The sequence below is a fragment of the Bos grunniens genome, chromosome 1 (genome assembly GCF_055505025.1).
Source record: "Bos grunniens cultivar Pamir isolate PY7600 chromosome 1, Bosgru_T2T1.0, whole genome shotgun sequence".
Classification (NCBI taxonomy): domain Eukaryota; kingdom Metazoa; phylum Chordata; class Mammalia; order Artiodactyla; family Bovidae; genus Bos; species Bos grunniens.
The window spans coordinates 27,966,158-28,210,342 of NC_141165.1; the positions used below are offsets into that span (position 1 = coordinate 27,966,158).

General features: G+C 45.1%; 2 protein-coding genes across 8 annotated transcripts; both read right to left on the reverse strand.

The window, feature by feature from the left end:
• Positions 1-17,796: 17,796 nt before the first annotated feature.
• On the reverse strand, positions 17,797-44,774 carry RBP1 (retinol binding protein 1). 3 transcript variants are annotated; one of them, XM_086368856.1, is made up of 4 exons: positions 44,560-44,774; positions 43,891-44,069; positions 20,409-20,510; positions 17,797-18,037 (listed from the first exon to the last, which is right to left on the reverse strand). In XM_086368856.1, the coding sequence occupies exons 1-4, from the start codon at positions 44,630-44,632 to the stop codon at positions 17,984-17,986; spliced, it is 408 nt and encodes a 135-aa protein (XP_086224982.1). In that variant the 5' UTR covers positions 44,633-44,774; the 3' UTR covers positions 17,797-17,983. The 3 variants fall into 3 exon arrangements, with proteins under 3 accessions (XP_086224982.1, XP_086224897.1, XP_086225031.1); XM_086368771.1 differs by lacking the exons at positions 17,797-18,037; positions 20,409-20,510 and adding exons at positions 24,614-25,786; positions 29,561-29,622; XM_086368905.1 differs by lacking the exons at positions 17,797-18,037; positions 20,409-20,510 and adding an exon at positions 27,840-29,622.
• A 22,880-nt stretch (positions 44,775-67,654) lies between these two features.
• Positions 67,655-189,112, reverse strand: NMNAT3 (nicotinamide nucleotide adenylyltransferase 3). 5 transcript variants are annotated; one of them, XM_086369061.1, is made up of 6 exons: positions 188,773-188,996; positions 139,210-139,272; positions 128,705-128,850; positions 82,027-82,210; positions 76,190-76,272; positions 67,655-68,842 (listed from the first exon to the last, which is right to left on the reverse strand). In XM_086369061.1, exons 3-6 carry the CDS (start codon positions 128,811-128,813, stop codon positions 68,475-68,477), a joined length of 744 nt encoding a protein of 247 aa, XP_086225187.1. In that variant the 5' UTR covers positions 128,814-128,850; positions 139,210-139,272; positions 188,773-188,996; the 3' UTR covers positions 67,655-68,474. The 5 variants fall into 5 exon arrangements, with proteins under 5 accessions (XP_086225187.1, XP_086225336.1, XP_086225160.1 ...); XM_086369210.1 differs by having other exon boundaries at positions 82,027-82,206; positions 188,773-188,931; XM_086369034.1 differs by lacking the exon at positions 139,210-139,272 and having other exon boundaries at positions 128,705-128,854; positions 188,773-189,112.
• Positions 189,113-244,185: the final 55,073 nt, after the last annotated feature.

The following is a 244,185-nucleotide window of genomic DNA, read 5'->3' on the forward strand; positions in this document are numbered from 1 at the left end:
CGAAATCCAGGAGATAGTGAAGGACAGGGAAGCCTGGTGTGCTACAGTCCATGAGGTCACAAGGAATCGACATGACTTTGTGACTGAACAGCAACAACATAGATGCATATAACCACCACCACAATCAAAACACAGGATTTCTTTCTCACAAAAGAACTTCCTCATCCTGCCCCTTTGTAGTCACATCTTCCTGCTCATTTCCTAACTTCCAACAACCACTGATGTGTCCTCCATTTCTATAATTTTGTCATTTATGTAATGTCATACAAATGAAATCTTACAGTATGCAACTTTTGAAATTGGCTTTTTCCATTTGCTTAAGGACTTTCCTCCTTGCTCAGTTGGTAAAGAACACACCTTCCAACGCAGGAGACACAAGAGATGTGGGTTCAATCCTGGGTCTGGAGAAGGAAATGGTAACCCACTCCAGTATTCTTGCCTAGAAGATCCTATGGACAGAGGAGCCTGATGGGCTACAGTCCATGGGGTCTATAAGAGTCAGACACTTGGTGATGGACAGGGAGGCCTGGCGTGCTGTGATTCATGGGGTTGCAAAGAGTCGGACACGACTGAGCGACTGAACTGAACTGAACTGAACTGAGCTGAGCAACTAAACCACCACTTTGCTTAATGCCCTAAGATCCATCCAAATTATTGTTAAGAATCAATAGTTTGTTTATTTAATTGCTGAGTAGTATTCCATTGGTGGTTCAGTGGTATAGAATCTGCCTGCAATGCAGGATACCTGGGTTTGATCTCTGGGTCAGGAAGATCCCCCAGAGAAGAGAATGGCAACCCACTTCAGTATTCTTGCCTGGAGAATCCTATGGACAGAGGAGCCTGGTGGGCTACAGTCCATGGGGTCCCAAAGAGTCAGACAGGACTTAGGACTAATTTTCACTTTCATTCAATTGTATGGATATGCCACGGTTTGTTTAACATTTCATCCGTTAAAAAGAAATTTGGACTTTTTTCATTTTCAGATGTTACAAATGAAGCATCTGTGAACATTCATGTACAGGTTTTTTTGGTATGTATATAAGGTTTTATTTCTCCGGGGAAAATACCCTGTATTGAGATTGCTGAGATGTATAATAAGTATATGTTTAAACTTTAAAGAAATTTCCAGACTGATTTTTTCACAGTGACACTACCATTTCTTATCCCCATAAAAAATACGTGAATTATCTACTATTGCTGTATCTTTGTCAACACTTGGTATTATCAAATTTTAAATTAAAGCCATTCTAACAAGTAAGTCATGATATATTATTGTGATTAATTAATAATTTGCATTTTTCCAATGGCTAATGAGGTTAAACATCTTTAATGTATTTATTTGCTTTCCTTATGCCTTCATTAGTAAAGTGTCTATTTAAGTCTTTTACTTACTTTCTAACTGGATTTTTTGGTTTCTTACTGTTGAGTTCAGAACATTCTTAACATATTTTTTATATGAGTTCTTTGCAAATATTTTCTCCCATACAGTTTTTTTAATTATTCATTTTAAACTATTTTACAATTTCAGGTTTTTTTAATTGAATTATATTATTTACAATGTTGTATTAGTTTCAGATGTAAAACATGGTGATTCAATTTTTGTAGATTATACTCTATTTAAAGTCATTACAAAATATCAGCTATATTCTCTGTGCTGTATTTCATTGACTTTATACCTTGTAGTTTATACCTCTTAATCCTTTTCTCCATCTTGCTCCTCCGCCACCCCTCTTCTCACTAGTAACCACTGTTTTTCTTTGTACTTACAAATCTGTTTTGTCATATTCGTTTGTGTTATTTTTTAGATTACACATATAATGATTTCAGTTTTGATTTATTGTTTGATCTAAAAAAATTTTTAATTGAGTTAATGGTTAACCAAAAAAATGGAATTTAACAATGACCCAATGTTAGTCAGGAGAGGTCACCCAGGGTTGATGTGAAAGTTGTCTTGCTTAAGCAGGGCCTTTAGCTGATTCTTGAAGAATAAGTAGGGCTGGGAGAAAAAGTCTGTAGTGATTACAGGAACTTTGAGGGTTATCAATTAGGGGTTATAAAATTGTAAGAGTCCCAAAGTACAAAACAGAAGAGAGTTTCTTAAGACATCCCCAGGCATTATCTTGTTACCCTCGATTAGATGCTGCAATGCCCACTTCACCTGAAGGCAGCAACCTCTCAGACGTGGCCTTATTTTGTTGGCCAAAGGTCCTCACCTACTGCTGCGTGGCAGGAACATTTCTTAACATAATCTGAAGGTCTTAGAAGAGCCATAAATGAAAGCGTAGTCGAGGTTGGGCTGATAACCACAGTGTGTGAAGTTAAGTCTATTCATTAACTTACTTGCACAGTCTAGTCACTCAGAGAACTCAGGGTGAAGTGAGGAGAGCAAGGAGAATGACAAGAGCCTGGGTCTCACCTGGTTGGAGGAAGCCTGAGGGAGGCCAAGAGAGAACTCCGAGATGGGCAGCCTGACTGTCCCGTCCCTGCCAAGGTCACAGCAGCACAAAACCAATCAAAATTGATTGGAATTCTTAGGAAAGAGGAAGTCAAGGAAGTCTTGGAGGAGTGTTAGTCACTCAGTTGTGTCCAACTCTTTATGACCCCGTGGACTGTTACCCTCCAGGCTCCTCTGTCCATGGAGTTTTTGAGGCAAGCATACCGAGTGTGTTGCCATTTCCTTGTCCAGGGGATCTTCCCGACCTAGGGATCTAACCTGTGTCTCCTGAACTGGCAGGCCGATTCTTCACTGTGAAGCCATGGGAAGCCCTACTTCAATCTAAAAAACAACAAAAAAAGAAGTCCTTCCCTCCTCCAACTTCCCTGGTGGCTCAGACAGTAAAGAAACTGCTTACAATGCCAGAGACCCTGGTTCAGTCCTGGGTCAGTGGTTGCAAAGTGTTCCTGCCTAGGAAATCCCATGGACCGGTGAGCCTGGGGAAGTACAGTCCAGGAGGTTGCAAAGAGTCCATTCTCTCACAAAAGACTCAGACACGGCTTAGTGATTAAATGGCAACAACATAGTTGATTTTGTGTTAGTTTTGGTGTAGAGCAAAGTGATTCAGATTCTTTGATTCATGATTCTTGTCAGATTCTTTTCCATTATAGTTTATTTCAAGATATTGAATATATAATAGTTCCCTGTGTTATACAGTAAGTTCTTGCTGTTTATCTGTTTTATATATAGTAATGTGTACATAAATGGGGAAACTGGAAACAGTGTCAGACTTTATTTTTTGGGCTCCAAAATCAATGCAGATGGTGATTGCAGCCATGAAATTAAAAGATGTTTACTCCTTGGAAGGAAAGTTATGACCAGCCTAGATAGCATATTCAAAAGCAGAGACATTACTTTGCCAACAGAGGTCTGGCTAGTCAAGGCTATGGTTTGTCCAGTGGTCATGTATGGATGTGAGAGTTGGACTGTGAAGAAAGCTGAGTGCTGAAGAATTGATGCTTTTGAACTGTGGTGTTGGAGAAGACTCTTGAGAGTCCCTTGGACTGCAAGGAGATCCAACCAGTCCATTCTAAAGGATATCAGTCCTGGGTGTTCTTTGGAAGGAATGATGCTAAAGCTGAAACTCCAGTCCTTTGGCCATCTCATGTGAAGAGTTGACTCATTGGAAAAGACTCTGATACTGGGAGGGATTGGGGGCAGGAGGAGAAGGGGACGACAAAGGATGAGATGGTTGGATGGCATCACCGACTTGATGGACATGAGTTGAGTGAACTCAGGGAGTTGGTGATGGACAGGGAGGCCTGGTGTGCTGCAATTCATGGAGTCTCAAAGAGTCAGACACGACTGAGTGACTGAACTGAACTGAACTAAGTGTGTATCTGCTAATTCCTAATTATTCCTCCCCCCTTTGGTAACCAGAAGTTTGTTTTTTCTGGGTCGGTGAATCTGATTCTGTTTTATAAATAAGTTCGTTTATATCATTTTTTTCAGAGTCTACATATAATTGATATCATATGATATTTTTCTCTCTCTGTCTGATTTACTTCACTTAATAGGACAATCTCTAGGTCCATCCATGTTGCTGTAAATGGCAATATTTCATTCTTTTTAATGGGTGAGTTATATCCCATTATGTGTGTGTGTGTGTGTGTGTGTGTGTGTGTGTGTGTGTGTGTATCACATCTTTATCCATTCCTCTGTTGATGTACACCTAGGTTGCTTCCATTTCTTGGCTATTGTAAATAGTGCTGCTATGAACATTGGGATGCATGTGTCTTTTTGAATAAGAGTTTTCTCTAGATATTTGCTGAGGAATGAACTGGATCATATAGCAAATTTATTTTTAATTATTTAAGGAAACTTCATACCGTTTTCCATGGTGGCTGTACCAATTTACATTCCTATCAACAGTGTAGGAGGATTCTCTTTTCTTCACAGGATAAAGAAGTTTTTGAGCAAATTTGTAAGAATTTTCTAGGAGGAGAAGAACTAGGTAGTTTTCAGGGGTGTCAGGAAGAATACTAGTGTGGGGCCGGAACTACCACATGATTTTGGGAGACAAGCCTGGCTCAAACAGAAAGAGTGTGTCTGGGAGCTTCAGAGGAGGGACTTGTGAATGAGATCTTAAACATCAGAATGTGGAAGCAGGTGCCATAGGACAGAAGTTAATGTGCCGCCTGTCCCTCTGTTTTTCTACCCACATGATGTACCAAAGTGCGTCACCTGGGCTGCATCTGTGTGCCTGCCAGAAATTTCTGCCCTCTCACCTTTCCAATTTTCTACCCAGCTTGCTCAGTCCACCTGCTGCAGAGGGTCTTTCTAGATCCTGTACCCAACCCTGCCCTCCATATGCCAGTGAGCTTGGGCTGACTGAGGTGTTCATTTGGTCCCTGGCTCTAATGTAACATTTCCTGTGTGTATGGTCCAGACATGGCCCTGGCACTAGCCAGGTGATCAGCATACACTTATGGAGAATGAATGACATCAGGGGACATCTCAATCCACTAAGGCCATTTTGAAACTGTTATCTGTTATTGTCCTGCTGCTGCTGCTGCTAAGTCGCTTCAGTAGTGTCCGACTCTGTGTGACCCCATAGACGGCAGCCTACCAGGCTCCCCCGTCCCTGGGATTCTCCAGGCAAGAACACTGGAGTGGGTTGCCATTAATATCATTGGTAGGGGTTATTTGTTTGTTTGTTTTTGGTTTGAAACAATAGAAATTTAGTCTCTCACTTCAGGGAGGCGGAAGTCCAAAATCCAGTTACTGACAACGTTGGTTCCTTCTGGAGGTTTTGAGCAAGGATTGGCTGAGTGCTTCTCTCCCAGCTTCCAGTTGTTGCTGGCAGTCACAGCATTCTTTTGTGTGTAGACACATCACCCCAATTTTTGCCTCCACATTCAAATCACCCACTTCTGTGTGTGTCCCTTTCTATCTCCTATAAGGACAGACTAGTTCAATTTCAAAGCCCCCGCCCCCGCCCCCGCCTAATCCAGTATGATTTCATCTTGATCTCTACCTTAATCACATCTCTATTCAGCTTTATTTATCAAAAAAATTTTTTTGATGTATTTGTTTGGCTGTACCAGGTCTTTGCTGCGCATTGTGAACTCTTAGTTACAGCATGTGGGATCCAGTTCCATGACCAGTGATCGAACCTGGGCTCCCTGCACTGGGAGCTTGGAATCTTAGCCACCAGACCATTGGAGAGATCCCTCCAATGGGTTTTAAATAATTAAATTAATAAGAGAAGCACCCTCTTACTCTATCCTCTAATTCTTGGTCTCTGATTCAAAAGAACCACCTTAAGTTTCTCAGCTGTTCCTTCCTGATCTTCTAGCTCCTTGACATCCAGACTTTGAACTGTGACCTCATGGAGAGGCACAGTCTTTGGCATCACAAAGACCCAGATGCCAACCCTGGTACTGCCTCTGGGTTCTGCCTGGAAAGTTCTACAGAGAAGAAAGGAAGTCTTGCCATTGGCAGATATGTCATATTCATGGGTTCAGAGGACGAGGCATAGCTGTCCTTTTTGATTTCCATGGAGATACCATCAGTCCGCCAGAGGCCACCCTGATGGCGTGTATCAGAGAGTTCCTGTTTTAGTTATTACTTGCTGTGTGACAAATTACCCCAATAACTTAGTAGCCTAGGACAACATAAATGGGACTTCTGTAGTGGTCTAGTGGCTAAGGCTCTGAGCTCCCAGTGCAGGGGTCCATGTTGATCCCTGATTAGGGAACTAGATCCCACATGCCACAACTGAGACCTGATGCAGCCAAGCAAACAATAAATATATATTTTAAAAGTAGATATTTATTATCCCAAAGTTTCTGTGGGGGTCAGGAGTTTGAGAGAAGCTTAGACTGGAGGATCTGATGTTGAAAGTGGCTCACAGCCTGGTAGGCTGCTCTCCCTGTGGGCGAGGCTGCTCAAGTGTCCTCATGACATAGTGGCTAGCCCCCCTCAGACCAAGTGATCTGAGAGAGAGCAAGGAGGAAGTTGTATCCTCTCATGACCTGGCCCTGGAAATCACATCCCATCACTTCTGCCACCAGTCCATATTTAAAGGCAGGGTGGGTGGGGAGCAGTTAGGCTCCATCTTTTGAAAGAAGACACGTCAAAGAATTCGCCAAAATATTTTAAAACCATGACAGTTCTCTTCCACACTCCATCTTTCTTCTCTTTTGTCTTCAGCTACTTGGTCTTATTACTATTCTGCTCCCCACCCCCCACCTTCTCTCCACGACTCCCAGGGTCTAGGGTCTCTGCCAGAGTGGGGTGTGTATGTGTGTGTGTGATGGGGTGCTGGATTAGCTCACAAAAATCTCTTCCTGTTCTGTGTTCAAAAAATCTTCTCAATAAAAAGTGAGTGAGAGAGAGAAAGGGGTTGGGGAAAGAAAACACCCTACTTGACTTATGAAAGTGGTGGGTGTGTGCTCAGTAGCTTCAGTCTAGTCTGACTCTTTGTGACCGTATGGACTATAGTCTGCCAGGATCCTCTGTCCATGGGGATTTTCCAGGCAAGAATACTGGAGTGGGTTGTCATGCCCTCCTCCAGGGGATCTTCCCAACTCAGGGATCAAACCCCCGTCTCCTACATTTCCTGCACTGGTAGGTGGATTCTTTACCTCTGAGCCACATCAGAAGCCCATGAAAGTGCATAATTTTAAACAATTTCACTAATTTGTCAGAGATTCGGCTTTTTTCATCAGGAGGTTGGAGATGGTAATATTTGTCACACAAGATTTTTATATTAGGACTATTTTAGTCATAAGTCACAGAACTCTGATTCATGCTAGTTAAGAAGAAACAAAGGAGCTAGTTGGCTCATCAATCAATAGCTCAGGGTTAGGGCTGGCATCTGGAGAAGGCAATGGCACCCCCACTCCAGTACTCTTGCCTGGAAAATCCCATGGACGGAGGAGCCTGGTAGGCTGCAGTCCGTGGAGTCGCTAAGAGTCAGACACAACTGAAGCGACTTAGCAGCAGCAGCATCAGGGCTGGCATCAGGCAGGACTGGATCCTGGTGTTCAAATGAGCATCAGCATCTCTCCATCTCTCGCCCCTGCTTTCCTCCCTGTAATGAAGGCTTCATGACAGTAAGGCTCTCTCCACTCGATGGCTCTCAGCTGTTCCGGCTAACATTCTACCCTCTTCAGTTCAGCGGCTCAGTCATGTCTGACTCTTTGCGACCCCATGGACTGCAGCATGCCAGGCTTCCCTGTCCATCAACCACTTCTGGAGCTTGCTCAAACTCATGTCCATTGAGTTGGTGATGCCACCCAACCATCTCATCCTCTCTCCTCTCCTTCTCCTCCTGCCTTCAATCTTTCCCAGCATCAGGATCTTTTCCAATAAGTCAGTTCTTCACATCAGGTGGGCAAAGTATTAGAGTTTCAACTTCAGCATGAGTCCTTCCAATGAACACCCAGGACCGATTTCCTTTAGGATGGACTGGTTGGACCTCCTTGCAGTCCAAGGGACTCTGAAGAGTCTTCTCCAACACCACAGTTCAAAAGCATCAATTCTTCGGCACTCAGCTTTCTTTATAGTCCAACTCTCACATCCATACATGACCACTGGAAAAACCATAGCCTTGACTAGATGGACCTTTGTTGGCAAAGTAATGTCTCTGCTTTTTAATATATGCTGTCTAGGTTGGTCATAGCTTTTCTTCCAAGGAGCAAGTGTCTTTTAATTTCATGGCTATAGTCACCATCTGCAGTGATTTTGGAACCCCCAAAAATAAAGTCACTGTTTCCATTGTTTCCCCATCTATTTGCCATGAAGTGATGGGACCAGATGCCATGATCTTAATTTTCTGAAGTTGAGTTTTAAGCCAATATTTTCACTCTCCTCTTTCACTTTCATCAAGAGGCTCTTTAGTTCTTCTTCACTTTCTGCCATAAGGGTGGTGTCATCTATGAATCTGAGGTTACTGATATTTCTCCTGGCAATCTAGATTCCAGCTTGTGCTTCATCCAGCCCAGCATTTCTCATGATGTACTCTGCATATAAGTTAAATAATCAGGTGACAATATACCGCCTTGACGTACTCCTTTCCTGATTTTGAACCAGTCCATTGTTCTATGTCCAGTTCTAACTGTTGCTTCTTGACCTGCTTACAGATTTCCCAGGAGATGGGTCAGGTGGTATGGTATTCCCATTTCTTTAAAAATTTTCCAGTTTTTTTGTGATCCACACAGTCAACGGCTTTGGCATAGTCAATGAAGCAGATGTTTTTCTGGAACTCTCTCACTTTTTATACCCTCTTAGCATCCCCATATGACAGAGAGCATCTCTTTCCCAGTGGTTTAAACTGAACACCCAAGATTACGTACTTGTGCCAGGACCAGTGACCCTGGGTCTTATTGGCCAGGCTGTGTTGTGTGCCCAACTTGGAAGTGGCTAGGGAAAAGGGAGGTGTGTTCTGTCTGAAAGACATGAACCAAGTGCTATTACCAGAAGAAAGGGGACCAGACGTGGAACAAGCAAACTAGCATGGTCTGCTACACTGATGGTGAATGTTGAAGGAGATAAAGTATGTAAACTGCCTAGCACTTTATGGGAAATATTTTTTTCTGAATTCTTCTCTGTTTCTCTCTCTGTATTTAACCACTTGATACATCAGTGGAATCCCCTTTAGCTTTGTTGCTTGCAGCTTCTCCTCCTCCACCCCACTGCCTTGCTGTGGCCTCTCACTGCCACTCTCCTGGCCTATTGTTGGAGGACCATCTCACTGACCTCACTCCATCTCTCTCTGCTAAGTCACTTCAGTTGTGTCCGACTCTGTGTGACCCCATAGACAGCAGCCCACTAGGCTCCGCTGTCCCTGGGATTCTCCAGGCAAGAACACTGGAGTGGGTTGCCATTTCCTTCTCCAATGCATGAAAGTGAAAAGTGAAAGTGAAATCACTCAGTCGTGTCCGACTCTTAGCGACCCCATGGACTGCAGCCTACCAGGCTCCTCCGTCCATGGGATTTTCCAGGCAAGATCTCCATCTCTCTCAGAGCACATCAACTAGAATCTGAATCTGAGAGATCCAGCTTCACAGTTTCCAGTGTCCCCTTGGTTGCAGAGGTCCATGCAGATGGTTTCTGTCAGAGAAAGCTGGCTGCAAGTGGCTGTAGGGTTAACTAGCTGCGATGGGGTGGAGATGCATGGTAGTCACTGCGCTGGGCACCATGGTTCCCAAAGCAACCTTGGGAACCAGAGCATCTCTGAGCTGAGGGAGACCAGTTGGCTGGAGTGTACTACAGATTCACAGCCTCCCCATCCAAGTAGTTCCACTTTCCATCTCCCACAGAAAGAAGCCATTGTTGTCCATGCTTTGATCTAAAATGGAAAGTACCTGGCTAACCCAGCCCATCAGTTCTGCAAGGGTGTTCTTTGTTAAGCTAGATGAAGTTTGATTTAATGTAGGATCATTGATTTATTTGGAGAAGGCAATGGCAACCCACTCCAGTACTCTTGCCTGGAAAATCCCATGGATGGAGGAGCCTGGTAGGCTGCAGTCCGTGGGGTCACGAAGAGTCGGACACGACTGAGTGACTTCACTTTCACTTTTCACTTTCATGCATTGGAGAAGGAAATGGCAACCCACTCCAGTGTTCTTGCCTGGAGAATCCCAGGGATGGGGGAGCCTGGTGGGCTGCCATCTATGGGGTCGCACAGAGTTGGACACGACTGAAGTGACTTAGCAGCAGCAGCAGCATTTCATTGTGTCATCTCTAAAAGATAAGAACTCTCAAAAATCCATGACCATACTACCATCATTTCACCTAAAAATTTAACAGTATTTCTGGTAATATTATCAAATATTGTCAATGTAAAAATTTCACTAATTATTTCCTATTCTTTTTGGCTTGTTTTAGTTTTTGTTTTTTTGCAGTTCATTTTTGTGGATTGAAATAAAGGCTAAACAGTGTGATTAGTTGATATATCTCCTGAGTCTCTTCTAGAAGACACTTTTAGGAAGATCCTCTGGAGAAGGAAATGTCAACCCTCTCCAATATTCTTGGAGAAGGCAATGGCACCCCACTCCAGTACTCTTGCCTGGAAAATCTCATGGACAGAGGAACCTGGTAGGCTGGAGTCCATGGGGTCGCTAAGAGTCGGACACGACTGAGCGACTTCACTTTCACTTTTCACTTTCAGGCATTGGAGAAGGAAATGGCAACCCACTCCTGTGTTCTTGCCTGGAGAATCCCAGGGACTGGGGAGCCTGGTGGGCTGCGGTCTATGGGGTCGCACAGAGTCGGACACGACTGAAGTGACTTATCATAGCATAGCATAGTATAGCATCCAATATTCTTGCCTGGAAAATTCCATGGACAGAGGAGCCTGGTGGGCTCCAGTCCATGGGGTCACAAAGAGTCAGACACAGCATAGCAACTGAACAACAACAGTAATCCCTCTCCATCTCTTTTTTTAATTTTTAAAATTTTATTTATCTTTTACTGTACTGGGTCTTCATTGTTGCGTGGGCTTTTCTCTAGTTGTGGGGAGCAGGGACTACTCTCTAGTTGCAGTGTGGCAGCAATTGCAGAAGCTTCTCTGGAGCACGGGCTCAGTAGTTGCGGCATATAAGTTTAGTTGCCCCACAGCATGTGGAATCTTCCTGGACCAGGGATCAAACTCATGTCTCCTGCATTGGTGGATTCTTAACCACCAGGCCACCAAAGAAGTCCCTCTATATCCCTTGTGTGTGGGGGTCCCTCGTGATTCACTTGTTGACGGAAACCAGGTTGTTTGTCCTCTAGCTTCTCACAGACTGGGTTTTGCCGGTTGCATCCCTGAAATGGCCTTTATCATGTCCTTCTGCTTCTGCATTGCTTGTAAACATGTAATTAGGTTGGAGACTTGACCAGATTCAAAGTTGGGTTTTGGAGAGACCACTTCAGAGGTGGTAACTATAGGAAGTACAGGACATACCTCTTTTGTGTCCACCATCAGTGTAGATGGCACTTATAATGCCAGACACCGGGAGCCAGAACCTCTGCCACTGGTACCACCCCAAAGCCAGTCCCTGTGTACTCCCAAAGAATCCAGTCTGCATTATCAATCTCACATAGTTCTTCTTCTAAATCTTTTCAGTTTAGTCGCTCAGTCGTGTCTGACTCTTTGTGACCCCATGGTCTGCAGCATGCCAGGCTTCCCTGTCCATCACTAACTCCTGGAGCTTGCTCAAACTCCTGTCCATTGAGTTGGTGATGCCACCCAACCATCTCATCATCTGTCATCCCCTTCTCCTCCTGCCTTCAATCTTTCCCAGCATCAGGGTTTTTTCCAATGAGTCAGTTCTTCGCATCCAGTGGCCAAAGTATTGGAGTTTCAGCTTCAGCATGAGTCCTTCCAATGAATATTCAGGACTGATTTCCTTTAGGATGGACTAGTTGGATCTCCTTGCAGTCCAAGGGACTCTCAAGAGTCTTCTTCAACACCACAGTTCAAAAGCATCAGTTCTTCAGCACTCAGCTTTCTTTACATTCCAACTCTCACATCTATACATGACTACTGGAAAAACCATAGCTTTGAGTATATGGACCTTTATCAGCAAAGCAACATTTCTGCTTTTTAATATGCTATCTAGGTTTGTCATAGCTTTTCTTCCAAGGAGCAAACATCTTTTAATTTCATGGCTGCAGTCACCATCTGCAGTGATTTTGGAGCCCAAAAAAATAGTCTGTCACTGTTTCCACTGTTTCCCCATCTATTTGCCATGAAGTGATAGGACCAGATACCATGATTTTAGTTTTTTGAATGTTGAGTTTTAAGCCAGCTTTTTCACTCTCCTCTTTCACTTTCATCAGGAGGCTTTTTAGCTCCTCTTCTCTTTCTGCCATAAGGGGGGTGTCATCTGCATATCTGAGGTTGTTGATATTTCTCCAGCAATCTTGATTCTAGCTTGTGCATTCCAGCCCAGCATTTCACATGATGTACTTCACATATAATTTAAGTAAGCAGGGTGACAATATACAGCCTTGAAGTACTTCTTTCCCGATTTTGAACCAGTCCATTGTTCTCTGTCCAGTTCTAACTGTTGCTTCTTGACCTGCATACAGATTTCTCAGGAGGAATAAGGTATGGTATTCTCATCTCTAAGAATTTCCCACAGTTTGTTGTGATCCAAACAGTCAAAGGCCTTGGCGTAGTCAATGAAGCAGAAGTAGATGTTTTTCTGGAATAGAAAATAGAAAAAAAAACTAGAAAACTTTTTTCTATGATCCAACAGATGTTGGCTGTTGATCTCTGGTTCCTCTGTCTTTTCTAAATCCATCTTGAACTTCCAGAAGTTCTCAGTTCACAAGATAATTGAAGGCACCTCAGTCTTACATCTGGAGCCTGGGTGCAAGTAGGCTGAGAAAGGTAACTCTCTTTCCCATTAATCTTGGAGAGACAGAATTCCTAATGAAGAAAGTTCTTTAAACGTGGGAGAATTGTTCACAAGATGGTAGACAGCCACAAATGTGATAAATGTCCAGTGGAGTGTCTATAACTGTGGTGGGACTGAGAGTTAAGTGTTAGGAATTCAAACAGGGCTTCCAGTGGGAGCCCATGGTGTTGGGGAAAAGGACCCATTGGCCCAGACATCACATTCATGAAGGGCTCTTCAACTTTGGATATTATCATCAAAGGAAGTTACACATGAAGGTCACAGAGAAACAGTGATGAAGTTCATTCTCCACCTTTAAACTTGTGAACCATGATTGGACCAGACTGCCTCAGGGACTCATGAATTCATTAATCTTACAAATTCTGTAAAGAGTTTGGAATTTGCACAGCATAATTATATTACTCTGTAATTTTGTCTGCTAAACTACTGGTTACATGCAACCACTTCAACAACAATTTTGTCATATTGATCTGTATTTCTGTATTGGGAGCATCTCAAAAAGGGGAAATAGCCAGAACCACATTCAAGAGGATCAGAACTCACAGATGGGAGGTTTGTGGGTTGTAGAAGGGGGGAAAAGAGGACCCAAAACTTGTCCCTGAAGGATGAGTGGGGGTCTGGTTATTGGAGGGGAAATGGGGGATGTCATGATTGGTAAGTATCCTTCCCAGAGCAAATCAAGTCTTTTTTTGTTTTTTAAACAAAGAGACAGCCATCCCTTTCCTTGTCCCAACTTTCCCTGAGAGGAAAGCCATTCCTGTGATGTGGGTGGTTAGTATATATCCCCACCGCTGCTATTGACTCTGCTCTGCAGGTCTGCAGGTCCCAGCTCAGGGTGGGATGTGTGGCTGGGGCTGAGTGGGCAGAGATCCTGGAGACACAATTCTGCAGGTGATGTGGGATGGTGTGGATAAGGGACATTTTAGAGAATTGAGCAGAGGTTTTAATTGCAAACAGCGATGAGCTGTTTAATTTGCACCTTGAAAGGAATGGTAGAGGTGTTCTAATTAACCGAGACAGAGATTATAAATTAGGACTTTCCAGAGAGGTCCTTGGTGGTCACATGTCAGGACTTTCTTGTGGGAAGGTTTGGGAAGCTGCCCAGAGAATGACATTTCAGGAGCCCTGGGGGTCTTGGTCAGAAGTCCATCCTCCTGCCAGCCCTGTGATGGACGGCATGGTGTTTCCATCAGAAACTCCAGAGTCTGTCAGTGCCCTGTGGTGGGGGTGAGGGGGTGGCAGACCTACGCTGGACTCTACACCCTCAGGTCAGAGGGGCCCTGTGCGAGATCTCTTGCTGAGGCAGTCTGAAGTTTCCTGCCCTAGAAACCCACCCCTCCTGATTCCTGTTAACAGCTTCAGGCTGCCCTGAGATTAGCTTCTCTGGCTCTTTCATCACCCATGCTGTGTTGTCGTGTCTACAGTGAGGTCACATTGCTTCCACCCTGAAGTGCCTCTCAGATCTCTGATTTTTAACCACACACATATAATTTGGCTAGTTATATGCCAGGCACTGTTAAATCTCTTTGCAGATAAAATACGTATTTGTTCTAAGTCACTTACATAGATTAAGTAAATCCTAACAAATTGTCAAAGAGGAATTATTAGCCCCAATTTACAGATGAATAAACTGAGGCACAGACGGGTTGTGATGACTTGCCTTAACCTCACAGAGCTAGGAAGAGACTGAGATGGGATGCAAACCCGGGCTACATGGCCAGTGCTTGGCTACTCAGCAACTTCACCCCCTGCTGTCCCAGTGAGGGCCTGCCATTCTCTGAGGTCTGGCTTCAGCAAGGTGCCTGAGCTGTTGCACGTGGCAGCCCTAGTTTTTGAATATTTGAAATTATGTGATGTAAATATATAAGGCCTCACTTCAAGTGTATTTTGAAATGTTGCAACCCTTCCATTTGAAAAAATGTGAAGGAAAAAAAAAAAAAAACTCCAAAATAAAAACCAGGACCTTTCCAACTTGGCAGGCCCCAGGACTTTCAAGATGTAGTGACACGATTTCCAAAGCCTCGTGGCACCAAGTGAGCCGATAAATAGGTAGCCTCCACCCTTTATCGTCCTGTGGGTATCACAGTATGGCTGCCATTCTTTGGAAGATCAGTGAGTGAATCCATTCCTAGAGCCCGATTATGTGATCAACCACTGTTGTTAGAACTGAAAATCTTTTTTATATCTGGTAACAATGCCATCCAAGTGTCAATTAGGTGGTGGAGCTGGCAGCAGTGTTCCCAAGATGGAGCCAACATCAATAGCTTTGTATTGAAAGTGAGAAGTACTAAAATGCCTCAAAGAGGGCTGAGCAAGCACTGTGATACACACTGCTGCCAATTTAGGAGCAAGCCCTTTGCAAGCCATCGGAAATGGCTTTTCCAACCGGAAAGTAGCAGTTAAAAGCCCAAAGCCTGCTTCTGTGGTGATAGATTTATGTACAGTAAGAAACATCCCTCCCACTCGACATGTACTTCTTTGGAAAGATTAATCTCATGTGAAGTGAATTTCAATTAAATGTGACTGCCCTGTGCTAAACTCCAACTGCTATTCCTCACCTTTTCTCTTCTTACTTTGGAGAGAATGGCTACCAGATTAGTTCTGCTAAAAGATGGATCTTGCCACTCTCCTACTCAGAAACCTCCTGTGGCTCCCACTGCCCAGTGAAATAGGTCTTGATATTCAAGCTAATCAGTGAGTGGGACTGAGTCTCCCCTGGGGAACAGAGGCTCCCGGGAGTCTCTGTACATCACACTCACACCAGTAGGGCCACACCATTGAGACCACCCCCATTCAGAACCTAATGGTCGAGTGAGGCATTTATGTATTGAGAGCGGAAGTCTGATGGGATCTCAGTTACCAGGGATGGGATGGGAATGCCTGGTGGCCCAACAGGTGTAGTGTTTGCTCAGTGCCTGCTGCTTAACAGATCTTTATTAAGCATTGGTGAGGTTTCCCAGGTGGTGCCAGCAGTAAAGAATCTGCCTCCCAACGCAGGAGAGTAAGGTTCAAGCCCTGGATCGGGAAGATCTCCTGGAGAAGGAAATGGCAACCCACTCCAGTATTCTTGCCTGAAAAGCTCCATGGACAGAGGAGCCTGGCAGGATAGTCCGTACTGTCGCAAACTGAAGGACTGAACATTCATGCAACATTCATGTGATGAATGAATGGATGGTCTTTACAAGAATCTTGGTCTTTGAGTTCTATACCCTCAAGGACAAAGACCAAGGCTACAAATGTGAAGGGGTCTTTAGAGTCTTAGGCCATTCTGGACTTTCATGTCCTTGGTCTGGGTTAGGGAAATAACCTCAGTAATCAAAAAACAAACATTTCTTATGTTTTTCTAGGTCAGGGCTTCTCAATCTTGCCACTGTGGACACATTGGGCTTGGTAATTCTTCATTGTGGGGGCTTTCCTGGACATTGAAAGATATTTAGAGGCATCCCTGTCCACTTCCTTTGTGGCTCAGATGGTAAAGAATCTGCACGAAATGCAGGAGACCTGGGTTCGATCCCTGGGTTGGGATGATCCCCTGGAGAAGGAAATGGCAACCCACTCCAGTATTCTTGCCTGGAAAATCCCATGGACAGAGGAGCCTGGCAGGCTGCAGTCCACGGGGTCACAAAAGAGTCAGACCCGACTGAGTAACTAATACACACACACTGGCCTCTATCCAAATAGTTGCCAGCAGCACCCACAACCTAAGCTGTGAAATCAAGGATGTCTCCAGACATTACCAAATGCTCCTGAGTTGGGGTTGGATTACCCCCAGGTTAGAAACACCCAGTTCGGGCAGTGATTCTCAATTCCAGTGGCATACTAATATCACCTGGGGAGCTTGAAAAAAAAAAAATACTGATGCCTGGGTCTCACCTGGAGACATTCTGATGTAGTTGGTTCTGGAGAGTGGCTTGGGGATGGGAAATTTTCAAAGCTTCCTAGGTGGGTGTAAGGTTTAGCCCAGTCTGAGAGCCACTGGTCTAGTGCTGGGCAGTCCACAAGTTTTACATGCATGATAAGCTTCATGACCTTCCTGTGCAGGAAGAGGGAGATTATTGTTGTGGGTTTCTGACTACAGAAGTGAGGTCCAGAGAGGTATGGTGGCCCTGTGAGTGGTGGTACTGGCATTCCAACTCAGCTCATCTGACTCCTAACACAGTGCTCCTCCCAAGGGGCAGGGCCCAGCCTGGGCTAGCTTGATGTTGAGGGTCATGAGTGAGTTTCTCCCTTCCCAGTGGTTCTTCCTATCCCTTAGCTCCCATTCCCTCACTGTTTCCCTGTTTCTTAATGCAAAGGTGCAGCTAACAGTCATTTACACTTTAGTGAGAACATGAGGCTGCTTTTTGTCTTCCAGGGGGATTTGCAAGTTATACCTCATCTCTAACAGTGAAGAAGATGGCTTTGCATTAGCCCACAGATGAGGTGGGGATGGTTTTGGGGTGGTGAGGAGTGTGTTTCTGACACCTCTAGAATCAAATCCAATTGGTAACAGCCTTTCATTAATGTTCACCTCATTCTAGCTTTGAGCTGAAAATCCTATCCAGCTCCATTTCATTTACAAATAATTTTTGGAGCGTCTCCTGTACACTTGTAAGTGCAGTCACGAAGTCACTGTTGGCTGGTTCTTATTCACAAGGCTATAAGTTCCCAGGCAAAGGGCATCCTGGCCTTCTTCCGTGGCACTCACTACACCTTGGCCCACACTGGACACGTGACATGGTAGGTATTTGGCACATAGACAGTTGAATGTCAAGCCACCCATCTCAAACCCAAGCCTATGCCCCAGGGAGAGACCACATAGGTTAACCTCAGGACTAAAACTGCAGGCATGTGGCTGAATTTTTCACTTCTGCTCTGGGCTGGCATTAAGAGAAGCCAGCTTCAGAAGCCTTCAGAGAAAATGTGAGCACAGTGGGGTTTTGAAGCTTCCCCAAAACAGACATCTCAAGCAGAAACCACTTTTATTGGGATGGCTTCGTTTGAAGAAAAGGAAAAGAGACAATACCAAGAGACAGACTCTGCTAACAGGCGGGGGTAGCCAAGCATCTCTGCCCCATGCTGTGCAGAAAGGGGGGGACCCCGGTGCCCCCGTCATGTCACTCATTCCTAGAGACCAAGATCTGCTCAAGCTTCAATTCACCTTTTTGAATACTTGCTTGCAGACCACACCCTCCACTCTCATCTCCTGAAACAAAAACAGATTCTTGTTATTGGCCAAAGCAAGGTCACACTTGAGGCTCAGCATGTCCAGGGGCAGGAACTCTGAAAATACTCTGTGACTGCTATTTTTTCCTCATGAGTTGGTCTGAATGAGACAATTCCTTGAAGAGTTAGATGACCTGGGTCAGGGGACATCAGTCTTGGCTATGCCCTCTAGATAGAGCTGGCTGGAGACAGATGTGGCTCAGAGCTGATCAACAGGACCCTCGGATGCCTCCTTCCTCCTACTACCCTCCAGGAGCCAAAAGGCTTTAAAAACACCAGGTCTGAGCCCAGGTCAGAGACTGTGCACAGATTTGAAAGAAATCAGGGCCAGAAGCAAGGCTTAACCCCTAAAGGGCTCAACAGGTCACTGAGACCAGGGTTGCAAACTGGCATGGTGGTTCCAAGCTCCAGCTGCACACTGGAGTTACCTGGGGAGTTTGAAAAATGCCTGGGTCCCAGGTTAGACTGGTTATATCAGCATTTCAGTGGGTGGAGTCCTGGAATTGCTATATTAAAAGCTCCCAGGTTGTACTAAAATGCAGCAGGGCAGCCCCTGCTGAATGTCGCCAGAGAGAACGACAGCACAGTGTTTCTACACTTTCCAAGGTTGTTTTTTTTTTTTTTTTTTTGATAGGAGTCTGGAAACTTGAATATTTATGTAACATCTCCTAATTTTTAAGTTGTTAGCTGAAAAAGTGTAAGGCCCATGGATGGCCAAATAAAAGATACCTGTGGTCCCTACTTTGTAACCTCTGGCAAAAAGTCATGGAACTTTTGAGCTGAAAGGGCTAATGAAGATCACATAACCCACCCTGGTTGCTCTGCAGCTGGGGAAGTGGAGGCTCAAGGAGACTGGTTCAAGGTCAGGCACTGCAGCCCAGGCTGTAAGCTGCCTCTGAATATGATGACCTGGTGCCCCTTCTTAGTGCACACATGTCCTGAAGCTCCTACAGACCCTGATCTCGGCAGAAGCCCTTTGTGGTAGGATGGTGTTTTCCAGATGAGGTTGACAGAAAGAAAGCACCTCCCAAAAGTACCTGGTGAGTCAGAATAGAACCCTGGTCACCTGTACGTGGCTCCTTTCTCGGAACACAGAGTTCCAAGGGAGCAGGAGTGATGCGAGGTCTCTGCTCAGAGGGTAGGTGGTATTTTAGACTCCCAGGGGCTAAGGCACCTACTCTGGATATGGATGTGCTTTTTCCCGATAATGATAGCATAGACGTGGCTTTAACCAGCGGTCCCAGGCTGGAGGACAGGGTGAGGGAGGGGCCCACACCTGAGCCAAGAAAGGCTTCTCCTCTCCTGACCCAGACTATTGAGACTGTGAGCAGATAGGGTAGGGGGTCCTTGGACATAAAAGAAACCATTTTTGACTGAAGCCACTTTGTGATCTAATGCCTGCCCTCGAACAGGTCTGAGTAAGTAATGATCTTAAGGGAAGTGAAGAAATGCAGGAATCAGGGAAAAGCAGTCAAGGAACTGTGATAAAACAGAGGCTGAGTTTCTTCTCAAGGGATACACATGACAATCTCTGGGTTCTGAAGGAACTAAAGCCCCCACTGAGGTGAATGATGGACATTTTCTGACCCTTGTGACTTCCATCAATTAAAGCTTGGACTCTGTTGACCTTTGCCCCATCTCAATGCTGAATTCTCCTCTGCTCAAGTCCCTTCATGAATACATATGAGCCCTTGGCTTAAAACTTCCCCAATTTTGGTGTTTGGAAAGACATGGCTTTCAGAAAAATGCCCAGTGTTCTTCTTACTTGCTGCAAGTAATAAATGCTTCCTTCTCCCAATCTGTGGCTTGGTTGTATCTTTGGGCTTGACACCCACCAAGAGGTGAACCTAGTTTTAGAGTAACAAGATCATGTCTTGAGAAGCTTAGAGAAGTCACCCTGGTTCTGGCTAGCCACAATTTGGCATGGTGAAAACGGGTATCATTTGGGAGCACATGTAAGTTCTGTCATCTTCTAGCTGTGTTACTGGGATGTGAGCCTCCACGTCTTCTCCAAAATAAGAACCATAACAGTACCTGGCCATATGGTTGATGAGACAATGGAAAAGAGATATGGAATGCTAAAGAGCTTGGGTCCACATCTGATGGTTAGCAGATGCATGTCCTCACCTCCCTCTGGTTGGACAATTGGGTCAGCCCAGACCTTAAACACATTGCTCTGTTCTTAAAATCACTCAAGCATCTTCTCCAGGGCCTTGGAAGAGAAGTGTCAGAGCAAAGCCAAGGCCCAGACATGGTGCATTCTTCCAAAGTCCACCCAGGCCCCAATATGACCAGGACCTGTGGGGTCCAGCGTGGCTTACCCACCCACCTTCCCAACCTCCAGAACCTACCAGGTGCAGCTCGTCACCCTCAATCCACTGGGTCCAGCCACGTCCCTCCTTCTCGCCCTTCTGTACACACTCGAGCTTGTCCCCATCCCAGCTCACCGTGGTCTACCGAGGCAAAAAATACAGTTGTTATTCTGGAGCCAGCAGCCCCTGGGCTTTGGGGTAGGGGCAGCCCCAACCTTGAGAATCCAGGGTGTGCTCAAGTCAGTTTCATTAGAGAAATCTACAGCCTTGTGCTCTTTGCCCATCACATGCAAATCAGTTTTAAAATTTACAAAAACCTTCATAAATGTAAATGGGTAATTAGGAGAGAAAAAGTCACTGGGGTGGGGCTGACAGTGCAAAGGCTGAGAATGGGGCTGGGGCGGGCACGGATGTGGAGCATGCTCAGAAAGCTCCTCAAGACGGTTCCGTGTCCGGTTCCAGGTTCCAGGGGACCGCGGTGGGGAAAGAGGAGGAAGCAACTTGTCTGCCCTTCCGGTCAGGCCGCCACCCCCTACCCCCTGCCCCACCTTTGAGCTCTCACATCTTCCCTGAGCCTCGTGTGCCACTACAGGTACTGGGTGTGCTGATGGCCAGACAGACAGCAGGAGGAGGCCCAGTCTCTGCACCTGGACCTACCCAGAAATACAGAGCTGGGAGTGCTGGAATTTAGACGGGAGACAGCCCAGAAGCCCATGGGCTAGACTGGGACCTGTGTGCAGTGGGCTTATCCTGTATCTGCAGCTGCCCACCTCCGGTCCATTGAGCTCTGCCCTACCCCATGGAGAGGTTAGAACCCCATGCGTCCCTTCACTGTGAGGCTCTGAGCAAGTCCATCACTTCTCTGAGCCCCAGTGTCCTCATTTGTCATATGAGGCAGTCAGAGGCCATGAACTCAAGAAGCCTTGGCTTCACAGAGGTAAGCTTCTAGGATTCTTGTGTTCCTGCCCTGCTCAGCTGAGACGGTTAGCAATTGCCTGAAAAGGATTTAGGAGAGCAGGAGGAATCTGGGAAGTGGGTGTGGAGTGAGGGGTGCACTCCCTACAGGAGGACCACCTGCCCCTTCCTACTCCACCCCCCAGTCTCCAGCCTGGGTTTGCTGATCTCTAGTGCCCCCTACTGTTGGGATGAAGCCTGCCGTGAGAGGCGGGCACAAGGGGGACAGGTGGAGCCGGTGTGTCCCCAGCTCCGCCCAGGTATCAAGCTGCCCTCTGCTCCCGGAGCCCAGAGCGGGAGGGATATGGGAGGACTTGGGGTGAGAGCGGCTTCTTTCCCTGGTCCAGAAATCACTCGGGGCACATGTCCAGCCCCAAGCCAGAGGGAAGGTCCCACCTCCAAGTCAGAGCAGAATGAAGTGAACGTCTGAGAAGGTGGGTGTAGGGTAAAGGCTACCAATGACCTCAAGCCACAGACAGGATGACCCTTTGCTGAGCGCCTTGTGCACACCCAGCCTGTGAAGGGAAGTGGGGACTGAAATCAACTTCAAGGAGCTCATAAGAACACTTGGCCTCCTCATCAACTGAGCTGCTCTTCATGTTTATTCAGAAGCCTCCCCTGCATACAGATGCATACAGAGGGCTCCAGATGCACCCAGAGGCCAAGAAAGAACCGTGATGCTCAGTTACAAGAAATACACGTCTGTCTCTACTGGAAACATTCGAGCCAAGGAGCGTATTCCTACCCTCCGTCCTATAAAATGCAAGAAATGCTCAAAAAAGATCACAGTAATAAAAATAATATTGTAATCTTGCTTCTTCAGAGATAATTACTCTAACATTTTGGTGCATTTCTGTCCAGTCCTTTTTTCTCTATGTATGAAAGTTGAAAGAATTAGTCGCTCAGTTGTGTTCCACTCTTTGCAACCCCATGGACTGTAACCTGCCAGGATCTCTATGTATAATGTTTTTGTTTTTAAAACAGTGGGCTTCCCAAGTGGTAAAGAACCCTCCTGCCAATGCAGGAGACATAAGATACAGAGACATAAGGTTCAGGGTTGCATCATATATGGTTTCGTACCTGTTTCTTCATTTAATAGAAGCAATTTTCCACTTTGACAAATATTCTCCATAAGCATTATTTTAATTGTTATGTAATATTTAGGAAATGGACACATAATTTGTAAGGCCCAGCCAGCAAAAAATGAAAATGAAGACTCCTTTATAAAAAATGATTAAGGATGGTAAAGGATGGTAAAGAACCTGCCTGCCAATGCAGATGTAAGATCCCTGGGTTGGGAATATCCCCTGGAGGAAGGCATGGCAACCCACTCCAGTATTCTTGCCTGGAGAATCCCCATGGGCAGAGGAGCCTGGCAGACTACAGTCCTGGGGTTGCAAAGAGTCGGACACAACTGAAGAGACTTAGCAAGCATGCAAGAATTTTAAGACAGTGACAGCAGAGCATTAAACCAAGGGAGGGGCCCTTCTGGGAACAGAAGCCTGTGGAGCTCCCCTGATTGCAGGCCCATGGAAGGCAGTCCTGGCAGTATTTCCTTGTACATGCACCATTATTTAACCTGTTACCTATTCTTGGACATTTAGGTTATTTATAATTCTGTGCTACTATAAATAAGACTTCCGTACATAGTTTTGAACACAATGTTTTGTTAGAATAAATTCTGAGGCAAAAAGACTTGCATAAAAGAGTGAGCATACTTTTAGGGTTTTTGATATATATCACCACCTTGATCTCCAGAAGGCTCACACCTGCTTCCCTTCCAACATCAATGTCAGAGAACGAGCTTGAAAGAGATGTTCATTAATGGTAAAGCAGGCTTTGCTCCGGTGCTAACACGTTACCCTTTCCAGATCATTTGGCATCTTTTAACAGGGACCATTTGGATATAGATAATAAAAATACCTTATCAAAAGAATGATGGATGGTGCAATTTCAGGCTTCATGATAGACCTAGGGATTCAGGGAGTAGAAGGCTCTTGGAGTGTAGAGAACTCTTTGTTAGAGCCCTACAAATCAGACCCTCAAAGAGAAGGATCCCAAACACACAAATGCTATGTCAGTTTCCACAGGAGGTACTTTCTCAGCCTAGAATTCCTGTTGACTCTTGACCCTGGGTGAGTTAGGCAGAAAAGAGACCGGTTCTCGTCTATATTGAAGATACAGAGAGGCTGAGCTCAGAGAGGTTAGGTGATTTTCTCAGTGTCACCCAGCTAATGAGGAAAAGAACCTGGGCTGGAACATGGGCCTTACATGACGTAGTGCCTTCGTTTCCCAGCCCATGCAGGGCGCCCAGCAGATGTCTGGTAAATTTTGAGGGGCTGCAGAGAAAACATGGACATTATGCTAAGACTCCGAGCAGCCCCAGAAGGAACACTCTTCAGTTCAGCCCAACCATTGCTGGGTGTAGGTGCTGGGAGCCAGAGTTGGGTCCTGAAGACCCATGCCCCTAAGAGACCACCACAGAGAAGGAGGGACAGTGACATGCCAGGTGGTTATAGCTCAGTGTTATAGGCGCTGGCGTCAGGGGAAGCACAGAGGCAGGAGGGCCCTCATTCTCAAGGAAATATGACTAGCTTTCTAAAGTGGGAAGGCATTCCAAACAGAGTCAGTGCTGAAGGAGGGGGAGGTAGACAGGGTCATAACCCTGCACTATAACTGGGACTGTGGCCTGGTGCATGTCTTCAATGCCTCCTGACGCTGCCTTTGCCCTCACACAGCCCCATGGCTCTAGTCTGCTGGTGGAACACTCACCAAGGGGCCGGGGAGCCTGCTGGGCCGTCCTCTGGGTTAAAGAGGCTGGGAAGCTCAGCTCTTGGTATCTGTCTCCCTCCCATGCTGTATCAGGTTGACCCAGTATTGTCAGCAAAGAACACATTCCCTGGAGTCAACAGACCTGGACCCTCTGTCCCGAGCTGTGGGAATGACCTTGGGCAACAGGAGGAACCTCTCTGAGCCTCAGGCCCTCATCTACAAAAGAGGGATTCACAGTACCTTCTGTGGCACTGTTCCATCAGGATCCCCAGTGGGTCATATGACGTTCACACCCTTGGGAAGCCCCCTCCCACACTGATTCTGGCCTTGGTGGTGTGAGTTGCTTTGGCCAATGGGACAGCAGGAAGCACAATACAAACAGTGCTTTCAGAAGCCCGGGGGGCTCACTGGGGGCTCATCATCTCAGGATCCTCCCTCTTGGGATGGAGCTGTTGTGCTTTAAGGAAGTGCAGGCTATTCTACACGGCATCTGGTCCCATCACTTCATGGCAAATAGATGGGGAAACAGTGACAGACTTTATTTTCTTGTGCTCCAAAATCACTGTAGATGGTGACTGCAGCCATGAAATTAAAAGACACTTGCTCCTTGGAAGAAAAGTTATGACCAACCTAGACATATTAAAAAGCAGAGACATCACTTTGCCAACAACAAAGATACCTCTAGTCAAGGCTATGGTTTTTCCAGTAGTCATGAATGGATGTGAGAGTTGGACTGTAAAGAAAGCTGAGTGCCAGAGATTTGATGCTTTTGAATTGTGGCGTTGGAGAAGACTCTTGAGAGTCCCTTGGACTGCAAGGAGATCCAGCCAGTCCATCCTAAAGCAGATCAGTCCTGAATATTCATTGGAAGGACTGATGCTGAAGCTGAAACTCCAATACTTTGGCCACCTGATGCGAAGAACTGACTCACTGGAAAAGACCCTGATGCTGGGAAAGATTGAAGGCAGGAGAAGGGGATAACAGATGCTGAGATGGTTGGATGGCATCACTGAAATGGACATGAGTTTGAATAAACTCTGGGAGTTGGCGATGGACAGGGAAGTCTGGCATGCTGCAGTCCATGGGGTCACAGAGTCAGACACGACTGAGAGACTGAACTGAACTGAGGCTCTTCTATTGGAGTGAAGACCGCATGATTCTCTCCAGAGGATGAGAAAAAGTGATCACTGTAGGAGAACTGAGGCTCCTCAACCAAGCCTTCAGCTAAATGCACTCACATGAAGCTGCGAATACCCAATCAATCCACAAAACCACGAGTAGGGAGTAAATGGTGGTTGTTTTAACGTATTATATTTTGGGGTGGTTTGTTAAGTGGCTTTGGATAACGACAAGACCCACTTTACCAGTTTATGCTGAGGATGAGAGAAAATATACATAAAATGCATAGGGCCTGTGTATGGGGTCCTAGGTAATGGTGATCATGACATCCAAAACTTAGATAAGGGTGGGATTTGCTTGTCAAAGTTGAACAATAACTAAAGCATTTGTTTCTTTTTTTGTTTAAGCCTTTCTTTTTAAAGTTGGAGATTAGAGAAGTGATGGACAAGCTAGTTACCATGGCTAAATGTTTCAGAAGCACCTTCCCTTCCAGAAGACTTGGATCCAAGAGGAGACCCTGCAGGGCTGCCTGCTGACTCGGGTGCCCGGAAGCCTTCTGATGTCTGCTTCCCCTAAAATTTAATTAGTCTTTGTTTAAGTAGAAGACCTATTTGGAGACTCCCCACTGACAGCTGCAGTGGCTCTGAAAATGCGATTGAGTTCTCCCACTTTGCTGTTCCCTGTTCATACTTGGTGGACATGGATTTTTCTTTTTTAAGCTTTTTATCCTGTAGGAATAAACCAGCCATTTCCCAGAGGAACAGATTTGTCCTAAGAACAGAAAAGGGGTGGGGAGTCAGGGAGGAGGGTGATCATCTACAAACGCATAAGAGGACAGAAGGAAAGAATGTTGGGAAATGGGTGGGTAACAAACAATGGTTGCTTGTTTTTCTATGACACAAAACAGCTTATGATAACAACCTTTCCCGGAACCCAAGGACTTCTGTGACCTCCCTCTGCGGTGAGCAGCCACCTTTGGCACATCAGGCCAAGTCTGGAATGAGGCTCAGCTTGCACTGTGAATGCAGATCTGAAAGGGTCTTTAAGAGGTCATTCAATTCGATTTCCTAGCTTGGACACTCATCATGGCTTAATTCTGTAATCAGGGTCTAGTGGGGGCACTTTTAGGCAAGAGGATGTTCCTGGTGCTTTTTAAGAGGCACAGGAAGGCAGGTGCTCACAGAGACAGTGTGCTGTCCCCCCCAACCCCTGCACCATGGGCTCTGGGGCCCCACCTTGGAACTGAAGCCCAGACAAGTCAAGGACAAGGGGAACGTATGGCCACCTTCAGCTCCCCTCCTAACAGTAATCCTCACAGACCATCTGAAGTCTGCAAACGAGCTGCAGCTCAAGGCGGCTGGTTATAAAGCAAAGCCGGTCCAACTTTTCTATTAAAAACTAATAATCCCCAACACTTTGTCCTTGTCAGCAGCTTTCCCAGCAGTGTTTCCCAGAAACACATGCACCAAAAGATGAGTGAGGACAGTCAGTCCTCTGATGGGGGACTGCCACTTCAAAAGTCATTATCCAGCTCCCCTGACCACTTAGAAACCCGAGCTGGTGTGGAGGTGACATAGAAAACCCAGGTCCCACCAGCAGCCTGAGGAAGCTGGTTCCAAGAATGCCTTGAGGCCTCTCACTCCGTCTGAGTGACCTGTACGGTGAGTGACAGACCATTCCCACTAAATGGACCCAGTGACCTGGCATAAACCACAGACAGTGAACTTAGCTGCCAAGGATTTATAACGATCCTTAGAGCCCCAAACATCCACTCCCACAATCACGGGGACGATGGCTCAGTGGTCCTTCTGCACTCGCCCTCCCAGCTCTGGGGGGCCTCTGCTTGGAGGCCTCGGGCTGGACCTGATTGCTTCTGTGGTTCCACAGCCAAGTCCTAAGAGGGGAGGTCTTGTCCACGATTGGTTCTGCCTGCAAAGGCCAGAGCCCTCCAAAGCCTGTGCTCTTTAAATTTAAGGGGAAAATTGAAAATCCAGACAGTGACCAGACACTTTCTATACGTGATGCGAAATGAGTCGCCAGTCCAGGTTCGATGCACGATACTGGATGCTTGGGGCTGGTGCACTGGGACGACCCAGAGGGAGGGTATGGGGAGGGGGGAGGGAGGAGGGTTCAGGATGGGGAACACAGGTATACCTGTGGTGGATTCATTTTGATGTTTGGCAAAACTAATACAATATTGTAAAGTTTTAAAAAAAAAAACCATTGTAAAAAATAAAATAAATAAAAATAAAATTAGGATAAAAAAAAAAAGATACAAATTGGCCATTCCCCCTGGAGTTTGGTGCTTCACCTTTTGAGGGCTTCTGGAACAAGGAGGATGTTTTTAGACTCTAGTACTGTTAAATGTGGAAGTGGGAGGGTAGGAAGGACAGGGAAAGTAAATGAGAACCTGCCAAGTGCTGGGTATGGTACTGGGAACTTTACAGCTGATCAAAATTAGGCTTGTTAAGTAACCCGCCCAAGCCATCTCAGGGTTAGGGGTTGAGCCATCACTTGAACCCATTTCTTTCTGGCTGACTCCACGAGCTCCCCTGCCCAGGAGGCCAGGCTGGGTGATCTTCTGATCCATTACAAGGGGGCTGGCAATGACTTAAAATTAGCACATTCAGGGGAAAAGCCGATTCATTCTAAAAGCAGGTTAAAACTAGATTAATAAGACCTTAAAACACGAACAAGTAATTAGGTACATAAAAGCCATCGGAAGCAACAGCTACAGACCCATAAAGCCACAGTAGGCCTTCGTGGGCATGAACAAATGTGATTCCAATACCATGAAGAAGCCAAGAGCAAATGATACCGTGAATCTTAGGACAAACAAAACAATAAAATGTTAAATCTTGACAAGTCATTTAAAAAAGTCCTTAAAAATTCCAGAAAGTACCCAGGATTAATTTTAAAACAACAACCCATCAGAGAGCTCAAGGTCCCGTGAGGCCACCGTTCTGGGGAAGAGGGAGTGAGGCTGGAGAAAGTCATGGGGTTCCCATGGAACTGGGCTCAGTCATTCCAGGGGCTCAGTACTGAGGATGGCCCGAAGTCTGGACTGGACCCAAGCTCTGCCATGAAGCAGCTCAGCCTGGAGGGAAGGCAGACATGCCAACTAGCACCAGTGCCACCTGTGTCCTGTTTGCTGGGTACCTCCTTATGGAAGTAACAGCATCCTGTCATTACTGCCATCATCATCACCCCCCCCCCCAAATCAGGAACTGAATACTCACTGCATGCTGGGCAGGGTATTAAAGTGTGGGTCATATCAACACTTTGGCCACATCATGTGAACAACTGACTCACTGGAAAAGACCTGATGCTGAGAAAGATTGAGGACAGAAGGGGAAGAAGGCGACAGAGGATGAGATGGTTGGATGGCATCACTGACTCAATGGACATGACCTTGGGCAAACTTTGGGAGATGGTGAGAGATAGAGAAGCCCAGTGTGCTGCAGTCCATGGGATTGTGAAGAGTCAGGCATGACTTGGCGACAACATATCTGATTTGTTTGATTTGATTAACATATTTGATTCCCTAAGCCTCTGGGGCAGTGATGCTTCTCCCCAATTTACATATATAGAGACTGAGGCTTTACGGTCACTCAGCCATTGGGACTTCCCTGGTGGTCTGGTGGTTAAGAGTCCACCTCCAATACAGGGGACATGGGTTTGATCTCTGGTCAGGGAACTAAGATCCCACATGCCCTGGAGCAACTAAGTCAGTGCACTACAACTAAAGAGCCCTACAACTAGAGGGGCTAACGAAGCCAAAAATAATAGATAACTTTTAAAAAAAGGTCCCCCAGTCATGAAGTGGGGAGATGAGGTTTAACTTCAGAGCATATGCTCTTGGCTACTGGGCTCTGCGTTTCCCTAGTATAAGCTGACTCTTGAATGAACACTAAGGTTTTGCAACCCAGCTCTGTGTAATCAAGGGCTTCCCTGGTGGCTCCGACAATAAAGAATCTGCTGGCAATGAGAGAGACCGGGGTTCAATTCCTGGGTTGGGAAGATCCCCTGGAGAAGAGAATGGCTATCCACTCCAGTGTTCTTGCCTGGAGAATCCCATGGACTGAGGAGCCTGGTGGGTTACAGTCTATGGGGTTGCAGACTTGGACACAACTGAGTGACTAACAACTGTCATTTTTCTGGGTAAGAGAACAACATTCAGCAGAGATAGGTTGCACACCAGCCTCACATGCTAGAAACAGAAGGCAGGGAAGGTGAAGATTCTGCTCTAAAGAGCTCACAGACTATTGAAGACAAACAGAGAATTCCTGTAGAACGGCAAGTGCTGGTAGAGGCAGGTGATGGTGACTGTGGAAGTGGGAGGGCACCTCATCAGACTCTGAAGTGGAGACAGAGGTCCATCAGGGAAGGCTTCCTGGAGGAGGTGATGCTGGAATCGACACCAAAAAACAGCAAGAGTTAGGTTAAGAAACAGAAATTGGAAAAGAGGAATGAAGGAATTTCAGGCTAAGAGAATAGCTTGTACAGATGCAGGGAGCTCAGGGGGTTGCATGAGTGAGGCTTCCAAATGGGCTTTGCCTGGCTGGACCCTTCTGGAACGATACCCCTCAGGGAGACTAACTCTGCACCTCCAACCCCAGAATGTACCAGCATCTCTTTTTTCTCACTTCACAACTTTGTGGCTCCAACCCGCCAAACCTGGTACAATAGAAAATCTAAATATTTGCCTATCTGGCAGGCAGAGTTGGCTCTACTACTTGGGCAGGTACAAGGAATTGGTCTATTCCCAAGTCCACCTGCAGTGGGGGTGGAATAAAGGAGGGGCTGTCCTGCTAGAAGGTGCTCAGAGAGGCCCAGAAGAGCAGAGCCTACTCGGGGGAGGCCTCATCTCTTCCATGGGGACTTCTGGCCTCTATTTTTCTGTTTATCTTTCAAAGCAAACAGAAATAAACAATTCCCGGAAGATAAGAGATGGCAGCTCAGTAACCAGGGAAGGTCAAGCAGGTCAGGATGTCTTGACGAAGAACTCCTTTGAGTCTATACTTTTATCCACTGCAGGATACCAGCCCCCATCTTAGCATCTAGAGCAGAGGAAACACACAGTATTGTTTGTTGACTCAACAGAATAAATAAAATGGCAGAAAACATTCTAGGGGTACTCATAAATTTTCAGGCAATGAACATCCCCCTTTCTTCTTTTACAGACAAGCTGTCCTAGGCAAGGGGCTTCCCTCGTGGCTCAGATGGTAAAGAATCTGCCTGCAATGCGGAAGACCCAGGTTCAATCCCTGAGTCAGGAAGATCTCCTAGAGAAGGGAATGTCTACTCACTCCAGTACTCTTGCCTGGAGAATTCCATGGACAGAGGAGCCTGGCAGGCTATAGTTCATGGGGTCACAATAAGTCAGACACGATTGAGTCACTAACACTTTCACTTTTTCATCCTAGGCAATGTGGCTGTTTGTTCTTTCATAGATTAGCCTCATAGAAACAGGTTAGCCATTGGAACGACATGGGCTCTGAGTTTCTGAAGCCTGGAGTGCTTAGGGCCATGCCCGGCGCTACACAGCCAGAATGAGCAGGAGTCATGGTTTCCATCCACGTCTCCCTGACTCTGAACCCACAGCCTGCCCATTTCTCCACAGGAACATCTTGCTCCCATGGATGCCATTCCCATTGAACCCGGCAGACTGTGTGTGAGGCTGGTCTGGCCATCAGACAACAACTTGTCTGACCTAGCTGGGCACTGGCAAGGGACCCAATGACAGCCTTGGACAGAGGCTGGTCTGGACTCCAATCCATCTCCACCTCTTTCTAGCTGGGTGACACCAGCTATTTACCTTTTGAACTCTTCATCAGCAAAATGGGGCTAATGAGTCCTGCCACAGAACAGAGCCATCAGGAGGAAATGAAACAAGGGTTTGGAAGGGTTTGGAAGGACCTGTCTTAGAGCTGGACTCTTCTTAGCTCTCGGTCTTGCCCTCCATGCCCCTGTTCTCAGCGGGTGTAAACAGGCAGGTGCCCCTGCAGCCCAGCCTCTGCACGTGTAACCTGCTAGCTCTTCTCTAAGTGGCCAGGTGTCTCTTCACACAATACCACCTGCAGAATTTGTCTCCTGGAGGACACAGTTTATAAAGTGAGAGAGCTACTGATAACAGCTCCTACTGATGGAGCAGTTGACTGCAGGCTTTCCTGCATCTAATCCTCACTGTGAAGCAGATATCCCTTACTTGATAATTATTCCCATTTCACAGACACGTGAAGGCAAAGGAAGGTGAAGTAACTTGCTAAATGACACCCAATTTGTTAAGCGGCAGAGATGGGACTCCAAAGATGAACTGAACTGATTATGATGTAGTCGGACTGCCAGGCCCTGCCTTGAAGGGAAATGGACTGTGGACAAGCAAGAGTTTAGAGGAGGGCCAAGAACAGCTACCCTCAGCCTGGAAGCTGCAGATCTTGGCCAGCAGGGCAGCCTCCACTACCAGGGAGAATGAGATGGAAGCCAAACCTCTCACCTCCCCTGCCAATCCCATCCCAGGACATCACAGCTTCCCTGGGGGACACAGCATTTGAGACTGCAAAAGTCTCACAGAGAAATTAACTCAGAGCCCTGACCCCTTAACATAACAGTGCTTCCATTTTTTCTGGTAACAACCTGAAGTTAGACAGCCTGGATCTAAATCCTGGCTCCACCAGCTAGCTCCCTGATCTCAGACAAATGATATCTATTCATTTCTTATTAATATTTCCCTCAATCTAGGAAGAATTTTGGCATCTTTATCATAGAATTGTGAGGATTCAAAGAATTAGTGCATAGAAAGTGTTTAGAATCCTTAATACCAACACACATTAGCTAGTTTTTAATGGCAAGTAGATCTCGTAGATATGGTGAAAGACGACACCTATACTGTTTGAGGTTCCACTATTTTTATACTCATTTCATAAACACACTGGAGCTAGTTGTGTCAGGCACTGGAGATACAAAGGTGTGGGCCCCACTGCTCAGCATCTCAAATGCACTGAGCATCTCAGGCGCCCTGGGGCAGCACCTGCGGAGAGGGACAAGGAGGCAGAGGGGAGGATGAAGGTGGATGGGGCGTCAGAATGAGGTCTGTGGAGCAGTTAAACCTGGGCTGGTCCTGACCATGAGTAAGTATCCTCCCAGGGAGAGGAAGCAGGGGACTTATCCCAGGGAAGAGCGCAAAGAGGTGCAAAAGAGGATGGTATGTGTGAATGGTGGGATGGGGCTAAGTGAAAGGTGTGAGGCGGGAGTGGGGCTGGATAGGCAAGCGCTGCCATGTTCTGAGGTCCTGAAGGCTGTCTGGATTTTGCCCATCAGCCCTGGGGAGACTCTTCGGATTTTTGAGCTGGGGAGTAGAAGCGTGATCCATTTCTCTTTTTATTTTTTTTAAATTTTTGCCCATTCCACACAGCATGTGAGATCTTAGTTTCCTGACCAGGGATTGAACCCTTTCACCCTGCATTGGAAGTGCGGCGTCTTAATCACTGGACTGCCAGGGAAATCCCCGTTTCCCTTTCCAGAATGTGAAGGATGGTAGAAGGGAGATCGGTGTGAAGATACTGGAGTAATTAAATGAAATCCTCCATGGAAAGTGCTGAGCCTGGCACATACTAAGTGTAAGAGATGTTAACTGTTATTATTATTACGGGCAAGAGATACTCAGATGATGGGGAAAGGGGAGAGAGAGATTAAGAAGCAGATCTATGGAACTTGTGGATGAGTTGTCCATAAACACTTTCCATTTATCTTCACAGCAATCACCTTCATGGCTACACAGTGGTCTATGGAATTAAAAGCCCACAGTCACTCTAAACACCTGCGGTCCCAGGCGTTTAGGGACAATTGCAGGAGGTGGCCTGTTGTGTAAACCACACAAAGTTGGGAGTCAGAGGTCTGAAGTTGAATCCTGGACTATGGTTAACCAGGAGTGTGACCCTGGCAGGACCATGGGTCCCTGTCTGTTAAAAAGAAGAGTACTTCTCGGCTCTAGGATTGTTGGAGGACTGAATATATAATACATTATACATCAGGCACTAGGGCGGAGCCTGCCGTATATAGCCCTCAGAGGGTGGCTCTGATTCTATGGGCTGTTGAGGATTATTACTGACCAGCTTCTACAGATTCCTTTGTACAAATATTAATAGATACAGCCTATCTTCTGAATTTTCCTGGAATGTAATTCCATAAGTGGGATCTCTGAGTCAAAGAATAAGATGATTTTTCTGACTCATTGCACATTATCAGATAGGATTCCTACACACCCCAACCCCCGACCCCCTGCTCATTTTCTGAGTGCAGAGCCAGTTTTACTGTAAGGTTGGCAAAGACCGAGTTTGCAGGCGGGGTTCTCCCCCAGTCCTGACTTCATGTTCTTCACACGAGTCTTGTTTTATACAGTTTCCCCCAGACTATTCCTATGTTGTCCTTGGACCCTCAGGTCAAGAAAGAAAGGAGAGAGGGAAGAAGGAACCTAAGCTATTTGCATACTATAGGAAACAAGTAGAGTCTTTAGGTATTTAACCAAAATAAATGTGCTCTCATGGTAGAAATTCAGGTGGCATGAGGTGACCTGGGGTTCCTCTTTTGAGGACAAGGGGTGGTGTGTGTGAATGTGTGTGTGTGACGCTCTAGCACAACTCCATTTATACAACACAGACAGCTACAAAAATGCTTCCCAGGGAGGAAGCTTTTGTGAATCAGGCACAGTCTCTGCTGTCAGAGGAGCTTCCAGTCAACTTGAAGTCATACAGGAATAAATCCCCAAGCCCAGGTGAGATGTCTGCCAATGCTGATTTCCAGGCAGACTTCCGTGGAGAAAGGGGAATCATGTTTACAGCCTCTGGGCGCCTGGAGGGGGTTTCCCAGTTCCAGATTCTGTGCAGATAGGGGTCTGGGTTCACCTGTGAGGGCCTAGAAATCCTGAGTAACTAGGGTGGTAAACCAGCACAAAGGAGGCTCCCACGCTGAGCGCACATGCACAAGCAGTTTCAGCTGTGTTTAGACACAGTGTTTAGACCTGTCTATCCGGGACTTTTGGAGGTGGGTACAATAGGGCTGAAGGTGAAGCCCTGGATCACTCCCAACACCCTGAGGCTGTCCCTTTCCTCGTCAACCCACACTCCAGCCTCTCATGCGGGGCCTGCCTTGGGTGGGCGGCCCAGGGAGGTGGAGCTCCCACTCGGCCTGCAGAGACCCATCTCCAGGTACCACACACCCTCTCCCACACCCCTCAGAGTCCTTGTCGGCTCAGCTACTGCTTGAGATTAGTCAGAAACAAGAGCCCAGCCCTGGCAGACCTCCAAGCTTTAGTCAGAGAATATTCCAACTCCCACTGTGTACTCACCATACACCAACACTGTGGTAACCGCTTAGCTTGCATATAGCACATTGAATTTTGTAAAGTATCTTCCACTTGACGTGCTCTTTTAGAACCTTGCCACATCTGCACTGAGATGTGGAGTCCATGTTCCCTTCCTTGGGAAGATGGGTGGGCCTTTGGGACTGCCTGAACCAACAGAATATGGCAACATTCTTTCTATATGACTTCAGAAGCTAAGTAGATTATAAGAATGTCATATACTTCTCCTTTATTCTCTTGGCCCCCTTTTTCTTGGAACCCGGTTGTCATGTTGTGAGGAAGCTCAAGCAGCCAGTAGAGAGTATGAGTGAGCCATCTGGAAAGTGGGCCCTCCAATGCCTCACAAATGTGGCACACAGCAGGGATGAGCCTCCCTTTTTGAGCCCTGCCCAAATTGCAGATTCATGAAAAAAATAAAGAACTGTTACTGTCTTGGAGTCTTGGAGCACTAAGTTTTGGAGTGGTTTGTTACACAGCAATAGAAATTTGAGATAATTCATCACTACATAGTTTTCACAACAATCCTATTAGTGGTACTGTTCATATCTTTGGCTCCTGTTTACAAATGAGAACACTGAGGTCCAAAGAGATAGAGTATGTTCCCAAAGGAAACACAGCTGGAGGGTGGACCCAGGATTCAAATCCAGGTCCATCTCAAAGCCAAGCCTCCCAGTTGCTCTGCTGTACTCTGCACTTGTCCAGCTGCACACACTGTTGGTATCACTTTCTTGGACCCTGAGTCACAAACCATTGTGGGCTGCTGCAAGTTTGGTGTCTCCAGGCATCCACATGGACTGGAGTGCATCTGTCCTCTTTCATTAAATCCCCATAAATGGGCACCCTTAACTCCAGCACACTGAACCATGAAAAGAACATCATCAGAACCTGGGCACGGGCCAGCCCACTTTCTCATTTCTCTTTCTTAGTAGTTATTATAAGCATGGTCTTTGAACCCACAGCATCAGCATCAGTCAGGAACTTGTTAGAAAAGCTCTTGGTTCCTACTCGAGACATTCTGAATCAGAAAATCGGGATGTGGGGCAAGTTTAAGTTTGAGAACTACTGCTCTAACTCCTACGTGGTTCTTAACCTATGATCTGTAGGACTCTATGTCACAAGATGTTTTTAGATGCAAGCAATGGAGAAGGCAATGGCACCCCACTCCAGTACTCTTGCCTGGAAAATCCCATGGACGGAGGAGCCTGGTAGGCTCCAGTCCATGGGGTCGCTAATAGTCGGGCATGACTGAGCGACTTCACTTTCACTTTTCACTTTCATGCATTGGAGAAGGAAATGGCAACCCACTCCAGTGTTTTTGCCTGGAGAATCCCAGGGACAGAGGAGCCTAGTGGGCTGCTGTCTATGGGGTCGCACAGAGTCGGACACGACTGAAGCGACTTAGCAGTAGCAGCAGCAGCAGGAAAACTGCAAAACACTTCAGGGGAAAAACAAAGGGAACATACTAGCTGGTTCAAGGACGTGAAAAGTCTCGGAATGGTGTTGTATCAGGAGTTCCAGCAGCCCTCCAGTGTTGTGGTTTCTCTCTCCCTCTCTCTTTCTCGATTATTTCTGCTTATCTACTGGCCTCATTTTATTTTTTCCTTCTGTTCGATTTCTCCTGCAGCCATGGAAGGTGGCAGAAAACATACGACCGGCCCAGTCACACACACAATCACGGGTCAGGCCGCAGGACACTGTCACAGTCCTGGTTTAAGGTGCTCGACCCCGGAGAGATGACGTAGTGGGATGTGCAGCTTCACCAGAACCCACAGGTAAGTAGGGGTCCTTCCCACCCCAAAGAAGGTGCTTCTCTGGGTGGGTAGCAGAGCAATGTCGATCAGAAAAACAAACAGTTGTAATTCTCCAGTAAACATGTGGCCATCACAAGAACACTGCCTGTAGGCCAGGGTCTCGGAGGGATTTCCCCCTGCTTGTTGGACATAGTATAGTGGCTTCACAAGGCCCTATTTCCTGTGCTATTGCCCTAGTCCTCAGAATGAGCTGTGAGCCAGGTGGAGCGGCAATCACAATGTCCATTCAGCAGATGTGAAAACAGAGGCAGTGTGTTCAGTCATTTAAGGTCACTTTGTTAACTAAGAGGGGAGGATTCAAAACCAGATGTCTGACTAATATCAGCACTCCTTTCTCCATACCTCCAAGCCTTCTCACCACTCTCATCCAGGTTGTGATGAGGGTCACAATACAGAATTGAGGTGCTGGTCCTTAGCAGAACTCCATGAAGCTCTGCTTTCATGGAGCTCTGTAATGTAGAGTGTTATAAACAGACAAGTTGGAATCCTTCCTCTGCCACCAGCTGACTGAGTGACTTTGGGCTAAAAAAGATTCCTCACCCAGGAGCCTCAGATCTCCATCTGTAAAGTGGGCATAACGATACTTACCGAACAGCATTTGTTGTGGGGATCAAAAGAGAAAAAGTGCGAAAATCATCAGGGTCAGGCCTGGCGCTTGGTAAGGATTTAGCACATGTTATTTCCCTTTGTTCCTAACAAAACCCCAAACCTAACAAACAAGTGTGATTCTTGAAAGCTACTTTGTGAATTTTATTTGGGTTGCTTTAATTCTCCTTTTTGTAATCCTCAAAAGCATGCTGCTGACACTCATTTCAAAGGTCGAAGAACTTTAGCTAAGACATGAAAGACACTCCGTGTTTCCTTCCTGGAAAGGACCCAGCCAAATACTGGGGCCCTGATCTGGGCAGGGGCGGCTCTCAGAAAGCTCTCAAACCCAGTGGCATTCTCAGCTCTGCGGCCCAGGGAGTGAATTCTGCCATTGACATCGTGTTTTTGTTTTTTTAAAATAAGAATCAAAGAAATCTCTTTAATGAATCAAGAATAGGATCAGAAAGCTGGCAAAAAAGTTTAAACCAAACTGTTAACAGAGGTTTGGTAGATACTTAGATGCATGAATGGATGGATGAAAGTAAGTCAAGGAGGGAAGGAAATGAAACATGTTTAAGTGCTGATATAGAAAGATGCTGAAGAAATATTGAGAAACAATGTGCAAAGAAGTAGATCCTTTCTTTCTTCTCTCCTTTCTTTTTCTCCTTCCTTCTTTCCCTACCTCCCTCCTCTCTCTCTCTCTCTGTTTTTCTTTCTGTCTTTTCCGGCTTTTGGTAGAAATATTGACCAATTCTGGGGGGCTTCCCGGGTGGCTCAGTGGTAAAGAATCTGCCTGCTAATGCAGGAGATGTGGGTTTGATCCTTGGATCGGAAAGATCCCCTGGAGAAGGAAATGAAAACCCATTCTAGTATTCTTGCTTGGAAAATCCCATGGACAGAGGAGCCTGGCAGACTATAGTCCATGGGGTCGCAAGAGTCACAACTTAGTTCACTAACAACATTTGACCAATTACCTACTCAATAGATACAGAGCTGCTGGCTTCTATATTTGAGGAAGATTTGGGGACAGACTAGCCAGAAACAGTACCAGTGATTACCTCTGGGGAGTGGAAACGAAGCTGAGTAAGGAAGGGGCCTTTCCTTTTCAGTCCACTTTCTCCTGTGCTGCTTGAATTCTTTTTTTCCTTTTACCTAAAAACAGACAGCAGCAACAGAAGGCTGGAAGCAGAAGGCAGGTTCTGTGGAAGGGGTCATCCTGAGTTCAAGGCTGGAGCTGGAGGCGAGGCCTCTGCCTGGGAGGAGGAGCCTGGGAGGAGGAGCCCGCTCCTGAGTGAACAAAGCTGCAGTTTCCCAGGGGTCCACAGTGGGATGACAAATGGCCCTTCTGTCACCAGCACACAGAGCCAGGCTCCTGGCTGAGACCCTGGCTGAGGCTCGTCTTTTCCCATAAAAGCAGCTCATGCCAGGGGAGCTGAAATCAGGAGTCGGATCATTCTTTGCACTGAGGGGCTCCTTGGCCTGGGTGTGGGGAACAGTATTTGAAGTGAGGGAGCACCTCTCTTTTGGCAGGTCCCCTACTCTGCCAAGGCCTCCATCTGCCAGATTCAATAAATAATATTGGTTTCAAACTAGGCCTGCAATTTCATTTTAATGGATAAAGGCATGCAGGAGGTGGTGGAGAAAAGCTGGACCCAGGCTTGACACATTTCCACCAAGATGACAGCCCTGACTGCTTGCAGTCATGTAAAGATCTGAATAGAACCGGCTGGAAATGTGAGCTGAGTGATCCTGGGCTCCATAGATCTGAGATCCTCTTCTCCACCCGTCAGCCTGGGGAGAGACCGCAGAGCCATTTCAGGTGGTGCTGGACATGGCTGCCATGTCCAGAGGGGTCCAGGAATGGGCTAAGCCATCCGGTGGCATGTGGCCCTCTACACCGGGCCTAAAAAATATCACTGAGTGTTTTCCACTTTTTCTAGAGACGCAGTTACAGAGAGGTTTCTTTTCTCCAAAGTGGTGGTTCTCAAGGTTTAGTTACACCAGAACCACCCGGTGGCTTATTGAAACCCAGATTGTAGGCCTCACCCCCAAAGTCCCTGATCTGGGAGGCCAGGGGTCTGGCTGGAACACGTTTTTCTAACAAGTCCTCACACACTGCTGCTGCTGCCGCTCTCAGCTCTGGGAACCACTGCTCTAAGGAATGCACAAGGCAAACAGTGATATATGGCTGTTTGATCCTGGACTTCAGGTAACGGGGTGGGCGAGGGCTGGGGTAAAGTGGAAAAGGTCCCATCAAATGGGAGCAACTGTGGCCATGTCCCGGGGATCCACATGGCACAGAACTAAAAGGGCACCCAGCCTTTTTAGCAGTCTTGACTCTGCTGGGGTATGAACAGCCAGGAATATGGATTTTTCTATGACATAACAATCTTTGGCAATCACTGGCAATTGGCTTTGAAATTTGTCAAACATGGTGCAAGCCAAACAAAACACATCTGCAGGCCGGATTTCATCCTCTGTTCTAGAAGACAGATAAGGTTCCCAGGGAAAGAGGCAGGAGCAGAGCTCTGTGGGCTCTTTGGGGAGGATGGCAGCCTGACCACGCCTCTCCCAGGCTCTCTGGCGCCCATCTGGTCACCTCCAGGCCCCCTACTGGCGCCCCAGCACTAACCTCTTCTCCAGCCACACCCTACACTTTGGCCACATGAAGTCTTTGCAGACGGCACCTCTTTCCCTGATAAAACCCCTCCCAGCCAGGCCATCTCTGACCTCTGGGCCTCTGTGCATGTGGTTCCCTTTGCCTGAAATGCTTTTCACATCCACCCTAATTCTTACATGTCCTTCAAGGCTCCCCACAGCTCCAGGGAACCCTCCTTGACCACTGCCTGCTCCTGCCCTACCAGCCCTGTGTTCCCAGCCCACTGTGCTTCCACCACTGCACCGGGTGGTGAAGGCCTGAGGATGTGTCTGGCTCCTCCACTGGCCTGGCTGCCTTTGTGCCCCCAGGCTGAGCCCAAGGCTGGTGTGGGACAGGTTTGAAATAGCAAGTACCAAGTGCTGTTGGAGAAGACACTTGAGACTCCCTTGGACTGCAAGGAGATCAAACTAAATCTTTTAGGATTGACCCTAAAAGAAATCAACCCTGAATATTCATTGGAAGGACTGATGCTGAAGCTGAATCTCCAATACTTTGGCCACCTGATGGGAAGAACTGACTCATTGGAAAAGACCCTGATGCTGGGAAAGATTGAAAGCAGGAGGAGAAGGGGACGACAGAGGATGAGATGGTTGGATGGCATCACTGACTCAATGAATATGAGTTTGAGCAAGCTCTAGGAGAAGGTGAAGGACAGGGAAGCCTGGTGGGCTGCAGTCCATGGGGTCGCAGAGTCAGACACAACCAAGCGAACAACGATAACAACAAGAGCTATTCTCTTGGCCTTGGCTTTGTTTTCACCCCCTTTCTGTTGTCTGCCCACTTCCTGCCTACCCTTCAAGCCACTGCTGAGACTCTACTTTCTGCGGGAACAGCTTGTGACCTCTCAGACCTGGGGGTCCTTCTCTGCCTGTCCCTCCCCGTCAGCACACCATCTCAGTATGCTCGGCTGCTTTGGTCTGTTGCCTCCATTACACTGAGCTCCAGGAGGGCAGGACTCCCATGTGATTCATGTCAGTAACACGAGGGCTGCAAAGATAAACACCAACGAAATGCTTATAGGACCAAGAGAGGAATGAACATAACAGGTGAGAAATGAGCTACTTGTAATGTGCTGGGAAGAACGTGTTAGAATGAGGCCAGCTGATGCTGAGAACTGGCTTCCTCCAGCCACAGTTCCTCCTGCTGGGTGCAGAGCACAGGAAGCAGAAGGTACATTATCTTTGGCAACCACCTTGCTCAGGACCCCCTGGGGGCCCTGGCCTGGGCCATGTGGCCTCTTGCAGGCAGCTCCCATCCATTCACAAGCACCAGGCTAGATAGCTGCTATCATTGTATTATCCTGCAGCCTCCCCTAGCCATGTTCTCCCTGTGGCTACCCAATCCGACTGGACAGCTGGGAAGAAGGACTTTTCTGCAGTCAGGGGCCAAAGGAAGGCCGGAGCAGAGGGCAGTCCATCTTCTCCATTTGCAACAGCAAGGTGAGTGCCTGCTGTCTACTCGGGAGGGGGCCTCCCTGAATCCCGAGACAGCAGATGTGACTGTGAGTCCTCACCCAATGTCACTGAGTTTGCCCAGCTGCTGGGCTCCCTGATCTGTTCACCTACCCCAGAACTAATGGCTAAGAAAAGAGGGTGGCCAAACCCCTCCCTCCTACCCACCCACCCACCTTCCCATTTTCTGTTACAGTAGGTTGTGACGTCACCACCTCCGGAACTCCTTCTGGGATCCCCTCCTCTGGTGCTTCCCTTTGTCACCACTGATCACACTGTGTTCTGACCCTGTGTGCATCTGTCTCCACCACAAAGACTGTGAGTTCCTGGACATCAGAGATTGTGACATGTTCCACTGGGTCAGACCACATGCAAACCCTCCCTCTGCCACTTACTTAATCCACCAAGGTCACACAACAAGAAATCTCGCCTTGGTTTTCTCACTGTAAAATGGGGTTAAAATCAGTGTTGTGAAAATTCAGTGAGTTAAAATAAAACAGGAACACTACTTTAGCACTCGAGTACAGGCATGCCTTGTTTTATTGCACTTCGAAAATACTGTGGGTTTTTTTTTTCACCATGCTGCTGGGCATATGGGATCTTAGTTCCCCAACAAAGGATTGAACCTGCATTGGAAGTGCAGGGTCTTAACCAGTGGACCACGTGGGGAGTCCCTGGTGATATTGCGCTTTTTAGATTGAAGGTGTGTGGCAAATTTGCATCAGACAAGTCTATTGATGCCATTTTTCCAACAGCATTTGCTCACAGTTGGTCTCTGTGTCACACTTTGGTAATTCTCCCAGTATTTCACACTTTTTCACTATTTGTTATAGTGATCTGTGATCAGTAATCTTCGACAGTACTATATTGCAAAAAGATTACAACTTGCCCAAGGCTCAGATGATGGTGAGCATTTCAGTTAAGGTGTATACACTGTTGTTTACACGTAATATAATTGCACATTTAATAAACCACAGTCTAGTATAGCCAAAAGTTTTATATGCACTGGGAAAAGGAAAACTCTGTATGAACTCGCTTTATTTCGATGTTCGTTTTATTGTGGAGATCTGGGGCTGGACCTGCAATCTCTCTGAGGTCTGCTTGTATTAACTAGTATTACCAGGTGATCAATAAATGCTTCATGCATTAATGGATGAGAGTGGGAATGAAAGAGCAAAGATAATTAGCCAAGCAAGTATAAGCCAGCACATTCCAGAAGTGGCAGTGACCCAAGATAAACAGAGATGCTTGCTGTGCCTTGTAAGTACCTCAAGAGTAGGCTGGGGACAAGGACTGTTCTCACATTCGGTTCCAGGCAATGAGCCAGGGACCAGACCTTGGGCAGTGGTCCGACAGGCAGGGCCCCCACTTTATCAAGGCGGACTCTGACTGAAAGTCTCCTTTCCCACTGTGAGCCTCTCTGAGGATTAAGTGGCCTTGGGCGTTTAGAAGCGTGACCTGACATCTCACTACAACCACAGTGTTTTCTCCCACCAGTGGCCTCTCCGAGGATCCGCCTTGCCAGCCACCCCCTCTTCCGCCACTATTCCGAGTATAATCACTGACTCCTGATCCCCTTCGGATGAATCAACAAGTCAGGAAGGGTGAGTCATCCTGGCCTGGGGCTTTTTATCCCCAGACACTGGCACTCCTTCAACCACAGTCAACCAAAGCCCAGGCACAGGGTTCCGCAAAGGCTATCTACAGAGGAGCTTAGCCCAGAGCAGGAGTCTCGGCCTCAAAGTCCCACCTCTTCAATCTCTTCGCCCAGGAGCCTCAGTTATTGAGAAATATGGGGTTAGTAATCCCTCCTTCACTGTGGAGTAAAACAGCTGGCACAGTGCAGGGCATGGAGTAGCCCCTCAGTGAAGGGTGGGAGGGGACGGGGAAGAAGAATGAGGAGAATCTCATCAGGAAGCAAGGCAGGCCCCTAGGTCTGGACCCACGACTGTGAGAGCGAGGCAGACGGCACCCTGACCTCCCAGCGACCCCCAGAATGTTGATGGAGGCCCAAGGCTGACCTTCCGGAGGCAGCGTGGTGGCACTAATTGGGGTCTCCAGGTCACCAACTTCCCATCCTTGTTTACGGGTGGCTTACTTCCCTCCTCCACTGCTGCTCCTTCCGGCCTGGGCTGCAGGGGCATTGACCCACTGAGTAGGTGCTGGCTTCGGGGTTCAAAGGCAGCCAGCTGCCTGGAAGCAGTGGAAGATAAGGAAGGCACTGGCCGGGAGCCAAACCCCAGTTTGGGGATGAGGAGGGGCAGGTCAGAAGGCATAGATCACAGTGTCCCTGCTCCCTAGAGTGACTTCCTGCTCTGCCATGTAGAAAGTTTACACTTGAAAAAGGCTGCCTATGTTTGGTCTTGCTTTCCTCCCTTCTCTCCTTCCTCCCCAACCCTATGGTACAGATAGAGTCAACAGATTTGCCTGGAATTCCTGCCCAGCCCTGCCCTAGCCGCGCTACTCCAGGCACATCTCTTTGAGACTGTTTCCTCATCTGTAAAATGGGCGTCCTCAGACCTCCCTCAGGGGTTATGATGATTGGATGAAGTCAAGCATATAAAGAAAGCATGGGCTCAAAGCCAGGACATAGTAGAGAGTCAACAAGCCACAGCTTTCCTGTTACTGTCTGGTTAGGAGGTAAGGGGAATTTGATGAGTCAGGTGCTGCCTACCTTGGGGGCTGGGAGTGGGAACATCTCCTGCCCCTCAGAACACAAGGGCCCTTGCTCCACTCTGGGATCACCCAGCCCCATCTTTGTCAGGAACCCTGGGAAGGAGATGCGCAGGCAAACGCAAAGCCTCACCATGCACTTGCGGTCGTCTATGCCCGTTAGATCCTCCTCAAACTCCTTCCCAACCTGGAAGTCCATGATGTAGTTTCTAAAAGTGCTCAGCGTGCGGATGATCATGTGGTCGCCTTCCTGCACGATCTCTTTGTCTGGCTTCAGCAAGTTGGCGATTTTGCGCAAGGCCACATTGACATCTGCAGGGAGTGCCAGGGTAGAGAGTTGGCTGAAAACATTTGGAGAACTGCTGCCAAGGTAGGGGGGCCCTACGAGCCTGCTCCCCCCACCCCAAGAAAACCACTGGAGTTCCTTGCTCGATTAACACGGCCTCTGCGTGCAGCTGGCCTGTCCTTTTCTTTCTTTCCTTTTTTTCCACAACAAAGTTTTCTGCCCTATGCTAAACCTTTGAAAACAAAAACTAGCCAACCAAGCCCAGCTCTTCTAATGAAATCCTCTACGTCGAGAGCCAACTATCAGACACTGACCACCATGAACCCTAACAACCCGGGTTCAGCAATTCGCAGGTCTCTGGCTCCTGGAGACGCCCCGTCCGCGGCCCGGGTGCTCTGGGCGGCGATAAGGCCTGACCGAGGCAGGCTGATGGGCGGCCGGATCGGAAGGGCGCGGGGATCCCACCCTCAGAGGTCCGGCGGGGCGCCCGGGCAGAGCGCGGCGGGCAGCGCTTACCCAGCGCACGCAGGTACTCCTCGAAATTCTCGTTGGCCAGCATCTTCCAGTACCCGGTAAAGTCGACCGGCATTTCGGGGGGACGACTGGGGCCCGACGGGGACCAAACAGGCCGGAGCAGATGTGGGCAGGCGGTGCGATCTGGGTGGTGGGCGGCCCGGAAATGTGCGTCCTCCGGGGGCAGGGGGCTCTTGGGGCGGCGACAGCTGGATTGCAAGCGCGCACAAAGCCGGCGGGAGGATCCATCGTAGCGGTCGCTCCGCCCCTCTCAGTGGGGCGGGGGCGGGGAGGTCGGAGGGCCAGGTTCCTCAGACGTTCAGTTCGCTTCCCTGAGAGGGAAAAGGGAGATGGGGTGAGGGTGAAGGGTACTTAAATGATTCCAAACTCTTAGGTTCCTGCGGGATTCCTTCAGACTCCTTGAACTTTTCACATTCAGCGGCCACTTGAGGATTGGGAAAGTCTCGGGGTTGGCTGGAGTAACTAGGGAACGGTATCTCTCACAGGCTTTTGTCTTAAATCCCCGCGAGTGGCTCGGCCTGTGGGGGTCCAGGATCCGGAAGGCTGGGCAGTTCAACTGCGGGAAAGAAAAATGAGACACTCCCACCTCCCCCTCCCCGCCCCAGTAAAAGCAAAGTTGATGTTACTTGAAGTAAGTATGGCTAAAAGAGGCCCTCTGGGTGGTTTTGAAATCCGCTTGTTTAGTCGCTAAGTCGTGTCAGACTCTTTGCGAGCCCATGGACTGTATCCGGTCAGGCTCCTCTGTCCATGGGATTTCCTAGGCAAGAATACTGGGGTGGGTTGCCATTTCCATCTCCAGGGGGTCTTCCCCACCCAGGGACTGAACCGCACCTCCTGCGTTGGCAGGCAGATTCTTTCTGGCTGAGCCACCAGGATTATGCAAATATAAGCACTTATCAGTACCACGTTGTTCCTCACTCGGCTTTCACCTGGTGGCGGTGGAAGGCCACCCGGTGAAAGGCCAACTCCACAGGGTTGTGCACTTGGCTTTTTTTCACTTACTCTATTTCTGGAGACCTCATTCTTTTGCAGGATATGCCATTGTTTATCCAGCTTGTCCTGCCCTGATGGGCATTTATGGGAGTATTGTTTTCTGATCTCGTACTGTTAGAAACAGTACTGCAGTGAAGATCTTTGAGCTCATCTCATTTCTCACCTGGTAGGTATGTCATCGTGCTTTAAAACCTCTGTCTTTGCCAGCAAGAAGATGACATAATCATGTGGGTTGACTTTTTGACTCTTTATTAAGACTAAATATCTCTTTTAAATTGCTTTTTGTACAACTCGCAGTCTGGGTGACAGCAGGTACATTCTCCTCCCACTCCAATATGACTGTGGCTCCAATCCCCAGGCACCTCTCCTTTGTCCCCCATCTCCAGGCTCATGTAAATCCTCACACTGCATCTGGCTGAGTTAGGAAAAGATGCCTCTTCCTCAGGGTAGGGGCAGCTTCATTCCAGGCAGTGGGTTGGATTTTAGCCTCTCTTTGTTGCAATGCACAGGCTTCTCACTGTGGTGGCTCTAGAGTGCAGGCTCAGTAGTTGTGGTGCTTGGGCTTAGTTGCTCCATAGGATCTTTCCAGACCAGGGATTGACCCTGTGTCCCAGGCATTGGCAGGTGGAATCATATCCACTGGACCATCAGGGAAGTCCAACACCAGGGTTTCTTAACCTTGACGTTGTTGCCAGTTTGGACCATGTCATTCTTTGGTGGATGGAGGGTTCTTATGTATTGTAGGATGTTAGGCTGCATTCCTGGCATCTACAGGCCCAGTTGATACCTCCCAAAGATGTCTCCAGGTCTTGCCAAATGCCCCAGGCTGGTGGGGGTGGGGTGCGGGGGAGGGGAGCAAAATCACCCCTGGCTGAGGCCAGTGCTGTGGACAGCTGTAGCCCTCATCAGACCTATTTCCCATCTCTTCTCAGCTGTATTGGGATGCTCACACCATCAGTTGTTCACACAGGCCTTGGCTCTGCATCCTCCCTGGCCAGCCTGGAGCTCATCTCAGGGACTATGGGGCAGCCTGTCCCTGTCCTGCCTAGTTTAAAGGTGCAAGAAGAAAGCCCCGTAGCTTGGTCAAGTGGATAGTGGGTTCTCACCTGATTTGGCTTCTCTAAGGCATCTAATCAGGACCAGCCATGGCCCTGAACTTCTTTGTTAGCCTGACTCCCTAGAAGAGAGGATCAGCCAAAGGCTTAAGCAGTGAACTGACTGTTCCTTGGTCACCTTTGACTAGTCTAAACTCCTCTCCCTGCTCCCTACATCATCCATCTCAGGCAGGTGGATGTCTCACCCTCCCCCATCTTTGTGCTGAGTCTCCTGAGATGTTTATGCCAAATGTCCAGCACAGTGCCTGGCACATAAAAAGGGCCAAGTCACTGCTGGCTCTTTGCATGCCCAGAGTGGTCCCCTCATGCTCCAGGCAGAGGTCTGCCCCTCCCCTCCCCTTCCAGTAGGTCCTCTGCTGTTCGTTCCCAAGAACCGAGATCTGGCCACTCCTACCTCCTCCAGCCACTTTAGGCACTTCCTGTTCACCTAGCCTCAGTCTTCTGAGCTGGCTGGCTGGGTGCATGGCAATTAATTTGGCCTGCTTTTCCCTGGTTCCTATCTGCCTTTGTTTAGTCTCCCAGTGGCTAAGTATATGCCTGCCCTGCTGTGTCTCCTCCCAGAAGGAGGGGAAGGTAAATGGGGATAAGCCATGAGCTCCATGGAGATAAATCAAAACTCAGTGAGCCATTTTGATGAATCAGTGCCTCAGTTTCCCATGATCCTTACAATCACTGTGTGAGGTGGGAAGTCCTGTCCCGTTTCACTGAATGGTCAAGCAACTGGCCCTTGTGTACCCAGCCATGGGGGAGTAGAGCTTCTGGAGGGCAGCAGGGTTAGAGCAGAGAGCCCTGGGACAGACCCTGAGTCCTGTCCCTCCTCCAGAGATGCTCCTCACAAGAGGTGGGGCAGGAGGTGCCTTCCAGTATCTGTCCTCTTTGCTGGGTCTCGCCATCCCAGACTGAGTCTCCTAGCGGGGGACAGGTGGCTCATACTTCTGCCTCTTGCTGATAAAGAAATCCTCCTTCATCCTTGTTTCTCTTCTCAAGAGCTCATTTTATTTTAGAGACTTGTAAAATCTTCTCCCTTCCTGTGTTCAAATATGTGTCTGGAATTATATTGTAGAGAACCACCTCACTCCAGTCCCCGAGCTACTACTGAGCCATCTGTGAGGTTAGTGTCTGAAAGGATAAGGGTGGCCCAACAAAGCTGCCTCCCTGTGTCCACCGTGTTCCGAAGTGAGAGGGCTTGTCAAGAGGCCACAGGAGCTGAGGGGGCACCGAGGTCTGCTCAGGATACTCCTCTTTAATGCATCCATGAATATGCAGATATGCAAATGAAATAGCAGGTCTACAAGCCCCAGAATCTTAAACCCACTTTGGGGAGGTGGCCCGGGGATTTATTTCTGTCCAGAAAATGGTTCTGCAGAGTGGGTCAGTTACTTTTCATCGACACATGACAGTTGTTTCTATAGATTGTGATATACACTGCATGGGAAGTGTTTCTTCATTTCTTTTCCCTCCTTTCTCCCTCCCCCGCTCCTTCTTCCTTCCTTTCTTTCCTCTGTTTTTTTTTTCTCTTTCTTAACTATTTTATTATGGCAACATTTAAACTTCCATAAACAGAGATATAATTGTACATAGACCTCCCACGGATCCATCACCAGCTTCAACAATTATTAACCCATGACTGATCTGGTTTCATCCATATCCCTGCCCACTCCCCATTTTCCAAAATTATCTTGAGTCAAATACCAGACATCATATTGCATCATCTGGAAACATTTCAAGAAGTATCTCTAAAAGATAGACTTAAAAAAAAAACACCACAGCATCATTATCACAGCTAATAATCAATAATATTAATTTCTAAATATTATCAAATACCCAGAAAGTGCTTACTCATCTCTTAATTTTCGTTTCAGTTTTCCCATAGTGAGGACGTTCGTCCAGTGGGTAGATCCAGGACACTCAACGAGGAGATGCTGGTTGTGCTAGTTTTGTGAAGGACACCTTTACTTATCTACCCCAGCCCACCTCCCCAGCCTAACATCCTTCTGCAAAGATACCTGGGTCCCAAATGTCTAATCTGGAGGCTCTGTACAATCAGCTAAGTTACTTCAGTCATGTCCGACTCTGCGATCCTATGGGCGGTAGCCCGCCAGGCTTCTCTGTCCATGCGATACTCTAGGCAAGAATACTGGAGTGGGTTGCCATGCCTTCCTCCAGGGGATCTTCCCAACCCAGGGATCCAACCACACAGCCATATATTTGCAAGGAAAATGCTTCCTAGAAAACGAAATCTGGGTCCTGTGGAATCTTGTGATTTCTGTGGGGCAGGCATAGATGTCACATGGAGGGGATTACCCATAAGCTGTGTTGACTAAAAAAAAAAAAAAAATGCACAGGTTGAGAATTATGTTTTCAGTGGACAAAAATGAGGTCTTAAGCCCAGGACACAGCCTTCCAGACAATTTTAAGGAACAGTTCCAAAGAGGTAAAGGGAGGAGCCAGGATTTATAGGAGTTTTTGCAACAAAGACCAGGTAATTAGACCATCAAAAGATTACTGTTAATTAAAGTAAAGCAGGCATCTCAGTTTAATGAATTTAGCACTTTTGTATATATAAAAGATGCAAGATTCTGGGATCATTGAAATCATTCCTTTGATATATCCCTCAGCCACCCTGGGGGCTCAGATGGTAACATATCCACCTGCTATGCAGGAGACCTGGGTTCAATCCGTGGATTGGTAAGATCCCTGGAGGAGGGAATGGCTACCCACTCCATATTCTTTCCTGGAGAATTCCATGGACAGAGGAGCCTGGATGGGTACAGTCCATGGGGTTGCACAGAGTCAGACATGACTGAGCGACTAATGCTTTCACTCTCACAGATGTCTGACAGGATGGTCCTCCAGAATGCTGGTTTGGCTGAAAGATAGCATCTAAAATAGAGACGTAGCTGGTAGGAAATCAGAAGTCAGTCTTTGAGTTCCAGTCTGATTTCGGTCTTTAAGTGGCCATTTCATGCGATGGGAGATATGGTGGGTGGAAAGACTAGAGATGTCACAGTTCCGTGCCTCGCAGTATCAAGACAGCGGAGTGGGAATGGTTTTGGTCAGAAGCAATTAGTAAAGGAATTTTTAAATGATTTGTCATCAGCAATTAGGTTAAACCAGAGTCACCAAAAGGTGGGAAAGGGTCCATATAATTTATCTGTCTACTAGTGGCCAGTCAGCATACCTCCCCTAGGACGTGCCCACAAAAGGACTAATGTGCGGAGTGGCACAGCTTATCTGTGAAGTTCGGCAACTAAGAGCAGTCCTTGCCAACTTTTAGACAGAAAATAGGTGTCGGCAGATTCTTGACCCACATGGTGTTTGCTGTGGTTTCAGTAGGCTAATGTGGCCAGTGTCTGGGGAGAGGTGGCCCGTGTTGTTGTTGTTTTTAAATCACTTCTCTTAAGCTGTCTTTCCCAAGTACTTGGTGTACTCGGCCTTGTGGATTTGAGATTTAACAAAATATATATAAATTTTGTGTTTTCACTTTGATGATACTCTTTTAAAAATTGAAGAATAGTTGACTTACAGTGTTGTGTTAATTTCTGTTGTATGGCAAAGTGATTCATATATATATATATATCTGATACTCTTTAAATATAGTTTTGGCCAGTAATAAATTTGAAAAAACTGCATTGTACATATCAAAATTTTTCCCATCTCCTTATCTTTTTTACAGAGGACCATGATTCTGTGTACTTTACCCTAGACCTTCTTATGAGGTTAATCAGAGATGCTGGTTAGAAAGGAGGATTAGAGGTGGCATTGAAAGGCTAACTTAGTAGACAGAGAAAGAGCCAGCAGTTATTCTTGGAAGAGAAGGGGAGACTGGAAAAAAGGTAAGGGATAGGGGTAAGGAGTGGCTGTCCTTGCAGAGTCAAGGACTCTTCAACAGTAATTGTTATGGCTGTATATGGGCTTTGTGCTGATTATACAAACCTGGGTGAGATATGAGTCCCTTGGGTCTTCATTTTCAATGAGCCTTAGAGATGCATGTGACTTGCTCGAGGTTGAACAGGTAGAATGGCAGGGCTGGGACTGGATTTGTGTCTGGCTCTGTGTGACCTGTGGAGAGGGCAATGGCACCCCACTCCAGTACTCTTGCCTGGAGAATCCCATGGACAGAGGAGCCTGGTAGGCTGCAGTCCATGGGGTCGCTAAGAGTCGGACACGACTGAGCGACTTCACTTTCACTTTTCACTTTCATGCATTGGAGAAGGAAATGGCAACCCACTCCAGTGTTCTTGCCTGGAGAATCCCAGGGATGGGGCAGCCTAGCGGGCTGCCGTCTATGGGGTTGCACAGAGTCGGACACGACTGAAGAGACTTAGCAGCAGCAGTTGTGTGACCTGAGGCCCAGGGTCTTAGCCACTGCTTGGCTCCTGAGTGAGGCAGAGATCTATGGGGTTCTTGGCATGCTGGCACTGATAAATAAGCCCACAGAACAAAACCCCAGAGAGAACATAAGTCTTCAGAGTCATCATCAATATGGAAGCAGAGCTTCAATCTCCACGTGAAATGCAAGCACAGAGCATATATTCTAAGCAGAAAAATCTATAAAAAGTTAAAGATTAATGGACTTTAGTGAGGCTCCAGCCAGATTTAAAAAGAACAAATCTTGCCAGACCAGTGTTTTTGCCTTCGGGGGGCAGAATTATACAATGAAAAGATGAAAGGGAAGCAACTGGTCAAACACATTGATTTCCAGGCAGCACGTGACCTGTCCTCCAAGGAATTCCCTGAGAACGAACACAGATCCAGCTGTGCTGACCGGGAGGTGGGGAGGCCTTGGCAGGGAGGCTCAATGGGGTAGGGCGGGCTGCAGTCTCCTGTTCAGTCCAGGGCTAACCTCAAGGCCTGGGTCTCTGTCCTGTCTCCTTAGAAGCAGTGGAGGTAAACACACACTTTAGGTGGCTCATAGAGGGTTTTGCTTCCAACCAGAGAAGAAATAGGCCAGGAGCTCATTGATTCAGGGACAGAGAACACAGTCCAAATAGCATTAAGATAATATCTGTAAAGACCCATCTCATCCATAACCTCCCTTCCTGCTACACCTTGCTCTCGGCCTCCTGACTGATAAGAGTCCAGTGGAATGAACAGATGGGTATTATTTTATTTTAAAACAATTTTTATTTTATACTGTAGTGTAGTTGATTAACATATTGTGTTAGTTTCAGGTGTACAGGAAAGTGGTTCAGGTTCACATATATCTATTCTTTAAAAATTTTTTTTTTCCATTTAGGTTATTACAGAATATTGAGCAGAGTTCCCTGTGTTTATACAGTAGGTCCTCATTGATTATCTATTTTACATATAGTGGTGTGTATATGTCAATCCCAAACTCTCAATTTATCCCTCCCCTGCCTCCCACCTTTTCCCTTTGGTAACCATAAGTTTGTTTCCTATGTGAGTCTGATTCTGTTTTGTAAATAAATTCATTTGTATCATACTTTTTAGACTCCACATATAAGGGATATCATATATTTGTCTTTCTCGTCTGACTTATTTTACTTGGTATGATCATCTTTAGGTTCATCCATGTTACTGCAAATGGCATTATTTTTATGGCTGAGTAATATTCCATTTTATATATGTACCATATCTTCTTTATCTACTCTTCTCTCCATGTATATTTAGGTTGCTTCCATGTCTTGGCTATCGTAACAGTGTTGCAATGAGCGTTGAGCTGCATGTATCCTTTTGAACCAGGTTTTCTCTGAATATATGCCCAACAGTGGGATTGCTGGATCATATAGTAGCTCTGTTTTTAGTTTTGAGGAGGTGGATTTTAGAGTCAGACTGGTTTTGAATCCCAGGCCTACCATTTCCTAGCTGTATTATCTTGGGTAAGTCACTTAATGTCTCTGAACCTTTACTCACAGGATAGTTTTGAGGAACCTGGCCTTCTCATGCTCAATAAATTCTAGCTTCCTTCTTGTCCTTGTCATTCAAGGCCCTTGACCATCTGACCTCAGCATCTTTTCCCAGCGCTATATTTGTTTCCCCTTGAGTCACCTTCTTGGGCTGGTGGCTTGCTCTTATGTGTCTTCACAGCCAAGCCTCACTCATGCAGATCCTTGGCCCCCAAAGCCTTCTTCTCTTCCTCACTCATCAAAGTCCCCATGTCCCAATTTCACTGTGATCTCTTCCATGAATTCTGGGCACCCTGAGCTCTCCCAGAGGTGCTGGTGTCATGCTATCTCTGGTGGACAGAGCTTTGATTTCTGGGAGATCACGTGTGCACATGTGTGTATGCCTGCTTTTGCTCCCTCCACGAGACTATCAATGCTTTGTGGCTAGTCCAACATCTGGTCAGGAACTGGACACACAGTGGACACTCGCTGAGAGGACAGGGCAGGGGGAACATGTCAAAGCTGCAAGGGATGGATCCTTTCAGCAAACACCAGGTACCTTTCTAGGCTCCTGGAACTGGGCCAGATGCTGAGGACACTGCCATGAGCCAGACTCACTGCCCCAAGGAAGGTAAGTCCAGGGGGGAGACAGAAATATAACAAGTGGAGGCTTGTACAAGATGCCCTCAAGGACAAGATGGTGGTGGAGCACAGGGATGAAGTCTTAGAGGACAAGTAAGCAAACGTCCCCTTGACTGAGGGCCAAGGGATCACTTCCAAGAGGGAACAGCACATACAAAATCAGGGAGGTGTAGGAAAGCTTGGCGTCTTCAAGGAAAGTGGGGGAGCATCATGTGGCTACAGCAATTACTAGCGGGGAGCAGGTGGGAGAGGGAAGGCATGGTCTGCCATAGCAGAAGAAAACGTTGGGGAGACAAGTGGGGCCAGGCCATGGGGAGTCTTCAATGCTGCAGCAAGTTACTTGGCTTCTATCTTGTAGGAAATGGGAGCACTGAGAAGTTTAAGGGGTGTCATCATGAGGGAAAGGAGAGACACACAGTCATGGTAACAGGCCCTGGGCGTGGCCAGCCTGCCCAGGAGCAACAGAGATTCTGGTGCGGTGCCGTGTGCAGCAAGGTGACTCATTTGCCCACCAGGAGATTGCAAGGGATGTAGGATGGAAGCATGGTCTTCTTGTTCCTGTGTGACCATGCCCCTTGACTCTAAGGATGAGAGTAGGATGTGAGGCTTCTGCCCACCATCCATGCAAACCACCTCCATTCACCCACCCTGTCACACTTCACCACTGAATGCATCTTGCATCTGCCCATTCACCCATCTACCCACTCATACACAGTGGCGCCCAGCCACCCAGCCACCCTCTGTCCATCCTCCCAACCGTCCACCCATCTTTATTTTATAACAGAGTTTTTTCACTTCAAGCCATAATCAGGAACTATAAGGGATGCAGAGAAAAGCTTGAGGCCTGTGGTTGATTGCAGACATGTCTGTAATGTACAATACTTGGTCATTCTTCTCATGGAGAGACTGGCCTCATGACTTGCTCTGACCAGTAGGCTTTGTGGCAGGAGTGATGTCATACCAGTTCTGAGTGAGGCCTCCAGAAGCCTTTTGGAACAAAACCTTTAATTAAGGCCAGCCAAGATCAATTGATCTTGGCCTAGAAGCACCTAGCTAACTGCTGGACTCATGAGAAATCATAAATGGTTCTTGTTTTAAGCCGCTGAGACTTAGAGTGATTTTTTTTTTTTTTCACAGCCAAGGCTCACTGATAAAAGGATGAGAGGGAACAGCATAGTCAAAATCTTGCCTCTTTCCACTGAGAGGAATTCTCTCTGGGGTCCTGGGCAAGGCACTTGCCTTTGTTTTTCTTGGCGGAGCAGGGACTGGATGTGGAGCCACCCCAGAGGAGATGTGGTAGTGTGATGATTGATGGTGAGAAGCTTCAGGGACAGCTCAAATACTTCATCTCCAACATGCCTGATGAGGATGACGGAAGATGATGCCAGCCATTGTCTGAAGCTCATGTGACAAACAAGAGAAAAACACTATCTAACTTTATCCTGAGACACACAATGGGGTAGGTGTTTTCTTATCACTCTCTTATAAACAACAGAGTTGGGGAGATGAAAGTGCAGGCCACATCGTTTTAGGTTAAAAAAAATCATGATGCTAACCGAGTTCCGTGTGATCCCAAAGCCAGCATCCTTTTCTGTTATTGCTACTCTGCACAGTGATTTCTCTGTGCTCTCTTGGAGAGAAGGGGCGGGGGTGGGGGTGGTGGCTTCCATCTTCGTTGGGTTCACACCAGTTCCAGTTAGTTCTTTCTGTCTGTTTGGGATCTACCTGAGGAACTAAGGTGGCCTTAGTTATGTTTGGGCCTCTGGATGACAATGACACTGGATCTGAGGGCAGGTGGGTGGAGTGCAGCTTGCAGGAGAGAAGACTGGGGAGAGGCAGGAGGTTTAGGTGTGGGGGGAGTGGGAGAGGGGTAAAACAGGAGCACGGTTGGTCAACTTTAGGCCTAGGGTTGAACCGAGATGCCCAGTGCGCCACTGAGAACCTGTGCATGGGCTGGAGACCCTCCCAGTCCAGCTCAGAGTGGGTCTACAAATCTGCCCCCCACAGCCATTGCCAGTCCACTCCAGTCTTTCCAAGTCAGACAGTCAGAATGGAGTTCTCCTCATTGACCCTCTGACCTTCCTCTGATTCAGAGGGACAGGAAACCCTTTGTCAGTTTCAGTCACCTGACACAAAGCGACCCTAACATGAACTTGGAGGAAGGGAGGTCCCTGGGGACCAGGGTGGGGAGCGAGGGCTTTTAGAAGGTGGAGCTTGAGAGGGTCACCAGGACGAGTGGTGATCAGAGAGGTTTAGAGAAGCAGGAAGCGCGTCCTAGGTTAGGGAGAGGGCTTGCACAAACGCTGGGGAGCAGGAAACCGTGGTTGATTACAGACAGAGAGGATCTCCAGCCATGCAGAGGACAGGGTTCGTGGATGGCCATGCAGAGAACAGGCGAGAGTGAAAGAGAATGACTGGACCTGGAGGCTCAGATGCTAACTGAGACGTCAGCCTTTCCCCATGAGGTGATGGGAGGATGTTGAATGTCTTTGACGCCCGTGTGACAGCAGCACAATGGAAAGACAGTTTAGGAGGAGCTGCCTTGGGAGGGGGCGAAGGACAGATACTCTCCATCTTATAAAAGCTCTACAGAGGATCGGCCAAGCTGCATGCTGAACAGGACACACCCATCTGCATGCCTTCTTCCTTCACTTGATTGAGTCTTAGATAGCATCTTCCAGAGAGACCACTTGCCTCAGGCTCCTGGGGTTTTGTTAAAACTTAGATCCCTGGGTTTGTTTCAGCTCACTGAATCACAGTCTGGATAAGCCCAGAAAAGGGTACTTTTACCAGGCTCTCCAGATGATGCTTATGCCCCTGGCATTTTGAAGACATGACCCCTGGCATCTTTTTTTTTTTTTTCTTACCAATTTAAAAAAATCTTTATTTTTTATTAAATTATGAAAATACGATAATACATTTATTATTTCAAGGAGACTTGAAAAATACAGAACAAAGTTACATATTGTTCCATTATATATTATAATTGCTTGTTTCAAGTAGATATGTTAAGATTTTTAGTTGGTGCTTCAATACCAAACTCTCAAAAATTAATAGAATGAATGTACAGAGAAGTAGGAAAATATAGTAGACCTGAAAAGCATTATGAACCAATTCAACATCATTGAGATTTACAATTTTCACACAACAGTAGGATACAAATTCTATTCAAGTTCCTATATAGACTATAAACTAGGAGACACTGGAACATATCCAGAGACATAAGACCACGTACAGAAATGTCATGGTCTAAAGGTGTTGAAGTCATAGAGTCTGTTCTCTTATTACCATGGAATTATGTTAGAGATCAAAAGATATTTGAAAATAACCCACGTATTTTCAAGTGCAGTATGACATTTAACAAGAGAAAGCTTTGACTTAGCCATTGAAAGCCTCAATAAAGTTAGAAGACTGAAAAAACACAGAGGGTGATTGCAGAGAAGAAAGCATTTAAATGAGAAATATCAAGATGAAAAATTAATATCAAAGATACTTAAAAAAATCCCTTGTATTTGGAAATTAAATGTCTGCTTTTAAGTGAGGGATATATTTAAGAAGCCATAACAAGGAAAATTAGAAAATATCTGTAATAGAATAAAAATGATCCCTAGCTTCTTTACTGCTCAGTTGTCCTGGCCCCTTCCCTTCACCTCAACTCTGTACTAGATAATGCTGGGGGTACTCTGGATATGGAGCTCTCCTAAGAGCCTCGGGAACCTGATGGTGGGGCCCTAGGCCTTCCTGTATCTAATAGCAGGAGCTCTGTAGGTGTCTGTAGTGCCATGATGGGAGGACCCCGTGAGCCCGACATCATTTGTGAGAAGCTAAGAGAATTGTCTGAAATCATCTCCGTGGCTGGCCCAGTGGTACCACAGATGTGAATGTGCGGGCTTGGCCTAGCTGTTCCAAGAAGACAGTGTTGCTCATCACAGCCACCATTGCCCTGTCCATGGCTGCCCTGCTGATGGCAGGCTTTCCAGCTAGACTGTGGTCTGGTCTCATTCACTCACTGGGTGTTTGAGTTAGTTTTCCTCCCTCCCTCCCTTTCTCCTTCCCTCCTCTTCCTCTTCTGCAGTCCCCAGTTACAAGCAACAGAAACAGATTCTGGAGCTTTTAAAAAATGAGGAAATACACTGGAAGGATTACCAAGGACACAATCATGTTTGGAGAGAGAAATAGGAAAAACAAATGAGACCCTGTATTGGAACTGGCCACAGGATAAACCTATTCTGGCCATTTTTAGTGGTCACTGTGTTCTAGATTTAAATTGCAGGGAGTGAACATCTGGGTATGCTCACCAGGCTGAATCCAGTGAGGAAGATAAGTCCTTAAAAGAAACTGAGGGTGCTGTTAGGAAGGAGGGTAGGTGGCAGGCCTTCACCAGACCATCTGATGTCTGCCCATGGGGGGCTTGGTCTGGGCACAGTGAGACACCGAGCCCCTCCTCTTTACAAGGAGGAGAACAAGTCTGACCCCATATTGGATCTGCTTTTACTCTAACCTTTACATTCCACTGCTTTGAATACAAGCTAATCACTAAAGGGAAGTTGCCTGTAAGCTTATTATACATAATGGTCCATCTCTGGGAACCCTGCCTCCCAGGTAATGAGGATTAAGCTAAAATACCTTTGTTTGGGTCACAAGAAACATCCTGACCAGGCCCACCTGGCTGTAGGAAGAAATGAATACATTCCCAATCCAGGAGTTTACCCCCTCCTCTTTTAGTGTAAAAGAAGCCTGAGTTCTAACTCAGCAAAGACGGTTCTTTGGGACACTAGTCTGCCATCTTCTCAGTCTGCTGGCTTTCTGAATAAAGTTGCTATTCCTTGCCTCAAAGACTCATCTCTCAATTTATTGACCTGTCATGGGGAGAGTTGTACAAGTTGGACTCAGTAACACTCTCAGGGTGCAGTCAAGTCAGGGAGACATCCACAGAAACAGGGGCACTTGGGGTGGCTGGGGTTGTAGCATCACTGAGTAGAGGCTCTTCCCAGAGAAGAGAGAGGGATGTTAGAGCAGAGGTTGGGAAAGACAGGTCTGTGGTGACACAACATCTTGAGATGCCAGGGAAATCCACACTCACCTTGCAAACATCCATTTGTACCAACTTGTCATCCTTCTTCCAAGAAGCCTGTTGAGTTTTGGCCAAGTTAGGACTCCCAGTGAGGCTGTGAGGGTCCAGACATGGCTTCTGGCTGCTGTGGAGCATGGGGACCCGCGCCTGGCTTGACCCTCCATGTCCTGTAATCCACGCAGCCTTGAGGAGGAAGTCCCTGCCCCCTCTGCAGGATCCCGCTGAGGGGGCCGGCTCACGATCCAGCTGTAGCCATTGTACTCTGCCCTCCCTGGTCCTCCCAGACCCACGGCTACTCAAGCACATGTCTTTGGGCCCTGGGGGGACTCCCTCTAGCTTCTGCCCAACCCATCCTGGGGTCTGGTCCGTCTGCCCACAGCATAAGGAAGAGTGGAGAAGGAGAGACTCACATCTGATTGTCATCCTGCCCTCCCTCCCCCTCTCTCCCCAGGGGCACATTTCCTAGCAGCACCACCTGCAGCAGAACAGGAGCAAGAGGCATATACACAGATGCTAGGTTACTCTGCAATTTTGTGGGTGCTTACCCGAAAGTGGGAAGTGTCCTTCACTTCTTTCCTGCCTGCCCACCTTCCACCCTTGTAGAAATGTCACTGCCGCATAGACCAGGTAGATAAGTCCACCCGGGGCCAGTGAGTCAGGGAATCTAGAATTGTGACACTGAGACAGGGCTTAAGGTGGAGGGTCACGTGGGTACAGGTGTGCCAGCTGCTGGAGAATGAGCAGTGGCTGAGGACCATAGCAGTTAGTAGTGGGGGCAGAAGGGGAGGGAGATGAGGAAGTAGGGGAGGAGGAGGGAGGAAAAGGGAAGGTGGGGAATATAAATTTCTTCTTTCTCTCCAGTTTCTTTGTTTTGTTTTGGCTCTGCTGGGTGTTCATGAGGTGACCAGGCTTAGTTGCCCTGTGATAAATGGCATCTTAGTTTCCCCACCCACATCCCCTGCATTGGAAGGTGGATTCTTAACCCCTGGACCACCAGGGAAGTTCCTCTCCAGTTTCTCATGAACTGGTATACATGTCCTGTCCATGGGCTCTGCCATTCCTGACATCCTGATGACACCTGTGCTCCCACCTCTGTTGTTTGGGTGAGTTTGAGGAGCTCCTGTGTACCAAAAAGAAAAAATAATCCTTGACGGAGGCACCCAGCAAACACCGGGAACAGTGTGTGGCAAATTGCTCTCTAAAAGGTGCGAGAGTCCCTGAAACTCTTCCACACAGATTATCTGTTGGAATAAAGAGACGGGTATTGCAGTGGTGTGTATGAAAGATAATGAAGGTGACTCCCTGCAAATGAATAAGGAAATGAAATTTCAGCTGCTTTATGAGATTCTATTTTTTTTAAAAAAATTCAATGTACTTAAAAAAATCCATCTGGTAACACTGATTCAAATAAAAAGTACACATACTGTTTGACCCAGCAGTACCACTCCTGGAATCTATGCCACAAGAGCACTAGCTTGTAAGGGTTTATATACAAGGATGTCTATTGCAGCAAAAAGCTAGGGAAAAAAAACTTTAGATAAGAACTTTGTAAATTACACTCTGAGTTCTATGTTCCTCATACTGTTAAGTGTGTGTGTATAGAAAGGATTCTGAGTGCAAATATGCTTCAAAAACACGGATTTATACAGACAGGTGTGTTTATCATGAGCTTCTTGGAGCTATTAAGAGCCTTATTCAGGTATTATTTTTATGCAATATTTACTGAGTCCTTACTATAAGTCAGGAGTCATACTGGAGAAAAAGCACAATGATCAAGGCAAATCCTTGCTTTCAGGGAACTTGATGTTGCTATTGAATCAGTCATTTCAAGAGTGATGAAATTCTCTCACCAAAGAGGAAGGTAGGGGGCTGGGAGTCCAGTGGGCAAGTCTGGCTTAATCGAGACTCAGAGAAGTATGTGAAAAACTGAAAGAAGCCCTAGGCTGGAGCAGAGGGTAAAAGGGCTGGGGGCCTGGGGTGGGTCAGGGAGGACTAGGGGGAGGAGGAGGCCAACCCTGGGAGGAGCCAGGTCTCTACTCCAAAAGCATGTAATGGAAGCTCAGGAGGATTAAAAAAAAAAACAATTTTATTTATTTTCGGTTGCACTGAATCTTCGTTTTTGTGTGGGCTTTTCTCTAGTTGTGGTGAGCGGGGCCCACTGTCTAGTTGTGGCGCTTGGGCCTCTGGTTGTGGTGGGCTCTTGTGTTGCTGAGCACAGGCTCTACGCCCTTGGGCTTCAGCAGTTGTGGCTCCCGGGCTCTAGAGTATAGGCTTAATAGTTGGGGCACACAGGGCTTAGTTGCTCCATGGCATGTAGGATCTTCCTGGATCCGGGATTGAACCTGAGTCTCCTGCATTGGCTGAAGGATTCTCACCCACTGCACCACCAGGGGACACCTTTATTGAGGTATAATTTAAATACCACAAACTCTATTTTATGTGTATAGCTGATGAGCTTTGGTAACTTTATATACTTGTGCAATCATTACCACAATCTAAATTAGAATATATCTATCACCCCCTAAGTTCCCTTGTTTCCACTTACGGTCAATCCCCATGCCTACCCTTCGGCAGCCACTGGTCTGCCTTCCACCTCTAGAGTTTAGTCTTTCCTAGAGATTTCATATTGATGGAATCGTACAATATTTCATTCCACATGCCTGGCTCTTTCCATCTGACCTGTCTTTGAGATTCATTTCACCTTGTTGCAGGTATCCATCCCTAGTTTTTCTCCTTGTAATTGCTAATGGTATTCCACTACATGGATGCAACACATTTGTTTTTTCAAGCACCAGTTGATGGACATCTGAATTTCCCCAGTTTTTGGCTCTAGTGGATAAACATTTACATACAAGTGTGAGTGGATGCATGGTTTCATCCCCCTTGCACGGACACCTAGGGTTGCTCAGTTGGTTCTAACCACTCCAGCGGGTGGCAGATGGCAGCTCACTGTGGTTCTCTAAAGACTGACAAGGCTGAGCATCTCTTCCTGTGCTTGTCTGTCATTCCTGCATCGTCTCTGGTGAAGTGTCCTTGTTTCTAGGATTCCATATTTGGTGACCTGCTTGCAGGATTCGCAGGACTCAGAGGCAGTTACCTGTCTTAACAATGAGTCACTACAGTGAGGGGACACACAGCAGGGCCAGCCAGGGGAAAAAACACATCGGGAGGAGTGTGGAGGAGCCCAGGTGAAGACATCCAAAGTTTTGCCTCCTGGGAAGAATGTGCACAGAACGTGCTTTTTCTCCAGCGGCGAAATGCAGAAACACTGTGTACTGTTTCTGCAGCGGAGGCTGTCTGAGACTCAGAATCCAGGTTTTTTTTTTTTCATGGGCTGGTGATGGAGGCACTCTGCCTGCACGACCAGCCGTGATTACTGACATTCCAAACTCCTAGAAGGAAGGCAGGTGTTCCCTACAAATCACACTGCTTGTAAAAACAGTCTAGGCAAGCTGGTCCAGTGCCCCAGGCAGGCAAAACAGCCTTATCAGTTAGACGCGTAGGCAATATTCCAAAAGCCAATTTCTCAGATGCCAGCCAAGGGCCAGCCTTCTGTAGAGCTGCATCAGACCTGCTAGGTTAACCCTCTCCTGAACACGACTAGTCAAATCTTTGGGTTTTTAATTAGGTTTTTAGTCTTGTTTTTTATGGTTTCTTACATGTACTAAGGGACTTCCCTGGTGGCTCAGATGATAAAGAATCTGCCTGTAATGCAGGAGACCCAACTTCGATTCCTGGTTCAGGAAGATCCCCTGGAGAAGGGAACAGCAACCCATTCCAGTATTCTTGCCTGGAGAATTCCATGGACAGTGGAGTCTGGTGGGATACAGTCCATGGGGTCGCAAAGAGGTGGACATGACTGAAAGACTAACATTACATACTACACACCAGTCATTTATTAGATCTACATTTTGTAAACATGCTCTTCAAGTCTGTGGCTTCTATTGGAGTCTCCTGGTGTTCCTTGGAAGGAATATGGGCAGGGGAGGAATATACCCAGTTTTGTACACATACATGACTGCTCTGGCCCCAGTATAGAGAAGGGACTGCAGGGGCTGGGAGTGGTAGTGGGCCAGGTAAGAGATAATGGAGAGTCTGGCTTGAGAGGGGACAGGATGGATGGAGAAAAGAGGCTGCATATGAGGCATGTACAGAAAGTAAGACTGACAAGGCATGCAAATGCTCATAATGGATTTCCAGCAGGAGAAAGAGAGGTAGGGCTCCCCAAAGAAACACGGTACTACTGTTTCTAATAGCGATACAGAACACTGGGATTTCAGCGTTCTGATAATTTGGGAAAGGTGGGACCTACCAGATTAACTTTAGGGTCCCTTCTAGTGCCACAAACAAGCCTTCTGGGGATTATCTTAACAATTCTAAAATATTCTGAGGTCTGTGCCTAGGTGCATTATGATTGATTAAGATCACACATGTATGTATATTTAACATGCAGAGCTGTGGTCCAAGAAAATAACATGACCGAAATGGAACATGGTCTATGCACTGAGACCCTTGCAAAAAGCAAAGGCAGAAACACTGTTAGCATAGAAAGTGTGAGGCTGGGGAGAAGAAATTCATATTCATGTATTAACTCAATTACCATGTGTGCCTTGCAAATCCGGAACACTATCTGTTTAAAATGGGATTTCACATCATTCTGTCCCAAGTGACACAGACAGGATTATAAATGAAAAATCTTTTCCTCAGGCCAGAATACAGAGCTGCGCTCACTTGGGCAGCATACACTAGCACAGGAGAACCTTTATTTAAGGCTGGAAATTCTATTTACCCAGGAGCCCAAACCACTGTTTTATCTGTTCTCGCTGAATAAACAAAACACCCTGGCAAACGAGATGCAAAGACGGCCTGAGGGAATGGAGAAGAATGTGAAATCAGGTATGCAGGTCAGTGTCAGTGCAATAAATCAGGAGCACAGCAGTGACACGTATTTTCTCTTCTGATACTAAAAAAAGGGAGGCTATGTGGATCAATGAGACAAGTGAGCGTGCAGAAATATAATGTATGTATAGTTGATACTATATATGCTGCTGCTGCTGCTAAGTCACTTCAGTCGTGTGCGACCCCATAGACGGCGGCCCACCAGGCTCCCCTGTCCCTGGGATTCTCCAGGCAAGAACACTGGAGTGGGTTGCCATTTCCTTCTCCAATGCATGAAAGTGAAAAGTGAAAGTGAAGTCGCTCAGTCGTGTCCGACTCTTAGCGACCCCGTGGACTGTAGCCCACCAGGCTCCTCCATCCACGGGATTTTCCTGGCAAGAGTACTGGAGTGGGGTGCCATTGCCTTCTCCGGATACTATATATATATATATACACACACACACACATATATGGTAGATGTATGTCTATTGGGGATTATCTTAACAATTCTAAAATATTCTAAATTCTATAACAATTCCATATATATCTAACAATATATAGATATATATCTACATATATAGTATGTAGGTATATACACATATACATACTATATGTAGATATATATCTACATATATAGTAGATATATATCCATTATATATATATGTATATATATGTATGTATGTATATATATAGTAGATCTTTTGTGATGTTTTATTTTAGGAACAATATATATAAAGGTGGACTTCCCTGGTGGCTCAGTGGTAAAGAATCTGATTGTAATACAGGAGATGTGGCTTCGATCCTTGGGTCAGGAAGATCCCCCTGGAGAAGGAAATGGCAACCCACTGCACTATTCTTGCCTGGGAAATCCTGTGGACAGAGGAGCCTGGCAGGCTACAGTCCATGGGGTTACAAAAGAGTCAGACATGATAGCTACTAAACAACCACAAATATGTAAAGGCTAAGGAATGAATGCTTTGCCTGGTGGGAGCCACAAGGTATGACCATGAGTCAGACAGGAGGTCTTCTCCAGCCTAGTTGGGCCTAGTGCCCCCGAGCCCACAGGGAGGCTGGTCAGGGAGGCCAATGCTGGCATGCCAAGATGCCTCCCGTCAGATGCACGCTATAACACTCAGCCTCTTCTTAAGGAGTGCTGATGAATCTAGCTTGTCGTGTTGTCTATTTGGCCCTCTCTTGCCACAGGGCCTTTGTGTGTGCTGTTCATTCCGCCTGAAAGTCAGTTGCCTCCACCCATCCCCAAGTCTCGGGGATTTGTCTTTCAGGTCTCAAATCCATCCTCTCTTTTCTGCTGTCTATACTCTGTCATCAGGGTGAATCCCTGGTGTCTTATGGGGCCTAAACTTTGTACGATCTTGAAGGCCCCTTTCCAGAAAAAGAATAAAAAGTTTGAATGTGAAATCAGATACCTACATAATGAAGATCCCTCCAGGCAAATGAGGAGCTGCTTAAGCTTCCTTACTTCACAGGGAACCTGCTGCCTCTGGCTGGCAGAGTACATGGTGGATTTGCCCACTGGAGCCCTCAAGATGGTATGAAATCATGTTTCGTCATGGAAATGCTTGATTCCCATCCATACAATGGTCTGTAAGCTTCTTGAGGGGCGAGACCATGTCCATTTGCTCACATCATTTCTCCGAGTGTTTAGTCTAGTGCCTAGCACAGGCAAGGTCCTCAATAAATGGGATTTGAATAAATGAATCTTGAAATTTGAATAATTATAATCATAGAACTGTTAGCTCCCACTCATTGGGAGTCTCCATTCGCCAGGCCCTGAACATCAGGACTGAGGGTACAGGGTATGTTGGAAGACTCGGCCTGTGAAACAAGGAAGAGAAAACTACTCTGGGCACTGGGATTAGAGGGAGACTGAAGGTGGGGTGCCTCTGAGTCAAGGATGTGGCTTTTGATTCTTATTGTCAACAGCACTGTGTCCCCCAGAATAAACATGACTTCATGACTGGTAGGGATCCCCCTACCCCCAAACTAGACCTTTGTAAGGTACTCAGCTGCCATTTCCTAATCTTCTCTCTTGGGAAGCAGAGACCCCATCTTATAAACATCCCCCTCCCACTCGAAGCCATAGTCTTAAACTAGCGGGTCTGGTGATTGTCTTGGTTACAATGGGCAGATATTATTACCAGCTACTGAACTGAGGCAGGGATATTGCTAAGCATTCTACAAGGCACAGGATAGCCCCTCCCAGTGAAGAATTCTCTGGTACAGAATGCCAGTAATGCCCAAGGTGAAAAGCCCTGCCTCAAACCCGCAGGCTCCCTCTCCATCACTTTTTCTGGATACTACAGCTGTGTGCTGTTTTTCTCTTTTCCCTCCTTTGCCTTCTGTACTCCACACAGAACAGTGGGGGCAATTTACCAGAGTAAATGTGATGCAGTTTCAGCTATACATACAGTTTATTCAAAACAAAACGAATAATTTTTATACCACTCTAATGGCAGAAAGTGAAGAGGAACTAAAGAACTTCTTGATGAGGGTGAAAGAAGAGAGTGAAAAAGCCGGCTTAAGACTCAGCGTTAAAAAAACTAAGATCATGGCATCTGGTCCCATCCTTCATGGCAAATAGAAGGGGAAAAGGTGGAAGCAGTGACAGATTTCCTCTTCTTGGGCTCTAAAATTAATGCAGATGGTGACTGCTGCCAAGAAATTAGAAGACAATTGCTTCTTGGCAGGAAAGGTATGACAAACCTAAATAGTGTATTAAAAAGCAAAGATATCATTTTGCCAACAAAGGTCTGTATAGTCAAGGCTATGGTCTTATCAGTAGTCATGTATACAGATGTGAGAGTTTGACTGTAAAGAAGGCTGAACGCTGAAGAATTGATGCTTTCGAATTGTGGTGCTGGAGAAGACTCTTGAGAATCCTTTGGACGGCAAGGAGATCACACCAGTCAATCCTAAAGGAAATCAAGCCTGAACACTCATTGGAAGGACTGATGCTGAAGCTCCAATACTTTGGCCACCTGATGCGAAGAGTCAACTCATTGGAAAAGACCCTGATGCTGGGAAAGATTGAAGGCAGGAGGAGAAGGGGACGACAGAGGAGGAAATGGTTGGATAGCATCACTGATTAAATGGACATGAACTTGGGTAAACTCCAGGAGATGGAGAGGGAGGCCTGGAGTGTTGTAGTCCATGGGGTTGCAAAGAGTCAGACATGATTTGGTGACTGAACGACAACTCTAGGCCAGTGCATTGAATGGTCTGGGAACCTTATTCAAATACAGAGTGAGTCAGTAGATGTGGACTAGAGCCTGAGAGTCTGTCTTTCTAGTCAGTTCCCCGGGGATGCGAACCCTGGGCCTGCAAGCACACTTGTAGTAGCAAATTTCTTCGCACTTAGGATACAGCAGCAAAGAATACAAAGGCCCCTGCCCTTGGGGAGTGTCCAGTTGGGCTAGAAGTGTATTGTACCCAAATAAGGATGGAGAGATTGAAGTCAGAGGTACTCAGAGTCTTAGAAAATCAGCTGGAAGAGAATGTAGAGGATGTCTAACCAAACTTCCCCATTTTAGAGATTGGGAAACTGAGGCCCAGCGTGGAGAAGGGAGCTAGTTTACATAACACAGCTTGCTGTGCCAGCTTTGGGCCAAGACTATTTGATTCTTATTCCCTTGAATTAGCAGAGTCCTTAGGGAGACTCTGAGGGCATAGCTCATCAGAGTGGGGAAAAGTCAGCAGCTTAGAGGTTACAGGGACAGAAGTCTGGAGACTCCCATGTGAGGGCTCCCCCTACTCCACTCTCCTCACAGGGAACCCTGATTCCCAACTTCACTCATGTCCATCCTGACACACCTGCAGACACTGGGATATATTTCCAATGAGTCAACTCATTGGAAAAGACCCTGATGCTGGGAAAGATTGAAGGCAGGAGGAGAAGGGGACGGCAGAGGAGGACGACAGAGATACCAGATTCTTCCCACCAACTCTGTGCTTCTGCACGATTAAATTTGTAACAAGGATGAACCAGGGCAAAGTCTGGGAGAAGTAATTCTAAATGCATTCAGTCAGCAAGTGGAAAGAGTCAACTTAAACAGGGTTTGGCCAATCAAAATCTCCTCCTAATCAGGAGTGGAAGGACATATCCTGGACCTACACCGGGCTCCTGGGAGCATCTTCCAGGGCTCACCTGAACAGAGCCATTGACCCAGAGCTTAGAGAACCTTTCGCTTGGAAAGCAATTGCTTCCTCCACTGCTGGTACCTGGGACTGCTGCTGCTGCTGCTAAGTCACTTCAGTCGTGTCTGACTCTGTGCAACCCCATAGATGGCAGCCCACCAGGCTCCCCCGTCCCTGGGATTCTCCAGGCAAGAACACTGGAGTGGGGTACCATCACCTTCTCCAGTACCTGGGACTAGAAACTTTTAAATTCATGCCAGTTGGACTCGAACAGTAACAAATTTTATGGAGTAGCTAAAAAGAAAAGCAACAGCTGCTATATCAGGCATTAATAATATAACAAAGAAAGAAAAAGAGAAACTTTTCATTAGTACTTTTTGATGTCAATTTATTATTTATCCCTTCGCCAATATTCAAACAGGCAGGCCATCATAAAACATTCAAAAAGATTCTCTAAAACAGTCAAGGCATCTGTTTTAACTCAGTTCTTTTTTAGAAACCTGGAAATCAGGAACCCTGGCATTTATATAATAGAATAGCCGTGTTAAAAATATATATATATATGTATACTGTATCAAAAATACTGTTTGAGGATCACTACTTAGAAAGATTTTGGTTTAAATTTTACCAATGACCAGGAGGCAGGCAGACAACAGCTAGTAAAAGAAGATTCAGTGTCAATCAACAAAGTGCTGCTCCTGAATGTAGGCCTCCATGAGTGTTGTTTTGTTGAAACAAGGCCTTGACAAAGCCCACTGTTTGGTAATTAGCATCCTGTCAAGTCTCTCCAATCAAGGCCCACAGGTTGCACCTGGTCCCAGATAAAAAAGGCTTTGTGGGCAATTCTGATCTGACCCTCAGGGGCCCCTGCCATGTGCAGAACCGCCTTCTGTGTTCTTGCCATAACTACCATTTACAAAGCAAGGAGGCCTCTTCCACCAGAGGTTCTGAGAGCTTTTGTCTAATCCTGATGCACTGCCACGCCACTTTAACCTTCATGATAAATGTCCATCCTTGTGATGCAGACCTTTGCTCCTCTCTGAAGAAGGTATCTCTTCCTGGGACAGAAGATGCCACAGAAGCAAAATCATTGTTGAAACAAACCAAATGCAAAATGGAAAGATTCCAGAAAACAAAGACCATAAGTGCCCTGTCTTCAGGACAAGCTGGTTGGAAAAGAAGGGGCTGGCCCTAGGTTGGCAAGCCTTCATTCCTCCCCGGGCTGGCATCCCTGAGGTAAAGGTTGTGTTCCCTGATGTAGGAGATGACAGCATCTGGGAGCAGGTACTTCACGCTCTGCCCCTGGCTCAGGGCCCACCTGACGTATGTGGCGCTGATCTCGTTCTGCACCGGCTCCCTGGCCAGGTGGATCTTGTCCTGGTATCTCTGCAGGATGGGCGAGTCCGAGACATATCCCTTGGGGTCATGCCCTGCTCGGGTCACACACACCAAGCCAAACTTCTCCACTATTTCCTGGATGTGTGTGTCTTTCCAGAGGTTGGGGATCTGGAAGGTCTTGAGGAAATCTGCCCCGCAGAGGAGCTTCAGCTCAGGCACAGCTGGAAGACAAGGGTGGATCTCAAGAAAGTAACAGGAGGGTCATGGCCAGGAAAGATAGCATCATATTCTGTTTGAGATTTTCACCAAACGCTTTTCTTGGAATGTATGGGGAACTCAATGTCTATGTGTTCATGACTTAAGGAGAAAAAGCATGTGATGAATCTGAAGCTACTTTAGGGACATACAGTTGTTAAGTAATACCTTAATCAATAAATCTTTTGTTTAACCTTGGCAAAATGCCAAGTAATCCAAAATGATTTTTTTTTCAGTGTCATACCACAAGGCTGTCTCTGGTTGCTGGAGCCCACAGCAGGTCCAGAAAGGCCAAAGGTGGCTGTGCTGAACCTAGAACTCTTGTCTTCTGATAGAAGGTGAGGTTCTTAAAGCCCTAGGACTAATAGACGATGGACCTCCGGCAAGTCACCGCCTTTCTCAAAATCTATTTCAGCCCTGTGCTCCTCTGGGAGCTCAGTGGTAAAGAATCTGGCTTTCAGTGCAGGAGACATGGGTTTGATCTCTGATCTGGGAAGATCCCACAAGTTGCTGAGCAACTAAGCCCCTGCTCCATAACTACTGACCTGTGCTCCACAATGAGAGAAGCCAGAGCAATGAGAAGCCCACGCACCACACTGGAGAGTAGACCCTGCTCGCTGCAATGAGAAAAGCCTTCACAGCGACAAAGACCCAGTGCCACCAAAAATAAATTAAAAAGTAAATAAATAAATTTATATTGCTTGCTTCACTTCAGTTGTGTCTGACTCTTTGCCACCTCATGGACTGCAGCCCACCAGGCTCCTCTGTCCATGGGATTCTGAAGGCAAGAATACTGGAGTGGGTTGCCATTTTCTTCTCCAGGGGATCTTCCCGCCCCAGGAGTCAAACCTGTGTCTCTTAAGTCTCTCTTATGTGGAGCACAGGCAGGTTCTTTACCACTAGAGCCAATCTATTTCAGCCCTAACTTCTGGGACCTTTATAAGTACAATCCCATCTTAAAGGTTAATTATAAACGATCTTTGGGTAACTAAAAGGTCTCTAAGACCTCAGCTGGTGACCTTTTCATCTGTTTTCAATAAAACAAAGCTCTAGAACAACTGATCAATGTGGATAATCCTTTAGCATTTGTTCTAACAGAGAATGATGATTGTGATGATTAAAGAATACTTAACATTTATTGGCTGTTTACTATGCGCACTATTATTAAGTGCTTTATGTGTTTAATTTCATTTGAGCCTCAGAGTAACCTCAGGAGATAGGTGTTATTGTCATGCCCATTGTGCAGACGGGGAAAGAGAGGCGTGTGACTTGCTTGAGGTTATTCATTGCTAGCAGTCGGCCAGCCTCCACTGGGGGGCATTTGAAACCCCTGGGCTCTGCTGCTGCCTGCTGGCAGGAATTGTACATGCATCACTCTGCCTGGATTTTCCTGGCACCATTCCTATTCCCGTCCGCTTTGAATGGGCTAATCAGAAAAAGAAAAACTAAGTCCATCTAGAAGCAACCAGCAGGGCCTCCGGTCCTTCTGGAAGTCAGTTCGAGCTTCAGTGAACAGCAAAGGCTGGGCTCTTAGAGCAAGAACATCTCAGTCACCATGAAACCTCCGCTGGGAAGGGCTTCAGGGATACCATCTGCCGGGGGGGAAACCTGATATAAATTGTCAGCTTAGGCTCCTCTGTTGTGAAAACTTTAAGGGAATCTGGACATGGATTAGAGAGACGAGTTTACAAAGGAGCACTCGGCCAGCGATGCACTGGAAAGTGAGAAGCTGGACATGTCATAAAGAGGTCAGAGATTCCGCCTCGGTTGGGTACTGGCTGCTGCGGGGCTGGAGCTGAGATCCTTCCCTGGGCCTCAGTTTCCCTGTCCTTGAAACGATGGCACTGGACTTGTTTACTCATTTTAAGGCATCATATGTAATTATAGAAACATACTTCAAAAACTTTAGCAGTGTACTACTGGTATAATAAAATGATATTCAAACATTTATTAAGACATGTATTCATGAATTCTCCAGGTTAAGAACTAGGACTCTAGAGCCAGACTGTTTATATTCAGATCCTGACTCAGCCATCTGACAGCTATATGACCTCAAGTTTAAAATGAGGATATTAACGCTATTTATCTCATAGGATCACTTTAGAATTGAATGAACTTATAGAACACTTAGAACAGAGAACAGAAAAAGTGTGGCATGTGTTAACTACCATCCATCCATTCATCCATCCATCCATACACCTACTTCTCCACCAATCCACTCACTGGCACATTCACCAAGCACTCATGGAGAGTGTCCTAAGTGCATTTAAAAATTATTCAGTAACTTAGACTTTTCACTCATTTGGGCTGGTCCCATTGCTTACATAGGTCCCATGGGGCTTCCCTGGTGGCTCAGAGGTTAAAGCGTCTGCCCACAATGCGGGAGACCTGGGTTCGATCCCTGGGTCGGGAAGATCCCCTGGAGAAGGAAATGGCAACCCACTCCTGTATTCTTGCCTGGAGAATCCCATGGATGGAGGAGCCTGGTGGGCTACAGTCCATGGGGTTGCAAAGAGTCGGACATGACTGAGTGACTTCACTTTCACTTTCACTTTCATTGCTTACAACATGTATGTGGGTTCAAGCTATTCTATACCTGTGAGTTTTACTCTACTTTCTTATTTATCTGACCACTGTAATATTGAAAGAGACCAGTGTTTGATCTTTCAAGCAATTGAATTGTTGTTTTGTGCTCTTCCTATGCGGGAGGTTAAGAGATGTGCATTGAATTCCAGGGCCTCCTGGGGTCTGGGGACACCTTCCTGTTCCCACAGGTCAGGGTTTCTTCTCCTGTGGGTTTCTGTGGGGATGATCTCCACATACCTGCTTCAATATTAAATACTGTTTGAATTTATTAACAATGACAGTATGGAATACAATTCACTCTGAGCCCTTGCCCAGAGGGAACAAGTACCCACACCTGCCCCCTCCCCCATGCCAAAAAGCATGCCATGGGACTGGTGCGATGGGTCCCTCCTGCCAGCCACACACACCTTAGACCCCAACTCTGGGCACTCCTGTCATCAGGCCCCTTAAAGGCAGTTACATTTCCTTTCAGACCCATTCATATCACTGGTACGAGATCTGCAGACCCAGTTACTCTGGGAGTCGAGTCTGTAAGTCTGAGGTTTTGAATAAAAGCTGCCAATTTGATTTGTCTTAACAGTGACTCAGTGACATAAATAGATGTCCATGGGCGTTTTGGGGCAGTGTGCTCTGTCTTTGAATAACCACAGGCTCTGGAGAGCAGATGAAGCAGATTCACACAGAAAGCAAGAGAAATGCCACCAGGACCTGTCTGTTTGAATGTCAGAGTTGCCCACACTCTGACATTAAAGAGCACCAACCCTGAGGCCAGTCAGCCCTGGGTTCCAATCTCAGGTCTGTGAGGACCTTGGGGTAGTTACAGCTGATGGGCCTGTTTCCTCAGCTGTAGTAGGGATAATAAAGCCTCCTTTGGGAGTTATGGAAGTTGAGTGATGGTGAGAATGTAATGGAAACTTCCTGCCTAGTGCAGCAAATGAACACAGGCATGGAGGGTGGTGTCTGGAGTGTAGGACTTCTGGGTCTAGACAGGATACCTACGACGAAGCCAGGTATTGGGATCTGAAGTGTGTGTGCGTGCTCAGTTGTGTCCGACTCTTTGCAACCCCATGGACTGTAGCCCACCAAGCTCCTCTGTCCATGGAATTTTCCAGGCAAAAACACTGGACTGAGTTGTCACTTCCTACCCTAGGGGATCTTCCTGACCCTGGAACTGAAGCATCTCCTGCATTGGCAGGTTGATTCTTTACCACTGAACCACCAGGGAAGCCCACTGGTATATGAGGGGAACGCCCCAACTAATCATACAAGTACCAAGGCCACCTTGGAACAGACAGTGTGAAATGCAAACAGAGGAAGCGTCTGCTCTGGCTGTATGGAAAGAGAATCCTCTGAGCTGTGCTCGGCCCCAGCAGCCAAGGCAGGGACCATCTCACGAGCGACAGAACTGGGCTATTAAAGGACTGCTGCTAAGTCGCTTCAGTCGTGTCCGATTCTGTGCGACCCCAGAGGTGGCAGCCCACCCGTCCCTGTGATTCTCCAGGCAAGAACACTGGAGTGGGTTGCCATTTCCTTCTCCAATGCATGAAAGTGAAAAGTGAAAGTGAAGTCGCTCAGTCGTGTCCGACTCTTAGCGATCCCATGGACTGCAGCCTACCAGGCTCCTCCGTCCATGGGATTTTCCAGGTAGGAGTACTGGAGTGGGGTGCCATTGCCTTCTCCAATTAAAGGACTGAAAGTGTCCCAAAGTGTGACACCCACGTGGCCCAGGACAAGGCAATCCACACGCCTCTGGGTGAGTCCAAGGAGGACCACAAATCACAGCGGTGATGGGCAAAGCAGGGCCCTGGCAGCCAGAAGATGCTGAGCTCAGCTGCAGAGTAAAACAGCACATGGCAGAGTGCACGGCACACAGCATGGTCCTTTGGCAACAGGTCACCGGTAGCATGTAAGGTACCTCATCAGAAGCCAAACTTACGCAAGAAAAACTCCACCTTTCTTTTTTAATTGCTCTATTTTTTTTTCTGATGACAAACATGAAATCTGTGTTGACTGTGGACCGTGTGGAAAATATAAGTATTTAAAATAGAAAATAACAACAATAATTCTGCTTTCTACAAAAATTTGTCAATATTTTGGTGTATTTCTTAGTCTTTTCTATTTAAACATGCAAATAGATGTGAAAGTACATTTACATATGTTTATATACTTGAGATTATCCAGTCTTGTATCCTGATTTTTTTTCCCACTTACCTCCTAAGTGTTTCGCCATATCATGAAAACCTTTTGTGTGGGTTCTTCATCCTATATTATATATAGTAAATTTACTTATACATTCCCTAACATTTTAACACTGAGGTTGCTTTATGTTCTGCCATTATAAAAATTGCTGTGATAAACCTCTTTCTCATAAGTCTTTGTCCCAATTTCTAATTACCTCCTCAGGCAGATTCCTAGAAGGGGAATTTATCAAGCAAAGGGCACACACATTTTTAAAGCCCTGGATATATTTTGGTAAATTGAAAAGCCCACTTTTCATTCAATGTAAACTTTCTTTCTTTTTTTTTTCAAACTTCCTTTTTTAACAGTTACTTTGGAAGAGAACGAGAGTAGGATTTAGGGTTTGAACGGACAGAAAGGGAATAAGGGACAAACCCCCAATGTCATAGGGCCAAGCAGAGCAGGCTAGTAGCCCCTGGACAAGCACATCCAAAAAGAAAGTGGGGTGACTTGAAGTGGTGGAAGGGGAACTGGTTTCTTAGGGAGGGTTCCTTCTTAGAGAAGGGCGTTACAGGACAGACAGCTTTTCAACAGCAGAGCCACAAAAGGAGGTGGGAGAAGAGGCAGGCCAGGCAAAGAGACAGGGCTTCTGGAAGCATCTGCAGAGCGGTGAGAAGCTGGGAGCTTCAGTGTGGAATCCCTCCTGCCTCACTGGCAGCTACTCCCTTCTCTCACCACAGGTTCCAGCATCCTGAATGGCATGGGGTGGCCAGCACTTCCTGCCCTGCGTGCCTTACTCAGCTGCTCCTCTGCCCCCAGGTGTCCCCCACCCCAGATAACCTACAGGTCCTGCAAGTGGTGATGCAGCGTTGCCTCCTCCAGACTGCTCCCCTATCCACACCTGGACTCACTGCCATCCATAGATGATCTCCAGATCAGGGCAGGTGCTGGCCAGGCCACCTCTGTTCTCACCCAGCGTCTCGAGAACTCTATCAGGAGTGACTGCTGAGCCGGAGGTGATTCAGAAAGAAGACAGAGGGCTGAGAATGAGCACTGTGTGCTGTGCTCAGGGCTGGGGTCAGGTGAGGAGGAGCCCCTGCTGGCTCCGGAGGAGAAGCGGACAGGGAGGCCAGAGGAATGTAATCAATACTGGAGAAGCTGATTATATAGGAAACTCTGTAGCTCCTTCTTTCTTGGGTTCCCACTCAACAGCACAGTTCCCCAGACTGGAGGTAAAGCAGATCCCCAGTGTGCCTGTTAACCATTGAGTTCCAGGCCTCTTCCCCACAGGAGGTCTGGGATGTGGCCTGGGCTTCAGTGTTTTTAATAAGCCGCCCAGGTGATTCTGCTGTGAGTGATGCTTTGATCGGCATCCGAGGACTGCAGTGGGAAACTTGAGGGCATTTTCAAGGCCTCTTAATTAATTTATTTTTAATATATATTTTTTTCAGATTCTTTTTCGTTATAGGTTATTGTTCCCTGTGCTATACAGTAGGCCCCTGTTGTTACCTATTTTATATATAGCAGGGTGTATATGTCAATACCAGACTCCTAGTTTATCTCTTCTCACCCCACCTTTCAAGTCCTTTTAGGAGAGCGGTTCCCAGTCTGTGTTCTGGGGAGCACCAGTTCTGAGGAATACTAATATGCATTAAAAAGAGCCCCATGATTAAAAAGTGCTAAGAATGGCTTCAATCTACATCCCTTCCTCATTAGAGTCCCATATACAGGAACATAGTTAAGGCTCTGAAAAGTCCTGTAAAATTCTAAGACGGCATTGTAAGCGTGTTTAACCATGACAATCTGGAGGTCTCCTCATAGGGAAATAGTGTCCCACCAGCTAAAGTTGGGAGAGCTGCTGGAGGCAACCCCACGGAAGAGCCTGTTGGAATGCTGGCCGGGTGGGACCAGTGATCCCTTGCTCCTGGCCCACCCTGTCCCCCATCACTGTGCTCTGGTTTATGTGCCTGAGGGGGCTGTGCATTTAACCCCTGGCACCAGGGCTGCCATGGGAGGTGCTCTGAAATCACAGCTGACAAGGTTCCATCAAACACCAGGAGCTGACCACAGGGTAGAAACCCAGGGTTACAGATTAAAAGGAAGATCCAAACAGACGTCAAATCCCTTAAAACTAGGTTTCCTTTTCCGAGTAAAACACTTGAGTAACAATGCTATACAGTGGTAGATTAAGCGATATAACGGCACATTTTGTATTCAAAAAGGCTAAGGCTTTCAAACTAGCTCAGCAGCACCCAGAAGTTGATCCCAGCTTTGTTCTGGCTGTAATCCAGGTCACAAGCACAAGTCATAAGGTAGGTAAACTCCTTTGGGGCAGGAAATCCCACTTTAGTAAACAACGATTTACAAGGGATGGTGGCAGATTGTTTAACCTGACTTTTCAACACGGAAAGTGTCACCCCAAGCAGGCTTCAAATACTCTTACCTGTGCCCAGGGGCTGTGGCTCACATGGGTTCTCACCTGAAGCCCTGACATCTCACCCCCTCTCCCATGCTCCGCACCCCCGACAGAGCAGAGGGTTAGCACCTACCTGCGGAAGCGGGGGAGCTGGCACTGCCTTGGTCTGGGTCTTCCATCCGGGGCAGAGATCTGAGCATTTCGCTGTGATGATGCCTGTGGGGTAAGCATATGGGCTCAGGGTGCATCCGTGTGGCCTATAGTCCCCCCACCACCCAGGGTGGGTCTCTGGTTTTTAAGTCTCATTCTGCCTTTGTCCATTTAAGGTAGCTCATTCCACAAATATGTACTGAGGGCCTACTGTGTGCTGGGCCTTATGCCAGGTGATGCATCTGGGTGCTCACAGACCACCCCATCCAAGACTGCCTTCTATGAGCCCCAGCTGAAAGGAGGAAACAAGCAGATTTCTACTCTTTTAAGTATTTTCTTTCCGTAGCTCACTTTTTATAAAAGTTGAATAGGGATTAAGGACCTGGGCTATTAGAATCAGACCTGAGTTCCGAGTACAAATTTTCAGTTGTAAAAAGCTGGAATAATGTAGCTACTTTTCAGACTTCTGTGAATGTAAGTACGTTACCACACAGTAAGGGCTGGCACCGGGTTTCCCTGATGGCTCAGCAGGTGAAGAGTCCACTTGCAGTGTAGGAGCCCTGAATTTGATCCCTGAGTTGGGGAGATCCCCTGGAAAATTCTCTGGACAGAGGAGCCTGGCGGGCTACAGTCCATGGGCTCACAAAAAGTCGAATACGAGTGAGCGGCTAACACTTTCAAGCGCTGGTGCAGTGCGTGGCCCATAGCTGCCTCTCAAAACAGAGGGTTGCTCGGATCATAAGCTAGTACTTTAGAACCTGACTGGGTCATGGCTCAGAGCCTGGTTTGGAGCTTGACTGCCGGGGTTGAATCCAGTCTCTCCCATCAGCCAGCAGTAGGACCCTGGGTGGGTGTTTCATGTCTCAGTACCTGCAAAACGAGGAACGATGACAGTGCCTGCCTCCCAAGTGTGGTTATGAAGATGCAAGGAGTAGATGTGCAAAGTCCACGGAGGGGTGTAGAGCGCAGAGCAAATCACAAATCTCGTTATATGTTAGCAGTTTGGATGTGATTAGACTTACACCCATTTGGTAGGCCTGGCTCTTTTAGCAATCTGTCTTCTGAAAGTCAAGAGATACCTGTGCCTTCTTTTTAATCAAACACGGGTAAGCACTAAGTCTTGTATAAATCTGATCTTCCGTCTTCCGCCTACTGTATTATCCATTGACTGGAGCTGTGTTTGGGGAAAAGTGCCTGATGGGAGAAGCAGGTATTTTCAGTACGAGTGGCTGGGTTCAAGTGTAGGCTCTCCTGCTTGTACGCTCCTGGGTGAGTCATGAACACTCTCAGAGCCTCACTGACCTCTGTTATTTGGTCAGGAAAGTTAATGGCGACCTTGTCTACACTGAGTATCACAAGACCATTAAGGAGCAAGAGCTTCTCCCTGGCTGGGGAAGAGGCTGATGCGGATTGTTAGGAGAAGGTGCAGTGTAGAAGTTAAGTTCTAGAATGAAACTGCCTGGGGTGGTATACTGGTTCCAAATAGTAGCGCTGGAATCTTCTTGGGTGTCTTAAGCAATCTGCCTCCCTTTCCTCATCTGTAGAATGGGGGACAATGACAGTACCCACCTCAGAGAGCTATAATGAGGCTGAATTAAAGAGCTGAGCACGGCCCATCCACAGAAAAGTGCCCAATCAACATGAGCTGTTATTAACAGCCTTACTCTCAGTCTTTCTTCCCCACCAGATTGTGAACAGGAAACTCATTTAATTTATCCTTATATTCTTGGTACCTAGGAAACTGCTTACCTAAAGTCAGCTGAATTCAGGAAAGATGGAAGGGGGATAAATAAGTACATTTAGTTCAGGTCTAAAGCCCTTCCTGATGGCCTCAGAGACTCACCTGAGTCTTCTTAGGGCCTTGCTGGACTCGTCTGTGCTTCCATCATTGTCTTTTTAAAATCTAAATGTGCAGTTTTTACTTTTAAAATATTTCCTTGGCCATGGCACATGGCATGTAGGATCTTAGTTCCCCAACCAGGGAGTGAATCAGCGCCCCTCGCACTGGAAGCACGGAGTGTCAGCCACGGGACCATCAGGAAAGTCCCGCCATTATTGTCTTACTGCTTCAGTTTTAGAAAGCATCACCTCTTGAGGCTTCACTCCCAGATTAGTCTGGAATTTCACAACAGATGGAAACAGGTTCGGGTGCCATCTTTACTTTCTCATTGTAGGACTCTGAATATGTTGTTGACTCTTTCAGAACCTGTTTCCTCATCTGTGAAATGGGGCCAAACTCATCTACTTCTCAGAGTTGCTGAGCTGCCTAGTTATTATGTTTGGCACACATAGTAGGTGATCAGTAAAAGCTGGTATTATCATTTTATTTTTACTGACCTTGAAGCCCCTGGTTCAAGTTGACCCTGCTTTGAATAGTAGCTGGAACTCTGGTGTGCAAAAGGCTACTTTCAGTGCCAAATGCATCTTCCTCACAGACCTCTACTCTGCCTTTGTGGGGTGGGGTAGGGGGTCATTGCTTCCTTTTGTTGCTTGCCTGAGTGGTACCCTGGTGTCCCCGGCCTTGGGCCTGATGACTGACCCTGGCAGCATATTCTTTGTGTCCTCAACATCCCCTGGTCTCCAGCTAAGCCTGATCAGAGGGTTACTGCAGAAGAAACAGAGTCAGCCACGTGGTGTTCCCCTCTGTAGATCACTGGTTTTGAAGATGGCCATATGTATAGCTTCAGAGTCCAACAGACTGGGGTTCCACCACTTGCTTATCTGTTGTGCAACTTATTTAACTTAGCCTCTCTGAGCCTCAGTTTCCTCATCTGTAGGATGAGGACAACACAGGCTCATATTTGCCAAGGGGCACATGAGCTGCTGCTGCTGGACCACATCGAATGGCATCATGACCAAGGCCTGCCCAGCATGGGGAAAGGGCGAGTGAAATAAGCTATCAAGTGCTCTAGAAGCATGGAAGCTGACCCAGATTTTAAAAATTTAGAATAAAAATAAGCAACTTGATAAGGAGAAAGAGAACACTCGATAAACCCTACAGTGAATTGACTTCATAGTGATGTATGTCACTGTCGCCATGATGTAGATTCATTGTTGACTCCACCAAGTGTTAGTTGCTCAGTCCTGTCTGACTCTTGCAACCCCATGGACTGTAGCCCACCAGGCTCCTCTGTCCATGGGACTTACCAGGCAAGAATACTGGAGTGGGTAGCCATTTCCTTCTCCAGGGGATCTTCCCAACTGATGAATAGAACCCGGGTCTGATGCACTGCAGGCAGATTCTTTACCATTGACCTACCAAGAGGATACTAAATGGAGCAAAAGGGTGGGAGCATTCTAGAGCATTCTACCATGTTTCTAGAATCACCTCACTTTACAATTTTAACCAGATTTTCAATCTTAAAAAATGTTTTTGATAATTTTAGGAAAACATTAGTAATTAAACGAAATTTCTAATGAAGGCCACTCCAAATACTGAAAAGACTCTTAACTGGCTGATAAAACACTGCTGCCTTTATCAGTGGATTCTCAACCTTGGCTGCACAAAATAAATCATTTGGGAACCTTTAAAATATCCATGCCTAGACCTTGCCTATTACCCTAGAAAAATCATAAGCTTGGGTAGGAGAGGTTGAACATTTAAAAAAAGCTTCCCAGGTGAGTCCTACAGCCAGGATTGAGACCACTGGTTTGGATCGATCCTGGTATTAATCATAAAACATGATTCACACACTTGGTGACTGAGACTGTGGGCCTCAACCCTGGCCACACATTAGAACCACTAGGGAGCTCTTAACAATCCTGACGCCCCATCCCAGACCAATGACATCCCAGTCTCTGGGGTAAGACTCAGGCTTCTGTGCTTTTGAAAGCTCTCTTGGTGATTTGGTGTGCAGCCAGGGCTGAGAAGCATCTGTCTAAAGGATACAGTAAAAGGAGAAAAAGAATGCATCCTGTAAATCTTAGGCCTGCATTTTGTAGCAGGATATTAATATGTGGTACTGTGGTCAAATCCTATTTACCCGTGAATGGCTTATCTGTTATGAGAATAAACTATGGGCCAATTAGGGACGCAGGGAAGGTATTCTTTACCAACTGAGGTGGAATTGCAGGCAGATTCTTTACTAACTGAGCTATCAGGGAAGGCCCTAATGTTATTAAGCCCCTATTATAAACCAGGTGGGCACTTTCCTGGTAGCTAGGCTGGTAATGAGTCCGCCTGCAAGGCAGCAGACCTGGGTTCGATCCCTGGGTTGGGACGATCCTCTGGAGAAGGGCATGGCAACCCACTCCAGTATTCTTGCTTAGCAAATCCCCATGGACAGAGGAGCCTGGTGGGCTACGGTCCATAGGGTCTCAAAGTGTCAGAGAGGACTGAGCGACTAAGCACAGCACATAAGCCAGGTGCTTTCCTGCACCACCTCATTTAATGTACACAGTATCCCAGTGAAGTGGATGATGTCATCCCTATCTTATTAGTTGAAGAGAGAGCCCGTCTCACTTACCTCAAGTCACTTCACTAGTGAATTTGGCTCCAAGATCTGGGCCCGAGGCCACAGCGCCTCCCACAGGGTGGAGGAGGACCGCGTCTCTTTGTTTCTAACTGCATACTAAAGCTAAATGATTTGTGGGATTATCTGATTTGTTTCTACTCCCCTCTGTTAGCCTAGATAAAGGAGAGCTGACTACATTGTTTATTCTAAAAGGATGATCTAGGTGTAAATTTATTCCTTATGTTAAAAAAAGAGCATATATCTAACAATTATTTCATATTTGCTCTCCTTCAATTTGGCAACAGATATTGAAGAAGCACTACAACTGAATACTTCTAGCTGGTTCTTTCCCCTGTAAAGGGTAAGTAATAAGAACAGGATATGGAAACTAAATATTTACCTTTTTTTTTTTGCTAAAGGTAAACATTTTTTCTCCCAAGTGACTTTCAAGAGTAAAAAGTAAAAACCAAATTATGGGCAGGCCTGCCAATTTTTCAACCTGGCCCCTTGTGTCTAGTCTCTGACGAGTCTAGTGCTTCTTTATGAATAAAAGACAGCCCACAGTCTGCAGTCCCTTCCAGCCGAGCTGGCTGTCGGCAGTGACAGGCAGACCCGCCTCTCAGTCCCCTCTGACAGGCAGGACAGGTGGGGTCTCCTGCTTCCCTAGCAAACTCCCAGGAAGGTTTCCCTGACACAAGTCAGAGACTGACTGTCCTCATATACAGGGCTTGCTGGGGCTTTTAAACAGCTCCATTACTTAATGCTGAACACTAATAGCAATTCTAAAAGAAAAAGAATTCCTGTGCAACTATCTCTAGATTCATAGTTCTTTTTCAAGTCCAGATTTAGAGAACCCAGAATTTGTACAATTAGAAAGATGGCCCATTATATAGATGCAGTTTTCAACCTAGTGGATGATGACAGTAATAAAAGGTCTCACTTACTGTGTATGATTATGTGGTTCTGGGTCAGAAAAATGATTTACATTTTTGTGATCCTTGTTAGGTTATACTGTGCCCATTTTGCATGTGAGAAATGTGTCCTGGAGAAGTCATCATGTGTCTAATGTCAGACAGCTACTGAGTGGTAGCCCTGGACCCTGGATGCTTCAGCCTTCTGAATCGAGACTGGGCTTTTCCACAAGGAGTACCCTGAAGGGTAGTGGTTTGTGATTTGTTTACTCAGGGTCTCTCTGAGAAGGTGAACCTGTCGGTCTCTCTCGCTCTACGGATAAACACTTGCAGGACTTGGGTGCGAGGATCTGGCTGAAGCCCCACTCAACCCTCCATCCGTGCCTCCCACCCTGCGGGCTCTGCGGACATGATCGGGGCCCCTGCCCATCCCATGTGTGCATGCCCACTGTTACCTCAGCACCTTGATTGTCTCCATCCACTGCGCCTGCTCGCTCTCCCAGGAGTCCACCCGGATCCAGTCGGACGTCTGCAGGGCCAGCCGGGCCATGGCCACACGGTGCCGGGCAGCCACAAGGCCTTTCTTCCGGTAGTTGTCATTGACAGGAGAGATGATGCCCCCAATCACCTGGTACCTGCCTAGGCAGGGGAGAGCAGGGGTGTTGCTGGCACGGGGGCTTGCCACCTGGCCACTGGAATCCAGGCAGGCACTAAAAATCTCGGGGCCTCATCCTGAGTGGGAACAAACACTGGCATTCTCTGCTGGGCAGGTCAGCTCCCTTGGGTCAGGTCAAGGTGCTGCCTTAGGCATCATGTGCCTCTTCTCCAGAGTCTTCTATGCCCTGGAGTAGCTGAGAGGGGGCTGGGAGGGTTGGGCTCAGGCCAAGGCTCCTGGGTGGCACTGTGGACAGTTAGGGTCAGAACACGTTAGGGGAATACAATGGCTCCCCTGTGTGCGCCTCCTCTAATCACGCGTGGGACAATAGCTACACATGGCTTCTTAGCTCAAATAGATTCTGTGGATCAAAGAGAAAGGAATGACATGTCCCCCAGAGCAGGTGGGTGAGGGGATGCAAACTGACTGCACAGGGCCACCACTGGCTTTGGAGGACTGTGCTGCTAAGGGAGGGAAGACCTACTTTGACGATGACGTGGGCCGTCTATGAACAATGCTGCATGGCTTAGCTACAGAACAGGGCGGTATAGATTTAGAGCTGCAGTGAACTGTAGAAGCTATAGGGAACCATTGTGGAAAGAGCATGAATGGGGCTCAGAGAGCCTCTGAGTGGGACTCAGGTGGGAGCTCCAGTTCCATCACTCACTAGGATGCCTTAGGCAAGTTACCAAGATATTTGAAAGAATAAAATGCTGAGTCAATTGAGCTCCAGTTTTCCTTTCTGTAAAATGGGATAATAGGTGCTTGGCAGCACCTCGTGGGAAGGATGAAATATAATATCTATGAGGGGAGTTAATATTTTAACTTAGTACATGCTATATTAAAAATTGTATTATAAGATATAAACATGCACATAAAAGAGCATGAAAAAATACAGTTTTACAAAGAGTTATAAAGTACATCCTCTTCTAATCCTCGCCCAGGTTAAGATACAGAAGTTCCTTATCACCACCCCCACACTCTGATGAAAACTAATCACTATTTGCACTTTTCTCCCTGTGCACACAAGCACCTGATGCGAAGAGCTGACTCATTGGAAAAGGCCCTGATGCTGGGAAAGATTGAGGGCAAGAGGAGAAGGGGACGACAGAGGATGAGATGGTAGGATGGCATCATTGACTCAATGGACATGAGTTTGAGCAAACTCGGAGATGGTGAAGGACAGGGAAAATGCTGCAGTCCATGGGGTCACAGAGTCTGACACAACTGAGCGACTGAACAAAGATCAACAATTCTCACTTTTTCATAATTCTCTTGCTTTCCTTTATAACTTTACCATGTATTTATGCAGCCTGAAAAAACAAAGATTTTTGCCTGCTTTTGAAACTTTAAAAAAATGGAATCATACTGAATTGTTCTTTCCATAAGCCATTTTTGTTTTGTTAATAAAATTCATGTAGTCCAACCAGTTTTATTGCTACATAATATTCTATTGCATGATTATATACCAAATAATTGATCTGTCTTATTGTTGATAGATTTCATTTGATTCTGGCTTTAGACAATTACCGACAATGCTGGTCTGAAAATGCTTGCACAAGTCTCCCTGTGTGCACAAGCATATATTTCTTAGGATATGTACCCTTCCTAAGAGTGAAACTGCTAAACCATTGGGTAGATGTATTTGCAGCTTTACTAGATAATGCCAAACAATCTTCTAAAGTGGTTATAGATATTTACTCTCCAATCAGCAGTGTATGAGCATTTCATTTGCTCCACACCATCGAGCAAATAACCATACAGGGTTATTGTCAGGATTTTCCCATCTGATGGATGTATAGTTATGGCTCATCGTGATTTTAATGTTCCTTTTTCTGCTTACCAATGAGCCTGAGCATTTATTCATATATATTATTAAGCATTCAAGCTTAATTCTTTGTGAAGTGCCTGTTTAAATCTTTTGCCTTTATTTCAGGTTTCTGCCTTTTTATCATTGATTTGTAAAGTTCTTCATCTATTTCAAATATTGGCCCTTTGTTGGTTGGTTGTACATGTCCTAAATAACTTCTCTCACTTGTCTTATTGTTCTTTTTGTGGAATCAAATGTCCTGAATTTTTATGTAGCTGGGTTGTTAGGTTTTTTCCTTTATGGCTAGTGCATTTTGTGTTATAAAGGTATTTTCCTGTATTATCTCATAAAGTGTTATAGTTTTGTTTTTCACACTGGTGTCTTTGCACATGACGGGCGTCCTATTAAAAGGATTTTCCATTTGGATAGTCAATTACTCCAGCATCATTTACCAAAAAGAGCCTCCGCCCCCCTGCTGTGCAGTGTCACCACGTGGGATTCCTAGCGTCCATCTGTGTACCAGCTGCTTTCTCCGCTCTGCTATGTTCTGTGGTTCTATTTACTATTTACTGTCCCTAGACAACGTCACACTGCCTTATTTAATGGAGCTTTAGTACACTTCTTAATGTGATTAAGTAAATCTTCCTAACTTGTTCTTCTTCGAGTGTTTCAGCAAGTCTTGACTCTGTACTTTCCACATACATTTTAGAAAGCATTTGTTAAGTTCCACAAAGATGAAACAGCCCCCCAAACCTGCTGAAATTTGATAGGAATTGGATTAAATCTATAATTCAATTTAGGGAGAATTGACCTTTTTATAATATTGAGCCTTCCATTACATGAGCATGGTATTTCTTTCCATTTGAAGTGAAGTGAAATCCCTCAGTCGTGTCCAACTCTTTGCAACCCCATGGACAGTAGCCTGCACCAGGCTCCTCCGTCCATGCGATTTTCTAGGCAAGAGTACTGGAATAGGTTTCCATTTCCATTTGTTTAGGTCTTCCTAAATATTTCTAAACAAAGTCTTATAATTTTTCTTGTACAGCACTTAACACGTCTTTTGTAAGATTTATTTCTAGATTCTTGATATTTTTTGATGCCATTATAAATGATACTTCTAAAAATACTTTTTTTTTTTTCTCCTTGTTGATGTGCAGAAATATAACTGATTTAGGTATCTTGAATGTGTATCTGGTAAGCTTGCTAAACTCTCTCATTAATTCTAATAGTTTACCTTCAGAGTCTTAATCTTCTATGTCCAAAATACCAACAATTTTACCGTTTCATTTTCAATTCTTTTACACTTTATTTTTCTTGTTGCATGGTTTAAGACCTCTGGTATTATGCTGAACAGAGATGGTATTAGCAGGAATCCTGTATTATGCCCACTACAAGAGGAAAAACTTCCAAGCTCTGTTATTACATATGATGTTTGCTATAAGTTTTCTGTGGATATCCTTTCTCACGTGTGGCAGAGAACATGCTATGTGTTCATCAGGACCCATTTTTATTTTTCCTCTTTCAGAGCTTATAGGAAGCTAATATTTCCGTTTCTCTTGAAATTAGGTTGGGTTTTTTTGTGATTTGGCTGAGTCATAGTCCCTGATGGCTCAGCTGCTAAAGAATCTGCCTGCAATGCAGGAGATGCAGGAGATGTGGGTTTGATCCCTAGGTAGGGAAGATCCCCTAGAAGGGGACATGGCAACCCACTTACGTATTCTTGCCTGGAGAATCCCATGGACAGAAGAGCCTGGTGGGCTATATAGTCCATAGGGTGACAGAATTGGACTTAACTGAAGAGACTGAGTCATGGGATGTGGGTAGAATTGATGTATGCACCAAGTAGACTTGGCCATAAAAACCCTTGCATGACCCTCCAGCTCTTCATAGTGGATCTGAAAGCTACTATTAAGATAGCAAAGTCTATGGGACCTACCAGGATCCCTGAGACACAGGGATTCCTTCCTGAGCTTGGGAGGAAACTATCCATGTAGATCTTCTGAATCTACATGGGATTTAGCTGATGAGAGATAAACCTTATTTAGTGCATTAAGCTCCTCAACTTGTGGCATTTGTTTCTTTAGCCTAGCATGGTCTGTCGTGACAAATATGCTATTTTAAAAGAGATGTTTAATGTCCAAAATACATAAAGAACACATACAATTAAACAACAATAACAACAAAATCCCAACTTAAAAATGAGCAGAGGAGGTAAGTGGACATTTTTCTAAAGAAGACATACAGAAGACCATTAGACACATGAAAAGAAGCTCAACATAACTAAACATCAGGGAAATGCAAATCAAAACCACAATGAGATATCACCTCATGCCTGTCAGAACAGCTATTGTCAAAAAGACAAGAAATCAGTGTGAGTGAGGATCTGGAGAAAAGGAAAACCTCTTGCACTCTTGGTGGAGAAGACAGTATGGAGATCCCTCAAAAAAATTAAGAATAGAACTACCATATAATCCAGCTATTCTACTTCTGGATATTTATCCAAAGAATACAAAAAATACTAATTCAAAAGATATACACACTGCTATGTTCACTGCAGCATTGTTTACAACAGCCAAGATATGCAGCAACCTAGGTTCCTAATCAGATAAAGAAGTTATGGTAGGGAAGCCCATATATATACACCTATACAAATACATACATACATACAATGGAATACTACTCAGTCATGAAAAGATGAAATCTTGCCATTTGTTACAACACGGATGGACCTTGAGGGTAATATGCTAAATGAAATAAGTCAGAAGAAAGACGAATACTGTATGGTTTCACTCATATGTGGAATATAAAAAATAAACTAAAAACAAAACAAAACAAAACAAATGAACAAACCCAACAAAAAGAAACACAAACAGAGAACAGAGTAGTGATCACCAGAGTGGGAGGGGTGGAGGGAGGGTGAAGTGGATAGAGGAGATCAATGGTATGGTGACAGCTGGGAACTAAATCTTCAGTGGTGATGGTATGCATGCATGTGTGCTAAGTTGCCTCCGTCCTGTCCAACTCTTTGTGACTCTATGGACAGTGGCCCATCAGGCTCCTCTGGCCATGGGATGCTCTAGGCAACAATACTGGAGTGGGTTGCTATTCCCTCCTCCGGGGATCTTCCCAATTCAGGGATCAAATCTGCATCTCTTATGTCTCCTGCATTGGCAGGCAGGTTCTTTACCACTAGTGTGACCTGGGAAGTCTGGTGAGGGTATACAGAAGTAAAAATATAATGTTGTACACATGAAACTTGCATAATGTTATAAGTCATTGTTACCATAATAAAATAAAAAAGATATTCTTAGCTATTCATAGTTTAAGAGCTTTTGTCATAAATGAATTCTTTGCAACTCTTGGAATGACTATGTGGTTTTTCTCCTTTAGTCAGTTAATACAGTGCATTGCATTGATTAACTTTCTAATCTTTAACATTGCATTCCTGAGATAAACAGTTAGGTCAAGATATATTATCTTTGTAATGTGCTGATGGATTTACTCTGGTAATATTTTTTTAGGAAGCAAGAGAAGTCTATAATTTTCTTTTCTCTTAATGTCCTAATCAGGTTTTGATATCAAGGTTATGCTAGCCTTATAAAAGCTGTTAGAAGTTCCCTTTGTCTATGCTCTAAAAAGACTGTATGGGTTTGGAATAACATTTTCCCCATAAGTGTTTGGTAGAAGCCACTGGTGAAGTCTTATGAGGCTGGAGCTTAAATTGTGTGATTTTTTTTTTGACTACTGATTTAATTTCTGTAATGGTTGTAAAATAATTCAGATTTTAATTTCTTCATTATAATTTTTGGCAACTTTCATCTTTCTAGGATTCTGTCCATTTTATCTAAATTTTGAAATGTACTGGCATAAGGTTGTTCCCAATATTCTCTTATCTGTTTAGTGTCGATACCATCTGCAGGGATGTTCTTTTCATTCCTAATGTTGGTTGTGTTTCCATTCTTTTTCCTTGCTCAATCTTGCCAGAGGCTTGTAATCTTATTAGTCTTTTCAAAGGGCCAACCTTTGGCTATATTGAACTTTTCTGCTGAATGCTATTTTCCATTTCATCAATTTCTGTTCTTATTTTTATTAATCCTATTCTCCTACATTCTTGGTGCTAGTTTGCTGCTCTTTTTCTAATGGTGATAGATGTGCAACTAACTAATTTGCCATTTGTCTTATTTTCCTAATACAGTTAGGAATGCCTATATAGTTCTGGCTATAAAACTTCCCTATAAGCATGATTTTACTTGTATACTTGAAACATGACTTTACTTGCTTTTACTTTTTACTTTCATGTAAAGTTTTCATGATCATTTAGTTCAGAATACTTTCTATTTTTATACCTTTTCTGATCCATGAATTATTTACAAGTATTTTTTGTAATTACCCAAACAAACATATTGAGATTTTTGGTAACCTTTTTGTTACTGATTTCTGGCTTAGTTGCAGCTGTGAAGAACATACTCTATTGATTTCAATCCTTTGAAATGTGTTGATACTTGCTTTATGTCCTAGGGAATGATCAGTTTTAGTCAATGTTCCATGAGTACCTAAAAAATGTGTATTCTATGACTGCTGTGTGATCTTCTGTCCAACTACTCAATACTGCCAATTGCTTTTTTTAAATCTATGTTCTTATTTTGTCTGTTGTATTAGTTACTAAGAGAGGCATGTTAAAATTTCCCACTATGACTGTGAATTTTTCCATTTTTTCTTTTTAGTTCTTTTAACTTGTGCTTCATATATTTTAAGGCTATGTTATTTAGGTGCCTATGGCACCCCAGTCCAGTACTCTTGCTTGGAAAATCCCGTGGACGGAAGAGCCTGGGAGGCTGTAGTCCATGGGGTTGCTAAAAGTCAGACACGACAGAGCGACTTCACTTTCCCTTTTCACTTTCATGCATTGGAGAAGGAAATGGCAACCCACTTCAGTGTTCTTGCCTGGAGAATCCCAGGGACGGGGGAGCCTGGTGGGCTGCCGTCTATGGGGTTGCACAGAGTTGGACACGACTGAAGTGACTTAGCAGCAGCAGCAGCAGCAGCATATTTGTGATTCTAACATATCTATGAGTCAAGTCTCTCTCTATAGTAATCCTTTTTACTTAAAGTTTGTATGCCTGATAGTAATATAGACCCTAGCCTCAATAGTGTAACTTACTTTAAAATTATTATTATTTGATCACACTGTACAGCATGTGGGATCCTAGTTTTCCAACCAGGGATTGAACTTGCACACCCTGCATTGGAAGCACAGAGTCTCAACCACTTGACCACAAGGAAAGTCCCCAACAGTTTTATTTTGATTAGTATATGCATATCATACATTTTTTTTACCTTTTTATGTTCAACCTTTCTGTACTTTTGTTTTACGCAAGTCTTTTGTAAATAGCCTGTAGCTGAATTAAAAATAATTTTTTTTTGGTCAAGCTTGACAGTTATTGACTCTTTCTTGGAATAAGTTAATTTACATTCAATGTGAATGCTAATAGACTTAAGTTTAAAGCTACCATCATATATTTTCCTTCTTGTAACATAATTTATGTTCTGTTTGTTTTTTTTTGCCCCTCTTGTCCTGCTTGTGTTTGGGCTTCTTTTTTTTTTTTCTCCTGGATTGGAATTAAATGTAGTCTTACATCCAAAGTAAATAAAGACCTTTCCCCTCTTCCTGAATCACATGAGGACTGGAGAGCTCTGTCCATGCTAGTGTTGTACATATATTAAACCTATTGTTTCCCCTTAGCTATTAGAACTTATTATTCTGTTTTATGCAACCAATGCTCATTTACATTTACCCATGTATTTGACATTTTCTTTGCACTCCATTTCTCTTTGCATACGAGACCTGCTTTCTGGAAATCACTCTCCTTCTGACAGAATATATCCTGTAGAATTTTCTTAAGTTAGTGACTTCCTGCCTGAAAAGACATTTTCAAGATACTACTCTCACCCCCAAAATATTCTTGCACTGTGTATGAACTCATTGGTTTGGCTATCATTTCTATTCAGTCCTTTGAAGTGAAGGTTCTGCTGTTTTTTGACTTTTAACTGATGCTGTTATGAAACCATCTTTAATCTAACTGCCATTTCTGTGAAGGTAACCTGTATTTTTCTGGTTGCTTTTAATATTTCCTTTGACTACACAGGGGGTTTCTGTTTACCCTGCTTTGGGATAAACAGATCCCTTAAATCTGGGCATTGGTATCTTTTTTATCAGACCTGGAAAATGCTTAGTTATTATCTCCTCAGAAAATGCCTCTGTCCCCTGTGCTCTGCCTGATTCTTCTAGCTGATTGTGTATATATAGCTCCCATGTCTCTTACCCTCTTTCTTGGAATTAGAAACAAATCTCTTTATCTCTTCACTCCATTCTTGATAATTTCATCTGATCTATATTCCAATTCACTAAGTTTGTATTTCTCTCTCTCTAGTCTGATTCCAAATCATTCATTGAATTATTTACTTATTTTTTTGAGTCTTCCAATCTACAGCCATGTAAACATCTCCATTTGTCTTGGTCTTCTTTGATTTCTTCCATCAGTATTTTATAATTTTGAATAGTTTGTTGAGTTATACCTAAGCATTTCATTTTCTTTAGATCAACTGTAAATGGAATTATGTTTTTAACTTTGGTTTTCACATGTTTGTTATTAATACACATAAATGTGATTGATTTGGTGATTTTTAAAAAAGATTTATTTGTTTTTGGCTGTGCTGGGTCTTCATTGTGGTTCACTGACTCTTCATTGCTATGCATGGGCTTTCTCTGGTTATAGTAAGTGGGGCTACTTTTCATTGTGGTGCACGGGCTTCTCATTGCTGTGTCTTCTCTTGTTGCAGAGCACTGGCTTTAGGGTGTGGAGGCTTCAGTAGTTGTGGCTTGGCTCACAAGATCTAGAGTGCAGGCTCAGAAGGTGTAGCGCACAGGCTTAGCTGCCCTGTGGCATGTGGGATCTTCCTGGACCAGGGATGGAATCTATGTCCCCTGCACTGGCATGCAGATTCTTAACCACCAGACCACCAGGTGAACCCTGTTGATCTCACTTATTCTATGAAATTAAAAAAAAATTAGATTCCTTGGCATTGTCTACAGAGACAACCATGTCATGTGCAAATAGGGAAAGTTTTATTTCTTCTTTTCTATATGTATGCCTTCTATTTCTTGATTTTTTTTCCCTAAAATAACCATTTAGTGTTATAAATTTCCTTCTTGTACTGTTTTAGCTGCTATGTTATTTGCCATATTTTACTAATTTTTTGTGATAAATAACAAGGTTTATTATTGTTGGGGGTTGCATTTTTTTTTTTTTTTGCGGTGGTAAAATGTACATAAAATTGACCATTTTAACCATTTTTAGATGTACAATCTAGTGATTGGCCATATTCGAATATGATGTATTTTCATTTTTACTCAGTTCTATGTTTTTAAAAATTTCTTTTGAGATTTTCTCTTTGACCCATGGATTATTTAGCAGTATGCTTAATATCCAAGTGTTTTAATATTTTCCTGTTGTTTTATTGATTTCAGTTTGATTCCATTATGGTCATAGACTGTAATCCAAATGATTTCATTTATTTAAAAGTTGTTGAAGTTTGTTTTATAGCTCAGAATATGGCCTGTTTTAGTGCATGTTCCATGTCTTTGAAAAAAGCGTATTCTGCTTTTATTGATGGACAGTTACATGCACATGAATTAGATCCTGTTGGTTGATGGTGTTAGTTCAGTTCTCTTATAACCTTGCTGATTTTCTGTCTAGCAGTTCTGTCAGTTTCTGCAAGTGGAGTATTGAAGTCCCAAGTATAATGGTGAATTTGCTTATTTTGCTTCTCAGCTCTTACTAGTTTTTGCTTCATGTATTTTGAGACTCAGGTTTTGGTGTGCACACATTTAGGACTGTTATGTCTTCTTAGTTGAAGGTACCTACTGCACAACCCAAGGACCTAGTGTACAGCACAGGGAACTCTGCTCAGTGTTATGTGGCAGCCTGGATGGGAGGGTGTGCATGTGTATGTCTGGCTGAGTCACTTTGTTGTGCACCTGAAACTATCACGAGATTGTTAATCAGCCCTACTCCAACAGAAAAAAAGTTTAAAATATCCCACACAAAAAATTACACCCTTCTACCACCCCTCAGAGACAAAGTCTGGTGTGTGTTAGGTGGGGGAGGGCATAGTGAAGGGGTCCAGCTGGGTTTGGAAATTGCAGAAGAGACAGACACACATTTTGCTTCCCACCTGGAATTCCAGGAGGAGACCGTGTCCCATTGTCCTGTGTCAACACAGAACGGCATCAATAGAGTGGAAATGGCAGTGTGGTGAGTGCAGGCAGAGATGGTGTCAGAAAACACTCTCTCCCCTGCCTTCTGAGTTCCCCATCAGCTTTAGCAGGACATGGCAAAGGTCCATGAATATCCCCGATTCCTCAAGAAGAGTACTAGGGGGGTGGGGTGCTGAGAATTAAAGGTCAGGAGCGATACTAGGTGTGGGTACAGGGTACAGGTGTGCAGCCTAAAGTCAGGGGCCACGGCATTGGCAGTACCACGGAGAGCCCAGCTTGGGCCCAGATAGAAGCAGCAGTGCCTGAGCCAAGAGAAGCCAAGGAAGCTTCAAAAGTGGAGGCAGAGAGGACAGAGGCTGATGCCCAAGGGCAAGGGCAGATCCCTCAGCTGAAGGGCATTCGGATGCCAGGATGATAAGCCATCTCAAATGCTTAACTCACTCTTGGGAAAGTAGGCAGGAAAATAGAAACTTGATTGCAAACTGACCTATAAAAAAATAAGTTTAAAATCAGAAGATAGTTACCTTAAAGTGGCAATTTTTTTTTAAAAAATCATTCATGGAAATGGTGGTTTAGAACAAGTCGAGTGTTACAGAAAGGAAAGGAAGTTGTAATTCTGCACATGAGTCTCACATTACACATGGAGGGTATTAGTTCTTTCTCTTTTCCTCTTTAAAAGAAATGGGGGCTAGGAGAACTAACTCCTAGTGGGTGTCAACTCTCTTGGGAAATTTACATCCATTTAATCTTCACCTTAATCTCTGTTTTTCAGGGGGTGGGAGGCCAGGGGCTCCTCCAGGCAGCTCTGCTGAGCATCTTACATACTCAGGTGTCACCTGGGATGGCTTAGCTCATTTTGACAGGGGAGGTTATATACTGAGAAATCAATGCTTTGTTATAGTTCCCAGGAGAGGAGAGTCAATAAAAATAACAATTTGAGCTAAAACTCTGTCTTGCCCGCAAAATGGTTATGAATTTAAGTGTTTATCCTTCCCCACAACCCTACAATCCCTGTGTTGTCTCTTATGTGATCCCCTCTCTCCCTCTTGCTGGGTTTCCCAGGTGGTGCCAGTGGTAAAGATCCTGCCTGCCAATGCAGGAGTCATAAGAACCATGGGTTCAATCCCTGGGTTAGGAAGATATCTGGAGGAAAGCATGGCAACCCACCTCAGTATTCTTGCCTGGAAAATCCCTTGGATGGAAGAGCCTGGTGGGCTACAGTCCTTAGGATCGCAAAGAGTCAGATACAACTGAAGCAACTTAGCACGCATGCACACATGCACTCCCTCCTGTTAGATGGAGGTACTTTTCAAGTGACCTCACTGTGGCCCAGACACACCTCTAATACAGCACTTCTATGGTAATTATCTGTTTGTCTTTGTATTTCCTATGCATGAAGTTGAGGGTTCCTTAAGGATGTGAACCTATCATTTTATTCTGGGTAACATGGCCAGCACATCACTTAGTACGAAGCTATCCTTTCCTTACCTTGGGGTTATCATAGTAACAGGTGGCTACACATTTAACATGGCAGAAAGAATTTCTTGCTTATCTCCACCCACTCTGGAACTCAACAAAATGGCAGTAAAGGAATAAAAGAAGTATGAAATCACAAGGAAAGAGAGTAGGGAAATAAACAGCAATAGGAGAGGTCAACACAATTTTGGAAGCTGGTGAACTGATGAACAAGAGTACCAGAGCTGGCAGAGTCTGCAGGCAGGGGAGACAGTAAGGTACAGACTGCCATGCACGGCACAAGCCCAGAGGAACCAACAACCTCCCAGTGAGGGTGCCAGAGGGCCTGAACACAGGAGGACTGGCTGAGGGTTTGTCTAAGGAGCCCTTGGATCCAACTGATTACCTTATTCTCCCATCCTGGCAAAAAACCAGATTTCTGCTTTCTGCCGAGGTTGGACCAGAGAGACCCCTGACTCCTGGGCATAGGTGAGTGGAGGAAGAATTACCGTCCTTAAGACAGGAGGGCTAAGTCTGGCTCCCAGAATACCAGATTGGAGCCACCTCTCTGGACACATTCTGGGGTTTTGGACATGGGGGCTGGACATATATCATAAAGACCACCAGCTTCGCCCACACACCCATAGCTTCCCGATGACACTTAGGGCCTGGTCTGCAGATGGGAGTGGACAGCCCAGGGAAAGACCAGTTTTAGAAAGGTGCTGATCATGAAAGACAGAGACCAAAACAGCTGTCAGGAGGAAAGGAACTTGGAGGACATAAAAGCAAGGCAGAAAGCAAAAGGTAACTTCAAAAATCTTCAAATAGTATTTTCAGAAAACAAGGGGTGATATCCCATCCGTGAAACAAGAATGGGATATTTTATAAAGGAACAATCAGAGAACAGGACAAAGCTCTTAGAAATTAAAATACTCAGTCTGACTTACCTCACTCTGTATAACAGGTGCTAGGTCCATCTGTGAAACTACAAACGACCCAATATTGTTCCCTTTATGGCTGAGTAATATCCCATTGTATACATGTACCACAGTTTCTTCATCCATTCATCTGTTGATGGACATCTAGGTTGCTTCCTCATCTTGCCTATTGTAAATAGTGCTGCAGTGAACACTGGGCTGCGTGTGTCTTTTTGAATTATGGTTTTCTCAGGGGATATGCTCAGTAGTGAGATTACTGGGTCGTGTAGTACAGATGAACCTAGTTGTGGGGCAGGAATAGAGATGCAGACGTAGAGAATGAACATGTGGACATGGGCGGTGGGTGAATCGGGAGATTGGGATTGACATGTGTGCACTGCTATGTATAAAACAGCTAGTGGAATTCTACTGTACAGCGCAGGGAGTTTGCTATACCTGATACCCTAGGTCCTCTGTGATGACCCAAATGGGTAGAATGTTGAGGCGGGGGGAAGTGGAAGGGAGCTCCAAGAGGGAGAAGAATGTGTGTATACATATTTATTCACTTGCTTGTACAGTGGAAACTGATGCAAAATTGTAAAGCAACTATACCCCAATTAAAAAAAAATACTCGCTCAGTTGACAATATTCACCAACTGCCTATCACATGCCAGGTGCTGGGCTGGGTGCTGGGGCAATACAGTAGGGATGAGGCAGACCAATTTTTGTCTTCAAGGAGCTTACATTCTGGTGGATGACAGCAGCAACAAAATAAGTTAGGAGAACTGGAAGGTACATTGGTACCTTAATGGTACAAATCTTAACGCTAATTGGTACAAATTTTAATGCTAAAAAGAAGACAAATTTAAAAGATCTGGAAGGTCCAGCGTCTAACTAATAGAAATCCCTAAAAGAGAGAACAGAAGGAGAAAAATATCAAAGGAAGAATACAAATATCTTCCCAGACTAGAAGGAGTCTGAGAAGTTTTCAGAGTCCAAGGCTCTCTAAGTGCTCAGCACTTTGAATAAAAGAAGTTCCACACACTGGCAGACCACTGTAAAATTTCAGATTACCAGGTTTAAAGAGAAGATTCTAAAAGTTCCCAGAGAGAAAATAAGAGATTGACTACACAGGACTAGGACAGCACTGGACCTCTCTACAGCAATTCTGGGATCCAAGAGACAATGAAGCAAAGTCTTCAAATATGAAAGGAAAATTATTTCCAGCATGGAATTCTTTATTTGGTCAAGCAACCAATCAGTTAGGATGGGGCTGGCAAACTTTTTATATTAAGGAACAGATATTTAATAGTTTAGGCTTTGTGGGCCACATATAATCTTGATGGCACATTCCTTTTTAAAAATACCTCTTCAAAATGTAAAAAGATCATTTTTAGCTCACATGAAAATAGGCTACAGGCCAAATTTGGCCCATGGGCTATAGTTTATTGACCTGTCAGCTGAAGAATGGAATAAACTTGCATTCATGTATGTAAGGTCTCAGAAACTTTATCTTCCATAGATTCTTTCTCAGAAAGATGCTAGAGGATGCACCCCACCAAAAGAAGAGTATAAACAACAAAAAGGACAAAATAATCTCCAAAACAAAACAACTCCCCCAGAAAATCCACTCCCTCCAAACAAAACCTAAACAAACAAACAAAATAAACACAAGGCATGGAAGGCATGGGATGCAAGGAACAAGGGTTCCAAATCAGGAGACAGGCAAAGGCAGTCCCTAGGAAAACAGTGATGGGAAGTCCTCAGTTGACAGCGGTCCAGGTTCGATGCATGATACTGGATGCTTGGGGCTGGTGCACTGGGATGACCCAGAGGGATGGTACAGGGAGGGAGGAGGGAGGGGGGTTCAGGATGGGGAACACGTGTATACCTGTGGCAGATTCATGTTGATGTATGGCAAAGCCAATACAATATTGTAAAGTAATTAACCTCCAATTAAAATAAATAAATTTATATTAAAAAAAGAAATAATAGTGTAAGCATATTATTTAGAAACAGGGAGTCAAAAAGCAGAGAGAACAGCTTAAAATAAAAAATCAAAACTGATTGCTCTGGGAACCAGGAGTCAGTGCTGGGGAAGAATGGAACAAGTACTACTACAAGTCTTATAGTAATTTAACTTTTATTACATATGTTTATGAATATATGGACTTCCCTAGTGGTTCAGATGGTAAAAAATCTGCCTGCAATGCAGGAGACCTGAGTTCGATCCCTGGGTTGGGAAAATCCCCTGGAGAGGGAATGGCTATAAATATACACAATAAATTTAAAAATTAATGCATTTCATAGAAATATTATATTTTAGTATATTAACAGTGTAAAGAATCAAAAATTAACAGAGGATAATATCATTTATACTTTGGTTAATTTTTGGTTAACTTTGTCTTTTTCTTCTATTTCTTCATATAATGTAAATTCAATTTTTTATCTTCTTTATTTAGATTATATCATAAGTATTTTTCTTGGTCATTAGAACTCTGAAAATGCCATTTGTAATAGATGCATAGTAATAGAGATTTTTTAAAAATTTATGATAGAATCAATATATTGTGATCATCTTTGTAGATCTTGGCTGCAAGTTTTAGGTACTTCTTTTCACATTTATATGATGATTATCTTTTTTTTTAAGTTTTGGATACATTTTTATGGTAAATTTAGAAAGGAAAACTACTGGCTTCACTATTTTGTGTGCTTTTGCCACATCTTGCTAAACTTCTTTTCAGAAATTCTGAATAAGGGGAGAGAGACTGCAGCAGAGTATGAGATGGCTCATTTCTCTCCACATGGTCAGTACTGGTCATACTGGGAGTACTCAATTTAAAAACATTCACCAATTAGTAGGAATTTCCTAGGGTTTAATATTTGCATTAAAAATGGCTTGTGTAATTTTTATTGTTTATTAGATATTTATATTTCTCTTGAACCTCCTGCTCATATTTGTTGCTCATTTGTCTACTGATGTGCATGAATTCTTTTAAACAAGCATGTTAAATGTTTGCCTGTTGAGTCTTGGCAAACATATAGAGAGAATTCTCCTTCAAATCATGGACCTTCCCCAACTTCTGTCTAGCAGCTAGCAATTAGGTCCAGGTATTCATCCAACTGGGGCTTCCCAGGTGACTCAGAGATAAAAAATCCACCTGCTATTGCAGGAAACTCAGGTTCATCCCTGGGTTGGAACATTCTCCTGGAGGAGGACATGGCAACCCACTCCAGTATTTGTGCCTGGAAAACCCATGGAGAGAGGGGCCTGGCAGGCTACAGACCATAGGGTCACAAAGAGTTGGTCGTGACTGAGAAACTGAGCTCTCATGCATTCATCCAACTAGAACTTCTCATGAAAGTGAAAGTGAAAGTATTAAGTGTCTCAGTTGTGTCCAACTCTTTGCAACCCCATGGATGCAAAAAGTGAGATACGAATCTGCGTCGGACGCACAGGACCCACCGAACCTGCCAGGCTCCTCTGTCCTTGGGATTCCCCAGGCAAGAATACTAGAGTGGGTTGTCATTTCCTTCTCTAGGGGATCTTCCTGACCCAAGGATTGAACTCTGGTCTCCTGCATTGCAGATGGATTCTTTACCACCTGAACCACCAGAGAACTCCCCATATCCTCATTACTGCCTCATTACTTGAGGCAGTAAAGCCTCAAGTCTGCATATAATGAGGATACAGCTCTTCCTCATTTTATGATAAGTTAGTCCAGATAAACCCATCATAAGTTGAAAATATCATTTAGTCAAAAATGCGTTTAATACACTTAACCTACTGAACATCCTAGCTTGGCCTCACCTACCTTAAACACTCTCAGAATACTTACATTAACCTACAGTCAGGCAAGATCTTCTAACACAAAGTCAATTTTATGATGCTTGTGCTTAGTCACTCAGTCGTGTCCAACTCTTTGTGACCCCATGGACGGCAGCCCACCAGGCTCCTCTGTCCCTGGGATTCTCCAGGCAAGAATACTGGAGTGGGTTGCCATGTCCTTCTCCATTCAGTGCTATAGCAATGTATAATAATAATCCATGTTTGTTACATACTCACATAACTGGTCCATGCCCAGCTTTCTTTATATTTACCCATCTTTACATTTCTTCATTTACTCATACATTGATTTACTTGTAAAAATTAATCTATCTCCAGAAGACGTCTGTGATCCAGATATCTGAATATTCTGAACTTTTGCTGTATACTCAGATAAAGGGATGAATATCTCCTGAAATTTAATGGATAATGTATTGCAGAATTGTTGGATGGGTACAGAACAGCTGTTAAGTATAGAAGTTGTTCACCCTTATGATTGCGTGGCTGACTTGGAGCTGTGGCTGCTACTACTTCCTAGCATCACAAGAGGACCATACCACACATCACTAGCCCAGGAAAGGATCAAAAGTCAAGATCTGAAGTACAAAGTCTACTACATATGTACTGATTTTGCACCATCATAAAGTAAAAAAAATTGTAAGTCTAGGATTTCCCTGGTGGTCTGGTGGCTAAGAATCCGCCTTGCAATGCAAGGGACACCGGTTTAATCCTTAGGTCCCGGAAGATCCCACATGCTGCTGTGGAGCAACTAACCCTGTGCACGGCAACTACTGAGTCCTTGAGACACAACTAGAGAATCCCTGCAGCACAACACAAGACCCGTCATGACACCAGGGAGACCCCGAGTGCTGCAACTAAGTCCCAACACAGCCAGATAAATAATACATGTATAGTTTTTACAAACTAAAAAACTGTAAGACTAACCATTATTGGTCAGAGTCCTTCTGTATTTTCTTCTGTCATTTCTTGACTGTTGCTGCTCCTCTACTCAAGTCTTGCATTGGTTCTCTGTCTCATCTCATAATTTTCCTATCCTTATGTTTTCTTGTGTTCTGGAAGAATTCCTTGCACTGGTGACCTAATTTCCTATTCAGTTGCCAGAAACTGTCTCGCTGCTCCCTGTCTCCACTGAGCATGAATGTGGTGATGCCATTTTTCATTCCAAAAGCCCCTCCCTGTCCTCAAGCAGGCTACGCTTTATCACATTCTACTCTTGAATCTCATAAGAACCAGGGATTTAAAATTTTTATCTTTGTAAGTGGAAGGCTAGGTGGCCTGAACCTGCAGGGTAAGGCCTTCTTTGGAAATGCAATTCCTTTTATGATTCGTGACTTCCCTCTGACCAGTCAGCTGACTTCAGAAAGGTCTATCTGTCAGTGGGAAGGCTGGGCGACCATCTCAGAGTCTGGGTAGATCTTAGTTTCATTATTTTCTTCATAGTTAAAGGATTCAGGCAACATTTAGGCTTTTTGTAATCTTTCCATCTTAGAAGTATTTCAAGGGGGAGCTACAGGTCAAAGGAGACACCATTGACAGGGATTTCTCTACTTCTAAGGTTTATCTGTAGCATTTTGCTGACTGAATTACATAAGGTAGGAAATTACTGATTTTTTTCTTCAAATACTTAGATGACTTCCTCATTTCCTGTTTAACTAAATAATCTGTACCCCCATCACTGATTTTTTTGTTTTTTCCTTACAGCATATTTTCTTTCACATAGATTTTAGGTTTTGTTGTGCTGTCTTCAGTCCCTGTCACACTCATTTAATCTGTTTTTATTTTCATTTTATTTTTTTGGCTGTACCTCACAGCATGCGGGATCCCCAACCAGGGATGGCACCCATGCCCCCTGCATTGGAAGTGCAGAGTCTTAACCACTGAACCGTCAAGGTAGTCCCTAATCTCTTTTTAAATTACATTTTAATGTCTTAAGAGAGCTTTCTGAGCACATGGTTAGTCTTCCAGGAGAAATTTGGCATACTTTTTTGAGTTAAATAAAGAAAAATACCCATTGGCATTTTCACTAAAAAGCCAATCAATGAATGCCAGTTCTCATGAGCACTTGGTCATATTTCACTGGGTCAAGTCTCTCAGCAGAGGACAGAGCCACTGCCTTCAGTACCCTTCACATTTTTGGTTCTGGTTAGCCCTGAGGGCAGATGTCCTTAGCTCTTTCTCATGTGAATGGATCTTTTATCCCCTCATATTTTATCTCTCTCTCTATCTATATATTCCATTACATTGTATTATAGCTGTTATACAGAAAACTCTGCTGCACTACTAAACTTACTAGTTCTAACAGTTTTCCAAATGCCTCTCCTGGATTTTCTAGTGATATAGTAATACCACCTGCAATAATGAAAACTGAGTCTCAATTCTATGGTGATATTTCTTATTTTTGAATGATGCCATCAGAAAATGATAGTGGTGAGTAGGCATTCTTTTCTATTCTCTTGCTTCTGTGGCAAGGGTTCTGAAGGGCTGTTATTCCATTGTGTATCATGCTAAATAAGTGTCCTAGTTCTAATTTACTAAGAGCTGTAAAAAAAAAAAAAAAAAATCCCTGAGTAGGTGCTGTGGAATTTTATGGAATGGCTTTTAAGTGTGTACTGAGATGATAAGTTTCATAAAAATATATTGTCTTAGTAATGTGATATATTAATAGATACCTTTATGTTATACTGTCCTTGAATACTGGGATACATGCTACCTGGTCATGTTGAATTTATTCTTTTAGTAGCAGTTGATAACCTACTACTTTATATGGGTATTTTGCATCCAAGATTATACTGTTTAACACTAGCTATAATGTCATAATATCCTTATCCAATTTTCTCTGTTCTAGAAAGTGAAATGGTAGATTGGATTATTAGTCCTAATTTCTCACTCTGCCATTATAATATTGCACACCCACACCTCTGCCACAGCCTCACTGAGGCAGAACGTACTTCCCCACCACTTGACTTTGGGCTTGGCTGTGAGACTTCCTCTGGCCAATAAAAGATTAGCAGATGCAATATGAACAAAAACTTAAAACCTGCTTGCTTGGGGCCATCCTGTGTACATGCCATCCCCGTGAGAGGATAAATGAGGTAGCCACTACCCTCTTGTGTTCTCCCAGTCCCCAGAATTATTTAAATGCCTTACACTAGTAAGAATTTGATAACATATGAATAGTTCATGATGTGTGGCTGGCGCTCAGCCATTATGCCTTGCTCTACTCCCTGGCCTGGCTGGTCAGCAGAGGAAGGAACTGTGATAAAGATGGTCCCATTATCATCTCCCAGCCAACATACTCTTCTAGATCTGGCCAATTCTCCATCTAGAGGTCCCTTTGGATCTGGGTGGGAACCTTTGCTTAGGGGAAAAGGTGTGTTTTCTGAGGCTGTGTTTTCACCTTGTGATCTGAGGGCACTTTAGTCTTAGAGCCCAGCTACCAGGCTGTGAAAGCCCCAGCTAGCCTATGCAGAGTCCCCCTAGCAGAGCTCTGAGTATGGTTAGAGTCAGTGTCCCACCTGACGTCCCTGGCAGTATCCAGCATCAACTGCTAGTCATGTGAATGAAGAGGTCTCCAGCTGACTTGTGCTTCCTGCTGTCCACTCATTCCTAGTCTCTGAATCTTCTCAGCTGAGTCCCCAAACATCGTGAAGTGGAGACAAGCCATCCCCATGAGGCTCTGAGCATAACAAAGTGGTCAGTTGACACCATTAGTTTATGGTGGCTTGTTATATAGTCATGATAACTAGAACAGGAAAAGAGATTCAGAAAGGTCATGTGATTTTTCCCACGGTTACACTACCAGCAAATGGCAGGAGTGTGATTTGAATCCAGGTCTGCCTGTGCTTTTTCTGTTTCACTGTGCTGATGACCAACTGAGCTTTGGGGAGCCCTAAGGCAGCCTAAATCAACCCTGAATATTCATTGGAAGGATTGATGCTGAAGCTGAAGCTCCAATACTTTGGCTACCTGGTGCCAACTCATTGCGGAGAAGGCAATGGCACCCCACTCCAGTACTCTTGCCTGGAAAATCCCATGGACCGAGGAGCCTGGTTGGCTGCAGTCCATGCGGTTGCTAGGAGTCAGACATGACTGAGCGACTTCACTTTCACTTTTCACTTTCATGCATTGGAGAAGGAAATGGCAACCCACTCCAGTGTTCTTGCCTGGAGAATCCCAAGGACGGGGGAGCCTGGTGGGCTGCCGTCTATGGGGTCGCACAGAGTCGGACACGACTGAAGAGACTTAGCAGCAGCAGCAGCCAACTCATTGAAAAACACTCTGATGCTGGGAAAGACTGTAGGCAAGAAGAGAAGGGGATGACAGAGGATGAGATGGTTGGATGGCATCACTAATAGACATGAGTTTGAGCAAGCTCTGGGAGATGGTGAAGGACATGGCGGCCTGGTGTGCTGCAGTCCATGGGGTCACAAAGAGTCAGATACGACTTAGTGACTGAATGACAACAACAAAGGCAGCCAGGCCTCAGAAGGTAGTCCCACCTCTATCTGTGAACATCCCCAAACCAGGTCTGTTGGGCACATGACAAAGATTCTGCCTCTAGAGTAGACTTAGACAAATGAGACCACTCCCCCAACAGGACTGGGCTTCAATAGAATGTTTCTGCTGTTTAAAACGCTTAGCAGCCTCACGAGCCATGAAGCAGAGACTTAACAGCATCCCAAACAGTAAAGACTTCATTATTTCCACAGAGCATGCTTTGGCACATTTATCAGCATGTTATTAAGAATTACCATACATATTTAAAACAAAACTACACTTGTCAAAACAGTTGAGAAAAGTGTTAGGTAATGCCAGCAGGCATCTGGCAGCCTCCAGTTCTGGGACTTTTGCCGGGCAAAGCTCACTGCTCCCCTCGGCATCAGTACAGTCCAACTCTTATCCACTTCAGGGACCCTTTTATTCATTTTCTTCTTTCTTTTGTTGTTGCTGAAAAGCTTCCTGAGAAACAAAGCTCTGAAAGGCAGGAATCCTTTCAAAAATATCAGGAGCAACAACTGCAAGTGCTGTTAGAAATTAAGAAACATGGAAACAAGGAAAACAAGCTGGAGTGACCATAAGCAGGTTGGTGGCAGGGGGAAGGAAGAAGGTAACCTCTCAACTAGACTAAACAAAACTAAAGGGGGATTCCCGGGTGGCACTAGGGGTAAAGAACCCACCTGCCAATGCAGGAGACATGAGACTGGGGTTCGATCCCTGGGTTGGGAAGATCCCCTGGAGGAGGGAATGGCAATGCACTCCAGTATTCTTGCCTGGAGAATCCCCAGGGACAGAGGAGCCTGACGGGCTAAAATCCATGGGGTTGTAAAGAGTCAGATACAATGACTGAAGCAACTTAGCACACAGGCACCTGCCTTAATAGTGCAGTTCGTGTGATTACTTGGGCCTCCAAGCTAATGTCAGCAGCTCCTTTGCCTCTTTTCTATTTGATCATCCCTGTTTCCTCCAGGCCTTAATCATAAAGAGGAGATCATTAGGCAACATTTTACTTAGCTCCTGATTTCTGCTTTACTAAACATACATAATACCTTACCTAACCTGTTGATTCCTTTCCTGCATTAAGAATAAAAATGAAGAATTAAGTAGTTAAAGGATGACTGACCCTCTACCCCGAGCTTCTGCTTAGTAAATTTATAGGCAGACCCATACAGACCATGTGGGTAAGAGAACATCCAATTGCAGGAGGGCCACGTGAGCAAGACAGTGTCCCAAGGAAGATCTGGAGAAGTCAGCAGGTCTGCATGCAGTGGAAAGATGATGAAGAATTTGACCTCCTACCTGATGATTAACTGAGATTGTGTCCACTTCTTTTCTCCTTTAAAAATTGTCATGGCTGAGCAGAACCTTTGGAGGTGGTCTCTGGACGTTAAGTCCACCATCTTCCACCATCTCCCCAGATTGCCAGCTTTTCTGAATAAAGTACTTTTCTTCTCTACTGAAGCTTGCCCCTCAACTTACTGGCTGAGTGGCAAGCGGACGAACCTATGTTTGGTCACACTAAGCCTAGTGAATATGACCTGGCTGAGGCTACTGAGGCTTTGAGGCCATTTTGGCATCTTTTCTTTTTTGGCATCATCAGCTCTCAAGATTATTTAACAAGTTTTGCTCTTTTCTTCATGTGTTTGTTTGTTTCTTCAGCCAGATCACTCTTAGCTCTCATGGTGCAAATGAACTGGAGACTGCCTATTTATTGCTTTGCTCAGGGCACTGCTGGCCAGAACACTCATCAATTTCCATGTCCACTGCAGGTCTCGATGGCAGAAGTCTGCAGCAGGGAGAAGACCAGATTCAGCATTCCCAGGACCCCATGGAGAGGGAAGGCCCTCTGGCAGCATACTGGGCTGGCTGGGACCCTGGTGGCCGTTACCGGAAAAATGACCATCCTGCCTCCAGGGCCCTTGGTGTATGCTCCTCTTTTTCTGCCTGCCCTCTACTTCCCTCACTTCTTTCTGGGAAAGAGTCTTTCTGTCAACCAACAAACTCTTCCTGCACACAACAAAGCCCCCTCTGGTCTCAAGCCTTTCAGTGCTTGAGCTGGTCAGCATGAGGTTTCTCTTTCTTTCCCTGCCAAACGTCCCAGTTTGGGTGTGCAATTTCTTAAAAAAACACTTGACAGAGTAAACAACAAAGTGGTAATATTTCATAGAGTTTAAACTTCCTCTGGTCCTGGGTAGAAAGGACTTTTTGGTTTCCTCTTTCTTCTAACCCAGTCTCTGCAATCATCTCCCCAAGCTTCAGAGCCTTGGCACTGGCCCACTGACAGTGCCTTCTGTCTGCCTGAGCACTGACAAAGCCTCGGGTGGGGTGGCTGGCTCTGTGGGGTCCTGTGTGCTTTCAGGGTATCAGAAACTCTTTCTTTTGCATGTCTCTGTTTTCCATTGTTTAACTCCTGGCAGCTGCGTCTCTGCCTGCTGAATGGAATGACTATCCTTTCAGAGGAGAGGATTATAAAAAGAACTCAGCAGAATCTCAAATGCCAGGGTCTCGTGGCTTCTTGTTGAAGGCTTTAAATCTGGCTGGAACTTCATACAGGAAGCAAGGCAGTGGGGGGCAGGCTGCAATTGGGCAGTTCTGGCTCTGTGTGTAGTCCACTGAAGTGGGTCATGGGAAAGCTGCCCAAACACTGACCCGGGCAGCCTTGCCCCAGGCAGCCTCTGCACGTGGAATCTATGCAAAGAAGCCTCATTTCCCATTAAGGAATAACTGGTCCTGGGCAATCAGTCCCTTCAACTGTCCTCTCAACATAGGCTTTGTGGTGGCAGGAACTTGATGGTGAGCAGGCAGAGACACACCTGAGCTTCTGACCTGGGGCAACTTATTTAACCTCTCAGTTCTCCATTCTCTTCTCCTGAACCAAATGAGCTCATGCAGGAGACAGAGACCAGTTCAGGGCAAACACATGGATGGAGAACATGCTAGAAATATCAGTTGAATCTGAATTCCCTTCTCCTTCTGTCCTGTTTTCACTACAAGCACCATTTCTCTTATGAAGGCATGAGGGGCTGGCTTGGCAGGCACTTTAAGCTGGATAATGCACCAGCACTGTGAATTCTAAAATAAATATGGTGGGAGCCCTGCCCTCACGGAGGTTTAGTCCTGGTAGATGGAGAGTCACCATGGGGTGGTCAACGTAGGAGAGACGTACACAGGAAGCCCTGAAGAGGCTCTGAACAGACAGAGCAGATTTTCTGGACGGGGGCATCTAAACCAAGTCACGCCACTGCTGAAGGCAGATGGTGACCCATGAAAGGTAAAGTCTTGTTAATCAAATCAATTCTTTCCACTCTAACTGTCCTGAAAAGAGACTTAGAAAATCTTCAGAACAACTGAAGCTTGATGACTCCTTGATTCTCCACTAATATCCCTGCCCATTTCTTGATACGTTTTCAATTTACCTTCATGGTAATTTACACTCAAGGAAACTGTCCAAGATCTGCTAAGGGATTCAATAGAATAGGTTATGGAGTTAAACGTGGTAAAACCTAGGGCTTAATTTTATGGATAAAATTTAAATTGCTTAGCTGCCTTTTTGCATTCTTCATGTTAAGACTAATGGCTGCTCAGTGAGTGGGAAGAGATCACTGTAGGAATCAGGGGGCCATCTTGCTATTCTTTAAGCACATCTGGTGAGGCTGTGGACTCTGCCCTCAGGGTTAACAGATCTTGCACTGGGAAGAGATCTGAGCAGCCCACTAGCCCACCTCCACCACTGGGGCTGCTCCTGAAACTGCAGTAGGGGCAAGGAGCCTGAAACTGGAATTCTTCCCAAGATGACCTTGGGAAGAATGAGGGGTGACAACATTTTACCACCAGCACTTTTTTGGTACTTCTCAAAGTGAGGTCTGCATTGGTGTCACGATTAAAAATGCATAAGCCACGTTGCACCTGGAAGTGCTCTCTGGTTTGAGATTCACAAACTCTTTATGAACTTTCATTTATCCCAAGTATCTCAGGTGAGTCTTAAGCATCAGTGGAGAAGCATGGGTCAGCAGTGGCTATAGGGGGACCACTTCCTTTCAGTTATTCATGGTGCTCTGATTAACCTAGCTCTAAAGTAACTGAGCTCTAAGGTAAACAACGGAGAAGGCAATGGCACCCACTCCAGTACTCTTGCTTGGAAAATCCCATGGATGGAGGAGCCTGTTAGGCTGCAATCCATGGGGTTGCTGAGGGTTGGACACGACTGAGTGACTTCACTTTCACTTTTCACTTTCATGCATTGGAGAAGGAAATGGCGACCCACTCCAGTGTTCTTGCCTGGAGAATCCCAAAGATGATGGAGCCTGGTGGGCTGCTGTCTATGGGGTTGCACAGAGTCGGACATGACTGAAGTGACTTAGTAAGCAAGCAAGCAAGGTAAACAAGGACCACTTAGCTATTATGACCAAATGACCAATTTTATGAGTATGGAACAAAAGGATAAAGTTAACTGTATCTCAATTTTAAAAATGTTTAGTTTTTTTTTTTTTTTTAAAGGATATGTATTTCTTAGGTTGTAAGTGTTTTATATAGTTTAATGCAATTTCATTTTGAGGTTGGTTTCTAATGATAGCCTTAATTTACATGTCTAATATATGCATCGGTCAATTCTGATTTATGTAAATTATAGATGATCCTATTCACTTGCAATAATAAGCCATAATTTAGAGTTGCAAAACTAACCTAAAGCTAACCATTCTCAGCAAGCACTAAAAAACTAGTCTCTATGGGGAAACATTTTTCTTAAAAAGTTTTTAATTTCTATTTCCAGTGCTATTTAGATTAGTGTTTCTGTAGCTCTTCTGTGTAATGGTTAATAGGCACCAGCTGCCCCAATGAAAAAGGGTTCAGTGATCCAATAGGCTTAGGAAACCCTGGGGAAGACAAAGTGAAACAGGTTTTTACTATAGATTACAGATCCTCTGAGAGACCCTAATATGTGGATGTGCATAGTAACTCCAAGAAGAGGATGGAAATCTTAGGGTTTGCCAAGCTCATTTAGCTTTCATGGAATGTTCTATTGGATGAGCACTGAGAGGACCACTAGTTGTCAAACACTCAGTTTAACCCACTGGCAAACTATTTCAGGGGAATTATGCTTAGATGTGCTGCCCTTAAGACCCAGTCCTAGGAAAGTGTATCACAACTGGGAGTGTATATGAGATCACATGAGCAGCCCCCTCAAACACAAACCTCTCATCTGACATTCAAGTTCAAGCACTGATCTCAACTAAGGGAATCATAGTCTACTTGCTCATCACCAACACTCACTGCCACCATCCTCAAATAATGATCAGCACTTCTGACCAACACCACGACTTCTACCACTCCCAACACATTGAAAAGGCCACCAACAGTCTACAAAGACCAACAGGAGCCAATCAAATGTGATATTATTACAATTATTTTGGTTTCAAGTAATAAAATTCTTTTTCCTATATTACAAATTTGTTTAGTTATCTGGATAATGATTTCAATATAATTACTGGCTTCCTTAGTAATTTTACATCTTTTAGCTTTTTATTTCAAAATAGTTTTAGACATAACACAGATAGTACAAAGACTTCCCAGACATTCTTCACTCAAATTCCGCTAATGTTAACATCTTATATAAGCATGGTACAGGGATCTAAACCAGGAAGTTAATATTAACTCTATTCACTAATCTACAGGCCACGTTCATACTTCCCCTCTATTGTCCCACAGTTGCATTTTTCTAATGTAGGGTCTGATTCAGGATTTCATGTTGTGTGTGACTGTCCTGTCTCCTTGGTCTCCTCTAATCAGGGACACTTCCTCAGTCTTTCATGAAAAGGCATGAACAGGTATTTTGTAGAACATCCCTCAATTTGGGATTGTCTGCTATTTTCTTATGATTAGATTGAGCTTATGCACCTTGTTATTTGTTGTTCAGTCGATAAGTCATGTCTGACTTTTTGTGACCCCATGGACTGCAGCACACCAGGCTTCCCTGTTCTACACCATCTCCCGGAGCTTGCTCAAGCTGTCCAATGATTCAGTGATGCCATCCAACCATCTCATCCTCTGTTGCTCCCTTCTCTTCCTGTCCTCAACCTTTCCCAGCTTCAGGGTCTTTTCCAATGAGTCAGCTCTTCCAATCAGGTTGCCAAAGTATTGGGGTTTCAGCTTCAGCATCAGTCCTTCCAATGAATATTCAGGACTGATTTCCTTTAGGATTGACTAGTTTGATCTCCGTGCTGTCCAAGGGACTCTCAAGAGTCTTCTCCAACACCACAGTTCAAAAGTGTCAATTCTTCAGTGCTCTGCCTTTTTTAGGGTCCAACTCTCGCATCCATACATGACTACTGGAAAAACCATAGCTTTGACTATACAGACCTTTGCCAGCAAGGTGACATCTGCTTTTTAAAACGCTGTCTAAGTTTGTCATACTTTTGTTCCAAGGAGCAATCGTCTTTTAATTTCATGGCTGTAGTCACTGTATGAAGTGATTTTGGAGCCCAAGAAAATAAAATCTGCCACTGGAAGGACTGATGCTAAAGCTGAAACTCCAATACTTTGGCCACCTCATGCGAAGAGTTGACTCATTAGAAAAGACTCTGATACTGGGAGGGATTGGGGGCAGGAGGAGAAGGGGATGACAGAGGATGAGATGGCTGGATGGCATCACCGACTCGATGGACATGAGTTTGGGTGAACTCCAGGAGTTGGTGATGCACAGGGAGGCCTGGGGTGCTGCGATTCATGGGGTCGCAAAGAGTTGGACATGACTGAGCGACTGAACTGAACACTGTTTTCACTTTTCCCCATCCATTTGCCATGAAGTGATGAGACCAGATGCCATGATCTTTGTTTTTTGAACGTTGAGTTTTAAACCAGTTTATTCACTCTCCCCTTTCATGGAATCTTAGGCAAGAATGTCTCAGAGATGACGTGCCCTTCTCAGTGCATAGTATCTGGGGTACATGATGTTGATCTGTTTTCATTCTGGTGCTAATATTACCTTTAATACTTGGTTGAGGTGGTGTCTGCCAGATTTCTGCATTGTAAAGTTCTTACTTTCTCCTATATATTTGTAATTAATAAAGATCTTGTGGGAAAATGCTTTGAGACTATGCAAATATCATACTTTTACCCACTAATTCTAGCATTCATTGAGTATTTTGGTGTGTAATACTCATTACTATGATGTTGGCTAAATAGTGATTTTCTATTTCCAACATTCTTTATTAATTAGAATTCTACTGGAAGAAAGAAATGTTGCCTTTCCTGCAATTACATATTCATTCAATCACTTATTTCTATCAATATGGACTCATGAATACTTCGTTTATTCTATGGGATAGAATCCACTATCATTATTTATTTTGTTCCATAGATTATCCCAGATTTGTCCAATGGAAGCTGCTTTAAATTGGCTTTTTTTTTTTTTTTTCTTATTTCTGACACTCCCAAGCCAGGCTTCAGCAATACGTGAACCGTGAACTTCCAGATGTTCAAGCTGGTTTTAGAAAAGGCAGAGGAACCAGAGATCAAATTGCCAACATCTGCTGGATCATCAAAAAAGCAAGAGAGTTCCAGAAAAACATCTATTTCTGCTTTATTGACTATGCCAAAGCCTTTGACTGTGTGGATCACAAGAAACTATGAAAAATTCTGAAAGAGATAGGAATCCCAGACCACCTGACCTGCCTCTTGAGAAACCTGTATGCAGGTCAGGAAGCAACAGTTAGAACTGGACATGGAACAGCAGACTGGTTCCAAATAGGAAAAGGAGTACATCAAGGCTGTATATTGTCACCCTGCTTATTTAACTTCTATGCAGAGTACATCATGAGAAACGCTGGGCTGGAGTAAGCACAAGCTGGAATCAAGATTGCCAGGAGAAATATCAATAACCTCAGATATGCAGATGACACCACCCTTATGGCAGAAAGTGAAGAAGAACTAAAGAGCCTCTTGATGAAAGTGAAAGAGGAGAGTGAAAAAGTTGGCTTAAAGCTCAACATTCAGAAAACTAAGATCACGGCATCCGGTCCCATCACTTCATGGCAAATAGATGGGGAAACAGTGGAAGCAGTGGCTGACTTTATTTTTCTGGGCTCCAAAATCACTGTGGGTGGTGATTGCAGTCATGAAATTAAGACACTTACTCCTTGGAAGGAAATTTATGACCAACCTAGACAGCATATTAAAAAGCAGAGACATTACTTTGCCAACAAAGGTCCATCTAGTCAAGGCTATGGTTTTTCCAGTAGTCGTGTATAGATGTGAGTGTTGGACTGTGAAGAAAGCTGAGTGCCGAAGAATTGATGCTTTTGAATTGTGGTGTTGGAGAAGACTCTTGAAGGTCCCTTGGACTGCAAGGAGATCCAACCAGGCCATCCTAAAGGAGATCAGTCCTGGATGTTCATTGGAAGGACTGATGCTGAAGCTGAAACTCTAATACTTTGGCCACCTGATGTGAAGAGCTGATTCATTTGAAAAGACCTTGATGCTGGGAAAAATTGAGGGCAGGAGGAGAAGGGGACAATAAAGGATGAGATGGTTGGATGGCATCACTGACTCAATGGACATGAGTTTGAATGAACTCTGGGAGTTGGTGTTGGACAGGGAGGCCTGGCGTGATGTGGTTCATGGGGTCGCGAATAGTGAGACACAACTGACTGCACTGAACTGAACTGACACACTCCCATCATTTGTTAAGTATTCCCTTGCTTTCTGGAACCACAAGATACTCAGGTTTGTTTTGCACTTTCTCTGCCCCAACTCTGGAATCATTTTTCCAAGAAGCTCTGATTTCTTTTATTGGAGAATGACACATAGAAACCAAGAAGGCTAGCTGTGCTCACTGCTACTGGAGACTTGTGGTTTCCAGGAACCTCTGAGAAGACACTAGAAATTACACATACACATATGTACACACACCTCATCATATTTATTTCTATAACCATCCATCTGGATATATTAAAAGCCATGAGATCATACTGAATCCTCCCATTCTAGTCCAACACCACAGAGTTCATTCTAGCGTTTCTCTCCTTTCTCTATTTGCAATTCCTTTCTTCAGTACTGAGATACCTGGCTTTGTCACCACAGTAATTTACTCATTTGCTTGATCCTAGTATTTGAGTGTGCATGTGCGCTAAGTTGCTTCAGTCGTGTCTGAATCTTTGTGACCCCATGAACTGTAGCCTGCCAGGCTCCTCTGTCCATGGGCTTCTCTAGGCAAGAATACTGGAGTGGGTTGTCCTCCTCCAGGGGATCTTCCCGACCCAGGAATCGAACCCACAGTTCTTACTCCCATGAATTGGCAGGTGGGTTCTTTATCACTAGCGCCACCTGGGAAGCCCCTTAGTATTCACACAGTTTCAAAAGTGTTTACCTACACTTCTGTGGAAAACACCTTTTCTAACTAGATAACAATATTTATGTATGCTTTTTTTTTTTTTTTGTCTTTAGCATTGCAATGTCTGGTCACAATGATGCTTTCCAAGTTATCAAGGTTGGTTCTTTCCTTTCCCATTGGCTTCACTGTGGCTATGTATTCATTTAGTGGAGAAGGAAACGGCAACCCACTCCAGCATTCTTGCCTGGGAAATCCCATGACAGAGGAGCCTGGCAGGCCACAGCCCATAGGGTCACAAGAGAGTCTGACACAACTTAGTGACTGCTGCTGCTGCTGCTAAGTCGCTTCAGTCGTGTCTGACTCTGTGCGACCCCAGAGACGGCAGCCCACCAGGCTCCCCCATCCCTGGGATTCTCCAGGCAAGAACACTGGAGTGGACAACAACAAATTTGTTTATAATGGAGAGAGGCTCATTTGTTACTGCCTGTTTTACACTTAGGTTCCCCCACATCCTGGTTGACCTTAACCACATATTTAGTTTTTGGAGTATGAGATTTCATGGTTCTCAAGAATCAGACTGAAAACAGAGGTATACACTCAGAGAAGGTGGTCTCCTCCCTCATCCTATTTTCTACTCTATTCCCACCCTGTGTTCTTTCCACTCTGGTCCCATTTACCCACTAGAAGGAACCAACATCATTAGCTTATAAAATCCATTTTTAAATGATTTTGTCCTCTTAAGATTTATTTCCCCTGTAATTATCAGTAACTCATCAATCTCCCCAAGGTCAAACTCTTTCCCAACAACCTCATTTTTAGGAGTATTTATACAGACACATCTTTTCAATGCGTTTTAATTAATGCCCTTTGTGCTGCTGGGAGTGGTACTTTGCTGTCTGTTTTATCTGATGTTGGCCTGGATTTTCTGAATGCGCTTGCATGAGTTCTCTTTACGATCTGCTTAAAAAAGCTGCCAAATGCTGGTGCCTGATTCTCAGTGATCTTCACTTCCCATTTAGAAGACAGAGATGGCTGCAGGTCCTGGCATATTAACCCTGGAGCCGTCTCTTCAGGGAGTTGAAAGTTTGACCTGACTGGCTAGTGTGGCAGTGGCAGCAGCAGGTAGAGACAGCATGGTTTGTCAGGAGATGGGGACCCTGTGGACAGATGACAGGAGCCCTGGCTATGCATTCTAAGAGTCTGGGGCTTTGTCTTTTATTTGTTGGGCAGGTCACATGTAAAACGTGTCACCTCTCCAGACCTCAAGCTTCCTTGTAGCGGTAAAATGGGAATCTTAACACTCCACAGGGCTGTTTTGAGGATAACATTATTCTATTTGGAAACCCCTGGCATGGAAGCAGTCTATTGAAGGATGCTGTCACTTCCTCACTTCATCCTTTCATCCACAAACTATGTTGTTTCAATCTTTGTTGTTTTTTAAATTATGCTTTTTGAGATAATTGTAGATTTGTTAAGTAGTTGTAAGAAATAATGTGGAACAATCCCATGTGCCCTTCACTATTTCCCCAATGATAACATCTTCCAGTGTGACACTTCCTATCACACCAGGACGTTGGGACTGAGAATGCACTGACCCCATTCAGATTTCACCAGTCCCACACTCACTTGCTCATTTGAGTGCATGTGTGTGCATGTGTTTAGTTCTGCGAAATTTCATCTCATCTGTAGGTTTTGTGTATCCACTGTCAACAGCAAACTACATAATAGCTCCCTCACCCTCAGGAGGCATTGTGTTGTGCGTTTATTACCACACCCACTTCCCTCCCACTGCCCCCACGCCCTCACGCTAAGCCCTGGTAATCACGAGTCCATTCTCATTTATACAATTTTGCCATTTCAAGGATATTACACAAATGGAAACATTTAACATGCAACCTCTTAGGACTGGCTTTTTCCACTCAGCAGTACTGCCTGGAGTTGACCTAGCAGAAGTGTGAAACTACGCTAGTGTGGGATTTGGGACAGACTTAGTTTTTGCACATAACCTTGTACAATCTTGCAACAGAAGCAAGCCACACAAGATATATACCTGGACTCTCCTGTATTATGTAATTTTTCTTGTTCTGAATATTCATGACGCTACAGCTGACAAAAACAAAAACTGGTATTTCGGACATTTTCTTAAATCTCTTAAGCTAAAATCACATGCAAGAATAGCCTTTGCAGTTAATAATTTTGAGCCCTTTTAGACTGGTATGAAAGTTTGTGTTGAAGCAGCAGACTTCAACAAGCAGACAATGAATGCTGCCTTTTGGATACTATGTTTCATCTTTAAACACTTCCCTGGTATATTCATTTATCATGCTCTTGTGCTCAGTCACTAAGTCGTGACCAACTCTTTGCAATCCCATGAACTGTAGCCCACCAGGTTCCTCTGTTCATGGGATTCCCCAGGCAACAATACTGGAGGCTGCCATTCCCTTCTCCAGCAGATCTTCCTGACCTATGGACTGAACCCACGTCTCCTGAACTGGCAGGTGGATTTGCCACTGAGCCACCAGGGAAGTCATATTCATTTATATCATCTAATATGTGACACACTGTTGTCGTATGCATAATTTTGTGATCTTTTGCCTATTTCCTTATTGGACTGTTTGTGTTTTTATAAAATTTTGAGAATTCCTTTTTTTAAAGTGGGGTAAAATTGTTATATAACATCATCAAAGTTGTTGTGCAAATAGAGTTTGTTTCTTCTTATACTAAGTCTATTCTATGATCTGGATGTATCCCAGTTTAAGTGTCCGCCCCTTGAAAGATACCTGGACCGTCTCCAGTTTTTAGTTATTATGAATGAAGCTGTAACAAACGTCTGAGTACAGGTTTTGTGCAAACATAAGTTCTCATTTCTCTGGGACACATGGCCACGAGTGTGATCGCTGGGTTATATGTAGCTGCACTTTTAGTTCCACAGGAAACTGCCAAACTGTTTCCAGAGTGGTTGAGCCATTTTACGTTCCCAACAGCATTTACAAGTGGTCTTGTTCTCTGCATTCTTTCAAGCATTTAGTGTCGTCATTATTTTTTATTTTAGCTATTTTTTGATAGGTGTATGATAATACCCTTTTATGTTTATAAAGAAGTTACATTTCCCTAATGACTAATGTTGCCAAACACCTTTGCATGTGTTTATTTGCCATCCGTATATCCTCTTCAGTGAAACGTGCCTTTGGGTCTTTGGCCCAGTTCCTTATTAGGTTGTTTGTGTTTTTATTAAATTTTTAGAATTCTTTTTCTTAAAGTGAGTTGAAATTGGTATATAACATTATATTAGTCTCAAGTGTACAACATAATAATTCGGTATTTGTATACACTACAAAATGATCACCACAGTAAGTCTAGTTACCATCCATCACACAATTGGCCCCCTTCCCCATTTGGCAGCCCCTTCAAACCCCTTCCCCCCAGGAACCACTAATCTGATCTCTGTATCTATGAATTTGTTTTTGTTTTGTCTGTTCCTTTGTTTTGTTTTTCTAGATTGCACATATAAGTGAAATCATATGGTACTTGTCTTTCTCTTTCTGACTGATTTCACTTGGCATGATACCCTCTAAGGCTATCCATGTTGTTGCAGGTGGCAAGATTTTCTTTTTTATGGCTCAGTAATAGTCCATTGTGTATACATACTACCTTTTCTATATCCATTTATCTATACATGGGCACTTAGGTTATACCCATATCTTGACTAATGTACATAATGCTGCAATGAGGATATATCTTTTAAAATCAGTGTTTTCATGTTCTTTGGAGAAATACCCAGAAGTGGAATAGCTAGGTCGTATGATAACTCTATTTTTAGTCTTCTGAGGAACCTCCATACTTTTTTTTTATAGTGACTGTACCAATTTACATTCCCACCAACAGGGTATTGGGGTGAGATTCTTTATATATTCTGGACACTAGTTTTTTGTTGGCTTTGTGGTTTGCGATTTCAACTCCTTTTGAAGAATCAAGCAGCAAAAAATTAAACAAAAAATATTGATTTGTTTTAGTTTTCTATCTGTTTGGGGAAAGGAGAAGAGTGTGGGGAATGAGAGGGGAAAGTGGGAGGCATTTCACAGTTTATGAGGATATGAGCAATGGCTCCCATTTTTCATAGCATGTACAAATGGACTGCAGTGAGGCAGAGGGAAACCAGAATGCGGGCAGTCAGGCAGTGTCTGAGGGCCCAATATGAAGCACACTCACAGGTAAGGCTCTGTTCACTCCCTACCCTGGCACAACCGAGTCTGGCACGAGAGTCCACGCTGTGGAAACTGCCCACTTAGAGACTCTTTCAGGATAAGGAAAATGCTGAATTGTTATTAAATCAGAAAAGCATCTCCTCTCGAAAGAATGTGAAACCCTTAAAGCCTCACAAGATAAGAAACAAATTATCTTGGTTCCAAACAATTGCTGGAGTAATTCAACATTCTTAAATCTATCTTCTCCAGAAAAATCTCTTAAATTAGAAATGTGAAAATGAAGAGTTTTTCAGACCAGGCTGGAGGACTGCCCATGAATATATATTAAAATCACTCTATCTGATTAATAAGTGTCCGTGTGAGCCCAAGATTAAGATAACATGCTGAGCTTATATAATATTTACTCACTCTCTGATGATATCTCCAAAAGCCCAGAAGACCCAGATCTGGGGTTCCCGCTGCCTTAAGTAGAATTATTATAGCTTAATTTCCCTCTTTATCTCAGATTGTAATGTACCAGTGTATCATGGTGCATTGAATTCTCTCTATATTCATTGTGTAATAGAGGATCAACATTAAAGTCACAGGGGTAGCACACTGGACACTGACCAGACATTTTTATTTAACACAGAAAAATGCTGGTGTAAATGATATTGAAATAAATATGCTCTGATTTAAAATGCAAGTTCCTGAAAGGAAATCCTGGGAGCCATAAAATACCTTTCCCCTCCTCAAGGTTGTCCAAAGGGAAAAAAGTCAGACAAGGCTTTCAACTGGGTTGTTATCTTTATGATGCAATTTAATCTGGGATGCTACGAACATGCGGGGCAGGATTGTTAAGCAATAACATCATAAAATATCAAGAAGGGACTAAAGAAAACAGGAGAAACTGTTTCGCGGTTTTCTCACTTCCACGCAAAGATGTGAGAATATTATGTTAACCTGTCTGGCGACCACAGGGAACTGCTCTGAGCCTGCACTGGGCGGGGCCTGCTCCGATGCAAGCGGAGAGACCAAGTGTATTGGTTGTCATGTGGGTTAGACCCTTCACGCGTGTCCTCTCATTTAGGCCTTTTGATAAACAACTTTTAAGATTAGGAGACATTTTCCTCATTTATCCGTTTATTCATGTAATTAACTAATAAACTGTTTTATATCAATATAGATTCAAGGACTGTTACTTTATTCAATAAGTTATAATTTTAACTTCATTATTTATTTTTATGCTCAAATTATCCTATATTTTATCAGTGGGAACCCCTTCAAGCTGGCTCTTGTGTGCCATGGGCATTTAGACATGTCCCCATTATTGAAGTACTTTCAGATTTTCTGGCACCACAGGATGTTCCAAGTTCAACATCTTCCTTGCCCCAGCCCCAGAACTGACCGTTTTTCCAAGGAGAGATTTTCATACAGAATAGTATTTAGAAACCAAGATTAGAAATGTTAGATGGTACTATTGCTACTGGAGTATAATTATTTCTGACCCTCTCAGTAGATAGGAATAAGCTACAGATGTATATGTATGTGCGTCTGTATGTATACTGACAAGACGTATCTGTTTATCTATCTAATCTAGTTTACCTATCTATCCATGAGTTCACATTAATACCTTCAATGGCAACCCCACACCTCGAGGGTATTTCTAAGTTCCTTCTGTTCTATCTGTAACTCCATTGTTCAAGAATGAGAAGCCTGACTTTCATTATCCATAAGATATTTAATTATTAATCCTAGGATACCTAGGATTGGGCTTCCCTCACAGCTCAGTTGGTAAAGAATCTGCCTGCAATGCAGGAGACCGGGGTTCGATCCTTGGGTTGGGAAGATTTCCTGGAGAAGGAAATGACAACCCACTCCAGTATTCTTGCCTGGAGAATCCCATGGACAGAAGAGCCTGGCAGGCTACAGCCCATGGGGTCACAAGAGTCTGATACAACTTAGTGACTAAACCACCACCAGGATACCTAGAAAGGAGTTTTAGACTGTTAGCCCATAACTCAGGGAGAAAGAAATCTACTTATTAGAGTTGAGTATTTGTTTACATTTGATTTTGTGATCCCAAGCAATGTGGCAACCAACCATCTTTTAAACATAAAGCTCATATTTGCAGCTTTTCTTGAGAAATCAGAAGGTATGGCTCTCCCTGCCTTTGGACAGGGCATGAGTGCTTTCCCAGGGTTTGCTGTCTCCCCTACAAATAATCCCTTCTTGCTCTTGCACATTCAAACCCCATGTCACCTGGACCTCTGCCATTCCTGGAAGGACTGTCTCCACCAATGCCTCCTTTTCCTCTCTCTCATTCCCTCCATTCTGGTGGTCAGTGCTGCCACTCCAATAAAAGCAATTCACAAAGAACTGGCTCCATGCTGCTAACCCCAGATACATGATTTTTTCAGCTTTGTTTAACTTGACCCGTTAGTAGCACTGACATGGGATGCCCCATCTTTCCTGTGACAAAAACTGCTCTGGTTCCTTCCCACTTTGTGGCCTCCTCACCCTCCTACACAAGCTCACCCTCCTTTGTTCATTTCAGCTCAGTTCAGTCGCTCAGTCGTGCCTGACTCTTTGTGACCCCACGGACTGCAGCACGCCAGGCCTCCCTGTCCATCACCAACTCCCAGGGTCTACCCAAACTTATATCCATAGTTAGTGATGCCATCCAACCATCTCATCCTCTGTTGTCCCCTTCTTCTCCTGCCTTCAATCTTTCCCAGCATCAGGGTCTTTTCCAGTGAATCAGTTCTTGGCATCAGGTGGCCAAAGTATTGGAGTTTCAGCTTCAGCATGAGTCCTTCCAATGAATATTCAGGGCTGATTTCCTTAGGATGGACTGGTTGGATCTCCTCACAGTCCAAGGGACTCTCAAGAGTTTTCTTCAACACCACAGTTCAAAAGCATCAATTCTTCGGCACTCAGCTTTCTTTATAGTCCAACTTGCACATCCATACTTGACTATCGGAAAAATCATAGCTTTACTAGATGGACTTTGGTCGGCAAAGTAATGTCTTTGTTTTTTAATATGTTCTCTAGGTTGGTCATAGCTTTTCTTCCAAGGAGCAAGCATGTTTCAGTTTCATTGCTGCAGTCACCAGCTGCAGTGATTTTGGAGCCCAAGAAAATAAAGTCTGTCACTGTTTCCGTTGTTTCCCCATCTATTTGCCATGAAGCAATGGGACCAGATGCCATGATCTTCGTTTTCTGAATGTTGAGCTTTAAGCCAACTTTTTCACTCTCTTTTTTCACTTTTATCAAGAGGCTCTTTAGTTCATCTTTGTTTTCTGCCATAAAGGTGGTGTCATCTGCATATCTGAGGTTGTTGATATTTCTCTCAGCAGTCTTGATTCCAGCTTGTGCTTCATCCAGCCTGGCATTTCACATGAGGTACTCTGCATATAAGTTAAATAAGCAGGGTGACAACATGCAGGCTTGATGTACTCCTTTTCCTATTTGGAACCAGTCTGTTGTTCCATGTCCAGTTCTAACTGTTGCTTCTTGACCTGCATACAGATTTCTCAGGAGGCAGGTGAGGTGGAGTGGTATTCCCATCTCTTTAAGAATTTTCCACAGTTTTTGTGCTCCATACAGTCAAGGGCTTTGGCATAGTCAATAAAGCAGAAGTAAATTTTTTTTTCCCCTGGAATTCTCTTGCTTTTTCGATGATCCAACGGATGTTGGCAATTTGATCTCTGGTTCCTCTGCCCTCCTTTGTGGGGCTGCTAAATGTTGTGGCCCCCTGGAGCTTACGCCTCCTATGGCTCTCTCTGTGATCTCACTTAACCCAATGGGTATCTTCATTTATAACATACAGGGAGCTTGCAAACGTCCATCTCCACGCCTGTTTTCTCTGAGTTCTAGTCACTGCCTTCTCTCAGATGTTTCACAAGTCTCTCAAAGTCAACAGATATGAAGCTGAACTTGTTCCTCTCCAAGTCTGCTCTACCTCCAGACTCTTTCTGCTGTGGTGGCGCTTTCTCTATCCCCCAGACCCAATCCATTAAGAGGTCAGCTTGAATCTCTAATGATCTTCCTCATCTGCCAACTTCTTTTCATTGCCATGTCACCCTCTCTTCCAAAGTATTGCTCCAATGGCCCCTTAACTGGCTCCCCTCCCTTCCCTAACTCTACAGTGTAGTATGTTGTGTGTGTGTGTGTGGGGGGTGGGGGACAGAAAGAGGAGGGAGGGAAATGCAGATTTTCTCACAGCTCTTAGGATGAAAAGAAGACTGCTTAACAACAGCCCGCAAGGCCCTCATGGTTTCCTGATGTCCTACAGCACTCCCCTCTGTTCTTGCTTCTCAGCTATTGCATCTGTTCATCCCTCAGTGGGCAGCCATGTCCTCTTCCCCATGGGGCATTTGTACATGGGCTTTCTTGGTCAAAGAACGCTCTTTTCTTGCATCCCCTAACCCCGGCCAACTCACTTTCAACCTAAAATGTGCCTCACTATTCTTCTCGAGCTCAGTCCTTCCATTTTCAGAAACACTTTCCCTGGACTCGCTGTCTGTGCCTAGCTGCCTCCCTGTTCACACTGATAGCATTAGGAACTTGGCTCAAAGGCATTTTTACCTCTGTGGGATCAGATTAACACCTGCTTTCCTGTTACAGACTGAATACCTCTGTTCCCTCCCTAATTCATATTTGGGACCCTACTCTATGATGTGATGATATTAGGAGATGAGGCCTTTGTGAGGTGCCTGGGATTAATTGGGGTCATGAGGGTGGGACCCTCATGACTGGGATTTGTGCCCCTATAAGAGTCATGAAAGAGCTTGCTTTCTCTCTCTGCTCTCTTCCATATGAGGACATGATGAGAAGTTGGAGTCTGCAATTTTGAAGAGGACTCTCAGCAGAACCCGATCATGCTGGCACCCTGATCTCAGATTTCCAGCCTCCAGACTGTGAGAAGTAAATTTCTCTTGTTTACAAGCCACCCAGTTATGGCATTTTTGCTTATAGCAGCCTAAACTGACAGAGGCACTCCCCTAGGGGCACAGGGTCCACTCTTGTTATCTCTGCTTCTAGCACAGTTCCCAGCAAGACATGTGCTCAAGAAGCTTGTTGAGTAAATGGAGACAACATGATGTGGTGGCTACAAGCATAGACTCTGGGGAAGACTGGCTCTACCCTGTGTATGATGTCAGGCAAGTCACTCAAATTCTCTGAGCCTCAGCTTCCCCATCTGTTAAACAGGGAGAGTGACAGCACTCACCTCATAGGGCTGTTATGAAGATTCAGTGATCTTTGTTTAAATGTAATGCATTCAGAATACTACCCAACAAATAGTAAGGATGATGTGTGTTTGTTAAACATGTAAAATGAACAGGTACTAAATAGTCATTGAATGAATAAGTATTAATGAACCAGAAAGAAAATATGATTTTACAAAAGAAGTACAAGTGGGCTGTTACTCACATATAGGCCAACGGCCAAATCGTGTTGACTAGAAATAACAAACTAAGTAACAGAAAACAAGATTTAAATTTAATTCAACCTGCATTTGTAAGTCTGTGACTACATGCTGGGAAAACAGCTTCTTACAACTGGGAATACATCTAACATCTTAAGAGAAATGGGGACTCAAATTCTTAATATATTCAATGAAAGCTTTAGGTATGCCTGATGCTATTGACTAGTCATAGGTAGGGCTGAATTATTTCTGTCAAAAATCAGCAAAACAAGAATAAAACTCCCAAATGAACTTTTTATAAACCACCCACAGCTACCACACAAATTCATCCATCAAAGGTTTGAGAATCTTCTTGGAGAAGTCCCCATGCAGCACCTAGTATAAGGCAAGAAAGCACCATGGCTAGGAGACAACACTACAAAACACAGAAATCACATATTCCTACCAGCCCTTATCATATTCTTGAACATTCTTTCAAGTAAAGGAATATAAAAAAAAATATCTGGTTCATCATTTCTTCCTTTGAGCATGTATGACTTTGTCAGGGTATTAGCAATGAAAACCTTCAGGTCTAGTTTTCATCCAATGTATACTTTTTTTTTTCACTATAAAGGGGTGTATTATTATAGGACTAAAGACAGTTAAAAAGTTTTTGATATAGTGTTTCTGTCAGTTTTTAAGGTTTTGTTGTTGCTTTGGGAGAAAAAAAAGGAAGGACAGTTGTGGTATTAAGAAAGGGTGCTTGGCAAAGGGGAAAGAGCTCAAAACAACAAAGTCATTAGAGCTACTGCAGCAAACTAGGAAGACACTATTAGTTTCTACTTAAAGGTACTACATAAATTACTGTAGCTTGTTTAGTTCAATTTATATGCACACAATATCGAATTAAAATTGTGAGTTGTTTCAGTGAAAATGCACCAACAGAAGGGAGATTTCATTTTCTTCATGAAAAAAGAAAGTCAGCTGTGAGGCCAGATTTTCATCCAACCTTAATTGTGAGCTGATTCTGATTGAGAGAAAAGGCTCTGTTTAAATATTTGTCCCAGGAGAGACAAAGGGTTGGGTGAAGACTTGGTGCACAGTTCTGCTGGCTGTGGGAGGCTGCAGTCAGCAACTGGGGCTGTGGGTCAGGGAAACTGAAGCCAAGCTGTGCAGAGAAGAAATTCACACCACACACCAAGACCTGGTCCTCCCTACCAGCCTCATCTCCCTCCCACGTGCTGGAACGAGATTCTCTTCCACCTCCACATTTTACCTGTGCTGCTTTCTCTGCAGACAGTGCCCTCTAAACAGCACTTGGCTAAGTCTCTTATGTTCTTTAAGCCTTTGGTGTCACCTCTTCCAAAAAGCTTTCTCCAACCCTCAGGTGGGAGACATCTCTCCTCTGCACTGAGTGCCACAGTCATGTATTTCTCATCACTTATGCTGTGTATCCAGTTTGGGCAGGAGATGCAATTTAATCAATTCTATTTCTAGCAACAGTGCCTGGCGTGAAGAAGACACAGTAGGTATCTGAATAATGTTGAAAGATGTCAACCTGCTGGGTAACACGCAAAGACACAGCCAGCAGAATCCATTCTGGATTTTCAATAATGACTGGGTACTTTCTATGGAGGAATGATTGAGAATAAAGGCAAAAAGATGCTTGAGGTTCTATGTGAGGCTCCTCTACCTATTAATACCTTAAATAATAGGGTTCAGGTTAGTCTAATTTGTCTCCCGCCCACTTCCCTGTTTTGGGTCATGCTTTTGGTAATGTCTTATTTAAAAAATTTTTTATTGAACATAAGGTCACAAAGATTTTCTATGTTTTGTTCTAGTTTTAGGTTTTTACATTAAAGTTTATGATCCATTTTGAGTTAGCTTTTGTATATGGTACAGGGTTTGGGTTGAGTGTTTTCTCTGGGGCGAGGGTGACAGATGAATATTCAGTAGTTCCACACCTATTGGTGAAGGTGAAAGAGGAGAGTGAAAAACCTGGTTTAAAACCCAACATTCAAAAAACAAAGATCATGGCATCTGGTCCTATCACTTCATGGCAAATAGATGGGGAAAAAGTGGAAATGGTGGCAGACTTCCTTAGGCTCCAAAATCAATGTGGATGGTGACTGCAGCCACGAAATTAAAGGTGTTCTTGCTCCTTGGAAGAACAGCTATGACAAGCCTACACAGTGTTTTGCCAAGAAAGGTCCCTATAGTCAAAGCTATGTTTTTTCCAGTAGTCATGTATAGATATAAGAGTGGGATCATAAAGAAGGCTGAGCACTGAACAATGATACTTTTGAACTGTGGTGCTGGAGAAGACTCTTGAGAGTCCCTTGGATAGCAAGGAGATCAAACCAGTCAGTCCTGAAGGAAATTAACCCTGAATATTTATTGGAAGGACTGATGCTGAAGCTGAGCTCCAATACTCTGGCCAGCTGATGCAAAGAGCCGACTTATTGGAAAAGACTCTGATGCTGGGAAATATTGAGGGCAAGAGAAGGGGGTGACAGAGGATGAGATGGTTGGATGGCATCACTGACTCAATGGACATGAATTTGAGCAAGCTCAGGGAGATAGTGAAGGACAGGGAAGGCTGGCATACTGCAGTCTATGTGGTCACAGAGAATCGGACACAAATTAGTGATTGAACAACAATTTTTTGAAAAGATTATTCTTTCTCTTCTGCACTGTCCTTTGCAATTTTGTCAAAAAATCAATTGTCTATGTCAGTGGGGAGAAAAATTTGGTGTTTTCTATTCTGTAACATCAATCTATTTAATTATTTTCACACCAATACCACACTGTAACAAGTACTGTAACTTTATAATTAGTCTTAAAATCCAGTAATTTAATCTCCCAACTTTGTTATTCTTTTTAAAAATTATTTTGGTGCATTTCCATATTAATTTTACAATTATCTTATCATTTTTTACCAAGAAAAGCTTACTGGGGTTGAGTTGAATCTATAGGTAAATTTGGAGAAAACTGAAATTTTAACACTCTTGAGTTTTCCAACCCACAAAACAAGGCATGTCTCTCTATTTTAATAAGGTTGTCTTTAGCTCAACAATGTTTTGTCACTTTTAGCATATAGGTCTTGTACACTTTTGCTGGATTTATCTCTATTTATTTTTTCTATGCTATTGGGAATGGCAACCCACTTCAGTATTCTTGCCTCTTCTTCATATCTTCTGCTTCTGTTAGGTCCCTACCATTTATGTCCTTTATTGAGCCCATCTTTGCATGAAATGTTCCCTTGGTATCTCTAATTTTCTTGAAGAGATCTCTGCTGAAGAAGAGATGGCAAGACTACACAGATGAACTTATACAAAAAAGATCTTCATGACCCAGATAATCATGATGGTGGGATCACTCACCTAAAGCCAGACATCCTGGAATGTGAAGTCAAGTGGGCCTTAGGAAGCATCACTACGAACAAAGCTAGTGGAAGTGATGGAATTCCACTTGAGCTATTTCAAATCCTGAAAGATGATGCTGTGAAAGTGCTGCACTCAATATGCCAGCAAATTTGGAAAATTCAGCAGTGGCCACAGGACTGGAAAATGTCAGTTTTCATTCTTCTTAGATTATGATGTATATTCTTAATCAAAGTATATTCTGATTATATTTTATCTCCTTTGAATCCTTATGAGTTAAAACTGTTTGCCTTTTTTTAGTGGTTGCATTAGGGTTTATAATATGTATCTTTACCTTATTTCAGTCTACCTGTAAGTGATATTATACCACTTCATGTATAGAATAGAAACCTTACAATAGTATTCTTCTATTACTCCCCTCCCAGTTTTTTTTTGATACTGTTGTCATAAATTTTACTTCTACATGTTATAAACTCCATAATACATTGTTATTTTTGTTTAAGTGGTCAATTATCTTTTAAAGAAATTTAAATAATAAACAACTTATATAATTGCCCATGTAGTTATCAATGCTCTGTATTCCTTTGTGGGGGTCCATTTTTCCATTTGGTATCATCTTCCTTCTGCCTAAAGGACTTTGGTATCTCTCATGGTGCAGGTTTGCTGGTGGTGACATCATCCAGATTCTATAGATTTGAAAATGTCTTTACTTTGTTTTTGTTTTGAAAGATATTTTTGCCAGATAGAGAATCCTAGATTGACAGGTTTTTTTCTTTCAGTACTTTAAAGATCTTTTCCACTGAACTCCCTTATGCTGAATTCAGAAGCAAGAAATTTACTATCTTCTTTATTTGTTCTTCTGTAGCTGCCACTCCAGGACTCTTGCCTGGAAAATCCCATGGACGGAGGAGCCTGGTAGGCTGCAGTCCATGGGGTTACTGAGGGTTGGACACGACTGAGCGACTTCACTTTCACTTTTCACTTTCATGCATTGGAGAAGGAAATGGCAACCCACTTCAGTGTTCTTGCCTGGAGAATCCCACGATCGGGGGAGCCTGGTGGGCTGCCATCTGTGGGGTCACACAGAGTTGTACATGACTGAAGCGACTAAGAGACTTAGCAGTAGCAGCAGCTGCCTTTAAGGTTTTCTCTTTATTATCTGTTTTGAGAAATTTGATTATTATATACCCTGGTGTTGTTTTCTTCATGTTCTTGTGCTTGCGGTTTGTTGGGCTACTTCATGAAATCTGCTTTCATCAAATTTGAAAACATTTCAGTGATTACTTCTTCAAATATTTTTCCTGTTCTTCCTGTTTCTTTCCCTTCTATTGAACTAGTTCAACTACAAGTATATTAGGATGATTTAATTATCTTGTACTCTTTTCTTTCTTTTTAAAAATTCTTTTTTCTCTTTATGTTTCATTTTGAATTGTTCCAGTTTGGATGGAGAGTTTTATCTTCACGTTTACTAATTTTTCTTCTGCCATGTTTACTCTGTTGTTAACCCTAACCAGTTTAATTTTCATCTCACATACTGTAGTTTTAATCTCTAGATATTTGAGTCTTTTTTATATTTTCCATGTCTCTACTTAATTTTTTAACATATGTAACTATAGTACATTTTAAGATCCTTGTCTGCTAATTCTAACATCTGCATCAGTTCTAGTTCAATTTTCATTGATTGATTTTTCTCCTCATTATGGATGTGAGTATAGATTTCAATTATTTTTTTCCACAGAAAACCAAACTGCCCTCCAAAAATGTTTTATCATTTCCCATCACTACCAATACATGGGAGTGTTTGTTTCCCTCCCTCTCCTGCCAACACTGAATTTGACAGCCTTTAATCTTTGTCAGTCTCACACTATTTACTCCTAAAATAGATACTTATTTTTCTAATTAAAAACTTTTTTTGGCTGCACTATGCAGCATGTGGATAGTTCCCAGACCAGGTACTGAACCTGTGCCCTCTGCAGCAGAAGTGTGAAGTCAACCACTGGACTGCCAGGGAAGTCCCACAATCGATATTTATTGAGCACCAACTATAAGCCTAGTGACAGATGGTGGCAATTGTGTAGTGTTCAAGCAGTCATAGTAGCTGCCCACATGGTGCTTATTATCTTGTGATGCTTACTCTTTTATTTGCATTTCATTAATTATTAGCAATCATAGTTGAGAAATTTTTCTCAAGTTTATTGTCCAGTTATATTTCTTCTTTGCATATGGCTTACTAATGTTTACTGACCAGTTTCAAGTGGATTGTTTGAATTTTTATTCCTATGTAACAGCTATTCATTTACTAAGAATAAATATCTATTTCACTTTGTGAATAATTAAAAATATCTTATAAACAACGATTTTTTAAAATAAATTAACATTTGTATGCAATTTCTTTGAAGAAATGGTTTACATGTTACTCAAATATTTTTTTCTATATTGAAAGTAAACAGAAATTGATTTTGGTATTAAAAACATGGCCCTTAAAGACAAACATTTTTGAGCAATGCAAAAATACAAAACACATATATGAATACATAAGATATTGTGCTCTTGCTCAGTCATATCCAGGTCTTTGTGACCCCATGGACTGTAGCCTCCCAGGCTCCTCTGTCCATAGGATTTTTCAGGCAAGAATTCTGGAGCAGGTTGCCATTTCCTCCTCCAGACATAAGACAGACATAAACACATAATAAATAAAACTTTCATATGTATTTGATATCAACAAATAAATGACTTACAGTCTTTAGAAATAATCAAGCAGACCCCAAATGCCATTTTACTCTTTTAATAATGAAATGGAAAGTCAAAGAGATGAAACATTCCCAGATTAAACATTTCCAGCTGATTAGATATTTCTGGCAAAGCCATGCCATCTGTATTAGAAATGCCCTATATACAAGACTTAATTTGTAATTGTCTAAGATCTATTCTTTCGAAGGAGAAAATGTCAAAATCCCCATTATAGAATATTTGCTTACCCACTGAAGAGTAGTAGCAGGAGTTCTCAAAGGCATGTGCTATGTATTCATCTGGCTGTTTGGGTAAATGCTTCCTGGGGCACCAGGAAGGATCCCCTGATTGAGACACAGGTTCTATAACAGGCCCAGTGTCTTTTTAGCATTCATGGTCAACATGAAGTGGACAGGGGGATAGTGGATCCTGAGAAGCATTTCAACTCTATGGCCAGGGGTATGACTTACATACATCGTATAGCTAAGGAGTGTTAGCCCTCTGAATATGATGGAAGAAATGTATGTCACCACTTATGCTATGAGCAGCTTTAATAATGGGGATGATGATAGCAGCCAGCAAAGCCCCCAAAAGCCCAACTCACCAATTCCTCCCGTAGGCCTGGGCCCCTTGACTGACCTGTTTGGTGAAGGTGGTCTCTGGCCACCTCAAACAAGCGCAGATGCATGTTGGTGATGGGGTTGAAGGAGCCACAGGCCAGGAGCACCACAGGGATTCGGCTCTTCATCCTGTCAGACACATCCACACCCGCTGCTGCAGCCACCCTGCCTTCATTGGGACAAAAACTCAAGTCAGAGAGTTGGCACCAAGACAAGTGTACAATTGCTGAGATAACTATGAAACTTGAATGGCATCTAAAAATTACAGTTAATGTGGATTTCTTGATTTTTATGATCATCTGTTGTGGTTATGTAGGATAATGGCCTTATCAGATATAAACAAAAAGTTTTTGTAGATTACAAAAGGAAAAGACAACTGTCCAAATCAGTGTCTCTGAACCACATACAGGCCATTATTTCTTACTTGTAAGATGACTGAGGAGGCAAGAATAACATTTACAGGAGGCTTACCATGGTCAGGAACTGAGCCAAAGTATATCCCTTATCTCAATAAATCCTTCCAAGTTAATCCTGAGTGGTTACTTATAGGAGCTTAGAAGCTGCAAGGTCAAGACTGGAACCCAGGCAGCCTGACCTAGAAACCATGTTTTCTTGTAACCTCTATACTCTTCCTGTGCTTTGAGGGTCACCTTAGGGTCACCAGGGGCTTCCCTGGTGGCTCAGAGGTTAAAATGTCTGCCTGCAATGCGGGAGACCCGGGTTCAATCCCTGGGTCAGGAAGATCCCCTGGAGAAGGAAATGGCAACCCACTCCAGTATTCTTGCCTGGAGAATCCCATGGACAGAGGAGCCTGGTGGGCTACAGTCCACTGGGTCTCAAAGACTCGGACACGACTGAGCGACTTCACTTTCACTTTCACTTTAGGGTCAAAAGGAGTATGTAAGATGCTCCAAATGCCACCTCTGATAGTCCAAATAGAAGTCACAATGCCCCAGAGCAGAGGAGTGGTACTTTTTAAAAACTTATTTTAAAATAATTTCAGACTTACCAAAAAAAGCTGCAAAATTTTTACAAAGAATTCCTATGCACAGAATCCCTAAATGTTAACATCTTAGCACACTTGCTATATATCATTTATTCTCTCTCTCCATATACACATGCATACATGTATATACCTATAAATAATTTTTTTTCTGAAATGTCTGAAAATAAGTTGCAGACATAATATCTCTTTACCTCTAAATATTTCAGTATATATTTTCTAAGAGAAAAGACATTTTCTTATATAACTGCAGAGAAATGATTAAAATCAGAAAATTAAGTACTATTAATTTACTATAAATTATCCCATGGACGGAGGAGCCTGGTAGGCTCCAGTCCATGGGGTCGCTAAGAGTCGGACACGACTGAGCGACTTTGCAGCAGCAGCAAGCTACAGTAGTATTATCTAATCTATAGATCTTTTCTGATTTCACCCATTGTCCTTTATCTGGAGTCCTAGCATTCTGAGGTGGGCAGGCTAAGCCATTTGTCCCCTCACTCTGTAGCTTTCAGCACTGGGGAAAGTTGGTTAAAGTAAGGTTAAGGTAAAGAGGTTGAAGTTTAAGGTTAAAGTAAAGCAGAAAACAGCCTGGGCTCCAGGACAGGCTGGCAGACAGGGCTCTCTTAACTCTGAGGCATTGCCTTCTACAGTGTTGGTGAAGTGCTCAACTGGAGTTCAGGCCTTAGTTTGAATCCTAGTTCTGCCTCTTACTGGCTATGTGACCTAGTGCAAATCACAGTCCCTTTCAAGCCTTAGATTCTCCATATGCAGACATATGGAGTAATATGTCAGTAATAATGGGGACATTATTACTTACACTTACAGGGTTGTTGTAAGGATAAATGAACTACGGATGGAAAATGTCTGGGTGCACAGGAAGCATTTAATAAATAACCACTGTCACTGTGATGATGATGATGCAATGATAAAAAGGATGTTGCTGTTGACCACACGATGGAGGAGGGGAAGGGGAAAGGTGGTGGCAGTATGTTTGTGATTCAGTTCAGTTCAGTTGCTCAGTCGTGTCCGACTCTTTGCAACCCCATGAACCACAGCATGCCAGGACTCCCTGTCCATCACCAACTCCCAAAGTCCACTCAAACTCATCATGTACATTGAGTCAGTGATGCCATCCAACCATCTCATCCTCTGTCATCCTCTTCTCCTCCTGCTTTCAATCTTTCCCAGCATCAGGGTCTTTTCAAATGAGTCAGCTCTTCACAACAGGTGGCCAAAGTATTGGAGTCTCAGCTTCAACATCAGTCCTACTAATGAACACCCAGGACTGATCTCCTTTAGGATGGACTGGTTGGATCTCCTTGCAGTCCAAGGGACTCTCAAGAGTCTTTTACAACACCACAGGTCAAATGCATCAATTCTTTGGCGCTCAGCTTTCTTTACAGTCCAACACTGACATCCATACATGACTACTGGAAAAACCACAGCTTTGACTAGACAGACCTTTGCTGAAAAAGTAATATCTTTGCTTTTCAATATGCTGTCTAGGTTGGTCATAACTTTCCTTCCAAGGAGTAAATGTCTTTTAATTTCATGACTGCAATCACCACCCACAGTGATTTTGGAGCCCAGAAAAATAAAGTCAGCCACTGCTTCCACTTTTTCCCCATCTATTTGCCATGAAGTGATGGGACCAGATGCCATGATCTTAGTTTTCTGAATGTTGAGCTTTAAGCCAACTTTTTCACTCTCCTCTTTCACTTTCATCAAGAGGCTCTTTAGTTCTTCTTCACTTTCTGCCATAAGGGTGGTGTCATCTGCATATCTGAGGTTATTGATATTTCTCCTGGCAATCTTGATTCCAGCTTGTGCTTACTCCAGCCCAGCGTTTCTCATGATGTACTCTGCATAGAAGTTAAATAATCAGGGTGACAATATACAGTCTTGACGTACTCCTTTTCCTATTTGGAACCAGTCTGCTGTTCCATGTCCAGTTCTAACTGTTGCTTCCTGACCTGCATACAGGTTTCTCAAGAGGCAGGTCAGATGGTCTGGGATTCCCATCTCTTTCAGAATTTTCCACAGTTTATTGTGATGCACACAGTCAAAGGCTTTGGCATAGTCAATAAAGCAGAACTAGATGTTTTTCTGGAACTCTCTTGCTTTTTCCATGATCCAGCAGATGTTGGCAATTTGATCTCTGGTTCCTCTGCCTTTTCTAAAACCAGCTTGAACATCAGGAAGTTCATGATTCACGTATTACTGAAGCCTGGCTTGGAGAATTTTGAGCATTACTTTACTAGCGTGTGAGATGAGTGCAATTGTGCAGTAGCTTGAGCATTCTTTGGCATTGGCTTTCTTTGGGATTGGAATGAAAACTGACCTTTTCCAGTCCTGTGGCCACTGCTGAGTTTTCCAAATTTGCTGGTACATTGAGTGCAGCACTTTCACAGCATCATCTTTCAGGATTTGAAAGAGCTCAACTGGAATTCCATCACTTCCACTAGCTTTGTTCGTAGTGATGCTTCCTAAGGCCCACTTGACTTCACATTCCAGATGTCTGGCTCTAGGTGAGTGATCATACCATCCTGATTATCTTGGTTGTGAAGCTCTTTTTTGTACAGTTCTTCTGTGTATTCTTGCCACCTCTTATTCATATCTTTTGCTTCTGTTAGGTCCCTACCATTTCTGTCCTTTATTGAGCCCATCTTTGCATGAAATGTTCCCTTGGTATCTCTAATTTTCTTGAAGAGATCTCTGCTGCTGCTGCTGCTAAGTTGCTTCAGCCGTGTCCAGATTCTGTGCGACCCCATAGACGGCAGCCCACTAGGCTCCTCTCTCCATGGGATTCTCCAGGCAACAACACTGGAGTGGGTTGCCATTTCCTTCTCCAATGAATGAAAGTGAAAAGTGAAAGTGAAGTCGCTCAGTCATGTCCGACTCTTCACAACCGCATGGACTGCAGCCTATCAGGCTCCTCCACCTATGGGATTTTCCAGGCAAGAGTACTGGAGTGGGTTGCCATTGCCTTCTCTGAAGAGATCTCTAGTCTTTCCCATTCTGCTGTTTTCCTCTATTTCTTTGCACTGATTGCTGAGGAAGGCTTTCTTATCTCCCCTTGCTATTCTTTGGAACTCTGCATTCAAATGGGTATATCTTTCCTTTTCTCCTTTGCTTTTTGCTTCCCTTCTTTTCACAGCTATTTTTAAGGCCTCTTCAGACAGCCATTTTACTTTTTTGCATTTCTTTTCTTGGGGAAGTGGTCAACCACTTCCTTAATTCCTGTCTCCTGTACAATGTCATGAACCTCCATCCATGGTTCATCAGGCACTCTGTCTATCAGATCTAGGCCCTTAAATCTATTTCTCACTTCCACTGTATAATCATAAGGAATTTGATTTAGGTCATATCTGAATGGTCTAGTGGATTTCTCCACTTTCTTCAATTTCAGTCTGAATTTGGCAATAAGGAGTTCATGATCTGAGCCACAGTCAGCTCCCGGTCTTGTTTTTGCTGACTGTATAGAGCTTCTCCATCTTTGGCTGCAAAGAATATAATCAATCTGATTTCAGTGTTGACCATCTGGTGACGTCCATGTTTAGAGTCTTCTCTTGTGTTGTTGGAAGAGGGTGTTTGCTATGACCAGTGTGTTCTCTTGGCAAAACTCTGTTACCCTTTGCCCTGCTTCATTCTGTACTCCAAGGCCAAATTTGCCTGTTACTCCAGGTGTTTCTTGACTTCCTTCTTTTGCATTCCAGTTCCCTATAATGAAAAGGACATCTTTTTTGGGTGTTAGTTCTAGAAGTTCTTGTAGGTCTTCATACAATTTTTCAGGTTCAGCTTCTTCAGCATTACTGGTTGGGGCATAGACTTGGATTACTGTGATATTGAACGGTTTGCCTTGCAAACGAGCAGATCATTCTGTCGTTTTTGAGACTGCATCCAAGTACTGCATTTCGGGCTCTTTTGTTGACCATGATAGCTACTCCATTTCTTCTAAGGGATTCCTGCCTGCAGTAGCAGATATAATGGTCATCTGAGTTAAATTCACCCATTCCAGTCCATTTTAGTTCACCAATTCCTAGAATGTTGATGTTCACTCTTGCCATCTCCTGTTTGACCACTTCCAATTTGCCTTGATTCATGACCTAACATTCCAGGTTCCTATGCAATATTGCTCTTTACAGCATCAAACCTGACTTCTATCACCAGTCCCATCCACAACTGGGTGTTGTTCTTGCTTTGGCTCCATCCCTTTATTCTTTCTGGAGTTATTTCTCCACTGATCTCCCGTAGCATACTGGGGACCTACCGACCTGGGGAGTTCATCTTTCAGTGTCCTATCTTTTTGCCTTTTCATACTGTTCATGGGGTTCTCAAGGCAAGAATACTGAAGTGGTTTGCCATTCCCTTCTCCAGTGGACCACATTCTGTCAGACCTCTCGACCATGACCCATCCGTCTTGGGTGGCCCCACACAGCATGGCTTAGTTTCACTGAGTTAAACAAGGCTGTGGTCCATGTGATTGGCTAGCTGTCTGTGATTGTGGTTTTAGTCTATCTGCCCTCTGATGCCCTCTCTCAGTGCCTACCGTCTTACTTGGGTTTTTCTTGGCAGCTTTCAAAAAGGCTTCTTGTGACCCTCATTTCCTGGTATTTACCTGTAGACCCCTCTCGTTGAATGTGGACAGGACCTACTGACTTGCTTCTAGTGAAGATTCCACTAGACTCCTCACTAGAGGATTCCGCTTCTCAGAGAAGGTTACAAAGTCTCTGGCTTCCCTCTTCTTCACCTCTTTCAATTTCTCTTTTGCTCAGTCTGAAGAATTTGGCGACTATGTTGTGAGCTGCCTCATGGAGAGACCCATAGGGCAAAGAATTGAAAGTCCTCTGGTGATGACAGCCTGCGAGAAACTGAGTCCTGTTAACAACCATGGGAGAGAATGGGTGAGACCACAGCCCCACAAACACCTTGACTGCAACCCTGTAAGAGACTCTGAACCAGACACCCCAATTCAGTGGAGCCGCCTCTAGATTCCTGACTCACAGAAACTGTGAGATGATAAATGTGTGACATTTTAAGCTGCTGTGTTTGGGGGTAATTCGTTATGCAGCAACAGGTAACTATTAGAATGACCAACAAGAGGAATGCATTTACTTCTTCCTTACTCCTCTTGCTATGTTGGCCTTGGCTGTAATTCTGCAGTTAAAAGGGTAACATGGATAGTCCTTGGTTACTGGAACCTGATTCCTCTCTGTACTGGAGGAAACTGTTTTAATCTGGCCCTTGCTGCTGCTTGTACCAGCTGTATCCAACTACTACTTGCTTCACACTTTATAGTCTAGCTGTGATAAACTTCTTGTCAGTGGTTTCTCTGTGAGCTCCTCATGGCCTCCTGCTTCACCTTCAAGTGCTTTGATTTTGGGTTGGCTAACAAGTTTGTTTGGGTTTTCCATAACATCTTAAAGTTTCTGGCCAACTCAGTATATGCTACTTTAGTTTCTTCCAACTGGAATACTCACAGCACTTCCCAATCTGTTAAGACCCAACTCAGGTGATGATATTACGTATGTGACTTCAATCATTATGTCCTGATTGCCTGCTAGGTGTTTGTTATCAGTTAGGGAGGTATTTGGCTGCAAGTTCCAGAAGCTAATCTCAACGACTTAAACAAATAAAGGTTTATCTGTTTTCCACATGATGAAATATCTAGAAGTAGGCAGCAGCTGGCACTGGATCACTGGCTCAACAATGACCTACAGTTTGCTCACTTTTCCCTCGTGGTCGCAAGAGGTCATCAAGATTGCTGCTGTAGCCACATCCATCATGACTATAATCAAGCCAGGAAGAAGGAGCAAAGAGCTATACAGACTAGATGCCCCTCTTAAGCAAGAACACAAAAGTTTTTAAAGAACTTTTCTGTAGATTTTGCTTCTGCCTCATGGCCATAGGTCCAGTGGCCACTCTAGGCAAGAGAAGCTGGAAGAGCAAGTCTTTAGCTTTGTAGCCTCCAGTTTGGAAGCAGTAGGGAAAAGGGAGTTGGGAATAGGATTAGTTAATTCACAGCATCTGCCACAATGGCTTTTCTGACACCTAGGCTAACTGATCTCTGCTCACCTTTAGTAAGTCACATACCACATTTTTTGGAAAAACCTATTCTTATGTCTGTCTTCCCAACCAGAGAGTAAGCCCCTTAAGTGAAGGAGTGGTGTTTTCTTCATTTTTGATCTCAACTTCCAGCACAGAGCCTGGCCCAGAGGAGGCCTGAGTGGAGACTGAAAGGGCACCGGCCAGCTGGCCAGTGGACCCATGTCCTATTACTGGGAAGGCTTAAACACCTTCTCAGGTACAAAGAGAAGTTGTCCTGGGAGTATTCTGAGCTACAGTGGTGTGAAGATAAAAAAAGTCTCAACTGAGGCAGGCTGTGGTTTGCTTCTCACTTCCTTTGAGGCAGCAGGGACATCCCCTGCTATGTGAGAAGAAAGTAGCCTGCGTGTGAGAACTGCTGCCCCTGGCTTTTTCCAGGGGAGGGCGGATCTTTAATGAGAGAGTATTTGCAGAGTGTGCTGAGCTACTCACAGGAGCAGCCTTGTGATGAGTGTAGCTGAAGAGGATGGCTGGTTTTGTTTTTTTGTTTGTTTGTCTTGTTTTTTTTTAAACAATTGTTAGGAGGCCTTTCAAAATTCTATTTTATTTTGACAAAATATCATGTTTTTAGAGCCCTTAAAACATCTAACTGCAGCATCTCAGGTAACCTGGGGTTTTGATGCATTTTCCCAAAGTCCCCAGAAACTGTAAATTAGAACATTAGTTTGAATGGCAGCCTCAATGTGATGCAGTGCCATGTTGGGAAGGAGAATAAATCATATGTAGCAAGTGTCTGTCTGTCTTTTCTTTCCTCGCATGGGCACCTGGAACCACGCTGCTCTGAGAGCGACTTGCCCTGTCTTAACCGTGCCTCAGGCGGGAGGGTGCAGTGGGCATACGCTGCCAGGCTCAGGAATGAAGTCAGTGCACCTGCACTGTTGCATCATTTGTACTCTCCAGCTGGCTTCAACTAAACACCCTCCCAAGCCCAAACCCAGAGGAATACAGTGACAGGTCTGAGACGGACTCCCTCCTGGGGTCCACCAGAGAATAAACCCGGCTCAAATTTGAGCACATCTCAAAAGCTGGATGCACGCCATAAATGACTCATCTATAAAACAGAATTAAAAAGAGAGAAAAAAAAAGTGACTCATTTGTTCTATCATGTCCAGTGAGTATCCAGTGAGATGAAGCAAGCGTGGGGGTCTTTTGCTACTGGGAAACACTTCTCATCAAGAAGCATTTAGTGGGAGGTCCACAGAATGAGCAGTAATTGCAGCTGAAGGGTTTAACAAGTAGAGAAAGCGGCACATGGTCTTCTTGGAATTTATCATTAACCTGGAGGCAAGACAAACAGATTCCACCTTTGGATCCTGCCTGCTACTGTACAGTCATCCCAACAGCGTCTCATCGTGCTGTGTGCTCAGTCATGTCTGATGCTTTGTCCGACCCCATGGACTGTAGCCTGCCAGGTTCCTCTGTCTATGGGATTATCCCATCAAGAACACTGGAGTGGGTTGCCAGGCCCTTCTTCAAGGGATCTTGCCAAACGAGGGATTGAAGCCATCTCCCTTGTGTCTCTTGCATTAAGTGGATTCTTTACCACTGTACCACCTAGGAAGCCCAATAGCCTCTCATTGTTTCCTCAGATACAACACGATACTCCTTTCTCCTCACTTGTGCAAATACTCTTCCAACCATCTGAAACACCAACCTTGGTCCTGTCTTCAAGGCTTTCTTCTTAGTCTCTACCCAGTGCCTCCCTCTCCCACTGTACTAACTGTACCTGTTACATATTACACATTTATCACTTTCTTCTTTCATCGGACCACAGACCTGTCATTGTTTTGTTTCCAGGTTGCTCTTCCCAGTAGAAGGTGAACTCCTACAGGGAAGTTTCTTATTCATCTAGGCCCTATAACTCCTGCAGAGTGCTGGCACACAGGTGCTCAGGGATCTGTGTGGTGGCATGAATGAGAGAATGAAGGACTGTTTCTGACCAGTTCAGCTCAGTTCAGTTGCTCAGTCATGTCTGACTCTTTGCGACCCCATGAATTGCAGCACACCAGGCCTTCCTGTCCATCACCAACTCCTGGAGTTCACTCAAACTCGTGTCCATCAAGTCAGTGATGCCATCCCCAGACATTTCATCCTCTGTTGTCCCCTTCTCCTCCTGCCCCCAATCCCTCCCAGCATTAGGGTCTTTTCCGATGAGTCAACTCTTTGCATGAGGTGGCCAAAGTACTGGAGTTTCAGCTTTAGCATCATTCCTTCCAAAGAACACAAGGACTGATCTCCTTTAGAATGGACTGGTTGGATCTCCTTGAAGTCCAAGGACTCTCAAGAGTCTTCCCCAACACCACAGTTCAAAAGCATCAATTCTTCGGCACTCAGCTTTCTTCACAGTCCAACTCTCACATCCATACATGACTACTGGAAAAATCATAGCCTTGACTAGACAGACCTTTGTTGGCAACGTAATGTCTCTGCTTTTGAATATGCTATCTAGGTTGGTCATAACTTTCCTTCCAAGGAGTAAGTGTCTTTTAATTTCATGGCTGCAATAACCATCTGCAGTGATTCTGGAGCCCCCAAAATAAAGTCTGACACTGTTTCCACTGTTTCCCCATCTATTTCCCATGAAGTGATGGGACCAGATGCCATGATCTTAGTTTTCTGAATGTTGAGCTTTAAGTCAACTTTTTCACTCTCCTCTTTCACTTTCATCAAGAGGCTTTTTAGTTCTTCTTCACTTTCTGCCATAAAGGTGGTATCATCTGCATATCTGAGGTTATTGATATTTCTCCCAGCAATCTTGATTCCAGCTTGTGCTTCTTCCAGCCCAGTGTTTCTCATGATGTACTCTGCATAGAAGTTAAATAAGCAGGGTGACAATATACAGCCTTGATGTACTCCTTTTTCTATTTGGAACCAGTCTGTAGCAACGTCCTTTTCAGATAGTGACTTCCTCTCTTTGCTTGTCCACAGCAGTCAAGACTATGCCTTCCAGGGATATAAGCTGACCTTCCCAGCTTCCCAGAAGCACCCAAGGCCCCTCTCCAAGACCCCAGTCTACCCAACTCAGGCTGAAATCAAACAAGATGTTCCTGCCCTGTTGTACCACCTCTGATGCCAGGATCCCATGAACAGGGATATACAGGCCTCCTGCACACTGACACCAAGGTCTTTCCTCTGCCCTGATGGTCATCAGTTGTGGCTTTGCCAGGTGAGAAGACTATGAAGGTGTTATTAAATTAAGAATCAGAAATGGGGAGGGTACCTTGGATTATCCAAGGTGGGCCTAATTTTAACATGATTAGGATCCTAATAAGAAGGAGGCAGGACAGTAACACAGGGAAAGACATAAGGACCAAAGCAGTGATCAAGAGGCAAGAAGATGCTCTGCTGCTAGCACTAAGACGGAGGGAGGGGCCGTGGCCCAGCAGTGCACGTTGGGCCCACAAGGAAACAGAGACTTGCCTAGAGCTTCGAGAAGGAGTGCAGCCTTGCCGACACCTTGACTTCAGACTTCTGACCTCCTGAATTATAAGAAAATAAAATTGTGTTGTTTTAAGCCAATAATGTGTGGTAGTTTGTTATAGCAATCACAGGAAACTCATACACTCACTTCTTTGGGGCAGGTTCTCGAGGTGACCTTCAAACTGGGGCAGGAAAGGCTCAGGAATTGAGCCAGCAAGGAGGATATGAAAGAGTGTGTCGGGCACAGGGACCAGCATTGCAAAGGTTCAGAAACCACCACTTAAGGAAGGTGATGATCACACTGGCTACGTGACCCTATGTGACGTGAGCCATTGTGCAGGTGGCCCAAGGTAAGGGTGCAGAGAGTGCAAGGATCACGCAGGCCTCCAAGCGGTCTGGGGGCGGTGTCTAGATTTCATCTTATAGGCAATGAGGAACCTCTGAAGGATTTTAAGAGCTCTCAAGACCCCCCAGGATGGTGTGCAAGGAAGCAAGCCCCAGGATGGCTGCTACCCCCAGGGCCCTCTGCCTGGCAAAGGTTAGGCAGTCCCCAGCTTCCCAGAGGATGACTTTTCCTGTTGCCTACATTTCACCTCAATCACCAGGTAATGTGTGCTGGCCAGTGACCCCACACGCACTAAATTCTAACAAATGTAACACTCAGCCCATTTGTCACAGGCCATCGCAGAGACACAGAAAGGAAAGGCGAGCCGGGAAGGTTAAGTGTTGTCGCTGCAGATGCAATGTACTAATGCTCATTGCTGGGAAGGCAGTCAATTTACCTTTCCCTGCAGAGAGTAACTCTAATGCGACTTGGCCTGGGGAAAGTGGTTGAAAACATCCCTGTTTATTTTAGACATAAAGCAGATGGCTTCGGGCAGAATAGAAATGGATTCCACAAACATCTTTCATTACACAGACCTCTTGACTGGACTCCTCGTCTTAAAGAAAACAAGAGATGCAGTATGATTTGTTGAGTTGACGAGCACAGTTTTCAGGACCCAGGGAGATCATCCCCATCTGCACGACTGCGTCAATTTCTCCAGGGCAATCAACCTTCACGCAAACTCTGGGGCACTTTTTCTTTCAACTTTACCAGATTTGCTCGCTGTTGCTATGGGCACGCAGTACTGCTAAGAACAAAAGCAGACCCGGCCTCCTCTGTCCTGTGAGGCGCCTCCGCCAGGCACCCCTTGCAGGAAACAAACATGCCAATTAAGCACTCATCCTAATTATGAGGATCGCAGGAAAGCAGGAAGCCTGGCTCTTCAGTTTTGAGAACTTTCAAAAGATTTGGAGGAGGCCAAGGAATGGAACGCTGTCTCTTGCAACCCCACACTCAGGAGCTGGGACTGATTTCACTGTTATAGGAGGGAGGAAGTGAGTAGCAGCTACAGGGTTTGTTGAGTGACAGGCTGGGCACTGTGCGGAAACCTTGCGCACGTTGGTGCTGATTCTTCCAACGTGCCTGGAAGGAAAGGGTTGGTGCCTGAGTTCTGGTGAAGAGTCTAATCAACTTCTCCAAGCTTCAGTCACATGGAAAATGGAGATAATTACACATACCTCTTAGGGCTGTCTTGAGGGTCATCGGAGTTGACCCACTTAGCACAGTACCTGGGCCACAGTGGGTTCTCCAGGAATATTAGCTCCTTTCTCTTCCCTTCCATTATACTTAAAACAGAATTCATCAACCTCACATCCACTTCCACATACCTGTTCACCTTGCTTGAAAAAGAGCCTACCATTTCATAGCCACCCATGATCAAAACCTGGCAGACTTTAGGAATACGTCAGCATTCCCAACCTGGGAGGTAACTCGCTCAGATCAGCTTGAGTTGCTGCCATAGGAGAGGGCTCCCCTAAAAGACCACTCTCACATATCACTGCTGTGGTTTCTTTTCATTTGTGTTTTTAGTTGCTAAGTTGTGTCTGACTCTTTTTGTGACCCCCATTGACTGCAGTCTGCCAGGCTCCTCTGTCCATGGGATTTTCCAGGCAAGAGTGGGTTGCCATTTCCTTCTCCAGGGGAATCTTCTCGACCCAGGGATCAAACCCATGTCTCCTGCATTGGCAAGTGGATTCTTTACTTCTGAGCCACCTAGGAAGCCTAGTTTCTAGGCAAGTTCTAGCTGTAACAATCAACTTGAAGCATTACTTATCTTAGAATTGAGTTGAGTTGATATTGAGAAGCAGAGGAATGAATAGTTTAATGTCACTCAGGTAGAAACAGCATCTTCTTAAGTTGAAGAAACCTGCCCCAAATCACAGCCAACTCGCCAACTTCAAATAAAGATGGTATCAGAGGAGGTAACTGGTGAGAAGCGGTGCCTGGGGTCTGCTATGAGGAGCATGAAGTAGCAGACTGTGCTAGTGCCTTGGAGGTACAGGGCTAAATGAAATCTGGCCTTGTCCTCCTAATCCTGCAGGTACTGAGGACATCAGGTAGGACAGAGTCTGCAGTGAGCTCCCAGCATTCCCTCTCCCAGTCTTTGGCTGGGCATGCTGCTGCATTCCCGTGTCCTGTGCAGCAGGGTGAGGCCACATGACTAAGGCCTGGCCAGTGATCTATGAATAGAAGTGTTGAGTGGGACTTCCAGTAACTCTATTTAAAAGGGAAAGGCATGCCTTTCTCCTCTTCTCCCTTCCTGCTGTCTAGAATATGATTACTGGAGTATGATGGCTAGCTTGGACCTTGAGGATGATGATCAACTCCAGGCTTGGGAGAGAATACGCCAAGAGAAGGGCTTATCTGGTAGCTCATCTGGTAAAAAATCTGTCTGCAATGCAAGAAACTCCAGTTTGATTTCTAGGTCAGGAAGTTCCCCTGGAGAAGAGATAGGCTACCCATTCCTGTATTCCTAGGCTTTCCTGGTGGCTCAGATGATAAAGAATCCGCCTGTAATGTGGGAGACCTGGGTTCGATCCCTGGGTCAGGAAGATCCCCTGGAGGAGAGATAGGCTACCCATTCCTGTATTCCTAGGCTTTCCTGGTGGCTCAGATGATAAAGAATCCGCCTGTAATGTGGGAGACCTGGGTTCGATCCCTGGGTCAGGAAGATCCCCTGGAGGAGAGCATGGCAACCCACCCCAGTATTCTTGCCTGGAGAATCCCCACGGACAGGGGAACCTGGTGAGCTACAATCCATGGGGTTCCAAAGAGCAAGCCAAGAGAAAGTCAGGACCCTGAGGACCTAGATTGCTGACCTCCAGGTGTTTTTGTTTTTTGTTTTTCTAAACTGAGGAGAGAAATAATCTCCTAAATCACTATTATTTTCTATTTTCTGTTATATGCAACTAAACCTAAATCAGTTTAGGTTGAAGGAATGGCTACCCACTCTAATATTCTTGCCTGGGAAGTTCCATGGACAGAGGAGCCTAGTGGGCTACAGTCCATGGGGTCACAAACAGTCAGACACGACTGAGCAACTAACACACACACAAGGAATGTTTATTGAATTTGGATATAAACAATGAAAAGTGTGTAAACTTTTAAGTTTCTATTGTCCCTGTTAAACCTATTTTATATACAGAAACTCAAATGGATATTGTTTGAAGGGAAAATATACCTAACAAAAAATTCTACCATCACTTAATTTTGTATATGAATTTTCATCGGAGGAAAAATCCCTACTCAGGACTCTAGAAGGCTGAAATGTGCAGTAGTGAATCTGCTTTTCTGTGGATCACAAAAGCCAGACTCTGTCCTATCTCCTTCCCCCCAAAACAGATTCATTATGGTGCGCTGTCGCACTCTGCTTCGAGTGGGCATTTGCCATATGGCTTGGCAGTTTAATGGTTTTCTGATACTCGACAAAAATGAAGCGCAATCATTTTGCAAGGAGTTTGCGTTCCTAGATGGGTCTTTTCCAAATAACAGCTGTGCCTCAAAATTGAGTTACTCAATTTGCAATTTGTGGACACAATACTCAAACATTTACAAGTGAGCAAAACCTCAAATCACTTGGGCTATTTCCAGACTTCAGAGTTTATGAAGTTTTTAGCAATGTTATGAGTGTGCAGCTGTCGACAAGCTCAAGCCAACGTCTCTGAACCATCAGACCCAGCAGGCAGCAATGATGTCCTACTTACTTAGCAGGCATGTGGAGCCGACCACAAACCATCAGGGGAGAAAGAACATGAGGGAGAGAGAAAAGTCTCATGCCAAAGTCCACAGACTAACTCCCCATTCCTTCCTCTCTGCTTCCTCTCCCAACTGTAGAGATGACACCCAAATCTATTGCACTACTCATGACTCCGCTATGGGCCCCTATAGGTCCATGGAGGGCCATCTGTCACTGGCTTGATAGCAAGCCAGACAGACATGGATTCAAAGCCAATAAGTACTTCCAAACTGAGTGACCTTGAGCATGCTAGTCAGGAGAGGCCAGGTGAGGTACATTAACAAACAACCCCCAAATCTCAGTAGCTTAAAACAATGAAAGTTTATTTCATGTTCCTTTAGACACCCAGTCCTTGCTTACTGAGGGCTCTGCTCTGTGTCATCTTTGTCTTCAATCCAGAACCCAAGTCAGTGGAGGAGTCACTATCTGGAATAGTCATTCACTGCAGCAGAGAAAAAGAAGGCTCTGGAAGGTCAAATGGGCACATGTCACTTCCAGCAAACCCACCTGACTTCAGCAAGCTAGAAAATATAATCTGACTCTGTGTCCTGAAGTTAGAGAGCCAGAAATATTTGGTGAATAGCCCTGCAGTTATGAGTTAAATCAACTCTCTGAGCCTCAGTGACCCATATGGAAAATGGAGATAATTACACTTACCTCCTCAGATTGTCATGAAGATGATTGGAATTGACCAGGTGGGGTACTCAGAACAGTGCTGGCCCATAAGAGGTTCTCCAGAACTTCTAACCATTCCGTGTGTCCAAAACAGAATTCACCACCTCCCACACCTGCTTCTGGACTGCCTGTACCCCTTCTCTGTGTTTTCAGTCACCAGTGATCAAGACCTGCCAGTTAGCTATGACACTTCTTCATCCTTCCTCATGTCCCTCCAATACAATTAGCCTCCAAGTGCATCCAATATTCTTTGCATGAGGTCACCTTTCATCACAACTGAGACCTGCTCTACTAGAGGATTTCATCACTTTCTTGTACCAATTAGGGCAAGTGCAAATAAGAGACAGGAGCTCTGGTTATCTCAATTCCCCTCCCCACCAGAAGCAAAGCAGTGAAGGAGCATGGCATGATCAGAAGGCCATCAGGCCACTGTACAGAATAAAGGAAGAGCTGAACGTGAGACTTCAGGATGGCCTGGGGACAGGACAGTGTCACAGTCCCAGCCCGGTGGGGTCCCATGGTACACACATGGTGACTGGGGCTCTCACCAGTGTACAGTGCTGTTCCCGGAGAGGGGCAGTGCATGTGGACTGGACACTCACCCCCAGCCCCAGTGAGGGCTCTGACATGTGATAAGGTGAGAGAAACTCTTGAATCACCTCTCCACCACCAACATGGCCCCAATCCAATCTTTTCTCAATATTCTGAGCAGATGAACTAGTTCTAAAGTTTGGGTTCAATCACTCAGACCAATGTGATAAACTATTGAGTGTTCACTGTGCACCAAGCACTTGACAAAATCTGGGCCTTTGTGCTACGCCAGCGATAAAATCTTCAGTAATTTTGTTGTCTACTGGCATTTATGAGCTAGGTCAGGTCCTTCATCTGGCATCAGAAGTAGACTTGGAGACTCTGGCCTCATTCCACCTCTCCTAATTGTCTCCTGACTGTTCTCTCTGTTCCCTCCGTGTGCTCCACCTCCTCACCAAGCTGGGACCACCTGCCACATTCTGATGAGTCTTCTGAGTCTTTCTGCTTCTGGGGGTGGGGGTGGCGGGGGGCGTCTCTGTTTAAGCCACTTCCTAGAGATAGAATCTCTTCTAAGCCAACCCTCCTACAGAGCTCCTCCTGGTGGCCCACCTGGAAGTCAAGTGTTCCTTTTTCTGACCTCTTCAAGGTCTATAAGGTTAAGTCCTCACACTTTTCTTGCAGAACAGACTGTAAAGCCCTGAGGGCAAGGATCCCAGTGCTTCTCATGAAGAGTTGAAGGCGGATAAGGAATATTCACCTTATTCACTGGGGGACAAGGTAAAAGTGAAAAGTAGATGAAAATGGGAGCCAGGGAGCACTGATCTAGGCTGAAGCAGGAAGAGGCAACTGAGGAAACATCCTCCAAACCAGAAGAGCAGAGCCCCAGGTTTGTCCACCCTCCCAACTTCCTTTCCCTCTTGCTTCCAACAACCAACACTTTCTGGTCTCCAATCTGCTTTATTTTAACCCATTCAAACTTCCGTCTCGCAATCTGGGGTGTCAGCTCCCTTCTGGACTGGAATTTTGCTCTCACCCCATGAACTGTGTCTGCTGTCTTGTCCAGACCCCACCCAGGATCCTGATTCCTCCTTCAGACACATCATCTGACTCCTTTGTTCCCTCTCTTGTCTCTGCCCAGGCCTTGTCCAGGGTGCATGCCCAAGGCCCTGCTCCAGTCCAACAGGGGGCAGTGAGACACAGTTAGTGTTGGGAAAGCCATTCCATACCCTCTATAGCCCTGGAGTGGGGGGGCTTTCCTATATGGCAGCAAAATGCAGAACTGTTCATAATGACAGCAGGGTATGGCACCAGGGCCCTTCTAGGGACCAAACCTCAAAACCGGCAGCCATCTGGGCTCTTCCTCCTCCCTGGCCATGACAGCCTGTCAGTTCCACCTCTGTAATATCTTTACTATCCAGCTCTCTCTCAAATTCCACAGTTGTTGTCTTGGACTGGGGCTCATTATTTCTCAATTGGACCTGAGTACACTCTTAACCTGTTTCCTGTCTCCAGTCTCACCTCTGATGCACCCTCAGCTCAGCTGCCCAAGGGATCTTTTAACATGCACATCTGGTTCCCTGCTAAATCCTCTGCCACCCAATCAGATTCTGAGTAATGTTGAAATTCCTGAGCATGGCATCCATAAACCCTTATAATTTGGTCATGACCTGTTTCACCAGGCTCATCACTTACCTTCCAACCCCTCTCTGGGCTCCATCCAACTGCCTTCTATTCTATCCCAAGTTCCTCTGGACTGAATTTTAGGACCAGTCTTAAAATCAAATTAAAAATTCTAACAAAGAAGGCAACTTGTTTACCTTGCTTGTTTATTCATTCACTTGAAAAGAAAACAAGTTGCTGCTGCTGTCAAGTTTCTCCAGGCATGGGGCAGAGGGGTGGAGAGGGTGTGACAGGGAGCTCCTGAAATACCTGGAAAGCTGAGGAGCTGGCCGGGACCTCCATGAAGGCAGGACAGGCCAGTGGAGGCCGAGGGAGATGCTGGCAAGTCTTTCTTCTGAAAGATAGGTGTTCACTTGAGAATGTCACTGGGCACAATATAACCAAGTCCAGAGCAATCCTTTCCCATCTCATGTAATATAATTTCCTCCAGAAATTATAAGACGAGCAGCCCATCTTCCCTTCTTTATTGAGTTATAAGCAGAATGCGATGGTCATGAGCAGATAACTGCAAATCTGTGTAGTGATCTATGAAGTCAGATCAACTTGAGCCAGGTTTTGGACTGTGATTAATTAAAATTTTTAACCAAGTTCATTCAACATATATTTAATGCTATGGACAATCACTTTTGCGCTGGTCAGAGATGAGGGCCAAATGGTAGGCAGTTCATAGAAATTACTGCAGCCTCTATGAATCTTTAACAGACAAATCTTGTTTTGTTTCTTGCCTGTTACTGCTTCAGAATCCACTAGCAGGAGAGGCAGCACAGGCCCTGCCCACATCTCCAAGGAAGCTGATATGCAGGTCAACATTTCTCATGCATACAAGGACATGTGTACTCAAACAATGAAGCCCAAGGAGCACTTCTGGCCTCGAATTGAGGTTATCTGTGCTTGCAATTGGGGGACCTTTGGAATGGAAAATACTTGTCTTTTTGTTCCAAGCTCTATGCCTCTGAACAAGCCCTCCAGTTCTTTGTAAAATGAGGATATTCCAATACCCATCCATGGGGGTGTCATGAAGATGAATGAAAGAGACACATCAGGGCCTCACCTCTTACACAACTCTAAGAGGAGGAGGAAGCCTTCCATTAAAAAGTTAAGAAACAGGATTCACCTGTGCCAGCCCTGATTAAAGACTCCACCGGTCCAGGACAGATTCAATCTGTTCCTGCCAGAGCAAGCCAAATGAGGCCACTATTTATCTCTGGGCATGAGCCCTACATGCAGCGAATGAGGGATTTAGTGAAGTCGGTGTTTGAGGCAACTTAGGCCTGGGCTGGGAGAATCAGAGGCCCAATGTATCTACCAGCATGTCATGTCATACACAACACTCCAGATGACCTGCACCAGGTTCCCTCCCACGAAGTCAGGACTTGGTGCATTTTTTCACTATGCAAAGATATTAATTTGCTCCTATGATTTCTGAAGAACCAAATTATTTAAATGGAACCCTCTGGCTTTTGGCATTTTTTACAGGAGATTGTGTTACATGGTAATCTATGAGGGTACAGGGCAAGAACACAGGGTTCCTGGGAGTTGGAGCAGAGTTGCTACCCAGAGGCCTGGACAAGGAGAGTCCTGGCTGAAGGGGAAACAGGACTATCCCCCAGCCTCAAGCTCAATGGATAGAGTTAGAACCCACTCAGGCCAGATGAATTACAGAGCACCACATGCCCAAAGGATGGGGTAAAGCCAGACACAGAAATCTGGAGGTATCTGCTCCAAAATTAAGACAGAAGCTTCCTCCCACAGGCCTCTGGCTCAGGTGAATTTTGCAGGCAAAGGCCTCACTAGATCAACAAAATGATAACTTAAATTGTGAAAGAAAATATAGCCAAAGTGAAATGATTTAAGCTCACTGTCTTCCACAAGCAGATGTTCCAGAGTATGATGTGGCAGAAGTTATGCTGGTCCTTCCTGTAGCAGTGATCACCTGTTCACTTTGTTAACAAATCTGGTTTTGCTCAAAGAGGAGGCACACTGACCCATACAGAAACCATGGCACCACATCCACCATGGCAGTCTGTCCCCTTTGCTGTGATTGGTTGGGCGTGGGCATGTGACCCAGTCCTGGCCAATGAGATGTAAGAGGAGGGGCCTCTGGGAAAGATGTTCCGACCAGACAAAAGAGCAGCAACATGATGGCCCTTTCTTTGCCTCTTCCCGCTCTGGCCTCTGGTATAGGATGAGCCACTTGGGGCTGCCACAGCCCTCCTGTCATTATGTAGGAAAGGCCTAGAGAGCTGCAGAGATAAGGGGCTACCCAAGTCATGGTCTCATCAAGTCACTGATTTAACCTAGTACTACCTCTCTCTGGACTTTATTACTAAGCTGCTAAAATACCTTAACTGCCACAGCTATTGGTCAGGTAGTAAGTTACCTGTGGCCTGAAGAATCCAAGCGGATATACTTCAGGAGGCCTTGGTTCTTGCTTCACCCTTATGGTGTGTGCTGGCCAAGTGTGACTCCAGTGTGAAAAGACAGTGACCTTCTGCATGATATGGTCCCTAAAGTCACAGCAGCCACTTCATCTGAGTTGCAAGCCAGAGACAGACACTGCACCTGTCCTTGAGGGAATCCCATTGTGTGGGTCCCAGGGAGGGGTGGTATGTTGGACCCCATGTGGCTAATGTACTGGGGATTTTCCAGGGACTATTTGAACACGATTTTTGGTTGACCCTGGGCCCTCAGAATCTAATCTCAGGGGGAGTTGCCCCCTGAGCCTCTTAACAGACCCCTCTCAACTGCATTCACTGTCCCCACGTCCCCACAGGGACCTGAGGTCAGCTCTGTATCTGGTGGGACTGTCTTCACACCCTCAATGGCTCCCCTGGAGGACTTTCTCCTCCCCCCAGCTCTCCAGGTGGGGACAGCTATGTCTTTTCTGGTTCAGTGCCTTGCTGCCTGCTTGTCTGTGCTTCTGGCCCAGCACAACCTGGTGACTTGTGGAAGCCTGGTCCCTCTGCCTAGAATGCTTTTTCTACCTACTATATCCATTTGTACCTGTCTAACTTTGCTCCCCTGGGCAACATAAAAAGTCTCCTTAACAACAACAGAAACAAATAACCCAATTAAAAGAGGACTTGAATATACATTTCTCCAAAGAAGACATACAACTGGCCAACAAGCACATAAAAAGATTCAACATCATGAATCACTAGGGAAATGCAAATCAGAACTACACTAAGCTTCTACCTTATACCCATCTGCATGGCTACTACCAAAAATACAGAAAGCAACAAGTGTTGATGTGGAGAAACTGGAATCCTTGTGCATGATGGCTGGGAATGTACAATGGTGCAAGTACTGTGGAAAACAGTACAGAAAATCAAAAATTAAAAATATAATTTCCATATGATTCCTCAGAGCTACTTCTAGGTATATACCCCAAAGTACTGCAGGCAGAGTCTCAAAGAGATATTTGCAGAGCTAGTCACAATAGCTAAAATGTGGAGGCAACCCAAGTGTTCATGATGGAGGAACAGATAAGCAAAATGTGATATTTACATACAACAGACTATGTTTTGGCCTTCAAAAAAGAAAATTCTAGTGAATGCTTCAACATAAGATGAAACCTGAGGACACTGTGAGTGAAATAAGCATCAGAAAAAGACAAATACCCTATGGTTTCAGTTATGTGAGGTGCCTAGAGTAGTTAAACTCATAAAGACAGAGAATAGAATGGTTGCCAGACACTAGATGGCAGGAATGGGGAGTTTGGTGAGGAGTACAGCTTCAATTTTGTAAGATGTGAATTTTGGAGATGGTTGTATAACACTGTGAGTGTACTTAACACTATTGAACTATACACTTAAAATGGTTAAGATGATAAATTTTATGTTATGTGTATTTTACCACAATTACAATTTTAAAATCAAAGATCTTTGGTGAGGCTTCTCTGATGCCAAGCTCCAATTGCACTGTCTTGCTCATTAACCTCTGCTTTGCTTCTTTGTTTTCTATTCTCTCCAGATTGTTTTGAGACCTACCCAGCTGCATAAACCAAGAGAATTGCAGAGAAACAAGCCAGAGCCCTGATTGAACTGCTCCTAAAATCAATCCTAACTAGGACATCTCAATTACGTGGGCCAGTAAGTTTTTTAACATTAAGCAGCTTTGAGTTGGTGTCCTGTGACTTGCAACCAAAATCACCTAATTGCTAATACACTTGATCTGAAGTAATCAGAACACTAAGGATAAAGAAAAGATGCTAAGTATTTCTAGGGAATAAGAAAGTTCATAGACAAAGGAATGAAAATAAGAGTGGCATCTGACCTCTCCTTTGCAATCTTAGATGTCAAAGATAATGAGCAATGGCTGCATACTTCTAAAAGATGACTTTGAATCTAGAATTCTCTATCTGGCTAAACTATCATTTAAGTATAAAGACAGAGTAAATACACTTTTTGGACATGAATGGAATCAAAGTTTACCTCTGAGGCACACTTTCTTAAGAAGTTCACTGGAGTGTGTTTCAGCAAAACCAAGAAGAAAAACTAATAAAGTAGAAGGCAAGGCATACAAACTAGGAGGCTGGTGAAACTAGGATGAGAGCTGTGCACGTGGCAGAGCACGTCCAGGCAGATGAGGAAAAGGTGGGCCTCTAAGAAAAAGGTGTTTGCTGAGAGCCTGGGTAAACTGAGATGAGAGTGAAAGCATTTCTCTCTCAGCTATAACTAGAAGGAAAAAAATCCAAGTAAAACAGAAAGCTATAATAATAATGTAAACTAAAATGTGACACAATTTTAAGCCCTGACGGAACATGAGAAAAGAAAATTCATTTGACTCTGATGTTAGGAACTTCCCTTTGAATGGGCCAAGAGTGACCCTGGAGTGAACATTCACACAGTCAAAATGACTTACATGCTATTTAATGGTATACAACCTTTGGAGTCAATCTGTTATAAAACCATAATACAAAGATAATGCTAACACCCTGGGCAATGTGAGAATACAGCTACCAGAAGGGAAACAGTTAAGGAAAGAATAATGGGACAAAGAGGAGAAGCTCCAGTATTTTCTTCTTACCTCATAGAGAGTCTTGATACTGACTACAGTTTATGAATAAGAAACAGAGATTTGATTCTAACAGATAAGGGGAATGTAGTGCTTTAAACAAGATACAGCATAAACTTTTCCTCCAAAAAAAGAAGTTAGAAGGTAGGCGGTTCAGGGGTAGTATACAGGTCTGCTATCTTAAGTATCTCTGGATCCCTCTAGATTTCTTTGTCATTCTTAGAATATAGACTAGTTCATCTTGTCTCATGGCCACAAGATGGCTGCTATGGCTATGGCCATCACATCTGCGTTCCAAGTAAGAAGAAGAAAGTGGGGAGAATGGCAAACTAGGCCAACCTGCTCAGTCAGCAGAACTTTCCTGACGCCCCATCCACAACTGCTTACATCTTACTGGCTAGAACACGGTGACATGAGTGTCCTTTTCACAAGGAAAACAGAGAAGTGTAGTTTGTTTAGATGGCACATTGCTACTTTCAACAAAACTGGATTTGTTTGGAAAAAAGTAGGAGTGGATATTAAGAATGCATCATTTGTGACTCAAGAAATAAAAGTATACTATTTAAAATAAAAAGGTAACCAGTAAAATAATGAAAAAATAATAAAAACATCGAAAATGGGAGGGAGGAAGAAGGGGAGGGTACAAATATAATTGAGTTAAACCTATCTTTCTTAACAGGACTCAGTGGCTATCTTTGTATGTTTGCTGCTGCTGCTGAGTCACTTCAGTTGTGTTCGACTCTGTGCGACCCCATAGACGGTAGCCCACCAGGATTCCCCGCCCCTGGGATTCTCTAGGTAAGAACACTGGAGTGGTTTGCCATGTCCTTCTCCAACACATGAAAGTGAAAAGTGAAAGTGAAGTCGCTCAGTCATGTCCGACCCTCAGTGACCCCATGGACTGCAGCCTTCCAGGCTCCTCCATCCATGGGATTTTCCAGGCAGGAGTACTAGAGTGGGGTGCCATTGCCTTCTCCGTCGTATGTTTAACCCCCCCAAATAATTTAAAAAGGCTACCTTTGGGAGGCAGGCAAGTGGGGTAGGGATGAAGCTATAACTTTATATTAAAAGGCCCTTCTGAATTAGTCGCATTATTTTGATTACAAAAGTATCAGTGTTTAGTCTATTATGCTGGGAAGCAAAGCATCGCTATATTTCTTTTACCTTTGATAACCTGGTTCAGTGGTTAGCATCTCAGTATGTTTTTTAATTCCCTTCACTGTCTTAGAAAGTGACAAAACCCAGCCCTATTCAGGGCTTTCTTTATTTAATTTCTTTGAACTGATTAGTTATCTTTCAACTGTAGCCATTCATATTCCAGATTCGCTATAAGAAAGATTGGCAGACACACCACCTCTTGTGTTTCTGGTGAGGTGGGTCTGCCTGGGCCCCACCCCCTGTCTGAAAGGCTGCTGCCAGTATCCCCTCATGCTCACTGCCTGGGTCACTCTCACCTGCTGGCAGACCTCTGTGCAGGAAAGTGTGTTCTCCACCTGCCTGGTCTGCACTCTCAGATCACTGTTCTAATGTCTCTATAACATATTAACAGGTGGTAGCCGAAGGGAGTTCTGCTGAAATAGGCAGTAGTTTGGGCCATTTTGGACTAAATCCTGGAACGCACACAGATAATGCTAAGCAATGCAGTTTAATTTACGAGCATGCAGGTCTGCTGTAAAATTGGGAAATGGAAGTACGCGACATTAGCATTCACGTGGCAAGGGCAGGGCCAGGTCCGAAGCTATAATAGGCCTTTCACACTGGTGAGTTTGAAGGAGCTGATGCTCTGTAGGTTAATGTGTGCTCACGGACCTCATCCTGGTGTTTCTGTAGCATCAACCGCCTGAGACGCACGTGCTGCTCCTGGCCTTAGGCCCTTAATATAGCTCAGTGCCCCCTCCCACAACTGCTCCCCTGCCCCATTGTTTTCACAACAGTAAAATACTTGTATGTGCACCCTCTGTGCAGGTTTAAAAGATGAATTTCATGCTTTGATCTGTAGGAGGGACGGAAGAACAGACAGCTTCTCCACTCCTTCTAGTGAAGGCATACGAACTATAAGATGGCTGCTGCTGCTGTTTAGTTGCTTAGTCGTGTCTGACTCTGCGATCCCGTGAACTGTAGCCTGCCAGGCTCCTTTGTCCATGGAATTTCCCAGGCAAGAATACTGGAATGGGTCGACATTTCCTTCTCCAGGGGATCTTTCCAACCCAAGGATCGAACCTGGGTCTCCTGCTTGGTAGGCAGATTCTTTACCATTGAGCCACTTGGGAAGCCTAAATGTTTCCAACTTAAAATAGGAAGACAGACACACTTGTGATTTAACTCATCACAGTTGTACATGCAGTTCATGCCATGTAGTCTCCAGTTTAAAGGGGTTGTCAGCCAGAGATTTTCTGTCTGACCTTGACTTTCTGCCTACTTTTCAATGCACAGAGTGAAATAACATTTTTTTCTGTCTTCCTTATGAATGAAAATACATTCTTCCAAAGTTCAAAGGAAATATCAAGTGTGCCCCAGCAGGAAGCTAAAGTATACACTAGAAAAGAAGATTTCTTTATGGGATTTGGAGAATCCCATAGTAGAGGCTGAAAGACGTCCCCAAATGTATCAGGTCCTAATCCCTGGAACCTGTCACTATGACCTCATTTGGAAAATAAAGTCTTTGCAGATGTGCTTAAGTTAAGGTGCTTGAGATGAGGAGGTTATCCTGAATTATGCAGAAGGCCCTAAATGCAGTCACATGTAAGGAGGCGAGAAAGGGAGATTTGACACGCATAGAGAGGAAAGTCCACGTGAGGATGATACAGAGAGAAATTTGGAGATGATAGTCTTAAAGACTACAGTGATGTGGCCACAAGCCAAGGAATAGCGGCAGCTACTAGAAGCTGGAAGAGGCAAGAGACAGATGTCCTGCCCCTCACACACATTCCCAGAACCTCCAGAGGGCAAGTGGGCCTGTTGACACCTTGATTTTGGCTCAGTGATACTAACTTGAGACTTGTGGCCTGCAGAACTCTCAGAAAATAAAGTTCTGTTGTTTAAAACCACCAAGTTTGTGATCTTTTGTTACACCAGCCCTAGGAAACTAATATGCTTCTAGAGGTGCTGCAGGGGAAGGTTTTGGTTTGTACAAAACCATCCCAAACACTCTGGTTCCTTTGGTGGTGGCAGACTTCAACTTCCTGCCTCCAAGCAAGTGGCCAGTGAGAAGGCTGAATGTACAGTAGTCAGGTCCACCAAGCACAGGGTAAGAAAAGCAGGCAGCCCCACTCCCCACCCCCTGCCCAGGTCCTCAGGAATGACTCTGGGCCACTCCCCTCCTGAAGCTTGGGGCTGAGTGCATGAAGCAAACATATCTAGTTTTTTATTTAAAAATTTATCTATTTGGCTGTGCCGGGTCTTAGTTGCAGCATGCAAACTCTTAGTTACACCATGTGGTATCTAGTTCCCAGACCAGGGATCGAACCTGGGCCCCCTGCACTAGGAACAGAGTCTTCCCCCCTGGACCACCAGGGAAGTCCCAATGTCTAGTTCTTAAAGCAAACATTTGAATATGTAAGTGGGAAGGGAGTGTCTGCATGTTCAGTTGCTCAGTTGTGTCTAACTCTTTGTGACCCTATGAACTGTAGCCTGCTAGGCTCCTCTGCCCATGGGATTCCCCAGGCAAGAACACTAGAGGGGGTTGCCATTTCCTCCTCCAGGGGATCTTCCCAACCAAGGGACTGAATATGTGTCTCCTGCATTGGCAGGGGGACCCTTTACCACTGAGCCACCTGGGAAGCCCAAGTGTGAAGGAGGTACCAAGGATTTAAGAAACTTGGCATAAATTAACCTCATGGCTTAGATAGGGCTGGTGTGTGTGTGTGTGTGTGTGTGTGTGTGTGTGAGGGGAGCATATCTTCAAATAAATGCATTGTGCGCTCAGTGTGCTCAGTCACGTTCCACTCTTTGAAACCCCATGGAATGTAGCCTGCCAGGCTCGTCTGTCCATGGGATTTTTCCAGGCAAGAATACTGGCTCGGGTTGCCATTTCCTATTCCAAAGGATGTTCCCAACCCAGGGATCAAACCTGCATGTCTTGAGTCTCCTGCATTTGCAGGCAGATTCTTTATCACTAAGCCACCTGGGAAACCCTAAATTCATTGTAGTTGTTAGTAAACATAGCCAGATGCCTGTGAGGGTATGTCACAACACTATTCTCTGAAGGTTTATTTGGAAGAGTGAAATATTAGAAACCAGAACGTCTACCAACAGGGTATTTTGGCACACAACTCTATGCATCTCTATGCATACACTGATATGGGAGGTTATCAATGAGTAAATGTTGAGGGGAAAAGAAAGAATGTTATAGACAGTATTATAATACTCTCATTTTGGTTGAATGAAGCCATCTATGTTGTAATACATAGGAATAATACATAATATATACACCTATATATGTGTGTATATCTTCCAGATCAGTGCTCATCAAATGTAAGTCATTATCTCCAGAAAGGGGAGGGTTTGTTGGGGGGACAGTAGGAGGAGGGACAGACTTCTTATTTTACATGAATCCTTTTTCTCCTTAAGTGTGTAGGTTTTGCAGGTTTAAGAAAGAAAAGATAAACACGCAATAAAGACATGCCATGTAGGTACTAGGCTCACTGTGGCCAGAGGGAGGATTAGGTGGCTGGAGATCTTTAGAGACTGGCTGTGACTTCTCGAGGTTGCCTGTAAACCAGCTAATGTCGCAGGGCTGGAGGCAAAAATGTTGGTTTTTATACAAAGTTCTCTAGTGGTGCTGCCATGTTTTTATTTATAAAAGAAAAAAATGGCATAGTCAGCAGACCAGAGGGCTTCCTCAGTGGCTCAGCAGTGAAGAATCTGCCTATGATGCAGAAGACACAGGAGACCTGGGTTCGATCCCTGGGTTGGTGAGATCCCCTGGAGGAGGGCATGGCAACCCACTCCAGTATTCTTGCCTGGAGAATTCCCATGGACAGGAGCCTGGTGGGCTCTAGTCCATGCGGTCGCAGAGAGTCGGACATGACTGAAGCGACTGAGTACGCACACATAGCAGATCAGAGGCCCAGGGTAGTGTGTCTATTGTCTCCTCCACAGGAGCAGGGCAAATCCTCTATTCACTGGCTCATCTGTTTTGCTTCAAAGCCATGGGGAATCTGTCTTTGGAGCACAGAGAAATTCTACATGAGGATGTTTTGAAAGGTTTTGCCCCCTGGAAGGGTGGTTTTCTTGCTCATGAGCAGAACTGTCTGAGCACAGCCTTTCTCCTTTAGTGAGCTGCCCAGCAGGACAGGAGCTTATGCCTTAGAAAAGGATCCTCAGAGTGCACCCCAAAGAGCACCCCAACCACACTCCATCACACAGGAAGACAGAGATCTTGGATCGAAAGAGTCCCCTAGTTGCCCACTGGAAGCACTCTTTGATATCAACATACAATCAGGTTGATCAACTGTGCACCAAAAAGGCATGAATAAAGCTGGGGAAATATGCATTGACCTCCCCCTATTCAATTCAGGGGCTCTGGAGATGTGATAGGAGTGTACCTCGGGACATCAAAGCAAAGATGAGATTTCTGGACAATAAGAAACCATGACGTGCAATTCCCTTTCAGATAAAAGCAGGGTCGCGGGTCACTTCCATCTCTAACGCATGCCCTCTGAGCACAGGGCTGTGAAGGTAACAGGTCTCTGCCAATACCTCTGCAGTGATGGCTCTCAGTGAAATTACTGCTTTTTGTGGAGTGAAAGGAAACAGTACTATCTCTCTCCTATATAATATGAAGTGTTTATTTTTCCAACTATGTTTCTCCAAGATTTGCTGCAAATCATCAAAAGTCATGACATTTTATGATTCCTTACTACAAATTTCAGAAAAAGACTTTCATCTCCTTTAAAGAAACTGTTGCAAAAACAAAAGATTGGGAGATGGATTTGTCCTTAAGCAGAGGGACTGTTATATCTAGAAGGCTCAGGCTTAATCCAAATATTGAACCCTTGGGACTTCCCTGGTGGTCCAGTGGTTAAGACTCTGTGCTTCCACTCCAGGGGGTGTGGGTTTGATCTCTGGTCCAGTAGCTAAGATCTCACAGGCCGTGTGGTGAGCGGGAAAAAAAAAAAAACCAACAAATATTGAACCCTGTTGGTTTTGTGCTTCCATTCACAGAATCTGAACATCTGGATCAAACCCTTTGTTTTATAGTTGAGGAAACTGAGGACCAGAGAGGCAAAGCTGCTGATCCATGGTCACACAGTAAGTTAGTAACAGAGCTAGAATCAGAGCTTGGACTGAGACTTCTAACATACTGTGATGCTGCCTTATAAGCCAAGCTCTTAGGTTATGGAGATTTTTAGGTTTTATCCAAGGATTGCATCATGATATATAATCCTCATCACTAGGCCTAATGAGACCAGCAGCCTGGAACAAAAGCAGGGAATGCAGAATACTCCTTTTGCACAGGTAATAAATTCAGAGAAATACGAGATTGGAAAGGGCCTGGAGGAATTCTCTACTATATTTCCTTTCCTGGAAGCAGAAGTCTCAGACATCATTCCAGGAGAGATGGAGCTTATTTCTAAAACCCTTCAGGGAAGATATTGTAACTTCACTTACAAAAAGGAGTATCTGATTTCCTCTCAACAGTAGGATCCAAGAAATAACCAGAGAAAATCAACTCGTGGTCTTTTACATAAAAAAAACATAAAACTGTCCTCACCTGATACCTCAGAAGTAATTATTTAAAATCACCTCCTAATTTAATTAGTTATGGACATTTCTACCGTAAAAGGAAAGCATTTTGGAAAATAAGCAGTACAGAGTTATTCTCTGTGTGTGCATGCTCAGTCGCTCCATCGTGTCTGACTCTTTGTTATTCCACAGACTTAGCCCTCCAGGCTCCTCTGTCCATGGGATTCTCCAGGCAAGAATACTGGAGTGAGTATTTCTTCCTCCAGAGGATCTTCCTGACCCAGGAATTGAACCTGCATCCCCTGCACTAGTAGGCGGGTTCTTTACCACTGAGCTACCTGGGACCTCCACAGAGTTGTCATGACACCTTAACTATGCCTTCTGTAGGAATCTATAAGAATACTGGAGACTCATTCAAGCTTGATTATATGAAGAACTTCGGCAGAAAAGATAATACAGAGAGACCTGCAGAAAATAAAACAGTTGTAACATGAAAACTCTCAAGTCAGAAACCATGCAGCAGCTCCCACTGTATGAATTTTATCTCCAAGTTTTATAAGAAGTCCTTTTTTTTTTTCTTTCTGCAAAGCTGTTTTTGTAGTGCACCTCAGCTGGAGAAAGTACATTTCTCAGTAATCCAAAAGGGGGAAAATTTGATTAAAAACTCCACCAATGATTCCACATATATTCATGCCAAATGAGTCCAAAGCCAGAGGTGACTCTGAGAGGAGGAAGTCTGCCTAACATCTGTGATATTAAGAGAGCGGAAGCTAATAATGTGCGGCACTTTATCTAAGACAATACCGCTGACCCACTGCCAATGGCTCTGAACTGCTTTTTCATCAGATGATGAGATTTTGGGCTCCTGAGAATCCAGGGGTGCGGCTCAAAGGCAGCTGCTGGAGTTAAGGTGGTCCAGGCCAATGGCACAGTGCAGGCTGCCTATGTGGGAAGCTGGCAGGTCTGTTGCTGTTGTTTAGTCACTAAGTTGTGTCTGACTCTTTGTGGCCCCACGGACAATAGCCCGTCAGGCCCCTCTGTCCATGGGATTCTGGAGTGGATTGCCATTCCCTTCTCTGGGGGATCTTCCTGACCCAGGAATTGAACCCCTGTCTCCTGAACTGCAGGTGGATTTTTTTTTATTGCTGACCCACAGGGGGACCCCTTGGCAGGTCCTAGGACAGAGCACACCAGAGTCTTGGTCTCAGAATCCTGGACAAGGGTACAAAATGACCCTTCTTTATTTTTCCCCCACTCCCACTCAACCCCCTAATGACCTGTCAGAGCTTCTTTAAGCCATGACTCAGGGCTCCTGTTCCAGCCACTTCTCTGTTGTTCCAAAGTAAGTATTTCTCTAAATGCCCTCTACTCCTCCCAGGTGTTCAGGAATCTCCCTTCTACTGATGGGATATCTGGGGCCCACTGCTTGATGTGTCCAGCTGTCATCTTCCACCCAGCCTCAGGCCTGAGCAGTGAAAGGTCCAGGTCCTTACCTGGAGCCCAGGCTGGAGGGGATGCTTGGAGGACAGAGGCCTGGAGAAGACTTGCCCTCTGGGGTCCACCCTGAGCCAGCAGGTGCCTGGGCCAGGTGTGGGCTCCCAGAGGAGATTCAATAGCATCTTAGTCCAGAGGTGGTCCATGGCTGGTGGAAGAGCCCCATGAACCATAATCCGATTTAGTGCAGGTACTCATGAAATGCAAAGGGGCCCAGAAACAAGGCTAGGCAGCTCTGTGTGAATGAGCCAAGGAAAGCTGGGGAGTTTGCAGTGGCGCCAGATCATGTACTTACTGGGGGTTTCCCGGGTGGCTCAGCACTAAAGAATCTGCCTGCAATGCAAGAGCAATCTCTGGGTTGGGAAAATCCCCTGGAAGAGGGCATGACAACCCACTCCAGTATTCTTGCCTGGAGAATTCCATGGACAGAGGAGCCTGGCAGGCTACAGTCCATGAGGTTGCAAAGAGTTGGACACGACTGAAGTAACAGAGCACACACGTGTCATTCCCATTTATGGGGCACTGTTGCTAATGGCTTACGCACGTTATTTCAATTAGATGCTATTATTCCCCCTTTGCAGATGAGGAAACTGGGGCAAAGAGAAGTGAGCTACCTTGTTCCAGGTTACATACGGTGGAGGAGCGAGCTGGGCCCTGACCCCACACTGTGGGCTCTTGGGCTGCCTCCCAAGACCTGGGTATGAACCAGACGACAGCATGTGGACCCGTGAGCACACACTCGGGGGAACTTCACAGCCTGGATTCCCAGGTCCCCAACCGCACAATGTTGAAGTGGAACCGCAAAATTCTCAAAACTAAATTGAAGTTGCTTTAATTTTGAAGGCAAGAGCAAACAGATCCCCCACAGCCTCTTTCAGTAGCAGGGAGGATGGAAATCCAGTAAACCACAGTCTCTTCCCTCCCCTGAGAGAAGCTAGCAATCGCTGTCAGTGCTGGCTGTAACTCTGGAAGTCCAGAAGCAAAGTCAAGAAAATCCTGAGCGTGAGGTCCTTCACCAAGGAGATGCACATTCACTCAAGAGATGATTAAAAATATTCAAAGTACAAAACAGGTTTCAAGATATGCATCCTACCCCTATTTTATTGAAACAATGGAGTTAAAATGTTGAACAGATGGACACAGTGAGAAAAAAATACAAGAGGTTTCAGTTTAAGGAATCTTTGCTTCATAAATGTCATCTTATTGGTGGTATTCTGTCATTTCCTGTGTCTACTCCAGTTTATAAAAATGCTTATGCTTGGATGAAAAGGTTCCTAAGAGGTCATTCTGCAAAGAAAACCAGACTCAGAGTAGGTATTTTTTTTAAAATTCTGATGCAAAAAACCTCACACCTCTCAATGTGTCATGGAATGATGCAAAAAGTAAGTGCTATTGTTAAAAACCTGATAAAAAAGGTTTTTTTCCTTAAAAATATAAACAAAAAAACTCCTGTAATTAAAAAGTAATAGAAAACTATAGAATGCTGACCTCTCCCTGTGCTTCTCTGCCTCCATATCCTCGGGTGAGTTTCTGGCCTCTGTCCAGAACACCCTCCCCCCAACCGTTTACTACCTCCCTGAACTCCACTGGTCATAACTCACTATTTCCTCGTGAGAGCGGCTCCTTGTCCCACATCAGCAGTCCTGGGGATGGCACTGAGGGGTGGAAACCTCATGCCTCGCTGCCCACCCAGCAGCTGCGCATCTCTCCCAGGCTGGCCCTTCTTCCTCTGTGTCTGAGACCAACATGCTTGTTCCTGGCATTCCTGGCCTTCAACCTAATATACAGAAGGTGCTTAATCAATGTTCACTGAACACATGAGGCAGGCATCTGGCCAGGCACCTCTTGCTTCCTCCCTTTCCTGGGAGCTCTACTGTACACCCGGAACGCAACCCTACCCCCTCAGTTTACCTAAACCACCTTCTCCAACTTTCCATAAATGAACAGCACTGTCATCTAGGAAGCTGTGTGCAAGGGATTTGAGGCCCCCTTTTTCCCCTCCCACCACCACCCTCCTCTCAAGTCATCCATCATGGATTCCTGTGCATTCTACATCTCAGGTCCCTCTCTTACCTCCTTTCTTCTCCACCCCCCAGCCCCCATAATGCCTGGCCCTGGCCTTCCTTGTGTTCATGGGGCCACCACATGGCTCCCCTGCTCCCCGCTCCCCTGTCCAGCCTCTCCTGAATACACTGAGCTCATCCTCCCCTCTGTCCTCAGGATGGAGCCCAAGCTTGTTGACAAGGCAGAGGGGTGGTCCGTAACATGGCCGTGTAAGTCTCAGCTTCTAGCAGTCAGCCCTCGGCCCCACCCCGGCTGCTAAAGACGCCTTCTTACCCTCATTTCTGGCTGGGGAAGCACAAACAAATGGTCAAAGCAGGGAATCATCCCCAGAAAGTCTAGGCAAAACTTTAGCTTTAAATTAGTCCCATACAAGTGAGCGGTCTGATGCAGGGCCAAAGCTCTGTTTTTGAGCAGGGCTTGGAGCTTCACAAGCCCTATCCATCAGCATCAGTTCCCCATGCCAGCTTCTTCCAGGTGGAGAGGGTACCAGGGGGAGCTGAGGGCAAGGATCTGTCTTGATGTTTCTGATCTGTTCCCCGCCCCGCCAATTTTTTATAGTCAAGTTCTTTCACCAACACCTGGTGGGTGGGAAGGAGAGCCACTCATCTTTTTGAGCTTTTTCAAAGTATTCAATTCAATCCTCAAAAAGCCCTACTCTTTCCCCACCCTACCCTAATTCATCAGTTTATGCAACATTTAGTAATGTCATCCATTACTACAATTTACTACTAGTACAGTGGGCACCAACACATTTGGAAACAAATGCAACTGACTGATAAGAGCTGCATGCCAGAAGTGTGGCAGGAGAAGGTGGGCAGGGGGCTTGGCCAGGACCGGGGGGCTGGGGGCAGTGTGTGTATATGCCTGGCCTGTCTGGCCCCCTGGATTATGCACTCCAGACCAGAAGAGCCTGGCTCAGCTTGCTGTCTTTAGGATCTCTGTGTCTGGCACAGGACTGGAAGGTAATCTGGGCTTAGGAAACACTGGCTGAATGCAGAAATAGGCCTCCCCACAGGCCAGTCCTACCCCAGCTCCTGAACCTTTCTAGCAAATCCAGGTGGCCGAGACACCCCCTTCCCCTCCCTACTTGGACTCACTCACTGCCAGAATCACAGAGGACAACAGGTTCTAACTCAGACCTAGGGCGTGACCACATCTCAGAGCTGGATGCAGATACGAGGGACCAGAGATCCTGGCTCGTGCTGCCATGTGCTTCATGGGTCAGGAGGATGGAGACAAGCTAAGGGATCCTGTCGGGACATGCAGTGTTTGACCTCATGTCAGATCCTGCTCCCTCCCAGACCTCTCTCATCCCTGGGTCCCACGAGTTGGGAGAGCACAGAACACATGTAGAGTCCGGAGATGGCACAGCCCCAACCTGAGAATGGCTCTGGAGCATCCCCACTCTATGTGAGTGTCTTACAGGGGAGACCCTGGGCGAGAGACACATCTTCCTCTTCTCTCCCGTGGCTTGGGGTGTGAGAGCTAACTTGCCTGAAGATAAAAATAAAATCAACTTCAAACAAGGAAGCTGATTTAAATGTAAAAGTCACACCTCTACTGCCCATGAGCCCGGAACTGCTCAGAAATAAGGGCAGTGATGAGAAAGTCAATCACTGGTGAACGTGTCTACTCAGCGGCAGGCAGAGAGTGAGCTGGACTCTGGGTTACAGAGGAAGGGCACAATGGAGATGAACTTGTTTCCTGGGCTCACGGATGCTTTATTAATAAGGCTGACCTCCTTTTCATGCCAAAAGCACTTGTATGCCTGTCCATGCTTCCAATAATATCACAAAAATAAGATGCAAAGCAGTAAGCATACTGTTGTCCTGATTATGATACACAGACATGTAGAATGGAAGACAGGTGAAGTGAAACCACTAGGTATCTCAGGCCAGTTTTGCTCTTGACTTAAAAACTGGGCAGGCCAACCTCATGACCCACCCATCAGTTCATCACAAAAATGAATGTGGACCCAGAAGACCCAAACCTCCCACTTGGCTATAGAATGCATTATGGATTTTTTTCATCAATGGGATAACTGTGTTTTAAAGACAAAACTTTAAAATTGTTTCACACTCCTTCACTGTCATTAATAATCCCTTCATTCAGCAAACATCAGTCAGCATCTACTATGTGTCAGGCAGTGTGCCAGGAAGTGGGGAGACAGAAGGGAAAGGGCTGCGCTGGGCGGGGGCAGACAAGTTACCTGCTGTTCAAAACGCGTATTGGAATCGGCATAAATGGAAACAGAGGGAGGCAGAGTGTACAGAAGAGGGTTCCCATCCCAGTCAGGCTGACAGTGTGCAAAAGGCACATAGAAAGGTTCTAAGAGGAAGTAACAGGTGTTTGGGGCTTTGACGAATGAACAGGAGTTAGGTAGGGGACTGAGTTGGGAAAACAGTGCTTGCAAACCTGGGGAAGGGGGAAACCACAGGGCTTGCTAGATTTAGGGATGTAAGAGCGTCAATGGAGTAGCTAAGGCTGGTGGAGGGGGATGGGGTGGTGTAGGGGGGAAATGACAGGGTGCTCCAAGACCTGGTTGCCAAGGGCCTTGTGTTCTGTGTTGTCAAGGTGGAGCTTTATCCTGATGGTGGTGGCTGGGGAGCCCAGACACACTTACACAGAATGTTCAATCCACAAGTGATTACCTGAGCGTCTCCTGAGCAGCAAAGCAGTCCCCCAGGGACACCTTCCTTTATTCACAGCTCCTGAGGCAATAGCAACTTACAAACCTCATTAGCAGGCAGGTCTCCAACAAACAACTCGGCCTGCTTTCCCTTCCATAATACCCTCTCTTTGAGGCCACAGCTACTTCCAATTGCATCCTAATTTCAAGAAGTGATAAACATATGCTCATGTTTCCACTTACAAGTTTTTGATTATCAGCCTGGCATTGTAGCTGCAAATTGCCCATCTTCTATTATAATTATTTTTACTTCTCTAGATGAAGAAAGAAAAAAAGCACTTTTAAATTACTAAAGTGCCCGAGCCACAGAAGGAGGGAAGAATTAAGCACTGCCATATCTATTGCCAATGGCAATATAAAAGTAAGGGTTTGAAAAATGAAATGCTAGCTTGTGGGCTGTGTCAGACCAGGCTCCCTGGATTAAGTGCATTTGTGCACTGTGATCAGTTTGGTTCAGCTCAGTTGCTCAGTCGTGTCTGACTCTTTGTGACCCCATGGACTGCAGCACGACCAGGCCTCCCTGTCCATCACCAACACCCAGAGTTTGCTCAAACTCACGTCCATTGAGTCAGTGATGCCATCCAACCATCTCATCCTCTGTCATCCCCTTCTCCTCCCACCTTCAATCTTTCCCAGCATCAGGGTCTTTTCAAATAAGTCTGTTCTTTGCATCACGTGGCCAAAGTACTGGAGTTTCACCTTCAGCATCAGTCCTTCCAATGAATATTCAGGGTTGATTTTCTTTAGGATTGACTGGTTGGATCTCCTTGCAGTCCAAGGGACTCTCAAGAGTCTTCTCCAACACTACAGTTCAAAAGCATCAATTCTTCGGTGCTCAGCTTTCTTTATATAGTCCAACTCTCACATCCATACATGACTACTGGAAAAACCATAGTCTTGACTAGATGGACCTTTGTTGGCAATGTAATGTCTCTGCTTTTTAATATGCTATCTAGGTTGGTCATAACTTTCCTTCCAAGGAGTAAGCGTATTTTAATTTCATGGCTGCAATCACCATCTGCAGTGATTTTGGAGCCCCCCCAAAATAAAGTCTGTCACAGTTTCCACTGTTTCCCCATCTATTTGCCATGAAGTGATGGGACCGGATGTCATGATCTTAGTTTTCTGAATGTTGAGCTTTAAGCCAACTTTTTCACTCTCTTCTTTCACTTTCATCAAGAGGCTCTTTAGTTCTTCACTTTCTGTCATAAGGGTGGTGTCATCTGCATATCTGAGGTTATTGATATTTCTCCTGGCAATCTTGATTCCAGCTTGTCTTCATCCAGCACAGCATTTCTCATGATGTACTCTGCATATAAGTTAAATAAGCAGGGTGACAATATACAGCCTTGACATACTCCTTTCCTGATTTGGAACCAGTCTGTTGTTCCATGTCCAGTTCTAACTGTTGCTTCCTGACCTGCATACAGAATTCTCAAGAGGCAGGTCAGGTGGTTTGGTATTCCATCTCTTTAAGACTTTTCCACAATTTGTAGTGATCCACACAGTCAAGGGCTTTGGCATAGTCAATAAAGCAGAAATAGATGTTTTTCTGGAACTCTCTTGCTTTTTCCATGATCCAGCGGATGTTAGCAACTTGATCTCTGGTTCCTCTGCCTTTTCTAAATCCAGCTTGAATATCTGGAAGTTCACAGTTCACGTACTGTTGAAGCCTGGCTTGGAGAATTTTGAGCATTACTTTACTAGCGTGTGAGATGAGTGCAATTGTTTGCACACTGTGATCAGCTTACCTAAAACTAGGAAGAGCAGGGCTGGCAGCAGAACAGCTCCTTGAAAATCCGCTGCTTTAGGTACCAGGGGGATCCCTTGTGCTCTCAGCCACTGAGCAGAGCAAAGGAGCAAAGGAGCTCAGTCATGTTCGACTCTTTGCGACCCCATGTACTGTGGCCTACCAGGCTCCTCTGTGCATGGGATTTTCCAGGCAATAGTCCTGGAGTGGATTGCCATTTCCTTCTCCAGGGGATCTTCCCAATCCAGGGATCGAACCTGGGTCTCTCTCATTGTAGTCTTTTCTGCTTCTAGGAGGCATTTTTAAACATGGGATTGTTGCTAACTCAGATCCATCCAAGCAACTGAAACGTTTGGTCATATTCTGATTATAATTCCACAAGTATCCAGCCACACTCATTGGTGTCCTGAACCTCACTTCCACAGGAGACCCAGCACAGGGGCATGGCTTGTCTCTGTTGGGGTTGGGATGTGGGTGAGGAAGAGCCTTGAGAATGGATGGGAGACAAGGAATTCAGGTCATTGAGTGAAGCGGAGAGGATTTGAGCATGCAGCGTTGCATGCCTATTGGCAGCTTAATGTCCCATTTAATTGGCATGTAATGTTAATTGACAGAGTAGCATGTAAATGAGAACACAACCATGGCTTTGTGGCTTTGGAAGGTGCTTTGTTTCTAAAGCCCAGTTCTGATGAGCTGCACGGTTTCATTATTGGGATGACTTGCTCATCAAGAAACCATGCCAACCACCCAGATTCCTAACATCTTCCCTGTGGTGCTGTGCTCAGGGTACAGAGGACCCAGACCCTGCTTTGGAGCTGGGGGTAAGGCATGGGAAAAGTGACAAGCAGCTACTTAAATGTTCAAAATGCCATTTGTGGCCAAAGCAAAAGCTCATGTCATTGTAGCCACGGAAATTCTAAATTCTGCTCTCTTCACATTTTGAACCCTTGTGGATGACAATAATATATCCCAATCATGTTAAGTCAATAATCAATAGGAACCATGGCCACAGCTAAGAGTTAGTGTACTCCGTACTAGGAACTTTTTAGGTCTAACTCATATTTTGTCAGCATCTATACTGTGCCTGGTGACTGAGCTGTCTTCTGTGTTATCTTTTATCTTTGCAAGCACTATGCAGAGAAGTACGCATTATCATCTTGTTTCTGATGGTTTCCTGAAGCTCGAGGCTCATCCAAGGATGCGGTACCTCAAAACACAGAGTCAGGACAAGCTCCCATCTGATCACAAAGGCTGGGTCATTTCATTCCCTGCTGCCATGAAGGCAGAGAAACCAAGATGGGGCCAGACTGCCCCTCCATCCAGGCCACAGGCTTTCTGCTATTCAAGATGGGCTCACTCATTTTTCTAAGAAACAATAGATGTAATCAACATATTAACCATCCTTTAGACGTCAATCGTAAATCCTTCCCTCAGGAGTAAACTCTTCTCCTTCCAGTGTAGCTCAAGATCCTTGCGAGAGTTACGAAAGGTAAGAGCAGGTTAATGCATCAGATCAGATCAGATCAGATCAGTCCCTCAGTCGTGTCCGACTCTTTGCGACCCCATGAATCGCAGCACGCCAGGCCTCCCTGTCCATCACCAACTCCCAGAGTTCACTGAGACTCACGTCCATTGAGTCAGTGATGCCATCCAGCCATCTCATCCTCTGTCGGCCCCTTCTCCTCCTGCCCCCAATCCCTCCCAGCATCAGAGTCTTTTCCAATGAGTCAACTCTTCGCATGAGGTGGCCAAAGTACTGGAGTTTCAGCTTTAGCATCATTCTTTCCAAAGAAATCCCAGGGCTGATCTCCTTCAGAATGGACTGGTTGGATCTCCAGGTTAATGCATAGAGGACCCTCAATAGCAAAGGGAAGGGGGCCTCTACTTTAAGCTCAGCAGGGTGGTGTGTGCATATGTGTGTGCGTGCATGCACAGTGGGGAGTGTGCTGTGGCTGTGTTGGGCGTGTGTGTTGCAAGGAGTCAGGGAGGGGTTTGACAGATGGTCTACGAGGTGTTTCATGGGGAGGTATGTGGTGGATATGGGGAGGTCAAGGGCAGGTGACGGGGTATGCTACACTGTGTGTGGTGGAAATCATGTTGTCGGGGGTGTATGCACTGAGGGGGTGCTGTGGAGGGCCTGGTGGGATTGCAGTTGGGGTGTGCCACTTAGAATGCCACTCGCCACCTAGTTCTACAAGAATGAATTCCTCAGCCACTGTAGTCATCAATCTTCAAAACATCCTGAAAGGGGTTCAGGCAGAATGCACTCTGTGTTCTGGGAAAATCTGGCAGAACAGGACTTCAGAGAGTTAGATATTTTCAGGAGAAATTTTTATGAACCCCTATTGGGTCGCACCCTGCAGGCCTACAAGCCCTGGGCTTGTTCAGCTTCCAGATGGAAGAAAGCCTGCAGTCAGCAGTAGAGTCATCAATGGTTTAAAGGATGGGAGAGCTTATGAGTCTGGAGTGGAGTCCTGGAGTGACATGGCACCTGGCGGGCAGGACGTAAGGCTGTCTTTGCTCCCAGGGTAGGGGGAGTTTTGCCAGTCATAGAGGGGATTACTTCAGGTTGGCTCATCTGCGGGGAGCGAGCTCCGCCTCTGGCAAAGGTCATGAGGAAGGAGGCTTGGCATACGCAAAGGTGGGATCAAGCCTCAGGAGTCTCCCTGGAAATTCTCGAGCAATCTACCCCCAAAACCAGAGTCTGCCTACTTTCTGCTTTGTGCTTTCACCTACACCTCTGACTTTACGGGGGGCTGTCCCCCACGACCTCTCTGAAAAAAGAGTTAGCTTACAGCTCCAGTTAATAATTCCTGGGTGTGACAGTGTTTAACCTACAAACTCCTTTGGAAATCCTCTAGCCTGCCTGAATAGGTTTTTCCGGCCACATGTGATTGTTCAGAGCCTCCCAACTGTGAGAGGCAGGAGATGTTCTAAACTGTCTAAACACAGATTCTTTTGAGTAGTTAAAAGATTGATTAGAAATTGTATTGGTGAAGGGATTTTCACTTGTTGAGCCAATGTTTGCTGCTAAGTTTCCATATCCCTTACCTGCTGTGTCCCTGGCAGTGTATTGATTAATATAGTTGGTGTAAGTAGTCGCTTTAATGTTTGTAACCTGGGACCCTTGAGTTAATTCTTTTTCTTGTTATAGCCCACCACACCTTTGCTCTGTAGGAATGCAACTTTATCTAATGCTTTTTGGAGGCTGGCGCCTGACTTGAGAATAATCACCTTTAGAGAAAAAGGCCTCCGGGCCAGAAGATGATGCAAATCACCTAAACTTTTGCATATGATATGTTTGCAGGAAGAAAGCCTGGCTTACTGCATGACTCTACCCCTTCCCCCATTATCCTCTATGCATAACTTAAGGTATAAAAACTACTTTGGAAAATAAAGTGCGGGCCTTGTTCACCGAAACTTGGTCTCACCATGTCGTTCTTTCTCTTACCTTCTGGCTGAATTATTCAGCCTCTTTTCTACACTGAATTTCCTCACTGAGCTATCCTTATTTCAGCCTCTTTTCTCCACTGAATTTTCCTACTGAGCTATCCTCATTCTATTACTCTTTATATCCTTAATTAACGTTTAATTAAGCAATTGTTTCCTGATCTTCGCCGACGCCGTCCCCGCTTCGAATTCCCTGGATCAGCCGGGGCTGGTCCCCGGCACTCATCGGTCATCAGCGAAACCAGCAGAGGGGAGCACACTACTCACAGCCCCTTTTGATAAGAATGATCACTAGTCAGGGTGGGGATGAGTAGCTAGGAAGGTCAGTCCAGTCAGTCCGGTGCAGAGGGTGTAGGTGAAGCAGGCACTGGTCGGGCATGGGATGTCCAGAGAACAAGAGAACAGCCATCTTGAGTGGCCTGACTGTACAACTCCAGTTCTTGCACCTTTCCATACTTGGAAAGGCACTAAAACTGTTAACTAAGATGTCTGATCCTCGTGACTTAGCAGCAACCTTCCACTGAGACGTGTGCTTGATTACACCTACCCATCGCCAAAATCTCAGATATGCTGACTTCCTTCCTCCCCATCTCTCTGGAACAGATCCTCAGAGCTACTGAGAGGCTGGCCCCTGGGCTGTATCCTGGGTAAGACACAGACTAAACGACTCACAGTTCCTGTGTTATAGGTTTTGTTCCCAGCTTGTGGATGTCTTGTGGGGTTGTGCTGTGGAGGTGTGTCACAGGTGTGTAGTGTGGGCATGTGGAGGGTGGGGAGGACCCAACAGTCCAGGGAGATGCCTCAGGTCCCTGGTCAGTGCTGTGGGCCCCCTAGACAGCCCATCATGGCATCTGCTGATCCCCGTGATGGGAAGCCTCAGTGCCCCGACTCTCCCCCAGACACATCCCTGGGTTCAGGGCTACCCAGGGGGACCCTGGGCTGGCATGTGCTGGAGTTCTGCTGGCTGGAGGAGCCTGGGAAGGCCCTCTACTCCTCACCCATTCATACTGCCTTTCTATAACGGGGTCCAGGTGGTCTTTGCAGGTCACATCTGACACAGCCTCTGCACAGCCCCTCCCAGGGAACACCCAGGACACAGCACAGGTGGAAGAAGGGAGTGTCTAGACTTTCTCCTCTTGCAGGGGCCCCAGCACAGGGAGCCTCTCTCCTAGGGCAGCAGCCTCTCTTAAGGGTCCCCATCCTTCCACACCTGGCTCACGCCTCTGACCCTCTAGCTTGTCTTCTGAGGGAGTCCTTGCACTGGCAGATACAGAGAGTTCAGACATGTGGGGGAAGTGCTGGTTTGCTATTTTGAATGCATATGTCAACTTTTCTTCAATCTTTCATGGGAAAGATTTTCAAACATCCTGCCAAGTTGAAAGACTTTTAAAAGGAACACCTGGATATCTCCTACCTAGATTCTACCATTGATATTTTATTGTGTTTGTTTTGTCATGTATCTATCCATCCATCCATTCATCAATCCAGCTTAGCTTTTGGATGCCTTTCAAAGTAAGCTGCAGAAAGCAGTACCCTTCTCCCTGAAAACAGCAGCAAGGATATCACTGACTGGAGTTCACTATTGGTTTAACTCTTTTCCCCATTTTTTGAACATAGAATGAAATGCACAGATCTTGAGGGTACCATTCAACAAACTGTGACAAATGCATGCAACCATGTAACTCCAACCCCTATCAAGACCCAGAACATCCTACTGCCCCACAAAGTCTTTTCGCGCCCCTTCCTACTCAATCTCCCAGTACCCCTCCCCACAAGCAACTACTGTTCTAAATTGCAGTGTCTAGTCTCTGAGTCTGGCTTTCACGCAGCACACCATCTGGGAGTCACCCAGAGGGTGAGTCCATCAGTCATTCCTTTTCATCACCAAGTAGTACTCCATTCTCTGGCCATACCACAGTTTATCTAGATTCTTTTCCCACTGGTGAATTCGTTTCTTAACAGTAAAGATTATCTCTCAACCAAGGCTGTTCTGTAATGAAATCACACTCACTTGCATTCCAACCTGTATCTCTGAGGGGAAAAGACCAGGTGTGCCAAGAGTTAGCACAACCTTGCCTGACCAGTGAGAGGGGAGGAAAAGCAGAAATACTGTATTCCATCACCTTTATGAAAAAAGAGTAAAAAGCATAGTTCTAGAGTAGAGACTCCCAAAGTGTGATGGGGTGCAATATGATTCTAAGCCATACATATTTAAGCACTCTTTAATGTGTTTGCTATTACAAGCATGTAACAGGCACAGCTGGCCTGTGAAACTAATTTTCCTACATGAAGGGGGAATATAATTTTCTTTTAAAATAAGTTTATTTACATAAAAAACTTTGAAGAAATATTAAATATACAGGGAGTAAAGATAGGGGAAAAACCATGAGACTTGTATGCAGATAACTGAGATGTTGGAGAACATTCCTGAGAGCAGTGGTCATCAACCCTAGATGCACATTCAGATCACCCGGAGCTTTAAAGTCACCTGCTCTTGGGTCCCACCTCCACAGCCTCTCGTATAACTGGATTAGTTGTATCAGCTACCAGTAGGTTTATAAAGCTCCCCAAGTGGTTCTAATGTGCAGCTGGGAGAACCAGAATGGTCTGGAAAGCCAGTTCTCCAAGTGAGGTCCCTGGACTGGCAGGTATCACATCACCCGGGCACTTGTGAGGCATGCAAACTCTTAGGCTCCGCTCCAGATCTACTGAATCAGAAACCAGGGCTGGGGCCCAGCAATCTGGGGCTTCACAAGCCCTCCAGGTGGGCCTGATGAAGCTCAAGTTTGAGAACCACTTCTCAAGGGGTGGGGCAACAAGCCCTAAAAGCAGTCTTCATCTAACTCCCAGCACTGAAATCTGTGTCTTCATGGTACTAGTCTGGCCAAGGTCAGCTAGCTCTGCTTGACTAGTCCCCAGGAAACCCTTCTCCCTGGGACAGACAGGGTGGGTGGAGCCCAGGTGGTGAGCAGCTGCTGACCAATTACCACGGCAATGACATCCTGGGGTCCACTGTGGCTTAACCTCAATTAATTCACAAACCAGTTAATGAGCCCCCAGAAAATCCACTGTTGACTGCAATTTTATTTTCACCATGATTTTTGATTATCACTGACTTCCTTCCACTCCATTACCCTTGTTAATTGAGAATTGACTATGCAGTTAAAATGAATGTTTCCTCCACTAACAGAGCTGTACCAGATTCATCTTTGAGTCCCTTGCAGCTCAGAAAATGTGATGAGTCTACAGATATATTGATCTGATACAATTCATTTCACCCAGAATTTATGAAATTACCACTCAGAGGTCACCTATTATGTGTTCCTATCTCCAAAGGCTTATAGGGAAGAAACAGAGTGCTCATGGAAGAATGACATGGTATTTAGAGAACTAAACCAGTACTTGGCCAAGGCTGGCCTCTTGGTTGGCAGTGATGTGTGTATTAAAAGATGTTCAACACAGTTCTACAGATTTGGCAAAGTCTTTGGAAATACTGAGAAGATAAAGTAAGAACAAACACTCTGTGGGCTGTTCTTCACCGGCTGCCTATTTTGATAAGGAAAAATGGAAAGAAAGAGGAGGCTGACGGGAGATCAGGGAACCTGATTATCTCTTCCAATGCTAAGTTTGAAAAATGAACTTTCATGTGCAACCCAAAAGATTACAGAATTTGCCAAACAAACAAACAAAAAATGTGCTTGGGAATCAGCAGCGACAAATGAATTCGTCTAGTGTCTGTGTCGTGAGAAAATGTTGGACAAAACACCACAGTCCTTTCCTCCTAGCATCACATGAAAGGTGTAACGCCACCACGAAGGACAATTCAGCCTGCCTGGTGGAAGACAGTCGCATTCCGCAGGGACTCTGTCTGCGGTCAGCCATCAAAAAAGATCCCGACTGACTACAAACAGCTCTGCAAGAGCACCTACAACTAGGACAGCCGGAATCTTTTTCCTAGGAGCCCGGCTCTCCGGGGGCTGCCCCGCCCTCTGCCTGCATGCGCCTCCCCCTCTGCTCCCAAGCTCCGCCCACTCCCGCTGTCATTTATTTGTGGATTTCCGGAGTACAGTTCTAAGGTGCTTCAGTCCTGTCCGACTCTTTGTGACCCTGTGGACTGTAACCCGCCAGGCTCCTCTGTCCATGGAATTCTCCAGGCACGAATACTGGAGTGGGTTGTCATTTCCTTCTCCACTGGGGTACAGGGCTATGTTAAAGTGTGTCCGAAAGCATCAGCAAATGATTTTAAAAAAGGAAAAAACAACTTTTTATTATAAAAAATTACATCATAGAGAAAAGTAGAGGAAACAGTGTAACGGACTGCAACACAACTGTCTCCATACGCTCATTAATACATTTCCACATTTACTTCACCTTTCTTTCCTCTTGAATTATATTAAAGTACACACATTATAAACACCATGACATTCCACCTCTGAATACTTTAAAAATACAGGACACTTTAAAACACGGCCACTTTCTTACCTATTCATAATACCATGATCACACCTGACAAAATTAACATCAACAAAAATTCCTCAATATCATCTAACAGTACAAATGTCAGCATATGTCTTTTGAGGAAGTAAAATATTGATACAGCCTAGATGACCTGGAGAGAGACAGAGCAGATGTGAATGCCCTTATGGAGACTTTGTGGGACCCCATCCTCACAGTACCACTGCATCCAAATGCAGTGCTCCCAAGCCCCTCCAGTCAGCCTTCTCCCACCCAGTGACCAGTCTTGTACAGGAGGCTGGGTCTGGTCAGATGAAACCAGCCGTAGGCCCAGCTCTGCCACTGATAAGCTGTTTGACCTTGAGCAGATGGCCTGAGCTTCTGGAGCCTCCGTTTGCTCCTCTGTAACATGGGACATGCGGCTGGCCTCAGAGGACGGTCATGAAGATTGGAGGAGACAGTGACACAGGCTCTGCTGTGGAGTGCCTGGCACACTGCCTGGGCCGGAACAAGCTCCCTGAGGTTCTGTGGCCACCACCAGGGGTGGCAGTGATCACTCTTAAGGCTACAGGGCAGGCAAAGGCACGAGGCTGAGCAGGGTCCAGGCAGGGAGTGGCCCACATCCCACAGATCTCTAAAGCAGGGCTTGCCTGATGGGAGACCCCAGGGCCAGCAGTTCCCAGCTCCCATGTCTCCCATGTAAGATGGCGCTGCCAGATGTAAGCGCTGAAGAGTTGGGGGAGGAAGGCCGTGTGGACTATTAGAGCAGAAGGGTTCCCTGCATGGGACCTCTGGCCACCGACCTGGGCCATCTGGTGTTTCCTACCTGCCTCCTGCTAGCTCTGAACCTCACACCTCACCAAGGCAGCAACCTTGGCTCTTCAGAAGCACCTGCCATCAGCTCCTCTCCCTTTATTCTGTGTTAATGATCACCACTGCTCACCACCGCCACTGCTCACCATCAACACTGTTCATTAAGCATCTACTACAATCTGGGGGTTTGCTGTGCAATTTTTGGACATTATCTCCCTGACTTCACACTCCAGTCTTTTGAGAAAGACATGATAACCTCCCCTCCTTTACTCAGTGACTGAAAACAACATACATTTTATTATCTCCTAGTTCTGGAAGTCACAAGTCCAACAGGGGTCTCACATGAGTAAAATCAAGGTGTTGGCAGGATTGCAGTCCTTTCCGGAGGCTCCAAGGGAGAATCTGTTTCTTTTTTTTTTTTTTGGCCATGCCACATAGCATGCAAGAACTTAATTCCCAGACCGGGGTTTTAAACCCATGCTCCCTGCAATGGAAGTGCAGAGTCTTAACCATTGGAAGGGAAGTCCCAAACAAGGGAGGTTTTAAAAAAATTTTTGTTTGTTTGTTTATTTTTGGCTGCACTGGGTCTTCGTAGCTAAGTGAAGGCCTTCTCTAGTTTCAGTGAGCAGGAGCTACTCTTTGTTGGGGTGTACGGGCTTCTCACTGTGGTGGCTTCTCCTGTTGCAGAGCATGGGCTCTAGGCACAAGGGCTTCAGTACTTGCAGCTCACAGACTCATGAGCTTGGGCTCAGGAGTTGCAGCCCATGGGCTTTGCTGCCCTATGGCATGTGGAATCTTCCCGGAACAGGGATCGAACCCATGTCTCCTGCATTAGCAGGAGAATTCTTAACCACCGGATCACCAGGAAAATCTGAGAATCCATTCCTCGCCTTTTCCAGCTCCCAGAGGCCACTGTATTCCTTGCCTCATGCCCCTTCTATCTTCCCAGCCAGCGAAGGCCAGCTGAGTCTTCCTCACTCTGCATCACTCTAACTGCCTCTCCTGCCTTGCTGTTTCATTTATAAAAACTCTTATGATTACATGGTGCCCATTTGGATGATCCCAGATAAATTTAGGGTCAGCTGATTAGCAACATTAATTTTGTCTACAACTTAATTCCCTTCTGCCATGTAACCAAGCCTAATCACAGGTTTCAAACCCAATCACAGGGACTGGAATGTGGACGCTTTGGGGGGCCATTATTCTGTCTCCACAGCAGGTGAGGGAGACTGAAACTCCAAGAGGTAATGGGGCTTACTCAAGGTTATGCAGCTATTAAGTGGTACCAGATTCAGCTCCTGCTAATTCACTGTGTGACCTTGGGCAAGTCATGTAACCCCTCTGACTTCAGTTTCCCCACCTACAAAATGAAAAAGGCTACCTAAATGCTCTCTAATATTTCTTATAGCAGCCAGTCTGTGACTGTCTGAAGATCTCAACCTTCCCCCAGCAAGATATGTGGGGAAGTCCAGGACTCCGTAAAACTCTTACCTGCTCTGTCCACACTAACTGAGGCTCTAGTACTGATCACCAGAAGGAGACAGCGTAGACTCCTTCTTTCCTCTGGCTGGAATTTTCCAAGCCTTTTGTCCTGGGAACCATGGAGATATGGACTTAAAAGAGCACCTGACTGCCTTACCCTCAGGCCCCTTCTAGCACACCCCACAAATCTTAAGTCAAATATGATGTGTTTCCCCCGTCCCAATCTCTAGCTTAGAGGAGAGTAAGGATTAAGGTTTCTTTACACAATGAAAAGAAAATGAGAGAGTGAGAAAATCAGACAATAAACATACAGGGATGTGCAGGCCTTTTTGTTGAGAATTCCCAAACCAAGTCAGAAAAAAACTGCTCTTATTTTTTATACTGCATTTCTTTTAAAAAGCACTTTTTATTACCAAAAAAAAAAAAAAAAAATCAAATATATACAAAAATAGAGACATCAGTACAATGGGGTTTTTTTTTTCTAACTCCTAGGCCTACCACTAGCAATTCAGGTGCTCCTCACAGTCTGAAATTTGAAATTTGAATCCCCACCTGCAATGGACCACTTTATGTGTAGGTCTTGCATCTCTTTGTTTTGGAAACTGCTCTGCTACCACTCATACAATTCTGGAAGGTCATGCAATCAAGATGGCCAGAAAACTTTAACTACAGGACAAATCAGAGCCCCTTTTCAATATGAACACTGAAATCAGGAGCTGTAAACACCATAAAAAGTCTGGAGCTGCCATTGTCACTATCTTAGAGAGTGAAGCCAGCACAGTGGTAGGAGCTGCTGGAAGATAAGAGAAGGTGCAATTCCCAGTCCATCATCTGAGCACCTGGATCCAGCTGTACCTGACACACTGAAACTTTTTTTTATTCTAATAATCATATTTCTAGTTTTGCTTGACTTAGTTTGAGTGAAGTTTCTTTCCTTATAACAGATAAGGATCTTAAACACTCGCAGAAAGCCTTTTTTAAAACAACTAGCACAACTGTCAATTTTTCTCATGGGGGTTAGAGACTGGCCTCCTTAATTTAACAACAACAATTGATATTCCTTAGGGAATATATTTCTCAGCAGAGAAAGAGTGAGACTACATGATTTAAGGATACTTCCTCAAGAAGGAATTTTCTTTTCCTGGATGTTAATCAGGACAGCAACTCATTAACGATATATTACGACTACACCTTCCCCCAGCAACCCCTCCTGGTGCTGTTTTTGGACAAGATAAGCTGTCAGAGAGTGGTCCTTGGCTGAACTGGGATACAGCACAAAAACTAGGCTTTGAGCCCAAGCCTCCTGGGGAATACCCATGAAGCCAGGCAGGACAAGGTGGGACCAGGATCCAGCCTCAGTGACAGATGGAGAGAGGACCCACGTAGGCCTCAAGTGGTAACTGCCTTTAAGAGACTTGGCTCCAAATGAAATTAGAGAAGGTGGACCACAGGCCACCCAGAAACCTATACTCAGTCACCTTACCCTGCTCTTTCTTCTTCCCTGCTCCTTGGCACAGGCCTCCTCCGCACGGTGTGGACACAGAGCTCCCCGTGCCAGGCAGTGTGGGAATGAGTGACAACGGCTATAGTTCATGACCCAGAGGATCCACAGTCCGGTGAGAGGAGGCAGGTAAGTGCAGGATGGAAGGAGCTACAAGGTAGTGGCTGTCTATGGAGAGGCAGGGGTGTAGGATATGGGATGAGAAAGACCATTTTCATTGTGTATATTTATATTTACTTTTTTCTTAACTTTCCAATCATGTAAATATGTCATCTATTCCAAAATTTTTTTTACTTAAAAGGTAAAGCTTCTGTGGCATTTAGGGTAGTTCTCGAAGGGATAGACACGTTTGGAGACTGTAGCTAGGTTCATTTCCAACAGTCACAGTGTGACACTGACATGCCTCCTACCTCTGTTCTGTTGCTCTGCAGCTGGGTAGGTGGATAAATACAGAAGAAATGATGCTCTGAGCCTTCTGAGGGTGTGTTATGAGAGGTGATGGAGCTTCTACCTCGTCCTCTTGGGATGCCTGTTCTCAGATCCCAGCTTTCCTGCAGGTAGGAACCAGGTCCCAGCTTCCAGGCCCGTGAGAGGGCCACTGAGATGCTCCGGCCCCAGCCACCAACTAACTGCCCCTGGATGAGACCCCTAAGGTGAGATTTGCTTCACTAAACCCAGTCAACCCCCAGAATTGTAGAGACCATAAGCAAATACTTGTTTTCTTTTCAGTCCTTGAGTTTTGAGGAGCAGTCCTTGGTTTGTGCCTTTGTCTTACACTTGATTTTCCAAGATGGAAGCTTTCTGACATGCTTAGAACAGTTTACCTATAATCCCAAGGAGGGAGCAGAAACCACCCCAGGGGGCAAGTATTTAGTTGCCCTGTGAAAGTAAGAATAGTCTAAACAAATGAAACATGTGACTGTGGATGCTCTTGGGGGCCACAAGAGGCACCCTTTGGCAGGCTGCTGGGTACCAAGGTCTGGGCTCCAGAGAGGAGCTGTGATGGAGCTGAGGATGCAGAGGGTGTTCAGGTAAGTGAAGTCGTTTAGTTATGTCTGACTCTTTGTGACTCCATGGACTGTAGCCTACCAGGCTTCTCCATCCATGGGATTTTCCAGGATACTGGAAGTGGGTACTGGAGTGGGTTGCCATTTCCTTCTCCAGGGGATCTTCCTGACCCAGGGATCAAACCCAGGTTTCTCATGTTGCAGGCAGACGCTTTACCTTCTGAGCCACCAGGGAATATTGTTCGTAAAGGTGGTCGTTAAAAACCAGGGGTGAAGATGAAGTCATCCATGTGGAGTCTAAGGGAAGTCAAGAGAGGAGGCCTGGGGATGCCCCCACTGAAAACATCAGTGGAGGAAAGGGAACAGGTGGAAGTCAAAGAATCATCATCAGGGAAGAAGGAGGAAAATGCACGAAAGAAAAGTTCAGGAGGTGGGCACGGCCAGAGGTGTCGACTGTTGCACCGAAGACAGACTGAGAAAGTTTTGGAAGATTTCGCAACACAGAGGTCACTTGTGACCTCTCTAGAGGAGAGCTCTTCCTGAAGAGGTGGGGGAAGAAAGGAAAATCTCACCAACGTTCATCATCAACACATTCCCATCAACACAAAGCACTGCAACTAAACTTGATGAGACCAAATAGCAAATAATTTGGGGCTCCCTGCTTTATCTTCTGAGCAACATGAGAGGGGAAAACGGAAGAAGGAGAAAAATCAAAATGCATACAATAAAAGGAAAAAAGGAGACAAACATTAACACACTGGATGACTGCCATCTGCACAACACTGAGGTGGCTGAAAAAGTACAAGATAAGGGAACCAACCACCTCTGAAATTCTTCTTTTGTTCTTATTTTGGTAGAGAGACTGTGAAAGATTCCTTTGTTGATCATTCACAGCAATGGCACAATGAAAAGGTGGGCCATGGCACGGGGAGCCCATAGACCTCATCTAGGGAGCCAGTACCAGTGAGCTGGAGTGGCCGCAGGGAGCACTTTGAGGACAAGGATGCAGATTCGGGTATCAGGGAATGAGGTCTGTTGTGTACCCAGGACATGGAATAGGGTGCAAGCACCAAGCATTCACCATCTCAGTGTTTACGGAATGTGTATCAAAACCATACCTTAAAGGGAAATGGCCTCATTTCTCTAAAACACCAGGATCTTGAATCCTTATGCAAATACCAAAATGCCCATAACTCAAAGCATATGAGATTTAGCTACTAAATCCTATTGAGCTTGCTACATGAACAATTTTAAATCATCTCTTGGAGAAAGGCCTTCATTTGTAGTGACAAATATGCCAATAGACAATAATAATAAATACATGGAAATATTTCTAGAATCTTCAATATGTGCCCAAATTTCTGCCATTATTCCTCCTCCGTGCATAGAAAAAAAAACAAAAAAACAGGCATATAAAATGGAATGAGAGTTAAACTATAGAGTGAATTAAGTTGAAATGTCAGCACAGCCGTAGTGTGCGCCTCAATTGTTAACAGATATTTTGATGAAGAGCTTACTAAATCTTTAATTGGAGATGGAGTGTTTCTATATAGAGGCAATGACTACAAAACATTTATCACAGTGTCTAAGGCCATAACTACAGAAATTCTCTCCCATCCTCTGGTATTAGTGTCAGGATGGTGAATCCAGTGTTAATATTAAAACATGACACTGGAAATATAATTTAATTATGAGTTGATACAAATGAGGTTCAATGCTTTCTCCCAATGATTTTTTTCTTTTAGCATCATCCTAGTGTACTTGAGAAATAACAGGAAAAAAATCTAGCTACAGAAAAAGAGGGGGAACATTGCCACAATAAAGATAAATCTTATTATATACTCAGGCCCTTTTTTAAAGTGTTGGGTCTCAAAGTGCATGGCTGCAGAATACTTACGTTCTGTGACAAATCAAATATTGGAAGTCTAGCCCAACGTACAGGGGAAAATATGGTAGTAGTATTCTTACTTAAAGTTTTCGTTGTATGATTTTTCATAAACTGAGGGTTGGTTATCCTTAATGTAGTCCTCAGTTTAGTATAAGTAGGTGTCTGATTCAGCACAGAACTACGGATTTGGTTTTTATTTTTGGCCACACGGTGTGGCATGTGGGATTTAAGTTCCCCAACCAGGGACTGAAACTTCGCTCCTGGCATTGGAAGGCAGATTCTTTAACCACTGGACCACCAGGGAAGTTCCATGGATTTGGTTATTTCAGTTTAGTGCACTGATCATTCTCATGGTGTTTAGGGAAGAATATCCAGGAGACACTGTCCGAGCTGAGCCCTGAACTCTCAGGACTCGTCGTTTAGCAAGCCAGCATCTTCTGTGTGTCTGCATCGACATCCCTTTGCCCTGGTGCTTTACCTGGTGTTTGAGGCTGCTGGAAAGCCCAGAGAAATCACTCCCCATAAGGAGTAATGTTCAACCAATGATGGATCACAGTGAGAGATATACATAGGCAGGTGCGAATCCCCAGAAGAGGTTAATGCTGGGAGGCGTGCTCTACTGGCTGCTAGAGACTCCTAGTAGGTTTACACTTCAGTGGTTCACGCTGGTGACCTGCTCGATGTGCGCTTCTCTGGCCCATTCCTCTACTTCCTTATGTCCCTTCTTTATTTGGGAATCTCCTCCCAAATAAGCCATGCAGACTCAAATCTTTGTCTCAAGTAAGGACACATGTCATGATTTCCCAGTGTATGGCCTGTTGAGTTCAAGAACTGCTGCTAGCACTAAGCAGCAGAGGATGCAGGGACAGGGCTGACCCAGGGAGAGTTGACGTCAAGAATGTAAAATTCAGGCCCCGAGGTACAGGATACCAAGACCTGAGCAGGACAAAAAGCCAGAGTGCTGTGGGTTACCAGTTATGGTGGTAACTAACCTAGGGAGTGAGCGTGTGTGTGTGTGTGTGTGTGTGTGTGTGTGTGTGTGTGTGAGTGAATGTGTATGTGTGTGAGTGTGTGTGTGTGTTGTGGACAGAGTTTGCTGAAACTTTACCAATGAGGCCTCCAAAGGTTGCAAACCCAAACTGCCGATCCCCACCCACCACTGGGGACTAGGTGGGGAATAGGGAAGAGAAATAATGACGGAAGGGTGTGAGGCTGCAGGGCAGGGAAGGGCAGTAGCTTCCTCTAACTTAAAACAACCCAGAAAATCTGTCTGCATGGCCAGAGTTAGCACATCTCTGGGCCACTCAGCCAGTGGACCCAGAGGATGTGCCTCGACCAGAGACACAGAGGCAGGGAGCCAAACTTGGCCTTAGAAATTGTTAAGTGAAAGATTTAATCAGGATAAGGCCACGAAGGCAGTGAACTTCAAACAGCAATTAGCATAAAGATCATTGTTTAATTTGGCTTGTTTTAAAATTTAAAAATGTTAGAGGAGTAATAAAAAAATAGAAAGTTTAAAACATGAGAAAAAGGTATCCATTGTTCCACTGTTCAACTGCAAGTCTTGTCCCTTCAAGGCATCCCTTACAGATTATTTTTTTTAAATATTTATTTGGCTGCGCTAGGTCTTACTTGTGGCATTCCCTGACCAGAGACTGAACCTGGGGCCCCTGCATTGGGAGTGCAGTCTTGGCCCCTGCACCACCAGGGACATCCCTAGACTATTTTCTTGAGTACATCTTTCATATAACAGTGTTCTGTTCACTGAACAGGTAATGACTTCCCTCATTACTAATCTTCCTATTTTTAAATATTCCACCAACCTGGTCTCTGAAACTTGACTAACCCTCTTATACTGTAGAGTAAGTCACTTCTAAGTTTTCACTATTATAAATAATGATACATCTTTATATAGTGGCATTTTCCATTTTTAAATTATTTTCTTGAGACAGAATTCCAGAAACCAAAGGGTAGCAATTCAGTGACATGTGAAACAGGCAGCCCCTCTACTTTTATCATCTACAGTCCTTGGATTAGTCATAAAATATAAGCTGGGCAACACTGGCATCCCTTATCTCACACAAAAAAATATTAACACAAGATGGACCAATACTATCATAAAAGTTTCAAAGGAAGGCCAGATGGGAGAAATAAAAAACAGAGCAGTCTTTGAAACTAACTATAGGGTTCGAGTAATAAACACCAATTTCTGATCTTTAAAATGAACATTTGAAAGTTAGCAATGATTTCAAGTTAGACTCCTACACCCTAATTCGTGTAACAGGCATTCTGTTTTAATGATCACCTGCTCAGAGAGAAACTTCTAGCCTTTCGAAGCTTGCTCTTTCCCTGGCCTGGTGGGATTCCCTGACTGACTGACATTCATCCTCTCCCATATGCCACTGACTGAGCCCAAATTTGGCTTAGTTTGCATCACTTGTCTTCATCATTCGTTCCCCCCAATTGCCAACCCTTTTCAGCAAGCAGACTGGCTGACAGCAGAGCAGCTGGTGCTGGTGGTTAAGGGGCAATTAGGCTGATCCTGTTGGTCAGTCATGCTCCACACTCCTCTCTTGCCAGTGCTGTGACTGGGTGGGAAGGATCGGAACCAAGGTGCTTACCCCTTACGTGTCTGCCTTGAATATGTTAATTCTGCCAGTCGGTTCCCACGCTCCTACCTGGGCTGGGTCCTGCCTTGACAGTTCATTTTTATAACAGGAAGCAAGGAGGGAGCAGTTTGCTGATGGAAGGGGGACGGCAGGAAGGAAGGTAGGCTCTAATTTAAAACCATCTTAGGGGCTCTAAAAAGTTCCGGGATGACCGATGGGCATGTTTACTCCTTAGAACCCTTTTCATAAATACCTACCACTTAACATGCACTTCCGAGAGGCATAAATACCGCCACTGTGTGTCAGCCTTATGGAAGGCAGATTTCCAGAGCCACACGATTGCAATCCTATTAGAGCTGTACCCTGAGAATACAGCAGTCAACCCCAACCCACCAAGACTGGTGCTCAATTTCTGCACTGCAGTGCAGCTTCCCTTCCCTTGCTTCGGGGAAAACGGCTGCTCATCTCTCATAATAAGGTCCACTTCAAAGACAGGTGGGGATCAAAGATGTATTTTGCCATCAGCACTGGCCAAACAAAGTAACTCTCTAATAACATTCAGTCGTGGAGAGGGAATGTTTCCTGGGGCTGTTTGGATCATGTCTTATTTAACGCTGGACTTCTAGTATGATTTTCTCCTGGTTCTCAGAGGGACTGACTGGGCTCGAGGCAGGTGTGGTGCCCCTCTGGAGAGGACCCTGGCTCCTCAAGAGGGACCACACTGGGACGGCAGGGCTCTGCAGGAGCAGGTCGCTGCCAGCTCATCCACCCACCCACCCACCCACCCTCTGCTGCATGCAGACAGGTGCCCCTCCCGACCTGGACAAGAGCAGTCAGCTGTGTCCTTCCCCCTCAAATCATAGGTCTCTAGACGCAACGTCATAAAATCTATGCTGGAACCTCAGCCTGGTGCCTAGAGGTATCAAAGAAGGAGGGAAAAACAGGCTCTCAGTGGACCCTATGGCTCTGAAGGGACAGGGCTTCAATGCCCACTGTGCTTGGTCTGCCATGAGGCAAGCTGGACATCCGTTAGCTGCCACCACCCAGTATAAGAGGTGTGATTCTGAGAACTAGCACACCCAGCAAGACAACATCCAAGGCAGGGCTCTGTAACTGTAAAGGGTTAAGTCAGCAGTTAGCACCAGGGGCCGATTTCCTGGAAGACAATTTTTCCATGGACTGGGGGGTGGGGTGGTTTCAGGATGATTCAGGCGCATTTTATTTATTATATGCTGCTGCTGATCTGACAGGAGGTGGAGCTCAGGCAGTAATGTGAGTGACGGGAGCAGCTGTAAATATAGATGAAGCTTCCCTTGCCTGCCGCTCACCTCCTGCTGTGCAGCCCGGTTCCTAACAGGCCAGCCGCTGCTCAGTCCTGCTGTGCAGCATGGGCCAGTACCAGTCCGTGGCCTGGGGGCCCTGGGGTTTAAGTAAACTGGAGCGCTAGCATTATTCTCCCATTTTGAAGCCAAAGCACAATGATTTTTAAAGTACACATTCTTATAAGATTACCCTGGTCACATAAAATATATTATTTGCCAGCATTTACTGAAAAATACTATACTATCCAATAGTCTTCAAAGATATATAAATAACTGAGTATAAGCCCCCAATTAACATTTATGGGTCTCTTCTATGTATATTGATATATTTCTATATCTATCCCACCTTATGCTTCTCCTGGCATGCCAGGCTTCTCGTTCAAGGCAGTAAATTCAGTTTAAAATTTGGTCATGTGCTCAATACTGTCTTTATCAATAATCTGTCTCATGATGTCTTTGGGCTGCATGAGGGTGGAGGCTGTGTCACTTCGTCTCAGCATTCTAATCCCCAGGACGCTGCCTGAAGAATGAATAGAAGTGGGGGTGGGGGGGGCGGGGAGGAGAGAGGACAATGAGCAAGATAGGTGCTGGGTACCAGGGATGCTCAGTCCAGTAGCTGTGGAAGTGCTCACAGCCCACAGAGTAGCTGGAGAGGCAATATCCGTCAGAGATGCCCACTGGGGCCATGGGAATGCAGGGTCGATTCAGAAAGGCTTCCTTAAGCAGGTTGTGCTCCTGCATGTGCTGCAGGGGTTCTGGCTTTCAGGGAAGCTCTGGCCAGAGGCAGGGGCAGCAGGGAGGCACAGAGATGCAGATCAGACCTTTACCCAGCGGGAGGTCAGGCCCAGAGATGGGACTTCTGGATGGGAAGGGCAGACAGCCCTGACTTCTAGAAGACACTGCCACCTTCATACAAGGCATTTTCATCCCCAAACCCATCACTGGGAACCTGAGATTCCCCTGGAGCTGACTTCCCCAGGTTCACACTGACCACAGAATGCCTTTCTATTCCTCGTTCCAAGATTGGTGCTGTGGGTCTATGAGTACGTGAGTGAGACAGTGATGAAGGGATCATGAGTCCACTGTGGTTTGTTAAACACACCATGCAGAACTGCATGTCTAAAACAGTGGGGCAGGAGTTGCTGTCCTGAGGCCTGCCCTGCAAAATGGGATCTGTCTGTCTATCAGGGAACTATGATAAACGAGCAAAGACAGACACTGGTCAGGACGAGCCACTTTATTTAAAAGCTTCGACAGCCCAAAGTGGTTTAACATAGATGCATGGAAGATTTATCTCGATGATAAAATACCTGAACTTGAAAGGCACATAAATTATCATTTTGCAATTCTTTTTCCTTTTAAGATTTCACATAGTCAAGAGCTTTAAGTAATGAATGAAATGCACATAAAGCTGTCTGGTTAGTGTCTGCCCAGACTGCACAGAGCCTCTGCTTCCAGACGGGACTGAGCTTAGAATCAATGCCACCCATCTGTGTCTGTGGCCTTCTCTTTGCCTTCACAGTGGAGATCACTGGGAGAATTATCAAGATAATAATAATATTACCTGCAGTTATCAAGATAATAATAACTGCAGCTATTATTGACTGAGTACTTCTGATACCCCATGCTGCATGATGAGGATGTGTGCAGGTGTGTGTGTGATCCTCCCAACCCAGGGATCAAACCCATGTCTCTTGCATCTCCTGGGAAGCCTGTGTGCCGAGGACAGCAAGCCACATACTTATATACAAGCATTACTGAATGTCCTGTGAATAAGGGACAATGAGTCCCACGTTACAGATACAAAAGTGCACTTTAAAGAGCTTCTGTGATGCGTGTGAGATCACACCAGCAATTTCATCTGACTCCAAAGCTGCAGTGTTCACCACTAAGTTGCAACATACATGAAAACAGCCCTTAGCAAGGGCCTAAAAACATTAGCTATCTCTCCCTATCTTCATACTCCTTTCTTTTAACAGCACACTTAAATACACTGGGAAATTTGCCCTGCAGGTTTAGGTTTCTTCATTCATTCATTATGCCCCCAGTACTCTGCTGGGTACAGGGCTTACAGAATCGGATTCCACAGCTCCTGGACCAACCAGTCTCAGGCAATTACCATATCCATAGGAGGGCAGGGGCCAGCAAGGAGCAGGGGCAGCCCCTCACGGGGGACCCACATCCAGCTGTGGGCTGGAGACAACCCAAACAAGACAACATTAGGTCTCTTTCAACTGTACTACCCCACCTTCACCCCCACCCCCATGCTTTTGCTCTTTTCTTTGGCTTGAGTCTTCTGACAGCCTGGCTGCTCAAAAGGCCCTTTATCACACAGAACACCCCTTTCTGCTGCCAGGGCTGATGCTTTCCGGTAAAACCACTGCAATAGATAACCCAACTTCTCCACTAATCACCCCTCACAGTTCCTCAGAACCAACCTCCCATCTCGTTTTATCAATTTTTACCCAGAATAAAGAATAACAATTGCAATGGCAGCAGTAACTTCTACATGTCAGACTCTGACCTATGTATTTTATGTACATTAAATCCCCATAATAATGCTCTGAAGTAAGCACTATTACTACCGCTCTTTTAGTTTATTTAGGGGAAGAGGGAGGGAGGTTACATTTCTTCGGAGCCAACTAGATATCAAACGCTGTCTTCAGCTCCCACAATCAGTCAATAAGTGACCTGCCCAGGGTCAGACACAGAGCTAGGCAGTAACAATCTGAACCCAGGTCTGTGACTGCCTAACCCAGCACTCCCTTTTTGCTCTCCACAAGTGGTATTGCTACAGTCTGTGAGGGGAAACATAGTGGCTGCCCAAAGCTTGCCCTCTCCTCCCCTTTCCCCGAGCAACCTTCTGTTGTTGTTTCTTTTAATCCCTATTCACAAACCACGCCAGACTTCTCTCTCAACTGTGTTAGCCACTCTCTGGGCTTCCTGGCCTGTTTTCATGGGGCAAATCCTCAGTCAACACCAACACTATAAACAGAGCCAAAGAAGGAATTGGCATCATCCAAGACAATAAAATATACCAAGCAGTCAGCAGCCAGGTGTCTTCTGAAGCCCTCAACGTGCTCCTAAATCCCTGAGGGTCCAGCAAGGGACCAGCAGGGTTGCTGTCTCCTGAAGCGGTAATGCCACCAATGAAAACAGTAAAGTCAACGCTCAGCTCAGGAGTATGAGCCTTGTGTTCTCAGGGGGCTCGCTGAGCTGGCAGCGGCAACTGAGGCTTTCTGGGAAATGCATACCCGGCCCTGGTTGGGAGCAGAAGGGCTTTCCCTGGCAAGGCCAGAGGGTCAGGCTCTGCTCCCAGAGCACCACGCTCACCAGGCTGGGACTGTCAGTATACTTCACCTGACTCACCCAACGTGGGCTCCAGGAGGGCAGGACCAGTGGGGAGCGGGCATCAGTTAAATAGTGAGTGACTAAATTGGTCATCATTTCAGAGAAGAAGCTGTTTGAGAGATTCTACTCAGACAAGGAGACAGGACTCCAGGAGAGGGGAAGTGAGTTTGCCTGTAAGCAGCACACTGCGTTCAGCCCAGATCAATGCCCTGCCCAATCTAAACATCTTCACCTTTACCTCACTTGCTGCACGTTTGAATACCTCTAAATTACTTACGTGCAACGTCTCAATCGCTAATGGGGAGGAACAGTCCCATTTTACAGAGGAGGAAGTTAAGGAACTTGCTTTTCTTCCAGCTCTCAGTGGGCCAGGCCCCCAGACCTTCCTTTTCTCAAAGAAGCCACAGTCCCTCCCAATAAGTGTGCTTGCTCTGTGGTTCTCCACTTTGGAACCCTTACATTCATACTGAAGAGTGAGCTCCCGGTATTCTTTATAGATAGGGACCACCGGCTACCTACTCTCCCAGCACTCTGCACGTACTATCTTCATCGATCTTTCAGTTTCAACTTTTACACTAGCGTGTGGCGATTATCTATTTGCTGTGGGTCTCTCCCACCAGACTGCAAACTCCACGGGGGCGGGCACCACGTTCGTTGGCCCGCACTATACCGCCAGCACGGAGCGCAACGGCATGCAGTGTTGGGTGAAACCTTATTTGTATTTGTTGAGTGCACGAGTGCTGAAGGTAGGCTCGGGTTTGAGCCACAGGGCTGCTGGGGTTAGGTTGATAATGCTGTGGCTAGAATGGGCGGCGCCAGAGGTAGAGAGGAGGCGCTTTAGTGTCCACCCGACCCGGATGGGCTACCGGGCGCCGCGCCCCGCCTCCACCTGTCGCTCCGGCGCCGGCCAGGTGTCGGCGGCCGCCAGCCGGGGTAAACGGGGGCTGAACAGGCCCGGCGATGGCTGCGCTTACCTGCGCGTTGCGGGGCTCCGCAGAGGCACTCGGCGAGCCTCCGGGGACTCCAAGGAACTAGGGGCCCGGAGGCGCCGAACCGGGGCTCCTCGCCCGCGAACAGCCCTGCACCGAAGGCCCGGCGAGAACCGCGCCAGACCTGCGCATGAAACGTCCTTTCCGGGGGGGTGGGGGGGGTGGTGGCGGGGTCAGCCCGGGACCTGCCCGCCCCGCCCCCGCGCTGGGGGTAAGAGGGAGGGTCTAAGGAGAACTTGACCTTGCGCTACTCCGGCTCTCCGAGGTGGGCGGAGTCAGAGAGAAACCGCCGGCACCCTGCTTCCTCACTGGGGGCGGGCCCTAAAGGAGACCGGGTTCCCATGCCCCGCCCCCTCCCTAGAAACCACGCTCACTCGCCCCACTCTCCCACCCCTGCCCCATTCACTGTTATTGTGTGTGCGTTTGCATTTTATTTTTGTTTTGCATTCCGTTTTATTTCTTATTTTTATTTTTTACTTTCTTTTTTTAAAGATCAAAATTTTAAATATATCAAAGTAATGCATGAACGTTTTTACAAAATAAAATTACCTACTTACGTGTTCTTAGTATGAAAGCAAGTGTCCTCTCCCTTGCGCCCTCCACGCGGTCCTTTATATCACTTCCTTTGTTGAGTTCTAGTGGTTGCCCCCATGTCGCTAAAAAATAAGCTTACATAGCGGTTTCTTGATTTATCTATTGACTTTCTGCCATGTTAGATGAGGATTTACTCTTTACTGCAGCTCTGCCCCCACCTTCATGACAAATTTACACCTCTGTTCTCAAGTCCTGCCTTGGTGAGCTCTGAGACCTTAAACCAGGAGTGGATGAAAGTTTTCTGGGGCTTATATAGTTGTGGGGGGAGGGGAGAAAAGAGGACTGTTACAGAAAGCCCTACAGGATCAAGGCTTGTGAATGAAAATTTATTTAGAATGGGGAAAGCAATCACAACAAAATGCTGGGGCCTTGGAAATTCAGATCCGTGTTCTCTGAGATCTTTGTAGGCAATTTATTTCCTGAATTTGCTTCCCCAGTGCGGCCTGGCCTCCTCTGCTCACCCAGAACCCTCCATAACCCCCAGTCCTTACAGAAGAAGTGAAGGTCAAGATGCATCAGTTTCTGCCGATAGGATTTCCTAATGGAGTGAACTGAAGTGTGCAAGAAAGAGACATCGAGGATGATGTCAAGGTTTTATGACTGCCGCACACCTCATTCCCAGCCCTTCCTAGCATCCATGACAGGTTCTTAGTACAGAGTGTTTTGTAAAGCTGGCTCTGGGTCCCCCTGCCTGGTCACCTGATCCTCACACTGCTCCCACGAGACTGGCTGGAGTGGCATACTGTCCCTACTTTTAGGAGGGCCTGTACTTGTCCCTCTTGAAACAGCACAGGGCACACGGCTAGCACACAATAAGTGTACAGGTGACAGGTGATAGGCTTAGTCCACGTCTTCTTACTCAGACTGAAGAGCCAGTGTCCACGCCCTCCCTGACACCCCTTCTCTCCTGGGAGTTCAGCCCTTCCCCTTCCTCTGCTCTGCCTCCCATGTTCCCTTCTCTCTCTTCTTCCTCATCCATCTTCCTAGAATCAGGAGTGACTCCCTTAGGGTGTGAAATGTGCCTCAACAAGCTAACCTTGAGCAAAATCTCTTTACCTCTCCAAACCTTAGGATCCTTCTCTGAAATCAGAGATAAAAGCGTCTGTCTAGTCAAGGCTGTGGTTTTTCCAGTGGTCATGTGTGGATGTGAGAGTTGGACTGTGAAGAAAGCTGAGCGCCGAAGAATTGATGCTTTTGAACTGTGGTGTTGGAGAAGACTCTTGAGAGTCTCTTGGACTGTAAGGAGATCCAACCAGTCCATTCTAAAGGAGATCAGCCCTGGGTGTTCTTTGGAAGGAATGATGCTGAAGATGAAACTCCAGTACTTTGGCCACCTCATGTGAAGTGTTGACTCATTGGAAAAGACTCTGATGCTGGGAGGGATTGGGGGCAGGAGGAAAAGGGGATGACAGAGGATGAGATGGCTGGATGGCATCACTGACTCAATGGACATGAGTTTGAGTGAACTCCGGAAGATGGTGATGGACAGGAAGGCCTGGCGTGCTGCGATTCATGGGGTCGCAAAGAGTTGGACACGACTAAGCGACTGAACAGAACTGAACTGAAGTGGTTTCATATGTATATGCATTTTGTCTGTGTGCTCAATCATGTCTAACTCTTTGCAATCCCAGGGACTGTAGCCCACCAGGCTCCTCTGTCCATGGAATTTTCCAGGCAACAATGCTGGAGTGGGTTGCCATTTCCTATTCCAGGGGATCTTCCCAATCCAGGGATTGAACCCACATCTCTTGTGTCTCCTGCATTGGCAGGCAGATTCTTTACCTCTTCGCCACCTGGGAAGCCCATGTAATATGCATGAAGATTTTTTTTCCCTTTTTTAAAACCCCTCCTTTTTTTTTTTTTTAAGCAACTCAGAAATTTTAAATATTTGTCAAGTTTATTGACCTTTTCGTATTATTGCTTCTGGATTTTGTACCATAAAGACCATTCCCACTCTGAGATCTTAAAGAAATTAGAGTATAATGATCTTTGGCTGTTCTCTTATTGATAACATGGTTTATCTCCCAGCAAAGTGGGAAGGTTGTGAGAAAGGTTAGGGACTTAAAATCTGTGTGTAGCATGTTGGAACCATAGGTTGAGTTAAAATCAAGGGCTATATCATTTTAAGTCAGGGCCCTGACTCAAGGAAGAAGAGGCTTGACACAGAATGCCAAAGAGGGGATGGGCAATGACCTATCCTTGCAAGGAATGCTTCTTTCTCTGGGGTAATGAAGATTAAGCCTTGGTTCAAGAAGAAGCATAAGTATTGGAGATTCAGCATCAGTCCTTCCAATGAATATTCAGGACTGATTTCCTTTAGGATTGACTGGTTTGATCTCCTTGCAGTCCAAGACTCTCAAGAGTCTTCTCCAACACCACAGTTCAAAAGCATCAGTACTTCAGTGTTCATCTTTCTTTATGGTTCAACTCTCACATCCATACATGAATACTGGAAAAACCATAGATTTGACTATACAGACTTTTGTTGTCAAAGTAATGTCTCTGCTTTTTAATATGCTGTCTAGGTTGGTCATTGCTTTTCCTCCAAGGAGCAAGCGTCTTTTAATTTCATGGCTATAGTCACCATCTGCAGTGATTTTGGAACCCAAAAAAATAAAGTGTGACACTGTTTCCACTGTTGCCCCATTTATTTGCCCTGAAGTGATGGGACCAGATGCCATGATCTTGATTTTTCGAATGCTGAGTTTTAAGCCAGCTTTTTCACTCTCCTCTTTCACTTTCATCAAGAGGCTCTTTAGTTCTTCACTGTCTGTCGTAAGGGTGGTGTCATTTGCATATCTGAGGTTATTGATATTTCTCCCAGCAATCTTGATTCCAGCTTGTGCTTCATCCAGCCCGGCAATTCTCATGATGTACAGTACTGTTGCCTGGAAAATCCCATGGATGGAGGAGCCTGGTAGGTTGCAATTCATGGGATCCTAAGAGTTGGACACGACTGAGTGACTTCCCTTTCACTTTTCACTTTTGTGCATTGGAGAAGGAAATGGCAACCCACTCCAGTGTTCTTGCCTAGAGAATCCCAGGGATGGGGGAGTCTGGTGGGCTTCCATCTATGAGGTCGCACAGAGCTGGACATGACTGAAGCGACTTAGCAGCAGCAGCAGCAGCAGCAGCAGCAGCAGCAGCAGCACTCTGCATATAAGTTGAAGAAGCAGGATGACAATATACAACCTTGATGTACTCCTTTCCCAATTTGAAACCAGTCTGTTGTTCCATGTCTGGTTCTTACTGTTGCTTTTTGACCTGCATACTGATTTCTCAGGAGGCAGGTAAGGTGGTCTGGTATTCCCAGCTCTTGAAGAATTTTCCACAGTTTGTTGTGATCCACAAAGTCAAAGGCTTTGGCTTAGTCATTGAAGCAGAAGTAGATGTTTTTCTGGAATTCTCTTGCTTTTTCTGTGATCCAACGGATGTTGGCAATTTGATATCAGGTTCCTCTGTCTTTTCTAAATCCAGCTTGAGCATCTGAAAATTCTCGATTCATGTACTGTTGAAGCTTCACTTGGAGAATTTTGAGCATTACTTTGCTAGCATGTGAAATGAGTGCAACTGTGTGATTGTTTGAACATTCTTTAGCCATTGCCTTTCAAGGAGATCAAACCAGTCAATCCTAAAGGAAATCAATCCTGAATATTCATTGGAAGGACTGATGCTGAAGCTGAAGCTCCATTACTTTGGCCACCTGATGCGAAAAACTGACTCAATGGGAAAGACCCTGATGCTGGGAAAGATTGAAGGCAGGAGGAGAAGGGGATGACAGAGGATGAGATGGTTGGATGGCATCACCAACTCAATGGACATGAGTTTGAGCAAGCTCTGGGAGCTGGTGAAGGACAGGGAAGCCTGGCGTGCTACCAGTCCATGGGGTCTCAGAGTCAGACACAGCTGAGAGACTGAACAACTGGGTGTGAGGTAGTGCCTGGGTGTGTCTGGGTGTGAGGTAGTGTCTTCTAGCGGTAGGAGGTAAGAACCTTACACAATAGCCCTGCTTCACTTAACCCAGGTCAAGGAGGGGCGAGGAGCAGTGGTTAAGACATCCATTCTGGAGAGTTAGCTCCTAATACTCTAAATCAGGGACTATCTAGATAGGGTCAGGCCCTTTGCTTCAGGGCACAAAGGGCTAATGAATCACCAATATAACAGGGTAATTTTTTTTATCTCTCCTTTATGGGTAAATTTCATTTCTCCTGAATCCTCTCTGCCTTTATGAGTAACGGATGTGGCCAGGTAAAGCCACCTCAGGATGGGGGAGGGTTTTACACAGAGGGCATCTCAGTTTGGGTCCCTTAGAAGCAGATCCTGAGACAGGGATTCAAGTGCAAGTGCTTTCTTTGGGAAGCCAATAAGTAAATTTATTTGGGATGCATTTTAAGCCAGCTACATATAATTGGATTTTGGTCCTGTAGGAAAACTCTAGAAAGCAAAGAATATGTAAAGAATCTGGCTCAGAATTATCCCACCTAAGAAAGAGTGAAGAAGAGAGGTCACTAAAAGGAAAACACTGGAGCTGACAGGGTGGCTTATTCTGAACATTTTACAGATACTTCTAGGCATGTACCATGTGGTAACCAGATGAGATCAAGCTCTATCTACTCTGAAGCTTCCTTCTGTCACCTGATGAAGCACTTTCTGTATATCATCTCGGGCCTACAGGTGTGACCTATGAACATTCTGGAAAACTTGCTTTTAGACAGGACCTTGATGGTACTGCAAGCTGAGTCAGCCTCTGTGGTGGGATGAACCCATAACCTTGGCTGCTAAGCTCTCAGAAAGTGCAAGCTTTGGCTGCTGAAAGTAAAACGTAAAAAAGGAGATTGGTGGACTTTTAAAATAATCAAATGGGACAACTTTTTCAATCCATTTAAGGACTTTGGAAGGTGGATATTGGACTTTCCTGTGGTCTAGTGTTAAAGAATCCATCTGTCAACACAGGGGATACAGATTCCATCCCTGATCCAGAAAGATTCCACATGCCCCAGAGCAACTAAGCCCGTGCACCACAGCTACTGAGCCTGTGCTCTAGAGCCCCCGAGCTGCAACAACTGAGCCCATATGCCACAGCTACTGAAGACTGTGAGCCTAGATTCTTTGCTTGGCAGCAAGAGAAGCCCCTGCAATGAGAAGCCTGTGTACCACAAGGAAGAGTAGCCTCTGTTTGCCACAACTAGAGAAAACTTATGTGCAGCAATGAAGACCCAGGTACAGCCAAAAATAAATACGTTAATTAATTAATTAAAAGGTGGATATTTTCTTATAGGTAATGAACAGATGATGCCTATGCTGATTCTTTCTTACATGGCTGATTGCAGCAGGCCTCCACTAGAAGGTACCATTTCATCAACCTGGCTCCATTGGTCATAGTTACTATTGAGTTAAACTGATCCTTTTGAAATACGAATCAGGACACTGCTGCTGCTGCTGCTAAGTCGCTTCAGTCGTGTCCGACTCTGTGCGACCCCATAGACGGCAGCCCACCAGGCTTCCCTGTCCCTGGGATTCTCCAGGCAAGAACACTGAAGTGGGTTGCCATTTCCTTCTCCAATGCATGAAAGTGAAAAGTGAAAGTTAAGTCGCTCAGTCGTGTCCGACTCTAGCAACCCCATGGACTGCAGCCCACCAGGCTCCTCTGTCCATGGGATTTTCCAGGCAAAAGTACTGGAGTGAGGTGCCATTGCCTTCTCCGCAGAATCAGGACACAGCACTCCCCAACTCAGAAGTCCTCAGTGGCTCCCACCACAATTAGCATAAAACAGCAAGTTCTCCCCAATGGCCTCCAAGGCCCTCACAAGATCTGCCCTGATGAACTCTCCATGCCATCATCTCCTGACAGTGACCACTCCTCACCCCTAGGCTCCTTGAATTTGCTGCTGTTTCTTGAACACCCTAGGCCTGTTTGCACCCCAGAGATACTGAACTGCTGTTCTCACTGGCTGAACTGGGATACTCCCCCTGGTCCCAAGGTAATTTATCCACTTGATTAGCTTTTGAACAGACCACCTACCTGAGACATAAACAATGAACACTCCCAAGTACCACCCCATTCATAGCACTTACCATCTGTCATTGGAATGTATATTTCTTTAAAAAAAAAAAAAGGTCTGCAATAGGTCTTAATGCAGCATTCAAACACTTAGTGTGTTGTGTGGGATCTTGTTCCCTGACCAAGGATTGAACCCGGACACCCTGTATTGGGAGCACAAAGTCCTAGCCTCTGGACCACCATAGACCCAGAATATGTATTTCTTCATTATTTGTCTCCCTTCCTTAAATGTAAGGTCCCCAAAGGACTCTGTCTTTATATATCTTGTTCCTTGATATATCCCCACCCTTATTATTATTATTTTTTTTATTTACTTTTAGCCACACTGAGCAGCTTGTGGGATCTTAGTTCGCAACCAGGGATTGAACCCATGCCCCCTGCAGCAAAAGTGTGGAGTCCTAACCATTAGATCTCCAGTTCAGTTCAGTTCAGTTCAGTCACTCAGTCGTGTCCGACTCTTTGCAACTCCATGAATTGCAGCACCCCAGGCCTCCCTGTCCATTACCAACTCCCGGAGTTCACTCTAACTCATGTCCATCGAGTCGGTGAGGCCATCCAGGCTTCTCATCCTCTGTCGTCCCCTTCTCCTCCTGCCTCCAATCCCTCCCAACATCAGGGCCTTTTCCAATGAGTCAACTCTTCACATGAGGCGGCCAAAGTATTGGAGTTTCAGCTTTAGCATCATTCCTTCCAAAGAACACCCAGATCTGATCTCCTTTAGAATTGACTGGTTGGATCTCCTTGTAGTTCAAGGAACTCTCAGGAGTCTTCTCCAACACCACAGTTGAAAAGCCTTGTCTAACTCAATGAAACTAAGCCATGCCATGTGGGGCCACCCAAGACAGATGGGTCATGGTGGAGAGGTCTGACAGAATGTGACAGAATGTGGTCCACTGGAGAAGGGAATGGCAAACCACTTCAGTATTCTTGCCTTGAGAACCCCATGAACAGTATGAAAAGGCAAAATGATAGGATACTGAAAGAGAAACTCCCCAGGTCAGTAGGTGCCCAATATGCTACTGGAGATTAATGGAGAAATAACTCCAGAAAGAATGAAGGGATGGAGCCAAAGCAAAAACAATACCCAGTTGTGGATGTGACTGGTGATAGACGCAAGGTCCAATGCTGTAAAGGGCGATATTGCATAGGAACCTGGAATGTTAGGTCCATGAATCAAGGCAAATTGGAAGTGGTCAAACAGGAGATGGCAAGAGTGAACATCGACATTCTAGGAGTCAGAGAACTAAAATGGACTGGAATGGGTGAATATAACTAGATGACCATTATATCTACTGTGGGCAGAAATCCCTTAGAAGAAATGGAGTAGCCATCATGGTCAACAAAGGAGTCCGAAATGCAGTACTTGGATGCAATCTCAAAAATGACAGAATGATCTCTGTTCGTTTCCAAGGCAAACCATTCAATATCACAGTAATCCAAGTCTATGCCCCCACCAGTAATGCTGAAGCAGCTGAATTTGAACGGTTCTATGAAGACCTACAAGACCTTTTAGAACTAACACCCAAAAAAGATGTCCTTTTCGTTATAGGGGACTGGAATGCAAAAGTAGGAAGTCAAGAAACACCTGAAGTAACAGGCAAATTTGGCCTTGGAATACGGAATGAAGCAGGGCAAAGGCTAATAGAGTTTTGCCAAGAGAACGCACTGGTCATAGCAAACACCCTCTTTCAGCAACATAAGAGAAGACTCTACACATGGACATCACCAGATGGTCAACACCGAAATCAGATTGATTGTATTCTTTGCAAAGATGGAGCAGCTCTATACAGCCAGCAAAAACAAGACCAGGAGCTGACTGTGGCTGAGATCATGAACTCCTTATTGCCAAATTCAGACTTAAATTGAAGAAAGTAGGGAAAACCACTAGACCATTCAGGTATGACCTAAATCAAATCCCTTATGATTATACAGTGGAAGTGAGAAATAGATTTAAGGGACTAGATCTCATAGATAGAGTGCCTGATGAGCTAAGGATGGAGGTTCATGATATTGTACAGGAGACAGGGATCAAGACCATCCTCATGGAAAAGAAATGCAAAAAAGCAAAATGGCTGTCTGGGGAGGCCTTACAAATAGCTGTGAAAAGAAGAGAAGTGAAAAGCAAAGGAGAAAAGACCTCCAGGGAGCTCCCTATCCCCACACTTAGAGCAGTGCCTGGCCCCTAGTAGGTAATCAAGAAATATTTGTTGAATGAATGAATGCATTGAACTTATGAAAAATAGAAACAAAATCAGTAAGCATACAATTAAAAAATATCCTAAAGTGCAGACTTTCAACTCACCCAGATTGGATTCCTCTTAAGTTGGGAAGGATCGTGAGAGCAGAGAGAGAGAAAAAGTGAAATAAAATGAAGTGGTGAGATGCATTATATAATCTACTTCATAATTACAGGTGAATGTTCAGCTTAGAACTTTGACTCTTTTACATTTGATCAATATCTGTGTTAGTATTTAAGCAGAGGTTAGTTTGAAGGGATATGTACTCATTCAAACATAGTAAGAAAACTTTCCCCTGGTCATTTTAATAATTCAGAATGGCGTTTTGTGGCTTCTGTTGGCATATGAGGGCCCCAAACGGTAACTGCTTATCTGAAAACTGAGGCGTTAATCAAATATTTACGATCTCACTTATTTTTATTTTCTGCATATCTTTTATTTCTGCTTCCCACTTTTTTTTTTAACCCATTTTGCGGCACATGATTCACACACAAAAGTTAATAGAAATGTTTCATGGATTATTAAATGCAGCTAAGTAATGAGTTTTTTCTAGAACATAAGGCCAAACTGGGGCTACTTTGCTGTTCCTACAAAGTACTTTTTATTTGAAGGTATGGACTACTCTGCTCTGTATTCTAAAGGTAAGGCAGATTCTGTATTTTGTAAGGCAGATGCGTGTCTGCTGCAGAAAGGACTTTAAGGTGAAGACAAAGATTCCCTAAAAAATAGGTTTTATAGTGGTGCGAGAAGTGGATTTGGAATAGAGAACAGTTGAAAATATAGAATTGGTAGGTGAGGCCTTGACATCATGGCAAGATAACACTGAACAGTGACTGTTTGCTAATGAAAATATTATACACTGGTGTTACCAGCAGTCGAGTGGTTTTGGTGAGCCTCTACCTGGGCTTAATTGTCCAAGAAATGTTCCAGTAGCAGCATCTTACTGATGGAGCTTTTATATTCTAACCCTGTTGTTAAAACTGTAATCCAGACAGTACTGTTGATCCAGGCTCACTTTGTACATGGCAGGCCTTCTGAAAGAGGTCAAAGTCGTAATGCATCATTCACATTGGAAAGTACGCTAGTAATAAACCATTGTTTTTCGATAAGGAGAGAGGACCTGAAGAAGTTAGATGTTTTTTGCAGGTTTATGCATAGCTTGTCAGAGATGGGGTTGGAGTATTGTCAGAATTTTTTTTGTTATTGTTGTTATAAGCAATGGAAAAGTCTCTGCTCAGACTGGGAATTTATTGGTAGGATTGGACCTTCATAATTTATGGGAAGGTTGAAAATCCAGACTTAGAAAGGGGCAGGCAGAAAGAAAGAAGTTCTGAAAACCTAGAAAGTGAAAACCCTAGGAATAATCTCTTAGCAAACATGGTCTGGGGAGGATGTCACTGCCGGGATAGATGATTAAGCTTTAGCCACTTCTGTCTTTATTTCACTCATGCAAGAGCCCAGGTCCCAGGAGGGCCCCTTACATTTGACAAGATTAGGACATGATCCCCTGGCTGTCCTGGCGTAGGTGTTGGCAAAGCCCTTCAATTTTGGTTATTGAAAGGAAGCTGCCTGAATTTACTCTTCTGCTAAGCCTCGTGGTGGAGAGAGGCAAATCCCCAAAGGACCCCCAAAGTTGCTGCTGGAAGGAAGCCAGGGATGCAGGGCAATCAGGATACAATGAAACACCTGTTTAGTTTAAAGCATGAGACTGCTGCGCAGCTAGAGAAGGCCATGAGGAGCAAGCAAGAGTTCATGTGGGATTATTAGGAAGGTTTTTCTTTTCAAACACAGGAGTCCTCACCTCCTCCTTCCTTCTGTCTTAGAATGTGGGCCTGGAGGCCAAGCAGCCATCTTGAGTCTGAAGTGACAAGCACGACCTCTAAAGCAGCGGTTGGCTGCCTTTTTGGCACCAGGGACTGGTTTTGTGGAAGACAACTTTTCCATGGACGGAAGAGGGAATGGTTCAGGTAGTCACGAGAGCAATGAGGGGGATGGTGCAGGCAGTAATGGGAGTGATGGGTAGTGATGGGGAACGGCAGATGAAGCTTCACTCGATCACCTGCCTCTCACCTCCTGCTGTGCAGCCCAGTTCCTAACAGGCCATGGACTGGTACTGGTTTTCTGCTCCGGGGTTGGGGACCCCCGCTCTAAAGTACTTGCTAAGGCTATTTATCCCCTGCCTGAGCAGATGAATAGAAGGAGTCTGATATACCAAATATACCATGGGGCTGCTGTACCAACTCTGAACTGCCTGCCTACAGACTTCTTATTTTGTAAGAAAATTAAAAACCTATTTGGCCAGGCCCCTAGAGTCGGGTGTCAGAAACACACAGCTTTCACAATCTGATAATACAGATTGGTCCTAGAACTCTGGTCTCTCCATCCCTTTTATACAGCACCTTTCCCTGGTGGCTCAGTGGTAAAGAATCTGCCTGCAATGCAGGAGATCTGGGTTCAATCCCTGGGTCAGGAAGATCCCTGTAAAGAAGGACATGGCAACCCACTCCAGTATTCTTGCCTGGAGAATTCCATGGACAGTGGAGCCTGATGGCCTACAGTCTATGGAGTCACAAAAAGTCAGACATGACTGAGCAACCAACATGCTCATTTTCACTTTTCGTTTTCCTGTTCTACTTACAGAGACATGATTCCTGCCTTCAAGAAGCTGATGGCAGATTTGAAGTTAAAATAATCTTCTTAAGAAAGTAGAGAGCAAAAGCCTGTGATGTATAGTACATTCTGAGGGACTTCCCTGGTGGGCCAGGGGTTAAGCATTGGTCTTGCAATGCAGGGGATGTAGGTTCAGTCCCTGGCTGGGGAACTAAGATCCCATATGCCTGGGGTCAACTAAGACCACACACCACAACTACTGAGCCCATGCTCCGAAACGAAGATCCTGCATGGTGCACCTAAGACCCAATTCAGCCAAATAAATATTAAAAATAATTATAATAATACATTCTGAGCAGTGAGGAACAATGGTAAAGAGAGTTCAAAGGCCAGTCATTCTGCCCAGGCTCTTGAGCATCCTCTTGCCCCTGAGCTCTAACTGTACAACCTACTCTTATATCTTTTCACCTTTGCCTCTCCTCTGCTCCTTTGTCTTAGCATCTAAGAACCTCAAATCTCTCCTGTTCTAAAAAGAATCCACCCTTACCCAAGGGTCCTCTCAAACAACCAATCCCTTGCCTTTTCTTCTTCTCCAAACTTCTCAATGGCGTGGTCTGTCTGCATCTTCTCTCTTCCCATTGAATCCTCTACCCAGAGCATCTAGCTTCATCCCTGCCTCCACACTAAAGTGAGCAATCAGCTGATTACTGATTCCCATGGGTAAATCTTCGTCCCCGTTTGACTGTCCCTGTGTGCTGCCGTTGATAATGCTCGCCACTGCATTTGTAGAAACTTCTCTCTTGGCCCTGAGAGCTCACGTTCTCCTGGATCTCTTCTTACATCTTGGAGTGTGCATCCTGCCTTGGCAGGCCTACTACTCAAGGCATCAGATCACATCCTAGCTAAAGTGAGGACACTCTGCCCCTCCCTGGAAACTGAGTAGTGAGTGGACAAACTAAGACACTAAAATGGCATTCTTCTATTTTCACAGCAGTGCCCTGGAGGTGCTGTTGAAGAGCTCCTGCCACATAAGGCCCCAGAGCTGCCAGGTTTCTATCTGCCTCCTGCCTGCTTCTTTGTTCTCCCATGGCCTCCAAGCAAATCCTTTACATCATCCAGAGTCAGTTTCTGTTGCTGATGCCTTGTTCTTATTCTAATTTATAAACACACGAGTGCAGAACAGGCCATGGGTCCTGGTTTGTACCTGTGTCCTTAGGGAGCTCACTCTTTAAGACTCAGATAAAATATCCCTCCTCCTCCATGCTGCCCTCCATGATTCATATCCTTGCAGTCAAAACATATTGCCCTTTCCACTTTTCTTTCTCAGCCAAGCCCTGACCTCCATTGGTCCCTTAGAGTCTGGAGCACTCCAAAAGCTTTTCGGAGTCAACACTAATGCTTACATTCAGAGTCGTCTGTCCAGGACCAGTGTGGCCAGCTAGTCTGTAGGGCCACAGGGCTAAGTTCTGGCCTTCCGCAGTAACCTCCTGTCTCCTAAATGGTGACAGCTTTAGCAAGAGATGACAGAGCTCCTTATGGTGCTGTTGTTGCTCAGTCACTAAGTCATGTCTGACTTTTTGCAACTCCATGGACTGCAGCATGCCAGGCTTCCCTGTCCATCACTATCTTCCTGAGTTTGCTCAAACTCAAATCCATTGAGTCGATGATGCCATCCAACCATCCCATCCCTCATCGCCCGCTTCTCCTCCTGCTCTCAATCTTTCCCAGCATCAAGGTCTTTTCCAATGAGTTGGCTCTTTGCATCAGGTGGTGAAGTACTGGAGCTTCAGCTTCAGCATCCGTCCTTCCAATGAATACTCAGGGTTGATTTCCTTTAGGATTGACTGGTTTGATTTCCTTGCTGTCCAAGGAACTCTCAAGAGTCTTCTCCAACACCACAATTTGAAAGCATTAGTTCTTCTGCACTCAGCCTTCTTTATGGTCCATCTCTCACATCTGTATATGACTACTGGGAAAACCATAGCTTTGACTGTATGAACCTTTGTTGGCAAAGTGATGTCTCAGCTTTTTAATATACCATCTAGGTTAATCATAGCTTGTCTTTTGAGGAGCAGGTGACTTTTAATTTCATGGCTACATTCACTGTCTGCAGTAATTTTGGAGCCCAAGAGAATAAAATCTGCCACTGTTTCTTCTTTTTCCCCTTCTATCTGCCATGAAGTGATGGGACCAGATGCCATGATCTTAGTTTTTTGAATGTTGAATTTAAAGCCTTATGGTGTAGTCAGAATCAGCTTTGATCTGTCTTCTGAGAAGGAGCTGGAGAGAAACACTACTTGGTCTCAGATCACAGAGTTCCTGATGTCAGAGGAACCGGTGCTTTCTCTTCTCCCTCCCACGTTTCCTCTTCTGTGCCTGTGTGGTTTTCCATGAAGCAGTCACTGAGATAGAGTTAAAGGTGTAAAAAGTTTACAGGGGAGTGATGCCTGTGAAAGAGAAGGGGTAGAAGTAGGATGGGCAGGGGGGAGCCAGCAGACCTTGATGGAGACCCCATGGTCTTTGACAGCTGGTGGAGCTCTGGGGTTCAGAATGCCCTCTAGAGGCATCCTGTGTTAGATAGAAATGACCAGGCCCTGTAGGCCCACTCTGCTAAGTCATTGGCCAGAGTTTGCTGTGAAAGTAGCTGGACCTTGGCTTGAAAACTAGGCCTACCAGCTGGAGGTGGTCAGGAAGCCATGCCCCTCCCATATGGGAGCCACTCTTTCTGAAGGTGGATCTGAGCAGTGGATCTGTGTCTGCCACACCTTCTACCAACCGGTCTTTGACTATGCTGGTCACGCTGCTGACGTCTGGAGCAGTGCTGTGCTCAGAGGTCCCACTGGCTGAATGAATGAAAGAATGAATGAACTATGGCGTGAGTGAAGGAAAGAAGGACGGTCTGGATAAAAGAATGCAGGAATGATGAGACAGCCAGAGAAAAGAACAAATTGAATAAAGATACTTCAGCAACAGAACTACCAACTGGGTCACTTAGGGGTGAGATGATTGTGTCCATCCCCCCAGGGGTTCTTTGAAAAATCACTTGACTGCTTCCTTCTGGGGCAGAGGTGTCTTCTCTCCTGCCCATTCCTCAATGATGACAGCAATTCTTTTTCTTCTGAGCCTTCAGCTTTCGGATTAAGTCTCCATTCTTCCCTCGAAGGCAGCTTTGCTAAAGGCATGGAGAACAGATTGCCTGTGAAGGCTGTGTTGCTCTTCGTATCTCAGACCAGATGTGGTAATTGATTGCACTACCCTGAGTCGTCCATCTTTATTGCTCTCCATCTGCCCAGATGGCACCTGAGCCTCCAGTTGTGGCCACAGTCAGTGGCAGAGTGCTCCCTTCCATGGGTTCCTCTCAGAGCTGTGCACTAATTGGCCTGTGTCTCTTTGGGCAGTTCCAGGACATGTAATTGGGACTTATTCTGACAGTCTGGCCTCATCAGGAGAATGTGCTGCAGAAATAAACTCTACGGGAGGGGATAATTTTCCCAAGATCACTTTTGAAAAGGACAAGTTGAACTTCACACTAATGCTTTGGGCAAGACTCCCCCTATTTTTCCCTTCCAAGAGGTGGAAGTATGAAAATGTCAGTGAGCCCCTATGCTTTTAAACTTTTGCATATACTGAGTTAGTCAGCTTAGGCTATGCTATGATGTGGCAACAAACAATCCCAGCATCTCAATGGGTTATAAAAACAATGATCTACTTCTTGCTCAGGCTATGTGTACGTCTTGGGTTAACTACAGCTCTGCTCCATGTTTACACTTGGACCTTTTTGGGGATGTTGCCTTGTGGCAGAAGGGAGAAAGATGGAGAAGCATAAGCTGGATCTTACTGCTTTGGCGCAAAAGTGATGTGGCCTTTCTATTCATGTTTTATTAACCCGAGTAGATCATATGCCACTTTCAAGTTCAACAGGCTTAGGATGTATAGTCATCCCACAGGCCACAGGTCTGATGCAGGAAAGTAGAATCCTCCCAGGGAAGGCTAGTATTGTGAGTCATAACCTGCAGAACCACTTGCATTTACAGTGAGGAGTAGAGCAAGGTGGCTTGAATGGTCTTGTGAGCTTTCAGGTGTGGAAAGCCTTTACACCTGCAGGTGAAGCACAGGATTTAGTGACTGGGAGCCTAATGTCTGGTTGGATCTCCACCTATGTTTGTGTGACGTTCAGCAAATTGTGTGACCTCTCTGAACCTCTAAATGTGCATAGTAACATCTACCCATTAAGGCTGTTGTGAAGATTAAATCGGGTGTCTGGCAGGTGCATAATACATGGGAGATTTTATTATGATAAAGTAGTTCAGGCTTGCCTTGGGCAAGTTGGAAAACTCAGAGAAATAGGTAGAAATAAATAATGCTAAAGCACTTCTTGCCACCCAAAGACAGCCAGTGCTAAAATTTTGGCATATTTCCTTCAAAAGATGAAAGCAAGCTATTTTTAAAGCTGCAGCTGTTCTGTGTTTGGGCAGAAGGACAAGGAAGGCATTTGTTTGGGAAGACACCTTAATGGGCTTTTTAGCTGCCCTCCCTTGCTCTACCTGGCTAGTCTGGATGTGTTGAAATAGAAGTTTTCTGAATTCTCTGCATGCTAATCAGACAGGAATTTTTTAAATCTTCTCTTGAAAGCAGAGAGGAAGGGGATCTGTTTAGGGGGCTCCAGAAAGAAAGAATGTGAACAGAGTGAAAGTCTAAGAATTGATCTGAGACAGAGATACATGTAAGGAAAAAGTGAGGAACACCCAGAGAGAGAGAAAGAAAGAGAAGGATAAAATGGAGAACAGGTAACACAGAAAGACCCAGAGTCGGACGCATAGAAAACTAGAGAGGAACAGGAACATATACCTACACAGGCGGAGAGTGAAACCCAGTGACACCAGCCTGCTTTGTCAGACAAGAAGCCAAGCAGGTTTTGCTTGGTCAGGGCACTGGCATGTACAGTGAACTTCAGAGACAAATGCTTTTTTTTTTTTTTTAGCTCTCAGCACTTTTGCACTCTCTGCTATACAATACTTCCCCCTCCCCCAGCCCCAGCCCCACTCACTACTGCCCCATCCTCAAAACTTTTGGATAAAAGCCTCTTTGCAAAACAGCTTGATGCTGCTGGTGCCTTGGCAAATGCAGAAGATAGGTCCCTGTTCAGAGAGCGATAAAGTGGCTTAGGGAGAGGAGCAGGGACCAGGGGACTGGTGCTGAGGTCTCTTGAGGGGATTGACAACAGAACCAGGAGAGGCTTTGGAATAAGAGGTGAAGGGCAACCTCTAGAAAAATGAAATCCCCCTTTCTCAGGGGAGGCTTGACATCTCAAGGAGGAGGTTTTGGATCCCTGCCTTTCTGTGAGATTGAGTTATATTTAGACATTTAAAAAATCTGGGGGCTTCCTTGGTGGCTCAGTGATAAAGAATCTACCTGCCAATGCAGGAGATGCAAAAGACTCCAATTCGATCCCTGATCCAGGAAGATGCCACATGTGTTGGAGTGACTAAGCCCTTGCACCTCAGTTATTGAGCCTGTGCTCTAGAGCCCAGGACCACAACTACTGAGCCCACGTGCTGCAACTACAGAAGCCCGTACACCTAGAGCCCATGCTCCACAGCAAGAGAAGGCGCCACAGTGAGAAGCCCATGCACCACATCTAGAGGGTAGCCCCCACTCGCCACAACTAAAGAAAGCCCGCACGACAACGAAGACCCAGCACAGCCAAGAGGATATAAAATTGTATAAAAAAATCTGGTGATTGAGATGTATTAAATATCAGATATAGTCCAATATCATAATGATAGTCCTAGATGGAGATATAGATATTTCACATAGTTGAAATTGTACTGTCGACATAGTGTATAGCCTGCTTTTTCTCCTAAGCATTAAGATTTCAAACATTCTCTCACATCATTAAAAACTCTCCATAAACATCATTTTAGGGCATTTATGTTCTAACAGCTCTTGCGTTACTCTCCCTTCCACTCATAGCCCCTGGAGCTCCTCCTGGCTCCAGCTGCCCACCTGCTTTGTTTTATGAATTCTTGACTGAGCTAGAGGAGGGGCCTCTGACAAGGTCCGCAGTGGGCTCAATTATGGAAAACATGGCCTGAGTCACAAGATGAGTGATTGCTATGTCCCTCCTGCCTGCTACCAGAGCCGTCACAGAGATGCTTCCAGAGTGCTGGCTCAATTTTGTTATTTGCCGTTGTGGTTAATGAAAAGATGAAATTGGAGCCTATGAACACAAGATGTGGGCAGCACCATAATTAGCCTTTTGGAAGGTGAAGGATCCACTTTAAAATAAAAGAAAATAGCTTTACTCCCACAATGAAATGGTTGCAATTTTCCAGTTAATGCAGAACCTGCAGTATTTCTGTAATTATGTCCCATAGGTCTTCTATTCATGGTAATTTCTTCCTTTTTCTCTCTTTTCCCTCTTCTTTTTCTTTTTTACTTCTAAGTAAATTCTCTTGGGTATCAAGAAGACTAAATAACATTATTTGCAAACAGGAGGGAAAAAACTCTTTCCCAGGTGATGAATGCATTTTATTTTGAAAAGTAAAAAAATAAAAGGCTGAATAATTAAGTTCTTAACCTAGTAGTGTTAGTGTTAGTTGCTCAGTGAGTCTGACATTTTGCGACCTCATGGACTGTAGCCTGCCAGGCTCCCCTGTCCATAGAATTCTCCAGTTAAAAATAGTGTAGTGGGTTACCATTCCCTTCTCCAGGGGATCTTTCTGACCCAGGGATAGAACCCAGGTCTCCTGCATTGCAGGTGGATTCTTCACTGTTTGAGCCAGCAGGGAAGCCACATACTTAGTATAGCTGGGCTGTCTAAAATTCAGCCAAACCTATACAGACAAGATTTGGTTTTGTTTCTTCATCCAAAGGCAGGTGTCCTGAACAAAGAAAGGCCATTTCCTGGAGGTGACAGACAGCGGAGACAATCACAGGCAGGATGAGGCCGCCAGAGTGGTGGGGCCAGGCGACCTGGCCTCTGCCCCAGACCAGACCTTGAGACCCTCACTTTACTTCCCTCTGCCTCAGTTTCCTTACCTGTAAGATGCCTAAAACTCCCTGCCTTGCAGGCCTGTGGCAAGTATGTGACAGCGCCTAGCACAGGGCCTGAATCACAGTCGGGCTCAACAATAGTAATGATTCCTTTTACCCTGTGGCCATCGAGTGAATGAACATATAACACAGAGAGAGCCTGAGCCAGTGGTGACTCAATGCCTTCAGAAGGCTTACTGTACCAGGAGTCTAGAAGATGCCCAAAATGAAAAACTTTTGATTTTCTCAAAGTAGCACCTTGAGGAGTTTTGCAGCAAATAATCTTGCAAGACAGGCGCTGTGTCCCTGTTTTACAGTTGGGAAGACGGTGACTCAGCAACTTGCCCAAGGACACACATCTTGTAAGTGGTAGAGAGATCGCCCTTTCTATCAGATTCCCGATCCTAGGCTCATTTCTCTGCAGTTTTGCTCAGATCCTGTCCTGGTTCTACTGTTTATGCACTTTTCTATTAAAAAAACTGTTTTTGGCTGTGCCGAGTCTTTGTTGCAATTCACAGGCTTTCTCTAGTTGTGGCGTGTGTGGGCCTCACTGGTTATGGTGTGTGGGCTTCTCTTGTCACGCATGGGCTCTGGAATGGGGCCTCAGTGGTCGTGGCGCACAAGCTCTGTAGTCGTGGCGCACAGGCTTGGTTGCCCCATGGCATGCAGGAGCTCAGTTCCCAGACCAGGGATCAAACCCATATCCTCTGCTTTGCAAAGCTGATTTTTAACCACTGGACCACCAGGGAAGTCCCTGTACTAATTTTCATCTGCAAAATGGGCATGTTGCTTCTGAAAGTGGTCAAGTGTATGGTCTTTGTTACCAGACAGATCTGAATTCAAGCTCCAGACCTCCCATCCTTCAACTATATGACTTTAGAAAAGAAACAACATTCCTGGGGTCCATCCATAAAATAAGAATCTTGAACAGAACCTGGCTCATAGGTGCTGAAGACATAAATAGATAGTATTTATAAAGCAAATGTGTGCAGGATCTGGCCTCTCATAAGCATCCAGTGAAATAATGGCTTTAATGATGTCTCTCCTATGTCATTGTAAAGATTCACTGAGGTTACACACGTGAAAGGCTTTATAACTTGGGAAGCCTAGTTCCACGCGGGCCCTTATTACACATTTTATTTCACTAACTTCCATAACCTTCTTGGTAATAATGAACCTTATAACCCGGTGTGAGAAAACTCTCCCTGCAACTCAGTGCTCTCAGCTCTGAACTTCCCCCAGAACTGTGGGGACAGTTACCATATGAAAATGTTTGCAGGAGGCTCAGCCGTCAGTGCAGAGGCTTAAGCAGCAATCCTCCCTTCTGATTAGTTCCACTGCAGATCCTAGGCAAACAGAGTCCCCAGTCTCTCAGCACAGGCAGCACTGAGACTTGTCAGGTCAGGGGGAGGGGAGGAGCTGATGTGATTAAAAATTCACTGTGGAACACAAGTGAACAAATTGTGCCCTTCAGGAAGACTAAAGATTGAGTGCAGGGTCAATTTTCGGCCCCAGCCTGGGAATCCGTCCCCTGATCTGGGGATAGAAAAATCAGTCTTTGTTGGATCTGAGAGTCAGGTAGTGGGGAGAGGTCAGACAGACCAGGTAGGGCAGGAAGGGAGGTATGACAGACTGTATGGGGACAGGATCCCTCCCTTCCCCTCTCGCTGCCTGCCTCCCTCTCTCTTTTCCTTCCTTCCTTTCTTCCCATAAATAATTCTTGAGTCCCAGTTGAGTCAGGTCAAGGTATAGGCTCTGAGCTAGAGAATAAATCTAACCCAGCATTGGCCTCAAGGACACAAAAGTTCAGTACAATGACATTGGTCAGTCATATAGAGATCAGTACAGGTGTCATTAGGAAAAGTCCCTGATGCTGGGAAAGATTGAGGGCAGAAGGAGAAGAGGGCATCAGAGGATGAGATGGCTGGATGGCATCATTGATGCAATGAACATGAACTTGGGCGAACTCCAGGAGATGGTGAGTGAAGGGAGGCCTGGAATGCTGCAGTCCATGGGGTCGCAAAGAGTCAGACACGACTGGGCGACTGAACAACAACAATGATAACAGGTGCCATTGAGCCCAGAGGCAGCTCAGCCTTGGTGGTGGTAGTAGGGGGTTTGGGAGTATCCAGGGTGTCTTCTTCCAGCAGAGATGATATCTGAACTGAATTTTGAGAGGCATTGGACCGACAGAGGTGGGACTTAGAAGAGCCTGGGCACTGGCCCTGGGATACCTGGGGAATACAGATAATTCAGGGAGAGCAAGAATGTGAGGAAGGTGAGGCTGGAGAGGCAGTCTGGGCTTGAAGCATTTTATAAGCCAGGCTGTAGTGTGAGAAAAGTGAATCAGACAGGCCCATGGTATGTCTGATGATCTCAAATCCTAATTCTGCTATTTAACATCGTATAGCTATTTAGCTAATTGTACAGTTTCTCATGCTTGCTAACACCTACTTTATAGAGTTGAATCTCCAAGTCGGTGTCTGGCCCATTTGGACTGTCAGCAAATGGCAATTCTTTCTTTGCCCCAAGTGTATAGATTGGAGAGAGTGTGGGACAGGAAACCAGGCAGGTCGGAGTCTGGCTAGTAACCTTTCCCTCCCTGGTAGAATTACCTATTACCAAGCCCTTTGAAACTCATATAGTAGCTTCTGCTACTGCTGCTGCTAAGTCACTTAAGTCGTGTCCGACTCTGTGCGACCCCATAGACGGCAGCCCACCAGGCTCCCCCGTCCCTGGGATTCTCCAGGCAAGAACACTGGAGTGGGTTGCCATTTCCTTCTCCAATGCATGAAAGTGAAAAGTGAAAGTGAAGTCGCTCAGTTGTGTCTGACTCTTCGCGACCCCATGGACTGCAGCCTACCAGGCTCCTCCACCCATGGGATTTTCCCAGCAAGAGTACTGGAGTGGGGTGCCATTGCCTTCTCCTCATATAGTAGCTAGAGCCCTAGAACTCAGAGTCTCCTGGTGAGCTTCAGATTCTAGCCTCTTGGTTGGGGTGTGAGGTTTCAGAGGAGCCCCTCTGTGTCTGTGCAGCCTGGAGGCAGTGACAGTCATCAGCCAGTGTGCTGTGGGTGCAGACGATGAGGGTGCCAATGGATGAGGCCCTTGCCTTAGGTAGAATGGATGTTTACAGACTGAGTGTGTGTATCCTCTTTCATTTCTGAAGGGGTAAACAGGGTGTACTTGTTTACCACAGCACCCAGCAGTACCAGGGCCTGGGACACCTTGGTTGCATGAATGCACAAACTATCTGTTTCTCCTCATTTTCTCTTCCCTCCGAGTCATGCCTGCCCCACTCAGACTGGCAGGAGGCCCCAGGTCATGAAGTCTGGGGAGGTTATCCTGGGAAGTGGGTTTCCCCTTGCCCTTCAGTCTACTCCCATCTACTCCCAGAGAGGATGATAGACTTGACCAAGCATGTGGGAGTTTGCCCCACCTTCTGGGAAGGGTCCCTTTCCACGCTCTGGGTAGCGTCTTATTATTCTACCACTGCGGTCCAGGACAGACAAGTGATGGGATAGGGATTTTCTAGAATCATCAAAGGTCCCATCAAACAGCTATGGGCTCCTAACATCTGAAAGCCATCTTTAATTTCATGATTCAGACCAATTCAACTTCTTCTTCAGGAAGACTGCCCTGGCCTCTTTCCCGCTTTTTATGGCATTGTTTCCAGACCACAGTTACCTTGGGAGTTTGTGTAAATCTGGAAGTCAGAACTGCAGACCAAAGCTATATCTGAGTATGTCCCTACCCTACACCTTGGCCCTCATCATCTTACAGCGACCGCCACTGTCATCTGTGTGCACACCTCTCCCGCAAGGTGATGGGGTGCCGTGAGGCAGTGCTCCACGATGCACGTGGGCAGAAGGGCTCAGAGAGGTGAGTTAGATCACCAGGTTCACAGAGCAAGCAGGAACATGGCTGGAAACCTTGCTTCTCCTGCCTCGTCTCTGCACCATCGCATAATACTCACCTTTCTATTCCATTTGGATTTTGGAAGGGAAGGATTCTATATTTTATTACTCCTTTAAGGTTGATCACAATGCGGTGTACTTTCTAGGCTCTGAGTGAAGGAATTCATGACAAGAATGATCAAAGGCCTTTAGTCATTAATGACACAGTCACATGTTGCATTTTTATTTCACACAAAGCAGCAAACACAGTGATTTAGTATATAGGCTATGGCAACAGGTCACCTGTGTTCCGAGCCCAGTTCCGTTACTGGTTGTGTGAGTTTGAGCAAATTGTTAACCTCTCTGTGCCTCAGTTTCCATATTTGCAATTTTGAGATAATTACCTTTTATGGTTATTATAGTTAAATAAGTTAAAAGGTACAAACACAACCGAACCTGCATTTGAATAAGCACTCTATAAGTTTATGGCTTCCCAGGTGGCTCAGTGGTAAAGAATCTGCAGGAGACGCTGGAGACATGGGTTTGATCTCAGGGCTGGAAAGATCCCCTGGAGGAGGAAATGGCAACCCACTCCAGTATTCTTGCCTAGAGAATCCCATAGACAGAGGAGCCTGGCAGGCTACAGTCCATATGGTCGCAAAGAATTGGACACGGCTGAGTGTGCATGCACTGCACCTCTATAAGTTTATGTTGTTATTATAGCTAATTCTCTAGCTCTGGAGAAGGGAATGGCAACACACTTCAGTATTCCTGCCTGGAGAACCTCATGGACAGAGGAGCCTGGTGGGCTACAGTCCATGAAGTCACAGAGTTGGACATGACTGAGCAACTAACATAGGAGAAGGCAATGGCACCCCACTCCAGTACTCTTGCCCGGAAAATCCCATGGATGGAGGGGCCTGGTAGGCTGCAGTCCATGGGGTCGCTAGGAGTTGGATACGACTGAGTGACTTCACTTTCACTTTTCACTTTCATGCATTGGAGAAGGAAATGGCAACCCATTCCAGTGTTCTTGCCTGGAGAATCCCAGGGACGGGGAGCCTGGTGGGCTGCCGTCTATGGGGTCGCACAGAGTCGGACACGACTGAAGCGACTTAGCAGCAGCAGCTGCTAGACTATTCTGGAAAAAGATATTAAAGGAAAAACAGCATCTGGGTCCTGTTCATTCAAGAGGCTTTGAGGTCTAGGCAATGGTTTGAGGGTATTTTAACAACTCTGCTGATTAATGAAAAAAAGAATTGATCAGCAGGCCAAACTTTTCCAGTGTTGGCCCAGGTTCAGACTTAATTATAACTGCAGCTCAAATCATAGGCTTTGGCTGCCCCCAAAAGCACAGGTGGCCCTCAGAAGCACGGGCTATGCTAATATGCTGGCCTGCACTGAAGTCAACAAAATGAAGCAAATCAGAGCAACAAGGATGGCAGAGAAAGCCAGGCAATAGTTTTCCTCCCCTGAGATTAACAGAAGACTATAGAGTCCCTTAGTGGAACAGATGAATTTAATCACCCATTACCTTAGGACAATCACTAAAATTAAAAAAAATGATCTCATATCCCCAAGCAATGGAAATTCCACTGATAAATTCAAGCTATAACAAGAAGGCGGTCTTGATACCGAATACTGTGGCTGGGTTTTTAAATAAATGGGTCATTTTATGAAACAATGTGCTTACTATCAAATCATATACCCAGCTTTTACAAAAGACTAAAAAGAAATATTTTCCACATACTAGAATACAATTTCATGGCTGGGCAGAAGCAACTGGGCCTTATCCTGCTGGAGGGCATGCCCACTCCAGCCAGCACTTTGCTTCTCATAAAAAAAACAGCCAAGATAATTGCAATGGATAAGAACAGCTTTGGAGTAAGTTCTTCCCCTCCTCCTTTTAAACCTGTGGCATTCATACTATGCCAACCCCAGCCAGCACTTGAGCCCAGACATGGCACTGGTTCTTCCCTAGGAAAGAGCCCTGCAGGATGGTGCACCCAGTTCATCACAAAATTACACACCATTTGTACTGTTTTCGATGCTGCTCCAATTCATAAATCCCAACCAATAACTGTGGTATGTATATACAATGGAATATTACTCAGCCATTAAAAGGAACACAATTTGAGTCAGTGCTAATGAGGTGGATAAACCTAGAGCCTATTATACAGAGTGAAGTAAGTCAGAAAAGCAAATATCCTATATTTACACATATATATGGAATCTAGAAAGATGGTGCTGATGAATGTATTTACAGGGCAACAATGGAGACACAGACATAGAGAAAGGACTTAAGGACACCGGCAGCAGGGAGGGAGGAGGTGGGATGAATGGAGAGAGTAACATGGAAACACATACACTACTGTAGGTAGAACAGATAACCGATGAGAATTTGCTGTAGACACAGGGAACTCAAACCAGGGCTCTGCAACAACCTAGGGGTGAAGGGAAGGGGTGGGAGGAGGGAGGGAGGTTCAAGAGGGTGGGGACATATGTATACCTATGGCTGACTCCTGCTGATGTATGGCAGAGGCCAATACAGTATTGTGAAGCAATTATCCTTCAATTAAAGATATATAAATTTATTTAAAAAAGAAAAGCAACATAGAAGTTCTTTAGGAAAGAGGAGGGGTTTTCTTTCCAATACAGAGAAGTCCAAGACGTATGCATTTACTAACCTTTGACTTCCCCAACCAACACGTCTCAGCCTGATTTCCAACTGGGTAGCAACACGGTCTTAATGGGCTGTTAGGGCATCCATTTTTGTTAATTTCGCAGTCAACAATTTCCTCCCTGGTTTAAGTGGCCTGCAGACTGTGAATTGTGAGTCCTCATTAGAAGGGAAGAGGTATTGTCCCGCACTTGGCGGCTTCCATACATCATGTTTTCAGGTGGCTTTAGCATGCTGGAACATTTGTGAGCACAGGGCCTGACAAGAATAATCCCGAGATGTGACTCTGTGTTGGGCAGCAGCACTCGAAACAGTTCTGCGATCCCATCTGTGATTCACCGAACATTCGTGCCGAGGCACAGACAAAGGTGAATTAGTTCCAGACAAAATGCATCAATGCTCTATTGAATAGTCAATTATTAAACACATAATGGAATCTGTGGTTAGCAAGGCATGCTGACGATGTGCCGTGTTTGCACAATTTCTAACAGGAAAGGAAGGCTGGCTTCTAGTTTTTGAAAAATGGAACGGTTCAGTGGTATTTAAGGTAAACTTGAAAGCACATCTTCCCTTGGAGGTGCACGTGAGATTTGTGTTTATTATTCACATTTTCTTCCATTTCTCCATTTAATTAGACCTTGTGGCAGTTAACTTTTAAAATGCCGCAATCAGCAGCTCTGGAGGGGACCGGTAAGGGGTAGGTATCCCAAGGAGGTACACCATCTAACAGTCTTTGTATTTTTGATTTGTTTTGGCCTTTATTTGACTTATGTGTGAATGTAGATGTATGTGTGCTGAAACTCACAGGGCTTCAAGCAAATTAGTGCATTAGGCAGCTCACCTTCCTATCCCCCTTCCTGGATCTCAAATTCTGAAATGGATGCAAAGCACCATCTCAGAGCTCTTCTCTTCCATCTATGCTGGCTTCTACACTACCTCAGGCAGTCCTGGGACACGAGAGGCTATTCAGTGGTTTGAATTTAGAGCACTGCCCTTGTAGCTCAAGCTGGATGATTAAGAACAAAACCACACAGAAACACTCCATTTAACGCATCAGGAGCCAGTGCTGCCCATCTCTCCAGGTTCTGCAGTGATCTATGCATCTTTGAAAATACCACCTCCTCTCTTTGGATTTACTCATGTTTAAAATGGGGGAAGGGGGTGACTTAAAAAAAATCTTTGGTTGCTCATGTACATATTACAATCAGACGCCAAATTTTGGGTGTTTGCATTGTTCACTGAACAGTTTTAACTAACGGGGTAGGAACGTGAGATGGTTTCATCTTTCTGTAACCATTGCCTTCAGCTGGGTATGTTGATTCCTCTCTTTAGCAACATCACGGCAAGATTCTGTCACTTTCCTGTCACTTGCCACTATTAGATGTTGAGTCCAGTTGAAATCTGAAACTCCATTTATTCTTTGAAGACTTTTTTTTTTTTTTTATGTAGACCATTTTAAAGTCTTTATTGAGTTTGTTATGACACTGTTTTATATTTTAGGTTTTTGGTCATGAGTCATATGGGATCTTAGCTTCCCAACAGGGGGTTGAATCTGCACCCCCTGCACTGGAAGGCAAAGCTTTAACCACTGGACCGCCAGAGAAGTCCCTGAAACTCCATTTATGTACCCCCTTCTCTTCTCCCCCAGGGAAGACTCTACCAATATGCTATGGTCTGAATGCTCATGTCCACCCCGACCTCCAAATCATATGCTGAAATCCTAACTCCCAGAGGTGATGGTATTAGGATGTGGGGCTTCAAGGAGGTGTTGATATCACGAGGGTGCCCTCATGGATGGAATTAGTTCCTTATAAAACAGACTCCATAGAGCTCCTTAACCCCTTCCATCATGTGAGGATATGATGACAAGTCCACATGTGAGAAGATAGCGCTCACCTGGCCATGCATGTGGACACTGTGATCTCACACTTCCGGCCTCCAGAATTGTGAGAAATAAATTTCTGTTGTGTGTAAGTGATGCACTCTGTGGTACTTTGTTATAGCAGCCCAAATAGACTAAGACATTGAGACTTTAGGACTTGGAGAAGGGAGGGGGGGTTACTCCCCTGCCTGGCACCTGAGAATTGGGGGTGCAGTCAACCATGCACACACTTGCTCTTCTCCATCCCTTGGATCCCAGGTCTAGGGTAAGGAAGAGAAAAACAGGGAGCAGAAGTCCTCCCTCATCCTTGATCACTGGCCAGTGGAGGAGGCACGTTCTGCTGGCCTCGCTAAGCTTTGCTGGGAGTCCGTCTCTGGCTGGAGGCTGATGTGGGGGTCCTCGCATCAATGGTGATCAGATCATGAGCTCTGGGGACAGTGCTCAGCTTCCTCACAGCTGAGGATTTCTCCAGAAAAGGGAAAACAGTGTTTCTTTATTTTCTCCATAGTTCATGTTTCTAATGCCCCTTTCTGGGTGAGACATGAATCACATCTCATTTGGCCACTGGTCGCTCAGAAAGCCCATGGCTTCTGTGTGCTCCTCTAACCTCAGTGTTATCCTCTTGGGGTCAAGAAGAAGAGTCCTTTCCTGTACCAGCCACAAGTCACACGTGGTGGTGGTGGTAGACTCTTGATACCACAATTCTGACTTACTCTACTGGTGTGGGCTGCAACAGCCAGCCTCCCACCTTGAGAAGTTTCTAGCAGAGAAGTGGGCTGTAGCCTCTGTTTAAACATATACCTTAAATTGTAGGGAACATGTGTCAAGCTTTCCCCCATATTCATCACCAACCACCCCTCCATCCAGCATCAGCTCTGGAGGTGTCTGTGAAGACCCTGTCCACCGAACCACTCAGGGATGCGTGAAGCCAGCTCTCCTCTCTTGCAGGCTCCTCGGTCATCTCTTGGAGCTTCATAAGCTGACTTCAGCAAAGGCTTGTGATTCTCTTCTCCACTGACCCCCATTCTCCTTGAGATATTACTTCTGGGCAGCTGGCCTTCAGAGTGAAGCTGGTGTTGGCCTGAGTCTGCCCTGCCCTTCATCCCTGCAACCCACACAGAGATGTATCTCTCTTTTCTTAGGGCAAGTCAAGGAGCCCCTGGGGCCAGAGAGTCTTAAGATCAATGGTGTCCATGTGTCTGCATGGCAGGCTTGCTCAGCAGACTGTCCCCACTCATCAAACTCAGACCTGTGACATTATTAATAAAACTCAATTTGAAAAAATAATAGACTGGCAAAGGGGAAGGTGGCCCATGGCAGAAGGTGGCAGGCCTGGTTCTGCCATTCCCTCCCAGCCCTTAAGGAGAGGGGTGGTGTCTGACTCTAGTTACTCTGTGCTCACTTTAAGATATAGAGTACATGGTGACTCTGTTCCCCCAGCATGAGGCTTTATGGGAAATCCCGAATCTTCTGGAAAAGTCCAGTCACAACATTTTGTTATTAGTATATGTGTTTTCTCATTTCATCATATCCTCACAGGGTGACATGACACCCCTCCTCAAATATAAAAAACTATTGAAACATAGGATGTATTTCTAAAGGGAACTCTGGTTCTCAAAGTTTATGATTTTAATTGCAACTGGGATAGGCTTGTGTTTCAGCCTGAATTGGGAAGATTGGTAGGATGAGGCCACCCTTCCTGCACCTGCTTGTGTGGCAGAGCCTGGAGGCTGGGTGACTGTGCAGGTCTGTAAATTCTAAAAGGAGGTCCCATGCTTCCAAGGAAGGGCCTAGTCTCCACAGTCAGGGAGACTATGGCTAATGTGTTGCCTTGAGACAGCTGAGGTAAGAACAGGCCTCCATGAGACGGGGCTCCACACAGGCTGAGAGGTGCACTGTGGGTGTACCATATTGGGGGGCGGAGTGGAGACAAAGGAAGACAGCCTGTGGCAGACTCCACACAGAAAATGAGTGAGTAATATCTGATGGGGTAACCGTTTTCCAGGCCTGCCACTTCTTGCTGACTTTCCCCAGAATGCTTGATGAAGCCTGACCTAGCGGCTGCTCCAGGCTCTCCCTCCAGGCTTGAGGGAAGGGCCTTTGTATCCGAGTAGCCCTGTCTTATCTCATCCCCTCATCACCATACACTTCTCTGGGCACCCATGTGGTGACAGCAGCCCCTCTTAGTTCAAACTTCTTAGGGCAGGTTAGGCTGTGTCATGGTAACAAATAAGCCCCCAGATCTCAGTGGCTTAGCACAGGAGTTCATTTCTGACTTAGATAAAGTCTGATATGAGTCAGTAAGGGCTGGTCTCCACCTGGTGACTCTGGCCCCAGACTCCCACCATTTTGGTATGCTGCCCTGTTAATACATGTCCTCTGAAATCTAGGGAAGGGAGGAGATCTCTTCCTGTGTCAACTTGGAGCTTTAATTTCCTTAATGGATCTTGCATTTCTTCACAGGCACTCCATATATTTGCTGTGTGCAAGGGCTATTTCTATCTGCACCACAGACGTAATTCACTGCACTTGCCACATGAAGTTACGATGAGCTAGGACTGGACTTGCCTGAGCCAGGCTAGATCCGGTAATGACACTGTGTATTTATATAGCCCTTTTACTTTCCAAGAGCTTTCAGATTTATCATCCATCTCATTTCATTTCTTCAACATCTTTCTGAGAGTGAAGGCCTGCTTCCTCCCTGCACTGTTCAATTGGAGAAACCAAGTTCAGCACCGCTTGGTGCCTCAGCTGTATCCCATAGGTGTGACCGGGCCACCCAGCGGTCCAACTGCACTCTGAAACTGGGGTGACAACAGATGGATGGAGTCCTCGCGTACCTTCTGGACCCTCCTTCTCCTTCCTCCCTTCCACCTCCTGTCCACACTGCCTCCAGGTATCTTCCTTCCCCTCCTGTCTGGACCCTGTCCTTCTGTGCTCACTGCTACCACCCTTAGGTCTTGCAGGGACCTGAAAGTATCCAATGTAATAATGTAATAATAATTCAGTCAACTCCCACTGAATACTTGATGACTGCATCTTAAGCAGAGCATACAGAGTTTGAAGTGGAGTGGTTGCAGCCTTTCTTAAGATTCCCAGATATTCTTAAGACTCTTAAAAATGTGTTAGAGCTGCCTAAAGTAACAGATTTGGCATTTAAATTGTGAAATACAAAGCACAGTTCTGTTTAAGTGTGAAACAATATAAAATTTCAATTTTTTGAAACATTAGAAGAAATACAAGTAGAGCTTGGAGTTAAACAAGATAGTTTGCACACATGTATTTATCCTTACTGCATCTGGAGACACTAATACAATGGTAGAAAGAAGGAATGAAAATGGTATAAATCTGCCAAGATAAGGAGATTAGGAGCAAAGAAGACAGTGGGGAAGAGAGAGCAATGAGATTGGGGAAATGAGGTGTGGGTGGTGGTGAGGCTGAAATGCACGTGACCTCAGCAGGGATCCAACAGAAGACCTGAAGGATTCCCATCCAGAGCCAGGAGGTTCAGGGATGGGAGGTCCAAACACAAGAGAAAGACTTGAGACAGATAGACAGGATATGAGTCTGTGAAAGGAGAAAGTAGACCCCCAGACCTCCTCTTCTTTAGCTGGCATTGGGGGACGGCTCTGAAGAAGCTCTACCAGGGAGTCCCTGAAATCAGGACTTGCAACACAGAGCAGAAAGGGTCCCCAGGAATGACACTGAAATTGGAGAAATCAAGTCTAAGTTTGGAATTGATTAGGGAGAGGCCAGCTTCTTTCCTCACTCACCTCCCACGAGAATACTGAGTGCCTAGGCTACCACCCCCATGCAGAAGTCAGGAAAAATATTTTAGGATGGAGAAGAAAGAAAGGACAGAAGAAAGGAAGAAAGAAAGGACAGAAGGAAGGAAGGAAGAAAAAATAAAAGAAAGAGACAAAAGGAGAGGAAAGAAAGAAAAATAAAACTATGGACTCAATCTACACAGTCTAAATCTAACTAATGGGAGTTCTAGAAAGGAAGAGCAGAAAAGATTGGTGGAGGAAATTATCGAAGACATTGTACTTCTACATTTCTCAGACTGAAGGACTTGAATTTCAGAGACAAAAGGGCCTTTCACATGCCCAGCACAGTGGGTGAAAAATGACCCACATGAAGGCCAGAGTACCAGAGTTGCAGCAAAGATCCTAAAAACTCTCAAACAGAGGGAGGAAGGGAGGGAGAGGGAGAAAGAATGAATCATACAAAAATAAGTGGGACTCAAAACAGCATCAGACTTCTTAATGGCAACCCAGGATGCCAGCAGACAAAGAGTAATTCTTCAAAATTCTTCAGGGAAATATTTTCTAGTCTAAAATTCTCCACATGGCCAAACTGTCAAGGATAGAACAATTACCTCTCTTTAGAAGCGTGTGCTCCACAAAAATGGAGTCAAAGAAGACAAAAACAGAACAAAACAAAACAAAAACCACAGAAACTAGCAGATGAGGGAGCCAGCACAGAGAGGGGTGAAGGGGTTGGCCAGGTGATGATCAAGGATGTCCTGAGTGACAGCTGTGGAGTAGTTCTGGAGAATAACGCCTCAGGATGGAGGGGTCCTGGGGCGGTGTCACCAGAGAAACAAGAAGTGGAATGTAGAGATTATCTCCTATATTTAACTGTAATGAGAGTTGCTTTACAACTGGCTCTAAGTTTAGCATGAATTAGTGATCAATGTCTAGGAAACAAAGAAACCAGAAGGGACGGTGATATCAACTTCAGAAAAAATGAAAACGTGTACAAGAAAGTGAATGTAGTTGCCATACACTATTTGGCTCGGTCATGAACCATATTTATATGGTTCTAGAAATGTACACTCTACAGTAATTCAATCCAAAATTGTGATGCAGATCAATTTGGCAGACGGGAGGAAAGCTCATGGGATGGTGAGGTGGGGGTAAGAGGGAGAGAGGGCTCCCTCCTCACCATTTTTTAAAAATTTAATTTATTTTTATTTGAATGTAATTACTTTACAATGTTGCATTAGTTTCTGCTGCACAACATCATGAATCACCATATGCATACATGTATCCCCTCCCTCTTGGGCTTCCCTGTCACCCTCCCATTCCATGACCTTCTTACCTTTTATAATAGAAGATGATGGATGATGGGTATTATCTAAAACAGAGCAAGGACTAACCTCATAAGTCTTTTATTTAGCAAGATGAAGATACACACCAGAAAAAAACATGCTGAGGAGCTGAAATGTTTTTCCTTTGAGGAGCAGGACTGAGGTACAAAGGATGGTAAGGAGGTCAGACAGGGGACAGGAGTTGTGGTGCCTGAAACATACGCAATTTGGGAACCTCTAAGAATGAGAATGATAAAAAATTAGGGACAAAGATTTAGGAAGGGTTTGTCCTAATGAGAGGCTCTGAAAATCTAGCATCACTTGGTTCAGGGTGCAGCCCCCTCTGAAGTCAGGAGGTGCTGTTGGTCATTTTAAACTTTACGGCATTATTTATTGCCTGATTCCATGCATTGTATTATTTGATATACATTAAAAAAAAAAAAAAAGAATGAACACATTGCTAAACCTCAACTAATGATGTCACTTGAGTTAAACCATTTCTGCTTGGCTTTACCTGGTTCTGTGGTGGTGCTAGTAGTAAAGAAGCCGCCTGTCAATGCAGGAGACATGAGAGACACGGGTTTGATCCCTGGGTCAGGAAGATCCCCTAGAGGAAGGCATGGTAACCCTCTCCAGTATTCTTTTCTGGGGAATCCCCATGGACAGAGGAGCCTGGTGGGCTACAGTTTACAGGGTTACAAAGACTCAGACACAACTGAAGTGACTGAGCACGCAGCAAGTGGAGACCAAACTAATTTGTGCTCATTGACACTTGCTCACTCCTTGCATTTCTTGGTGCTCCCTCTTCCACTTGAAAAGCTTTTTTTTTTTTTTTTCCGCTGAACCCCACAGCATATGGGATCTTAGTTCCCCAACCAGGGATTGAACTCATGTTTCCTGCATTGGAAGGTGACGTCCTAAACACTGGACCGCTGAGGAAGTCCCCATCTGAATAGTTTTAGACTGAATTTTCTCATAAAGCTTTGTGTTGCTTTGGCCAAGAGCTCTACTGCTAATATGTTTAAAAACACCTGTCCCCCTTTTCTCACCTGTCCCCAGTGTCTAAGTTTCAGTCCTGCAAGGCCTCTTAACAGAAGGATAACTCCCTTAGGCCTGATAACCATCACAGATGTTGGGCCAGTTCCCCTGAGGAGCAGAAACCCTTGTTTCAGGGCAAAGCTCAGTTGACATCTTAGATGCCCCCTCTCAGTGGGCAGAGTTCAGCCCAGAACTCAGGGTTGGGGCAGGAAGGAGGCGCTGGATGGCTGCCCATTTTGGAGGGGCAGGGCCTCTCCAGAGCACTCTTATTTGCCTCTACAAAGTCATCTAAAAAGAAGGCCATTATTATGTCAACATGGTACGATTGTATTCGATTTTTCAGAAAGTTTCAGCTGCATTCAATAGCCATGCACTGAATGGCTCTTGTGTACAAGGTGCTGTGCAAGGCTCTGTGTGGGTAGGACCCTAAAAAGAGTATTGGAGGATACCCCCCAGATGCGTAACACCTGGCCCTGCCCTTAAAGAGTCCATGACCCCAGACCCAGGCTTGCCTGGGCCAGCTCAGCCCAGAGGCTGCCCTGCACCTTTCAGGGCAAGCAGGACCCTTTCTGTGTACCACACTCTGCTCTGAGAGTAGGGGTTGAGGGGCGGATTCACACAGATATAGAAAAGATACAGCGTCTAACCTCAGAGAGGTCTCTGTCTTGTCCCTGAGAGATGGTCCCTGCTTCTGAGAAAGCTATAGTCCATCTGTGAATATAAAGCATATCTGTTTAAATCTGGAGTTGGAAGTGATGGAATTCAGAGAAGGCAAAGAAAGTGACTATACTTGGGGAATTTCTTGTAGATAGAGGTTTTGTCCTTTCTCTTTAACCAAGATTTATTAAATTTACAAACAAATGAAGAAAAATATCAAGAGTACACTTTATTCTGAGCATTATCAATCATAATCAACTTGAACTTGCTGTCACGGCAGTTTTCTCTCCTCCTGGGGTATAGACTGGCTGTGTCCCGAGTCAGGGATGCCTGAATGACTTCTATTAAATTGTTACGAGCCAGCCTGGGGTTCCTCTTCCAGGAAGCCTCCCAGGACACATGGGTTGAGTCAAGCCCTCCCACTGTGCCCCTATATCTCACTCAATAGAAGTGTGGATCATGTGGCTAGAAGCTGCCCATTTCCTCCCCAGACTGTGGTTAAAGAAGATCAGGGGATACTTTGCTGAAGACTGTGGCTCCTGGTCCAGACTCTGGCACACGGTAGATGCTTAGAGGATGCTCCTCACGGTGAACAGGACACAGTTTGTGACCTCCTTCAGGCTGGCTGGTGACTGTGTGGGGGTGAGGGACTAGGTGGGTGGGTGGAGGACTGGGGGCTACCGGAACCCCCACCAGATGTGAGGCATTTCCAAATTTGTCACCTCTAGGTCACGCTGGGTGTTTGCCTCCAAGGGGGGGATGATGCTTCTCCTCCATCTCAGCCTGGTTCCCATTCTGCTTGCACGACTGTAAGAGAGATGACCAGCACTGATCTCCCTCGCATGTCTGGTAAGAAATGGAAGTTCAAATCTGGAAAAGAATAGATAGCATGTATATTCTATGCACATATATGTTGTTGATATTGTTTAGTTGCTAAGTCATGTCTTACCCTTTTGCGACCCCTTGTACTGTAGCCCTCCAGGCTTCTCTGTCCATGGAGTTTCCCAGGCAAGAATACTGGAGCGGGTTGCCATTTCCTTCCCTAGGGGATCTTCCTGACCCAGGGATCAAATCCATGTCTCCTACATTTGCAGGTGGATTCTTTACCACTGAGCCACCAGGGAAGCCCCACATATAAAATAACTAAATCACTTTGTTGCACACCTGAAACTAGCTCAGCATTTTAAATCAACTAAATGTAATTCAATTTTTTTAAATTAAAAAAAAATGAGTATTTCTAGATTTGACTAAATTAAAATATTTACTAATCTTAACATAATTGAAAATCAATCTGTTTAATAGAGAAAGGGTTAAAATCCAAGCAGGCAAATAACTTAATTTAAAACCACTACAATATTATAAAGTAATTAGCCTCCAATTAAAATAAATAAATAAAATTTTAAAAATGGGCAAAGAGTCTGAATAGACAGTTTCCTAAAGAAGATATGCAAATTACCAATAAGCACATAATTAGCCATTAGGAAAATGCAAATCAAAACCACAATGAGATACCACTTCACACCCACTAGAATGGTTAGAATCAAAAAGACAGATAATAAGTGTTGGCAAGGATGTGGAGAAATTGAATCCCTCAAACACTGCTAGTAAGATGAGATTATAAAATGGCACAGCCCCTTCAGAAACTGTCTGGCAGTTACTCACATGTTAAACATAGACCTAGCAATTCTACTTCTAGGTATACCCCCAAGACAAATGGAAACATACCCACACAAAAACTTGTACTCAGTGTCACTGCAGCATTAATTATAATAACCCAAAAGTGAAAAGCAGAGACATTACTTTGCCAACAAAGGTCCATCTAGTCAAGGCTATGGTTTTTACAGTGGTCATGTATGGATGTGAGAGTTGGACTGTGAAGAAAGCTGAGCGCCAAAGAATTGATGCTTTTGAGCTGTGGTGTTGGAGAAGACTCTTGAGAGTCCCTTGGACTGCAAGGAGATCCAACCAGTCCATTCTAAAGGAGATCAGTCCTGGGTGTTCATTGGAAGGACTGATGCTAAAGCTGAAACTCCAGTACTTTGGCCACCTCATGCGAAGAATTGACTCATTGGAAAAGACTCTGACGCTGGGAGGGATTGGGGGCAGGAGGAGAAGGGGACGACAGAGGATGAGATGGCTGGATTGCATCGCCGACTCAATGGACATGGGTTTAGGTGGACTCTGGGAGTTGGTGATGGACAGGGAGGCCCGGCACGCTGAGATTCATGGGGTCGCAAAGAGTCAGACATGACTGAGTGACTGAACTGAACTGAAAAGTGAAAACAACCAAAATGTGCATCAGCTGAGAAATGGAGAAACAAAATGTAGTATAAAGGGAATATTATTTGGCCATTAAAAGGAATGAAGTACTAATTGATGCTACAACAGGAAACATTATGCTAAGTCAAAGGAGACAGTCACCAAAGGCCACACATTGTATGATTTCATTTATAGGAACCCACAAAGCAGAGTTTATAAAGAAAGAAGGTAGACATGGGCTTGCCTAGGACTGGGGCCGAGGGAATAGCAGGTAACTTAGTAGGTGCAAGGTTTCTCTCAGAATGATGAGGATGTTGGAAAGGTGATTGTGGTGATGTTTGCTCAACTCTGTGAATATGCTAAAAGCCACTGGATCGTACACTTTAAGTGGGTGAATTGTATGGTATGTGAATTATCTCTCTGTAAAGCCGTCAAAAGAAATCTGAACAGGGCATCTTTCTGCAGCTTTTCGTGACTCCACAGGCTTCCTCCTACTGAATTCAACCAGAAGCTTCTCCCTAGCAAGGGTTCATCCATGGTCCTGTTAGTCTCCCCCGCCTGATTGTGAATTACTTGAGAGAAAATTTGGTATCTTCTGCCTTGGTTACCAGTTGCAGTAAATGCAGTGCTGAGTACCAAGGAGTTTGATTATCAGTTGACTGGTAAATATTGATAAATTGATAAATGTTTTTTGAAATGCAAAGAGGGATAAATAATCCCCTACACATGCCATTAGCAACAACATATGTGTATGTGTGCACACGTGTGCGTGTGCACTCAAGCCAAAGAGAGAGAGATGGAGAAAATGTTTGGGTCTTTGGGTGGGGGTCGTCCATATCTTTCTGAACCTTGTAAAGCTGATAGCAAAGTGTTTGAGGGAGAGGAGAAGGAGGCTATGTAGAATGGAGGGACTTGCATTTTCATTCCAGCTTAGCTGATACCTGGCCTGCAGCTTGAGTCCTGGGACTCAGTTGCCCACTTGTGAAAGGATGGGCTGGACGTCAGGTCTCAAAAATGCCTTGGAGCCGGGACATCATGTGACTGAATCTAGGGGAAAGATTCTGATTGGGGTCTGGAATATTAGCTCTACCACAAGCTTTCAGTGGTCGATACGTCATTCCCTCTCTGGGCGATCATTTTCCCATGTGTACTAATTTGGATTGGGGACTCGATGTCTTCCGTCAGTGTGTTTCCACATGGGACCCCCTGGGTCATAGCCTTGGGCACTAGCTCTGCTGGTAGCTACTATATCTGCTTGAGTCAAGGATGTTCAAGGATGGCTCATTTCCATCTACTCCCCAGTTCCAACTTGATTTTTCACTTTCCCTCTGGACAAAAGAAGACAACAACTCAGAGCAGTGATTACTGCATGGGTTGGGGGGGCAGGGGGATGGGGAGAAAAAAGAGGAGGGGGAGGAGCAAGAGAAAGCCCCAGTGGCCAGGGCTACAGAAGAGTAGAGCAGAGGGTCTGGAATTTGCAGCTGATGAGGGATTTGAGGAGTCAGGGGCCATAGCAAGTACAAAGCTGTGGACCTTGGTCAGCTGTCCTTGGAGCCACTTTGGATGGATGTCGAGGCAGTACGCAGTGACTGCTTTGGTATCCTGGCTGGCAGTAGGTCCCTGTCACTCTCCCCAGAATGCCTTGTGTGTGCCCACTTATCCTGCCTCCAGAGGGTCTTATCTCCTGCTGATATCATAATAATAGCAATCACTCCCATATTTTCAGCATCAAGCACTGTAATTCCTTACCATTTTCCCACGAGGCAGTTATTATGATTTCCACTTTACAGATGGAGAACTGGAGTCAGAGAGACTAGGACGGCGCCCAGGAGCCTCTGCCCCTGCAGACCCGGCTCCAACCATGTCTTGAGGATTTGCTGCAGTGACAGGGTCTGAGTTCTTCTCTCTTTGCACAACCCTTCTCCTGCCAGACCTACTGCCTATGTATGAAGGCACTTAGCCTGTGTTCACTGACATTTTAGGTTTGACCTGGATTTGATCTTGAAGAGACAAGACTCCAAAAAGAATCAGCCTTGGGAGTGTCCCTGACGGGTCTTCTTCACTGCTCCCAGCAGAGGGGTGGCCTTTGTGGTAGGAATAATCTCTCATTAGCTGAACTTGCCTCAAACTCCTGGGAGTTCATGTCATCTCTGGAGAGAGGCATGTAGGGCTTTGGCGTCAACCCAGTACCATGTTCCTAAATGGTCCTCTTAAGCCTGTGTCCCTGCTGCCATTAGATAGCCCCCCTGGGAGGGGACTGCAGTCACTGGCTGTTTGATGGGGGCCGGGTCAGATTTCACACATGCTGACTCTCCTTGGCTCTATTCTCTGGTATCCAGAACAGAGTCTGTCAAAATGCTTGTTAAGACTATTTTTAAAAAGTCCCATTTAGCATCGAAGTGATGCCAGAAATGCAGTCTGTAAAGAAAGATGACAAACGATCACTTCCTCTTCCAATTCTGTACCAGGCCTGAAGCTGCAAGGCTTATGCAGAATCTATTCTTGGACATTCAAGACAGAAGTTTCTTTTATTACTATTATTTTTAAAAATGCCAATCAAAATGTAACGTTATTAGTGGAGTCCATGGACTCTTTGGGAGTCCATGGACAGTGTGTGAGTCAATGAGGTAGGTTATGATCAACAGAATTGTCATTATGAAGAGAAAGGCAGAGTGTTCTGGTAATATACATGTATCGATGCAGATGAAAGTCAATCTCTTGCTGAATACCACCTTCCAACAGTGTTTCTAGGGCAGCTGTGTCACGGGAGAGAAGCCCCACAGACAGTGTAGCGCGAAGGTCCCAGACAATAACAGCGAGAGTTCTGTGCCACCACTACACGGCCAGATACTGCTTTAGGTAGTGCTTTACCTGTGTATATGGGGCTTTCCAGGTGGCACAGTGGTTAAGAATCCACCTGCCAATGCAGGAGACATGGGTTCCTTCCCTGGGTCAGGAAGATCCCCTGGGGGAGGAAACGGCAACTCACTTCAGTATTCTTGCCTGGGAAATTCCATGGACAGAGCAGCCTTGTGGGCTACAGTCCATGAGGTCGCAAAGAGCTGGACATGATTCAGTGACGGAGCATGAGCACACACGTTACCTGTGTATATCATTTAATCCTTATAATCACACAGATGCATCCATACTATTATTACCTCCCTTTAACAGATAAGGAAACATCTCTGAGAGGTTAAAGAATTAGCCCAAGGTCACACAGTTGTATGTGATAGAGCTGGAATTCAAAACTCAGGCAGCCAGGCTTCGAAGTCTGAACCCTTAATGTTTTACTGCCTGCCTCTCAAATGCTAGGATGATGCTTGAAGAAGTCATGCTAGCAGGGTCAGGATAGGCTTCCTGGGGGCAGTAGTTTGGCACTTGAAAGGGGACTTCCTCTGACCATTCCCCTACTGGGGCCCCCACTGAGCCACCTGCTCGCCATTACTATTTTGCTGACCACACTGAGATAGCTCCCAGTGTCTGTGGCTCATCTCATCCCTTTATCTCTCCCCTTCATCTCTCTCCACTCTGTCTTTGTCTTCTCTGGCCTGGCCCCAAGGCAGGAGCTCAGTGAACTGGGTAGGCCTGAATGGAGTTGCTCATGAGAAGAGGGAAGGAATGAGAGGACCTTGCAGGGTGGGCAAAAATGTGGCCATGGTAATGAGGAGAGATCTGCAGAGTGTCCATGAGCCCGTGGGGAGTTCAGGTCAGAGGGCAAGATCGTGGAGGGCCTTGAAGACAAGGGAGGAATAGCATCCTACCAAAGCAGAGTTACTCTTGGGCAAGTTGGCTTCAGGCAGGGAAGAGGTTTGAAAATCTAAAGTGACTCTGAAGCCATAGGAGAACCATCGAAGTGTCCAAGCCATGAACCATCAAATGCAGATAAGAGCCCTGGGAAGATTTCCCATATCTGTGATGGGGGCAGATCGAGGGCACACCGGCAGGATGAATCAGTGAAATCAGAACAAAATCTACATCAATAAAAATAATAAAATGCATAGGAACTTGTCTTTGTTGTGAACGTCACCAGCTGACTGTGCCCTGCTGGACCCCATCAGCCCCACATCGTGTTCCCCCTCACAGTCATCTTTCCCATCACACTGGTGAAGCCAACAACCCTTCATCTTTTCCCCAGGGCTGCAGTTTCAGACATATTTTCCTCTCGTGCAAAGAACCAAACTCTTTTATCGCACTCCATCATGCTGGAGTGGGAAAAAAGAAATGTTCCCCATCAGCTAAATTGATGCAAATGCCAACTCTGATTCGAAAACAGTCCCATCATTGGGAAGCCGAGTTTCTCTCTTATAAGCGCCTCTTGAGCTCCCAAGGGAAGCAGAATAATCATTTATAAGAATAATCATTTGAAAGATCTGACAGTGTCAACTTTCCAGCACGCTCAGCTATGAAGCAAGTACTGATTCTCAGCACTCTGTTTTGCTTTCAGACTTCCTCCTTTAAGTGCTGGGGTCCTTCAGCACTGGAAGCCCACCACACACTCTAACTAGTAACTAGGACATAACTAAGGGCTCCTTGCAGGTTTTACACACACTATTCCCTCGTCTTTTGGTCTTTGCTAGGGTAGAGAAAGAAATGGCAACCCACTCCAGTGTTTTTGCCTGGAGAATCCCATGGACGGAGAAGCCTGGTAGGCTGCAGTCCATGGGGTTGCACAGAGTCGGACACGACTGAAGTGACTTAGCAGCAGCAGCAGCAAGGTGTTCTCACCTAATTCAGAATGTCCCCTCTGTCCCCTGCCACAAGTAATAGCAACTATTATTTACAAAGCACTTGCTATGCGTTAGGAGCATTTTGCCCAATGATCACGTTTCACGCTCACAAGAGCTTTATGGGGATGCTGTTCTCATCTGTGTTTATGGATGAAGACAAGAAGACACAGAGAGCTTAAGGAATGAGTACAGATCCAGGACAGGAAACCAGGTAGTCTCTGACTCTAGAGCCACGTCCTTCCCATTCTCCTATCCAGCTCTCAGCAACATTGCCCAGGTCTTGTCCAATACAAAAGAGGTGGCAGTGGAGGATACTGTGGTGTCCATGATTGTGACAATGTCTAGGGTGGAATGAATGTTCTGCTGGTAGAACGATCCATGCAATGACTGATTAAAAGACTCTGAGTGTGTCTTCACTGTCATGTCATTTTAGGCTTTTAAAGTACACAGCATAACTGCTGAGCACAGAATTGATATAGAAACATTCATGGCTTCTGTCCATTCAGCCCTGGCTACTCATGGGTGCTGTGCATGGATGCTGTCTAATGCATCATTCAAATGATCCCTTGATGTAGGTACTGCTAGCATTTCCGTTTTACAGCTGAAGAGACTGAGACAGAGTCCAGTGAAGTAAGTTGCTCAAAGTCAAATTCATCAAGTAGCAGAATCAGGATAAGAAGCCAAGCCTTTTACTCCAGGGCCATTGCTGGGGAAACGGTTCTCTTGCTCCCACGCCTTCTGTCTTGTTCTTTCCTCCTCTGATCTGGCCTCGGCAGCTCCTCACATCCTTTAGTTCACACCTCACATCACCATCCATCCATGAAGGACCCCTCTCTAGATATTTGTTTGTTTACTACTTATCTATTTCTCCCACCTCTGATCACCACACCTATCTCCCCATAAGCTATTACTCTAATGAGTTTTATGTAAAAAATCTTAAATATGCATGTCACCTTGTAAAATACCTGAAGTTGTTTTATGCATGCCTGGCTTTAATTGATTTAAAGAGTATTGCACCGTAAAACCCAAACTGGTTTTGACTTTTCCCATTCAAATCTATGCTTTTAAGACCCATTCATGCTGATTTATGTGTTTCGAGTCCACAGCTTCTCACTACTGCCTGGGATTTGATTCTCCAGCACATTTCACTTAATTATCCCTCCAGTGATGGACCCCAAAGTTTAACTTCCTGCTCTCAGAAATAACAACACTGTTGACAAACAAGCTCATATGGTTCTCATATTAGATCTGCGCAAAAATCTCTGGGTTGTACAAACAGGAGTGGAATTGCCAGATCATGGGACATAAATACACATAATTTTACTAAATTATGTTAAATTGCTTTCCAAAACAGCTGTAACAACTTTAAACTCCCAGCAAGCAGCACACAATGTTCTTATCATCGCTCCTCCTCACCTGGACTTGGATTACCCACTTTTCTGCTACTTTGATGGCTATGAAGTGCAGTCTCATTTGTGATTTAATTTGCATATATTTGATTACTAGGGAGTAAGAATATGAACTCATTATTCATTTTCTGTAAATTCATATATTCATATCCTTGCTTTTTAAAAAATTAATTGGATTTCCTTTTTTCTTGATGACTTGGAGTTCCTGGTAGAGTCTAGAGTACATATTAACCCATTAATGGCACTGGATATTGTAATATCTTCTAGTCTGTCATTGATCTGTTCATTTTGTCTATGATGCTCTTGTTAAACCCCATGACTACCAAGTTGTGATATCTAACTTTTTTTGTTATTTTGTTTGTGCTTTGGGGTACTTGATAATAGTTAGCTATATTGCTTCCCTGGTGGCTTAGCTGGTAAAGAATCTGCCTGCAATGCGGGAGACCTGGGTTCAATCCCTGGGTTGGGAAGATCCCCTAGAGGAGGGCATGGAGACCCACTTCAGTATTCTTGCCTGGAGAACCCCTGTGGACAGAGGAGCCTGGAGGGCTGCAGTCCATGGGCTTGCAAAGAGTTGGACACAACTGAGCAACTAAGCACAGCACACATGACAAACCTAGACAGTGTATTAAAAAGCAGAGACATTACTTTGCCAACAAAGGTCATGGTCAAGTTATGGTTTTTCTAGTAGTCATGAATGGATGTGAGAGCTGGACCATAAAGAAGGCAGGGCACCAAAGAATTGATGCTTTCAAATTGTGGTGCTGGAGAAGACTCTTGAGAGTCCCTTGGACTGCAAGGAGATCAAAGCAGTCAATCCTAAAGGAAATCAATCCTGAATATTCTCTTAAAGGACTAATGCTGAAGCTCAAAGACTTTGGCCATCTAATAAGAGGAACCAACTCATTGGAAAATTGATGCTGGGAAAGACTGAGGGCAGGAGGAGAAGGGGGCAACAGAAGATGAGATGGTTGGATGGCATTAATGACTCAATGGACATGAGTTTGAGCAAACTCCGGGAGACAGTGAAGGACAGAGGAGATAAGTATACTGAAATCCATGGGGTTGCAAAGAGTCAGACACAATAAGGACTAAACAACAACAATAATCCATCTATATTTTCTTCTGTGAAGTTTATAGCTTTATTTTCCATGCTTAGGTATTTATTCTATCTAGAATCTTTTGCTATAAAGTAATGATGTGGCTTTCTTTTTCTCCTCCTGACAAACCAGTTTCCTGACACCACTGACTAAGCAATCTTTCCTTCTCCCACTGTCTATAGTACCACCTTGATCATCTGTAAAGTTCCCATAAAAACATAACAGGAGCTGTTTGTTTGTGGAGAGTGCCCCTCCTAATGCTGACCAGCTTTTTTGTGTCCTGTCCATGGACACAGAATCTTGTGTCTATCTGGATGCTAATAGGTACAATGGTTAGAAAGGCCTGCTCTCAGATGTGATTGCTGACCTCTAGATTGTTGTAATGCACAGTGGGATGCTGATATGCATCCCAGCATGGCCTCAGTCTCTGGCTCAAACCTGGTTCAGAGGAGCAGTCTATACTGCATATATGAATATGTGCAGAGCCAGACTTAGATCACAACAGCTGAGTTTGAAGCCCAGCTGCACCTCCTATAAGCTAGGTACACTTGGCAAATCACTTAATCTCTCTGAACCTTAGTTTTATCACCTGTCAACAGGGGGCCAAGAACACCTATTTCATAGGGCTATCAAGAGGATGAAATGAACTACCATGCACATTTGCTGGCACTTGGCAAGTGCTTAATAGATGACAGCCACCCTGGGGTGGGGGGCAAGAGAAAAAGCTTCATAGCAAAGGTGATGCTTGAAAGATGAATAGATGTTTGCTGGGCTGCTACCCTGGCAGGGCTTCCGGCTAGGAGAGAGTATTAGAACAAAGGCCCTGAGGCGTGAAATAGCCTGACATTTCAGGAAGCTGTAAGTGGTTTGGTTTGACTGGAGCATAATGTAGAGAAAAGGAAGAATGTGCTTGTCTGTGGCATACACACAGACATAATTCTTACTGGTGATTCTCTAATTGCTTTGCATGTGTGTCTGGTCATCTGGAGGAGATGGCTGTCTCCTTGGGGTTGGGTCCTCTTGTCTGGTGCTGTGCTTGGTGGCAGGACCAGGCTGGACATCCTTGATATGGGCTGCCTTTTCAGATTCTGGGTTCAGCCATTGACACAGTGAGTCATGGGTGGGCTGGCAGGGGAAGTTTTGGTCCAGGGTATTTCCTGATCCTGAGGGACTCCAGCCCACCCATAGCCAGAACCCCCTGCTATCCCTCTTCAGGCTGGAGACAGACTGCAGTTTGAGGCACTCCCTGATCGCACTTCTCAGTGGTAAAGAATCTGCCTGCTAAATCAGGAGACACAGGAGATGTGGGTTTGATTCCTGGGTTGGGAAGGTCTCCTGGAGAAGGAAACGGCAACCCACTCCAGTATTCTTGCCTGGGAACTCCTATAGACAGAGGAGCCTGGTGGCCTATAGTCCATAGGGTTGTAAAGAGTCAGATATGGCTGAACAACTGAACATGCACTGATCCCACTACTTTGGCTACTGTTATACAGTCCCAAACCAACGTCTCTTGTTTTCATTCTCTTTTACAGGATCATCCCACTTCTACTACCAATTTCTGTGTTAGAACTTGGGGAAGTGGAGCCACTGTGCATGTCACAGAATAAAGGGTTTATTACAAGAAATAGACTTTGCACAATTGTGGGAGAAGCTGGGAAGAGAAAGTCTGCATTACAGGCTGAATCATTCCCTGCCCCAAATTCATAAGGGTGATATGAATTAATTAGGCAATTTGAAGCCCTAACCTCTAGTGCCACAAAATATGGCTGTATTTGGAGATACGGTCTTTAAAGAGATGATTAAAATGAAAGGAGACCATGAGAGTGGGACCTAATCCAGTATGTCTGGTGTCCTTATAAGAAGAGGCGGTTAGGGCACAGACACACGGGGGAAGACCATATGAAGACAGAGAGAAAAGTTGTTATCGACAAGCCAAGGAGAGAGCCCTCAGAAGAAACCAGCCTGACTGATACGCTGATCTCAGTTTTCTAATTTCCAGAACTGCGAGACAATAAGTTCCTGTTAAGTTAACCAGCCTGTGGTACTTGGTTGCAGCAGCTCAAGCAAACTAGTACACTCTGGAAGGGGAAACCAGAGGATCATAAAGAGTCACTATCTGCAGAGTACATCATGAGAAACGCTGGACTGGAAGAAACACAAGCTGGAATCAAGATTGCTGGGAGAAATATCAATAACCTCAGATATGCAGATGACACCACCCTTATGGCAGAAAGTGAAGAGGAACTCAAAAGCCTCTTGATGAAAGTGAAAGTGGAGAGTGAAAAAGTTGGCTTAAAGCTCAACATTCAGAAAACGAAGATCGTGGCATCTGGTCCCACCACTTCATGGGAAATAGATGGGGAAACAGTGGAAACAGTGTCAGACTTTATTTTTCTGGGCTCCCAAATCATTGCAGATGGTGACTGCAGCCATGAAATTAAAAGACGCTTACTCCTTGGAAGGAAAGTTATGACCAACCTAGATAGCATATTCAAAAGCAGAGACATTGCTTTGCCAACAAAGGTTCATCTAGTCAAGGCTATGGTTTTTCCTGTGGTCATGTATGGATGTGAGAGTTGGACTGTGAAGAAGGCTGAGCGCTGAAGAATTGATGCTTTTGAACTGTGGTGTTGGAGAAGACTCTTGAGAGTGCCTTGGACTGCAAGGAGATCCAACCAGTCCATTCTGAAGGAGATCAGCCCTGGGATTTCTTTGGAAGGAATGATGCTAAAGCTGAAACTCCAGTACTTTGGCCACCTCATGCGAAGAGTTGACTCATTGGAAAAGACTCTGATGCTGGGAGAGATTGGGGGCAAGAGGAGAAGGGGACGACAGAGGATGAGATGGCTGGATGGCATCACTGACTCGATGGACGTGAGTCTGAGTGAACTCCGGGAGTTGGTGAGGGACAGGGAGGCCTGGCGTGCTGCGATTCATGGGGTCGCAAAGAGTCAGACACGACTGAGTGACTGATCTGATCTGATCAATCTTCCTATAGATCTGTTGTGGATGGAAAGTTGGATCTCATAATTTTCATCATTTGCAGGTTAAAGGGCCTCTTTAAAGTCTCACTGAAAAGAAACCCATTTAACTTTGATCAAACATTTCCCAAACTTCTTGGGCCACTCAAACCTTCTTTGTCCTGGGCGTAGCAATTATGCAACCTGGTATCAATATCCACTCTCCTGCTCTTCTTGGCATGCCCTCCTCCCAGACAGTGGTTCCTTCCTTGATTGGCTCTTCCGCCCAAAGGTCCTCCTCTGCCTCCTCTTGCCAGTTCCTGACCTTCCCTGGAGCCACACCTTCTACCTGGAATGTTGCACCTGCATGCCCTTTTCCCAGCTAGCACCAGCATGTTGAATGTGCCAAGGCTGAGTGGTACTAACTGAGCGAAAGACAGACCAGGTGCATGATGTGTGTGAAGGGGACCCTGGACCCACTTGGCTGGTGGCTTCCTGGTTGCCCAAGATTCAACTCAGTCTGCCCCTAAAAATCATGATTTGTGACATGAATCACTTTTTGAGCAGATGAGAGCAGATTTCTTGCTATCCTCATGACAGCATCATGCTTACTCCCCAGCAGTGTGAGAGGCTTCCTCTAGTGGAGAGGACAGCAGTGGCTTGGGGTGGAGTCGGGAAGGGAACCACACGTGGTCCAGGGAAGCCCTGGAAATGTGGTACCCACGTGACTCTCAGCCATCATGTGGTCCAAGTGCATATAATAGAAAGCCAGCTGCTTTGGACAAATGATGGCAGTTATTACTTGGGTGGTGTTTTAAACAATCAACTAGATGTTTTCAAATTTGTTGCCTTAGAGTCCAGGCTATTATGATGTTCATACTTTGTTCTACTAGGTTCTGTGGATCTGAACAAATATATTCTCCAATACCAAAGGTGCTGGAAAAGCTGACCCAGACAGAAACCAGAGCAGAGGCAGGCTGTGCATGGTGTATTGATGCTCCTATATTCTTTGTCATTTCAAACAGCCATTAAGGACTTTAAAGCTAAGTTTTACCTACATCCAATCTTGTCTTGCAATTGGAAAGATGAAAAAAGACCTTTCTGACAAGATGGCAGCAATTGGTTAGCTTGACAGGGCTTTAAATAGTTATTACTGGAAAAGAGCTGAAGAGTCTAAAAAGAGTGCATTCTGTTTCTCGCCTCTGTGCCCCCCACTCCAAGGGGTCAGTGGGCCAAAGAACTATAATTACAACTCAAGTGGTTTTAATAACACCGGAGGGAATTCTGAAGCCCTAGGCTGGAACAAAAGCAGAGGCCTATGTTCAGCTGGGCATAGCTCACAAATCTCCTAGCTTTCTCCAGTTAAAAACAGTCCTGAGAATTCCTGAGGGACAAGGTTCCCTGGAGAGGGGCCCAGAGATGGAAATAGATGCATTTATTTTAAGCAGCTTGTAACCCTGGCCTCCAAGGCCACCTTCAACTCTGGGTAAATTAGGACTTGGAATACAGTGGAATTTGGGTGGTTTTCCATAACTCTTGGGGAAAACTATTCTGTAAGTGAAATTCTTAGTCTCTCCCTGAGGAACCAGAGTCATCAGAAATGTGTGTGTGTATGTATGTGTGTGTTTGTGTATGTGTTGGGGGCAGGGATGATGCCCAAATGATCATCTGTCTAGAGGCCACCCTTCTGCTTCCCTTGGCTGCCTGGATTTCCTGCTTTAAGACTGATCAGGAGATCCATGATTTCACCCTGGGGACCTCAGGGAAGATCGAGAAAAGAGGAGGACACATGAAAGGAGCTTTCCAGCATGGGGTACCCTGGATGTGGCCAGTTTAGTCGGAACGGAGATTGTGGCCAAGCAGATACATTTTCCAATGAACCAGCAGAGGGAGCTTAGAGTGGAAGCCAGCAGCCTCTGAAGACCTCAGACCGGAACATTAGCAATTCTGATTCCAGCTGTTCCTCTCTGGTTTTGACACCAAATAAATAGCAAAGGACCCCTCTGAGAAATTGCAGGTGGATTTTTTCTCCTCGGTTGCCTAGAAGTACCGCTCCACTTTGGGGTGGCTTCCCAGGAGGATACAGGTCAACCTTGAGGAGAGCAGCCTGCCTCCCTGCTCGGTGCTGGTGAATCCTGCCCAAGCTGTGTGTGGAAAGGTGGGGAGTGGGAGCTGCTGTCTCCGCACTGGAGGGAACTGGCTGCACCACCAGGCACTGAGGGACATGGTGCCACCTCTGGAAGGAGGCCGTTTTCCGGGACCAATCTGAACAGAGCCAGGAAGGGGAGGTCCAGCCCCACATAGGAGGAACAACAACTTAAATAACTGTATGGACTTTCTGGCCAGCGAGGGTGGGTCAGAGCAGAGACAAGCCCGGAAAACTTTATGGGAGAGATGTGTTTTATTATTACACTTTTTCCTTTTTAGTTGAAATATACTATACACATCATAAAATGTATTGAATGCACAGATCTTGTGGGCACAGTTTCATGGTGTTTTACTTATGTGGATGCCCATGTGACACCATCCAGTCAAGATACTGAATATTTCTAGCACTCAAGGTTTCCTTAGTGCCCCTTTCCACTCAGTACCTACCCTCCTATGATAAGGACTATTTTGACTTTTATTACCGTTGATTTATTTTGCCAGTTGTTGAATACATGCAGAATGTTTACTTCTGTGTTTGGATTTTTTTAAACCCAATATTACATCAGTGTGATTTGTCCATGTTGCTTTGGGTACAAATAATTTATTCAGTATTTTATTCAATACAATAATTTATTCCTTGTTAATGCCGAGTGGTATTCCATTGCATGAATATACCATGATTTGTTTATCCATTCTTCTAATGATGGGTGTTTCTGTGCTTATCATTTTTTGACTATTATAAATAAAGTTCTATGAATGTACATTCTTGTGCAAGTCTTTGTGTGGGCATATGTACTCATTTCTGTTGGGTATATATAGAGAACTGGGATTGCTGCTTATAGGGTAGGTTTGTGTTTAACTTTAGTCAATACTAACAGTTTTGTAAACTGTTGGACCAATTCACACTCCTGCCAACAGTGAGGGCAGTTTTACTGCAGAGACTTTAAACCAAAATTGTCACAGCCACACCCCTAGCCTGACTCTCCACTGTTTTTCTGATTCTCCTGCAGGCTCCACTTAGGCCAACATCTGCCCTGGTCATGACTAGGGTCATGACTAGGGAATTATCTGAACAGGATTTAGGAGTACAGTGAGTTCAAGGTCAGGGTCAGTCTTGGTCAGGGTTAGAGATCACCCGATGACCAAGGAGAGAGAAACACCATCTTCTGATGCAGGCACTCACCAGCCTTTTGGCAGACACTTGCTGCTCTTCTCTTGTGATGAGGGTAACCAGAATGCTGGTGGCTGTGGGTGACGATATTGAGCTTCTGGCATGGACCACTAGTCTTCATTATATCCTCTAGTCTTCATGATAATGTGATGTGAACGATAATATCGCCCCTGCCTAGAATCTCAGTAAACTAAAGTTCAGCAAGGTTAGACAGCCCACTCCAGGTACCTACCCCAAGTACATAGCTAGTTGGTGGAAGGGCTTGCATTCGCACTCTCATACAAAACCCTTGTTTTCTTTCCTTCTGTAAAGTTATTCCTTGCAAATGTGCATTTGGCTCACATTCAAAAGAGACAAATAGGAAACACACAAAAAAGAGTAAGCCATCCTTCTGGTTCCTGTTCCACCCAGTTTTTCTCTCAGATTTGACCACTATTATGAGCTCCTTTTGTGTCCTTCCAGGGGTTATGCATTTGCAAATACAGGCAGATACTTAGAATAGTATTTTTCTCTGTACACTGTCATGCTTTCTCAACTTAACATAACATGCTGGATTGCTCTTGTTTTAAGTAGTCATCATGACCTCCTTCTTGCAGTACTATAATCCATTTAACCATTTCTGTTTTGATGGACATGTAGGTTGTTTCTAATTATTTGCTATCACAATGTTGCTGCAAATATGGCTGCCTGTGTGCCATCTTACACATCTTGTACATGTGTAAGTGTATCTGTATGATAAATATCTAGACGTGAGATTATGGGGTCAAGGATGTGTGCCTCTGCCCTCCAACAATCCCAGAGGATTTAGGGTACATCAGATCTCAGAGAATTGAAATAGTCATTGGCATGATCCACAGGCTTGGCACACCATGTTTGTAGAATGTGTGAATGAAAGAACCACTTGTCTTGGTCAGACATTGGAGAGGCTGTTATGGCAGCCGCCAAGCCCCCAACCCCAAGGCTGTTCCTTTGCTTCATTCTGATGGATTTTCCTTTATGGGATTGCCTCTCAGATTAGAGAAGAAGACCCAGGGACAGGAAACACTTTTTCACCTTCCTCCAGTACATTTCAGCTGTGGCAATTTGAGGCTGGGGTTTCTCAGTGAGTGTGTGACTATAAATTAATTACTTAATTGTGCTCAGTCACTTCAGTCATGTCAGACTCTTTGCAACCATATGGACTTCAGCCTGCCAGCCTTCTCTGCCCATGGGGATTCTCCAGGTAAGGATACTAGAGTGGGTTTCCATGCCCTCCTCCAGGGGATCTTCCCAACCCAGGGATCACACTTGTATTCTCTGTGTCTCCTGCATTGCAGGCAGATTTTTTTTTTTTTTTTTTTTACCATTGAGCCACTGGGGAAGCCCAATTATTGCATTATTACCATGTAAAAAAGACAGCTTTATCAGGTTCTCCAAAGAATGCAAAAGTTTCTGAAACTTTCTATACTCTCCACTCAACCTTCTTAAATTCTCCCAGAGGAGAAACAGGATTAGTTTTGAAGACAGAATTAAGAGTGAACCCTGAAGGAGGAGCCAAATGTGTGTGGGCTTGAATTGAGCCCCTACTAGTGGGATTTCAGGTGCTGTATCAGATGGACAGCAGAGATTAAAGGGGGATAGTGGCTTCTTAGGGCTCCTCAAACCTTGTCTGCAGATGGCTGTCTATACGTAGGCTCAGCAGTTCTCATCCTCCATCCTGAGCTCCTCCCCCAAACATGATGCAGCAGGAAGAGATGTCTCATTTTCCACGACAAAAGGTTTCTGCTAACCACAATCTTCATTTACATGTGCTGACTTGTTAAAATGAGATCCACATGCTTCATTGCTCCCAGTTACATTTATTAATGGAAGCTAAATCTTCTGAGGGTGAAGCTTATGGGAACATATGGTCAACCTTCCACTCTGAGAACCTGGGGTTGAGGACCACAGGGAAACAAGGGACTGGAATTTTGATAACGATTTGGTTTTTCCTGACCCACCCTTACTCAAATAGTTAAATAAAATGATCTCTTCTTCTTACCTTAAGCATACTGATTGGACAATTTAAATCAAGAAGTACTCAAGAAAGATTTACCCAACTGAATGCAGAGTTCCAAAGAATAGCAAGGAGAGATAGGAAAGCCTTCTTAAATGAATAAGGCAAAGAAATAGAGGAAACCAGTAGAATGGGAAAGACTAAGATCTCTTTAAGAAAATTAGAGATACCAAGGAACTATATCTGTGGGCTTCCCTGATAGCTCAGTTGGTGAAGAATCTGCCTGGAATGCAGGAGACCCAGTTTGATTCCTAGGTTGAGAAGATCCTCTGGAGAAAGGATAGGCTACCTACTTCAGTGTTCTTGGGCTTCCCTTGTGGTTCAACTGGTAAAGAACTTGCCTGCAATGTGGGAGACCTGGGTTTGATCCATGGGTTGAGAAGATCCCCTGGAGAAGGGAAAGGCTACCCACTTCAGTATTCTGGCCTGGAGAATTCAATGGACTGTATAGTCCACGGGGTCACAGAAGAGTCAGAAACGACTGAGTGACTTTCACTTAAGGGACTATTTCATGCAAAGATGGGCACAATAAAGGACAGAAATGGTAAGGAGCTAACAGAAGCAGAAGAGATTAAGAAGTGGTGGCAAGAATATACAGAAGAACTGTACAAAAAAGGTCTTAAAGACCAACATAACCATGATGGTGTGATCATTGTAACCATGATGGCTAGACATCCTGGAGTGTGAAGTCAAGTGGGCTTTAGGAAACATTACCACCAACAAAGCTAGTGGAGGTATAGAATTCCTGAAGAGCTATTTCAAATCTTAAAAGATGATGCCATTATAAAGCAAATTTGGAAAACTCAGCAGTGGACACAGGACTTGGTTCAGTCACTCAGTCGTGGCTGACTCTTTGTAACCCTATGGACTGCAGCATGCCAGGCTTCCCTGTCCATCACCAACTCCCAGAGAATGCTCAAACTCATGTCCATTGAGTCAGTGATGCCATCCAACCATCTCATTCTCTGACGTCCCTTTCTCTTCCTGCCTTCGATCTTTCCCAGCATCAGGGTCTTTTCCAATGAGTCAGTTCTTTGCATCAGGTGGCCACAGGACTGGAAAATATTAATTTTCATTCCAATCCCAAATAAGAGCAATGCCAAAGAATGTTCAAACTACACAATTGTACTAATTTCACTTGCTAGCAAGGTAATGCTCAAAATCCATCAAGCTAGGTTTCAACAGTACATGAACCGAGACCTTTCAGATGTACAAGTTGGATTTAGAAAAGGCAGAGGAACCAGAGATCAAATTGCCAACATCTCTTGGATCATAGAAAAAGCAAGAGAATTCCAGAAGAACATCTACTTCTGCTTCATTGGCTATGCTAAAGTCTTTGACTGTGTGGATGACAACAAACTGTGAAAAATTCTTAAAGAGATGGGAATACTAGACCACTCTACCTGCCTCCTGAGAAACCCATATGCAGGTCAAGAAGTGACAATTAGAACCAGACATGGAACAACGGACTGGTTCCAAATTGGGAAAGGAGTCCGTCAAGGCTGTATATTGTCACCCTGCTTATTTAACTTATATTTGGAGTACATCATACAAAATTCTGGGCTAGGTAACTCACAAGTGGAATTAAGATTTCCAGGAGAAATATCAACAACCTCAAACATACAGATGATACCACTCTAATGGCAGAAAGTGAAGAGGAACTAAAGAGTCTCTTAATGAAGGTGAAAGAGGAGAGTGAAAAAGCTGGCTGAGTATACATGGCAACAATGTTCTAAGTAATTTACATATAATAAATAAATTGTCACTAAAACCCTAAAAAAAAACAAACCCCAAAACTAAAAACGAAGATCATAGCATCTGTCCCATCACTTCACAGCAAATAGATGGGGAAACAATGGAAACAGTGACAGACTTTGTTTTCTTGGGCTCCAAGAAAAAGGGTGATGACTGCAAGCATGAAATTAGAAGAGGATTGCTTCTTGGAAGAAAAGCTATGACAAACCTAGGCAGCATATTAAAAAGCTTTTACATCACTTTGCCAAAAAAGGTCTGTCTGGTCAAAGCTATCATTTTTCCAGTAGTCATGTATGGATGTGAGGGTTGGACCATAAAGAAAGTGGAGGGCCAAGGAATTGATGCTTTCGAACTGTGGTGCTGGAGAAGGCTCTTGAGAGTCCTTTGGACAGCAAGGATTCAAACCAGTCAATCCTAAAGGATATCAGTCCTGAATATTCATTGGAAGGACATAATGAAGCTGAAGCTCCAATACTTTGGTCACCTGGTGTGAAGAGCTGACTGATTGGAAAAGACCCCGAAGCTGGGAAAGACTGGAGGCAGGAGGAGATAGAGGATAAAATGGTTGGATGGCATCACCGACTCAATGCACATGAGTTTGAGCAAATTCCGAGAGATGATAAAGGACAAGGAAGTACTGTCGTCCATTGGGTTGCAAAGCGTTGGACATGACTTAGCAACTGAATAGCAACAAGAACTCTCAAGAACAAGCTAGGAGATATACTCAAATAATAACATCTACAGATGCAGACTGCAGAGTTATTTCTCAAACTTTGCTCTATTTCTTTGTAGGTTTAATACTTGGTTGGAGAAATTTTGTGGATTTGAAGATGGATAAAACACTTCATCAATGCTTGCTTCAAAGATTTGGAAACTGAGTCTCAGAAGGAGAAGCATCATGCTCAAGGTGACCATGTGTAGAGAAAGTGAAAGAGAGAGTGGCTGATGGATTGGGGTCACAAGGAAAGCTTTTGGGAGGAGGTGAGTTTGGGTTTGGGTTTGGTTTTGAAGGATGGAAATAATTTGATTATATGAAAAGAAAGAAGGAGGAACCAAAGTAGGGAACACTGATTGAGCAAATGTACAGTAAGAGACAAGACTAGATAGAGATGTGCTTTGTAGACAGTGAACATGACAATGTGGTTGGAAAGAAAAGTTCATGTAGGGTGATAGGAAATGAAGCTACAAGTGAAGCTTGGGACTTTGGGTGAGATGGCTAAAAGTTTATCTCTGAGCAGCATTTTGGAGATTAGTGCCTAGCGATGTATTGGAACAGATGATCTGGCTGTTCGGCAAGGCATGGATCTCAAGCTGGTCCTGCAAACATTCACTCAGCACCCACCATGTCTCAGGCATTGCAGTTGGTACATAAGACACACAGAGGAAAATACCAAGCCTCAGTGGTGAGCAGCCCACAGTTTGCTCCAAAGTGGGGAACCAAGGAAGGTAAATTAGGGATTAGATGAAGGTCTCAGGTGTAAAGAGACGTGGGCTTTCATCAGGATATTTGTGGCAGTGATGGGGGTAAGAACAGATGAAGGAAGGATTTTGAATATGGAGCTAGAGGCCAAAGGAAATGATGGGATTTTGAAGATGAAGTTGGGGAGGAGGTGGTAAGTATCAAATGCTTTATAATAACCCTGTAAACAGAGTTTCTCAATCTCTGTGCTGTTGACATTTTGGGCTGGATAATTCTTTGTGGTGGGAACTGTCCCTTGGGATGTCCTATAGGAGGTTTAGGAGCATCCCTGGCCTCTATCTCCTAGATGCCAATAGCACTTACCACCAATTATGACCACCAAAAAACGTCTCCAGACACTCTCAAATGTCTCTTGGAGCTTCCAGCTGAGAACAACTGCCCTTATGAGGTAAGTGAATTGAAATCTCTACTTTACAAGTGAGGAAATTAAGTCTCAGGAAAATTAAGTGCTTTCTCCATAATTCTTTATCTAGAAAGGGTAACAAGAAGTTTTGAATCCAAGTAGTCTGGCTTCAGATCTTGCATTCTTCATCATGGTGAGGAGGGATGAGGGGGTGAAGGGAAGAGAAGTG

Coding starts and splice junctions, on each gene's coding strand:
- RBP1 (XM_086368771.1), bottom strand. CDS start 44,632: ATGCCGGTCGACTTTACCGGGTACTGGAAGATGCTGGCCAACGAGAAT. Junction 29,623..43,890: donor TAGACGACCGCAAGTGCATG/GTGAGGCTTTGC, acceptor TGTCGATTCCAG/CATCACCTCCTCCAGGAAGC. Junction 25,787..29,560: donor CCACTTCAGAGTCTGATGAG/GTGCCCTCCCAC, acceptor ATTAAATTTTAG/GGGAAGCAGACATCAGAAGG.
- NMNAT3 (XM_086369034.1), bottom strand. CDS start 128,813: ATGAAGAGCCGAATCCCTGTGGTGCTCCTGGCCTGTGGCTCCTTCAAC. Junction 82,211..128,704: donor AGACCACCTTCACCAAACAG/GTCAGTCAAGGG, acceptor TCCCCTGCCTAG/GCAGGTACCAGGTGATTGGG. Junction 76,273..82,026: donor GAGACAATCAAGGTGCTGAG/GTAACAGTGGGC, acceptor CTTACCCCACAG/GCATCATCACAGCGAAATGC.